The sequence below is a fragment of the Ischnura elegans genome, chromosome 6 (assembly GCF_921293095.1).
Source record: "Ischnura elegans chromosome 6, ioIscEleg1.1, whole genome shotgun sequence".
In the NCBI taxonomy this organism is placed as follows: Eukaryota; Metazoa; Arthropoda; class Insecta; order Odonata; family Coenagrionidae; genus Ischnura; species Ischnura elegans.
This window is the reverse complement of record NC_060251.1, coordinates 95,640,018-95,928,375: the sequence shown is the minus strand read 5'-3', so window position 1 is coordinate 95,928,375 and position 288,358 is coordinate 95,640,018. Positions and strand designations below refer to the sequence as shown.

Genomic DNA, 288,358 nt, shown 5'->3' with positions numbered 1-288,358 from the left:
TATTTCAGTGGTCAATAATTTCTACCGCAAGTGGTAGCCAAAAATGCTACATAGTATTTAGGACTGGAAATCAAAGTGAGTGCACTGCGTTACATTTATTCCCAATATTTGAAATACTATATTTTACTCTGCTAGGAATAGCACTAAAAAATTATGAATTTATAGATCACATCATTGCATTCATTAATTTGGGTAAGAACCCTAACAATAGCTTATTGCTATGTGCAAGGGCATATCTAGGATTTTTTTGGGGGCACACCAGTCTAACAGGCAAACGGTCTTCTCATATTTGACATTAAAAACAGCATACAATAATTACTGAAAGAAAATATTCTCTTTATTTTAACATGACAAATATTAATATGACATTAAATGATTGAGGCTTTGAAATACACAAAACAGAACGAAGGTAACCGTATTGAAAATCTTGTGTGTTATTTAAGCTTCTGGGGGAGGAAAGTGCCCTTGTGCCATCCCCTTATATCGGCCTATGTACCCTTAGATACTAAAGAGACCGTTTTCCACTAATGCACTGTCCTAATAGTTAAACTGCTCCACCCCATGAGAATAGTTAGTCAAAAATGCTAGAATTTAGGACTGGATAACAACCTGGAAATCAAAGGGAGTGCACAGCGTTACATTTATTCCCATTGTTTAGAAAACATAATATTTTAAATAGCAAAAATAGCGCTGAAAAGTAATGAATTTGATGTATCACATTATCACACATATTAATTCGGTTAGCAACCCTAAAAATAGATTATTACTTCGTGTAATAGGGTGGTTTCCTATTATTTTTTATTGCCTACATCAAAAGATTATTTCTCCTGGAGTACGCATTACACGCTTTAAGACTTTTAAATGGCGATATATATTTTTCGCGATTAAATGAAAAGTGAAAATTTTCAAGCGCGCGAAAACGCGACGGCTAAGTATGAATGATGGGAAAAGCCCGTGTGACGTCATTCTTGTTCCCGCTGCCGGCGAGTGAGGTGACCTTGGGGCGAGAATATATGCGCCGCTGAGATGCAGGCTGCTAGTAGGTTGCAGAGTACCCTGCTTGCAGGTAGCGCTTGGATTAAAAAAGGATTATTAATACCCTATCAAACGCAGGAAACTTTCCGACCATAGGCAGTTTTAATTGGTGATTATTAAGAGATGTTTCCCTGAGCTCATGCAGGTATCGGTAATCTCAGACGATGTAAAACTCCTATCTACTCGTATAGAAACTACGTCCCTGTGACGTCACGTGGAGTGGCATCGCATGGGCGCCAATCTGGCCTTTTACAAATGCGGTTAAAATTGACCATTACCATTCGTCTAAACTGGGATTTCTAAAACCAAATAATTTGTATATGTATTATGAATACACTAAAGGTGGGTAACGAATCGCAATCAATGCCTTTCGTTTTCTTTGATGAAGGAAACCATCCTATTCGGATCACTGAGGCTTTCAGCAATAGGAGTTGTGACTTTATGAATCCATTTAAATGCGCGGTGGGTGATGACACATCTGAGGGCCAACTGGAGAATTCTCTGTTGTAATTATCGTGTTCAATTCCAGTCAAAATGTAATTTTGGAGAACCGGGATATCTAGGCGATTTTTAATGGCTGCACAGTGGACTCACTAGGATTCTTTGGTATGGGTTATTTTTTTGGCACAATTGGAAGTGAGTTGGAATGTGATGGAAGCAGATCTCCTGTAAAACCAGTAAATTACAGGCAGGGGGGCAGCTAGGAATTAAGGCTGGGGGGGGGAGGGGGTTACAGTGCAACTAATACCGGGGTGTGTGGGGGTATGGCATACCCACCAAGATAAGAGGTAGGTGCGAGATTTATAATTGCGGAATTTTAAGATAAATGGTTCAAAATGGTGAGTTTTACGGCTTTCTGAGGGATACTTTATTAATCCTTACACTATTCTATGAGTAATATCAATCCAATTAAGTAAAATGGATTAAACTTAACATTTCCCTGAGATTTGGGGGGGTTTATATCCCCCAAAACACCCCCCTCGCTGCGCCACTGATTACAGGGACTATGTAATTGCCGCACTTTGGACACGCTAGAGGACTTCACAGGAATTGCCACGAGAAACAAATTCCCCTGCACCGTGAATCGAGCCGCGGAACTTATGCTTTCCAGGCCACTGCACAGACCACTACGCTATGCAATTTCCAAATTTCTCATGGCAATTTTATCGGCCCTTATGGTCCTAGATGTTAAACCTTTGCGATCCATTCAAGATGCCAGGGGCGGTTTGGCCAGGTCGGCTAGTCGTGGATCGCCGAGGCCCCCGAGCTTAAGGGGCCCTCACAACGCTCACATCTATCATGGAACGTATTTGAAAGGTGAGATAAAAATGACGCAATTACTGGAACCAAATTTTTTTTGCTGTTATAAAATTCTTCCTTTTCATTACTTCCTGTATATTCAGCATTATCAGTGTAAAAATATAATGCATAAAAAATGCAATAAAGGTGTCAGAAGAATAAAGAGAACCTAATGCCATTTTGAAAGGGTTATATAAAAAGGTTATTTTAGAGTCATTTCTTAGATTTCTTTGTAGTTTCAAGGAGCAAATTCTCTAAAAATATACTAGAACCATAATGCATTATTAGGTTTTATAATCTATGTAAGAACTTCTCACCCCTCAAAATATTTTTTCTTACGAAATTAATTAGTAAATTAATATAAGTTAATAAAAAAAGCAAATGCTGTTTTTTTAACTTATACATATGTGGTTTTTTAGAGCCAAAATAGCGTCAAAATACATTTTCGGGCTTCCAATATCCAAAAATTATCCGGGGAAATTGGGTACCCCGGCCCTCTTCACTAGCCAGTAAGGAGGGCCCCGTCTGGATTTGATATATAATAACTGCATCTGCTTAAAGTTCAATTTTTAGAGCCAAAATGATGTAAAATGCATTTTCAGGCATGTTATTTTTCAAAATTTTTCTTGAACTCCCCGTTTTCTGGGGGGGGGGGGAGCCCCCGCTAACCATCCTAATCCCCCCCTCAAAGCTCCCTTATTCCTCCCCCAAAGCTTATTTCAATAGTTACGCCTCTGCAAACGGCTGTCTGAGCTATATTGCATTATGTTAAAAAAAATTCTTGTTTTAAGTTTCTACTTCACACAAGCAAAACTATACACCAGCAACGATACACTTGCGCTATTCTTTAAATTGCTAATTGTAAACTGGCTGGTTGGGGTGATCTAATGTTCACCGGTACAGCGGAATATTCGAGCTTTCGGCGCGGTCATCACGTGAAAAGATCAGCCCTGATGATGGCTCAAGGAAAAATGTTTGCTTTCCAATTGCTTTTTAACTCTTTTGAAAACCAAAAATCTGTAATGGAACTGCTGCGGACTCATTTCCACTCATTTGTACCTAAAATTGGAAATATGAAGAAATTTGTAATTCATTTGCAATCCCCTTTCGAACTCCTTTGTACAGAGTGTGTTCGTGTGGAACTGCTTTCTACACATTTAGAACTCCTTTTGAACGATTCTACCGGGTTTCCAGACGTCATCATTCGTATTGTGACTGCTGTGTACAGAGAAGATTCATGTGTAACTGCTGTGTACTGAGAAGATTCATATGTAACTGCTTTCCATACTTTTACAATTCCTGTTGAACGACTCCATGCGATGTATAGACATCATCATTTGTTTTGGAACTGTCTTCTACGCGCCGGCATACTGGGCATAGCATGGCCAACTTCAGTCGGATACGTTTGCTCGAGGAAACGAAAATTTTTTAATATGTGCATGAGAAATGCATATATGCGGTTTAAGAAATAATCGTAAGTATGTTAATAGAAACTTAACTCCAAAATATTCACTCGAATGGGTTTAAATAATAATTATTCTCTTTTCCTTGTTGCTTATAAATCGTATTTTTGGGTCTTAAGTGTCGTTAATAATGGCGTTTCCAATTAGGATATCATTGTAAAAACATCAATGTCTATGCTTTCAAATATATTTCGCATATAAATATAGACTTTTACGGCATTTTTGCAACAATTTATTTCATTGCTTTCGTTCTTTAATATTTTCGGAAAAATAGTATTTTTCATTGATTAATATATACAGAAAACATACCGGTCGATTTATTGTCTTCCCGATCCCCAGGAAATGGTTTATGTCCATCTTTTGTTCCGTATTTTAAGACTTTTTTTCGCCAAAAATTAATCCCTCCTTCGAAAATATGTTTCAATGTCGCGGTAGACAAGTTCAGTTACCTGGAAAGGCCTTTTTGCGCATTTTCCATCGGATTTTTTTTTATATTTAACATGACGGTTTTCAAGAAAAATTATCCAGAAACGAAGGCATTTAACTCAGAAATGGACCCTGAATGATCCACGTCAACCACGTAAGACGGAGTAAAGCTCTCGATAAGGACTTTCTTGACCGCCAAAGCCACTTACCCCTCACTCCACCTTTCGAAAAAATGTATCGTTTTCCAAGGTTGTCAAGCTTGCAGCATAGATATTTTATACATCCTACTTATATATTATATGAAAGATCTATGACTTGCAGGACCTTCACTGGTGGCGAATGCGTTGGAAAGCAATGGAACTATTGCGACATGATGGCACGGATGGCACTGCCGCACTTCAATTCGCAATATTCGTCTGGCCTAAATTTTCTAAACAGACTACCATAAACCTTGAGAGAACTAAACACGCCATCTTGAACTGTTAAGAAGAAGTTTGCATGGAGTACAAATGAGTTCCAAAACGGGTGACCGACTAGTACACATCAGTTCCAACACGAATGAACGAATGGTACAAATCAATTCCAATGTTAATTCCAAATGAGTTCTTAAGGTTGAAAATTAGTTCCATAGCAGTTTTCAAAGGAAATCCATAGCAGTTCAAAATCTGTTTCTTATGGGTTGGAAAGGTGTACAAATGAGTTGATGACATGGTAGGACGCTATGACGTCATGACCTGTTGTGTACCGTGTTTCAATTCCACAACAGTTCGAAAGCACATACAAATCAGTGGTTACAAAGCAGAGAGAGGACAGTTCCAAATGGCTTACACAGCAGAAATTTTTCCCTGAGGGAGTACAGCTCTCAGCCCGAAACGTCGGCAACTACGGAATAACCATGTGGAGCACCCAAGCAGTCTTCACTACCACTTGAAAAATGTTTCAGTAACAACGAAACGTGTTGTGAGAGAACAAATTCAGAGGAAATATTGCAATTTCGTACTTGACTAATAACTCTACGGGACGGACTGCGGTCTCTACCATGTGGTCCCTTTGAACTATCGGAGAGGGGGAAAAGTGATGGTGCCAACTTTAGAGATATTCAGGGGAAGGAAACCTCTTCTCCCCACCGACACGAACTATAAACCCGCCGAGGTCCATTTGAAAGGCAGTCCACGGCAGCTGACCACGATCCCTGATCACGCGGCCAACCCTCCCAAGTATAGTCCCCCTAAAACACCCCCTCCGCCCCGCAAGCCTCGCTGCCAAAGGTGAGGAGCAAAGCGCAGTGACCACCGACCGGCCAAACAATTCCCCACCATAGGGTCACATTATGTACCCGCCAACGTTGACAGTGCCTCGGAACACGCAAGGGAGATTGAGGAGGGGGATGCCAAAAATTCATTATTGAAGGGCAGTGGATGGGTATTTGATGTTCCGTGGCAGGCACGCGACGCCTAAAGACAACACAAAACCATATCGATGGCTAAGTTCTTACAACACGTAATATCTCAAATTTGGCCGGTTTGAGACAGGTATCTTAAACAAAGTGTAATGACATTTAAAAAATAAAATACAAGCAAAAACAACTCTTGGTTTGCAAATGAATGCTTCTTTTTCAGTTTTATGAACTTTTGGTTTTTAATTTAGGTAGACTAGTAAAAAAAAAATTAATCGTTTTCTTTGCTTTCCTGAAAAGTTGCTATTTTTGAGATACGTGTCGTTAGAACTTGGCCATCGATATGTATGTATCTACCCCTTCAAATTCGCGGCGATTTTCGAGAAGCGTATTATTTCTGGGATGCAGTGGCGTAACTATGGCGGGATGAGGGGATAGATCGCCCTCAAAGCCTTAGAGAAAAAAAATATTTAAAACTATTAACTAGTTTTGACTGCATCTGCTTAAGGTTCAATTTTTAGTGCCAAAATGGTATGAAGTGTATACATAAAATGTATTCTACGACTTGTCATTTTTCAAGAACTATACCAGATTTTGCCTGAGGGGGGGGGGAGGGGTTGCCACCCCAGGCAATCCCATCCTCACCCAAGGCATATTCCTAGTTACGCCACTGCTGGGATAAAACGTCAAAACGCGATGCGTAATATTACACCCCCGCGTGAATGGTGGTGAAATCCATTTTAATTGCCATTAAAAAACATTCCCCTGCAAGGGTAGATCCAAAAAATTTTCTGAGGGTCGAAAGGGTTTGACAGGTCTTTTCATTTTTGAGATTAAAAACAAAATACAACCATTACTGCAAAAAACATTCTCTATATTTTTATATGAAACTTGTTAATATTAAATAAAATGATTGCGGCTCCGTAATGTACAAAAAAAACGAATGTAATGATAACTGTATTAAAAATCTTCTCTATTTTTAAGCACCTGAGGGTGGGCACGTGCCCCCGTACCCCCCCCCCCCACCTAAATCCCCCTATGTTCCCCTGGACCGTGAATAGAACCACGCACCTTTGGCTTCCAGGGCACAGCGCTATACAAGATCCTTATTGCCCATGGCAATTGTACAAGAGTCATTGTACTGGAAAAGCCACAGGTCCGCTGTTCGCTTCCCGGTGAATCTACGCCGTGTATGTCACGCTTTATGCCAAAATACGGAATGTCAAAAAAATATAAACTCTTAAAAATATGCTCAATTTTCCGTAAATAAGAAAAAAATTACTTAGGAACCTTGAGAGCGTAGTGTACGCAGTCTGCGCAGTGGCCCGGAAAGCTAAAAGTCCATGGTTCGATTACCAGTCCAGATGAATTTTTTTCTCTCGGCAATTAACGTGAATATCACCGCCGTTGACGCGGCGGGATTCAAAAATGTATTAGAAATTGCGCGGCTTTAACGCAGATTTAGGGCTCTCAATTGGCTGCGGCATCACGGAAGTCATTTATCCTCCCGTCGGCATCTTGTAGGGGCGGTCTGGAGTGATTAGGGGCCCTCGGCTGAAGTTCATGACGGGGTCCTCCTTGCGGGGGTATTCCATTCCACCGGATAATATTAGGATATTGGTTGCCCAAAAATGGATTTTGACGCTATTCTGGCTCTTATAAACCACATATAATTTAATAAAAACAGCAATTTCGTAAGAAAAAATATTGTGAAGGGTGATAATTTCTTATATAGATTATAAAACTTAATAATTCATTATAGTTCTATTATATTTTTAGAGAATATGTTCCTTGAAACTGAAATGAAATCTTTAAAAAAATGCCTCTAAAATATCTTTTCGTATAGCCCTTTCAAAAAAGATCAGGTTCTCTTTATTCTTCTGACACCTTTATTTCATTTTTTTAAATTATATTTTTACACTGATTATGCTGTAGGATATATACGTGTATATAAAAGAAAATCATGAAAACTTAGAATACTATAACAGCAAAAAAATTGGTTCCAGTCATCTGACTCTATTTATCTCACCTTTCATAAACGTTTCATGATGGATGCGAGCATTGTGGGGCCCCCGTAAGCTCACGGCCTTCGGCGATCCCCGAACAGCCGACCTTGCTAGACCAACGTTAGGGGCAACCTAGCGAGGCGGGACTCGAACCCTACCTACCGTACCTTGGAAGTGTTATGGAAGGATTTAGGATATCAGAAAATAACCAAATAAAAACGTCAATAAGTTGTAGAATGAAATAATGTAAAATGGGTTTGAAGCTTTAATTAATATTTACTGCCACCATGAGAAGAAAAATGTACTTTCTTCATTAGTTAAAAATTACTGAGTTGATAAAATATGCTAAACGCTAGAATAAAAAGTGTCTATTATGAAAGGCACCCTGACTATCACAGTTACAATTAACTTTGCGCAGTGGCGATATCGTAACCAATGAAGTTGAAGTGAGGTGCGATTATTGCTAGTTGAAAACTTATACCAATACCTCGCCGATTCGATGTGAAATAACGTCGAATCCGGCAATTTTTGAGATCTTCTACGGAAGCAAACATACAGGTCATGGTAAAATGTACAATGCAGTAAGGCAATACAAAAGTTGACATTTTTATCCCATTCCACAGGTGTTATGTTCTTCGATTCGTCTCAGTCCCGAGTAACAGAAAAACGTTAAAATATGTCACATAAAGGTGAAAGAGATAAGTTAAAACATATGAAACTAAATAGTTACTCTAGTACGCAAGGCCTCACTTGCAGTATGCTGATAGCGTGAGGGACTCTAATGAAGTCGAGCTGATATCCGAAATCAATAGAGTACGGAGTAAGGCGGCCAGCATCGCGATAAGAAGTGCAGCGTTTCCATTATGTTAAGCGAGTTAGAATGCGAATCTTTTCAGGAGCATAGAGGTGTAGGGTATATTTACTAAGTAAATCTGGAAAATGTTTGGCTGTTAATTCTTCGTGCATCATAGACCGCCTCGGTGGCGGCGGGGTAAAGTCCTCGCCTGTCAAAACACAGGTCACGGTTTCGAGTTCCGCCTGAGTGAGTAATCCTTATTCAGAGCAAGGATGTTTGTGTGCGTTCGATTGTGACATGTTATCAAAAAACCCTATGTAAAGGCCGAATAGTTTTTTTTTCGGTGGTGAGGAAATAAATAAATAAAACTGAAGTTTATACCGAATAATCTCCATTAGGGGTTCTATACCTAAAAATTTACTCGAAAAACGCATTCAATCATTTGTAAGAGCAGTGGATCTTCTTCAGCTAACCAATGTCTCTCAGGACGCAGAGGAGTTGTTAAAATGGTAAGCTCTTGAACTGAGTGTCTGAGATCGTGCTTGAATTCGCCACTTCTTTTCATCACTTTCTCCTTATATTTTTCTTTTACGGAAGCAATCACCTTTTCTTTTTTATGATTTTGTATGAAAATTTTCTTTTCTGCGTCGATTTTTTTTCGATACCTCCTCTGCGAAAACGCTCAGCAATTGCCCACCGAATCAAATCCGCTCATCTAGTAGCCCAGCAATACGAATCCGCTCAGCGGGCAGTGTCCAGAGAATAACCGCTCACCACCAAGCGTGTAGAATAGGAGATCGTTAACTTTATTTATCATCTGTGACTTTATCCTTATGAATTAATCTGCCATTTATAATAAATTCATTCATTCTGTCGAATGAATATTTCCTAAGAGGATGGTGTTAACATGATGAAATATTTCTTAGAGTCAAATTTTAAACTCTAACTACTAACCAAACCGCCAGAAAGATGCAATAAATACTAACCGAAGCACTCCTTATAAACGTGGCTCAGGAGCTATCAACGCTATTGGATCATCCTTCCCTTTCATCGGGCACGATTTCTCACGGGAAACGGTATTTCTTTTCTGACCAGTCATTGAATTAATGAGCGCCATTGACTTAAGCCCCTTCGATATCGCTATTGTTTGCAGGACTTCATTCCAAAGACATAAGGAAGTTAGATATTTTTCAATTATATACTAGGCTTCGCGTTGTTTAAGAATTTGATAAAGGTATGTAATATTATTCAGAATGCTCTAGAAACATTTTTCATTGGGTTTTCCAATATACAGTATCGTCATGTATACTTATTTCCGTCAAAAATTCAATTTAATAGTGTAGACAATTTTGATTAGGGGGATAGAACGCCCCCAGAATCTCAAAAACAAAAATTATGTTACAGAAATCCTACTTGTTTGAAATGTAGTAACTTATTCGAAAAATCCACAGAGAAAACAATCATTCGCCTTGACCGGGATTCGAACCCGGATCCCCCGATTTCCCGTCGAGAGCTTTAGCCAGTTAATCTACCGAAGCATCATTCTCCCGTGTGGAAAACGGGTGACTCTCTAAAGTTATCACCGTGGCTAGTCCCGGTTTACTTAAATTAGTAATTTATTATTTAATTATAAATCTTCACCGATACGAAAAAAGAGCCTAAGGCTCACCTCACAACGGGAGAATCTAACAAACATCAATTTAGCACAAACTAGCACTAGCGGCAACCTACCCGGGCGGCATTCAATCTAATATGAGGAAGTTCTCATTCCGAAGATACCCATGATCCCAATCGATGTTCCCTTTGTGTTTAAACGAATTCAATTTCCAATTCGTGTTGCATTCGTGATGAGGATTAACAAATCACAAGGCCAATCGTTGAATGCTTGTGATCTGAATGTTAAAAAAACCTAAGCTTTTCTGATGGTCAAATATATTTGGGATGTTGAAAATGGTGTTAGAGGGTAGAATGTTAGGGAAACGAGGGAGGGTAAGGAAAATAATAGGATTTTTAGATAGATTGAAAAAGAGTAGGCCTTACAGTGAATTAAAGAAGGTAGTGTTGGAAGGAAAGGGAGGCTTCCAGCTAATTTCTTGAATACTCCATGAAAACCTACCTTAATCGGTAGAATACTAATAATAATAAATATATTTGGCATGATCACGTGTTGGCAAACCATCCGCTTAATTTGTCCTTGCGCCTCATAACAAAGCAACAGCTGTTGTAGGTATATCAGAAGGTTCTTCACTCAAGAGAATAAACCCGAATGCATATATAGATTGAATAATAAAGAAAATGTCCCTCTGACAAGCCATTTTAATACTTATTTATGTAGTTTTATCGAATTTTTGTCCTTATTTCATTGTAATAAGTCAAAAATGATTCAAATCGGTAGAGCCATTCTTGATGTATAAATGGTGTAACTAAACTGCCCATTGATTCTTAGGCGGCACGTAGTTCGCCGGGTCGGCTAGTATAAAATAAATAAGTACGAGCTTATGATCTGCTTACCCTATTCGGAATTCCGGAGCTGCTGATGGTGGGTTTTGACGAAGTGTCCGCTCCATACCATTAGCTTGAGAAGACGGGATAGAGTAGTCCAGCTGAGCGCTCTGAGAAAGAAGGAAGCACATGAGTTAACAGCTTGAACATGTAGTTGGTGATGGTAAACACTTTGCGTTCTATGGGCGTAATATTATGCCACGTGAAATCCTTTGACATTTGCCACGGGTGTAATACTACGCCATCCGTCTTTTGAAAAACTTAGTTTGCCATTTTAAATGGTAAACCTCCACGGCTAACCTCTAAATTAATAAAGTGAAAAATAAAGGCAAAATATTATTATTATTTAGATTAGAAGACATTCTCATTCATTCAGTTAGAAATTTTAAAATGCGTCACATAGGTATTTAAGCCATACATTTCATACTTATACATTAAAACTTCGGGTTCTCCATGCTTTTAGTCTGATCACAGATCCAACGCAGACGAAACCGAAGTCTATTCTGTACGTATTCATAGCTATTTTTCCAGTGGGTGGTAAGAAAACGATACCTCCTCTGCGAAAACGCTGCGAAAAGTTAAATTTCTGTCTTTCACGAAGCCCGAATAAATATTCATGGGCATGCAAGTATTCAGTAACTGTTATTCTTCCGTCAGTGTCTACGCTCTATGCTGGTTTACTTCACAGCTCTAAAGCTAGATCACAAATTCTCACGGCCCCAGTCGCAAAAAAATTATTTGTGTTGTATGTACTTGATCAAGGTAACGTGTGATAGGTCTAGAGCCGTGGTCTAGAGCCACGATCATAAGGAATTACTTCGGTTAATATATATTGTATCTTTCTGGAGGTTAGGTTAGTGATTTTAGTTTCATATTTGAGCATTAGAACGATTTTATCATGTCAAAACAATTCCCTATGTAAAATTTGTATTTTGTGATGCGATTATTTTTTAGGAATCTTGGGGGTGTTCTATACCCCATCGTAATCAGAATACTTGGATTTAAAAATATTTTTAACGGAAAAATTATGCATGAAAATATTGTAGATTGCAAAACTACATGCGAAATTCGAAAACATTTTGGAGCAGTGCAGGTATATTGAAATAAAAGGTTGTTGCACTTTTCTGCAAAACATAAAACGTAACTTTATCTATGTGTTTCATAATGCGAAGCCATATTTTTTTATCGTCTCAAAATAATCCCCAAAAAATTTTGTTTTCGTGGATGCGATTATTTTCTTTTTTTAGTGTTTTTTAGGGGTAAGGGGTTCCCATAGTTACGCCACTGAGGGTCCTCAGCCAACAATGCGGCCCGACAGGAAGCCCTTCTCCATGGACCCTTCTCCTGAGATTGTGTGTGAGGCAACCCGCACGTGCTCCTAATCTCAAGAGGCACTCCAAGTCAATTCCCCATCACTGCACTCCGCGTTTCGCAATTCCACAGCTTCGTATTTTTTTTCAAAATAGGTATCATTGTCTCTTTGTAGCAGGAAGAAAACGACTCAAGAGGAGCCCGACGGAACCAAATCATTGCACCATTCAATAGTAGTTCAAACTGGCACTATTCAACGGGCACCAGTAGTTCAAACTGGGTTCTGAGTTCTAATGGGGCTTGTTTTGTTCATTTCCTAATTATTCTCTTCTAAGCATATTTTTTATGAATCGAGAGTTGTTGAATTTATCTATGTTTTAGGATGAGTATTGCTTAATTTTGTATGAATTGAAGAACGATAAAAATGAATTAACCGTGGCCGATAGAGGCGTATAATTGACGTTTTGTAAACTTCTGAAATGAAAAAAAATTATGCATATCATCTGCGAAGCTCTTTTTTTAAGCGGGCGTATTATTCAATTAGATCTAAATAGCCTCAGTTTACCGTATCTCACCTCCCGACTCGGTATTTGCATCTAGGCGGATCTAGGGGGGGGGGGGCTCAAGGGGACTTGTGGCCCCCCAGACACCGAAAAAATTGACAAGATTTTTAATACGGTTATCATTACGTTCGTTTTATTTTCTTTGTTACGAAGCATCAATCATTTAATTTTAATACTTTCATATCAAAATAAAGAATAGTTTCTACAGTAATGGTTTTATTTTGTTTTTGATCGCAAATATGAAAGGACGAGTCAGACCCTTTTGCCCCCTCCCCCCCAGAAGAGATCCTGGATCCGTCCCTGGGTATTTGGTATTGGGACCGGGAGATAGGTGCGATAGACCAAGTACATGTCATTTCATGTATATTTCAAAATACGCTCCTTTAATTTGTACCCACTCCCTTCCTCATTTTTTAGCTAGCACCTGGACTTCCAGCGTCCTCTTAACGCGAAGTAAAGGGATCACTATATGTACATACTAACATGTACCGTTGCTTCTGTTGGTGCTCAATCGAATGCCCAGCTAAGTGATTATTTATATGCGCATATTATAGATCACCAGATTCAAGCCTAGATTCAGTTTTAGAGTTAGATAGCCAAGACGTTTTACTTCTCAGAAAAATCTCGTTTTACTAAGTTACGAAATAAGACTTTTTACTTCTCAGAAAAATCGTAATAGTGTCATAATTGGCGGCGATTTCAATGTTCCATCGATAGATTGGGAAAAATATTGTTTTAAAAATGGAGGGAAAGACAAGGACCTGTGCGAAACTTTGCTTTACTCATTCTATTCCAATGTCTTGACTCAGCTAGCAGATACACCTACCAGGGGTGACAACATACTAGACCTCTTAGCAACGAATATTCTAGAGTGCGTTATTAGAATTGAGGATGTGGCTGGTATAAGTGATCAAAAGGCAGTGCATGGAAAGTTTCGTATCGTCTCCGATAGAAAACCTGTGTCGAAATGAAGGGTCTATTTATACCATAAGGCGAATTTTGAAGGATTAAAGCAGTACTTGTCGAACTCATTCACTGTTTTCAAAGACGCCACTCTCAACCTTGGGGTAAACGAAGCATGGAAAAAGTTCATCAGTATTATGCAAGATGCCTTGGATAAAACGATACCCAGTAAGTAAAAACGTTTGAATACTGAACCGAGATGGTACAATACTAATGTCGGTAAAGCTCTAAAGCGACAGAGAGCAATTCACGCTAAAATAAAAAAGACACATGCGGGACTTAGCTGTGAGACAAAACAAGAAATGCGTGAAAATTATAAAAAATTGAAAAAAGAGACGAAGAAAACACTTAGGGAGGCGTTGAGTGAATTCAAAACAAAAATATTAGGCGAATATTTAGATGACAACTCTAAGGCTTTCTGGTCATATGTGAGAGAGGTACAGGGAAATAGCGCTACAGTCTCTTCACTCATAAATGAACGTGGCGATAGAGTGACGAACAATCGAGATAAAGCTAATCTCTTAAATGACTTTTTCCATAGTGTCTTCTCTGATTTCACGACCAATATATCAACACCTCTACCTCGACTCTACCAAGAGCAGATGCCGTCTATCTGTATTTCAAGCAGTGGTTTAGAAAAACAACTCAGCTCTATTAATCCAAAGAAATCGACAGGCACTGATCTAATTCCAGCTCGACTGCATAAGGTATCAGAGATAACGCCTTACTTGATGATAGTGTTTGAAAAATCTCTAGCAGAAAACACAGTCCTTAAAGATTGGAAAACAGCGAACGTCACGCCTATATTTAAAGGTGGGGATAGGGAAAAGCCTAGTAGTTACCGTTCGATTTCACTTACTTCCATTTCTTGAAAAATATTGGAACATATTCTTTTCAGTTGGATAATGGGTCATCTTGATAGCCAAAATCTATTAGCAAAAGAACAGCACGGATTTAGAAAAGGGAGGCCTTGTGAAACTCAACTTGCTCTCTTCGTTCACGATATCTTATCCGCGGGTGACAGATATGTTCAAGTCGACGCCATATTTTTAGACTTCAGAAAGGTATTCGATAAGGTTCCGCATTTAAAGCTGATTCAAAAGTTGGAAGCATAAGGTATAGATACACACAGAATTGGTTGGATCAACTATTTCCTAAATGATCGCGAACAGAGAGTTGTTTTGGATGGAGTTAGCTCGGATACAATTCAAGTTACCTCAGGAGTACCCCAAGGAAGTGTTATCGGCCCTCTTTTGTTCCTTCTTTACATGAATGATATTACCACCGTGCCCACGAGCAAAATCCGCCTCCTCGCAGATGATGTAGTTCTTTACAGTGAAGTTTACGACCATGGCAATAGATTAGCATTAGAAAAGGACCTCGTTGCCATAAATGACTGGTGCAGTACTTGGGAGTTAGAATTAAATCTTGAAAAGTGTATGGTGATGAATTTTTGGGACAAGCATATATCTTCAATTAGGAGCTACACGCTAACGAGATTCCATTATCAAATACCGAATTCGTTAAATACTTGGGGGTCACCATTACCCGGGATCTTTCGTGGGGTAAACACATACGTGAAGTATGCGGGAAAGCTAACCGTAAACTGGGATTTGTAAAAAGAATTCTCGGTAAATGCCCAAAAAACGTGAAAGAAATAAGCTACCTGACTCTAGTGAGGCCTGGAATATGCTGCTAGCGTGTGGTACCCTTACGAGGTAGGACTAATAGCTGAAATCAATCGAGTACAGCGCAGGGCGGCCAGATTTGTGATGAGTTGTTACGACAAAAAGTGCAGCGTTTCCAGTATGTTACACGAGTTAGGATGGGAATCTTTACAGGAGCGTAGATCGAAGTATACGCTTAACTTACTTAGGAAATTCGAAGGAGATATTTTCTCAGACGACGTGAATCATATCCTTCGTTTACCATCGCACTAAAGTAGACGTGATCATGAGAATAAAATAAAAGAAATGGACTGCATAACAGAGAGATTTAAAATGTCATTCTTCCCTCGTGCTACTAAGGATAGCAACGTTGCCTCAATTGATAGGATTAATGGAGTCGCTCGCTAGGATCACTCATTGCACGTTTTTTCATAGTTCTAACCTGGCATGCATTTGCTCTAGGAATTACTAACCATTAGCAATTTTATTTATGAATAAGCATTTATATTTTTCTAGTGTGCGTAATATTTCTATGAGCGTGAGGTGTGCATGTGGAGGTCCTCTTCCATGCCTTCTTTTCCAATCCAGCCAAAAGCCTTGAGTGCAGTCCTTCGAGTGAAAAAAGGAAAACAACCCTCGGCGTATCGCCTTTCATTGGGGTGTGATTGACACCGCATTGTTGGCAGAGCCCAGGGCGCCCCTGGAAACGGAAGACTTTCCGAGCACGAGGGGGCGGTGGAAAAAGGGTTCGGAGACGAGTGATCTCTCGTGCTGCACAAATATCGCGCCATCTCGTCTTCTCCTCCACGTTGAAGGGGAAAGCGTTGTTCGATTGTTTGAGAGCCCGGTATCAATGGACGCCCATGGGGTTTGAATGTAATCCGTCAAGCAAACTGGAGAATTGGGATATTGTTTAGGGATATTTGTTTAAGACCAATCCAGGTCGTCGAGACGAAGGATCAAGTTTAATGCCAATTTCTTAATTTTCAGTAATTGGTATGAGGGGCTTAAGTGCTCGCGAATAGGAATATCGTAACCCCATATGAGGGGTGTTATTCTGCATTTCGGATGACGTCACAGATTTAGCCGAATATTGACATTTTTTGAAAGTTCAATAAGTCACCACCTGCGAGTACGAACGTCTAACGACTCATTTAAACGCTTCAATGCCGGGGAACAGTTAATTTCTATAGTGTCGTCTACAGAGTTTATATTATTACAATCATATCCAATATTATTAATACCATTAATTTATTGTTATCATATTGCTGTATAATATTTGTTTTGTTGTTGCCTCGAGTAATGAATGGCTCATTAAAGGATTCCTTTGAAGATCAAACAGCTTCCCGAAAATGTTCATTTTCATTCGGAAATACAGAATAGCCTCCAGAGCATGGAATTTTATCAGAGTATTGCGCGATATTCATATGCTAAGCTAGGTTTAGATTGAACGCGGGTACCCATTTTTGTGACCATTTCCACCTTTTCCCATTATAACATTGGATAAATTCTCCTTTATCTGTACCAAAGACCTATAACACTTCATTACATGGGCGTACTCAGGATCAACACTAGGGGGGTGGGGCAAGCCGTGGTCGTTCAATTGTAACACTTAAGCACAGAAAAGGTTAATGAAAACCAAAATTTTAAGAAAATCATTACAGCGCCTTAATGGTTTATTAAATTATTTTCTCGAAAAAAAAAAAACTATTTTTATTTTAGTTCCATGTCTTATAATACTTAGTAACATTTTTATTCAACTTTCGTTTTGAACTAAATTTATTTTCACTTCTAAAAGGAGGGCAGCTGCTCCCTCTTGCCCTCCGCTGGGTACGCCGATGATTCATTATGAATCCGAACTTAGGTAGGTCTCTTCCTTCCCCTAACACCAGATGGTAGGTTAGGACACCAGACGTTTACTAATGAAAAGGAAATGCTGTAATGAAGTTCCACATAGCATTTATTGAAGTCCTTTATTATTCCTATGCCTATCAGTTCGGCAAAACGTCTCTCTTAGTAGATCGTATCTGTCTGACACTGAATAAAATGGGGTTCTAAGGGCCGTTTTACACGGGACACGGAATTGCGCAGGTTAGAACTGCATTAATTTCTAAATTGGCGTGGAATTGCGCGAATGCATGAACGAAATTAGAACAGGGGCTATTGTTTCCATCTCACATTCACGCATTCTCGCATGTGTTGTAGCAATTCACCGCTTCACACGACGCAATTTTGACTGCGCTTTCGTACACACGTCAGATTGTGCAAGTACGTGTCTCGTGTAAAACGGCCTTAATGCGATGTTCTCCGTGTCGCTCTGAGATATCTATTCTCGATTCAGGGGCGTACCCAGAATCAAAACTAGGAGGAGGGGCAAGCTATGGTCGTTGAAGTTGCAGGGCCGCCCACAGGGGCTGGAGCAGATAGGGTAGACTGCCCCAGGTCACAGAGTTAAGGTAGAGAGTATTAGTTAGAGTTCGAATGATATATTTCTCGTCGGGGAAGGAGGGCCTCACACCCTAAATCTACCTCTAGCGCGTTTCGTCAAAAACCGCTACGGGCGTACAGACAGTGTTACCCAGATGTTAAGCGAATTAGGCTGGGAGCCGTTGGAGACTCGGAGGCTGCGCGCTAGGCTTAGATTGCTTGAACAATTAAGAATGGATATATTTAAGAGCGACACAGAGAACATAATCTTAGAGCCACACTATATTTCCAGGTCCGACAGAAGCGATAAATTAAGAGAGATTTTTAGCCGAACGGATAGATATAAGAATTCGTTTTTCCCCCGAACAATAAAGGACTTTAATAAACGCTTGTCCCAACCTCGTTAGAGCACTTCTTTTTTTTTTTTAAATAGCTGTAAACGGCTGGTGTCCTAACACCCCCTGCCACACGCCTTTTAGGCGGCTTGCGGGGTATTATGTAGATGTAGATGTAGATGTACCCTGGGCCACAAGAGGTCTGTGGGAGGCCCTGTCAAGTTGTAACATTTTAGAACTGAAAAGGTGAATGAAACCAGCATATCAAGAAAATTATTACAGCGCTTTATAGGTTTATGTAATTATTTTCTTGAAAAAAATAGTTTTATTTTGGTTACCTACATCATTTTTCGTGGGTTTAAAGAAAATTTGTTGAAAACTTTCATTTCAATCCAGTCCTGATTTTCCTTAAAGACTTTTGCGATTTTTTCTTCTAAGGGGGAGCAGCTGCCTAAGACTAGTACGCAGTCTCGCAGTTTAAGGAGTACTTATCATGAAGTGACAAAATTACTAATTATTGATAATTACAGATTAATCATCGCTGAGAGGTATTGCATACCATATAGGCGCATGGGCGTATCCAGCCAGGGACAGAGGGGGGCAGCTGCTCCCCCCTCTAGAAGCAAAAATCGCAAAAGTCTTTAAGCAAAATCAGCAGTGAATTGAAACGAAAGTATTCAACAAATTTTCTTTGACACCACGAAAAATTATATGTATCATTATAAGATGTGTAATTAAAATAAAACAAATTTTTCAAGGAAATAATCTCATAAACTAATAAATCGCTGTTATAATTTTCTTGAAATGTTGGTTTAAGTCACCTTTTCCATGCTAAAATCTCACAACTTGGCTTGCCCTCCCCTAGACCATGGCTTGCCCCCCCGCCCCTAGTTACGATCCTGGGTACGCCCTTGCATTATATGCGCCGTGTAGAGAAATTGACTGCAATCTCTCCGGGGTAAAAGGCAACGACCTGTATCCTCCCGTGTAATATTCGTGGCATTGCCTCCTAGTTCAGTGGAACCCTATCATCTCGCACTCCCCTCGCCCTGCTCCCTTACGCGATCGACGGATTACCCCCGATGATAATTTACCGCAGAGGAAGGGGTGTTATAGCGCGTTATCGGGAGCTACCGTCAGATCGCGCCCCCTGGCGGTGTTTTATGACCTCAGCGGAGTCGGCGGCTCAGCGTCGATGATCCCGCGACGTCACTTCCGGGAGACGGCAGCTTGTTTACTACTCGATTGGAGGAGAGGAGGCATTCTGGGGGAGTGGGGAAGAAAGCTTGGAGAGTGAAAAAAAAGGTCATTTGGAATCCGGTCTGGTTGTGTTTGTGAGGGCGTTGGTGTGAGTGAGTGAGTGTGTGTGACTTCCTTCCTCCATACTGCGTATCACTGCGCTTCCCCCAGCCGCGAGAGAATCCCAATAGATCGAACGGATGAGATCTCTCCTGAGTTAGAGGAATAATAAAGGAGAAATATCTGGTGCTTTTCCGGCGAATGGACCGAATAAAGTTTTCTCGGGTTTCCAACGGGGTGAGAGTGTCTATTGCAGTGGCGTAGCCAGGGGGGTCCGGACCCCCCTCTCTCCCCCCGAAACATAAAAATACTATTATTTTTCTCCATAAAAGATAACAAAATATTGAAAAATCATGAATTTACAAAATATTTTTTTAACAAATGAAGTTTTTTCGATTGTGAAAAGCATTAAAATTAGTTTAAAATCCTCTGCTTAGTACCTACCCTGTTTTTAAAAAAAATTTCCCCCTGATTTTAGACCCCTCCCCCCCCCGAACGAAATTCCTGGCTGCGCTACTGGTCTTCTGTCTCAAACGTTTCGAGGTACGGTACGTTCCTCGTCACAAGAGAATTACGTTGGTGCCAGTGGCGTAACTATAATAATAACAATTATAATTTCGTCTTTATTTTTCAATATAATTAAGGACAGCATTGTCCTCTCTTACAATTAACTTGTTTGACAATCACAAACATCTATGCCCTGGATGGTGATCAATCCACCCAGGCGAGATTTGATCCCGCGACCTCAAAGTTAGCAGTCGGGGACTTCACCCCGGCGCCACCGACTATGGGGACGGATGAGGGGATAGATCCCCCCCAAAACCTCAGAGAAATGAAAAAATATTTTAAACTATTGCCTAGTTATGACGTATAATAACTGCATGTACTTAAAGCTGAATTTTTAGTGAAAAATGATGTAAAATGTATTTCTAGGCATGTATTTTTCAAAAAATTTTCCGGACCCCCCGTTGTCTGGGGGAAGGGGTCGCCACCTAAGGCCATCCCATCCCTTCTCTCCCAAAGCATGTTCCTAGTTTCGCCACTGGTTGGTGCCCTGACCATGAACTGTATTTCTACTAAAGATTAAAAAATTCCTGGAGTATAGGTCATATAATGCAAAAAGCTGTTTGCCAACGTTTAGGTTTTTTTTAAACATTAATCAGGGTTTAGTTTTGCACATAGTCGTTTTCTTTATTTCTACTGTATCGCACAACTGCTGGCCTGTATTTATACTTGCGTAGCACTAAAAAGGTGATGAATTCAATTTGCCACATCAACACGAATCTAAATTTGGTTGACAGCCCCAATAACAGCCCATTTCTTCGTAAATATCGGATCACTGAGCCGGTCAGCATTACGAGTTGAATATAAGTATGGTAGGTGACAACACATTTTGGGTCTACCTGGAATAGTGTAAAGATCAATAAAGTGTTCCTCACCTTTTTGAACCATTTATCTTAAAAATTTAAGGGAGAGGGCCCCATTTCTCCCTCTTACCCTGGTGGGTATTCCATACCCCCCTGACACCTCAGTATTAGTTTCGCCTAAACGCCCAGTCTTAATTCCTAGCTGCGCCCCTGCAGTGGACCACTAGTGGTTCTTGAGTAGGGGGTGTTTTGGAGGACTATTGGAAGGAGGGTAATTGGATGCTAATGGAAGCAGAATCTCAGGAAAACCTGTAAATTTCAGGAATTTTTTTTTTAACTTGCTACTCGGTAGATACGCTAGGGGTCTTCACGTAATTTGTCATGAGGAAAATTTCCCTGGACCGGGAATGTAACCACGGCCCTTTTGGCTTTCTGGGAAACTGCGCAGACCACCACGCTATCCTGGTTCCTGAATTCCCATGGAAATTACTCAGTGGTAACAATCATAGGCGGATTTGGGGGAGGGACACGTGCCCCCCCCCCCTGGCGCTCAAAATATAGGCAAGATATTTAGTAAGGTTACCATTACGTTCGTTTTGTGTGTATTACGGAGCCTTAATCATTTGATTTCATATTAATAACTTCCACATTAAAATAAAGACAACATGTCGTACAGTAATTGTTGTATGTTGCTTTGAATCCCAAATATGAGAAGTCCGTTTGCCTGTCAGATCCTTGTGCCACCCCCAGAAATAAATTCTGATTCAGCCCTTGGAAACATCAACTACCATTTACCTGGATAGTATGGATACCGTAGTGGTCTGCGCAGTAGCCCGGAAAGTCAAAGGTTCGTGGTTCGATTCCCAGTCCCGGGGAGTTTTATTCTAATGGCAATTAATGTGAATGTACCACTCGATAATAATACATTTAACATGTTAGATCTAAGGTTTCCGTGGCGTTTCTCCATGTGAGTCTTGGTTTTCGACCGTTCCTCCAGGTTGGCTGTAGAAATTGTCGTCACCTATGGACAACTCAACGCTCAGGTACGCCCGAAAGCCGAGACTCACACATTTAACATTCGTTATTATTGAGTTTGTGACTTGCAATGATTTTAAGAGTTCGAAACTAACCCATCTCTCACAAAATTCTCAGGAGGTGCAGTCTTAACTTTGTATGTCTTGGATTCTGAATGAACCACAGTTTGAATTTCGACTGAAAAATGTTACATTCCTAGACTTAAGGAGTTTTTTCACACTGTACTTGAGATATTTTTCTACAAAATTTCTATCCCCGAATGTTTTACCATCGAAAGAAATTCAGGGAAGTAAAAGAATTGAGACTCTAAATCGGGGAAAAGTTAGGCAATTCGAGAATGAAAAATTAGCGTTAATCCTGCTTTAGTTTCACTGACTGTGAGAGGCAGTAGCGAGCTGGGGATGTCTTGGAGTTCTCTACCCTTTCCTCGGGGAAAATTTCGGGTTTTGTTATCCGTTATACACGGCGTGATCATGATCATTCGGCATGATCATACGCGTGATCATTCACCGTGTATGACGGAAAAATTCGCGAATGAACCTTCATATTTCCATATGTTATTAATTAACGGGCCCAGGCCAAATTACAAACCATAAAATTCTTTATAAAATGCCATAAAATATCATAACAGTGACAATAATATACATATTGTAATAGTTAATTAAGTATTAGGTAACATCTTATCTGGTATTCCTTTCAGGTACCTCATTATAGAAGGTATAAAGAATAAAAAAATAGGTTCACTTTGAGACATAAATTGCCGTCACGCATTATTTGCTGTAATGGGGAAAAGTAAGTGTAGTTGCGTGAGTGATGGCTGTTATCAAAAAGAGTGTCACATCTAGTGGAGTAAGAAGGAACTTTCATGAATATTTCTCTTAGTAGGACAGGGGAATCAACTAGGTTATTTAATAGCTTATGCAGAAAGATAACATTAGAGCACTATCTCCGCTTAAACATGGATGGAAGATTTAACAAAGGGAAGATAGCATGATCATTCAGTGAAAATTAGAAGATGTTCTATTTTGCTCGCGTGATCCTGCGAATGATCACGTGATCATTCAGCATGATCATTCGCATGATCATTCACCGTGTATAGCGGCCTATATAGGAGTCTTCCCAGATGGATCCCCCCAAATACACCCCCCCAGCAAGTGTTCCTCCCCCCAAACGTCGAACAATCCCCCAATTTTCTGGCCATGTTTAATTTAATCGTTATGCAAAATCGGCAGAAGAAATTATTGCTGTCAGATAATTAAATACCTGGATTTTTAAAGAAAGCGTTTCCTTGAGACGGTTACGTATGAAGATACTCATGAAAAATGATTCGAAAGTATTGTATAAATATTTTTACGTAGCATTTTCAATGTGTTATACGTTTATGATTGAAAGAATTATGCACGAAGATAATGCAGATCGGAAAATTCAGTTGTATAGTTCGAAAAATGTTTCTAGAGCATAGCCTAAATGCTATTACGTAGCTTTATCAAATTCTTACACAATGCGATGCCTTGTATGTAATTTAAAAACAGCTTACTTCCTATATATCGATATCCTTGGGGGGATATACTGGAATAAAATACAGTAAACGATAGAGATATCGTAGGGGCTAAGGTCATGGGTCAATGGCGCTCATTAATTTAACGACTGGATTGAAGAAAATATCAATTCGCGTGAGCCATTGTGACTCATGTAAGAGAACCTTGACTCGAAAGCGTGGGTAGTTCCATAGCCATGACCATAAGGAAATATTTATGTTAATATTTATTGTATCTTTCTGGAGGTTTGGTTAGTTATTTGACTGTAATCTTCGAGTACAAGAACCATTTCATTTTGTGAAAACTATCCCCTAATCAAATCTTAATTTCCCGAAATGAATGAATAAATAGCTGCTCGAATAGCAATGGGGAATTTTAAAAGGAAGACGAGTGTTACGGATATGAATAAGTTTTGGGCAAGGAGGGGAGAAGCACGAATTACTAGTTTCTGTAAAGCATGCAATGGCGATCCTGCGTGGAGGGACTGCATTAAACATAGAGGACAAACGAAAGAAAAAAATCAATTATTATTATTATTATTTTTTTAATTGTTACAAGTCGACCATGCGGTCGGCTGTTAAAGTGCAGAATAAAAATGCATGAGGTCCGAAGCACAAAATATAAAATGCTAAATACAAGAAAGGCCCTCACAATTCAAATTTTTTCCACCCAGTCGTAAAAATCCGAGTATTAATTGGGAAGGGGTCCAATATTTCCTCTGATAACCGTTCCAGTTTCTATTCCCCGATGTAGGAAGAAACTTTTAGCGTATTCGAGTGCTGCCTCGGAGGCCCTATCATAATTATGGATGTGGTTGAGAAGAATAATTTTCTGTTATACTTCTGTCAGTGTCTATGCTCTCTGCAAACTAAGATTTGTTTCACGCCTCAAATGCTTGATTAAAACTTTTCGAGGCCTCAATGGAATAAACAATTCTCTGTGCTTTAAATGCTTAATCAAAAGCGCTTGCGCTGGAACCTACGTCGTGAAAAATGTTTTTTTTTTTAATTCCAGAGCACTGTGTATAAAAAGTGACTTCGTAAACAGTCACTCGCAAGGGCGTAAATTTTTACGTTTAGCATACCTGACCTGCGATGGGGGATTTTAAGTGATTTTTTCATGGTAAATCTCATCATTGCTGTATACATTACAGAATACGATAAGTCTAATAATTGTAATTTGGCTCCTTTGTTTCACCTATATACTTGTTCACTTAGGTTGTTTCATTTGCATAAAATTGTGAATACTGTAGGGGAGCTTGGTAGTGTAGCAGGTAGATTGCTTGACTGTTGGACGAGAGGTCCCGGATTCAGATCCTGTGTGAAAATTTCGGACGCCGACATACAATATCTTAAAAGTGCGAAGTGGTCCAGGTAAAGAAGTAAAATAATCTTGAATAAATTTAAAATGTACTTTATTCACATAAAATTTCTTTCTGTACGACCATGGTTTCGACCTGACGGTGAACCCCTTACGTGTATACCATGGCCATCGGATTAAAGTTTATGTGGTAAATAAAAAGGCTAAGGTCATTCAAGATGAACTTAGATATTAGATGGCGATATTGTGTGGAACCGTGTTGCAAATAAAATAATGACGGAAATACCTTTATATAGTCCACAGCTTTTAGTAATTAATCGGCTAAAGTTATGACCACTTACGTATATTTTTCCCCTTTGAAAATGGTATAATTTGCCGAAACATATTTATGTTAATAATAAAATTCTGTGAAACATACAAAATCTTCTGCCGTTATATTACTTATTCATGGTCAGTTATAAATTCCACAAAGTGACGACTGAAATTATCAACTTTTTAAAAACGAAAATACACTAATAGATGAAGTTCGCCATGAAAAAATACACCATAAGCCAGTTACACCACCAAGCCATTTTCTCAGAGCGAACTTCGGGATGGGTTCTACCGAACAAGAGGTGTAACTGGCTAACACACCCGACCGGCAATAGGGAGATCGGAGTTCGAATCCCGGCTAGGTCAAATATTTTTTCATTACAAACTTCATCCGTTTGTGTATTTAACTTTGCACCCGTGCGCGTGACTTTGTACGCAGTCACGCGCACGCATGTATGGCTTGTTCCTGCAGTGCTTTTTTAAAACGAATTCTTCTCGGGTTTCCACCCGGGTCCGGGTCTTCTGCTGCCGACATTTCAATGGCTAACTCGGCCATCGTCCTCAGGGAGCTGGTGATATCTCATTAGCAGGGATGGCAAGGGAAACGAAACGAAAATGTTTCGATTCGACCCTAAGGGAAACAAAAATAAGAGACCCAGGTTTAGTTTCGTTCCCGCACGAAATTAAAATCACAAAGAAATTAAAATCACAAAGAAATTTAGTTTCGACCCGGGACGAAACTTACTCCCAGGAACGAATATAAATTAGTCGAAACTCCGCTGCCCATAGTTAAGTTTCGATCCCAGAAGTTGAGTGGAGGGGGATAAGAGGGAATACTTTCGACCCATTACGTTTAATATGCGTGTAGAGAGATTAAAACATCGAGCTTAAAAATCGAATGGCCAGTTTGTGTTCACCGTTCTCCCGTTAGTGGTAAAATAGGGTGGTTTTCTATTATTTTTTTATTGCCTTAATCGAAAGATTATTACTCCTGGAGTACGTATTTCACGCTTTTAGATTTTTAAATGACAATATCTATTTTTCGCGATTAAATGAAAAGTGAAAATTTTCAAGCGCGTGAAAACGCGACGCTCAAGTATGAATGCCGGGAAATATCTCCGTACGTCGTATTTCTGGTTCCCCCTCCCGCCCGGTGAGGTGACCTTGAGGCGAGGCTTAGCGCTGATACGTCGCAGGCTGCCAGCGGGTAGCTGAGTGCCTTGCTGAATGGTAGCGCTTGGCTTAAAAAAGGTTTATTAATGCCTTATCAAACGAAGAAAACTTTCCGACCTAAGCCAGTTTTAGTAGGTGATTATTAAGACATGTTTCCCTGAGCTCTGTGCCTATTGCATGCATTGGTAACCTCAGACGATGTATAACTCCTATCCTCTCGTGTAGAAACTAGGTCCCTGTGACGTCACGTGGAGTGGAATCGCATGGGCGCCAATCTGGCCTTTTTCAATTGAGGATAAAATTTGACCCTTGCCATTCGTCTAAACCGGTATTTCAAAAACCAAATAATTTGTGTATTATGAATATACTAATGGTGGGTATCGAATCGCAATCAATGCCTTTCGTTTTCTTTGATGAAGGAAACTACCCTATTATGAGTGCCCCATGCATCTAATGGCGGTAGGCCGAACCTCTACTTCATTCAACCATACTTCGTGTTCTGTGTGCGGGTCGAAACTAAACTGTTCGAAAGTGAAGCACGTGGTCCCTCCGCACAGTGGGCTAGAATCGAAAAAAGCTGGCCAAAACCTTAAAATCGATTTTTTTGAGCTAGGAAGTTGAAACTTCGCATTCACATTCTCAAATAAATTGTGCATAACTACCCAGATTATTTTGGTCCTGTGTTTTCACTTTAACAATATATGTGAGGTCAAAGTTGAGCAAATTTAGCGAAAAACGACCACCCTCGATTTTTTCTGAAAATTGCCCACTTTATCCTCGTGCAGTGGTTTTATAAATAGTTTTATCGACAAAACTGTTATACCATCTTAATTGACACTTTTTATTCTTTCATTTGAAAGGTTTTTAAAGATTTTGTTTCATCAATAACCATAGATACATAACAAAATGGCGGAGCCTGTTTTCAACCCAATTTTTTACATAAACGTAGAAAAAAAGTAGACATTGTCACCGGCTTACACTAAGTAACTTATATCATGTCGTTCTTTGAAGCTTCTATATTGTGAATCTAAAGTCAAACCTTGCACCAATTTGCAACCCCGAATTTTAAATCGTTTTTTCGAACGCACGGACGACTCCGGTTCTGGCCGGCGGCGGCGGAGAGTACGGCGACGCGGCAAGCGGGTGGATGCAATATGGTCTCATTCACTTTTATGTGTGGATAACAGATATATTAGTGACAGAAAATAATCACCAGAAAGTAAAATTTATAAATATTGCTACGAATGACTCTCATTATGCAATCGCTGGGCACTGCAAGAGGTGCACTGAAAGGTTTCTTTCTTTGAGTGCATTCCATGGAGAATGGACTTAAATCGCGTTCTTAAAGTGGGGAAACGGACTCTTTTACTAACTAATAAACTTTTTAAAAATAACAGTTAATATATTCCTTAAACGTTATGGAAAATGGCTCAATACAGTACTTGATTTTGCCGAATTTTGCCAAATCAAGTACTGTCTTGCTGCTTGAAGTGTTCATTATTCTTATTTAGTTTATATTCTTGATTTAAAGCAATTAATAACTATTCCTTATGCAGCACAATTTACATGTTGCTCTAGTTTAGCCAGTGCAGATGGACGGCAATTCATGTTTTCAGGGTTGTATCGAAAGAACGAATACGAGGAAAACGAATGCAAAAGGAAGATACAGTGACCATCCTCGGAGGCAAGAAGAACTCTTGCCAAGAGGATAAAATGCAACCCCGAATATTATGTTAAGTCAGATGAAGAGGCCCTCTCAATAAGTAATTGTGTCCATGCAGCTCACCTAATTTCGGTGCAAGAATCTTTGAAAATCTGAAATGCCAGGGATATAATATTAACCCCAGCGATGAGAGAGTGACGCGATCATATGATTTCATTTACCCGAGTGAAATTATTGTAGCAGAGGTTATATAAGAAGTTTCCAAAAATGGTTCTGTTCTCTTACTGCGACTCGAATCTTAACGTGCATTTCCACAGATCCTAGTTTCGCGTCGCATATAAAGTGCACTTTAATTTGCAAACACGGCTATGATAGCAGTGAGGACATGCGAAATATAATTGCACGTGGGAACGAGGGCCTATGTCTCATGAATTATTGCTCGCGAGCACCTTTGTGCCTTCTTGTTTAGGTAAAAAATGCTGTTTGTTAGGCGAAGCATAAAACAGGCACGAGTATTCAAAAGTCATCACAATTATTCTAGATTTCCTATCCAATTAATTTAATTTTCTCTCTCTCTCTCTCACTGACGCTTTAAATACAATTATGGTATGCCACCAACCGTGCATAAGGTCTTCATTCAAGGAGCTGACATTGCAACAGAGTCCATTCTTAATTGCGACAACTGACAGGGAAGCAATATAGGCACGATTAAGGACGTGAGAAAGTCCCGTGAACGGTTGACTAGAAAAATGGCACGAGTGGCCACAAATAGGGATTTATTTCGAAGACAACTCCTAATGTCATAACTGATAATGACAAAAATTATGCCAATTAAACTGGAGGAAACACACAGTTTACCGAACAATGTAATGGATCTGTTTTTGAAAAAGGAAAACAATGCTTTAGCTCACACAGTGAAAGTGATAAAAACTCGTCAGATAGTGAATGAGAAACAGTAACCTTTTATTGCTGACAGTGCTAATTGCAGAATGTTAGTTGGGAAAAGCGTAAATTGTGTTGCTTTTGTTTATGTTATGTTTGTATGGTAAAATATTCCTGAAAAATAACCATTTTGTCAGCAGCGCAGTTCATTAAGAATAATGACGTTGATATATAGGTAAGAGATTTAAATCAATACTTTATATTGAGCATAAGACATAGATTAAAATGAACTGTTATTCTTAGAAAGAATACATTATTCGATGTGAGTAATATGCCTTCCGAAGCTTTTAAAGCTAAAAGGAGTTCAAACCAAAAACAAGTTCGAAGGACTCGGCACTACAACAATACTATAGAACGACCGTTGTCCGAAGGCCTTTAAATATGTACGGCAGGTTAGGAAGTGGAGGCCATGGGTCATCGAGGGCTCTTGCCTAGAAATAGAGCTTGTTAGTTAATAAAAGAGTCCGTTTCCCCACTTTAAGAACGCGATTTAAGTCCATTCTCCATGGAATGCACTCAAAGAAAGAAACCTTTCAGTGCACCTCTTGCAGTGCCCAGCGATTGCATAATGAGAGTCATTCGTAGCAATATTTATAAATTTTACTTTCTGGTGATTATTTTCTGTCACTAATATATCTGTTATCCACACATAAAAGTGAATGAGACCATATTGCATCCACCCGCTTGCCGCGTCGCCGTACTCTCCGCCGCCGCCGGCCAGAACCGGAGTCGTCCGTGCGTTCGAAAAAACGATTTAAAATTCGGGGTTGCAAATTGGTGCAAGGTTTGACTTTAGATTCACAATATAGAAGCTTCAAAGAACGACATGATATAAGTTACTTAGTGTAAGCCGGTGACAATGTCTACTTTTTTTCTACGTTTATGTAAAAAATTGGGTTGAAAACAGGCTCCGCCATTTTGTTATGTATCTATGGTTATTGATGAAACAAAATCTTTAAAAACCTTTCAAATGAAAGAATAAAAAGTGTCAATTAAGATGGTATAACAGTTTTGTCGATAAAACTATTTATAAAACCACTGCACGAGGATAAAGTGGGCAATTTTCAGAAAAAATCGAGGGTGGTCGTTTTTCGCTAAATTTGCTCAACTTTGACCTCACATATATTGTTAAAGTGAAAACACAGGACCAAAATAATCTGGGTAGTTATGCACAATTTATTTGAGAATGTGAATGCGAAGTTTCAACTTCCTAGCTCAAAAAAATCGATTTTAAGGTTTTGGCCAGCTTTTTTCGATTCTAGCCCACTGTGCTCCGGTGCGAAAGATAATCTACGTTTCGTTTCGTCCCGGAGTTTTAGTTTAGTTTCGAACGGAAGTAGTTTTGACTCCGATTTCGTTCCGACCCTAAGTATGAGTTCAGCTCCCCGGGTTTAAATCCATTTCGTTTCGTTTCTACATTTCGCTCCCGGGAACAAAACTATTGAAATTTTACTGGTTTTGACTTTCGTTTAGTGTCTATTGCCATCCCTGCTCATTAGTCTGCCGGGGAAGAGCTAAATTCTACAATAATGTTATCGATAAAAAAACTTTTTGCTGAGATTATTTTATCAGTTACCTATTTCTAATTCAATCCAAAAAACTGAGTGTTGCGAAGGGGCACCCTGAACCCAAAAACTACTATTGCTGCCAAGAACTCGAAACCAGGCCCTCTGGTTGTGCAACCGGAAGTCTTCTCGCCACTGTAACTAACCCTTCTGCGCGTCAGCGTCTATATCGGTAGCGCATGCGAGAGAGAGAGAGGCGCCTATATTACTCCTCTACCTTCCCCCCCCCCTACTCTTCTTCTATCTGCGTTGTTGTATTGGGACGCAGAGGATGCTGGGAGTCGTCCGCATTCCTCCCTCCGCATTCCAATCTTCCCCCTCCCCCGCACCCAGATGGCAGCACTCGAGCGTAAGAGAGGGGGGGGGGGAGAGTGAGGGGGAGAAGGGCAACTTACTCCCCCTTCCACGTAAACTCCATTTCTAGCGAGCACCCGACAAGTTCACACCCTTTTCCGGGACGAGCGAGAAGTAGAACTAACTGGTCGGGGTTGTGCCACTGGAATGAGAGGACTGGGGGGGGGGAGGTACGACCCGTGGGAGGGGAAGGTATTGGATTTAATTTTTCTTCTGCTCCATAAATAAGTATTAGACACAGTATCTTCTGTATTATTTCTACTGTATAGATACCTTTTTCTCAACTTACACGCAACCAAACTCTACAAATGAGGTACCAAAATGCACAGAATTTATCAGAGAACATGTGACGACATATATCTTACTTCCTATATATTGCTATTATTTTCTAAAATTGGTTTTTAAATGATTTTTAAAAAACTGGTTAAATATTCCTGACGTTAACCACGCACAAACTGATACATTTGTTCATTTGCAATATATCTCGCATTCTTTAAATAACTTTTATCAAAATGCGGCTGATTCCACATTCAAGTCTCCTGTTGATTCGTAAGTATGAATCATCATGTGCGTTTAACAGAGGATAGTGTAATTACTTCCAATGCTATGTTTATAGAGGTCCTCTGACCTCAATTTGTACATGAACATTCCAATTAAATTTGTACAAATAAGACCCTGACTTTTTTTTCTACATTTTAAAATTAGAAACGCGCCTATCCCTCTGTGGACCTGCATTGAAAAGAGCGGGGGAAGCCCGCTCGTTAATGTAAATAATGATCGTATTAATCTCAAATTATACACGCCGTTGTTGTCTCTTTGACTGATTCATCTTATCCTGTAACAAATTAACAACTCTTGACCCTTGGCAACCCATTTGCTTATTTATTTTAATTTAAATTAGCAATTGGTTAATTCATTAACTTCGACAGAAGGTTTGGTCTTCTTTTAAGGAGATGGGTTTAAATTTGAGACCTCCCATTTCGTTCATTAATCAAGGAATTGTAAGTGAATTATTAGAAGATTTGTTTAGCGATATCCGCTACGTTCTTGCGAAAGTTAAACTCTTCGTATTTGCGTATTTATTTTCTTTTACGAGAGGAGCATGGCATGAGAATTAAACACAAGAAGACGTAGTTTATGCGGTTTTGTAAAGCATTGCGAGCTAGGAATGTGAGACTCAGGGTAAAAGTAGGTGGGCAAAACAGGTTGAACAATTCAACTATTTAAGCTGCGCATTAGAGGAAAACAGATACAGCAGCAATGATATGAGGGAGAGAATTGCGTTCGCAAAGCTCAGATTTAGGAAGGAGGACTAGAGAAGATCGGAGGCTTTCGAGATGTGGGTATGGAGAGGAATGGAGAAGGTGAAATGGACAGAGAGAAAGTGGAACGACGAAGTGCTGGACGTGATGGGCGAGGAGAGGCCAACTTTTATGTGAGATACGGAGTAGACAGAAAGTTTGGATGGAGCGAGTACTTAGCCGGGAGGGGATGTTGAATACAGTGTTAAAGGGTGGTCCATGATTGGAGGGCAAACGGCGGTGGTGTATCTATCGATATCTTTAGCCTAGAACTTGCCTTAAATGGTAAAAGATATTACATGTTTTAAAACACAAATTCACCTCAACAATAATGAGTATTAAAGAATAAAGTGGCCCTTGTATGTGAGAGCTATTTTACCCAGCTTCCGCCGTAATTACGGAGAAAAAAATAAAAATTCTAATACTTCAAGTGGTTTTTCAATTTAAATTGCACGAAGGATGTGCGCTTTGCGGAAGCTCTTCACGCTAATTAATCGTTCTGAGGAGATAATCCTGTTTCCTTTTGATTACTTGCATCTTTCCAATACCCTTAGAAGAAATGTTCGTTTTAGGATGGCTCCTGAAGCGGTTATCGTATAGAATGGAGAGAGAAGAACACAATTGAGTTTAGAATGCGTTTATTTGAGGTACATTTCTGAAGGGAGTACTCTAAGAACAACGTGTGAGGGCTCAGGGGAGCCCTTCGAGGATACAACGCACCGGGGCCGGGTGGAACCAAGCCAGTGGCTTATACGCCCGATCACCCGGGGAGGAGAGGAAGGGAAAAGGAAAGAGGCGCCGCCGCGATAGGAGCCCGACGACGCCTCTGGGAAAGGAAAGGAGTGGAAGGGACGGGACGGGGAAAAACACTTCAACGGTATAGAAGCGAAGAAGGCCCACTAAATCTAAAGAAGGCCCACTGAACTAAAGAAGGCCAGTACCTACTCTAAGAACAATGGAGCCCTTATCAATAGACATCAGGTGTGGGTCGAGCTTTAGGATCAGACCAGCAGTGTAAAGGATGGCCGCCAAGCGAGGCCTCACAATCAGACTGACTTCTGTTGGCCCACTGTTCACATTATGTAGGAAGACTGGCGGTATCTGTTCCAAAGCCAGCATGGGCGTACCCAGCGAGGGGCAAGTGGGGGCAGCTTCTCCCCCTAGAAGCAAAAATCGCATAAGTCTTTAAGCAAAATCAGTACTGAATTGAAATGAAAGTATTCTACAAGTTTTCTTTATACCCACGAAAAATGATATATAATAGTATAAGATATGTAACTAAAATAAAACTATTTTTCAAGAAAATAATCTCATAAATCCCATGGCTTGCCCCCCCCCCCCCTATACCATGATTTTACCCCCCCTAGACCATGGCTTGCCCTTCCCCCCAGTTATGATCCTGGGTACGCCCTTGACAGCCAGGTTGACTCCGCTGCGCTACTGGTCGTTGCTTTGTCGCCTATCGTTGTGGCGCTATTGACTTATAGTTTTGCACCTGTTGCTGGGTGCTTGAGTTTTTCAAATGAGGACTGAGCACTGCATTCAAAGGAGGACTGAGCAGTGCATTGGGGAGACAGGAAATAGTTGTAGCTTGCCACTGTTTATCTCCCGTTTTGTAGGCAGGCAGTTTTTGGTCTGTTTTTGTACGTTTTTTTTTTTGCCCGCAACTTTACTCAATGTCAAGCTACTGCGCTAGGACTAAGTCTAAAATATGCGTGCAGAGATTCTAGGTCGAACGCACCAAATTATATCCCTGTTGCACTTAGGACGACTGAGATAGACCCTTAAGTGTTAATGTGCAAAATGCAGACGGACTAACACGCTACAAACGCTATATATATAGTTGGATAGATAATTTGATTTTAGGACACAATGGTCTCGGAGTATTGGAATTTTCGAATGAATTTTACCTTTTTTTCGTTTATCTTCTTCGAAACATGATTTGACTTATACAAGAATTGCCATGGGAAAAAATTCCCCTGGGCCGGGAATCGAACCACGGACCTTTGGCTTTCCTGGCGCTTGCGCATACCACTACACTATCCAGGTTCTTTTATTCTCATGGCAATTACACCTAGTATCATGAGCCTCGGTATAATTTTCATGGGAATTAAGTAACCTGGATAGCGTAGTGGTCTGCGCAGTGGCCGGGAAAGCCAAAGGTCCGTGGTTCGAATCCCGCTTCTGGGGATTTTTTCTCATGGCAATTCTTATATAGTTCTCCGCCATTCACGCGGCAGGACTAGAAATATTACACATACCGCTTTGCGCGTCTTTAGCGCAGGTTTGAGGCTCTCAACCGATTGTGGCTTCTTGGAAGTCCTTCTCCCTCGCGTTGACATCCTTGATGGACCGCGAGGGCCTTACACCTAGTATCATGAGCCTCGATATAATTGCCATCGGAATTAAAGAACCTGGATAGCGTTGTGGTCTGCGCAGTGGCCCGGAAGTCAAAGAAAGGTCCGTGGTTCGATTTCCGGTCCAGGGGAATTTTTTCTCATGGCAATTCTTGTATATTTCACCGCCGTTCACAAGGCAGGACTAGAAATATTACACATGATTTGACTTGCTATCATCGACATGAGAACTCGTAGGGAAGGATACTAAAGGAAGGGATTGAGTAAATTCCGGCTCCGGCATTAGCCTGCTATTTACAAAAGTTGCCCAGGGGAACACAGATTAACGTCGCATTCGACGGAAGGAGTGCTGTACTTGAACTGCCCGCATGAACTGACGAGTGCGAAGTTGCACCTCTCTTTCGCGTTTTCATCGAAAACTTCCCAGGACACGCTCAAACAAATCCTTTCTCACTAATATTTCTTGTGTGCCTTCTATACGATAGGTTAATAGTTGTCGTAACTCCCGAGTACTTTACTTCATCCGTCGACTTTATGTTGACACCAATTGCATATTTGGTATCTCTTGACGTTCCTTGATGGAGTTTTCACTGAATTTTTCCCTCCATTTCATTTCTTACGTAATTACGGCGTCTTATGCAATGGCCTATCCCCAAGCAGCCCGTCTTTGACAGTAGTAACTCCCAGATACTTCACTTCTCCTGTCACCTTTATGCTGACATCATCCACAGCATATACATGACGATAATTCACCGACCTATGCAAGAAATATACCCCCGTACATTTGATCAGGTTAAGTTCTAATTCTTAATCTTGGCTCCACAGATGAACGTTGTTTAAATCCGATGATAGAATTTAGAAGACAGAGTGATCACTAATTTCGCGATAGATGAGAGCGTCTTCAGAAAATAAACATATTTAATGCTGATTCGGGACCTGTAGTCATTTATGTATATAATAAACAAAAGGGGGACAAAAGGGGGCAAAAAAGTTTACGCTTCCTTGTGGGACACCTGATGTCATTTTAACTACATCGGAGCTAATTCCGTCAATAACTTCTCTTTGCTCGCGGTCACTCTGAGAGTCGCGTGTCCAGTTTACTAATGTTTCGTTCTACCCTCATGAGTGTTATTTGTACAAAAGTTTTTTAGCGTACCTGACCGGCAATCGGGAGACCTGGTTTCGAATCCTGGTATTTGACTTCATCAATGGCCTCCAGGTTATCATCTTATTTTACTTCCTTTTTATTTATTTCAAGTAATGGGCGTGCTCTCCAATTTTCTTTTACTGTCGATAGCGATTATTAATGTATTCTTCCAGTTAAGACAGGTTTGTGTGGAGCTTTTTTGAATTGCCGTCGTATCATGTCCTATAAAAGTCCTATCATGAAGATAGTTGTATGAACTACATAGGAAATGTTCCGCCGCGGCGCGCCGTGCATTTTCTCAGAATAAGTATTCCCCACCCTTGGTTAAACGCATAAACGTTTTTTATACACCGTTCATTGATTTGGTGATACAGGACAACGTCACCAAAAAATAAACGTATTTGACTCGCTCCTTATCATAAAAATGCGCCAGTACTCAATGAGCGTCGATTCTCTGGAATGTGATCTCGTTAAAAATAATATTCCTATCTTCAATGAGTGAGGAATCTATTTTCGCCCATGGAGAGAAACTTAACGAAGAGCTTGGAGAGGTTTTAAAGGGTTGGAGAGAGATTTTTCCGACGGTCACGGAAGCAGTGAGTCAAGCACCCAAAAGAATGCGATTGGCTCCAAACATAGTCGCAGTCTTCTTCTTAAGGGGGAAGGGGTTACGTCCGTTTGTATGCAAGCGAGCGCAGTCTACTAGACAACACTTCACGGCAGATTTTCCGAATTCCTAGGGTGGGTGAGAGGGGGAAGTTTGTAAGGGAGACACTTTGGAATTCATTGGCTGGAGGGCCGTGAGGGGAGAATCTTATCTTCCAGCGTGTCATGCAGTAAATGTAGCGTTATCGCACGCCTCGATGCAAGGAAGGAATCCTGAAAGAGATTTACATGCGTTCGATTCTATTTCGGTGGAAAATTTATTGGTCTAACGATTAAAGAAGCGATTGCATTTCTACGTTGGGGAAAGAAAGTTTTCGTCTGTTTTAGATGAAATCGTGAAGAATGTAATGAATTGAGAATTTGAAAATAAGTAAATTAAAAGTTACCGGCAGTTTTCCACAAACACTTAAATTTGAATTCACTACCGATTTCAATACATTTTGTGCCAACTTCACCTAAATATGGGAAGTGTGTTATAGTCTAACCTTCACCTGAAGATAATGCAAAATGTATTAAAACCGGTGGGGAAATGAAATAGAAGCATTTTTGGAAAATTGCCAGTTAATTGTTACGCACTAATTATTTTATAATTTCACCAGATTAAGACTGAGAAAAAGAAAATATACAGTTTGTTTCAGGAGGGATCTGCAATACTTCAGTAGGTTGTAGGGGAGACAATAAGCATTTTTTTGTTCATAAACATGGGGTCGTTACTCCTAAGTTACACTGAGCTATGGCAACGCATAAATGTTTTGAATGCACTTAGCAGTTATCGTGAAAACGGTATTTCTTGGATGTTCAGCCTTTTCGATATTTGATTAATGCGCTGGACTTTTAAAGACATTGAATAGTATTGGTTGGCCTAAAATTTGCCATTATAACTGTCCGAAAAAATTAATCAAAAAATGGATGTGATTGCGCAGTCTTATTGTCGATACACACTGAAACCTGTCGTTTGATTAATATCGAAGATCAGTTTGTCTCCCCATCTGCCTCGTGAATTATTTTAGATTCCTCCGGAAAGCAATTTTTATTTTAGCAGTCTTCTTGATGATTCCTCTCCACATTCGTTGAATTTTACGTTCTCGCTTGTCCTGCCATGAGGAAGAGAATTCATTATTGATTATTACATAGGTTGTTCTGCATCATTGGCTAAAAACCTTGTGGGGATATGCACTATCGATTCTTATGTCTTAAAATAATATCTTCTTCAGACCTATAGGTGCGTGTAATAGGGTTTTTCTACAATCCAAATTTTCACAAGATCTCCTCGGCGCGAATTTGTCACTAACGATTAAAAACCTAGTTCAATTAATAACTAAGTGTGATCTAAACATTAAATATTGCGTTCGCATCCTATCGTAAAAATATTTGTGGAGCAATGTGTTCTAGCATATATTTATGCATATTAAAGCTTTAGGTGACCTCAGAGGCTTTTGCCCGTAGGTAGAATCGCCTTCAGAAAAAGAATCGTAACATTCGACAGATTGTTGAACAGCAAAAATTTCATCTAAATGAATTGTTTTTACATAATTAATATCCAGTAAGTATTTAGAAAATAAAAGAAAAGAATAGAATTCAAATTTGAAAAAGAAATTATTTTTCTTTGTGGGCAGTGCCCACGTCTACTAGAGATACACTTATGATAATGTGTTAGCGAAAAAAATCTCAAATTAACTAGAAAGAGTAGGTTTAACTCTCCGTTTAACTCCCTATCTTTGGCCGAACAGGAATGCACACCGTGTATGTATAGTACCTATGTATGTGCGTAAATCTTCTCTTATAAGAAACTGTATGTCATTTGAATAGGGTAGTTTCCTTCATCAAAGAAAACGAAAGGCATTGATTGCGATTCGTTACCCACCATTAGTGTATTCATAATATGCAAATTATTTTGTTTAAGAAATACCGATTTAGACGAATGGCAAGGGTCAATTTTATCCTCATTTGAAAAAGGCCAGATTGGCGCCCATGCGATGCCACTCCACGTGACGTCACAGGGACCGAGTTTCTATACGAGTAGATAGGAGTTTTGCATCGTCTGAGATTACCAATGCATGCATGTGGCACAGAGCTCAGGGAAACATGTCGTAATAATCACCTATTAAAACTGCCTTAGGTCGGAAAGTTTTCTTCGTTTGATAAGGTATTAACAATCCTTATTTAAGCCAAGCGCTACCAGCTAGCATGGTTCTCTGCTACCTGCTAGCATTCTGCGTCGTATCAGCGCTCAAAGCCTCGCCCCAAGGTCACCTCACTTGCGGCAGCGGGAACCAGAACGTCACACGGGAGTTTTCCCGGCATTCATACTTACCCGTCGCGTTTTCGTGCGCTTGAAAATTTTCACTTTTCGTTTAATCGCGAAAAATAGATATCGTCATTTAAAAATCTAAAAGCGTGAAACACGTAGGTACTCTAGGAGTAATAATTTTTCGATTAAGGCAATAAAATTATAATAGGAAACCACCCTATTATTGAGGAATAAAATGTTTCGGCATTTCTTTTGGCTATAATTCCTCCTGTAGCTCAATATGAGGCCAACTTTCCTGTTCACTTCCTAGTTCTCCATTTTGCTGGTATTTCCGGAGTCCTCTTGTTTCACTGGAATCCTTGAGGCGCCTTTCTAGGACCTCTATTAGGCGATGGCTATCTTGTTCATTCTCACCCCTGAGAAAGACTTTGTCATTGAAATCTTCAGGTTAAGGCGTGATTGTATAAAAGTTTAACTTTGTTTGATTTTGACTAAACGATGTCAATATATTTAAGAACTTTGCTTCCTTTATATTTATTCATGTGCTTCTTTACGGAAGTGAGGCATAGGCAATGACAGCCGCGGAGAAATCAAGGATAGAGACCCTCGAAATTGGATGCTATGGAGGAATGATGAGGATCCAATCGTCCGACCGAGTAAGTAATGAAGAAGTCCAATGAATAGTAGGAGAAAAGAGAAGCCTCATGAAAACATGACAAGAAAACGGAACAACCTTAACACGTTCCGGACGGATGACGAAGATTCTCGTCATTTAGGCGCGTCAACCTAAACAATTTTACAGCGTACAATACGTATTCGTTGGTACGTTTTCAGTTGTTGTTCGGTATTCATAACGAATTGATGCATCATAACGTTTGATTGGGTATAGTTATATTCCAAAAATTAGCTTTTTAACCATGTTTAAACCAAAGGCATTACGCCTTAATAGGCTCATATTTAAATACCCCGGTACGCAACGTGTAGTATAGGCCAAAGTTTGAGACGTATGGCCTGATGAAGGCAATCGTCGAGGGACAAGTAGATAGCAAGAACGGAACAGGTAAAGAAGCATGTGAAAGTCAAGAAATACGTCCGTGTGAAAAGATTAAGTGATAGAACAATTGAGTGGATAGCTGCGTCAATCCAATTTTAGGACCGTTGACCAGTGATGATATTTATTTCAAGTGAAGGACTAGCTCAGGGACGGTCTGGCCATGACGGCTGGTCGGCGAACGCCAAAGGCCCCGCACTTAGGGGGTCCCCACAACGCTCGTGTCTATCGTGAGGAGTATATGAAAAGTGTAATTAAAATACCCAAGAGGAGTTAAACCAAAGTTTTTTTGCCGTTATAAAATCCTACGTTTTCATAGGTTATTTTATTTACGACGTACTCTGTGTAAAAAGATTATATAAAAAAGTAAAATAAAGGTGTCAGAAGATAAAAGAACTTTGAGCTTTTTTGAAGGGTTATTCTAAAAGGCTATTTTTGAGGTAAAAGAAAAAATACACTAAATAATTGATAATAGAACCATAAAGCTCTACTAAATTTCATAAGCTGTGAAATTCTCACTTTTCATTGTATTTATTTCTAAAGAAATTGCTATATTTTATTAACTTTTATTTAACTTTGCAGTGCCAGAATAGCATCAAAATCCATTTCTGGCATGCGATTTCGTAAAAATTTTCCGGGGGGTGCCCCGAAACTCCCCTAAGTAAGGGGGGCCGCGTTAAGAGCCGCAGCCGAGGGCCCCCAATCACCACAGACCGCCCCTGGGCTAGATCTCCATTTTTTTACAGTGGACTGCGATTATCAGAGTATTCTGCCGGTTTCCATAGATTTAGTATTTTCGAATTACTCTGGCCATCTCCCCTCCCATAATGGACCTCCCTCTTCAGTACACAATAAGGCCTATCCCCTTTCATTCTGTCGAAAAATCCTTTTCTCTTCCTCTTCCTACTTCCCGTACCAAGCATTCCTCCCTCCAGCACGGTTTTATCTCTTCCGGAAGCTTTTCTTCCCTCGCTCACCATATCTAAAAAAAATAGACTTAACCTATCATATAAATTCAAGAGCCGTGTATTTTCTTACGATGCTGGCCTTATCTTACGAATGCCAACATACTACGGTAGATCAGATCATATAAAAAAAATAAGAGACATAGACTGTAGAACAGACATTCAGAATGTCTTTTTTTCCACCATTAATAGGAGACTATAACGGCAGCGTCAGAATTCACAAATAGATTAGATGCTTTGTATTGTAGCCCACTAACTTATGTATACCTACCTTAATGCATGTCTCTGAATTTTTACATTATTTCTAACCAGTGGCGTTACTATGGGGGGGATGAAGGGATGAAATTCTCCCACCCCCAAAGCCTCTCAGAAACAAAAAAAATATATGAAAATCTTGTCTGGATTTGATATAGGTATAATAACTGCATCTGCTAAAAGTTAAATTTTAAGTACCAAAATGATGTAAAATGCATTTTCAAGCATGTTATTTTTCAAAACTTTTCCTGAAATCCCCGTTTCCTGGGGGGTACCCCCCACTAACTCCCCTCATTCCCCCCCCCCCCCCCCAAAGCAACCACATCCCCCTCCAAAGCTCCCTGATTCCCACCCCAAAGCACATTCCTATTTACGCCACTGTTTCTAACAGCATATTTTGTGTGTTCTAGCTTTATTGGCAGAAAACCTTAAAGCATAGTTAGCAAGTTTTGCCCTCGAATGAATGCGGCAGTGTAATTTGCTAGTATGCGTAACGTTTTTTTTTTGACCGTGTGGTGTGCATGTGGGGATCCAATTGCATGCCTCATGCTGGTGATTGATCACCCCCTGCCAAACACCATAGAGGTGGGTCGCTGGGTATTATGTAAATGTAGATCTAACGCTTCGTTATTCCTCTTCTTCTTAATCTCCTTCACCTTCTCCACCCTCATCCACTCCCACATTTCGAAAATAGTTCTTTCTATAACTCAACATGATGATCAATTGATTGTTTGAGGCGTAACTTGGTGAAAGCGATTCATAATTAAATTAAAAAAGAAGAACTTTGTGCTTTCACATTAATGCTTTTAATTAATTTAATTAACTTTCGCTTTAATGTGAAAGCACAAAGTTCTTCTTTTTTAATTTAATGATGATCAATTATGTCTCCCTAAATATTTTTAACTCTTTAAGATTTATTTCTCCTTTGTATTTTATGTGCAGTTTTATTTATAGTTATGTGCAGTGGCGTAGCTAGGAATATGCTTTGGGGGGGATGAGCTGGCTTGGGGCGGGAAAATTTTTGAAAAATGACATGCCTGAACATACATTTTATATCATTTTGGCACTAAAAATTTAAATTCAAGCAGATGCAGTTATTATATTTCAAAACTAGGCAATATTTTTAAATAACTTTTTTACTTCTCTGATGTTTGGGAGGGGGGGGGGGGAACTATCCCCTCACCCCTCCCCCCCATAGTTACGCCACTGGTTATGTGATTAACATTCATTACCAGACTTAAATAAGCGCCGAACTTCCAAAATACCTTGTTTCTACCTAATCTCTTGCAAAATACTCAAAAACCTCCTTCACGCTTAGAACTCGATCCATTCTAGCACTATAATATCTCCGCTGCATATCATATATATGGCTTCTCTCCTCGTCCACCAAGTCCAGCACTTCATTCCTTCTCTTCTCCGTCCACATAACCGTCTCCATTCTTCTCATCTCCCGCATTTTGAGCGCTTCCAGTATTTCTCGTCGTCCTTCCTAAGTGTCCACCTTTCCGCACGTTAAGGTGCAACGCTCCAGCTCAGATCTAGCCCCTTCTGTAAACTATAAAGGCCGTTTTCCACGGGGCGCGTAATTTCGCAGGTAGAAACTGCATAAATATCTCATTATGGCGCGGATGTATAAACAAAATTAGAACAAAGGCTATTTTGCCATCTCTAGTTTATGCATTCTCGTATGCATTCTAGCAATTCACTGCTTTACGCGACTCAATTTCGACTGTGCCTTCGTACACCCGTCAGATTGTGCAAGTACGTGCCCCTTGTAAAACGGCCTTTACACAACGATTCTCTCATAAGCCCCTTCTTGCCCATGAACACTTCCTTTGCCGACGAAATTATCATCCTTATGTCCTTACTCGTGTATACGTTATCCTATAATCTGGTGCCCAAGTGGTTGAATTGCTCTATCTGCTCAAGTATGTGGCTATCCACCTACTTGTATATCGTGCCTCACATTCCTAGCTCACAATACCTTACAAAACGGCTCAATTTTGTTAATATTTACTTAATGGGACAAGGATAAGACAGTGGCGGATACATATGGCACGGGAAAGGAGCACGCGCGTCCCCTCCCCCTTGCGAGGTTGCCCGCATTGTCTAACATTATTATTATTATAGTATTCGACCGATTAAGGTAGGTTTCCATGGAGTATTAAAGAAGTGATCTGGGAGCCTCCATTTCCTTCCAGCACTGCCTTCTTCAATTCACTGTAAGGCCTACTCCCTTTCAATCTATCTAAAAAAAATCTATTCTTTTCCTTCCCCTCCCTCGTTTGTCGAACATTGCGGAACCACAATTGTAACTTTTTTATATCATAAGATAGATTGTCTTGAATATAATTAGCTTAGATAAAGCTATCTTAAATTTTGCATGTAACTTGATTATTTTTCATTACGATAAAATTATAGGTAGCGCAAAATATCTTTTGCGTTTTTTCTGTATCCGTTATTTGGATATGAAGTCTATTCCTCCAGACTTTTTTCTAAATAAGACGAAGACTTGCAAATGATGGCGCGAGCTAGGGCTCTATCCTTCTTGAATGCTTGCTTTTTCGATATGCGGCGCGCAGAGAGCGGAAGGAGGCGTGGATGTAAGCTTCGTCGATTCTCCACTCCCCTCCAGCCCCTCCGATACTTCTCCCACCACGCGTCACCATTTCCCGCCGGCCAATGGGGAGCCGCGGGGAAGGGGTATGCTAACAGCGACGAAGGGGAGGGCGTAAGATGTGTGGGGGGGAGGGGATTCGCGAATCGCGCTCGCCAATTCGTGTCCCACCTCCCACTCTTTTCAACCCCCCGCCAATCAATTTCACGACCCTGGATGACCATGAAAATGGTGAATTCATTAAAGTAATAGGGTAGTTTCCTTCATCAAAGAAAACGAAAGGCATTGATTGCGATTCGTTACCCACCATTAGTGTATTCATAATACACAAATTATTTGGTTTTTGAAATACCGGTTTAGACGAATGGCATGGGTCAAATTTTATCCTCATTTGAAAAAGGCCAGATTGGCGCCCATGCGATTCCACTCCGCATGACGTCACAGGGACCAAGTTTCTACACGAGAGGATAGGAGTTATACATCGTCTGAGGTTACCAATGCATGCATGAGGCACAGAGCTCAGGGAAACATGTCTTAATAATCACCTATTAAAACTGGCTAAGTTCGGAAAGTTTTATTCGTTTGATAAGGTATTAATAAACCTTTTTTAAGCCAAGCGCTACCAGACAGCAAGGTACTAGGCTAGCCGCTAGCAGCCTGCGTCGTATCAGCGCTAAGCCTCGCCTCAAGGTCACCTCGCAGGGCGGGAGGGGGAACCAGAAATACGTCACGCAGAGAGACTTCCCGACATTCATACTTAAGCGTCGCGTTTTCGCGCGCTTGAAAATTTTCACTTTTCATTTAATCGCGAAAAATAGATGTTGTCATTTAAAAATCTAAAAGCGTGAAATACGTACTCCAGGAGTAATAATATTTCGATTAAAGCAATAAAAAAATAATAGGAAACCACCCTATTAGCGGCGCCGACTCCATGGAACCTGAGGGGGCCCGAGCCCCCTCTAAAATTCGTTATGAGTGTGACGAAAAAATGTGTCAGGCTAGCCAATTTTCCCCGGAGTATCCAAATATCGAGATTCGAGTTATCAGGGTGCTAATGTTGATCATATGACTCTTGTAAAATGCTTAAAAAACTTAGAACTCGCTACTTATAACATTTCCCGGGGCAAGATCCCCGGTTTGGTCTCCCCCAATATTTTTTGTAAGTCGGCATCCCTGAAAGTATTCTACCGATTGAGATAGGTTTTGCATGGAGTATTCAAGAAGTATTCAGGTATTCTCCTCATCTTTCATGGATTCCCCTCTTAAATGGACAAGAAGGTCGGTAACAGTCTAGATTTATCGAATCTCCAACTTTCGTCGAATCTTCACCAAATTAATTAATGTCCTCAATACGTAAACCGTGCCCCAACCCACCCCGGCATAATCCAACCCTCCCGTATAATTTCGCTATTGCCGTCATAAGCCCGTCTTTCGGAGTCACTCTACACATAAATAAGAAATTTCAACATCCCCTCCTCGCTAATTACTCGCTCCATCCCTGCCCTGTGTCCTTCGTATCTCATCTAGAAGTTAGAAATTTTATTGTTATACAGGCCCACTCCCTTTCATTCAATCTAAAAATCCTATTCTATTTCTTCCTCTCCCTCGCTTACCCAACATTTTACCTACTAACACTGTTTTCAGCCTCCTTGAGTTAAGTCTGCTTGAGTTAAGTCCGCCTGTGTAGGAGACTGCATAGATGTGGCACCAGTCAGCCCCGTTGAAGATTGATTTTTGTTGCCACTTTGAGCGCCTTTTAATCAGTTTTATAAAATGCCCATAGCGCGGCGATGGGCAGTCAGCAGTCTACTTATTCTATATATGCTATTATTTCTAAAGTACTATTAAGGTATTTTAGTATGGAGTATTTTCGAAGTAATCTGGTAGTTTCCTCTCCCTTCATAGACTTTCCTGTTCAATTCAAAGTAAGGCCTACTACCCTTCATTCTATCTAAATATCCTATTCTCTTCCTTCCTCTCCCTCGTTTACCCAACACTATACGCTCCAACATTGCTTTCAACATCCCTCCCCGCTCAGTGCTCGTTCCGTCCATAAGTATCTTCTGTCTTATCCATATCTCATCTAGAAGCTCTTTCCTCACCCACCATGTCCAGCACTTCGTCTTTCCTCCCACTCTCCGTCCCCTTCTCATTCTCCATTCTTCTCCACACCCGCATCTACGGTGGAGCTAGAGTCAATGTTTGTTCTTGGGCTCGTGCATGCGCTTTTGACGGCCTCGGTCGCGGTGGGGTAAAGTCCTCGCACGCCAAACCGAAGGCCGTGGGTTCGAATCCCGCCTGTGTAGGTGATCCCTATTGAGGGCATAGATGTTTGTGATGTCCTCTGTTAATCTTACCTTGTAGAGGCCTTTATGAGCTGTTTAAGGGGAAGTTGGAAATAAATTTTTTATTAAAAAAATATTTTTAAAAGGGCTATGTGATGTTATTTAAAAAATGAAGAGACAAAATTATTCCGTAATTAATCTACATCTACATACTGCACACGTCTCAACAGGCGTGTGGCTGGGGTTATTTGGAAAAGAGGAAATGGGAAAAAGGGGAAAAAAGCGAAAAATATGAAAGAAGGAAATGCGGGCGCTTGGTCCCATCTAGCATTTATTAAAACGATTTAGTGTACGGAGTTAAAACGAATTCCTGTACAATGTACCGACATATCTGTTCGACAAGATAACCCTCTTAAGATATCGTTTCCGCCGGACATATAAATTAATTGAGGTTCTAGAATTATGTTCTTCGTGTCACTCTGAAAGATATCATTCGATCCTTGGAAAAATATCGAGTTATTCGAGGGAAAAATTCCTTATCGTTACTAAGCCCATTGCTTAGAACTAATAGCGAAAGATAATATTAAGCAATTAATAAAAATGAGATTTACGGCTATGGGGCATTTGTGAAAAAAATAACGAATAACTAGGTACTGTGCGACATCTATCATTCTTCAGTTGAACTAACCGCAAACTGCCGTACATTGTTTTAAATTGAGCTGTTTCTTAGTTGTTTCGACGTATTTTCCGGAGTTGACATTTTTTCCATATTTCCCGGAGGACTTTACCGCACCGCCACCGAGGCCGGCAAATCAAGAAATCTTTTGCGTATCCGCCACTTTGTGTCATACTTTCACCCATGTTTAAATGCACATTCATGTATAAGCCTTAGAGTTGAGACAACCCAATAAAATGTTATGGAAAATGAAAGTTTCTTTCGCATCATTTTTTAATAGGAATAAAGCTTCAGATCCTTGGTGTGCTTAAAAACTCAATAATGAGCCCCATCTTTTATGATATGTGTCACGATGCAGTGGAAGTTATGAATATTAATAAGTATGATTTGTTTCTATTTTCTTAAAAAAAATGAGTAAAGTTTCGTCGCGCTGATGGCACGACGACGAAATACTTCACATTTTGATCAGTGACAGATACAAATATCAAGTAATAACTATTAGGAATGCAAGCCGTAGGAAAGAAATCGCTGTTAGCGGATTAAAATTTCTTTTGTAAGTCTGTTGCATGACTGGAAATATATTTTACATCATTTTGGCACGTAAAATTGCACTTTAAGCAGATGCTGTTATTATATTTCAAAACTAGACAACAGTTTTTGGTATTTTTTTATTTCTTAGGCTTTGGGGGGGGGGGGGATCTATCCCCTCATCTCCCCATAGTTACGACACTGCACACACTAAAGTAACGTATTTGTTTAATTCTCTCGGTACCACTTGACAATGATACATTGTTTTGAAACTAGTCGGCGATTAAAGGTTAAGTTGTAAAGAGCGAAGCTGGTAATTTTCTTAACGTTAAATGGAAATCTACAAGGATAAGGCTTCAATAATTCAGTGCATCTGAACTGCCGTTATATAGCTCTCGGTAAACATCATATACTTATGTGCCCACTCTAAAAAATAATAGCTGTCAATGAGCGTAAACGCCCAGATGGCGAATAAATAGCGCCTCGCTAACCTCTCAGTCATTGTGATTGGCATTGTGAGGGTCCTCCCCGCTGGTCGCCCTTCCCTACGCGCTCCAGCGACGGCTTACGGGTCGGACTCAAAAGCGTTCATCGCGCACAAGAGGAAAGAAGAAGAAAAAAATGAATGCATTCATGGAGATAAAAAAAACTCGGACACGCACCTTGTTCATCACGCACTCCATCAGCCGTGAAAAAGCTCGGGGCACGCGCCCAATATCTATCCGTCCAATCAGACTCTCGACTTAAAAATTCGGCCGCCCGGTGGTCCATTCTTCGACCCCGTGATTCGCAGATGCTAGGGGCCATTGAAGCGCCCCATCCATGTCCGGCTGTCCACTCTTGAGCTCCGGGATAAAATGCCCGTCGTTAATCCGTAGGCATTGAGCGGTAGGTAAACCGGGCGGGACCCAACACGCTGCCTTGCGGAACTCCGTGAATTTTTTTAAAACGCGATTGTTGATCGTTCCTTAGTCGCGGATTTGGCACTGTTTTTCCTTTCTCTAGGTCTACGGGCTGATTTTTATCCCGTCCATTCTGCTGAAGATTGAAAATGGCCCCAGGATTGAGTGATAGATTTCAGATGAGAGGTTAGAATAGGACATTTTTTTGGTTAATCCTCGGGCGTGTGCTGACCATGGCCCTTGCCGTCCAGCCCCTGGCCATTAAGTATGAGGAGACCTATAGAGAAATGACCGGTGGATGTTCGGGAGCTTTGCGATATTATACATCATATTATTTTGTTAGATGACATTGATGAACGAAACAAGTACCTATTAGATTGAAAAAAACTGAGGACACCAGAGAATAATGAAATAGATTTGTCGCAAAGTGAGGAGAGGAAAGCTAGAGATGCGTGGATGATGAATCTTTGCTGGTATGTGAAAAATAACCTCGTGCAAGGCAAAGTAGAAGCGAACTATAGAATAGTGAGGATCGGAATGCAAGATGTAATCATTTAAAGGACAAAGATGGAAATTTTTTGATTGAAAACGAAGACAAAGTGAAGAGATGCAAATAATGCCTGGAAAAGTTATGCAACATAAGCAAACTCAACGCATAAATTATCGAAGACGAGAGAAAAGTAAAAAGAGGACGACGAGGGAGCCGAAATCTTTAGATCGGAATTTGACGCTGCAATTCGCTAGCTGCATTCGAATTATAGCGCTACCGAAGAATGAGGATGATAAAATGGATTTTCCGAGTAAGTGCTGAGAGGAGTGAGGAAAAAGAAGGAAGTAGGGCAAGGAAGGGCCCGTAATAATTACATAGGACATGTTATGAAGTATGTTAAAGAGAAGAAATACGTCGCTATGAAAAGGAGCTGCGGTGAAGTTCGACGTGTAAACACGTCTTAAGCCAAGTTTTCATTTCTTCACTCTAGTAAACACAATGTTTTAAATGATTTAATAATTCCTTAAATTTAATTAGGATGTAAAGTAAATGCAGTTTGCACTTTTCCACATAAATATTTATTTTAAAATCAGTTAAATATTTATGTGGAAAAGTACAAAGTATATTTACTTTATATCCTACAGTGGACTTTCACGTAAGTATCAGCCTCCACCATTCATTTCAGAAAAGCTACGAGGGTCGTTACATAAGTCTATAGAAAAAGATATAAAAACAGCTTATATTGGGTCAATTTTTATGTTTTTCATTATAGTCTCCTCTCTCCTGGATACTATTGTCCACTAGCTCCTGATATTCTCTCCTCGTTGTCCCCTTAAGCGCTTCTACATTCCATTTCCTCGCCTTCCTGATTTTCATAAGTCTTCTGTATCTTACGTTGCATTTCATGAGCACTAGGTTGTGATCTCAATGCGCATCCGCTGCAGGGAAGTTGCGCGAGTTTTTCACACTATTCCTAAACCATCCCTAAAAATTTCGTAAGCATTTTTCCGAAAAGTGAAAATTTTCAAGCGCGCGAAAACGCGACGGCTAATTTGGAATGATGGGAAAAGTCCGTGTGACGCATTTTTGGTTCCCAATGCCGCCCTGTGAGGTGACCTTGAGGCGAGGCTTCAGCGCTGATACGACGCAGGATGCTAGCAGGTAGCGCTTGGCTTAAATAAGGATTATTAATACCTTATCAAACGAAGGAAACTTTCCGACCTTAGCCAGTTTTAATAGGTGATTATTAAGACATGTTTCCCTGAGCTCTGTGCCTCATGCATGCATTGGTAATCTCAGACGATGTAAAACTCCTATCCTCTCGTGTAGAAACTAGGTCCCTGTGACGTCACGTGGAGTGGAATCGCATGGGCGCCAATCTGGCCTTTTTCAAATGAGGTTAAAATTGACCATTGCCATTCGTCTAAACTAGGATTTGTAAAACCAAATAATTTGTATATTATGAATACACTAATGGTGGGTAACGAATCGCAATCAATGCCTTTCGTTTTCTTTGATGAAGGAAACTACCCTATTAAAACCATATGTTGGATTTTGCCAATCATTTCGGGGAAAGACGCTACCACAGGACGTCCGGTACGATGTTCATTTTTTGGATGTACGGACTGGTTATAAGTCATTAACCCAATGGTGAATAGTTGGAAACACAAAAGCAGATATGGTATGAACTTTATGCAACTCAGCTTTGATTTCTTCCAGCGTTAAGCCTTCCAAAAACAATTATTTATCACGGCACGAAACACCCGTTCATCCATTAAAAAACAAATGAAAGTTGTTCACCGCAATTGGTAACAACAATGAAATCATGGGATGGGAAATCATGCAGTGAAACTCTAAAAAATGACAAGTCACGAGTGCTTTTTCTGGTGAACACTAATTTTTGTTACTAAGATAGCAATTTCTCGGAGATTCTAAGGACTTATTGAACGACCCTCGTATTTGTCTGCGCTAATCAGACGTGGAGGACTTCAGTCACATTATCACCGAAATTGTGAGAGTTATTACATATTATCAAGGCATTTCTGAAAGTGATAAACAGCAAGAAGAATTCCCCCCCATTCCGTCTCAATAAAACGACCTTAATCCACTGACAGGGAGCTCATAGATGGCCATAATGTATAATCGGTACGAGTGGTACCAATTTTTTTTTAACTTTATTAATAGTTCGGTTTGCTAATAATCACCTCAACAGTCACGCCTTCGGTAGCTCAGTTAGTAGAGCAGTGTACTGTAGAAGGACACACAAAAGTTTCATTAAAGTCTGTAGGCCTTCAAAGAATTTCTATTTCCAGCCGTGTTATACTTACCAGTCCTTCCTTCTTACCATCAACACCAGAGCCCGTTGTGTCATCGTAGATTACGGTCGACTCCTACTTGTGGACATCTGCGAAGCAATATGAGGAGAGTAGAGTCGATTGCGAGCGTGATCGTACTTGATTCATTTCGTTTGCAAAGTTGAAGCAGTTCAACTTGAACGTAGTGGAAATCGTTCAAATCGTTCGTAAGCGGCAAAATGTTGATTTAACTACGCGGGAAAAGAATATAATTACAGATAGCTTTTTTTAACACTAAATTATTGACCTATTCATGAGTAACATTCACTCACAGAGCCACGGCTCACCATCCAGGGGCGAATTCAGCATCAAATTTGGGGGGGGGGGTGTCCAGACCTGGGTTCGGGGAGAACGGAATACCCCCCGGGAAATTACAGTAGGGTTTTTACAGTAGGGAGTGCTACGCTCTACGATAAAAACAACTCAAAATTCTCTCGTTTGGGACTTGTAGTCATGCATTTGCAAGTACACTCCCTTCACACCTTTACAAGGATGCAAAAACTATAAAACTGATAAAAATAAAAACTTTTTGCTGACATTTTTGGGGAGTGAGGAGTATAACCTCCGTGACCCTCCCTAAATCCGCTCCTAGAGCTATAATCTGCTGTAAGACGGTCAATTTCGGTCTTGTACCAAATGGCGCCTCTATGAGCCGAAACGCGTCGTTCAATTTAAAATAACTGTGTCGAAGAGTAACTGCATTTTATTTTAATATTAATTTTCTTCACCGATAATTACGTATGAAATTATTGCTTCTTCGCAACAGCCACTTATTTTATTTTTGCCATCACGAAGCCTTTTGGAACTCTTGGGTAGTGCTGGTATGTATTCAAGTAAAAGTAATCGGATTACGTAAGATTTAACACTTTCTCGGTGAACAACATGTAAAAACTCTTCTCGGGATAACGCGCGGGTAAGATTATATGAGAACACCGACGTTTCGGGTACCGACTCGCTAGCCGCTTCTCAGTAGCCGTGAGATTGGATAGCGAGTCGGTACCCGAAACGTCGGCGCTCTCATGTAACCAAATCGTATTACTTTTAACGATTACTATCTAGCGATTTGATCGCTGGATTATTCTTCCTCATAGAAAAATCCTCTAAAATCGCTGGCACAGCAATGGTTTACCTGGTTTCGCTAGTGGTAGCACCCGTCCGCCTTTTTGACGGTGCGGGATTCCTCGTCCCATCCCTTCCAACCCTATCCTATCCCAGGAGGCGTCGTCGGGCTCCTATCGCGGCGGCGCCTCCTTCCTTTCTCCTTCCTGTCCTCCCCCTTCTGCGGTGCAGAGGTGAAAATCTCGCGCTTACAAACCCTGACCCAGGAGCGCATCCTTGCGAGCCCGCCTTGGAGTCTCGTTCCATTTTTTAACGATTACTTTTGTTGTAATTTGTACTTGTAACGGTTACTTGTTGTGAAATGTAGTTTTTATTTTTATAATTTACTCCTTGCGGTGAAAGTGGAATCGTTACTTTCGCTGTAACCGCCACTAGCTCTTAATAGACAATTACTGATTTTACTGATTTAACCGGGCCTACCCATAACTCAAGAGTTCCTGAGTAGCATAACTTGCTTGTTTAGGTTCAGTCACTCTTATGTTGTAGCCTACTTAAGATGGGTATAAAATATCTATATCTACATAATACCCCGCAAGCCGCCTAAACGGCGTGTGGCAGGGGGTATTAGGAAATCAGGATTACCATTCATTAAAGTCCTTTATGGTTCGGGGGAAAAACGAATTCACATGTCTATGCGTTCGGCAAAACATCTCTCTTAGTTTATCGCTTCTGTAGGACCTAGTAATATAGTGGGGCTTTAATATTATGTTCTCCGTGTCGCTCTTAAAGATATCTATTCTCAATTGTTCAAGCAAGGTAAGCCTAGCGCGCAGCTTCTGAGTTTCTAGCGGCTCCTAAAATATGACTAGCCTTGTGTTATTACAAAGTCTTTGTAATATGTAGGTGTACAAATCCTTTACAAATAAGCGGGGTTGGAAAGAAATAGGTCTGAAGCTGGACGCATCCTGCTACATAGGAAGGAAAGATCATAAATTCAAAATTAAGTTAAAAAAACAGAAAACAGACATTTTGAAAAAATCCTTCCTACATAGAGGAATAAAGGAGTGGAATGACCTACCTGAAGTTATTATATTTAAGATCTTCCCTGCATATGCGAAAAATTTTAGGAAGTAGTGTTCATCACTTATTGGTTAATTACATAGTGGTTTAAAGGGAGAGTGCAGTGAAATTGGGTTAATTGGGTCAATGTTCATTTGTTAGCTGTATTATATTAGAATTAATGTATTTAATGGATTGTTTGAAATTGGTTTATTGGGACAATGTTAAATACTTAATAGTATGAGATTATAATTAATGTATTATTTTTTACCATGAGCATCTTTTCTGTTTCTAAACTTTGTATTAGATAGGTACATTTGTTATTCATGTGTATACATCTAATGCACCACCAGGCAATAGTCTACTTGCAGCAATGTGTAATAATAATAAATACAGAAGTTATAATTGTGCCTATTTATCGCAAGCAAAATTGCAACTTTAGCAATTTGTATGACTCAATTATTCCACATTTGTACTGAAATATCCGACATGTGCCAAGTGGTCTCTAGATTGGACAATCTTACAAAAAGTAATTGTTATTGTAACTGTAATTTTACTGATTACTTTTAACATCAGCTATTTCTACTCGTAATTGATTACTGTTTTACGAGGTAACCGTAATTGAGACTAGTTTCTCTTTCTCAGTACTTTTACCAACACTGCACTTGGGACACTAATGCGTTGATAATAGTAGCGACACATAGTTTTGGAGTTTGTGCTATAGCAGACTACTTCGAAACCAGGCTTTTTACTTTCCGTAAGCATTCGACTTATCGATATTTTTCATCACCATCGTCGGAGTCCATCGATTTATTTTAGCTATTGATGGTAAAAGTCGATCCAGCCTGAAATGCATGACCAAGGGACGACAAGCAGATGGTTGTGGAAGACAGGGGACCGGAGGGGTGCCACCTGGACAATAGATGGTGGGGGGGGGGGGGTGGGAGGAGAGAGAGGCAAATCTGACCAGTGACCACTTCGGAGAGTAGAGCACTCCCCCCTTCTCCCCCCCCCCCCCCCCCCCCCCCGTCCACGCCCTCCCCGCTTCGCCTTCGTCCTCTGCACTGCCAGCATTCGGAAAACAGGATTCGGTGGAGGTCCACTCATGTGACCTCCAGTAACTGTGCTTCGAGTCGCAGTTTCCCCGAGACATATATATAAGTATGCTATCACTTTGATACTTCATTTCTTCGAATACAGCAATATTGTTAATATACTGCTATACGCTAAATATTTAATAAGTAATTAAAGATAATTAGAAAAACACTTACACAACCGGAACTTACGGTAACAACATCGAAATGACAAGTAATATGTGCGCAGTAGGGGGAACGCCAGAAAATTTTAATCTAAATTTTTCCTTTCTATCGATTAATATACTTTTCCATTATAAATTCCTAATTATTTCAGTTAGATTGCTATATTGGTAGGTTGTCTACTAGGTAGGTTATCGCAACGTAGCCGTCTATCATCTATCGCAACTACTACTACTATATAGGTTATTGTAACAATTTTTAACAAATCTTGTTGCTCGCATCTGTTTTCTATATCTATTTCCGAAACCGTTCCTTTTTCTTACGAGTCCCATGCACTATTGGCGTACTCCAAATGGTGCCTCACGAGAAAATAATGACATCATCGTTTTACTTTTCCATCGCTTTTTCCAAGAATAGGTTGGTCTCCTATTTTTTTATTGCCTAAATCGAAAGTTTATCACTCCTGGAGTACGTATTTCACGCTTTTAAAATTTTAAATTACGATGCATACTTATCTATTTTTTGCGATTAAATGAAAAGTGAAACTTTTCAAGCGCGCGAAAACACAACGGCTTAGTATGAATGCCAGGAAAAGCCCGTGTGACGTTGGTTGCAGCTGTGTGAAGTGAGGATTCCACCCGGGTGCGAGGCTATGAACGCCGCTACGATGCAGGCTGCTTGCGGCCGAGCATGGCGGTAGCATAGAGTACCCTGCTAGCCGGTAGCGCTTGGCTTAAATAAGGATTATTAATACCCTATCACACGAAGGAAACTTTACGACCTTAGGATATTTTAATAGGTGATTATTAAGAGATGTTTCCATGATCTCAGAGCATCTTGCATGCATTGGTAATCTCAGACGATGTAAAACTATGAAAATAACTATAAAAATCCTGACTACTCGTATAGAATCTAGGTCCCTGTGACGTCACGTGGAGTGGAATCGCATGGCCGCCAATCTGGCCTTTTTCAAATGAGGATAAAATTGCCATTGCCATTCGTCTAAACTGGGATTTTTTAAACCAAATAATTTGTTTATTGTGAATACACTAATGGTGGGTAACGAATCGCAATCAATGCCTTTCGTTTTCTTAGATGAAGGCCCCATTTGGAGTACCCAATAGCGGCGTCCTCCAAATGGGGCCTCATGAGAAAATAATAACATCGTTCTTTTACTTTTCCATCGCTTTTTCCCAGAATTATTTTCATAAATCCTAATTTACGATTTCCTTCCCCGCAAATTTCCTGTGAGTCCTGGGTTAGAGTTAGGTACTCCTGAATACTTAAACGACTATACATTTTTTAAACTTTGCTTAATTGATTGAAATATTCTCGTTGGGGCAAATGAACTTTCTTTTCCCAAAAATTCGTTACTAAGCATTTGTTAAGATTTATCTTTAATTGTTAAGTACCTCACCAATCGTTTATTGCATTGAGATCTCTAATAAGTGTAATTTTGTCGGAGTCGTTGTTTTTTTCCCTGTACAGCACCGCGTCGTTCGCGAATAGCCAATTTTTCCTAGATACAACGGCAGTGATATCATTAATAATCAAAGGAATAATAAGGAACTAATTCTTCCCTGGATCACACCGGATGTGTCCTTTGCCGTATCATAACTTGTGCCATCCAGAACTAGCCTTATTCACGGTTATTGAAGGAAACCTTAATCCAGCATATGATGTCGGAATGTATTCCATAGCTTAGCGAGTAATTTCGTAATGTATTCTAGCTTAACGAATAATTTCGTGTGCGGAACATGGTCGAAAGCTTTTTTGAAACCTTAAAATATCTCGTCCATTTCTTAGTATTTCGTAGTAATTCGAGAGCAATAAAAGGATGACTTTCTTTAAAAATTGAGTGTAACCAACAGCATGTTTATTTTTTACAACATCATGGACACATAAAACATGCATTCACAAAAAAACTTGGATGGCATTGAGAAATCTCGTGACAGTCTTAGTTTAGGTTCAGCTTTTCGACGCGGGAATCATTGGTGCTCAGCCGTCCTCATTCTCGGGCACCGTTACTACGTAAACCGCCCGTAAATACGAGTCGTTCAATAAGTCTTTAGAAAAAGGGAAAATTATACTGGGTCAATTTGTTTATTTTTCAGCATTGTATATTTTCATCTCTGTAAATTTTTACTAGCGTTTTTCTAAGCATTTTAGCCTTCCAAAAAGTAGAATTTCGGGATGTCCTCAAAATAGGCATTTGTTTGGGCAATACCTTCATCCTTTGACGTAAACCTTTGTCCGCTAAGTCATTTCTTCAAGTTGAAATATATGAATAAGTCACTTGGATTCAGCTCTTATGAATACGGTGAATTTTGTAACAATTTGAACTTCAATGCCGTAATGTTGATCATTGTAACTGAACAGGTGTGCAACCATGCAAGGTCGTTTCTAATTATTATTATTAAATTGTTACAATTAGGCCATTGGCCTGGTGGTAACATGTACATATGATGCAAAAACAATAGGAAACATTATCAAAAGCCCTTGGTCCCTACTTCTTCAACCGCTTTTTAAAACTATGTAAATTTTTCGGGAAGGGCTCAAATAGTTTTGCTGGTAGGTCGTTCCAGTCTCTAATGGTCCTATTCAAGAAGGAGAACTGCTTTGCATTTGTCCTTTGTGATCGGCACTTTATCTTGAACCCAAATTCTTTCCATGCTTTTTCCCCACTCATTATTCTAAACATGCCACATAGCCTGCTTCTATTCCTCCTCTTTAATGAAGTTGATGGTTGGTGAATTAACTTTGTGGAAGTTACGTATGATAAAATAAAATCACTTTGTACTTTCCACACAATTTTAATATTTTGTGACCGGTTTCCACGTGTTTTACGCCATTTTCAAGCTAGACTGCCGTGGCATAGCTTGAAAATGACGTAGAACACGTCAAAACGGGTCACAAAATGTTAAAATTGTATGGAAAGTGCGAAGTGATTTTATTTTATTATGCAATTTCGTGTTGAAGGAATAACAATTTATGTTTGAAATGAGGACACTTTTCTTGATTTATAATATCAACGAATCCAATTACGATGACAGAATAGTCTACAATCATCTTTTTCCCATTTCTTAGTGTTCGATGTAGATTATTCCCTATGCTTCCAAATATATCCTTGCCACGACCTTACTGGCCCATTTCAACACCTTCCTTTGCTTTGGAGTACGTTCATCATCAAAATTCCATTGTTTTGACAGTTATTTTTTCTCTGTAGTGTATTGATGAATCCAAATTTCATTATAAGTCACCTGTTGACGCGGAAACTCCTCAGGAATCTCCTCTTGCGACGGAAATGCGTCAAAACAGAATCCGAGTTGCGCCAAAACACTACTGCGTATATTCTCCACTGCGAGCAAACGCGACAACCATCTCGCCGAGATTTTTTTCACACCCAATTTTACATGAAAAATTAAATCTATCGTGCGTTGTAATATGCCTGTGGCATCAACTATATCGCGCACTTTGATTCGTCTATCACTTTATACCATGTCGTGGATTTTGTCAATCATTTTATGTGTAGACGATTCCACAGAACGTCCGGATCTTTGTTACTTATTTTAGTTATATGACCGCCTTTAATTCATTTATCCAATTGTAAATAGTTTCAAACACAGGATCAGATCTTTTATTAGCCCAATTTAATTTAGGGTTGCTTTCTTTTGACGTTAACCCTTTCAAAAACAAGTGTTTCATCACTGCACAAAACTCAATTTTATCCATTTTTAAAAACAAATGAAAGTTGTTCACTACAAACGGCAATAACAATGAAACTATGGAATAACACAATGCTGAGTTTCATATCAATGCGGATGACTCTTGTATATCAATGACAATGACTCTTAGCGGATCTAATGTATGGAGGATAGGAGCTAATGTGTGTTTTCATCAACTGACATGTTCTCGTTTTTTTTTCAAACCCGGCATTTTCCTCTTCAACTTTCGACGGACATTTACACTCGACTTCAGCGATATGTAATAAATCACCACTGTCTCATCCTCCGCGGATGTTATTTATCAATGTCGGACAGTCACCATCTTTTTATTTTATGCCTCCGTCAGTTTGTATTTCGTTAGGAACAGGCTACGAGGCGTTTGTCATAACGGTCATTTGTTTTGCTCACTGGCTTTCACGTTTACCGTCATTCCTGAGAGCTATAAACCATTTGTTGACTCTATTCCTTCCCTATTTGACTTGCTACCTACATGATGACATGCGAGCATGCAAGGGTGTTTGGCAGGGGGTGAGTAGGCACCAACATGCAGCATGTAATACGCTACGTCTTCCTAGTCGTAAAAAAGGCCATAACAAATGCAAATCCCAGCATGCGGCGTGAGCTCTCATCGATCATGCATTGCTCCATGCAAATTGACACCAACGGCAATGGGAGAAATAGCCCTTGGTTAACACTGCAGAAGTGGCCCGTAGAGTATGTAGGTACAAGTGTATGAGTAGGTAAGTGCATAGCCTTCTACATCTACACAATACCCTGCGATGCACCTCTGGGGTGTTTAGCAGGGGGGTGACCAAATCACCAACATGAAAGAGAAAATCCCTCATGTACACCACACGGTCATTAAAATATTACACAAAATAACTATAAAGTACGTCCACATTCACGAAGAGGCCAAACTTGCCAACGGTATGTAACTCATAATAAAAAAATCCATTTAAGGCTAGAATATAGGAAAAACATGCAATTAGCCGTCCTAGGGGATGATGCCATTAATTTTATGAATCGAAACACCGTTGTTATCCCTGATACTACGAGAAATGCATGACATTTTAAATCTGTTCTGCAGTTTCCTTTATTACAATAAAATATATCGGCAGCGAGTAAAATTCCTAAGTAATTACTTCTCCCGACTGTCATTGATCTTCGATCGTCGCAGAGCCGTAAGCTGCGCGCTGACCTATGGTAAGGACGATGCTTTATCGCCGATTTGAAGAGAGTAATCGATACCTTGGACATGTTATGGAGGGCGTTGGGATATCGATTTAATAACCAAATGAAAACGTCAAGGAGAAGTTGAATGAAATAATGAATAATAGGTTTGAAGCTTTTATTAATAATTTGTACCACCATGAGAATAAAAATTTGCTTTCTTCATTAGTTAAAAAGTACTGTGCTGATGAACTTTGCTAATCGCTAGATAACAAAAAAAAGTCTATTTTAGATGCCGCCCTGACTCTCGACACTGATAATAACTTTTCGCAGTGGCGATATCGTAACCAATTAAGTTGCACTGAGGTGCGATTATTGCTAGTTGAAAACTTATACCAATACCCCGCCGATTCGATGCTGAATATCGTCGAATAAGGCAATTTTTGAGCGCTTCTACGGAATCAAATATTCAAGTTGTGGTGATATGTGAACTTGTGAAATGTGGTTGGGCGATACGAAAATTATCGTCCAGTAGAATTTCAATATGTTTCGTGCAATATGTTTCGTGTTCGGATATCGTCCAACTAGGATGGGAATCTCTGTCGGACCGTAGATTGAAATGTAGACTAAACCTTTTAGATAAATTCAAGAGCAGTGTCTTTTCTATCGAAGCTAACCATATCTTACGGACGCCAACATACTACGGAAGATCAGATCATATAAATAAAATAAGAGAGATAGATTGTAGAACAGACAGATTCCGAATGTCATTTTTTCCACGATCAATATGAGATTATAACGGCAGCGATGGAACTCATAGATAGATTGCATGACTTGTAGAGTAGCCAACTAACCTATGTAAAACTTATTGCATGTTTCTTAATTTTATTATTATTTCTAAGAGCATGTAGTAGTATAATTTGTTAGTATACGTGACGTTTTTTGGACGGAGTGGTGTGCATGTGGTAGTCCAATGCATGCTGCATGCTGGTGATTGATCACCCCCTGCCAAACACCCTAGAGGTGGCTCGCAGGGTATTATGTAGATGTAGAATGGTTGAAGTGACGTCGCCTTCGCCGAAGTTCAAGAATGGTATTGACGCGGTGACGCGGACGTTATTATGAGTTATTTTTTTATGACCGAGTGGTGTGCATGTAAGGATTGCATTGCACGTGTCTTGAATTTCTGTGATTGGTCACCGCCGTTCGAACACCCTTGAGGTGACTCGTTTCGTATTAAGTTTATTTAGATGCGAGGCTGAAACAATGAAGCTTAGTTTTGCGCATATTTGTTTATTGAACAAAAAAATATGTGAATCAATAAACAAATATTTGCAAAACTAAGCCCTCATGAAGGTTTCAAAATAAACCGAAACGTTGGCAAACAACTTTTTTGCATTACATATGACCTATGCTTCAAGAATTATTTGATCATTAATTAAATGAGGTCAAGATAAGAAAAAAATAATCTTTACAGGAGTGAAGAGCAAGGAATCGACAAAATTTATTTATCAAAGTCGAAGGAGATCTTTTCTCAGACGACGCGAAACATATCATTCATCTACATCTACATAATGCCTCGGCGAGCAGAGATACCTTAGGGTGTTTGGCAGGGGGTGATCAATCACTTATAGCATGGCAGCATGCAATTGGATTCCCACATGCACACCAAACGGTCCAAAAACGGTTACGCATACTAATAAATTATACTATCACATGCTGTTAGAAATAATATTAAAATTCAGAAACATGCATTAAGGTATACATAAGTTAGCAGGCTACAATACAAGTCATCTAATCTATTTGTGCGTCACGTATACTAGCAAATTATACTACCCTATGCTGTTAGAAATAATGATAAAATTAAGAAACATGCATTAAGTTTTACATAGGGTAGTAGGCTACACTACAAGTCATGCAATCTATTCATGAGTTCTATCGCTGCCGTTACAATCTCGTACTGATCGTGGAAAAAAGACATTCTGAATATGTCTGTTTTACAGTCTATCTCTCTTATTTTATTTATATGATCTGATCTTCCGTAGTATGTTGGCGTTCGAAAGATATGGCTAACTTCGTTAGAAAAGATACTGCCCTTGAATTTATCTAAAAGGTTTAGAAAATCATTCGTTTACCGTCGTACTGCGGTAGACGTGACTACGAGAAGAAAGTAAAGGAAATAGACTGTGAAACAAGGAGATTTAATGTGTCATTCTTTCCTAGTACCTACTAATAAGTATGACAACTGTGCTTCCATCAATATAATTAATAACGTTTTGCGCTAGGACGACTCATCGCATGTTTTCATTTTGCCTTGCATGGATTTGCCATAAGATTTACTTACCGCTGGCAATTGTTGCCTTTTCATGAATGTGCACGTATTTTCTGTTAGTATTTGCAATATTTTATTACCGTGTGGTGTGCATGTGGCATATGTCTAGCATGTGGCTTTTTGCCATTAATCATCCGCTGCCAAACACCCTAAGTACATCTTTATCTACATAATTCGGTGGCGGCGGGGTAAAGCCCTCGCCTGCCAAACCGAAGGTCGAGGGTTCGAGTCCCGCCTGGGTAAGTTACCCTTATCCAGGGCATGGATGTTTGTGATTGTTAAATGTTATCAACCCCGATGTAAAGGCCGAACAGTGCTATTTTCGGTGGTGTGTTAAATAAATAAATAAATAAAATAAAAAATATCCTGCGAGCCACCTCTAGGGTGTTTGGCAGGGGGTGATCAATCACCAGTATGCAGCATGCAATTGGACACCCTAAAGGTGGCTCGCACGGTTTTATGTAGGTGTAGAATTGTGCAATTTCGCTGTAAGTGGCAACCGATGGAATAATTACAATCAGTATCAAACACACCCAGGCTTCATGCAGTCAGAACTTTAATACTGGGGATCTGGAGGGTATGGAATACCCACCGGGGGGAGCAGGAGATGCCGGGCGTCTCCTTCAGAAATTTTTGTGATAAATGGTTCAAAATGGTGAGTTTTACGGCTTTCTGAGGGATATTTTATTAATCTTCTCTCTATTTTTTATTTTTATTTTATTCTCAAACCACCGGATACCGCTCATATTGGCAATTTTACATCGGGGTGTTCAACAAATTTTAACAATAAACGTACACGAGCAACCATACTCTTTTGTTCCTTCTTTACATTAATGATATTACCACCGTGGTCACGAGCAAAATCCGCCTCTTCGCAGATGATGTAGTTGTATACAGAGAAGTTTAAGACCAAAGCAATAGATTATCATTATAGAAAAGGACCTCGTTGCCATAAATGACTGGTGCAGTACTTGGGAGTTAGAATTAAATCTTGAAAAGTGTCTGGTGATGAATTTTTGGGACGAGGATATATCTTCAAGAAGGAGCTACACGCTAACGGGATTCCACTACCAAATGCCGAATTCGTTAAATACTTGGGGATCACCATTACCCGGGATCTTTCGTGAGGTAAACACATACGTGAAGTATGCGGGAAAGCTAACCGTAAACTTGGATTTGTAAAAAGAATTCTCGGTAAATGCCCAAAAAAGGTGAAAGAAACAAGAAATCTGTCTCTAGTGAAGCCTCACTTAGAATATGCTGCTTGCGTATGGGACCCATACAAAGTAGGACTAATAGCTGAAATCAATCGAGTACATCGCAGGGCGGCCAGATTTGTGATGGGTTGTTACGACAAAAAGTGCAGCGTTTCCAGTAAGTTACACGAGTTAGGTTGGTAATCTTTACACACGGAAAAAAAGATTTGATTGAAACTATCAAACTGGTGTGATAGGGAGTATTTTTGTTAAATATACTTAAACTTTGATGTAAATCATTTAGCGCTTGATTTAATATACCAAACTCTCTTGATATATTTCATCAAACGTTTTGATATTGCGTAATTTGGTCATTTGTACGAAAGAGTTTGCTAAAAATAACTGAATTAATTTAATACGATTCTGAGTTTGGTAACTTTCATCGAAGTTATGATTGATTTAACGAAGGTGATGGCTTGTTTGGTAAAAATTATCAAACTCTACATTGCTATGCGAATTTGGTTTGATAGAATTTACTAAGCGTTTCGTAATCGATCGAACGTTATGTCGCTCCTCTTTTGTGTAGGTATACCAATGCACATTTGCAGTTGAAAGATTTTTAAAAAGGCCTTACATAAAAGATAGGTTGGTAGAAATGATTTTGTTTTCATTATTTGTGATGGCGTTAACGTTTTAATTTTGTTCGTTCATTTTTCTGCTTGTTCCTGCTTAAAATTGCAATGTTATCCGTAAGCTGGTGCATCAAAGGCAGTGATTGAATATCGTATTATCATGGATATTAAAGCTGTAAGGAAAGGTTTGTGTATTTCGACACATTAAAACTGTAATTAGAGGTATTCCTGAGGTATAATCATTCGCGATCATGTTTAATAACATGTGAATAAAGTCGAAATACTAGACCCAATCCATGCTAAGGATATCACCCAGAACGTTAAAGTCATGTCTATATCGATGTAAAAAGCCTGCAAATGAAGTTTAATTGCGCATCTGCACTAGATATTCGTATGGAGTAACTACGTAATGCAATTGTGTGCATAAAGTATTCCTCTTAAGCTTATTGAGGGAAGCTGTCGTTACACCTAATTCACATATCAGAAATAAGGTTGATTATTTACAATAATAATATATTAGGGCGTTAGAGTAATCTGTTACTATGGCAACCGATTTAGGCTAGTTTTTAGAGTCCGTTGCTACCACGTGGGGGACCCACGTTCAATGCTTCATGCAGGCGTACTATTTTCCACTTTTTTTATTTCTTTTGCAGAAACTAAAGTTAAACTCCTAATTTTATGATTTTCAATCAGAATAGTATTTTCTGGATAGAAAATCTTTCACATGTGCACGCTACATCGGTTTTATTATCCTTTCGATTTTGATAGTTTTTATCGGACTGCTGTGGTCATTTCGGTAACAATTACCAAATCAGTTTGATAGAATTGATCAAACTGGTTTGGTAATTATTACTGAATTTTTCAATGTGCCATATGAACCCAAAAGTTTGGTAAATTTCATCAGAATTCGATAGTTCTAACTTAACTTTTTTCCGTGCAGGATCGTATATGCTTAACTTACTCAGGAAATTTGAAGAAGATATTTTTTCAGACGATGTGGATCACATCCTTCGTTTACCATCGTACTATAGTAGACGTGATCATGAGAATAGAATGAAAGAAATAGACTGTAAAACAGAGAGATTTAAAATGTCATTCTTCCCTCGTACTATTAAGCATAGCAGCGTTGTCTCAGTTGATAGGATTAATGGCGTCGCTCGCTAGGATCACTCATTGCATTTTTTTCATAGTTCTAACCTTGCATCTATTTGCTCTAGGAATTACTAAGTTTTAACAAGTTAGCAAGTTTTTTTTACGAATAAGAATGTGTAATTTGCTAGTAGGTATGCGTAATATTTCTATGACCGTGCGGTGTGCATGTGGCGGTCCTCTTGCAATGGTGCATGTTGGTGATTGGTCTCCCCCTGCCAAACACCCTAGAGGTGACTCGCAGGGTATTTTGTAGACGTAGATGTAGATGCCCTGGATAGGGGAAACCTACCTAGGCGGGACTCGAACCCGCGACCTCTTGTTTGGCAGGCGAGGACGTTACACCGCCGCAACCGAGGCCGGAATTTAAGTACTATTAATCCAATTAAGTGAAATGGATTAAACTTAAAAATATCTCTGGGCTCTGGGAGGGGGTTTATTCCCCAGAACACCCCATCGCTGCGCCACTGAGCACACCCATAATGTTCTGAGATTTGTGACGTCCTCTCCGTAACTCACCTATCCAAAAACCTAGTTCTCGCGTAAATTCCACAGCGCCATTCCGAAAGGCATGTTATGGCGATTCTAGTTTCTTTCCCGCCATTTCTACTCCTCCCGCCCACTCGCATCCCCTTACCCCACCCCTCCAACACTTCCCCCCTCCTACGCGACCGCCCTCCCCCGCCTCCAATGGAAAGGCCGCACCCACTTTTCGCCTTTTTCTCTTCCCCACACCTTTTATTTTTCCCGTTCGACCGAATAGGTTCCCTCCCGAACAGCCCCCTCCCTCGCACCGAACTTCCCATGCCCTCCCCCGCCAAGGCCCGCACTGTGAGTGTGAGGAAGAGTGGAAAAAGCCCACTCCTTCAACCCAAAAACCACTACCGACCAGGATTTCGGATCCTTTTTTTCCCATCCCCCGACTCGACACCGACTGGTCCGTCCGTCCGGCTCGTTTGGTGGAGCCAGAGATCGCAGCCGTTTCGGGTACTGGGCAGTTCGCTCCTTCAGCATCGTGAAGCTCCCGAGTTCTTTTTCGCCTGTCATAAAGTAGTTGTTACCGAAAAGGAAGGTATCGGACGTTTAGGAGTGTTGTGGATTGCATTAGTTCGTCGAAAGTCGGAAGAACTCGTCCAGATAACCAAGTGAATAGAAGTTAAGAAGAAAATAAGGACGAAAATCAAATTCCTCAACGTGAAATCTAAGGGTGAAGTGAATTTTTTCCTCCTGGAAATCGAATGGAATTTTACTGTGTCAAGGACTTTCGTGTGAGAATTCAAGGACGTGTGAAGGCCACGGCAAGTGTTGTCTTGAGGGCAAGAATACCCTTGACTTGTTAATATTGTCCACAAACCATTCCGTCCGCAAGTGCGTGTTTACTTCGTGAGCAAGCGACCAAACAATTGCGTCTGAAGCGAAGCACGGGTCAGTAGATAAGGGCATATCTCCAATTCGTCGTTGAATCATCGCTGTGCCTCACCGCGAACCCCGCTGTGCTACCTACTACCCATTCGGACCGGAAGTAAACACGTCGTTTTCGAGCAAGAACACGTGCTCGAATCGGTGCCGAGAAATAAGCTATCTCCCCGCTCGTAGATATCCCTCCGTTTCTCTCCCCTCTATCTCGCCAGACCCAACCTTTTCTTCCCTCGGAGATCGAACCGGCCCGGCGCATTCCTACCCACAATCCCTCTCGCGGCGGCGTGGTCCCATCGCATCCGAGGGCAGAGTCCTCTGTCGGTCGGCGGGCGAGGAGAAGCGCGGGCTTTCGGGCGGCAGACAGAAGACGCGCACGCGGCTGCTGTCCGTGAGTTGGTAGTGCTGCGGAAGGGTCGGCGAGGGTCCGGGGCGAGTCCTGCATGTGCGTAGGGGGTCCGGCCGAGGAGGAGGGTGGCGGTGGTAAAGGAGTGGCCAAGACGGTTGCTCAGAACAACACCAACGGCAGCGGGCCGACGACAATGGCGGAAGGTGCAGCGGAGGACGGCGCCGCGCCGCAGGAGACCAACAATGGCACCGGCAACAATGCCATCACCAGCAACAACAATGGCTCTGCCTCCGAGGAACAGCCAGGGGTGACCATGGAGGAAGGCGACAATCAGGAAGGTTCGTTGAATAGGTGCTATTGTTTCACTAACTATAGTATAGATTCTGTTTAGGGATTCGGCAACGTCCAAGCCTGATTAAATTAATCACTAGAGAGGGGTTGAAAATTCGGGGGTGGGGGTTTATTTGGAAGGGGAGAAGGCCGTCCATACTGAAGACCCTACGTCACAGAAGCAGAAATTTCGAAATGTTTGATAACCTACTTGAATCCTCTCCTCCTCACGGCATTGGAATGTGATAGGCAAGGCAGGTTATAGAATTAATTGCTTGGCTATTTATCCAAGGTATCTGGGTTCAAATCCCTCATAAAACTTACAAAATTATTCCTCGAAGTACGGGGTTGCCATGACAGCGCCATCAGCGGTGGATCGGAGGATCACCAGGGGGGAGGTACTTGCCTTCTACCGTTAATAAGTAAAATTTACATGCCTTCATTAGTCCTAGACGCACTCTACCCACGCCTATTAAAACATCATTAGGAGTTGAATCATTGACAGAGTGATTTACGGAATTCGTAAATATTTGCCACAATTTCAGTATCGAAAGTAGCGAAAACGGATAAAAAGATTCTCTCAATGGAAATACCACGTAGGTACTATGGTTCTTTCTCACAATTATATTACGAATCTGACTGCCAAACGCTGTACTCTAATGAATTCAGAGTTGCAAATGCGGTTGTGTTTGATATTATGGAGAGGTTAATGTTTCTATGTACTAAGTATTTGAAACAATACTTATGTCAACAATCTCATAAGCTTAATCGCTTCACATTTGTGATGTTTTGAGAAATCTCTCTATTCCTTTTAACCCCAAGCTTATTCACCGTTTATATTGCATGTGATGCCTTTTGTGAAGATTTTATCGTAACCAGTTGTTGGTTATTCAGATTCAATCTCCTTTTGTTCCGTTGAACGAAGTTCCCTCTTGATGAATGGAATGCCGAAAGTTCCTAGCAGTTTGTATCACGCGACATTCTAGAAAATTAAACGGTGTCGTTTAAAAGATCTGACGTGATCTTTCATGTAGATTACGATTCCCTGAAATCCAAAACTCATTTAAATGTGTATGCTATGCTTAGATGATAGTCTCCTGAAATTTCCTTGAGTTTGTTTACCATACAGATATAGTTTTTATCATATTGAAATATATTTTCATTACTTTTTTCAAGTTTTAGAAACCCTATTTTATTTTTTAAAAATTTATTTGCACTAGGAGGGCGACATTGGTCATTTTGACGTATGTGTCAAGTTCAACATGAAATTTTACTCTCGTTCTTCATCTAATTCCTCGGAAATTTCGTGACTGTATTTAATTACTGATTCTGTTATAACATGTATTAAAAAAATTCGGAATAACTCGCAGAAATTTTCACAGTGGATGTTTTATCTAGGACGGCTATGGGTAATTGTGACCCATAACTGTTCCTTCCCCATCACATCTACATATTATCCCGCAAGCTACCTATTGAGGTGTTTGGCAGGGGATGAATCATCACCAACATGCACCAGGATAATCTCTAATTGAGGCCTGGGTTTCCCTCAGTTTGTTTCTGCACACCCATGATATTTATTTACGGATAAAATAACACTCCAGAATGCATAATGAATATTACATGAATCCTTTTAATTTCATTCTAATATTATGTTCCGATCATATGTAGTATATTCGCTCCGTGGGTTGCCTAAATCACGATAATTCCCATAGACCATGGGTTCAACTAAGATTCTGTGTTTCAGGAATTTTATTGATAGCGAGTTATTAACCCCTCCATCGTGGCCTAACTCATTCTGAATTAAGAAAATATGCCAAAAAATGAACCCGACAATGACAGAAATGAGAATGAAGCTATGAAACTCCAAATAATGGGTCCAAATAATCCCTTCCTTCTAGGCAGTGGCAAACTCCCTGTTTTAACATCGAGACGAAAAAATAAGCATGTCGGTATCTGATTTTCCGCAAGAAAAAGTGTGTTTTGGTACAGTGGTACCCTGTACGTTAGAAAATAAGGGACCATGTGAAAACGCAACCGTCAGTAAAGTGAAGTGATAGGGTGGAATGAGGATGTTTCAATTCACACCTTATAATGTTAAATGACCTTTGATTGGACGACTTAGCACATAGCAGCTTCTATAAATTTCAATGTAGAGGTTTATAATGAAGTACACAAAGGTTTTTTTAAAGAAGTATTACGAAAATTGTTTATTGATCTAATTATTCATTTGGTCCTTTCAAGTGAGAATTCTCCTAGTTCCTCTGCAACATGCCTGCTGGTCGCTTGCCTCTGCCATAGTCTGTTGTAAATAAAAAAAATTGGTGAAATTTACTGCTATGATGGCCTGATAGCCATTCTCAAATTTATAGTGAACTGTTATGTCCACTGTCAAAGGCGCACAGAAATTTTTCGATTTGTTCGTTGAAAACGTTGGTATTGGCGCAGCGCACAAGTTTCTCCAACTTCTCGTTGCGGAGATTAAGTTAAGTCGTAAAAAATAACGATACCCTTGTGAAAATGAAGGCTGGCGGTGAATATATCAGGTCTAGACTTTGATTATAGGCTATTGAGCTGCACAGAGAACATTATCTAACAATCTCATTATGTTTCTAAGTCTGACAGAAGGGAAATAAAAGAGATACCATGACGAATGTCGTTTCGTCCTGAAAAGTAGTGCTTCAAAACAATGTTTTACAACAAGTATTTACTTCAATTGCGCGATTCGTCCAAAACTGCTACATCCGTACCAACGGCATACCCATGATAATAGCTGGAGGGGGGCAAGCCTTGGCCGTTCAAGTTGTAACACAGAAAAGGTTAAGGAAGCCAAAATTTCAACAAAAAATTTAACGGCGCTCTATATAAGTTTTTGACATTATTTGCTCGAAAAAAATTATTTTAATTACATGTTTTATTCTAATATCACTTTTTTGGATTTAAAGAAAATTAGTTCAAAAATTTCCTTTTGAAATAAATTTACCTTTGCTTCTAAGATGGGGGTTAAGGGTGCAGCTGCAAGAGCTGCTAATGTACGCAATTTTCAAATGAAAAAATTTTTCCATTTTTAAGAGATGAGCCAGAAAATCCATGGCGATAGTGTATCTTAAAGAGAAGACTTGTGGCCATCAAAGGAGTCCGTATCCGTACACTAGAGGTTCGATCCCTATACAACTGTATTTTTTTCTGCTGGGGATTTGAACTATATCCTGCAGTCAAAGGTTAACAGAGGTTTCACTGTTTAGGACTGCTTTGCCACTGACATAAAGTCAGAAAATAAAAAAAATGGCCTTGAAATCTGGGAAAACTCCAGGATACCGGCCTCGGTGGCGGTAGGGTAACGTCCTCGCCTGCCAAACAAGAGGTCGCGGGTTCGAGTCCCGCCTCGGTCGGTTTCCCCGGTCCAGGGTATGGTTGTTTGTGTACGTTTAAATGTTACATTTGTTGAATACCCCGGTATAAAATGGCCAATAAAAGCTGTATCCGGTGGTTTGAAAATAAAATAAATAAAAAATAAATAAAATAGATATCGAAATGAAAAGTTGGCATGAACAACGCGCCAACACAAAGATAAAAAAGCCTACCATACGAGGATCCCAAATGTACTGGCAGAGTACTCAGAAATAGCGTCTCCCTAGCGATATGTATCTCGTGTGTACTTGCCTAGGCTATAGTGGGGGAGCGGCTAGAAGATTCGGTTGCGTGATCACGCCCTCTCCCAAACCTTTACTCAATTCCTTACAACCACTTTGCTTTCTCCCTTGTATGCTCACATAATGTTGAGACCCATCCGTGGTAGACATTGGGTATGGGGAGTTTTAGTAGCCCCCCCCCCCCCTCCGCCGTATGTTGGCTTGGTGTTCCGGCACGCGACTAGCGTGTGGGTCACGCTTTTCAACTTTTTTTTTCCATTCGTTCTGTGGGTAGCGTGACTGTCATCCCGGTAACGCATCCCTTAGCCGTCTACATAGTATTTTTTTTCTTAAAAGAGGAAGGTGGGAGGTGATTCCACTCCTCTACCAGGGGCGAAAAATGGTCTTTGTTGTATTCGAAGCCGGTGACTTACTAATTTTCCGTGCGCCTAGGTGGTAAGCAATGCCTAAACTATGAAAGGGCTTGGTAGGGTTATTATTAAAGTTATTCCGCCGATTAAGGTAGTAGACAATGACTAAGAACTAATAAAGAGCATGGAAGGATCTATTGGCGCAACTAGGAATATGCTTTGGGGGGAGAGGGTGGAATGGCCTGGGGGGCTACACCTCCCTTAGGTAACAAGAGGTCCGGGAAAATTTTTGAAAATTACATGCCTGGAAATACATTTTACATCATTTGGCAATAAAATTTTTTAACTTTAAGCAGATTCAGTTATGATATGTCAGAACTAGACAATAGTTTTAAATATTTTTTTTTGAGCTGTTTGCACGAGCCCTTAATAACATAGGTATACATGCTCCTTCTAGGTTAAATTAACTTCATATATTTTATATATTTATGTTATACCTACCAATGAATCACTCATCATAATCCTTGGTCAACAATGGTGAGATTGCTTTGACGCCACTCCCTTATCAGCTAATCTTTGCACTCTTCGACTTCACATCCAGATCGGATGAACGTTTAATGAAATCGAAGCTGTGAAATTAATCTACTGCATTCTTTCTCTAGGACGTTTGTATTAGTGTGTTGCAGTAATTGAGTAAAACTAATTGAGTTACCGGTAAATATTACATTTAATTTACATTTTGCTCCTAATCATTGCTTTCGTAAAGTAATCGTTACATATCGACACCCAGCACTAAGCCTTACCAGAGCACGTAGTTATAAAAGCCCGCGCCGTGTGAACAATTGTATCTCCGCACGCGTAACTTTGCCATATTGCGATAATGAGCGCTCTATTACTTAGCAATCCAAACGGTAGTTAAGTTTTCTTCGGTCTCATACCGGGTAAGGTCCTCCATATATCTTTCCAACTTTTCGATAAGCAGCCTGCCCATCCAATTTGGATTCCTGAATCCCTGAAGACGATAGGCTAGTTGCTTATCGAAACGTCGCACAGTGGGCTAGAATCGAAAAAAGCTGGCCAAAACCTCAAAATCGATTTTTTTGAGCTAGGAGGTTGAAACTTCGCATACACATTCTCAAATAAATTGTGCATAACTACCCAGATTATTTTGGTCCTGTGTTTTCACTTTAACAATATATGTGAGGTCAAAGTTGAGCAAATTTAGCGAAAAACGACCACCCTCGATTTTTTCTGAAAATTGCCGACTTTATCCTCGTGCAGTGGTGTTATAAATAGTTTTATCGACAAAACTGTTATACCATCTTAATTGACACTTCTTATTCTTTCATTTGAAAGGTTTTTAAAGATTTTGTTTCATCAATAACCATAGATACATAACAAAATGGCGGAGCCTGTTTTCAACCCATTTTTTTACATAAACGTAGAAAAAAAGTATACATTGTCACCGGCTTACACTAAGTAACTTATATCATGTCGTTCTTTGAAGCTTCTACATTGTGAATCTAAAGTCAAACCTTGCACCAATTTGCAACCCCGAATTTTAAATCGTTTTTTCGAACGCACGGACGACTCCGGTTCTGGCCGGCGGCGGCGGAGAGTACGGCGACGCGGCAAGCGGGTGGATGCAATATGGTCTCATTCACTTTTATGTGTGGATAACAGATATATTAGAGACAGAAAATAATCACCAGAAAGTAATATTTATAAATATTGCTACGAATGACTCTCATTATGCAATCGCTGGGCACTGCAAGAGGTGCACTGAAAGGTTTCTTTCTTTGAGTGCATTCCATGGAGAATGGACTTAAATCGCGTTCTTAAAGTGGGGAAACGGACTCTTTTATTAACTAACAAGCTCTATTTCTAGGCAAGAGCCCTCGATGATCCATAGCCTCCACTTCCTAACCTGTCATACATATTTAAAGGCCTTCGGACAACGGTCGTTTTATAGTATTGTTGTAGTGCCGAGTCCTTCGAACTTGTTTTTGGTTTGAACTCCTTTTAGCTTTAAAAGCTTCGGAAGGAATATTACTCACATCGAATAATGTATTCTTTCTAAGAAAAACAGTTCATTTTAATCTATGTCTTATGCTCAATATAAAGTATTGATTTAAATCTCTTACCTATATATCAACGTCATTATTCTTAATGAACTGCGCTGCTGACAAAATGGTTATTTTTCAGGAACATTTTACCATACAAACATAACATAAACAAAAGCAACACAATTTACGCTTTTCCCAACTAACATTCTGCAATTAGCACTGTCAGCAATAAAAGGTTACTGTTTTTCATTCACTATCTGACGAGTTTTTATCACTTTCACTGTCTGAGCTAAAGCATTGTTTTCCTTTTTCAAAAACAGATCCATTACATTGTTCGGTTAGCTGTGTGTTTCCTCCAGTTTAATTGGGATAATTTTTGTCATTATCAGTTATGACATTAGGAGTTGTCTTCGAAATAAATCCCTATTTGTGGCCACTCGTGCCATTTTTCTAGTCAACCGTTCACGGAACTTTCTCACGTCCTTATATCGTGCCTATATTGCTTCCCCTGTCAGTTGTCGCAATTAAGAATGGACTCTGTTGCAATGTCAGCTCCTTGAATGAAGACCTTATGCACGGTTGGTGGCATACCATAATTGTATTTAAAGCGTCAGTGAGAGAGAGAGAGAAAATTAAATTATTTGGAGAGGAAATCTAGAATAATTGTGATGACTTTTGAATACTCGTGCCTGTTTCATGCTTCGCCTAACGAACAGCATTTTTTACCTAAACAAGAAGGCAAAAAGGTGCTCACGAGCAATAATTCATGAGACATAGGCCCTCGTTCCCACGTGCAATTATATTTCGCATGTCCTCACTGCTATCAAAGCCGTGTTTGCAAATTAAAGTGCACTTTATATGCGACGCGAAACTAGGATCTGTGGAAATGCACGTTAAGATTCGAGTCGCAGTAAGAGAACAGAACCATTTTTGGAAACTTCTTATATAACCTCTGCTACTATAATTTCACTCGGCTAAATGAAATCATATGCTCGCGTCACTCTCTCATCGCTGGGGTTAATATTATATCCCTGGCATTTCAGATTTTCGAAGATTCTTGCACCGAAATTTGGTGAGCTGCATGGACACAATTACTTATTGAAAGGGCCTCTTAATCTGACATAACATAATATTCGGGGTTGCATTTTATCCACTTGGCAAGAGTTCTTCTTGCCTCCGAGGATGGTCACTGTATCTTCCTTATGCATTCGTTTTCCTCCTATTCGTTCTTTCGATACAACCCTGAAAACATGAATTGACGTCCATCTGCACTGGCTAAACTAGAGCAACATGTGAATTGTGCTGCATAAGGAATGGTTATTAATTGCTTTAAATCAAGAATATAAACTAAATAAGAATAATGAACTCTTCAAGCACCAAGACAGTACTTGATTTGGCAAAATTCGGCAAAATCAAGTACTGTATTGAGCCATTTTCCATCACGTTTAAGGAATATATTAACTGTTATTTTTAAAAAGTTTATTAGTTAGTAAAAGAGTCCGTTTCCCCACTTTAAGAACGCGATTTAAGTCCATTCTCCATGGAATGCACTCAAAGAAAGAAACCTTTCAGTGCACCTCTTGCAGTGCCCAGCGATTGCATAATGAGAGTCATTCGTAGCAATATTTATAAATATTACTTTCTGGTGATTATTTTCTGTCTCTAATATATCTGTTATCCACACATAAAAGTGAATGAGACCATATTGCATCCACCCGCTTGCCGCGTCGCCGTACTCTCCGCCGCCGCCGGCCAGAACCGGAGTCGTCCGTGCGTTCGAAAAAACGATTTAAAATTCGGGGTTGCAAATTGGTGCAAGGTTTGACTTTAGATTCACAATGTAGAAGCTTCAAAGAACGACATGATATAAGTTACTTAGTGTAAGCCGGTGACAATGTATACTTTTTTTCTACGTTTATGTAAAAAAATGGGTTGAAAACAGGCTCCGCCATTTTGTTATGTATCTATGGTTATTGATGAAACAAAATCTTTAAAAACCTTTCAAATGAAAGAATAAGAAGTGTCAATTAAGATGGTATAACAGTTTTGTCGATAAAACTATTTATAACACCACTGCACGAGGATAAAGTCGGCAATTTTCAGAAAAAATCGAGGGTGGTCGTTTTTCGCTAAATTTGCTCAACTTTGACCTCACATATATTGTTAAAGTGAAAACACAGGACCAAAATAATCTGGGTAGTTATGCACAATTTATTTGAGAATGTGTATGCGAAGTTTCAACCTCCTTGCTTAAAAAAATCGATTTTGAGGTTTTGGCCAGCTTTTTTCGATTCTAGCCCACTGTGCGTCGTAAGGAGATATGGAGGACCTTACCCAGTGTGAGACCCAAGAAAACTTCCCTGTCATTGTTCGCCGGGAAGAACTAGACATTAAATCCAAACGGTGAGAATAATAACAATAATTTCTATTTTGCTTACGGGTTCCCCCAATAGGGTGGTTTCCTATTATTTTTTTATTGCCTAAATCGAAAGATTATTACTCCTGGAGTACGTATTTCGCGCTTTTAGATTTTTAAATGACGATATCTATTTTTCGCGATTAAATGAAAAGTGAAAAATTTCAAGCGCGCAAAAACGCGACGCGTAAGTAGGAAAGTCCGTGCGACGCATTTCTGGTTCCCCCTCTCTCCTTGTGAAGTGACCTTGATCGAGGCTCTGAGCGCTGATAGGACGCAGGATGCTAGCGGATAGCTGAGTACTTTGCTGAATGGTAGCGCTTGGCTTTAAAAAGGTTTATTAATACCTTATCAAACGAAGAAAACTTTCCGACCTTAGCCAGTTTTAATAGGTGATTATTAAGACATGTTTCCCTGAGCTCTGTGCCTCATGCATGCATTGGTAACCTCAGACGATGTATAACTCCTATCCTCTCGTGTAGAAACTAGGTCCCTGTGACGTCACGCGGAGTGGAATCGCATGGGCGCCAATCTGGCCTTTTTCAAATGAGGATAAAATTTGACCCTTGCCATTCGTTAAACCGGTATTTCAAAAACCAAATAATTTGTGTATTATGAATACACTAATGGTGGGTAACGAATCGCAATCAATGCCTATCGTTTTCTTTGATGAAGGAAACTACCCTATTACGAGCAATTCAACATTAGACATCTACAGACAAATACACTAAACCCGTTTATAACCACCCGTGCCCTGGATATCAAGGCGGGACTCGAACCCGCGAGCTTTAGTTTTGTGTGGCGAAGAATCATCCCCGCTGCCGCCGAGGCTGGATAAATAAAGGGCGAACCAATCTTCGCAGTTTCCTTTTTAAATGCGTTTAAACCTATCTTTAGGGTTTATTTGCTTTTTACGATTGTGAGACGACATCAGTTGGATAATAAATGCTCCGTAAGATTTCCCCTGATCAATGGAGCGAGCCAATGAATTCCCACGGCCTCGCGGCATTGAGAAATACAAAGAGCGGAGTCCTCACCTCATGGAACGCTGGTTCAACGACCCCCGCCTCTGAATATCGCGGCACTCGACCCCGTGGACCAATCTCGTCAACCCAAAGTGGTCCGCCTTGGTGTCCCCTTCGAATATTATATTTCCCTTTTGTCCCGTTCGAATATTTTTACGCTAGGCTGGAGTTAAAAACAGCCAACGCGCCGCGATATTCTCTTTTGTTTCCTCCAGAAGATAGAACTACGTCGAATCCCCTCATAGGACTCCATTCATTCGTTGCTATGCAACGTTATTGCCTCGGATGAATCCATACTGAATTTTTCTCTGAGGATGTTTTACCCTTTGAGAAACTAGAGAAATGCTCAGGCGTTGGTTATATCCGGTGGCCGCGCGGTGTTATTGGCTACGGGAATAGTGGTTATAGTGATGGAAAAATGTCGGCAAAAATCGATTTTTCGAGAGATCGATTTTTAATCGAAGTGGAAAGGTCGAATTTTCAACAAAAACTGAAAATTTAACTAAAACATGGATTAATAGAAAAAAAATTGACGTTCTTGACGGAAAAAAATACAGTTCGTAAATATTTTATTTATTATTCATTCGAAAAAAATTCGAAAGACACATTTGAGTAGGAGAAAAAACCCATTCAGGATACATAGTTCAAATATGACAAATGCACGTAAATTAAAGATTTGGGATCGCCGCTTGGAAGTATTCGCTCCCACTGAACTTTTTATTTGAGAAAGATCAACTGATTGAGATGATTTATTGATGATCTATGGAATTTTCAATTTTACCTGCCATAGAGAAAAGTCTTTCTGTCGGGACGGATGATGTTATCATAGGCCGATTGCGACGCTGCAGAGATAAAAAGAAATGTTCAAGGTCGAAGTTGAAAAATCGAGTTTTGATCGTAACTCTAATATTATGGCTCGATCTTGGTTACCTCGATCTTTGAATATAAAAACTCAATTTTGGATTTTAATAGAAACCATCCAGCACCAAATTTAATATCTTAAATCCGGCGTAAATTCCCTAAGATAACTGAAATCCTTAGAAGAGTGGGAGAGGAGAGAAGAATTCCGCTTTGTAGCTTACAAAACTCTTTCATCACATCAACATTTTTTCCTAGTTTAATATTTTCTCTGGCCTGCTTACTATTGCTTTACTTATACCTATCTTGTACCTATATTCTCAGCTAAAATCTGGCCATTGTACTTTCCATATTTGTCGAAGTCTTCTGGAAATCTTCCCTGTCTCGGCTACAACTGCTATGTCGTCATCAAATCGCAGCATACTAATTCTTTCCCTAGGATATTGACATCCAAGACCTTGTCTTTGATTTCATTTACGGCTTTCCTGTTGTATTAGTTAAAAATACGCTTATGTTATATTATTAATGCTTACATTCCCAGCTGTAAGTAAATTCTTCTTTTTGTAGAACGTTATTTTCGCCTTACCTATTGTACTGACTATTTCTTCCTTGCTCGAACATTGCTGGTTACTCGGCTTCCTGGGAAGTAAAAATCAATTCTTCAAGTTTTTTTCTAGTTCAATGTTTGTTCTAGTCTCCTCTTTTTTAACTTCAAAATTATTAATTATTAGGAATTACATGTGGATGAAATAAATACATTTTATGCGTGATGACCTGCGTCATAGGTTTTCATATTTTCTCCCATCCTTTACTCTATCGTGTCCCCATCTGGTCTTGGGATAGGTGTCTAGTTTCGCCTACACGTGTATCTAGGACATTCCTCCTAGATGTGATAGATCTCGGGTGGTCTCCGGCCCTTCAACATTTCAAATCCATATTCTTCACTCCTCTTGCGCCCTCCCATTGATGTTCGCCGACGCTTCCTCGACTGGCGCTCCTCTCAGGCGGAGCTTTTCCGAATCAATTTGGGTCGGCGCCTTCAACGAACCAATGACCCGCCCTCCCTCGCTTCCGTAAAAGTCCCCTCCTACCTATTCTCCATTCTATTCGAATTTCGATCGCACAAGAATTTACAGACGAAAATTTATGAAAATTAATATTCATAGAGAGGAAATTCGCTAGTAAGAACTCAGATCTTGATCCGTCGTAATTTCCTACAATCACTGAGTGATTCAACTCGAAGGTTGGTTTGGATAGGTGAGGTTAGATTTTTCTGTCACTTCAAACTTAACTACGAATATATGTACAGTAGATTCCGTTTAATGGGCCCACCGGTTACTTGGGGCAGCTGCTTAATTGGGGCAGATCTTGAAGAACAGAACCCAATAGAGGAATATCCCAGAGTATTCTCCACTTAATTGGGACAGAATGCCGCTTAATTGGGCCATGAGTCGGCGACATAGACTCTATACTCGCGACGAAATTAAATTTTTTTGTTTTCAGAATACTATTTTTTTTATATTTCCCTACTTTGATTTACTCTTATTTTTCACAAATGCTCCTATTCTTGCCATATTTTGAAAGCTATTGTTATACTATCCGCAACAGAATAGGACTTTTCTTTAATAGGACTTTGTAAAAGACACTAATTCAGCGTCGCCCGAGGCTGTGAAAAATATTTTTAACAAAAATGTTATAATTCTTTAAAATGATAATAAATTACCTAAACTCGCTGATTTATTAATCAAATTAATAGTTTAAGAAACTTATGTTGAATTATAAACATTCTTTAGTCTTCTTTCTATCATTTCAACGTTTGTTTATGCCCATATACAAGAGAGTTCGCCTAATTAGGGCAGCCACTTAATTGGGGCAAAGTGCACAAGTCCCGATATGTCCCAATTAAACTGACTCTATTGTATTACATCTGAGGATTCTCAAGTCCACCGCTGTGTCGCTCCGCGCGCATTAAAATCAGATTTCAAAATGGCCACTCGCGTCGCTACCAGTCACCCCTATCCGAGTTTCACGAAGAAATACACGGCAGTAGTATGTAACTGAGCCAAAAAAATCATATAAACCAAACATTTAACGCATGAGAGACGATTTTCAACTAAAAAGACCACTTCGAGAGGGCGAAAGCCACACTGAACGAGATACAGCTGCCTTGCGGCGCCGCCGAATATAATGCGCGCGAAACGGCAACTGATATAACGCCTAACCGCCATTTCCTTTAATGGGGTCCGCTTGAAATAAACCATAGGTGTGTAAACTTCACACATACAGGGAAGGTGGTCCAGTTCTTTTCCCTGGGCTACCGCACATCGTGGATTTTATATATAATATTTTTTTATTAATTCCGAAGGCTTCACCCGGGATTTGAACCTGGGATCCCTCGATTAACTGCAATGCGCTCTATTCAATTGGCTGCTATGCTCCCTTTTTCACAGTATAACCCAATTTTTTTTAGTGTAGTGAGTTGATGTTGAAGTGTTGAAGTTGATTAAAATTATTTGGACTAACGAGTAATTGCAGATGACGATATCTGAATCTTATTCATAGATAAGAAATTATTAGCTTGTAATAGGTGAGATCAATTTCTGTCGTAGTTTTCCACAATATTCCGCCATTTTCTGCATGTAGTGAAGTAGAATCGGTTATGTGGGCTCCAAGATAATGTGGGCTGTCGCATGTTAATGACAACTATCCGTGTTCTAAAAATCCATCACTGTTGAAGGTCGGTAAAATTTCCATATTATTTAGTATCAAGATATCGTAGTGGTCTGCGCAGTGGCCCGGAAAGCCAAAGGTTCGTGGTTCGATTTCCGGTCGTGGGGAATTATTTTTCAGGGCAATTAATATAAATTTCACCGCCGTTCAAATGGCGGGATTGAAATAAAATAGGTACACTCTTTGAAATATGTTTCCTAGTATTTCCGTCTCCATCCTATCCTCTAACGGAACTATTTAATTGGTTTGAATACTATCCTCATTTAGCCTATTTCCAAAGCACTGCGTGAACCAATTATCTTTGTGCTTATCCAGGCGAATGGGTCACAGTACGGCCAAATGCTTAAAAGGTGGCCATAGTAAGCAAATATCATATAATCTGTTTGACATTTGAAACATAACACTTTTCGAGGTAGCTAATTCCGAGTATGGTATTGAAATATCAAGAAAAATAACTCTCGGGTCCAAATTTACACCGAGGATGTAATTCGCCGTGAAAAAAATGGCCTTGGCGGGATTCGAACCTGGATCTCCCGATTGCCGGTCAGGTATGCTACCAGTTGCTAACCGGCGATCCGGAGATTGTTTGCTGATTGTCTGAGATTATTGGTTGTTTTTTCGCACATTATTTTACGACCCATAATATGGAATACATGTGCTTATATGTAAGACTGAGACGGGGATAATTTATTTTGAGTCTTGGTAATGCGCCCATAAAAAGGAGTGAACTTCGAGTGGAATGAATCGGGCATAGCATTTCACGAAAAAAAAGCTGTAGATAAAAGAAGCTGCGAAATCCTTCACGCAAAAATAAATATATTGATAAATTTACCTGTTTCTCACCGCTTTATTTGGTACAACCTGGATCTGCTTCATCACTCTCGTGCCATCATGAAGACTGAGCAGATCAAGGTGAGAAAATGTAAGAACAAGAAAAAAGTTATCAAATATTTTTTACACGCAAGTTCCGCAAAGTTAGCTCGCAATCAATTGGAGGAATACGATTTTTATTTTCTTTCCCACGCTTGGGAAATTAATTTTATTCCGTCGATGAGAACCTTGTCATACAATGGAGCGATCGATTGAAAGGCAAAGAGAATCCTTATCCAAGTCTACGAAGCAGACAAAATGAATTCGCGTTTCGGAAATCAATTTGGGGTTGCAAAATGTGTCCTCCACCCGTCACCATGGGAACCGAATGAGATTTTGTGGTTTGTCGAGGGGGGAAGGGACCTATCCATAGAGGGTGGAATAGACACAATGGAGGAAATGCAGAAAGGGGATTGGAGACAGGGGAGGTAGAGAGGCGTTTGGTATGTGGAGACAATAGAGGGTGTGTGGAGGGGGGTGAGAGTGAAAGGCAAGGGGTGGAGGGAATGCTACACCAGTGGTGTTGTTGTGGCCGAAGGCCTTGGACGATGACAAGCATGAGACGTGTCTCAACCCTGAACAAAATACAGTACTTCTCAACAGAAAGATGATATTCTATAAAATATAAGATAAAAAGCTTTAGGGAGCTTATCCTTTATTGAAATTTAAAAAAAGTGTTAATTAAATTACACTAGTTTTAATGATAAAAATTGTAAGGTTCTCATAAATAATTTATTATTAATGTAATAATAAATAATGTACATAATGTTAATAGAAGGACGTTGACAAAATTGGCATAGCATTTTGCTTATAGGCTCCAGTGAAATCTGGAATTTAAAAAATGGAAAATTATAATGTAGGTAGTGACCTAAGCTCTGAAGCCATTCCAAATGCTATTAAATATTATTTCTTCATTAATATATGCACAAATTGAGTCATTAAATATTTTCTGAGGTATACGCTCAATAAGTGACCTTACAGATTTGGTTAGATTGTAAATGTAACTACTTTTATTACATAAAGATAGTTAGCGTTTCCAGTAAGTAATAAATATTAATAAATTCTTCTCATGTTTGGCACCGGCAAGGTTAAAAAGAAAAATGGCGAAAAATTAAATAAAGCTACTAGCCAGCTTACGCTCCATAAATCGATAGAACAATACATTTATTAATATAAAACACAAACCGGACGCCATCTGTAACTATTTTGACGAACTCCCCGCAAAATATTGCGAACACGCGGTATTGAACTTGAGTAGATTCTTAGGTGTCTCTAATGGACCTAGAAATAGAGGAGTTTCTAAATTATCTCCGTGTCGCTCTGAAAGATATCTTTTAATTCGAAATAAATAATCTCGAGCTATTAGTGGGGAAACTCAAGGGCATTTTACCGCCATTTTATGGGAAAATAGGGATAAAATATATGATGAACCTACTTAAATATTAGCTTAATAGCTCTGTAAAGTTATTAAAAAATCGTGGTTGGGGCGGGATCTATCATTACTCCGTAAAACTAACAGCTAACTTTCACACACGCTGTATTGAAGTTCAGTTTCCCAGATTCCTCGATTTCTTTCCCGGAGTTGACTTTTCCATTCCATATTATACCTATGTAATTTTCACCCCAAAATATCTTCCTCCACTGCTCTTCCTTTGAATTAATAAAACACAGGTTGAGAGCGCATAAAAATCTGAATACTTGTGTGGTAAACGACAGGAGCTTCCCAAAATGCCATGCTAATTTTCTAGTCAATTCAAATTGGACTTACCCTACTCTAGTTCTCTAAGAACGCCGCCACTGAAGTATGGATACCGGAATCGAACCTAAGTCATCCATGCAGTCAATTTATTGTTTTTTTCTATAAATCGGCCTTAAAGTGGTTGACGTTTCACATCCGGGTTGTCACTGACAATGACTATATTTTTATTTTCATCGAAGATGCTGTAGCAGGAATTTATTTCGATATGTTAAGATTTATTTTCGCTAAAATGTATTGATCAGGAATCATTATTTCCTTCCTATTGAAAATATATATTTTAATAAGAATTGGGACTTCGGTAATTAATTATTCTGAGGCTAGGGTTTGGGTTTTCCTTTACCTCCAGCAAACCACGCCCCCGAATCTCTCGCTGTCCTTCGCACCACGAGGGGAATGTTTTGAAGAGATGAAAAAAGAGGGGTGCTATGTGTGGCAGGGGATGGGAATAAGGGCTCTGTAGTGAAAGCCGCTTCCCTCATGATAGAAGAGCCAGGTTCGATCGTAGGTATATTTACAGTGTTAGTTGGTAAGATTTGATCGATAGATTTTTCTTCCCCATAGGAAAATCTACTAAAATTGGTAGCATATTAATTGCGTAAGCTTGGTTTCGTTAGTAGTAGGACCTGCCCGCCTTTGTGACGGTGCAGGATTCCTCGTCCCTTCCTTCCTTCCCCGTCCTTTCCCTGGAGGCGTCGTCGGGCTCTCATCGCGGCGGCGCCTCCTTTCCTTGTTCCTTCCCGTCCTTCCCCTTCTGGTGGCAGAGGAAGAAAGGTGATCGCTTATAGTCCCTGCTCCAGGAGTGTATCCTGCGAACCCGACCCAAGGGTTTCGTTCCTATTGTTAGTTGGTAACATGTCAGTGCCATCCTTCGCCTAACGGAGTCTACAAAACACACAAGGAAGGCGTAAGGTACTGATGATTTATTTTATTTTATCTATATATTCCCATACTATTGAATACTGCACGTATTGACCATTTTAAATCGGTTGTTCAACAAATTTAACAATAACACGTGCACGGTCAACCATGCCCTGAATAGGGGAAACCTACTCTGGCGGGACTCGATCTCGCGACCTCTCGTTTGGCAGGCGAGAACTTCACCCCGCCGCTACCGAGACCATTTACATTTTTTCGTGAATTTTCATGCGCTAAATGCCAAAAAATAGTTTTTCCTAGCCCTCTGGACGTTAATTACTGAATGCTGGTGTCCAGCATTCTTAATGAGTCCCCAAGCAATTTGGATGAAGCGAGTACCTACCTGGGTGTCATCCTGCAGATCCTAATTTAGACTCAAATTCGAATGGCGACACAGATTTAGCCAATAAGATATGTTTTGGTGGTGTATGAGATGGGGTAAGTGTTGAAGAAGACATTCAGAAGTGCATGCATGCTCTCTGTTGCCGCCGCACGTTACCGAGTGTGACAGCTTCAACAGTCTCCCTGGACCAGTGGCGCAGCGAGGGGGAGGGTTTGGGGGATAACCCCTCCCCCCCCAGACCTCACAGAAATTTTTAGGTTAAAACTATTTTACTTAATTGTACTAATATTGAACAATAAAAAGTTATGGTACTTCACACGATTTATTCAATATAAAAGTATTGAATAAATCGTGTGAAAAAGTACCTTAACTTTTTATTGATCAGAATGGATTTTCACAAAGTGAAGCCAGAAACAATCGAGTTTATTGTACTAATATTGTTTATAGAATAGTGTGAGTATTAACAAAATATCCTTCAGAAGGCCGTAAAAATCACCATTTGGAACCATTTATCTTAATTTTTTCCGGCGAAAGGCCTCCGCACCTCCCGCTAACCATGGCGGGTATGCAATACCCCAGACACCCCAGTATTAGTTGCGCCTGAAACCCCCCCCCCCCTAGCCTCAATTCCTAGCCGCGCCCCTGCCCTGGACTGCAGATGCCATCTGGACTAATGAATGGTGGGTATGACAGGGCACACGATGGGACCGAATCAGATTTGCCAGGATGTGTAAAAGGCGATGTGGGGGTGGGTGTGACATTCTGAGTGGGACATGCATGCCCGTGGTGGGCCGCCGGGACACCGGGACGTATCCCGGTGCGCCATCCAGCCTGGAAATCTTTGGCGCCCCCTGGTGGACCCCTCCTGCATAGTGCTGGCGCCCTCTGGCCATGGCCGTCCACCGCCCTAAGAAGGGGTCCAGCACGGGCCTTGGGACAATAACCTTTCTCTGATCTGCTCCACCACAAAATGGAGTATCGCTGCTGATGCTTATGATGGCGATGCTGTGATATTTTACTATATTTTGGGACCCAATGCACGTTTACTATATTTTGTTAAATGTCGAATTTATTTCAGTTTTCATGGTCAATTAACACGTTGCTTACGGATGGCGAGAATTCTCGTCTTTTTTTTCCAAAGCGTTCCGGGTGGATAACGAAGATTCTCGTCATTTAGGTGCTTCAACTTAAACAATTTTGAAACATGCTATAAGTATTTGATATATTATTGTCACCTGTTGTTCGTGATTTATTATGAATGGACTTATCGTAACACTTGTCATATGCACTGACTCCAGGAGCTCGCTACAAGCCATCTCTGGCTTCTCACCCGTGCACCCGATCGTGCAAGAAATACACTCTCTCCTGCTGACCCTTTCGAGAAAGGGTTTGAATATCCATTTTCTGTGGGTACCGGGACATGAGGGGATAGCCGGGAATGAGATAGCAGACGCTATGGCCAAGGAAGCTCTGAATAACGAAGTTCTTGTCTCAACGCTGGTTCCCCACGAGGACTTACGAGCATCTCTAAGAAACGTGGTATTTGGAAAATGGAGGGAGTCATGGAGGATTCTAAATAATAACAAGCTCCGTGGCATCAAGGACATGGTAGCAGCGTGGCCCTCCTCAGCTCGTAGTAATCGGAGAGAGGAAGTAGTACTTACACGATTGAGGATAGGGCACAGCCCCCTGACCCATGCGTATCTCTTTACTGAAGAGAAGGAACCTCCCCAATGTGGGGATTGTAAATGTCCATTAAGTATTAGACACATCATGCTAGATTGTGTTAAGTACCGCGAAGCGCGAAGACGAAATAATCTAGGGGGAGACCTAAAAACCCTTTTAGGAGACCACCCTACCAACTTAATCTGTACATTTCGGTTTCTCAGAGAAATAAACATTTTTAATAAAGTCTAATTATGTACACTTTCAACGAAGACATCAGATGCAGTAGATTACTTTATACATAACTTTTGTAATTAAATAGCACAGTAGTGGTGCAAAATGACCTTGCCGTCGACGCACCCTAAATCCAAATACTACTACTACTTATCGTAACGATTGATTAGGTAATGTTTTATTTTAAATATTTGCTTTTTAACCATGTTTAAACCAAAGACGGTTTGCTAAAATGGACGCATATATTCAATCTCAACACCCCTGCCCAGGCAAGTTGTTCCTTTGCATTTAAATATTCCGGTAGGCAACGTGTTAAGAAATTTGAAAATACAGGATTCGTCATCATAACTTCCTTTTTTCCAAAACTTAAGTAATAAAACCTATTGCAGGAATCAGAATTTTATTTGGTCTTAATAACGTAGGCAAAGTTAAGTATTACAGTTTTTAAGATCAAAACAGTTAGGGGACGCCCCCCATTCTTCATGCATTGAGTAAACCGATTTGTTGCGTTTTTTATGACTCTTAACTGCATAGCAGGGGTTTTGCCGGCATTTTATTCCTGTATGTTGGTCTTTAGAGCTTGTATGGTGCTTGGACGGTTCACATAAATACATGATATAAAATAAACATGGATAAAAATCCAAAGAGGTCAAATCGGAAGAGCCGGCCAGCCACTACGAATCGCCCCTCAAAAATTGCCCACTCGAAAACTTTGTCATAACGGCAAACGCGCATTCCTCTCCAATTCAGCGCATGGTGGAAATTATTTGTATGGGAATAAAACTTCATAATCACCCCTCTCGAACGAGACTACTACTGCTCCACTCTGACTTCAACTGACTGAATGGCGTGAATTAAAAAAAAGAACTTCCTAGGAAATGGAAGTCGCTGCACTCTGTAAATGTTGAACAGGTTCTACTTTGCTTCCTTGAAAATTTAAAGTTGATAGCATAGGTTTTTACGAGTAATCATTATGGTCCTACGCTATTAATAATGACAGTTATAATAATAATCATTCGTCTTTATTGGGACTAGAAAGTCCCATCTTCAGACTAACCCCTCGTCAAACATTAAATTTTTGCAGTTAAATATATTGTCAAGATGCTCATGAAATTACATGCAGAGAAGTTACATAAAGAGACACAGAAGTACGCTTTTTAATCGACAAAGAAAATTATAAGTTAACAAATTTGCCATTTGCGGAGTGTAAAAAGATGTGCACTAACGTGGGAAAAACCTAAGGATTCTTTCTTTCCAAACTTTCTTACAAAACTTTCGTCCTTATTGAAAAAAAACCCACTGCAAGAAAACGCCCACACAAGCAGGGGGCGTGAAAAACCGGTAAGTATTATAGTCCATTCGAGCAGAAGATATGCGTTAGTTCATGTGGGCCAATAGGGTGGTTTCCTATTATTTTTTTATTGCCTAAATCGAAAGATTATTACTCCTGGAGTACGTATTTCACGCTTTTAGATTTTTAAATGACGATATCTATTTTTCGCGATTAAATGAAAAGTGAAAATTTTCAAGCGCGCGAAAACGCGACGGCTAAGTATGAATGCCGGGAAATCTCCGTGTGACGTCGTTCTGGTTCCCGCTGCCGCAAGTGAGGTGACCTTGGGGCGAGGCTTTCAGCGCTGATACGACGCAGGATGCTAGCGGGTAGCTGAGTACCATGCTATCTGGTAGCGCTCGGCTTAAAAAAGGTTTATTAATACCTTATCAAACGAAGAAAACTTTCCGACCTTAGCCAGTTTTAATAGGTTATTATTAAGACATGTTTCCCTGAGCTCTGTGCCTCATGCATGCATTGGTAATATCAGACGATGTATAACTCCTATCCTCTCGTGTAGAAACTAGGTCCCTGTGACGTCACGTGGAGTGGCATCGCATGGGCGCCAATCTGGCCTTTTTCAAATGAGGATAAAATTTGACCCTTGCCATTCGTCTAAACCGGTATTTCTAAAACCAAATAATTTGTGTATTATGAATACACTAATGGTGGGTAACGAATCGCAATCAATGCCTTTCGTTTTCTTGGATGAAGGAAACTACCCTATTGGTTGCGAAAGAGTTTATCCCTACTGATAATGCTTTCGTGCCTTTCTGAAGTCATGAGATATGAAGTGAAATATTTTGCACTTTTCACATAAAATTTATCAAACTACAGTCGACATTTTTAGCTGTACTGCAGCATTATCAAGACATGATTATGAAGACATGTGGTCTTGATAATGCTGCAGTGCAGCGAAACATGTCGACTGTATTTTAATAAATGTTATGTGGAGAGTGCAAACTGTTTCACTTCATATCTCATAATGGATCTCCACAAAGTATCTGCCTCATCCATCCAATTCATTTCTGAAGTCATGTTACAATGATGAATGAAAATGAACTATGTTTACCATATAAATATTTATTTAATCACTACCGCGGTTTCGATGCACTGCGTCATCCTCAGGCCTCCTATCTCTAAAGACCAACATACAGGAATAAATTGCCATTGCCTGAGGATGACGGTCGTGATTAAATAAATATACATGTGGAAAAGCAAAGTTCATTTTCATTCATCATGAGTAAATTCCACAAAGGGACGCCTCAAACCACCAACTTCATGTTACAACATTAATGGCCGCTCTGTTATCGATAATCCCATTGCTTAAGCCTAAATCACGCTATCATCTTTTTCTCATCTATCATTTTTCCGTCCTTGACAGTGATAGCTTCAACGATAGCTTTTCAGGGACCGAAGGAGTGATCGTTCGACCCATCATTTTCTGAATCACACGGTTATTCCCGCCGTCTCTTTATTCATCGCTCCTTACGTAGCATTACGTATGTTACAACCGTTATTCCATCAAAAGTCAATCGTTCTTAATTGGCTGAAAGACAGGTCCAGCAATGGTTCCAGCGACGGAACAATGACGTGCCTAGTGATGGAGAAAGGATTGGATTCTCCAAGGATTGAATTTCCATCCCTGGAGTCATCGCGGAAAACGATAGCGAGAAAAGTATAGTCAATTTTCCGCCATTGCTGGAGGGATGGCTGTGATTTTCGCGTTGAAGATTTAAGAGGACTGCCTCATTAGAGCCCATTTTAATCTGAAAACGTTGAGGTGTGGCGTAATCCTATCTGGCGGGCAAATGGGGGAGAGATCTCTCTCTCTCTTCCTCAGGGGCGTTACTATGGGGGAGGATGAGGGGATGTATTCCTCCAATGCCTCAAAGAAACCAAAAAATTATTTTAAAATCTTGCCTGGATTTGGTGTGTAAAAACTGCATCTGCTTTAAGTTAAATTTTAAGTGCCAAAATGATGTAAAATGCATTTTCAGGTATGTTATTTTTCAAAATTTTTCCTGAAATCTCCGTTTCCTGGGAGGGTTAGCCTCCACTCATCCCCCCTGAACCCCCTCATCCCCCTCCAAAGCCCCCTCATCTCCCCCAAAGCATATTCCTAGTTACGCCACTGCTAATTCATCCTTCACTTTCCCAGAATCTAAAAAAAATTGGAATTGGTAATCATACTTGGTTAAATAGACTAATTACACAGGCCAACAAAAAAATTTTGTTTGAAAACTTTTTTATTTTAATAGCTGATATTTATAGATTTTTATGTGCCGAATCCAAACCTGGCCTTAGTTTTTTGTATCACCCATAGTTTCCAAGCAATGTGTGTTTAATATTTAGTCTAATACCCCTATACGGTATATAGGGAAATCAATGAAACACTGTGTTACATAATTGTTTGTATTTACTGTTCAATACATCATGATAAAATTGTTTGTATTTACTACAGCGTGATAATACAGGGCTCACTTTCAACTGGAATTGGTCTTCATTTTCTTTCCCTTTTTTCCTTGAAGATTCTTGTGTATCTTTTTCTGCGATGAATCGCTTGCTGAACTTCTCGCTGAAGTACCAACAGTAATATTATTATCGTAACCCATTATCTTCGTTCATTAGACCTACTTTTCAATTTTATTACAACTATAAAAAAGCTGTTAAATTCTATAAATATTGCTTGATTTCATAAATCTAACTGTAAAATGTGAATAAAAGGTGGGTGATACAACTTTAAAACCATCATATTTGGATTCAGCAACTTTAAATACATTAGAATAAGGTATTTTCAGTAAAAAAAATTTTTCATTGTTGGCCTATGTTATCTAAATGTTTTAGATTTAATTTAGGCCCCTTTAATTTATTCAAATCAGTAGTTTATCTGAATAGTTTGCTAATTACAGGAGGTTAAGAGACTTTTTGATTTAGACACCCAGGTCTCATTCTGCCCTGTCATTATTACTCCGTGACGTGTGCCTGATCTGATCTCTCTCCCCCCACATCCTAGTCCTAGTTTCGCCATTGGAACGTGCTATAGATAGAACGTGCCATTTCGCTAGTCCACTCGAGTGAGCGCCCTCATTTACGCCTGGTATTGCTCATGCGACCGCGTTTCGCTGGAATAGGAGAAAATAAATTAAAAAAGTGATTCGACGTCGGAGAGGGACCTCTCTCGCTGGGAGGGAAGGGTTTAAATATCCGTCGCGGCATTGGCCAAACTTGTTTTGCGAGGCGGTTGGATGGGGAGGGGCTTTGATGATTCCGCAACCAACCGGATGGCGGGACGCGCAGACTCGGCGCGGAAATAAAATAAAAAAATGTTTTCGCGGTCCGAGAGGGGGAAACAGATGTGTGGGGAAAGGGAAGAAGGGGTGGGGCAACGCTTTCGAAAGAGCGGAGGGGAAGGGGGGAGAAAGGGGGAGGAGTCTTGTATAGTCATCGTGGCGCGGCTGTACGTTGAATCACGGAAATTCGCGGGAGGCGATGAATGCTATTTAACAAAGATAGCATGGCGGTGACGCAGAGGGATGACGTCGGAGGAAGTGAACACGAGATCATGAGTAGCACTCTGGACCACCAAATTTCGTCATCCACTTAGGGCCGTTATACACGGCGAATGATTTCATTCGCATGATCATTCACCGTGTATGACGGAACAAATCGCGAATGAATCTTCATGCGCATGATCATTCAATGCAAATTAGAACATGTTCTATTTTGCTCGCATGATCATTCACATTATCATGCACCGTGTATAGCGGCCTTTGTAGTGGCGGATCAAAGCCCCGTTCCAAACAACTTAACTCAGATGATACGCAAAGATATGGGGGGCACGTACCCCCCCCCCCAACCCCCAGACCCTTAAAAAATATGCAAGATTTTTAATGCGGTCCCATTATCATTAAGTTCGTTTTGTATTACGAGTAATCCTTGTGCCCTCCCCCCCAGAACAAAATCCTGGATACGGCATTGCTTGTGCCCCCCCAGAAAGAAATCCTGGATCCGCCCCTGCACAAAGATATCTTATTGTCCACTTAATTTTAATTTAACCTGCTATACTAGTACGTTTTGATTGACTTTCAATAATTATCAGAGTTTCTGGTGATTAGTAGAGTTCATGGAATTAAACACTAAGTGGACAGCACGATATCTTTGTGTGTCACGTAAAATACTTTGCAAGATATCTCTCCTAGAGAAAGTTGACTTCAACTTTACTTGGCTTTACTATGGTGGTTGGCTCTTAATTTACAGCATCTTAAAGTGGCGTAACTCGTCGAAAATTTTCCTCCACAAATTATGATTTTATTCTCGATTTCTAAAAATATGTTTGCGAATAGAAATTCTCTACTTACAATTAGTACCTTGAATTCATATCTGTGTTCTCATACTTATAATTTTATTATAGGCGAAAAATATATTCCCTAAACGCTATTACTAAAAATAAAAAAATGAAAGTAAAGACCATTTGAATAAATGTAGGTAAGTAAAATAAATGTAATGAAGTAAATGTAAAAGTAAACACTATTTATTGACTCAGAAATATATATATCCACAACCTATGCACAGTCCTCTATTATCAATTTCACGATTGAAACACTGTCTGAGATTTTATTGGAGTAAATTTCACTCTATAATATACTCATTTTGCATTTATTTACATACAGATTTCTAACAATCGTAAAATCAATACAATATGCTATACTTACTTATATTTATGAAAATGAGTCGTATAAAATTTAAAAATTTGGCAAGGTTGGCGAATAATTTTTATGGGTGGCTACATTTTGAAAGTTCGGGAGTTTGCAAGTCCGCAGTAAAGATAGGAAATTCACACGCAAAAATCCAGCATAAATCGAAACAGGAGTAAAGTGGTGCCACGAACTTAGTGTTAAAACTTTTGAATGGGTTTTACATATAGTGGGGAAACCTAAAGACATTTGATTGACTTTGTTTGTCTATATTTGTATTGAATTTGACTTTCAATATAAGTCAATTATATTTCTTTAGTTTTTTCACACTATGAACAGTCCCTTCCTAAAGTTTTAGCACCAAGTTCGTGGCACCACTTCTGCTACTGTTTCGATTTATGTTGGATTTTTGCGTGCGGACTTTCTGGATTTACTGCGTACCGGTACTGGCAAACTAGTCGAAAAATAACCACTTCGGGAAACCCATAATAAATGAGAGAGGAAAAAACCGGTAAAAGCCTACTCGAGCCAGAAAGAGCTGATATGTTTTTGGATGCTCGCGAAAAAACCAAATGAACTCGATACCTATTGTGTAAAACTCCTTTGGCGGGACAGCCTACCTTGATGTTTCCAGCCAACCCCAACGCAGCCTCCATCCTTACACCCCTTTCGCACGTTTTTTTATTAGTTCCTTGATATCCCCGCCCCGCCCTCGTCATCCGCCAATCGCAGCCAAGGGAGGAGTTTCGCCGTTGGAGGGGAAGTAAAGACGCGAGGAGGGGAAGAATCTGGAGGCAGGAGGGTGGGAGAGTTCGGCGAATTGGAAGCGAGATGCCCTTTTTTTTTTTGCATTCCTTGCGAATGAATTTCTTTGAGCGTCACGTCCGCTTTCGAATTCGTAAGAACTGGGAGTACCTGGAATCGGCGAATCATCGCGAGTTTGCTAATTTTCGCAGAATATACTCTTCGACTGCCGCTTGAAAGAGAGATTGTACGTTGTTTGTAGGCTTGCGCAGTCGGCAGGAAACTTCATTTATTCGCGAAGTTGTGCTTAATTGCGGATTGAGATTCAGTGAGCAACGTGATAGGAGTATTACGCAACGCGATAACATATAATTATATTCATACGTAAATATGTTTGTACATAAAAAAAAGGTTTGCTACATGTGTATTGCACCTATTTTTAAATTTGGCTCATTATTTTTTAAGTATATAACCGAGAACTTTAGGCTTCCATGAAGTATTTAAGAAATATTCTGGAATTCTTCCCTCCTTTCACGGCCACTCTTTTCAATTCAAAATATGACCTGTTCCCTTTAATTCCATTTTAAAATCCTATTATCTTCCTTTCCCTCCCTCGTTTAACCAACAATCTACCCTCTATATCATCTAGAAATTTGGCGCTTACGAACTGTAAATTTTTAAGCCAAATAAATTATAGAACTCATGCCCTGATACTCTCATCCAAGTCGAATCCTCTTTCTCGTAATACAACAACAATTTAGTTAACGTGTGAAGGATAATTAATGCCTACCTATTGTATAAGACATTACGAATGGATGGCTCAAATTTGCGATTTCTATGATGTAGAGAACTTTTTTATCGATTCGGGTACTTCTCCTGTCGATTTCAATTGGGTGTGAAAAGTAAATCATGAATGTCTTTGTGATTGTAAAATGTGAAATAGTCCTGTGTTATAGTACCTACCTACTATAATTGTGAATTATAGGTAAAGCGATGTTTTCCCACGTGACAATTTTTAGTCTTTGCCTCAGTCCTGCATGTTAATGTTACAAAACCAGAAGAAAATTCAGAATAGGTCTACTTCCTGTTGGCAACGTGACTACTAAAATTCTTGAAGCTTCGTTTACTCTGTGAAAGATAAATATCGATCTTTTAAGATGAAAGTTTGACCTAGAGGCCCGTATTGAAGGCGAAAGATTTGAGATTTTACCGGAGTATATATGCAGTAAGTTTTCTCAGGTTGTTAAACGGGTGAATGGGATATGAACCTTATTTATATTATGAAATTTTATTTAGCAAAGTGCAAATTTATCATGGGAATATTAGAGAAAATTATAAATGCTCGGATACAAAACTTTCACCCAAGTCTTTGCCTGGATTCTTATTTTAAACACCTCTACCTACTCTTATTGATTTATCATATCCGTGGAGTCTCTTCTGGAAGAGATTACCTCCTAAAAATTCCCGCAATGAACAAGGCAGGTAGTTAAGTTAAACAGATGCTTCTAAGGAAATTTTCCGAAGATACGAAATTCTCCATATCCCATTTAAGTGAACTAGGCTTCACTCCAAGGACATTTAAAAAATATTGTTGGCACAAATTAAAATTTAAAAAAGTAGCATGTGGAAGGTTGTGTCGTAAGTTCGGTGTTTTTTATTTGATATGGTTCTAAAGCTTATTGACTTGGATTTCCTTTTTTCAGCTTTCATTCATTGATCCCATGCTATAATGACGAATCCTTTTTTGTTTTTACAAATTATTTGAATGTCTAATTTGTTAATATCTCCTTAGAATAGTCAATCAAAGTGAAAGTCGATCACGTTAATCTCAGCGGAGAGCACCTTTCAATCGGTTTCTTCACTGAGTACGTTGTTTTTACTAAACTATTCTACCGATTAAGATTCCATGGAGTACTCTAGAAGTATTCTCTCCTAACTACATGGACTTCCTCTTCAGTTATCAATAAGGCCTAGTCCCTTTCATTCTATCTAAAAATCCTTCTCTTTTCCGTCCTCTCCTTCCCTTACCCATTCAGTACACGGCTACCTTTATTTCGTTGATCTTTCCAAGTGCATTGACCGTATGAGGTGTACATTTTTTTTCATCTGTTCGTCCAAGTTTAATGCGATCCGCGGCACGTGAATCTTTTCCTTTGAATCCTGAGGAATGGGATATTCCTTGAATCCGGCGGCGGGCAAGCTGCTTAACGTTGAGTTCCACCCCCTCCTGGCGGTCAAACACCTCCAGCGTTCTTATTGCCCGCTCGTAATGAATCGGCGAGCATAACGCCGCAGGAGGTGGCACGCTGAACTATTCGTCGTGAACTCGAACGCGAAGCTCTCGGCGGTAAACTCGATTCATTACCGTGCTATTTTTAAGCGTGCCGCCTCCGTAATGGATGGCTGAGGGAATACAGATTATTTTTGGTAGATAAAAGGGGTAATTTATTCCTAATTCATTATAATTAGTGACATGTGGAGCTTGTTTCTGTATTGGAGCGAGGCTTGGACGTTGACAGGTGCAGCGGAGTCATGAGTTGAAGCCCTTGAAATGTTTGACTGCCGAAGAATGATGAAGATAAAATGGATTGACCGTGTAAGTAACAAGGAAGTGCTGAGAAGATTGGGAGAAAAGAGAAGTCTTTTAAAAACCCCTGAGAGAAGAAGACGGGACAGCTTAGTTAGGCACTGGGGCGGATCCATGATTTTTATATGGGGATCACCAGGGTCTGGCAGAGAAACCATCTTCTCATACTAGAGATTAAAAACAAGATGAAACAATTACTGTACGTAATATTCTCTTTATTTTGATGTAAAATTTATTAATATGAAATTAAATGATCGAGGCTCCGTACTACACTAAAAAAAAGGAACGTAATGATAACCGTGCAAATAATTTTGTATATTTTTTAAGAGTCTGGGGGGGCGACTTGCCCCGCCCCTAATGGTTGGCCACATTATGAGGCATGATGGCTTGATGAAAATATTCGTGACTGCTCCGAATAATTCATATAAGACAGGTATGAAGGATGCAAAAGAGAAGATAAAGTTCTATGAAAAGGCTAGCGGATAATAGATCGGAACGCAGAGCTGCGTAAAACCAATCATAGAATTCTTGACTCTTGGGGATGTTTCATTTTTTTTCACTGTGAGTGAGTAACTGTGACGGGCTTTACGCGTAAGAAATGTAATCATTATTAAAGCCGAAGGCAATGATTCCTTTATTCAAAACAAAGTTATCTGTGAATGATCCATATGCGTGTATATCCTCATTGGAAACTCATATCGACATTTTAATAGATTCAAATAGATGTAGAAAGCTATTAAAAAAACGCCACAGTGTAGTTAACATTCTTATTGGTCATATTTCGAGGGGAGTTACAGTTTTGCAATGTGTATCCCCGTTTTTTTCGGTACCTGGAGGTTATGCAGCATCTCTTCAAGACATGGGGATACTGGATAATTTCCTTGGAATAATTATATGAATATAAAATATGTATTATGTGCCACTATTTAAAAATTTATTTACTTTGTTTTCTTTGGTAGCCATTTAAAGCTGTTCTTTACCTTTAGAATAACGCTTACATTTCAACAGGGTGGTTCAGTGCACAAATTCAATGAAACGTTGGCGAATTTCTTAAGTGGGGAATTGATATATTTTAACTTGTCCCCAATGTGGAGAGAACATAACTAAAATCATCATCATTAGTCATCAGTCCTACGATTGGTTTGACGCAGCTCTCCATTTCTCTCTCTTATCCGCTAATCTCTTCATAGCTACATATTTATTCTCTTTTACATCCTTTATAACATGTCCTATATAACTCATTCGGGGCCGTCCCTTGCCCTTTTTCCCTTCCACTTGTCCTTCAACGATTGTCTTCATCAGACCATCGTGCCTCAAAATGTGGCCAACTAAGTTGTCCCTTCTTCTGCTTAATGTAATTACAAATATTGATGTTTCTCTCGTAAGCAATTAAATAGTGACAATTAAACTGCGTTATATAACCTTGTGTGAGAATTTACTATTTTCTTGTTTAGTCAATCCTTCTTAATCTATCACTCTCATCTTTCTGTTGTGCAGAAATGTATGCTAATAGGGAGGAAATACTATTCAAAAAGATGGATAGACTCGGAAGAAGACTGGAAAACCAAGTGTGGTCTGTATCCGATCTCCTTTTGCGCGGTTCTTATATATATACTTATCTTACAAAATATATTGTTTTACTTTCGGTCCTAGGTCACCCTATAATTGAGTCTTAAGTTGACTAATTGTGACTAATCCTTTAGGCAATCACAAAGTGATTTATATACATAAAATACCCTGAAGGGTACCCGGGTGCCTAATCTAAAGCCTGAATCACACGATCATTTTCTCGTCCCTCTGAGGGATAGCTCCAGCAACAGCTTTTCAGGGACCAAAGAAGTGATAGCTGGACCCAACATTTCGTGAATTACATGGTCATTACAACGATTCTTTTCATTCCATGAAAAGACAACACGTTTTTGATTGTCTTAAAGACGGCGTCAGCTTGTGTCTTCGATGGTTTCAGCAACCGAAAAAAAGGATCTGCCGAGTGATGGAATAAAGGATGGGATTCCTATCCCTGGAGCCAAATCGGAAATCAATGGCGTGAAACGATCATTGTTCAGCCATCATTTGAGCGATCTCTTCAGGGGGTGGGAAAAAATATCGTGTGGTTCAGGCTTACTCTGGAATGATGAAGGAAAGATGGCTGTTTCACGTAATAGTTTTTCGTGATAGCTCCAGGGATGGATATGCCTTTCATTTTTCTATCGCTCGATAGTTCTCTTTTTCCGTCGCTCACACCATCGTAACGTACCGAATTTCAGCCAATCGTAACGCAAGGCCTCTCACAGCGATTGTAACGCCATCCTTGGCTTTTAATTGAACGACAGTTGAAAATACGAGAGTGACGGAGTAAGCCATGGAAAAAGTGACTTTGGGAATGACGGTGTGATTCGGAAAATGATGGATCGAGGGATCACTCCTTTGGTCCCTGAAAAGCTATCGCTGCATTTATGACTCTGAAGGATGGAAAAATGACCTTGTGATTCAGGCTCTATCTTTCTTTCTCTCTCTTTCCGTACTTACCTCAAATAGAAGCTCATATTGATTCTATGAACAGCATGTTAACTAATAAAATAAAACTGTATTTAATAAATTTCAAAATGCATAGAAAATTCAAACAATTAAAATGAACAAACTTCGTATTTATCCAACAATTTATTTCCGTGGTTCAACTAGCTTCGACGCAGCTGAGGATGACGCCGCTGCGTCGAAAATAGATGTAGCACGGAAATAAATTGGTGGATAAATACAAAGTTCGTTATTTCTAATTGTAGAAATGAACTTCCACAAAACTGAGCCTGAGACAATAGAGATTAATAGGAAAATCAAACTTTTTTTAGAAAACTTTGATGAAACGACAGCTATAACGAAAATTTGACACTAATTTAATAAAATTTTGTTTACAAAACAAATATTTTTAAAATTTTAAATCCATCTTGTCATATCGCATAAGTACACGGAATAATTTCGTATTGGATTCTATGCTTATTAATTTTCATTCAAGGATGGATTTTTTCATAACCAGTATGACGGTTGTTAATGCGGAAAGTGACAAAATAAGCAGTGGAAAAGTGACGATGGGGATGACCGTGAGATTGAGAAAATGATGTGTCGAGCGATCATTCTTTTGGTCCCTGAAAAGTTATCTCTTGAGCTATCACTCTGAGGGACGGAAAAAAAATGAACGTCTGATTCGGGGTTTGGGCAAATAAACATAAGTGGTGGTTCATAGTGCTGAAGTGAGCCTCGGGGGGTCTTAGGAGGTGGAGTGGGCGGGGATGTTTGAATAAATGAGCGCTTTTTCGCCAACTGTGGATTCAGGCGAGGGATGTAGTGTGGTGGCCCTCTTCGATAACGATCGCTTCGGTTGCCGCCCGTGTAGCGCCTTATCGCCCGTGGGATGGCCCGTGCCAGCTGTATGGAGGGGGCGTTTTATTATTCTTTATAATAGGAGGGGGCGCCGGAATAGGGATAGGTTATGAGGGGAGGGGGATTTTGGGTTTCCTCGAACCATGTGCTCCACTTTGGACGGCTTAGTAGAGGTAGTTTTCGAGGTTCGTCGACTACTAACATTATTGTCATTGCATTGGTAGATAGAATCTTAAATGTATACATTTCTTGGATTATTTTAATGCAAAATGAAGGGAACGTAGATAAATGAAATATTAATCAATCCATCGTCATTTTTTTACAACAGGTTTCCCTAAAGGGGAACGTAATTACACTCTCTAAGCTGACGTTAAACTTATATTAATACCATTTGTTTAAAAATGGAATCAATGTTAAGGCCGAAGGTAATTCCCCTTATTCAAAATGAACAAATTAGTCAGTTAATGATCCACATGCATGTATATCCTCATTAAGTGGAAGAAGGGACTTCTTAGTCTCAACCTCGCCCGAATAAAGACATCCTATTATTATTATTAAAACCCAATTCATAATTATTATATCGGATTTATTTAGCTAGATAGAGTCGTGAATAAATTCCGCATTTGTGGCCCAATTCTCGATGGTCGTATTTCTAACGGTGTTAAAGTTGATATCAAGATTTCTCTTAGATATTAGAAAGGCGCATCGCTTTGGTTCAAATAATTTTCTCAGTTAAGAATTGTTGGTCTTAATTTTGTGTTATCATCATGAAGTTGTCATGGTGTACTGATTAATTATGTCCTAATGTTGACAAGGGCTTATTCGACATACTTTGAAAATTTCAATATGAGAGCATACATTTCAAACTATTATTTCACCGCGAAAAAAGACAAAATTCGACCAATGTGATGGGAGTGAGGCGTCGTCTTAAGAGTCGCTCGCGGTTGGCATAGCTCTTCTGATGTTGCTTCTCCGACCACCTAACCACTTTCGTATGTTTTACCTCTAATCTTTCATCACATAATTTACGTCAGTAATTCGAGGCCTCCATTTTGCCACTATTCCGTCCACTTGCCTGTCAGTGGAAATGGAAAGTATCATGGCTTGAGTGGCACATGAGTCTTCGTTTGACTATTATTCCGCTTGAAGTACACGGATTAAGTTGCCACGTCGTTTGTAATGGTTTTTGGAATACTTTTCTTTCATTCTTGATTGGGTTACTTACTCTTACTTGCTTAGTGGATTCGTTTGATCTCCAGCATTTTTCTTTTTTTCATGTAAATGTTGTTTATTCATTGTAATTTGTTGGTGTTTTTTTCTTGTGTGATACGAATACTAATTTTAATTATCATCAATTTCAGTCTTTAGCATTCCTAGGATTTTTTAAGTTGTGGCTCCCACCATAAAATTTTTATCAGTCTTTTTTATATTTTCGTTCTTTTTTTGCTACAAAATGGCTTATAGTTTATTTGATATTAAGTGACTTGGCAGCCTTCCTCACACTATTAAGTATGTTATCTTTTCTGGATATACCAAGAAGACTGGAGTACCAGGTGTATTGCAGGTGTATTTCTGTTCTCTTTTCTCATGGTTGTCAGTTAATATGGTTCCAATATCTTGGAATCCTTCGTAAAAAATAGAAATGAGGTGTTCTATATCTATTGCTAAGTCAAGAGTGCGTTTTTCTGAGTGAGTCTGTCCTCACATCCCCGAGCACAACTTTGGATGACTCACAGTGTGACGGACGCTAGTGAGCAAGTTTTTTTTATTTAAGGCGACTCTGAATAATCCTCCCATCTATGCAATCGAAAATTCGAAGAAACGGTTGTGTCATATGAAAGTCAGAGCGGTGTATTGACCCTACGTATTTGGCAATCCGAGAACTATGTGTTAAAAAAATTTACTTCGTATACTGTGGAACATCTACGTAAATCCTTTCACATCCTCTAAAAAATATTAGCGCTACTACCCGTAAATTTAAAAAATTCAGAGGTTATCAACCCTGTGACAGTTAAATTACAACTTAGCGGGCACTTGTATTTTATCCTATACCAACGAATTGCGAACCTGAATTTGATTTAAGGCCGTTTTACACGGTACACGGAATTGCGCAGTCTGACGTACGGGTGAAGGCGCAATCAAAATTGCGTCGTGTAAAGCGGTGAATTGCTAGAACACATGCGAGAATGCGTGGATGCGAGACGGCAAAATAGCCCCTGTTCTAATTTAGTTCATGCATTCGCGCAATTCCACACCATTTTAGAAATTAATGCAGCTCAAACCTGCGCAATTCCGTGTACCGTGTAAAACGGCCTTTAGGGTGATCCAGAGAATATTTTTTCTAATCGCTTCCCAAAAACCTTAAAAATCGCCTAAAATATCACGGGAAAAAGTTCCCTCTGCGGGGAAGTGATTTTTTTTACTTATGCCCATGTTGAGTACTTGCTGCTCATTTGACAGCCACCTTCCTCTCGCCCTATCCTATCCTTTTTTCCTCGTCAATACAACACCATGCTTTGTCTAACATTGTTTGGATAGAACGTGAAAGGATAATAAGGTAAGAGAACTCTTGGCCATCACGGTCCGAGTTTAAAAGCCAGTTTCAAAATTCATCCGCACCCTCCCGAGCAAAAAAAAACTTGGCGAAATGTTAGATGGTCGCTTTGAGGTCTGAGTGAGGTTTGCTCACATCATTTCGTACCAAATTTAGGGTTGAATCACAGAGTAACGCTACAAAGCAGTTTTTTTTTATAAATCCTTATATAATCTGACCATCTAATAAGATGCCTTTATTTTGGCGAGGCTGAGACTAAAAATTCCCCTCTTCCTCCTAACCCATCGATAGCGTCAATGCAGACATAGTTAAAAACGGTAGATAAACGTTTACAATGCAAAACATATACAATATACACTATTTGTGAAATGTCAAAAAAGATAAACAAGTATACGTGAAAATTTTGTGTGAGAAAAAAGATTTCTGTTTGTGGGAACAACTTGAGGATAAGGGTGTAGTATCCTTCAGCGAAAAAACCCACGGCAGGAAAACGCCCACACAAAAAGGGGGCGTGTAAAACCTGCAAAAACCTACTGAGTGAAAGCTAATGTCATGTACATGCAAAATACAGCATAGTTAATGAGGTTCATAGAATACACAAATATCTATGTCATCAAAGAGAGTCGAAGAAACGGCAATGTCATATAAACGTCCCAACACTTCAGAGATATTATTAACTTGGAGATCGAGAATTGTGCATCAAAACTTTATACCGCGTGCCGGAAAACTTGCGTAAAAATTTTTACGCGCGCTCGTGGAAAATCTTGATGTACCAAAACCTGATTTGGATTTGGTAGAGATCCACATAAGTAAAAGAAAGAACTCCTTTCACAAATTTATCTATAATACTTGAAAATTCCACGGAAAGAAGTTCCCTTTTCGAGTGAAATGATTCTTTTTGATTACAACTGTTACCATCTCAATGCTCCTTTCGCAACCTTCTATCTGCCACCCTATCCAATTTTTTTCGACATCCAACCCACATTGTACTCTACAAACATAGTTGCGATGGGTGAGCGTGAATGGCTATTTGAGAAACATCGCATTTGGCTAGTAGGGTCCCAGTTTCAAAGCCAGGTAAAGCCTGAACCCACCCGAGCAAAAAAAAAACTCGGCGAGAGGTTCTTTGGTTGAGGCCTGTGTAAGGTCTAACCTCACAATTTAGAAGTAAATTTAAGGGTTGAATAGCTAGGAAACGCTACTGATCAGTTTATGAAGAAGAGCATCCCTCTATAAACTGACCATTTATGTCACCAAAGAGTGGAAGAAACAACAACGTCATATATACGTCAGAGTACTTCAGTGGCATTATTTACTTGGAAATCGAGAACTGTCTTTCAAATATTTATACTGCGTGCGTGGATATCTTTTCGCGCGCACGTAGAAAATGTAGTGCAACCAGGAAATTTTAAAATTCAGATCTTTTCAACCACGACGCGTTAAAGCTACGGCTTAGTGGGTAATTTAATTTTATTCAGCGCCAACGACCTGCATCAAACCTTATTTGGATTTAAGGTGATCCAAAGAATAGAAGAAAAAAAACTCCTTCCACAACTCTCGAGAATTTTTGGAAATTCCACGGGAAGAAGTTCCCTTTTCAGACGATGTGATAATTTATTCTTACTACTGTTACCATATCCTTTCTCATTTCACAACCTCCTATCCATTCACCCTATCCATTTTTTAAACATCCAACCAACAGTATACTCTACTAGCATAGTTTTGATAGGTGAGCGTGAATGGTTTATAGGGAAACAGAGCATTTGGCCTGTATAGTCCCAGTTTCAAAGCCGGACAAGGTCCCTGAACCCACCCGAGCAAAAAAAAAAAAACTCGGCGAAATGGTCATCTAGGGTTGAGGCCTGAATTAGGTCTACCATCACAATTAAGAACCAAATTCATGGGTTGAGTCGCTGGGTAACGCCATTGAGGAGTTTTTTTATGAACAGCATCCATCAATAATAATCTATGTCATCAAAGAATTAGAGATATGACAGCATATAGTAGTATATACGTAAACGTCTCAGTATTTTAGTAACACTATGTGCGTACGAGGAAATCGAAAATTTTACATAAAAAATTAATATTCCGTGCGGGAAAACTTCCGTGAAAATCTTTTCGCGCGCACGTGAAAAATCTAGTACAAGCAGTAAATTTAGAAATTCACATCTTTTGAAACCCGATGCACTTAAGCTGCAACTTAGAAAGTAATTTTATTTCATTCAACCCCAACGACCTGTACCAAAACCTGATTTGGATTTGGGGTGATCCACGGAATAGGATGAAAAAAAACTCGTTTTACAGTTTTCTCCAGAATCGTTGAAAATTCTACGGAAAGGAGTTCCCTTTTCGGACGAAATGATTTTTTATGCATACGCTTGTTACTGAGCTCAATGCTCACCTAAAGGTCCTCCACCCTCCAACCACCCCTCCCCATTCTCGGTTCTTTTTCTCCCCATCAACCCTCATCCTTTCCCCCCCCCCTTCCCTTTTACACCCTTTTCACGGGAAGTGTCCCCTTCCCCCCTCCCCACCCTCTCTTCCCCTTACACTTCCTTTCATCCCCTCCCTCTCTTCGGAGGAAAAAAGAAAAAAAAGACGATCTCCCCCCCTCCCTCCCTTATTCTCCTCGACCTCCCCCCCCTCCCGCTCTGCTCAATTCGGTGAGAGGTCCGCCTCTGAGGCTCTCCTCGTCAGTCGAATTCCCTCGGTCGTCGGGGCGGGTAGAAGTAGCGGGAGAAGCTCTCTTTCTCTCTCTCTTCGTGCGCGCGTGTTCTGCGGAGGACGTTTAGCGGCACCGCTGCGGTGGAGGGCATGGAATCGCCGGCGAGGACGCGATGAAGACACTGCAAGAGTGGTGGTAGAAAAGTGTGTGGAACAAAATTGAAAGATTGTGGACGTTTTACACCCGTAGAAGACTGTGTCGATTCTCCGCCAAGTGCGTCCACGTCGTGTTGATTGTTTAAGTTGTAGAACTGTCGAGAAAGTGGGGATTTTTCTCTCGGGAGTTCCCTCCGAAATCTGTGAAGATCAGAGGACATCCACGGACTTAAGCCCACTGAACCAAGAGCGTCCCTCAGGTGAAACATAGCTTGTATTTTTGCTACAAAAACAGTGAAGATAGTTTATCAGCATCCAAAGCCGTCCAATTTAGATGAAGGCTAATTCCATTACGATCAAGGGGTGAAAGTGAAAATCATTGGAAACCCTGAGCTTATTTGGGTTTCTCTCTCTACAAAAGCCTGTATAAATAAACCCATTATACCAGGAATTCTCTCCAAAAGAGCACACGTCCATCTAGATTTGTGGTATTCATCAATGCGGTAAGGTTGAAGAGTACTCCTAATATTTGATTTTGAAGACATAGTTTGAGAAACTATAGTTGAGAATTGAAATCATCCCCAATTTGGTGGTGTTTAGCTCTACTTTCCTACCGTACATTTGAAAAGTTCCTTTAGCTATCCACTTTAAATTCGGTTTTACCCTTCAATATTAAGAATAATTGCCTTTCTCTGTGAGAATCGCTAAATTGTACTGGATATTCCATCTCATATCACCCTCAAAAATCGGGCGAAGCTCTTAATAGTGACTCCATTCCGAGATATTCCCTTCAGTACGGAACTTAAGTACAGGATCATCCGAGAGTGAATTGAGAATCTATCGAAGAATATCAGTGCGTGGATAGTTTTTCCCCAGTCTCCATAGGGATGAGGTGGTGACAATACTGTCCTCGAGACGCTTGTGGTGTCGTCGGTGCTTTTAGGTGGTCGTCCTCTTGGACCAGAGGAGATCTTTGACGTGTGAACTCCCAAACGTGACTGGAAAAGGGGCGGGTGTCTGCACAAGACGCCCTCAGCCCGGAAAGGTTTTTTTCCGGTGAAATCGAAGTGTGAAGAAGAAAAGGAGGAAGCTGGAGGAGGAAGGGGCGGAGGCCGGCGCATGTATGGCGGAAGAAGAGGAGTCGGCTGGCGCGGCCGGAGGTGGGTCCCACAACTCCAAAAGCTCCCAATATATTTATCTACTACTACCATCACAGAGCGCGCGCCCTCCTCTCGCGGTGCATTGCGTTGCATTATGGGATTGGTGGATGGGGTGAGGGTCACCAAGAGCGTCACAGGACCGCTCTCGCGCCATAACTTTTTAAGAGGCGGATGTGGCTGTGCCATACTTGGACGAAAATGCTGCTGCACACTCATGTTATAGTTTTCGTATCCATTGAAAATAACGAGTTTATATCGCCAGTTAAGTTAATTGAAAAATCATTTTTGCGTACATTTCTGGGTTTAATGAAATCATGTTGTTCATAATGGCTCATTCGGGTCTCCTTAGGTGGTTTCCACCGACATTATGCAAATGTTTTTTTTTTAATTCTATCATTACATTCATTCCACTCTCTACAAATTTTGGAGAATTCGTCCACACATGAAGGTGTACTTATGCAACGAATTCTAAAGGCCTGTTTACACGGTACATCGACTCGCACGGGTTAATGTCTTAATGTATGAATGCGAGAATGAACGCCAAAATGCACCGTGTAACCGCCCAACTTGTGCAAATCCATGCACAGAAAATAGAACCTGTTCTAATTTGGTTCATGCATTCGTACATGTTCCGATCCGGTCCACAAAAATCATTCATGCAAACAGACATTAACTCGTACATGTTAATGTATCGTGTAAACAGGCCTAAAGGTAATTAAACCCTCTTAAAATTGACTCGATTTTGTTTAATAAGCTATGAGATAAGGATTTGTACCATCATATGATTCTTTCATTGTGGTCCTGAAGAGAAAAACATTTCATTCTGATACATTGGCAGACAATGATTTTTTTCAATCACCCAAACTGACGACCTTCACTCGACACTATTTATTATATTTTTTATACTCAATGGATTTTTTAAAATCAAAAGGTCATTAAGGAAGACACTGAATTGCTAAAGTTTTTTTTCCTATTTTTTCAATCCATACATATTAACCCTATTTTTGTAGCCCTATTTACTAGTATTGATCAGGAGCATATTTGTCACACAGCAAATTTATTAGAACAATTATTTTATCAATTACTCGAATGATGTCAGACAGGCATGCTGATGAGAAACTATGCTAGGTAAACGTGACGTTGCTTTAGTTTTCTTCTGTGCATTGACTTTCATGTAATTTATTTGCTTGATGACTGAAAAAAAACTAATCTTAAGGCTTGGTTACAGAGTACATTGACCAGTACGAGTTAATGTGTAAATGCATGATCGCGTGAATGGACCAAAAAAATGCACCGTGTAACCACTCAACTTGTGCGGAAGCATGTACATAAAAAGAACATGTTCTAATTTGTTTCATGCATACGTATTTTTCCCATTCAAGTCCACCGAAATTGTTTGTGCATTTAGACTCGTAAAGGATGATGTACCATTTAAGTATGACTGAAAAAATGGCTCCTTATAATTGAAAAATAATTGTTTACATTAGTGAGTGATTTTAGGTCTCATCTACAACCACTCAATAATGGCTTTTTACTCTTCATTGCAATACATTACATACATTTTCAAAATATTCTTTAATATTTTTCGTTATTTTTTCACAATAAACATCACCGTCGCTTCGTCTCTATCTAAGGGGAGAGGGACAAGAAAATGTGAAATATTCCTTAAGTAATTTGAATAAAGACACCAGATGATGTGTCACGTTAAAAAAATATACTCGCAGGCGATACTTATTGGAAGTTGTTGGTCTATATAATAAAACTCTATTGTAATCTCCACACTTATTTTAACGATAACCGACCTGGGGTTCGGCGACCCAGGGTCATTTTCTAGTCGGCATTGGCCTCGAATGTATTGCCCTTGCAAATTTCACTGAGCTGGCGAAATCCTGGTGGGTTAACATTAAAATAGTGTAGATTTATCAATTGCATTTTATTATGCATCTATAAATTTTATTGTATAGTTTTCGTCATCGCTGCTCAACAATCCGAAGATTGGTTTGACGCAGCTCTCCACTCAATTCTCCTATCAGTTAACTTTCCAACCCTTCATATTTCTCCTCTTTCACATCCTTATTTACCTGCTTTTGTTTTTTGTTCAATTTTTGCCTTTTTTTATTCTTACCAACTACTTGTCCCTCAAGAATTGTCTTCACCAGGCCATATACCTCAAGATAGGGTCAATAAGGTTTTTTTGTCTTTTTATCAAGGCTTTCCTGAGGCTTCTCTTCTCTCCTACTCTTCTTAGAACTTCCTTATTACTCACACGGCCGTTCCATTTGATCCTTATCATTCTTCTGTACCAAAACTTTTTGAAATCGCGCTGGATTTCTCCGATGCTATCATTGCCCATGCCTCACTTCCGCGCAAGATGGATCATCCTAATTCAAATCATAATATATGTGCATCGTACGGTATGTTACACGATGTGGTGGAAGTTATTAATATTATTTAAATAACACATGGCAATATTTCAACTGAATTGGTTTTCGCCCGACGCTTTTCGTTGTTGCAACAACATTTGTCGAAATTTTGTCATCACAACGGAATGCGCCGTTGTACCATGAAATCGCCCATGATTGATATTGATTTTGCGCTAAAGCAGTAGATGAACACTAAGAAAAAATCAATTTCAAAGATAATTTGTGGGCTATATAGCAAATAGAAATTAAAATCTACCACAAGTTGACTCGACAAAGGCGCGTGAGCGTCTCCAACAATCTGCACTCCCTGGTCACTGCCAACAATGAACCCAATGAACAAACAAAACAGAAACGAAAAGTTTGCTCCATCCAATGGCAGGCAGATAAGCGCAATGCAAACATCTTGGCGCCAACAGAACATGCGTTGATGGGTGGAAATCGGTTTGGATCAGTTCTATCTCGCCAGCCTCCATGCCGCCCAAGAGCCCTCTTGCAGTAGCAGTACGCAGCATCGGTCCTCTGCCCGAATCCCGCGCTTACGCTCCGCGTCAGTGTCTCAGGTACTCCGGCTGAGGGGTCGTCTGCAAGAGTCGGTAAAGCCTCGCGCATGCATAATGCATCGCGTCCACCGATTTGCATACGTAAGCACATGCGAGAGGCGACACCGGGAGTTTATTCCTGCACCGATTGGTGGGGTGTTCACGGTGTAACCCGATGCATCCGCACCACTGGCTTCGAAGGCGCGCCAAACTTCCAGCGAGCCATAAGCCGCGGGAGCGTGAGAATCGTACGCGAGAGATGGGCGGATAACTTTAAGCCGAGAATAATGCCTGAGTGTTCTCTGTAAGGAGAGGAAAAAGGTTGACAGCGCACGTAGCGAGTTAAGCATTTATGTAAAAAAATCTAGGTGTACGAAGCGACGGCTTAAGATACCTTGTACCTACTCTATGTGAGATGAGTGGAATATCTGGCATGATAATGATGAATCGCATTTCAATGACGGCAATTACCATGGAATCCTTTAATATCCACAACAAACTATGATTCTATTTTAATGCTCAAAATTTTATTTTATGCGATCAACATAATGGCAGAAAAACGAGAGCAAGAATATAAAAAACAATGGTAGAAATTGTGATAACCTGCGAAGCAGAGGTATGTGACATTTAGGAAAAAAAACAGAAGTATGGTACTGAGGACTGAGAAAGATAACATAAGGAGTTGCGGAAAGAGTAGACTTGATAAAAGATAGATGATTTATTTCTGTTTGTTATTACCGAAACAATGAGGATCAACTCTATAGCAAGAGTGCTTGTTACGGCGTAGATATTAGTTTTCTAGAAGTATATGGCATTCATTCTAGATTGTGTTCGTATTTCTTTACTATTTATTTTTAATTATTTATTAATAAACTTGGGTTTCAATGAATGACCGTCATTACCAAATGTCAACCGCTGCCATAGCTTCAATATATTTTGAAACCCAAGATCTTTCAAGAAAATCGTCAGTCCTTTAAATAAAACGAAACCTGAATATTTAGAAAAATCACCTCATTTGAGATTAATGACACAGCTACCGGAAAATATAAGTAATTTTTTGCTATTTTTGCCTAAATTTTTGGAGTATTACGAAATATATTGTGAAAGGAATACCACAAAAGTTAGTTAATCTGAATCAGTGTCACAAAGTTAAAACTGAGTCGATTATTGCTTGAAGAAAAGAAGATAGCTCTTTTTCCATAATATATACTGTGGTACAACGCGTTTCAAACTCTGGGTCATCACCAGGTATATTACTGATGACGACGCAGCGGTTGAAATGCGTAGCACCAAAGTAAAACTTGCGGAAAAAGTGCTATCTCGTTTTCTTCTACCGATATATATTCTTTCCACTACAACTCGCTTGCCTCAGTCAATTTGAGTCGATCATATTGTTTGCTCGCGGTGTAAAGCTATGATCTAGGCATCGCGTCGAGATTGATCGTTGTGTCTGTGATTTCAAATGAGGAAAATACTCCGTTTTGAAGAGATGGACGACTTGGGACCATGTCCCCGACGTGTTTTCGTATAATCGGGCGGGGGCGTTGTGTCGCCCTACCGCTTGCAGCTGCCTCTCCGTAGGAAAACAAAAAAGCACCGCGATAATACGGGACGAGTAACACTCGGAAAGGGTGCAGGAAGGAGGGAAGAGAAAAAAAAACGTATGGGAGGATGCAGTGGAAAACACCCGAGTCATCAATTTTAATGAGCCCCGAAGCAGCAGTCTTCGCATAAAGCAATATCGAGTCCATTTTTCAACGCCCAACGCTGCAGACGCTGATATCCATTTCTGCATCTTAGCTATGCGGGTCGGATAGAAAAAAAATACGGCGTGAATTAGTGTATTAGATTAGATTTAATTGGATTTAGTGCTTCATTAAGTGGTAGATTTTGGTTTACTAATTCTGGGTTTCTTTTTGCTCGAAATACAAGTTGAGATGACTTTGGTATCAAATATGTACTAGGTTTTTTCATAAAAAACGCTGGGTTTTATGAATTATCAGATTTTTCACCCGCTTTTCGTTCTTAATATGATCGTTTTGGTGCATGCTCTGCCGAATATTTTTAAATGCAATGAAATAAAATGGATGATGGGATAAATAAATTGAAATTCATGTGTATTCAAATGTATAGGTTTACGAGAGGAAATTTTAAGAAAAAGAATCTCAGCTGGAAAGCTTCACTACAAACATGAAGTTATGTTTTAATAGAGCACTCTGTGTGCACTGCTTAGGTACTGCACGACAGAAATCAAATGCATTTTCACTCTCGTAGTTTTGAATCAAAGGAAATCGTAAATTACGTGTCTTTTAGATGCTTTCACATAAATTTAACTAGGAACTCAACTAATCGTGGGTCAACTTAACCAAAAATACGAGATAATACAGTTGTTTTATCTCATCTCTGGGCCGCAATAGGGTCATGAAATTGCTTTAATTAGCAAGCATTTTTCTCTCATAATTTCTTCATATTATCATCAAGTTATAATACTTCAAAGGTCGATATTATGTGATTGGTCGTGGAGAGTCTTTGATAAACCAGCAAGCGAAATAATATTATAAAAGTATTAGAGAAATTTAAGTGATATTTACGTTAAACTATTGAAGCCATCGTGCGAACAGTACACAAAAATAAAAAAATACAGTGTCATTGAATATCGTTACAATTTTTGCAATTTAAACAAATTTTCGTCTTCATCAAACTTTTAAGCACTTAGGTAAATAGTTGAGGCAACAGAAGAAGAAAGGAGTCACAAAAGGTGAATTCCTGAGGGACCGCCTCATAAAAATTTTAAACTATGTGAAAAAATTTCACCGTTTACTTAAAAAGATGGGACCTTATTTAGCGGCACATTTTCTTCCAAGCCGACTTAAACATATAAACATATATTTCCGATTAGGAATGCATGAGGTGCTGAACCTCACGTCTAGTCTACGGAATGTTTACCGCTCGTGGTCTGCGTTAAGGGTGATTGGAGACGAGGGAGGTCAGCCCTATCCAGGGTCCCTCATTATACCTTCCCCTTTAACTCCATGTCCATCCATATCAAAGTATTCCCGAATCCCGCAAAGTATTTTAGTCAGCCAAGTGCTGCAGCCTGTGCCCCTTCCGCTGTCGTACTTATGTTCAACGATTGAAAAAGTAACGACTTATATTAATCTCTAAAAATGTGGACTTAACTGTTTAAGAAAATCTTTTCGTTTGTAAGCGTCAGACTCAAATTAAGAACTGACCTACTACCCTGAATTTATGAACTTTGCCGACCGTGGGTGAGTCTGGGGTGAGCTCTACCCTTACCTACCCAAACCAATGCTCTGGTGGAAACACTTGAGTGATTGTGTATTTAGTAATACATCAGTGGAACTTGTAGCACTCAGAAGATACGCAAAATGCTGTACTCAACCAATCATCCTTTTGATAGGGGTCGCGGTAGGCTAGTGGGTAGAGCGCTTGGCTGTTGATCGAAGGTTCCCGGGTTCAAAGTCCGAGAGAAGCCATCGGACACAACTATATGAAGCAATCGAAGCGCGAGGTGACCTAAGGAAATGAACTTAGCCCACCAATGGTAAATCTGTGATATATACACACGCCTGTGAATAAGTCTGTGGTGAGCTCTCCCCTCACCTACACAAACCGACCATCGGGTTTAATCACTGGGAGAGTGATGTGGACTCAGGCAATCAAATTACTTGATTTCGTACGTTGTTTACTGTTTTAAACGGATGGTTTCCTAACTCCCGCTTCGCGACCTTAGAGGCGGCTTTCGTGGTAGTACTAACTATGATGTAAGAGTGTAGATGTGGATGAATTCTGGTTTCTATCGGGCTCCTTACCATAATTTAGCTCCTGAAGAAATTAGGATTCGCAAAGCATATTGTGGGAAAATTTTCGGATGAGAAAGTAAAAGAAAGGTGCTATTTCACACTCATCCGACCGCACCTTGAATATGCAGCGAGCGTATGGGATCCGGTGCAGAAAGACTTAATCCGCGATATGAACAAAATACAAAGGAATGCTGCGCGTTTCGTCAAAAACAGCTTCAGGCGTATAGACAGCGTTACTCAGATGTAAAGCGAATTAGGCTGGGAGCCGCTTGAGACTCGGAGGCTGCGCGCTAGGCTTAGATTGCTTGAACAATTGAGAAGGGATATTTCTAAGAGTTACACGGAGAACATAATATTAGAGCCACACGAAATTTCCAGGTCCGGTAGAAGCGATAAATTAAGAGAGATGTTTTGCCGAATGGATATATGGTTAGATATGGGAATTCGTTTTTCCCCGAACCATTAAGGACTTTAATAAACGCCAGTCCCAACTTCGTTAGAGCACTTCATTTTTTATGTGTATATATCTGGTGTCCTAACACCCCCAACCACACGCCTTTTAGGCGGCTTGCGGGGTATTATGTAGATGTAGATATTTTATAACGCCTCAGTGCCAAGCTTCTTACTTTGAAGAGTAGCTCTCTTGTTTCATCCGAGGGAGTAAATATTTTCGCGCCTTTATTGCGTGAGTTTATATTAAGTCATGAATGAGACTCCATATCGTGCATTAATTTGAAAGAGAGATTCATATTGTGTAGTAGAATTGACTAAACCATCAATATTCAACATCCTAGTTTGAGTTGAGTTGAAAAAATGGCTTATCCAAACCAACCTTCGGCTCATTTCACTCAGTGACGTTAGGTTTTTTTTCGGGTGGGGTTGACCGAGCCAATTTGTTTACCTTTTCGTGACCGTGTGGCATCCAGGTATGTCGTTTGTTTTTCTTCCCAACCTCCCCTGCCCATCTAGTAACTGGAGAGAGGGAGAGAGAAAAGGAGGTCACGGTGCGTAGCGATAATTGTTTTGAGTAGTGAAATGACGGCGCCTCTCACGAGTGAAGGAAGAGCTTTGTTGAGGCCCCCTTAAGCATCGCGTGGACGCCGCGCCGGTGGCCGACCGCTCAATCCAGTTCCCCGGCTCTCCTCCGAATCTCATCCTCGCTCCATCTCTTTGTATTCCACGGCATTTCCCGTTTTAAAAGACTCGTGTCAGCATTTTCCGAATTCTTCCTCCTCCCGACTAAGTGATATCTAAACATGCTCTCGGGACGGTCCTCGCGTCCACCAACAGGCAGTCAGTCAACTGCTCTTTTTAGCGCGGTCCACTGCCGAGGGAGAGGAAGCCTTAAGGTCGAAAGAGACGTGATGTTGTTAGCCGTGACTCCCATTTGCTTTTGGTACTCCATTTAGATTAAGTACAGCTTATTGTTATTATTAAAGTATTCTACCTATTAATAATGGTTTCCATTGAGTATTTAAGAAGTATTCTGGAAGTCTCCCCTCCCTTTATAAACATCTCTCTTCAATTCACTATAAGGCCTACTCACTTTCATATTTAAATAAATAAAAGGTCGTATAACTGTTCCACAAAATTTACAGCAAGAGAGACGCCTACTTCCACTACCTCTACCGACTTCATTCACAATTTCAGCGATTCCACACATCATTCGTTGGTAACATCTCTAAATTTTGTGGAAAAGTGCTACGATCTTTTATTTATTTAAATATGTCTAACTTCCACCGGCTGAATCCTGAATCTGTTGAACCCTTTCATATTGCTCAAAACTCCTATTCTCTTCCTCCCTCTCCCTCGTTCACCTAAAATTCTTCCCCCAACTCGGTTTTCAACATCATCTCCTCGCTCAGTACTTAGCTTCTGTACCATCATACCACTACCATAAGTACCATACCGTCTGTCTCCTGGACGAACTTTCACCGAAATTTTTCATTCCACGTTAAAGTTTGCCATCTTTTCAGTTTTTCCAGAAATTTCGTAGTAGGTGGCCGCCCACTTAATCCGGCACTAAGCTAAACGGCATTGTTAGTTTACACATTGCTTAATGATGGACCAATTCGGTCGTTTGGATAGCCGTTCACTAGAGTGCAGGCCCGTGGTGGGCCGCCGGGACACCGGGACGTATCCCGGTGCGCCCTCAAGCCCGGAAATCTTTGCTGCACCCCTATTCAGAAACTTACTACGTAATATACAGTCGGTATACCGACACTGAGAAATTATGACTTTTTTATGTTATTAACTTGATTTCAATGATGTCTCATTTAACAGAATAATTGACACCGTCATGCGTAAAGAAAATAATAATTAAAATTGATATAATTCAATCTTGTAAGGACAATCGGATATTTTTGAGAACCGATTAAAATGCGACCAAAGGCGCAACGGAAATCCACCTTTAATGGTATACAATAGGGTGGTTGCCTATCATTTTTTATTGCCTGAGTCGAAAGATTATTACTCCTGGAGTACGCATTTCACGCTTTTAGATTTTTAAATGACATCTATTTTTCGCGATTAAATGAGAAATGAAAATTTTCAAGCGCGCGAAAACTTGACGTCATTCTGGTTTCCGCTGTCGCCGTGTGAGATGACCCTGGGGCGAGGAAGCGCCGATAAGATGCAGGCTGCTAGCAGGTAGCAGAGTACCCTGCTAGCAGGTAACGCTTGGCTTAAATAAGGATTATTAATACCTTATCAAACGAAGGAAACTTTCCGACCTTAGGCAATTTTAATAGGTGATTATTAAGAAATGTTTCCCTGAGTTCTGTGCCTCATGCATGCATCGATAATCTCAGATGATGTAAAACTCCTGACTACTTGCATAGAAACTAGTTCCTTGTGACGTCACGTCGAATTGCATCGCATGGGCGCCAATCTGGCCTTTTTCAAATGAGTTTAAAATTGACCAGTAACATTCGTCTACATTGGGATTTCTGAAACAAAATAATTTGTATATTACGAATACACTATTGGTGGGTAACGAATCGCAATCAATGCCTTTCGTTTTCTATGGTGAAGGAAACTACACTATTGGGCCTACTCTATGCAGTCCCCTTCAGGGGCGCAGCTAGGAATTAAGGCTGGGGGGGGGGGGGTTTGGTGCAACTAATATCGAGGTGTATGGGGGTATGGAATACCCACCAGGATAAGCGATTGGTGCGAGATTAATAATAAATTGCGGACTTTTAAGATAATTGGTTCAAAATGGTGAGTTTGATGGCTTTCTGAGGGATATTTTATGAATCCTTACACTATCCTAGTAGTAATATCAATCCAATTTAGTAAAATTGATTAAACTTAAAATTTTCTGAGCTCTGGGGGGGGGGGTTATTCCCCAAAACTCCCCCCCTCGCTGCGCCACTGGTTCCCTTGGTAATCACCTTCAGAGGTGGAGAGACCTTATTCTCCGCTCCGCGTTGTGCGAGTGAGGTGAGCGTGAGTGAGAATCGGTAGGCGTTCTCTCGATGGAGCCTTCCGGGAGGCTTCCTCGAACCTTGGCGCCCTTGGCCCTCATCAACTCCATGAATGGACCACTTGGCCACTTTTATTGCCGCTTCCGATCATCCCCGGCATTCCACAATAGCGGGCCAGCGAAGTGGAAGCTTTAAGGCGACTCGTAACGCCTTCGCTCCATAACCGGCCTTTTTTTGCCGCAGCGCACGGTGGGCTAGAATCGAAAAAAGCTGGCCAAAATCTCAAAAACGATTTGTTTGAGCTAGGAAGTTTAAATTTCGCATACATATGATATCTGGTAATTTTTCCGGGTATTCTTCCGCGTTTATCCATTTTGTTGGACAATATTTCGCCAACGTTCCAGTTGGCTTCCTCAGGTCCACTGAAGTGACCTGTGCTTGACTTCAGTGGACCTGAGGAAGCCAACTGGAACGTTGGCGAAATATTGTCGTAAAAAATGGACAAACGCGGAAGAATACCCGGAAAATCACCAGATATCATCATAATCTCCGCGGAAGCCTACTTGGAAACTTCGCATACATATTCTCAGATAAATTGTGCATAACTTTCTAGATTATTTCTTTCCTGTGTTTTCACGTTAAAAATATATGTGAGGTCAAAGTTGAACAAATTTAGCGAAAAACAACCACCCTCTATTTTTTCTGAAAATTGCCAACTTTATCCTCGTGCAGTGGTTTCATGAATTGTTTTATCGACAAAACTGTTATACCATCTTAATTGACACTTCTTTTCCTTCCATTTGAAGGGTTTTCAAAGATTTTGTTTCTTCAATAACTATAGACACATAACAAAATGGCGGAGCCTTTACGCTGCAGCGGAAATAAAAGTCTGGTCACACGATGCGTTAAACCCGTACAAGTGTTCGAGTGAATGCGTGAGCGATTTCGGTTGTAGGTAAGAAAGTTTTTTTTTGTTATTCAAAAATATACACAGTATTGCGATTGTTTTCTGAAGGTGATCTCATCAACCAGAGGTGCCGTGGTGCCGGAACGCCGTTTCGCCACTGGTTAACGAAAGACATAGTAATAGTCAAATAACACTTTTATCAATTTTGCTACCTCAAAATTTCTTATACATACATTCGTAACCAAAACAAAAATTGTAATAAAATGTAAATGATAACTTGTAATAAAAGAACACACAGAGTAATATTTCACTTCTAAAAATAGTTCAGGGAAGTGCGTTCCGGCACTGCTAATTTTACCATGACGTCACTGCTACCAGCAGCAAAAGTATCTGGGGTTTCCTTAAGCTCCCAAATTGGTTTAAAAATCTAGGATATTTTAGAATGTTTAAATTGTTTAAGGAGTAATAAATATGTATTTATTACACTTGTCCACGGAAAAAAATCTAGTTAGAATGACTAAGATCCTGGTTCTTTATTCGTTACTCGCTATCATTCGTTACTTTAATTGGATGGTTTGGCTATGTCTATTTTAGGCTGTGACTATTAATTGCTGATATTTTTTTATAATCCAGTGTGAATTACTTTTATGTGATTCAGAAAAATTCATTAAAATTTCTTTCTCTTTTTATGTGCGACTGCACGAAAAAAGAATTCTTCTTAGAATTACAAAGTTCCCGGTTAAATTTACCACTAAAGGTATTAAAATATGCATGATATTTGTTAATTGGATTACCCGTAAATCAAGCAACGGGTTTGAGAATTTTTATATTTTCTTTCAATGCTAAGTGGGTTTTTTTAATCAACTGTTGGGAGCTGAGTGTAAATTTCCACCGAATTTGAAAATAGCCTTGCCATCCACAATTTATATTCTTTGGTCGCCCTTCGAAAGTGATATGGGCGCCTTTTTCCTATGACCATCAGCCTTCATGAAACGTGTTCCGTTTTATGATCGTGCGCGTCCGTGGACAATGTATTTGGCAGATGAAAGTAGCCCAGCGGAGGTGAACCAACGTCCAAATTATGCCATTATATCACCTAGCTTCTCAATAAAACTGGTTTGAAGCGCCGTGATCTCTGGTTTATCTTCGGAAGCCATCCTGATAGTCAGTGTGGGCAGACCTTAAGGAGCAATGTGATAATGATAAAATATGACTTTATTTCATTCATTTACCTAATTCATCGCATGAAATTATCGATACGTAAGTATAATGGATTGAACTAAGTCACCGCAGAAGAGCAATCTTTTGGTTGGGTTGCTATTCGATATAGATGGAAGCACAGAAAAACATATCTAAGCATCAATGCACAAATTAGTGTTCATTACAACAATAATATCAAAATCAGTTCGCAATAACGAAATAGCAGTCATTATAACAAACATATTGTGGAAACCTACATTGCTTACCAAATAAATACCTATCATGTGTGTTATAATATTTTTATCGTTACAAATGTTTGAAAACATTCGTAAAAAGATTTTTGCCAAATTCAAGTGTAATTTCGAAGTGGTCGGTGGTTTAAATGAAGGAAATTTATTATCTTTGTTACTTTTGATTCCTCGAACAACGTCCTGGTGTTCCATTTACTCCATTAAAGATATAAATGTATATATTTTTATTAGTGATTTTTTAATGAGAAAGTGAATCCATTTGTTTTTCAACTTTGCATCGTTCTTCTTCGAAGAATCTTAATACTTCTTAAGAGTTTGGAATTAATTGCGCATTGCTCAAGTTCTTCACTTTGAATTCTGGGCCATCCGCCGAGTTTTAAGCATCTTCAAAATCTAGTCATCAGGACTGTGGTGTTGAATATAATGTATAAATGTTCATTATTTATTAAATATTTCTATTATAATAGCAAGCTTCAAATCTTCCTAAATGTTAATGCTGATCAGATTTTATTTTGAACGCGTCAGTAACCACACTTACAACTGTCAGTAGTTACGTAGTCATGCCATTAATTATAGTCTAACTTATGTCAGTTATTATGCGATTGTTGCAAAAAATCAGTCTTTTCAATTTAAACTTCTGTGTATTCTATGTTGTAATATGAGCATTCGTCAACATGCCTCCCATTGTAGAAATAAGATGCTTATTCCTTGCCGAAATGTTTTAACCTGTAGCTGATAAAAATAGGGTGAATTCATTTTACTATTGCGAATGCTGTCATCCAGTAAGTTTTCCCGGAAGCGTAATCCCGTCTCATCTGTTCGCTGTAGTTAATAAATATGCCTGCTAGTGGTCATTTTGTAAGTCCTCATTGATTTCCGCCTCCATCGCTTCTCGGCTAACCCGCCTCCTGATATTCTTTTGTCATCGGCATCGTCGCTTCCGAGGATCCAGGATATTGATTTTTCTGAGCATTAATTCCTTCAAGCGGCCGACTCCTGTGCTAGTAGTTGGGGGTTACATTCAAGGAGCAGAAAACGAAGGGATATAATAGGTTAACATGTTAGCAAAGCGTATCTCTTACCAAGTATAGGTACACAGTTTTTATCTAAACGATTTATATGTGATTTTCACCTCACTTTCAGAACTCTAATCCTTTAGTATGAGTCTTTCTCAGCATGTGTGCAATTTATTATTGCATTTAAGCACACCTATCAACGTCTTCAACTCATCGTAACAATTATCGTTTGCCAATACAAGCCCGTAGTGAAGCGAAAATCTTTTATGGAACAGTTGGCGGTGAGCTTAGGCATCATAATTTTCCATCCCTCATTTGTTTGTGACTACGTTTTAGAGTGAAGTATTCGTCAATTATGGACCATGTGGCTTCTACGGCCAATTTAAGAATACGAATGAGAAGTGTCAGTTCGAAAAACTTAACGGTGTTAATAAAAACGATAAAAATTTTAGGCCAACGCCGAATTTTAATGATGAGTTAATACGTAATAGGAAGGAATTTTTTGGGGAGAATAAAAAAAATGATCTTTTCTTTAGCTGTATTACCTATCATATATACTTCAAATCATGCACCGAAATTGCGTACTTTACAGGACGTATCAGTCTCTCAGAGCCAGGTTGTAATAATCTTGACTTACTGGTTTATTCCAAGAGTCAAACTTACGCTATTACTTAAAAAAATTGATTATATTCAGCGTATCCTTGGCAAGAATCGCTGGCATTTCTAACATCAGCATTTTACCTCTGCACCTCCCAATAAGAAGGTGAACCTACTGATTCCATTCTCTAGCCCATACTGATAAACTGTTTTCAATTAGCACGCATATGAAAAACATAGGTTTCAGTATGTCAGCTATAAATTTCGATTTCATGATTCTCAAAGTTAAATTCATCGTTTGTTATTGGATGATATCAAGAAATTCAAAAGTAGTATTAGAAGTTCGTTTTTCTCCTATCAACTTGTTACTTATTTGAGATTAACTTGTTTTTATATCTGAAAAATATTTCTCGGGTTTGCATTTTAAGAATACTTTAAGAATAAAAAGGTTAAAGCTTTTATGTAAGCCGACGTTTCGGAAGACGACTTGTCTTCCATCCTCAAGGCTGTGTTACTCTATCGAAGTTCAATTTCACACTACGAAATTGAACTGAGTGTGAAATTGAACTTCGATAGAGTAACACAGCCTTGAGGATGGAAGACAAGTCGTCTTCCGAAACGTCGGCTTACATAAAAGCTTTAACCTGGATGCAAACCCGAGAAATATTTGTCAGAAGTATTCACCAGGAAAAACTTAAATTGTTTATTGTTTTTATATGTTTACTAACGGCGGATGACCATACACCCCACGCCTCAGGCGTATTGAGGAGGTTTGCTGGGTAGCATGTGGATGTACATCGAAGAATGAAGTATTAGAGGAGAGATTCCTTTCGTTAGAACATTCCCTTTATATTAGTTAACGGTTCGTGTCCTAACATCCCCCGCCACACGCCTATTGAGGCGGCTTTCGGGTAGAATGTAGACGTAGGTATAAGTCAGACCGAAATTTTTCTAGGCACTCTCGCTCCCTGAGGATTACTACATAGTGAGCTTTGGAAAGGTCAGCATGAATACAAGTCTAACCCGCTTGGAAGCACAGCGGTGTTTTATCCACTTCTCACCAGGAAAAGCTGAAGTCTTTTAAGGAGCAATACAGGTTGAAAATAAGGAAAATGAAAGCAAGTAAGAAAAGTGAAAGAAAGTGAAGGGATTCCTTTTTATTTGTCCTAACACCTCTGCCACACGCCTATTGAGGCGGCTTGAGGGTTAGCGTGTAGCAAGAGCGTACCCAGGATCAAAACTAGGGGGGGGGGGGGGGGGGCAAGACATGTTTGTTCAAGATGTAGGTAAGATTTAAGCATGGAAAAGGTGAATTAAATGAACATTTTATGGAAACTGTAATAGCTCTTTATTTGTTTTTAAAATTATTTGCTTGAAAAAATATTACTTTCCTTAAAGACATTTGCGATTTTTGCTTCTAGGGGGGGGGGGGGCAGCTGCCCCCTCCTGCCCCTCGTTGGGTGCGCGCATGGTGTGTAGTTGTTCAGCTGAAGGGAAAAAATTCGTGGGGGGTAGCTGAAGCCACGGAAGCCTGCGTGCTACGTGCCTGCCAGTAAATTGTCTCGAGAGGAAACTTCAGTATTGGTCACCGTATCATTTAGAGGTTCCGATGGCCTGGCCGCGTATTTATACCCGTTGATCGGTTTCTGACCGTTCTCCAGTGCTTTATTGTGTGTGTAGCCTGACGGAGTCGTTCGTCCTTGGAGTGGGTGAACAACCCCTGGCCCGTGCCGTCCAACCGACCACTCACCACCTCGCCGTGAGATTAATAGGAGTTCCGCCGCCGCGTTTTCCCTGGCCGCTTCCTCGGAGGCTGGCTGCCCGACTCCCTTGGATGCCTACCTACCTACTTGGAATGTGGCGCGCGTCCCTTCGGAAAAGAGCCGGATTCACATGTTAACGATCGCCGCCGGTTTTTGAGAAGCGATCCCGTGGATGAAGAAGTTAACTAAGCTCCTCCGGGAAAAATCTTGTACCGTTTCTTGTGTGAGTCTAGTACCTCTTTTATAATTATATTATGATGGGACAATTTAGTCAGCCACATCATAAGACTGGGTGGTCGAATAAAATTTATCGTTGAAGGACAGATAGAAAGGAAGAATGGCAAGGACATGCCACGGGTGAGATACATAGCAGGTGATGAAAGTTGTGTAACGGAAGAATTATGTAGGTGTAATAAATACTTATTAGCTAATCGGAGAAATCAGCAGAGAACTGTGTCAAACCGATCATAGGATTGTTGACTGTTGATTAAGTTGTAGGAAAATATTAGTGTCAACACTAAAAACCCTGGATATTTCAATGTGTTAGCGCAATTTATTTTTTAATAATTCGTCAAGATATATGGGCGGTCGAGGAATGGTAATGTGTCACCTTAGGATTGAATATTTCAGGGTTATAAATGCTGATCCTTAAAAAAAAATGCTGAATCACCAATTGGTATTTTTCTCAGTACAATATTCGCATGTGAGGTTCAGATATGTATTCATGCGATTCTACTCCGAAAAAAATTGAATGTTTTAAGAGAATAGGGTATGTTTTTAGTAGGAAATGAGTCATTAAAATGAAACACGACAGATCTATTGGAGTTTTTCATTGCCTTGCAGTTAAGTTCCACCGCAATAACATTATCATAATGTCGAGTTTAATCAATATTTACTTCTCTCAAGGCGTGCTTGCACGATCATTCGCCCACTCCGATAAATGCGTCAAAAATTGCACCGTGTAAACATCTAAAATTGCGCAAGGGCACTGTTCCGTCTTCATGCATCTATCAGATATTTGTCCAGCCACATGATTTCGTGTGTAAATGTGTCGTGTAAACGTAATTTCATGAATCTACCGACTGCCACTGAAAAGGATTGAGTTTTCTATGTACATGTTTTGAGATTTGCTTTTGAATATTTGTGATTTTGCAGATGCTTCTTCATTCGCATTGCTTTTGAATGCGAAATAATTTGTTACGCCGTTCACTGCGAGTAATTTTTGAGGAAAGATACCTAACTAAGATACACGTTTACATAGCATCCTGAGGCATCGATTTGCTCTGAAGTTTTTTTTCCAAATGGTAGAGGCGAGATCTGATTTACAACGGATAATTATTCGTCTCTTGGTATTTTAATATTGTTCATGAAATAAGTTTATTAAATCCTAGTTCTCGTGGTATTTTGTGTGGCGGGAGTGGGGACGGTGGGTTTATTATTAAAATTTGTTGGACTTCAAGAACTGCTCCATGTAAAACTACATTCACGACATTTTACCTTTAATGAAGAAAGGATTTTCCTACATAAATTAGTGATTATTACGCAACGTTAAAATTATTTGATAATAATGACAATGACGGCGAATGAAGAAATATTGCATGCAGCTTCAGGTGTAGGGGAAGATCTAATATTAAATTGGATTATTCAACCGGAAAATAGAGCAGTAAGCTGCGTCAAACCAGCCCTTAGGTCGTTGACCTCGGTAAACATGTGACATGGACGTGCATGAGTCACATGCGGAAATGATCAATGCTCATTGAACAAATCGATCCTACTGGCAATACAATGTGGCCTGGCTCGTAATTGTAGCGACCACGTTTTCTCTGTCAGCTATTTAGCTTCCTCAATCGGAGAGAGGATTGAGAGAAGCAGGATATACACCGCTCGCCCCGATCCGTTTCCCGGGCAACCTCTTTCCCGCCATCTCCGACGCCGCTGACGCGCAGGCGTGGAGGGGCGCGTATGAGAAATTTATGGGTCAAGTTGGCAAGTCGGCCGCCGGTGCTATAAAAATTTTCGTCTTCATTTTGTGCTCTCAACGTTATGGAAATATTTTCCTCTTCTTGATGACAGGTTAGAGTTTTTTATCGCTAGATATAATTGTAAGGTATGTATAGAATGATCGAAATATTATCGTGGATGGAAACCGTTTATATGCGGGGCAACGTCCTCGGTATTTGTGGTGTATATTTTCTGGCTCCTCCAGTTGAGATTATTGACAAAGGTTTTTTTCACGGAATATCTAAAGTGATTGAATATAGAGTTATTGTGAGGACGAGGCTTAGTGAGGATTACGGCAAAGGAGAAAAATAGTTCTCTCTTTGCAGTGCTATCGCTGTGTGTCGTATTGAATTTTTGTGGGTGAAATCCTGGCCAACGCTAGGTAATGGACGCTGTCCCCTTTGTCTAAATCCTTCTTGCATGCTCTTGCGATGCGTTAGGGTGTCTTTGACGTTGATTTCCCGCTATCGAGCGCGTTCGTGTGAAATATGTTTATCACCAGGTCACCGCCAGTGTATTGCGTTGTTTTGATTTGGTTATCTGCGCGTGACCTGGGCACCTCCGCGAAGGTTATAGAACTCATCTTTTCGATTTCGCCTTCGTGTGTGTGTACAAAAAAACTAGTAAATCCGGTGTATGTCGTAAGCTTATACGGCGTCATTCAGCATTGCCCGCAGCTTAATACCGGAAACATGTGTTGAGCACGTCGTAAATAATGCGAATGAAAAAAACTAAGTGCTGTATTCATTCAAAATAGGCGGCGGTGGATGGGATTTAAAACGGGTTTTAAAAAATCCTGAGTGGCCCGTTTTAGTTCTTGCGCTCACCAATAAGACCATCTTTTTTTCAAGATGATTCTAGTTCCTTTCTCTATGACCTTATAATATTCTCTATAGTTTTAGCTCCTCGATGGTGTTGCAATGTGTGGTTTAAGGTTTAATTTATGTGGGATTGGATGGTAATGGTGATTTGATCGTTGATTTAGTGTGATTTAATTGAAAATGGTATTACGACTTTCAAATTATATGCATGGATAGTATTGATACGTGCGGGAACACCGTTGCCGTTGTTATTTATAAATTTTTCCTGAGTTACTTTCTTGACCTGTTAGTGCGAAATACATTCATAAATTTTTTTAGAGCTAAAGAGAAATGCTAGCATCTAGTTCTGGTAGTGTCCTGTACATATAGCATATTATTTTGAATGCAATTATTTATTTATTAACATATACTAAAATTTATTACCAAGTAGCGAAATCCGTAAGCTGTCCTTCTTATGCATTTCTTTAGGGTTAAGTTGGAGTCAAATTTTCGTAACTTTTAAGAAACTTGTTCAAAGCGCAAAGTTAGTCAATTTAAATTTAGTTACTCTCGCACGCTACCTATTTTATCTTATCACACTTTTCGTAAGAGTAGAGGGGCGAAAAATACAGTCTCTCTTTACGTGTTAAATTGAGTGCGCTTTGTACAAGCTGACTTCTGTTGGTCGCGGGAGAAAGTTTCTGATTCGCCGAACCTTTCAATCTTTCATCACCTCTCTCCAAAAATTTCCCTCTTCCCTTCCTCATAGTATGTATGGGAAGCCAAACTGTATCACCTGCCTGGAGTTTCCCTCTCTCCCGATATTTCTCATAATTAACTTAATTCCATTAATTTCACTTTCCGTGGGATATCCATTATTGTCTCATTTTAATTACTCGGATTGTTCCTCGTTGCAATTGATACTAGCATGTTATATCTTGTCCCTTTTGTTGATTGACTATTATTTTATTATTTTGGATGCCTTATGCTCAGGGAAAATGTCAATGTTAATTTATATTTTACCTGTCGCAGTTGCCTCTATTTTCAAGTTAGTGAGATGATTTCTAAACGTTGAATAGAATTAATGGTGTAATCTTGCATACTATCTACAGGAAACTCGAACGGTTTTGATGCCTTTCACATCAATTACTAGGCACATTAGAAGGCTAGGTAAATTCAGAAACATCCATTAAAGAATACAGTAGTTAGTAAGCTACAAGTGTACTAAACTATTTCTAAGTCTTACCGCTGCCGTTATAGTCTCTTATGGATCGCCGAAAAATACATTTCTATCTGTTTTAAAGGCTCTTATTTTATTATTATGATCCGATCTGTGGAGTGCTAGTATGGTTTCTAATTTGTACCACTCATTATTCTTACATATAAGCGATGCTTTAATATTCTAAAACGGTCACTTACATATCGATCACTATATTTATCTTTAAAATTTATGCATATCCTTCAGCACAACGCAGCGCTATGCGATTTGTTTTGGTTTATAGAGTTTGGTTTTCGTAGACGGCCGCATCGGCGTACGAGCGCTTCAGTCATACGTGGAGACGTTCCGGTTTGCTAGTACCATAGAGTAAGTATATAAGTAAGAATATACTTACTCTATGCTAGTACTCGCCGAAGATGTACTTGATATATGGTATATAATTTTTTTTCTTAACGCATAATTTGTTTAAAACGTAAGCTATTCTCTTGATATGTTTACAGTTTACAGAATTGGCTGTTGTCATAATTTATCAAATGGAAAAACTTAACCACAATATTTTCTAACGTGCCTAATTTTTATGCTTGATGTAGGTACCGGTAAAGGTCGAAAATGGTCGTCTACTACATCTACATACCACCCTGCGAGCCACCTGTGGGGTGTTTGGCAGGGGGTGATCAATCACCAGCATGCAAGATGCTGGAGGATTCCCACATGCACACTGCAGGAACATAAAAATGCTACGCGTACTAACAAATTATGATTATAAATTCATGCAAAGACAAAACTTGCCAATTACTTATGCAGGCAATCTGCCAATAAACCTAGAACGCACAGAAAAAGCTGTTAGAAATTCTAAGAAAATTCAGAAACATGCATTAAGGCAGTAGGCTAAACTACAAGTCAACTAACCTGTTTGTAAGTTCTAACTCTGCCGTTATAGTCTCTTATTGATCGTGGAAAAAACTACGTTATGAATCTATCTGTTCTAAAGTCTGTCTATCTTATTTTATTTATATGACCTGATTTACCATAGTATGTTGGCGTTCGTAAGATGTGGCTAACATAGTCGGAAAATACACTGCTCTTTCATTTACATAATAGTAACACTACATGTACCCAAAAAATCCAAGATGATAATGGAAGTTTTGATGCTTATCTCACGTTGTCTCCGAGTCTGATCTCATAGAAAAAGAAGTATGCTTGGATTGGACTTCGGTCAGAGAGTGATGCGTACTCTTAAAGTGGCGCTCTCAGATGTTTAGTCGCCTGGAAATGGGAGTTAAGAACGATCACGGGCTGTTATGAGCGTGAGCCATCATCCACGACCGCAGAGACCGCGATGCGGGCATGCTGGCTTCATTTTTTTATTCAATGTTCTTCCCCCTCTCGATCCGTTTCATCCCAGGCCTTTCGGAGTTCGGATTTTTTTTTCAATCTTCAGATCTGGAAGAAATAAAGGAAGAGGAAAAAATAACAGCGTGGCTCCCAGCCAGAACTAATAAATCATCTTGGGGATTTCAGCTATTATGGAAAATTAATCCCTTCATTCATGGGAAAGTGAAGAGGAGGAGCATATATCAGTCTCTATAAGTGGGTTTAAAGGACGAGGAAGGATTGGATGGGGCTGTGTAAGTTTGGGAACTGAAGGAATATGAAGCAAGGGGCCAAATGTTGAATCTGGTGGGAAATGAAGTTTTTTTTCATCACTATCATCGGAAGTCTTCTCCGTATGGTGGTCTACATCATAGTACTACTGCGAGAGCTGCCTCAATAGCCGTGTTGCATGGGGTATTAGTTGACCAGCTGTTAATCTGCACCAGAACACCTTGCTAAAAATTGTGCAAGTGTTGGGAGATTTGTCTTCCTCATTTCGAACTATTCATTGAATTCCTTCGTTGTTATGGGAAAAAACAAATTCCTGTACGTGGCCTTGAACAATGAAATTATAACTATCCACCACAGCGTAAGCTACATGTCCATTGGTGACCATTTCTCCAAATTTATCTCGGAACTGTGCCCATTTGAGGCAATTCTCACAATAGAGTCTTGGAGATAAACTTAACATTGTGTCCACTAAGGTAAAATTACGCCGCTGATAGTATTCTGTGACCTGAGACTAGCCTCAAAAGAGCGAAATTGTTTCGAATTCTCCGAAATTGGGCCATATTCCAGAACGTTACCTACTCAAGTTTTGATCCTGACTCGGTTATCTATTACGAGCCCTCTCCAAAGTCCCGACTCAAATTGAGTCGTCAGGTTCCAAGGTGTCCGCCGCCATCGCCTCAAGTTTTTTTAAAATTAAATGTATCTCGTAAAAATCTTCCACGTGTGACATTATACTACAGCAATGAAAGTTCTTGGTGAGCAGGAGACAATGGGATAAAATAGTTTAGGTAAATGCATTATTTTCGAAATTTTACGACAGTGAATCTAGCTCAAATGAGTTGAGTTTATGTGAATTTCTAAAATGCGACCTCAAACTCAAAATAAACTAGTGCTTGAGATCTGAACCACTGATGTTGAGTGAGGACTCATTACTGAGTCAGGCCTTTTGTCTCTAGAGTTAGGAAGTGTCCACTGTCAACAATTGAAGTTCCTTTTACTGGAGACGCATGTTGTCTCTGATTGTGAGAGTGGTCTCACTCCCATATACACTTGTCTCTCGACACTCGAGACTCAATATAGAAACTTGTAGTTTCTTTCGTTAATTACGTCGAGGAAACATCTGCGAATAATATCTAAGCATTCGTAGAAATTTAAATAATAATACTGCTTTTTATTCATACATGTATAAATAAATTATGTTTTAATCATACGATTAAGGATTAACATTTGTTGCCTTTGTTGCATGTGTCGAAGTTTCCATTCCCTACACTCATGCTTGTGCGGAATACTTTTAATTTAAACGCAGACTCTGGTAGAGTATAGAAAGGATATTGGAGCCAGTAGTTCATTTTAATAGTAGTTAGTGATATCACAAGTGTAGGGAATCGCATTGTAAATCGTAGTGGTGAAATGGGTTGCTGTGTTGTGTTAGAGAAGTTTTATTATTTCAGACCGCGTCTGCTGTGACTTATGTTAGTACATGCATCAGCTCGTCACAATTGTGCAAAATAAATGACACTATTAGTGTGACGAGACAGTCGATAGCAAAAGTAGTCATCTTGGGCGTGTGAAGCAGGCTGTTCGCCGACACCCTGTAGAAGAAGGCTCATCTTCCTCCGACGCACTTCCCTTTACTCCTCTTCGCGCCATTACACTCAGTCCTTTTTTTACTGTTTGTCTTTCATCTATTTTTCACCCCCATTCCCTTTTGACGGAGGATACTCCGGCATCGCATCGGTCCCGCCCCCGACCGACACAGTGCGGCAAATACCCTCGCCTCGTACCGTAAAGTAAGGTGATTTACGGGTCGCTGCTTCACTCCCAAACGGAATGAGAAAGTGTTCACCTTTTCGGCCTTTTGTTTCATTTTCGGTCGCTTTGTGGGCAGACCTGGCGTTCCTTCCTCCAGAAGATATCCGCCGAGGTCTCCCCGCCTCTTCCTTTGGTCGACCGCCGACTTCCAATGATTTCTACGAATCAATCAATTTAACTTCCATTTCGATAGTTAAATTTATTTATTTTTATTCGTGAAATCGTTTATTTTCTCGCATTCAGCCAAGGCTGGGCAGTATTTCAAATACAAATATTTCAAAATCCTTATTTGAAATACATTTGTGATTAGTATTTGGTATTTCAAGTACACGACCTGAATGTATTTTGTATTTCAAATACAATTTGTTGGCCTGGGTGGCGGTGGGGTAAAGTCCTCGCCTGCCAGTCCGTAGGTCGCGGATTCGAATCCCGCCTGGGTAGGTGATCCCTAACCAGGGCGTGGATGTTTGTGTTGTAAGTTGTTGATGCTGAAAAACCCGTTATAAAGGCCGCAAAGTGCTGTTTACGGGGAAATGGGAAATAAAAAACAATTGTTTGTTATTTTCCCATTCGAAAATAAAAAATACTTTTGAAGTAACTCTGATAACACTTCTGTAACATTATGCTTCAGAGATTACATCGTTTTCGTTAGAATCGTTTTCTTCATGTTGGTAACTATCCATTACTTACCAATGTAGGTTATATTTTTTAAAAGATCTATTAGTTTCAATACAAACATATTTTGCATTTCTAATACCTTTGGAGCGTTATTTTTTACACTGAATGGTCCACAAAGGTCAGAATGAACCAAGTCCAGCTATGTAGTGGCCCTTTTACATTCAATTTCAAGCAATGGTTCCCCACTCCGTTTCCATTCAAGACATGCAGTACATACAATTTAATTTTCATCTGGGACGTAGTCAACTCCATCAGCTAATCCATTTCGCTACCTTGGTTTGACAAGGTTCTAACTGACCATCAGCTGGTTTAGAGAAAAACCTTGTCAAAGTTTTAAACTGCTCTATTTCTATTATTAATTGGAATTTATTTTTTATTTTTGGCACATACACTAGTGATCACTAGATACACTAGTAATTATTACTTTAAGAAAATATGTTATTTATTCTATTTTTTACATGTTTATATGAGTAATAAGATAAGTAAAATGCAGTTAGAACCTTGTCACACCAAATATTAGTTTTTTCTCCTTGCAGTTGGAACTTTGTCACTGTTCTAAATCTGTTATTATTTTACATAGAGGAATAAAAACCGGTGCAACACATAGAGAAACATAAACTTAGTCATCTTGAGTGAAAACACCAAATTTTGCAAAAATGTCAGTTAGAACCTTGTCAAACCAAGGTAGCGATTTGTCAGTAAATTCATACCATAGCGGCGTAGATGTCCTTACCTCCAATGCCAACAACACCCCCCGTAATTGGAGATGTGTTACAGATGATTCACAATAAATTGCGTGAGTAATCTTCATATCAACGACACTGAGAAAAATTAACATAGTATGTATTCGGTCAGAAGAACATGCAATTAATTTTCAGATGTTCTTTGGCTGGCGACCAAATATATTTATTTACGTTTACTCTGTGTGCAACAATATTCTTCTCATCTGATGTTTATTAAAATGAAGTGTCTGAATTGAAACCATATTTTTCACTTACGCTCATCAAGTGTCTTCTTTAAGTTCGAGTTAAGAAACTAACAATGGTTGATGAAAGACTCAGATGAGATCAGGAAAGGGTCGACATTAAAAGTTTTTCCTGGATATACACAGTTACTTATACCACTTTTTTATTTATATAAGAGCGCGACCCGGGTTTCAATGAATAATCATCATCATCAGGCGCTAATTGTCGCGCTCTTAATAAATAAAAAAGTGGTATAAGCAATTGTGTATATCCAGGAAAAACTTAATAATAATAATTTTATTTATGTTGGTTACATTATGCAACATAGAAATCGTCAGGTATACATACATACCTACATAAATATATACAAGGCATAAAATAGAGGGTCCCATTTTACAACAATCACAGTCAATATCAAAATATTCTGCTAAGGTGTAGTATGCTTTCTTAATTAGGAGCTCCTTTAGACATTTTTAAAAATTGGATATGGATGTAATGGATTTTATGTTCGGTGGTAAGCTATTGTAGATGACTGAAGCTGAGTGAAGTGGACGGTGCTGAGATGAGGACAGAGAATAATAACTTATAATGGAATACCACAAGGCTAACCAAGAGTAAGTGAATTTTGTTAAGGGTCGACATTATCTGGTAGAGAGTTAGGAAGAGACGCGGTTGTTCAGGGAACGTTTAATAAGAGTAAGTCTGAGGATAGGTTAGCAGAGAAAAGAATGGGAACGAGTAGAACGGCTAGGGACTCGGAAAACTGAAAGCAAAGAGAAGACACAAGAATAGATAACGTGATTATAAAACATGCAGTTACAAGAAATTCTTGATATAATTAGATATGCCTAAGCCAAGCCATTGTCGGCAATCTCGGGATGATATCCGATCGCGGGATGACATATAGACGCGATCGGCTCGCAAATAGATAATCACACGATATTTAGGTGCATAATAAATGGAGTAGCGTTTTACTCAATCGAGACGATTTAACATGTAATCTGTAGAGCTCGGGATGGTGGAATAATGTTATAGTTCACTACTTATTTCCCCCCTTTGATAATTCCAGCAAAGAGTACGTAATAAATGGAGCCTGAGTGAATTTTGGGAGCGACAAATACGTATTCGTAAATAAATTGTGAGAATTCCTGCATTCGTTCGTTAGTGTAACCTTTTTAACCTTTATGATCCCGCAACAGCTGAAAAAAGGAATCGTTAGCGTATTTCATGGCCCTTTTCGTCTCCTAGTGAATGGGATATTAACCGACGAATTCTATGGTTTTTCTTTCCCTAATGTTTCTTTTGATTTCACGTCGTCAAAGTGAAAATTATAGGGAGTCGGTGTAGAATAATGGTTTAGGACCTCGTTGAGGTATTTACGCGGCTACCGCCTCCGTTCTGGCGTGGCCTGTTTGACGGCCGATTGAGCAGTTGTCTAGTGGAAGGGCGCCTAGGAGTTGGGAGTTATGGGAGACGCTGGGGTGGGGAAAAGGTGCGTGCTAGGAAAATTTACATTTTTTTATCTTCCCTATCTGTTTCTAGCAGCTGATAGCGAGCATTCATCAAGTAGATGTCACCTCCAGTCTCCTTAGCCATCTATTTTAAGCTGGTGGTCTCCTGATGCATTCATATGTGTGCATATTAAATGGCACTTTGTCTTTTATTTATTTCCCAAGTTGTTCTATCTTCAGTGGCTTACCTCTATTCAGCTTTTCAGGCTTCATAGTGTAGTCCATGCTTTCAAATACATAGTTGCGTGCAGTCCATATTTGAAAGTTTAGAAAACATTTTTCCTACTCCCTGATAGTTGAATGGCAAATATCGACTGATTAAATTACTATCAAGAAATAATTTATTCAGTGGCTGGGCAAAAGCTTGAGCAGGCAAAGAAATTGAACCGTTTGGACAGCAAATTACAGGAAATCGGATACAGCAGTAAGGACATCAGGTAGAGAATTGCTTTAGCGAAAGAGTCGCTCATGAATAGGAAAGGGCTGGTGAGAGGATCGTTATGTTTAATTTGAAGGAAACGCTGGTGAGGAGTGTAATCTGGAGGAATTCAATATGTGGGTATTGATAAGAAAGGAGGAAGTGGACAGAGAGGAAAGAGGAAGTGATGGACTTGGTGGGTAATGAGGGGCACCTTATAGAGGAGATACGGAGGAGACTTGGGGTTTGAGCAAAACCCTATATTCGACTTTCGCACATATTTGGCTTAGTCTAGGGCGATTTCTACCTTCTCCTAATCAAACCAGCCTTCGGACTGAAGCGTTGAGTTATTTCTATTGATTGGAATAATTAATATTCCCTCCGAGGAATGTGCATGGTATTACGTGGTACTTGGAGTCATACATACAGTTAAATTTCCTTCACGTGTAAGAAAAAAAAATCTATCAAGTGGTGCGTATTACAGGAATAATATCCCTCGTGTAACATCACAGGTTTTAGAAAACAATTTTGCTCAGGCAAAGAATCGGAGAATAATTGACCGTAAATGATAAGTACCCAGAGCTGTTGGATCTTCGAATAAATCGCGCAATGAGTTCTACTTATAGTGCGGTTCCGTTTATCAATTTACCGATACATTTAGAAATATTAGTTCTATAAGCTGCAGTGCAAGGTTTTTAAAAAAATGTATAAAAAGTAATTGGCTAAAATTAATTTCGTCCGGGGTATCGTGGTACCATTTTTGAAAAATAAAGACGGAATGCATCGTTAAAATTTTCGGGGGTACTCGTCATGTTAGTTGAAAAAAACCTTTTGGGCTAACCCGCCGCCTCAATGGTCGGGTGGCACCAATGTTTCCCGGCTGTATCAGGTTAGCCAGCCAAGAAATCTATTAACTAACTTGATAACCTCATGATGGCATAATCAAAATTCGTAATTTCCTCTGGTATTTTATTTGAAATGCGTTTTACGAGTTTCAAATAAAATTTCAGTGGAAATAGCAAAGTTTAATAATTCCATCATGTACAGTTGTGACATTCAGTATGACACCAAGTCCTAGACCATACCATGAGTATTACGAATAAGGGAATTATTTCTTCCAATCTGTACTGCACCTAACCCTGCATCTCTAAACCTTCGTAATTTTTACAACGCGCCAAATTAAAATTCCAAAGTTTTGTAAAATGCATTGCAGTAAAAAAAATATATTTAATGGTATTTTATATATTTTTCCGCACACCTTACTTCAAAATTTTTGTCATAAATCATAGTGAAAAGAATTATTAAAAATATTTTGAATGAAAGGCATGTGGCTTTAACTTTAAAACTTACATTAACAATAGTAAAAATTTAAGTTAATTTATTTAAATCACAAAAATAACCTCATAGGAAGGTAAAAAAAACAGCGTGTTCAAAATGACGAAGGTTTAGTGACCACGTGATTGAGTCAGGTTTTGTAAACTAGGGTAAAATCAACCTTCTACGGGTTGAACTGAGGCTTTCACTACGTGATCCACTCGCGACACGCCTACAAAGCACGAATGTCACAAAAGAGTATCCTCAAGTCGGCCTCATAATGTGTTGTCTACCACCGCGCATTTAAATGGGTTTTCAAAAGTCGCCACTCGCGTCGCCGACGGACAAATGGATCTGAGTTGACGGGGAAATAAGGTTAAAATTTTGGGTGTCAACCGAAATTTAAATTCATGATGACGTTATGTATCAAATTCGTAACCCTTCAATGCTATCCCTCGCAATTACAAACAATATACGGAAAAATTTTGGAAAAAAATTGTGTAGCAAAAGTGGACATTTTCGGAAGCCGATTAAAAAGCGACCTTAGTGGCAACATAGAGCAGCCTCCTCTGGGATGAAATTGGGCCTCCTCTATGCAGTCTCCTGGCTACAAAGCGTGTATGGTGAGCACCCTCACTCAGTAGCTTCGTCAAGAGGGTGGGTGTGTTGCTGGACAGGACGGTGGTGTCAGAGGGATGAGCGTATATGCCCTCCGAAATGAAGGGAGAAAGAGAGAGAGCCGGTGTCCTTTCCAGGAAAGGTACGGGCCGGAGGAGGAGAAGGGGGTGGGAGCAGTTGGAGGTATTTCCGATCGGAATGGAAGGCAAAGGAGAGGCGGAGAGGGCGCTGCTGTGCTGAGGGCATATTCACAACAGCGGGAGGAAGAAGAAGGTCTCGGCAGCCCCCCCCCCCCATTTTCCACTGCTCCTCTTTCGGCCGCTTCTTCTCCTTCCAGGAATCCGGAGGCGAGGGACTTCTGGGAGTATTGTGTTTTTCCGCGCCCTTTCCGATCTCATATAAGCAGCGGCTTCTGTCAAAATATCCAGTCGAGCTTTTTTGAGTTATCAGTTGATGATGACGTCTCGGTAACTCGTTTAGAGTGCAGTGGTACGCAGCGTGACTCACTTGCTGGTGAAATTTTCTCGGGTTTTCCTCCGGGTGAGTTAATTGTAGGCCGACATTTCAATGCCTGCTTTTGCCGTTTTCCTCATGGCCTGAGGAGGTGACAGTCATCGAAACGTTGGGCAAAAAGCAATTCACCCGGAGGAAACCCCGAGAAGATTTTACCAGTGTCATACACCGAGAAAGAACTAAACCATTTATGACACGCTTGCTTTCCTCCCATGGGCTGCGTGGTGACCAGAAGTATTCTGCTTATTCTGTGACATATCGTAGGTCATTGCTCCATTCAGATATATCAGAGGTTATACTCTCCTTGTTGCCGATGAAAAGCCAGTGATAGAAAACCTACACCTACTTATTTCAACTGTTTATATACCTTACCCGATTACTGGTAATATTTACATCCCGTTGGAAAATTAAATATTCATTATAGATATATACAGGGGATTAAGTTCCACGGCCAGTTCAGCATGAAGTAAAAACCCAAATAGCCTCGGCTGTATGAGCTTTCACTTCATATTTTAAATATTCAAAGTTGACTTTGTATATTTATAAATTGATTTCCCGTATTAACGGAAATGACAATGTGTAATGGAATGTGTGTTGATAAGGATTTGATGTTTTCCGCGGTGGACAGATGGGATGGTAATTTTAACTTTATGTTGGAATTAGTTCTTCTTTTGCTCCATAAATAACTATTAGACACAGTATTTATAAAAATAATGATCTTATTAATCTCAAACAATACACGTCGTTATGTCTATGACTGATTCATCTTATCTGGTAACTAATCTACAACTTTTAACCCTTGACGACCCTTTTGCTTTTAATTTAAATTAGCAATTGATTAATTCATTATCTTCAACACTTTATATGCACCTCAGTATATTAAGTACTCGTTTTTATTTATTCTCTGGTAAAAATGCTGTGGGACATTAGGAACAAAACTCGTTCATCCGCAATTAAAAACTCCCTCCAACTCTTCTCAGGTGCTTAAATGATAGCACGCTGTGTCCATCCCCTGGTGAAATTTATTGACTTACGGCTTCCACTCAGTTGTCAGCATTGAAACCTGTTTGTTTTATGAAGCTCAATTTTCCGTCATCAGTTTGGGAATTGTCATTCGGCTGTTCATCTCACAAACGAGACGAGTCCCGGAAGTGTACCATCAGAGACATTTGTGTCGATAACCTAATAAGTACTTAAACGTTTGAAGAGGCGGAAGTGCGTATTTATTCCAAGTTTGGCCAAAACCTTTCCTCAATATACGGCATTTGAGGCGATATAAAATACAATTTTATAGTTCGCTGTATATCTTCCACCTATTTCTTTGTTTTTGGCATTCGTTTGTGATCAGATAAATTCCAAGGAGACGCTCTAAACTGGATTTTCACTTAATTTTTATACAAATATGTTTTTATGTTAAGTAAAATATGCTAATATATATTTAAGGTGATCTGAATGAGCGTTTTGTGCTCGAATTGACTTTCGTCATCTCCCACGATTTCCATCAAGTCGGAGCAGTAATTTGACCCAATTTCGCTACCACCCTCCATCATAAAAAATTTCTATGACAATTTTCTCCTTAATTTATCCGCTAAATAGTGCGTAATTGTTTCATTGAGTTTATTATCTTACGAATAAAAAATTGCCTGTGGCTACTTATAATATTTTTATTTTTATTCTTCTTTTAAAATAGCAACTCTTTCGTTGATGACTGCTGAAGGCCAATAGTCTTTTTTTTTTGTTGTAAGTTGAGAGTTTTACCATTTTAATCCATCGTCTTCCCTCACCTTATGTATGTTTTTAAGTTTGTTCCTTTCCGCATCGTGGAAAATTTGACCTCTTCAATCAGTTATTTACCATTCACCATTGATTTTTTAATGCGTAACATTTTTACCCCTCTCTCAAGAATTCATCATCCAATCCAGTCCCGAAATATTCCCGAATCAACAGAATATTGGATGCTTTCTAATCGTCGCAGTTTAATTGAAACTCTTCATCGTCAATTAAAAACGTTCCATTATATTTTATAATTGCAGTATTTATTTCACAGTTTATTCCATTGATGAGCGATTTTATCTGAGTCTCGTGCCATGATCTGATACTTGTCTAAAACTTCCGATCACGAAATAAAAGAATTTAAAATAGTTTTTTGAGGAGTGTGGTAACCTATTGAGTTGAGCGCTTGGATGCTGATCGCGGTGTACGGGGTTCTAATCCCGGGTGTATCCTTCGGACACCCCAAGTGATAATTCTCGAAGTGCGAGGGGGCCCAGGGAAAGAGAGGACTGCCCCCCCCCCCCGCACCATGAATGTGTGATATTCTCACGCCTGTGGCTTAGTTCGTGGTGAGCTCTATCCTCATCTACCCCAACCAATATTCGAAGTGAATCTCTGAGTGTATAAATTTTTAGCCTGACTTTTTGGTCACGTATTAAATTTTTCAAAATTTTTCCATACACTCGAGAATTGAAGGGTCCAGTAGTGCACAGTACGTAGAGATTAGACAATATTATTCCTGTATCTCACAAATGAAAACGTAACCTCTATTTTTGCGGGTGTAAAATTTGTGTACGTCAGGCAATTATTACTAAAAATTTTAACTATACCAATAATACCTGCAGGAAATTTCGATATGATAGCTTGAGTAATTATCGAGTAATCCTCTGCGGAAAAAAATACAAAATATTACGGGTGGAGCGAGAGTGATACGTCGTCTGGAGCCTGTAGCGTATTTTTGAAGGGAGCTACTCCTTCACCTATCCAAACCAATCCTAATGAGTGAGCGAACTACGAATATTGCAAAAGATGATAATCCAGTCGGCTTCTAAATGTTTTTTCACCCACGGGTTTACAGAAGCCGACACTCGTGTCGCTGACGGAAAACGGATCCGAATTTCACGGAGGAATTAGCTATAATTAGGGCTGTTAACCCTCATTATCCATATTCATAATAATTTGATCCGTTGCATTCGTAGTTTCTAAATGCTATTCCTCGCATTTGTAAGCATTAATTGTAAATATTCATAATAAATAAAGCGGTCTCCACTCATCGCCGAGCTGCGGACATTTTTTACTGTCGAAAAAATACTCCGTAAGTGGCAAAAGGAATCAAGTTTCTGCGAGACTAACTTCCTCTCTTCCGATGTCCCTTCCCTTATCCCGAAAACTGAAGTAGTCCCTTAGTTTGACCGGCCTTTGGTGGCGGCGGGGTTAAGTCCATGCCTGCCAAAACTAAGGTCGGGGGTTCGAGTCCCCTGCGGGTAGGCTACCCCTATCATGGCGTGGATGTTTGTGGTCGACCTATGTCGTTGTTCGATAGATTGTAAAGACCTGTAAAGACCTTAAATGGGCCTCTTTACGGATGGTGAAGATGTATAAAAATGCCAAATACCTACTTAAGAATCCGTTAGTAGTTTCCCTTTCTTTTTCGGTCTTAATAAAGATACATTCCCTAAAGACAATTCGATCTAAAATGATTTGAAAATATAAATGTCAACCCGTTATTAATGCACCACAAAATAATTATTTTCCACTTCCGTTAAACGATTGAATGACAACTAGTTTCGATAAATTGCGCAATTTGAAAGAAAATCGCGTTACATGCTGCGTCAAGAAGTAAAGGCCTTGTATGTGCTGTTTTCGGGGCGGTGACGATCTGTTACCAGGACATAATCTGTTACCAGGAAGGTATATTTATTTTCAGGTAACACTCACTCAGGGATGCAGACTTACAAAAAATATTGGGAGGGGGCCCAAACCGGGGATCTTGCCCCGGGAAATTTTTTTGTAGCAAGTTTTCAGTTTTTTTAAGCATTTTAGAAGAGTTATATGATCAACATTAGAACCCTGATTACTCGAATCTCGATATCTGGACACTCCGGGGAAAATCGACAAGCCTGACATATTTTTTCCTCACACCCATAACGAATTTTTGAGGGGGCTCGGACCCCTCAGGCCCCATGGAGTCGGCGCAATTGCACTCAATGTTGTTACCTAAGAGTCGGCCCCTATGGATGAAAGGCTTCCTATGCCGTTTGTTGGGACTGTAGCCTATTAGAGTGTCACGCGGTTTTTCGTACGTGATGAATAATAGTAGAAATGATTCATTTCCGCGTAGAGAGCCCGGAGGCAGCCGTCGTGCCATTGCGATACACCTTGAGGGATTAGTGAATCATCTTGCACCTTGGCTTCCTCCAGGCGATGCAGACGGAGGGACCGCCCACCGCCGTCTCCATTGTTCCTCATGGGGCGCCTGCATCGAACATCTGGATCAAGGGCTGCGAGGTTTTCCGGTTCCGCGATCCCCAATTGCATAGGCTCTCCCCCACTCCTTAGAAATGATATGCTAACGCGCTCTGACGTCTATCACTCCCGCGAATAAATTTAGAGGCACCCACCCACGCCAAGACATTGTGTAATTCAGTATATACGGAGCGTTACTCCTGCTTTGAAATAAACACTTGCAATTTGCCTCGATTATAAAATTTATTCCGACCCAGGTTTTGATGTTACTAAATCATCGTCAAGGTGAAAAATGCTCTTTTTTATACCTTCTTAACTTTTTTCCTATCATCCCTTTTAGTGCGGTGGGCCGTTACTTATTATATCGGCTTTTGCCACTCGGGCGAAATGTGCGGCGGGACGATATATCGGCTCTTACTTAGCCATTACTAAGTTTGCTATTACTTAATATATTAGATTTATATTTCAGTAAACTAAAAATATTTTGTCAATACTAACCATTTTAACCTCATCAATTAAAAAAAACGCATATGGATAAGTAATAAAATACGAGGGTAGTTCAATAAGTAATTTTTAAGCAATTGATATAAATAGATCAATGTCCTTGTTGGTGCTTCACAATTGATATTTGTTCTCTGCACTGATGAAGTTTGACACCGTTCTAGCTGATAGCAGAACCGTAGTACAGCGTCAAAATGGCGTCTACATACGACTCACGTTAAAAGCAGTGTGCTGTTATTGAATTTTCGTGTACAGAAAAAGGAACCGTGGTGAACATCCATGAACATTTGTGTGCAGTGTATGGCAACGCTGCAGTAGGTACGAGTGAAGTCGGGCGATGGGTAAAGAATGTTACAGCCTCAGGAGATGCAGAAACAGAGCTCCAAGATCAGCCACGATCGGCATGGCAACGCCTACAAGACAAGAGCTTTTACCACCAGGGAATACGTGCTTCCTCAAAATGTTGTCGCTAGGCCTTAGAACGTAATGAGTACTGTGTAGAAAAATAGGACATGGACAAGACATATGGATGCATATTGTCACCAAATTATGACTATTTACAGTATATATGTTCTAAGAAAAAAAATATAAGGGGAATTACTTATTGAACGACCCTCGTAGCTTCGTATTGTTTTTTTTCCTAGTTGCAACATTTACTTGAAATGCCCTCCGCATTTCTTGCCATTACCCCCGGAAGAAGGATAGCACTAAGAGGGTTAATAGTACCGTTGAAGATGATGTAGTTACATCGAAACCTGGGTCGTTATAAATTTTACAATCGTGGAAAATTGCAAGTGGCAAGCAACGTGGAAAAATTCCACTACATCGAACTCGAATCTTCGGATTTATTCATTATTCCAGAATTAAATATAAATGTACATATTACCCTGAAAGCCACTTACAGAGGTGTTTGGCAGGGGTGAACCATCACCAACATGCGCCAGAGAGTTGAAATTTACCTCCACGAGCATGCACTACGCAACATGTTCGCTGCATATGACACATGAGTAATTTGATGAGACACATATTCGTTAAATAAGACATTGTAATATTTCCACTGAATTTTTTCTCGCAGACGCATTTCGTTGATACAGCAACATTTCCAGATGTTTTAACAATGAAACGCACTGTAAGAAAATAATTCATCGGAAATATTGCAATGTCAATTTTAACTAATATTCATAATTTCATGGATATAAGTGGTAAAAAATATACTTCATCCTGTTAATTTTTATGGGAATTAAATGCCGATTTTTGAGATGTAACTTACCATAAAAATCAACGATGAATTCTCTGAGTTTTAAATTTTTGTGCGACATATAATGTCATCGGTTTGAGGCAATGTTAACATCTAGTTTGCCTAGCGTGCAATGTCAAGCGATCGGGGTTTTCGGGTGCTTTCGTTTGAAAATCACAGAAATGATTGTTTTTAATTTCATTAAAGTGAACGAGTTAAAGAACCTATCGACGGCTAAGTTCTAACAACACGTATCTCAAATTCGGCCGCTTTGAGACAGGTATCTTAAACAAGGTTTAATAACATTAAAAAAATAAAATACAAGCAAATAACAACTCTTTGTTTGCAAATGAATGCTTCTTTATCAGTTTTATTAACTTTTGGTTTTTAATTTCAGTGTACAATTAAAAATATTAATCATTTTTTTGCTCTCCTAAAAAGTTGCTATTTTTGAGATACGTGATGTTGGAACTTAGCCATCGACATTTCTTACTTTTCAAGACATTGGTCTCTTCGTGCCGCACCGCGACTACAATTTCTTTGATAGTGTATGTCTTTCGGATGGTGAGGTGGAATATTTCACATCCGCCTCGTCTCGTATTTATTCTCGGCCCCGCGTGATCGATCGGAAGGAGAAATTATGAATTATGGCTGAGCGAAGACGGACCGATGAACCGGGTGATACCGGGTGCTGGAGTTTTGTTGGACACGATAACCATCTGGTGATGACTTTCTTGGAAGTCTTGTTACTGAAAATTTCTGACCCCGGACGTCTGTCTGATGAGTATGAAAGCCAACATAATATCCTGGTCATTTAATGAACCCTATTTTTTTGTGCTGTAGTATATACGGTAGGGGGTAGGTCAGTGGCGTAGCCAGGAATTTCGTTCGGGGAGGGTCCAGGGGGGAAAAGTTTTGAAAAAACAGGGTACTAAGTAATGGGTTTTAAATTAATTTTAACACTTTCCATAATGGAAAAAACTTCACTTGTCAAAGAAGATTTTGTAAATACATGATTTTTGAATATTTTGTTTTCTTTTATGAAGGAAAATAATTGTGTTATTATATTTCGGGGGGGTCGGAACTCCTCGGAATCCCCCTTGGCTACGCCACTGAGATAGGTACTGTGGTTGCCTTAATTATGGGTAGAGCCCTTGTGGTTGCAGGTCGAAGGGTCCTCGCTTCAAATCCCGGTCGAAGCCTTCAAACAATTGCTAACAAAAATCCTCCTAGTGCGAGGTGACCTAGGCAAAAGAACTTGCCCACCTGCCGAGTGGAATTCTAAGACCTAAGGCTGACACTAGGGTGAGCTCTATCCTCACCTTTGCAAGCTAACCTTCGGGTTGAAACTCTGAATGAGCGAATATGTGTGATCTGAAGTGGACAATAAAAATTTGCCTACTATGCTTAACACCGGCAATTTTCGAGTGATTTTTCAGGCTCAAAGGCAAACGTCTAACTTTTCCTATGAGGGAATAGTTTTCCACATAAATTGTTTGATTAGCATTAAAATCTTAAGACATAGATCTAACTTTGTGGAATATTTCCTTGTTTAAATAAGAATACATCTTAGCGCCTTTAATGTAGGACCTGTTGATGGTATAGCAACCGAAACCAGTTGCAGTATAATAAACCAAGTTTATAATAAACCAATGTAAAATGCAAAGTTGTGTTCTTAATTTAATAAATTACTACTTGTTAAAGTAAAATCGTATCATCGTCATGTACCCGTCATATCTTATCCATGTCGTATCTTATCCATGTGATCGTTTTTACCATAATAATTAGGCTCTTTCAATACATCTTGACCATCAGGCACACATTATTCTGCTTTATTCTCCGAAAAAGATTTAATCTAAATTTTTCCCTTCGATCGGGTAGGCATTCCCATTATGAATTCCTAATAAGCCAGTTACTTCACAAGGTTTATCGTAACAATTATTAACAACTCTCGCCTCTGTATTCTCTCTATATCCGAAACTATTCCTTTTTCCACTTCCATTACTTTTTTAACCCCAGCGGAAGCCTGAGAAATATTCAGTAATCAGGGTGATATTTATCCCGAAGCTCGCTCAATTCCTTCGCGCCGAGACACCCTGTGGAAGCACTGCCAGTAAGCACCCTAAGCGTGGAAAAGATCCCTTTAGACTATTTATATAACATGTACGCACCCTTGCCACTCAGTTCCGCTTCCTCTTTTTCTCCCTTCCCTTTGCACAACTCGACGGGGACGGTGTGAACGAGTTTTATTGGAAAAGTGTGGGTTGTGGCGGTGCTTCGTTTCATTAAAAGTGGATAATGGCGTGAGGCGAGGGAGGCAGAAGAAAATGGGAGTTATCGAGGCTCCCATCTCATCCCTCGGACCCAATTGTGGTCGCAGTGGTTTTGTTTTTCCCGGGAAAAATGACTCTTCGTTCGGTCCTTCGAGTGTTAAGCCCATCCAAGCATTAAAAATAAAATCTAATGAAATTGCCACAATGAAAAAATGTAGTCTTAACGTAGTCGTTACATAGTTCATAGTTTCTGTGTCAGTAAGTAGTAATATCTTCTCGAAGTTAGATCACATTATTGAACTGAGTGCGAGCTCATTTGACCAGCTACTCAAAAATTTTAAGCGAATTAGGCTGGGAGCCGTTGGACACTCGGAGGCTGCGCGCTAGGCTTAGATTGCTTGAATAATTGAGAATGGATATCTTTAAGAGCGATCCAGAGAACATAATATTAGAGCCACACTATATTTCCAGGTCCGATAGAAGCGATAAATTAAGAGAGATTTTTGCCGAACGGATAGATATGGGAATTCGTTTTTTCCCCGAACCATATAGGACTTTAATAAGCGCCAGTACCAACCTCGTTAGAACACTTCATTTTCTTTTTTAGTTGTAAACGGCTGGTGTCCTAACACCCCCTGCCACACGGCTTGCGGGGTATTATGTAGATATAGATGAAAGGTAGTTTTCACTCGTAGCATGGTATATGTATACTTCCCCTACACTGGTAACTCAGTGAAGTGAGAAATATTCGTCATCATTCTTCAATAATCTTAAGATTGGTTTGACGCAGCTGTCAACTCTCGACTTTCTCATCTGCTATAATGTTCGTATACTCTTTCATATGTACTTCTTGACCTGTTCCATTTATTTAATCCGAAGTCTTCCTTTGCCGTTCTTGCCATCCATTTGTCCCTCAGCTGTTGCCTAAATCAGGCCATAATTCCTCAAGATACTCATAAAAGAAAAGGAAAACATGAATTTCCATATTCTCTTTGGCTGCCGTGAAGTTAATACTTAACATTTGGTGATTAAAAATACTTATTATGGTGGCAGAGAGGGTTCAAGCAGTTTCAAAGTCGTCAACGGATACTTTTGATAATATTAATGCATATAATTCCATGCATGAACAGCAGCAATAAAAATATAACTTATTTTAACACGTTTAAAGAGTACTGAAGGAAGGATGGTTATGTGATCACATGCATTTATTTTTTTCTTTTCCTGAAAATAATATGCCACAATGTGGATTTTCATTGCTGCCCATCGGAGCAGTGGAGTAACTAGGAATATGCTTAGGGGGGATGAAGAGGCCTAGGAGCTGATCCCCCATCCAAGAAACGGGGGTTCTGGGAAAATTTTTGAAAAATGACATGCCTGGAAATACATTTTATATCATTTTGGCCCTTAAAATTTAACTTTAAGCAGATGAAGTTATTATACGTTAAAACTAGACAATAATTTTAAATAATTTTGTTATTTCTCTGAGGCCTTGGGGTTGGGGGGGGGATCTATCCCCTCATTGCATCCCCCCATCCATAGTTATGCCACTGCATCGGATCATATATTTTTTTTGGTGCAGACTTTCTGAAGATAGCTGGGTTGAAAATCTTTTGAAAGTTAGCGAAAATGGATGACGAAAACATGGTTTGGTGGGTGTCTAGGCCATCTACATCTACATATTAATACCCTGCGAGTCACCTCTAGAGTGTTTGGGAGGGGTGACCAATCACCAACATGCAGCATGCAAGAGGACCGCAACATGCACACCGCACGGTCACAGAAATATTACGCACACTAGAAAAATATACGTGCTTATTCATAAAAAAGTTGCTAATGGTTAGTAATTCGTAGAGCAAATACATGCAAGGTTAGAACTATGAAAAAACATACAACGAGTGATCCTAGCGAGCGACGCCATTAATCCTATCAATTGAGACAACGTTGCTATCCTTAATAGTACGAGGGAAGAATGACATTTTAAATCTCTCAGTTTTGCAGTCTATTTCTTTTATTTTATGCTCATGATCACGTCTACTATAGTACGACGGCCATGGGTTGTTGTTACATGGAATTTGGTTGCTTATGGTTCAGCGCTGCTTCGCCATGGGCCCCACCTTTGCCGCGAATATCCAGCAGTGGTGGATCTTTGAAAGGCGGGAAAATGTCCTCTCGGGGTTGCCGCGAAGGGCCTTTCTCTTGAGGCCCGAAACGGAAGGGATGGGGGTGGCTTCTCAGCCTCCTACCCCTCTTCACACTGCGAGGAATAAGAGGGCAGCGAGGAACCTCAGGGGTAGAAACTGTGAGCTGAAAAAAGGGAGCGGGGAAGGGGTGGATTTTGGGCCGCTTCCTGTGCGTCAGTCAGCTCTGCTCCGGGGGTAGTTAGTGGGGAAAAAATACCTTCACGGGCCGCGCTGCCGTGCCGAGGGGGTTAAAGGTTTTCAAACGGTGGCGTGGGGGATGCGTTTTTTTTTATCTTCACTTCCTCCCCTTACCATGAAGGGTGGCTACACTAGGCCCTATATACCCACATCTCAACCCTCGAACTATCCTTATAGTAGTAGAAAGTACCCTTTCCTTGGTCCGTTAAGGCCTCGATGAGTGCGAAGGTCGTAATCCACGTTATATCTATGGAGTTCTCGGTGAAATATCCCTTAACACACTTTCCTAGTTGCTCCGGAGGAGTTATTTTAGTTATTTTGAGGACTTCAGAGCTCCTAGTTCTCATGTCATAGATTTTTGGGTTAATTCGTATTAAAATGGTAGTTTTTGCATGCGTGTAAAAAAATAGTGCGTCGGATAGTCCAACGACATTTATTCAACGAAAATTCCCCCGAGAGAAAAAGTTTTATTTTAAATTGCACAACGCGTTTCACTACACTGTAGAATATTCATGTCTGAGGCATATTATTGTGCGAATTAAAAATTTATTTTTTGATAATTCCATCATGAATTTTCGGCATTTCCCCGAAACTATTCCTGAAGTTATCGATTTTGTTCTGTCAAATGATTTTTTTCCGCGTGGCCCACTTCACGTACACCATCGGAAGAATCCGCAAAGGTACGCCATTGGATAGTCCTTACTTCCTTGAATTATGCATATCTTCCACACTGAATGTGAATAACTTGTACAAAAATTGATTTGTATTCTATGTTATGCATTTACATTTTATCTTTTTTTTCGAATTAAACCATCAATCTATAATTTCTTAAACCTTGAACATGTTTTTGGGCCTCTTACTTCATTTCTCACATATGATGTGGATAATTTTTCATTCACTATGCTCGTCGTTATCATCAAGACCGCAGGTAGTTAAAAATTTTGGCAACTGGTATTTCGAACCCAGCTCCAGTTATTGATAGCTTTACGTAAATGATAGCAATCTTTTAATCTTTTTCTACCCTCTCCTGATATACACTGAACGTATGAAATTGTTGAAATTTTAGTGGTTACTGCACGAAACTTGTACTGACATCTACATCTTAGTTTTGCTACTGAATTTGTGTAGTTATTTTGAAAATCTACTGGCTTTCTTACGGTACTTACGAATAGACTACGATTGAGAAATTTCCGTCGTTATTTATTTCTCCCTGTAAATTTCAATTTGGATATCATTTCTTTTGAATTGAATTCATTGAATTATTTTACTAAAAATATGAAATTATGAAAATAAATTTAAAAAAGGAATGAATTATTCTAGTTTTTAAATACCTTAAACATGTTTGTTTTTGCGAAAAAACCACAAAAAGAATTTGTTATGGTATTGTTTTATGGTTTTCAATGTCAATATCGTTTCCTAAGTAGTGAGCAGAAGTAGGTATACATACTGATTTCATACATAAAAAAGTTTTCAGGATCACAGAGCGGATTTTTTTAAAGTGGCACTGAACGCGAACCTTTTCCCCATCACTCAGCAGCTGGCTACGTGGAATCAAGCATTTGGATATGAGCGAATCTTGAGCGAAAATTAGGGTTCCCATTTTTCCTAATTCCTACGGGATCGCAGTTATAAATAATCGCCTACTGAATAAATTAGAAAAGTTCCGCTATACTTAAGGTTTTTTTGGGGAAGTAATAGGAATAAAAGTGGCGAAAGTTTCCCGATTTCCCATAGCATTACTGAATTTACTTATTATTGCGTCAAATTCACGCCATCCTTAGCAAATTTCGTACTCAAATTTTCAGTTATCACGTGGTGTATCCGTCTGTTTATAGAAATAATAGCGTAGCCACGCTTTCGGAGTAGGCCTAAGAGCGCGAGGAAAAACTAAGAAGGGCTTTAAATCGCCCTGAGCACCGATTCTTCTTGCAATGTGCCCGTAATAAATGATATACTGGTAATTAGTTAGTTTGCAATATTTGAGCATAAATTAATCTTAGCCTTTTCTACACTTTTGTCCAAAGACAATGCGGAAAATTCTCAGTTTATTTTTCTTCAGTAAGTTATGGACTTTTTCGTGGTAAGTAATTACCTATTGTGGAATTACGTACGTAAACTTATGGCTCCTACGTAAAAATATTATTTTCACTCGTCGTTATCAGTAAAAAATATAGTGGTAGTGATAGGTGGGATTGCAATTGTGGATTAAAAATATATCTTTTCCTCACTTTTTTCCCTGAATAATGTCGAAAATTCGATGTAAGATTTCTATTCTGTAAGCTATGAATTACCCCAAATTTAAGCCGCCGATGATTGAGTGCTATTATGGCATGGTTGGTGGCAGATACGGGTCGTGAAACCGCCCTCTCGTCGGACGGATTGCAGTGGGCTTGCCCACGGCCGTCCCCCTTCCGAGTGCCGCGTAACGGAGGGAGGGAGGAGTTCCCGCCCTTCGTGTGTCTTGTCGCCTCCCGTCGATGGATTGGAGGGGAAGAAGGTGGCCGACCAAAGCACGCGGCGGCGGATGCAAGATGGCCGACAGCCATGTGGAGCCACGCACCACGTGCCATCCCAACAATTAGAAAGCTCTTCGGCGAAATGCCTCCGTTTTAACACGAATCGATTTTATAGGAGAACCGCGTGGAGGAATAACGGTTAAAATGAGTCAAGCAAGGTGTCCCAAACAGCCACGGAAACAAGGTGGGCAAGGAAGGATTTTCCCCTATACTTATCTCATCCATTAAAATGTGTGTTTTGCTGCGAATAATAGTTTGAAACTTTGAATGAAAACTATATTAATGGACGTATTTTCTCTTATGATTAAATATATATTTCGAGTAAATCATTTAGTTGGTATTCATACCTGAAAATCTCGGTCACCGGTCAGGTATGCTATCAGTAAAACCACACCATATTCCTTTAAGGCGAATATCTAATGAGATTTCTTCAATAAGGGTTTTGCGTTTTCTTTTCGTATTTCGGTATTTATGGCGGCGGTTGTGCTAACGAAACCACTGCCAAAGAGAGAAACTCAACTCCGCGGTTACCAGCGACGGACGTCTTCCAAAGTACCCACTGAAACTTGTGACTACGTTGTCACCCGCACTGGGGTTAAGTTAAGCCAAATTCTAATGGAGCCCTCTTTTAGTAAATAAAGAGAGTTTTATGCAAAAAAAAATTGTCATCTGGAGGACCTAAAAATATTAAGTTTTACCAAGTTACGCATCAAATATAGCTAACTCTGCAAGGAGGTGATTTTTGTATTTACCCCTGATCACAAGTGGAAACTATCTATTTTGACTTTACACTTAGTTTTTTTTGGAAGTTATAAGGACCAATAATTTAATGAAACCCTATAATTGATATCACAGCAAACTTCTGATGGAATAAATACTCTTCAAGTTCAAACCTTCGATGAAATACCATACCAGTAAAAAAAGCAGTACCTTTGCAGCGATGCAGCTTCTTCAGATTGCGGTTCATGTATCACTTTTTAACTTGCCCTTGTTACATTCTGTTCTGCACTCATCTTCCCGATCTGCCCTCGATGAAAAAAATAGGTAGCGAGTGTGGCTTTCAAAATGAGGATATGAACTTTGATAAAAAATGTTTCCTTTGCTCCCCTTTTTTAACCAATCATCGGGAAAACCCGATTTGGAGAGCCGCAATTGCCCAATTGCTGTAGTGCTTGAGATTAGTGAAGCTTTTCATCAAAAATTAACCATTCTAAAATTCTTTATCATTACCAATTCTCAAGCGCATTATCACTTCTCTCTCTATACACGCCTATTTCTCGTAACTTAATAACTCACTTACTGTTTAACCTCACATGCTAATTCGGCAAATATATTCCTTTATTCGATTTGATAAGTATTTTCATTTTGAATTTTGAAATCTTTCATGACTCCTCATTGTCCTTCCTGGTTTTTCAAGCTCCTATTAATCCGTTTCATCCCCAGCGATCACTCTCTTATTCATTCAGTCTATCAAATAAAAATGCATCGTTTTGTAAAATGCATGTAAATTTGGTCCATTTAAAATATTAATCTGATATTTTCAAATTTTCACGCCCATTGCCATTTGCACCTCGTCCAAGAGCTTTCATGGCTTTAAATATTTCTTTAATTATGGCCAACCTCTGGATATGGCAAATGAAAAGTATTATTTCAATGCTCATGATACACCGTCATGTTCTGCAGCTGTTCTACCAAATTTCAATAAGCCAGTGGCCTAACTAGGAATATGCCTTGGGGGAGGGGGATGGGATGACCTCGGGTGGTGACCCCTGACCCCCCAGGAAAAATCTGGTAAAAATGACACTCCAGGAAATACATTTTACATAATTTTGGCAATAAAAATTGAACTTTAAGCAGATTCAGTTATTATGCGTCAAAACTAGTCAAAACTTTTAAATATTTTTTATATTTCCCTGTGGCTTCGGGGGGGATCTATCTCCCTTATCCCCCCATAGTTACGCCACTGCAATAGGCTACATACTTTGAACTGTTTCAGATGATACTCTCAACAGGTTCGATGGTGTCAAGATTATATTTTAGTTATTTACTGTTATTCAGGTGTTCGAATGAAAACTTTGATGCGGATTCGAATTCTAATATGGTTACCATTCATCGCCTGCAGAATACTATGGGTACCGTAGATAAAATACTATAAATTCCCCAGCCAGTAAATATTTCATAGCTACGGTATTCGTATCCTTAGGCAACTCCTGCCGTTCGTGTCAAAATGAATGCGTGGAAACTTCCCTCTATTAGAAAATGTTCCCTTGGTGTCGGGAAAATGAAAATCCTGGAAAACGGGAAACTTTCACAGAAGGAGTGAGCCCTCCTCTATTTTCGGGGAGAGTACACACGTTGATTTCATGCCATAGCACTGGCAACGCCGGGCTAGAGGTACCATACTCAAAAAGATTTCGGGTCCCTTCTTTTGAGGCCCTTTTTATGAGAGGGCCCCTGCTCAGAGCCCCTTCCGGTTCGGCTGTTCTTCCTCGGAGGGCCATGCCTTCCCACAATGCACCGCGCAATCTCGCGGTGCATTGTGGGGTCGGCACCGCGCTCTCCAGAGACGGCTGCACTACCTCGGTGCACTCAACAACACCACCGCTTTCCAAGAGCGGAGAAATTCGTTCGCTCCCCTCACTAAAGGCAGTTTTACGCGGGGCTCGGAATTGAGCAGGTTAGAACTGCATTAATTTCTAAAATTTCCGGCCACGGTGGCGGCGGGGTAAAGTCCTCGCCTGCCAATGAGGAGGTCGCGGGTTTGAATCCCGCCTGGGTACGTTTCCCGATCCAGGGCATGGATGTTCGTGTACGTTTACATGTTAAATTTGTTGAATACCTTGGTATAAAATTGCCGATGAGAGCTGTATCCGGTGGTTTGGGAATAAAATAAAATGGCGTTGAATCGCGCGAATGCACGAACGAAATTAGGACGGGGCTATTTTGCCATCTCACTTCCGCGCATTCTCGCATGTGTTCTAGCAATTCACCGCTTTACACGACGCAATTTTTACTGCGCCTTCGTACACACGTCAGATTGTTCAAGTACGTGGTCCGTGTGAAACGGCCTTAAGAGGTACTCTTTTGTAAGATTCGACGGAATCACATCAAACCAGTTGAATGGATTCGATGTTGGAATACCCCTGGTGTGGTTTCAGTACTATATGTAATCGCAGGGGAAGTTCTAGATTTCATCCCATCATGGAATCTATCTTATGCATCGCCAGAAAATTCATGAGGAAAAAACGCTATTTTGGATCTATAGTAGTATAGTGGAGTGATTTAATGAGCGGTGAGTGATAAAGTGGGACGGTTTACTGACTATAACTATCACTGGTCAACAATTTTAAGACTAATTTGATGTAGATCTCCAGTTCATGCCGGCCTCGGTGGCGGCGGGGTAGCGTCCTCGCCTGCCAAACAAGAGGTCGCGGGTCCGAGTCCCGCCTGGGTAGGTTTCTCCGGTCCAGGGCATGGTTGTTCGTGTACGTTTACTCGTTACATTTGTTGAATAACCCGCTATAAAATGGCCAATAAGGGCTGTATCCGGTGGTTTCAGAATAAAATAAAAATGGACCCTAGTCCTCCTCCCCCCTAGAAGCAAAAATCGCAAATGTTTTAAAGGAAAATAATATTTTTTCAAGCAAATAATTCTTAAAACTAATAAATAGCTGTTACAGTTTCCTTAAAATGTTGATTTCATTTCCCTTTTCCATGCTTAAATGTTACCTACAACTTGAACAACCATGGCTTCCCCCCTCCTAGTTTTGATCCTGGGTACGCCAAAGCTCCACTTAATTTTTATATCAGGTGCCTTTAAAAACTCTTTCACCTAAGTTCTTAAGAAAATCTTTCACATAAGTCTTCTGTTTTACAGTATTCATCATTTGCCTTACGTGTCTCATCCATGGCCTCTACAGCTGCTTTGGACTTATTTCTGCTATCAGTTTACATTACTCTAATAGTTCTACAATCGCTTTACATTACCGAAGTACGTCATAGCCGAATTATCGGCTTTGACGTATGTAGTTGTTCAAATTAATAATTATGCAGCAGCCAAACGCTTGAATATACAAAAATCATGATTAATTACATCGTTAATAATCAATATTTTTACGGCAAAATATAAAAAAATCATGCAATAACACCACAGAATTTTTTCTCGTAGGTGAAACATTTTATTTAACTACCTTTAGCATTTATCGCCAGTATCACTCCAAGTCGGGTTAGTGAAAATAAGTTAGATTTTATATTTGGATTTGATGAAAAAAATACATTCAGAAAACGAAGCTCATCACCACCAAGAAGTCCTCCAAATGGAATAGAGACTTCTGCTTCGGACGAGAGTAGCAAAAATATTTGTTGGTTGGTAGCAGTGTGCATGCAATGCCTCCCCATGTCGGCGGAAGAATAGGAAAGAGAGATTTTCGTGTGGGATGTCCCGGTGCACCTTTTTCCTTCCCTGGAGACCTTTGCTTCCTTTCACCCCCTCTGCCCTGTGCACTCCCCGCCTAATCCTTTGACAAGAGAGAGAGGACCTCGATGGATGGCCTGGCACACATTGAAAGCCCTCCCTGATGAGCCCCTACCCACCTTCTAGCGGCTCTGAACCCCCGTGTGAGGATTGCTTTAAAAGGAATGGGGGTAAAAGTTCCTCAGGGGGCGCATTAAACCCTGCCCCAATCACGGAGACCCTGAAACCGCCGCCTTCAGGTAGATAAAGGGTTCTTCTCTCTTCCTCCCCAATAGATAAGGGTAAAGGTTCGCGAAAAAAGAAAGGGACCAGGTTTAAGGTGAAGGGATAGGGTTCGAGGCGAGACAGGCCTTTTCCGCGACGGCTTCTCCTCATAAAATTGTTTGAGGTGCCGAAGATGCACTGGCGGAACCCTAGTCTCAACGCGAGTTGTGTGTGTTGCCGTATTAACAGCTGCAAAATTATTTCACCCGAGTTAGAAGATACCTCATGTATCTAAAAATCTTCTCGTTCAATTTTAAAAACAAAGGGGATCAATTAAGATGGTATCTGGCGTAAATTTGTGGAATTTATTATTCCTGAGGGATGGAGAGGTGTGTTCTTAAAATAACGAGGATTTTAGTTTTTTTTTATTTATTGATTCGTCTACATTAATGTTGTCGCTTTCACAATAATACCCGTTAGATATTCATTAGAATAGATTTTCATAACAATTTATTTCAGTTTTTCCGCGTTTTCATTGGTCGTTGATGTGTTGGGGCGCCCGCGGCCGTTCGTCATCTTTAACGTCTTCACGGCCATCTTGGAAACGTTTATACCACTCGAAAATGGATGTAATGTGCGTCGATTGCGGAAAAAAACTATGCTCTAAATCTGTCCGTCCTACAGTCTATCTCTCTTATTTTATTTTTATGATCTGATCTACCGTGGTATGTTGGCATTTGTGAGACTTTTTACTAACTTACTTCGTCGGAAAATAAAATACTCTGATATTTACTAAATCGGTTTAGTCTAGTTTTGAGTCTACGGTCTGACAGCGATTCCCATCCGAGTTGTTCTAAGCGGTCAGCAACATTAGTAAGACTAGAGTAACGCCTTTTCACGTTCCTAGCTGATCTTCTATGTGCACGTTCTAACTCAATTTTTAAGCTCATTTCATGAAAAGATAATGTACAGGGTGTTTCAAGTGGAATCTGCAATACTTCAGGAGGTGGTAAGGGAGACAATTTAAGCAATTTTTTCCTTAAACATAGGGTTGCAAATCCTTAGTTACTGAGCTTTGGCAACGCAAACATTTTTTGAATGCGCTTTGCAGTTACCATGACAACTGTTTTTCTTCAGTATCCAGTCTTTTCATTATTTTATTCAATAGGTATTCTGGATTTTTAGTGCATTAAATAATTAAAGTTGGCCGAAAATGTGCGATTATAATTGTCAGAAACAATTTATCTTTGAGTTTAATTAAACTTTAGCTTTGAGCGAGTGTCAACAATACGATTGTGCAGTCTCACCCACTTTGAGATTAATTTTTTCTGTCCATTATTATCGCACATTTTCGGCCAACCTATGTCCTTAAAAATTCAGAGTATTAAATCAAATTTCGTTAAGATTCGAAACCCAAGAAAAACCGTTTTCATGGTAACTGCAAAGTGCGTCCAAAAAATGTACGATCTTAGGTTTTCCTGGCGTATCAGGTGCAGAAAAGTTTCTCGGGTTTTCCACCGGTCGATGTTTTCCATGTCTCCCGACGTTTCGAGCAGCAACTTGCTGTTCATCCTCAGGGGATCTTCTGAATGATCAGATGGAATCAGCCGGTGGAAAACCCGAGAAACTTTTCTGCGTCCAAAAAATGTTTGCGTTGCCATGGTAACTAAGGAGTTGCGAACCCATGTTTATAGGACAAAAAATGCTTAAAATTGTCTCCCCTACCTTCCCTTGAAGTATTGCAAATTCCTCCTGAAATACCCCGTATACGTATAGCGTAAGGTTAGATTTAGGTAAAGGTATACGGGATCCCCCATCGGTGGAGGGAAACCTGTGCAGTACTAACCCAGTATGTCCACACTTGCCAGAAAAGCTACGTAAAAATTCATAAATAAAGCGATGTCAAAAGGCTGCTAAACCTAAACAACAAAATGAAGGAATACACATATCACTTTCTCTAATTTAAAGGGAGAGTGTTTTATTTCGAATATCTTGCCTCTCTCCTTTTTTGGACTTCGGAAATCCGCAGGTGCGACCATCAGCTGCACTCTCAAACACCATCGCTGACCTTCCGGGAACATCCGGACGACCGCCTTTGCGTGATGATTGATGGTCCGCGCAGATTGTCGTCGGCAACAGTTGGGCTTCGATCTTTGGCGCACGCCTCTACGCAGAAATCATGCGCTATTCTTATTGCATCAGAAGGCCTTGCTCCCTTCTGCGCCTTCTTTTTCGGCGGTCAGTCCGGAAATGCCTCAGAAATGGATCAAAAGGTGTGCTTCTTTTCCTGGCACCGCCGCTGCTGTAAACAGCGTAAAAACAGCCTGGCGTTCATGACTAAGGGAGGCGAGAAAAACTTAATCAATTGAAGTAAACAAAACTTTTTACTGTACGCTCTTTTTTAATGTCTTGAATTAGTTATGACGAGTTTCAAGACATTGCGCTATCATTAGGCAAAATTGATAGATTATTTATCTAGAGTTTAATATTTACATGATTAATTATTTATTTAGAAAAGTCATCTCCATTATCACCTTAGAGATTGGTTAATAAACAAGAAGATATTCCGGTAACAGTATAGTTTTATCGAATTACCAATTTTTGTCAAATTTTCGCCAAATTGAATATTTTTTCTTAGTTAAAATTCTAAACAATACAAGATATCGACGAAAGCGCTGCGACCACAATTAATTTAACGGTACTTATCTAAAAAACACATTGGTAATGCGTTTACATCGTCTTCCGCTGACGATCGAATCAACCAGCGGCTCAGCGAAGTGAAAGAAATTGAGAGTAAATGTGCTTTTTAGGGTAACGTTAGGGGGAAATAAGTTATCTCGATGTGAGAAATGATTTTTCGAGCATGCACTTATGAACAACGAGGAATTAGTGTCCTTTATACAAACACCATGTCCCGACGCAACCCGAAGCCCAACCCACTCCAGCGTAATCTGAACCGCCCACCTCAAAATTTCGGTATTCATTCCCTTGGATTTTATGTAATTTAGAAGGACAATTTACGGTGTGAAATAATGTTTTATAAATTAGCCGCTTTTCCTGTTGTAATCTGTTATGGACACCGATCTGAACGATATTGTACCATTCCCTCATTCAGAAAAGTACCATATTACATAGAAGTGATATAATTGTTGTGGCAGCGCTTTCGTCCATGTGAGAGTAAGTATGTTTCTTTTGTATTTTAGTGTGTTTTGGTATATTTGAGAATGGGATTTCGTGCTAGTGAAAGAATCAGGTGAAATATAGTTAATTTGGTATAGTATGATTGTTTAGAACAGGGGTCTCCAATTTACTAGGCCACGAGGGCCACATTCCAAGTTCCGAATCGCCCCGCGGGCCGGATACCAAATTTGCCGATGACTGAAGTATTTGATACCAACGTCTACTGAAATATCCGGTGGCGTATTTCTTATTTACGAACAGTTGCAGGTGACTTTGACGTGCAGTACAGCGCTGCAATTCTCCTAGCGGCGTCTCACAGTGTTAAACGAGCAAGAATCGCGCGCTACTTGAAACGATTGCGCGGGCCGGATCCGGCCCGCGGGCCGTATTTTGGAGACCCCTGGTTTAGAATGTTAAAAAAATGAAACATCATGAATTAGGGGAAAATTCCGACAGCAATTCGACGCCTCTACTGCAAAAACTTGGGTTGCTAGATAAGCGGATTTGATTCGGTGGACGATTGAGCGTTTACAGTGGAGGTATCGAAGTAGCCATTCGAATAAATTAGGCTGACCGATATTCCATTGGCGTGCATGCGTTCCTTACTTCCAAAGTTGGGGTTAAAAAATAGAAGCTCTGGGAGGAATGTTGGGAAAATGTTTTGGGAGATGTTAGCGGCCGTGTTTTCATCGCTGCTCCTTTTAGCTCGGCGATGGCTAGATTCGGCGAGAGGACTTGACAGGAGACCACCCGTCTGTCGCTCCCTCCCGCCCCACCCACTGTCGCATCAGTAGGGATCGCTTGGGGTCAAAGGACTCGCCTTCCAGAAGGCCTTGCGTCCCTGCTTGTCCATGACTGCTGGTCGCCAAATCTTTCAGCTCATCTCATTCTCTTTCCAGAGGAAGTTTTTCGAAGGACGGTACTACCTTTGGTCTATTATTCATTAAAGGGAACATTAGTGCGAAACTTTCGAACGACCATTGTCGTATTATTTTTTTATGCCTCATTCAGATTACGATTGTTCGATCGTTGGAACTATCGTGCATTCACACAACGACGGTTAAAATCTGTCCTGACCTCTAGTACTGACATCTAAAGTGAAAGAGAAATTGACGATTAGCACAGCTGTTGAGGTATGCAAAGTCAATATATTACTGTGTTCAACATGTATTTAACGAATAATTTTTCTTCCGCCAATAATCTCTCTTGCTTGGACAAATCAATGAAAAAAATAGAGCGAAGGGAGCTTCACGAACTTTTCGACTTTCTCTTGTCGTTTCCTCTACCGGTCTCCCAGCGCCTAACCATCGTAAAGTGGCAACGTTCGGAACTAAGTGAACTATTGTGAGGACATACATTCACACGGCTAGTTCGGCCAACTATCGTTAGTACGATCGCTCGGACAGTCGTAATGTGAACGAGGCATCAGTGCTCTTTTCATTCGTGTTTTGTTAGCTATAACCGTGGAATTATCTCTGATCGCGGAAGAATGCGATTCGGAATGAAAAATAAGATGGATTTAGTATAGAAGTGAGAAATAAACTCCAGAAAATACATCGATGCGGCATAGAAATAGCTCAATTTCAATACCTTGTTGGCGGAAATTTGCTATTGGTTCTGCAAAAGAGTCGTAGATGGCGTCGAATACGCGTTAAATTCTTCGTGCTGAATTTGAATTGATTACATATTTTTAAAATATAAACTGGGTTAATTCGGGTACCCGCGGGGTTACTCGTTTACCTATCTGTGGAATATAGATTCTCAATTACTTCTCTGAGTACGTCACTATCGTCTGGGTTCTCATTTCGCCGGAATTTGAATGAATCAGTCACAGTGCTAGTGCATTGTGCCTTGCGGAGACTTCAACGCCTGAATCGGCGGGACCAGTAGTAGGGGAACGTCCAATTTGTCTCTACCAGTCGGGTTTGAAGGCCCTAACATTGGCTTAAGGCCCTTGTTCTCATAGTTTTATGATTTATCAATGAATAGTATCAATTTTAGCTATAAAGGTGAATACAGGAAATCGTTTCATGTGATTCGTTGTGGAAGTTGTCAATCTTAATAAGAAAACACCATTTTAGACTTCACGAACGAATATATTTATCTCAACTGATCCTGGTTTCGGCAGCTCAGTACAATTTTTAGTGTGAAATAGCTTGTGGCTGTTGGGTAAAATAATGTAATGTCTGTTTTTTCCGGCGAACAATGGCAGTGAACATTCCTCACGTTTCGCACCGGGTAATGTATTCCATATATAAAATATTTAAAGAAATCCATCCATACATTTTTAATGTTGGTTTAATATTGCGATCAACAATATAAGCTATCAATAAATTGTGGCGTCGGGGTAAAGTCCTCTACTGCTAAACCGAAGTTCGCGGCTTCAAATTCCGCCAGGGTAGGATGCCCTTATGCAGGTCATGGGTGTTTGTAATAGTCCATAGTTGTTAATTGTGAGAATCCCCTGATGTGAAGACCTTAAATGTGCTGTTTTCGGGGAGGTAAAAATAAATCAAAATATAAGCAAAAAATGAAACAACAAATAGGTGAGGAAATGTTTGCTTTTAACGACCGATCAGCAAAGCCGCCGACGACTGACCGAGAAGCAAAGCCGGTGTAGAAGTTCCAGACCAAGGGTGGCAATCGTTTTTGTGAGTGAGTGCCAAAGCTTAATTGCGCTGTTTTGATGCTGTGAAGATAAACCAAAAATGATAACAAATTTGGAAGAATTTGTGGTACATAGGTGGGGTTGGATTGAGTTAAAAATGGATGTGGTTGGTGTTAATAAGATAACTGTGTCTTATTATGTACAAAGGACTTTATAAACCTGGTCTTCGGTACTGTGGTGTAAGTCAGGTCATATCTTTGATTTTTCTTCCATGAATTCTAAATATTTTGTGATACTGGAATAAAAAACTAAAACGGTGGGTACTTATAGTAAAGAATATCTGTGCAGCATAATGCTCAGTGAAACCAGTAGCCAAGGAATGGATAAATTGGGCAGCGTAGGTATTTTTATTCCGCAAAATAGTATCCAAATATTGTTTATCCGGTCATAAATGTGTAAAACATACGTGTACCTTCCCGCCACACTCGTTTGCACCCCATTCTCCACGTGCCAATACGCATGCTATCAGAAATTTAGCGTTCTTTTTTCTACCGTCTTTCCGCCGTAAGAAATTCTCTCCCGACTGAAATTGTTCCCTTTTCTTTATCAATTAAAATTTTTTCTGACTTGGCAACATCTTCTTTTAATGCAAAATTACCTAATAACTTGCTAATACTAAAGATTTGGCCGCCATATAGGTTTGTTGTTTTGTTTATTTACTGTTTGATTTTTAATTTTATTATCTTCTCTGTTTCATTTATATTGTTATGAGTGTGCTTAAAATTGGCATTCTTCTTTATGAGTATACTTTTCTTTACTAAAAAGAAATATAGTAAAATAAAACGTATATAATGCTAACATAATAATGTTAACATTATAAGCACGGTATGGTATTTAGAGGAGGCTCCAAACAGCTGAGGTTATTTGCGCCAAGACGGATAGGATTGTGCTAAGGATAGGTTAGGAAGGGTGGAGAGAAACCCGGCGTCGGCGTTAGCCTACTATTAACGATAGGCCCCTAGGGGATCACGGCTTAACGTTCCATCCGACGGGCGGAGTTCTGCGCTTGAAATGTCCTCCACACAAGCAGGAATCAGGAGCCTCTGAAAATTCTCTGCCACCGCCGGGATTTGAACCCTAGCCCACGGGGTGGAAAGCCAACACTCTAGCCAACACACCTACCCGATCTCTATTACAATATGGCAAACTAACAAATGAAATAGATAAAGCTCGAATAATTTTAGGCGGCAAATCGTTCGGTTGTGATCGATCGAAAAGGTTGAGATTATGGTCCTTGACTGCTAAGAATGCCACCGTTCTCGGAATCGAAGTGGTTTCCTTCTCTCCCCCACCCCACGAGGTTACCCACTCCCCCCCCCAGTCCCTCTTGCCCCTTTATGTGGAGGCGGTCGCATCCATCTTCCAACCCATTCATCCCATTCCACCAAGTTTATTCACCCCACCTCCCAACAGCATTCAGTTAGCCCTCCGCCCCGCAATCTTGAGAAGGTGTGGTCGAGACGGCTTTAGTCACAACAAATACGTGGCCACGAATTTTCGATCATGATGAGCCCTGGTAGTTAGTCGTCGCAATGTATTTGTAAATAAATATGAAGTCTGCTGTGTTTCTTTGACGGCTGAGGAATGGGAAAGAAGAGATGCAAAGATCGAGCCAGTAGGTGTGTTACGGTGAGTGAGACGGTTTTAGCAAAAATGCTAGTTGTACAGTTGAGGGAAGCTAGGTTCGTAGAAGCTACGACGGAATGGATGAAAATAATACTTAATTTTTTGTTCAACATAAATAGTTTTTGTATTAAAACTTCTAAGTTATTAATATCATTTACATCATGAGTTTTGGTTCCATGAAGTCACGCTAGCGGCAATGAATGACTTTTTGCTCACTAATAGGGTAGTTTCCTTCATCAAAGATAACAAAGGCATTGATTGGGATTCGTTACCCACCATTAGTGTATTCATAATATACAAATTATTTGGTTTTAGAAATCCCAGTTTAGACGAATTTTTATGGTCCATTTGAACCTAATCTGAAAAAGGCCAGATTGGCGCCCATGTGATGCCTCTCTACGTGACGTCACAGGGACCTAGTTTCTATACGAGTAGATAGGAGTTTTTCATCGTCTGAGATTACCAATGCATGCATGAGGCACAGAGCTCAGGGAAACATCTCTTAATAATCACCTATTAAAACTGGCTAAGATCGGAAAGTTTTCCTTGTTTGATAAGGTATTAATAATCCTTATTTAAGCCACGCGCTGCCTGCTAGCAGGGTACTCTACGCTACCGCCATGCTCGGCAGCAAGAAGCCTGCATCGTAGCGGCGTTCATAGCCTCGCACCCAGTTGACCTCACACAGCAGCAGGCAGACGTCACACGGGCTTTTCCCAGCATTCATACTTACTTAGCCGTCGCGTTTTCGCGCGCTTGAAATTTTTCACTTTTAATTTAATCGCGAAAAAAAGACGTCGTCATTTAAAAATCTAAAAGCGTGAAATACGTTCTCCAGGAGTAATAATCTTTCAATTTAGGCAATAAAAAATAATAGGAAACCACCCTATTGTCAGTACATGTTGGATGAAAAGAAATTAAGAGAGATTTTGTTGAACGGATAGGGATACGAATTCGTTTTACCCCTGAGCAATGAAGAACTTAATAAATGTTAGGCGAAACTCGGTACCGTGTGTCTCCTTTTCTTCCTTCTCTTTGTTTTGTTAACGGCTCGTGTCTCTCTCCCTGCCACAAGTCTATTGAGGCTGCTTTCGGAGTAGCTTGTATAAGTAAATGAAATACACAGTTGTCATCTTGTCATCCACCAATAAGGACATAAGCCTCACGCCAGCGATATTTTTGTGACAGGGTTACGCCATTTCGAAATAATAATTAATTATTTTATTGCTCTGAAGAATTCATACAGAATGGAGCCTTGATTACATATTTTGGGAAGTAACTATGAGTAGCCACGAAAAATAACCTGTGTGATGACTAGTAATATTTAAAAATAGGCTATGCTCATAAGTGTGAGAAACATTATTTGAAAGTACACTACTTATTGTGGTCAAGCCAATGGGCTTTTTCAAGAAAAAGTATGGAAGACACTCTTCTGCGATTGTAATATTAATTACCACCTTTTGTTATTTGATATTACTATCGCAGAAAAGCGTTCTCCATACTATTTCTTGTTAACAGCCCATTAGCTTTCGGGGTAGAGATATATATGAAAAAGCCGTAAGTAGTCCGTTATGTTATTTGGGGCTAAATTGAATCGTACCTCTTTTGTTTACCATGCTTCCATCGTTTGGGCCGCACCCGAGTTGTCACATTCCCCCCTCCCCCCGATCGCCTGGATTCCAGTCCCCTCCTCCCTCCCCCCACCCCTTTCCCCTACGACCCTCTGGAATGCACTCCCCCACCCCCCTTTCACCCCCCGTCACCACCCCGCATTCTACTTTTCCCTAGGCATGCTGCATTCTCCGCATCACCTAGGCAACCTCGTCACCTATGATTCTTCATCCTCTCCCACGTGGAACGCCGCAGCCAACCCGCAATCCATTGCAATAGATTAGAATTAGTGCTCGCATCCCTCAATTATCGCACTTTAACAATGAGTTTAACTCTGTAAAAATATAGTATGACACCATTTAAAGTCAATAACAAACTTTTATAAGTTGATCTTTCTTCACAATAGAGTAGTTTCCTTCATCAAAGAAAACGATAGGCATTGATTGCGATTCGTTACCCACCATTAGTGTATTCATAATATACATATTATTTGGTTTTAGAAATACCGGGTTAGACGAATGGCAATGGTCCATTTTTATCCTCATTTGAAAAGGGCCAGATTGGCGCCCATGCGATGCCACTCCACGCGACGTCACAGGGACCTAGTTTCTATACGAGAAGATAGGAGTTACACATCGTTTGAGGTTACCAATGCATGCATGAGGCGCAGAGCTCAGGGAAACATGTCTTAACAATCACTTATTAAAACTGGCTAAGGTCGGAAAGTTTTCCTCGTTTGATAAGTTATTAATAATCCTTATTTAAGCCAAGTGCTACCAGCCAGCAGGGTACTAGGCTACCCGCTAGCAGCCTGCGTTGTATCAGCGCTAAGCCTCGCCTCAAGGTCACCTCGCAGGGCGGCAACGGGAACCAGAAATACGTCACGCGGAGAGATTTCCCGGCATTCATACTTACGCGTCGCGTTTTCGCGCTCTTGTAAATTTTCACTTTTCATTTAATCGCGAAAAATAGATATCGCCATTTAAAAATCTAAAAGCGTGAAATACGTACTCCAGGAGTAATAATCTTTCGATTTAGGCAATAAAAAAATAATAGGAAACCACCCTATTGTGGTAATAGCCAAATTGACTCGCAGAAATCAGGTTACGTTTAAATAAAAAATTCTTTAGCAACTCTGAGGCATTAAATTGCTCTTACCAATGAAAAATATTGAGCTTATTAGTACAGAGTATAATAATTATTGAGTTGATAAATTAAAAAAGATAAATAGGTTAACATAGGTACACTTTTTCGGTGAAGTAGATGGCTGTTGCGCAAAAATAGGACACGAAAAATTACTGAAATTAAATATGGTTCTATAGAATGGAGCGGAAGATTGAATATCAAATGAGATTCAGTCCTTAAATTAAATGAATTTCAAATGATATAGCTTGAGAATATTGCAATGTGATCCAGCGAGTCGGTGTTCAATAGTTACCTTTAATGCTTCGGCATATTATAAGCACCTTGATTGATACTGTCATGCAGCTTCCTTCTGATCTAGATTAGCCTAAGGGCTTAGAAACTCATGATTTTCATCGTAGCGAGGTTTTAAAAGGAATTTTTAGCTAGATAAATCATAATTAAAATTATCTTCTTTCGCAAATGCTTAGGTAATGTCTTTTTTGATTTTACCATCGTTCTGTCAGCCATCTTGAAAAATGGCGTCACTGATAGTAACGCCGCCATCGGTAATTGTTGTCTTGATAAGGAAAATTAAGTTCTCATCTCGCTGGATAAGTTACCGTCGGTTGCCCTTGGATACCGTGTGACCGGGAATCGAACAACGGACCTTTTGCTTTCCGGACCACTACGCTATCCATGTTCCTTGATTCCCAGGGCATTTTTATCAAGGTTCACGGTGATGGAAGTTTGGCGATTACGTTACATCAAGTATGGCAACGCAAGAGAATACGGGCTTCCAAGAAGCCACTACGCAAAGGTGAACCGTACCCCAGCGTGAAGATCGCGCTTGGCAGTGAATGCCATACATTTAAAGCCCTCTGCGTAAATGGCGATGAAAGTCGCATAATTGCCAGGGGAAAAAAATTCCCGTGTAGGGAATCGGATCACAGATCTTTGGCTTTCTGCGGTCTTTTTAGTGGCCCGGAATGTCAAAGGTCCGTGGTTCGATTCCAGTTCTTGGGGATTTTTTCCCGTCACAATAAAGTGAATTCCACCCTCCTTGCTTATCAAACATTCTTCCTTCTAACTCGGTTTTATAATTCCCTCTCCACTAAGTAGTCCTAAACTTCCGTCTCCTCTACAAGTTCATTCACTCCTCACCCACCACGTCATGCGCTTCATCTCTCCTTTTCTCATCGTCAGCATTATTTTCTCCATTCTCCACAATACTCTCACAGCACCTATCCCAGAACATGCAATTTGAACGGTATATTTCTCAATGTTCCAGAAATGCCACTTCGTTTCCTCGTGGAAGAATTTCGTTGCTTCTTTGCCCAAAATCTGAACTACTTTGGATTAAGAAAACCCAGAAATAAATGTCTTTTTATGTGCCAATGTATATCGGAACTGGCAAAGAATACGTTTGGTGGACTAACTCATTTCTGCCTTAGGAATGGTTCACTTTATGATCATGTTGCATTTTTATTTCTCTATGGTGTCTATTTGAGTGCTATGTACTCAGAATGTATTAATACGGGTTACTTTTATATTACTCGAGCAAAAAATTGCTTTAGCTGCTCTTTTCAGTTTACATTCAGCTTTAGGAACCTATGCAGTGATCAATTTTAACTTTTTGTCTCCTTTGTAATATTTTCATGCGTCTTTACATAACAAAAACAAGGTACTATGTTGATGTTGATTTGCAATTTGAGATGGTACTCTTAATTCTTAGTTCATGGTAAAGCAGCGAATTTAAAGACTTGGATTCTTGGATATTACAAAAATACTTATACCACTTATTTTTTACAGCGCGCAACCCGGGTTTCGATGAATTATAATCATCTTCAGGCGCAAATTATGATCTGTTTATCTCATTATTATTACCTAGTCACCTGATGAATTTTAAATCGGACGCCAGATTAGGGGAAAAGGATGGGTAAATATATTCATTTATAAGAGTACTGTCCTGACTTTCAATAATTTAAGTAATTGTGTGATGTCCAAGAAAACTTATAATGGAATACCACAAAGTTAATCATCAGTTAGTAAATTTTAAAGACTTTTTGTTATATTTTTTAGGACATAAATGCGGGTAATGTGAATTCTACCCTCCTTGCTTCCTTCTAACTCTGTTTTCCTGCTAGCTATAAATCTTCACGGAGTCGCCCGCTAATGCACTCCGCAAGTGCCGGTATCACACCGAGGGGAAAAATTATTTTCCCTTATCGAAATTCATCTAGAAGAATAGAATACGCTTTTCGGGCTTCGAATCCTAACTAGCTCTTTCCTATTTTACTTAGGCTGCCGATCACTATAAGGGATAATTTCAAGTTTTATCATGTAAAATGTAAGAAATATGTGCATGAAATGTAACAAAGATATTTATCAGTTGCAATAAATATTATCATTCGAGCGTACGAATTGCCCCGTGGGACTTGACCAGTAGATTTAACCCACCCCACAAACTGTTCATTTTTAGGCTATTCGATACCGTTATTTCTGAGTTGTCATTGGTGAAGAGACACTAAGTTTTCCTTTAAATATGTTCGTCGAAGTTTTTAATATTCCCCTACGAAAAATATCCTGGTGTGTTCCAGGTCAAGTTTTATGTGAAATTTTCTCACGATTTATGATGCATTCCTTAAAGACCCGCTTTCAGTGGCAGTCCACTAATTTCTTGACCCGATTATGTAAGCACTAAGAATTCGGTATAGAAAAAAAACTCGATCGTTTAAACATTTATCTTCAGAGCAGCTCAACCATAAAGTTTTCCCCCTTCCAATTGACAGCAATATGATCGTTAACATCCCCCAATTAACATACCGAAGAGACGCCGGCAGAGCAGTCATAAAAAATTACGATAGCAAATTCGTCGGCATCGCGCCACTGGTGGAGGAGTGTATCTTTGCCCAGGCACCGCATATTTTTTGGTTCTTCGTAGTTCTCCCGTCATCCGTTATGTAAAGCTGTTCCTATAGCTTCTTCCACATTGGTTCTGCTCTCTGTGATTTATCGCTGGGTAATTAATGGGCTGAAATGTTAATTATAGTTATTATGATGGGACTAATTATAATTTTTGGAACATTGTGCATGGTATATTTTTTTAACTTTGTATAATGGAACTATTTTGTTGTATTGTCCTGTTGGTTTATCGCTCACAACGAGTAAGAGAGTTGATTTCATGGTTCTATGTTTATATTTACTCTATGATGTTTGTGAAGTAAATTGTTTTTGTTCTAAGTGGACATAAGCCCTAGAACATTAAATATATTACTAAATCCGTGTAAGACCCGCGGAGAGTAATGTATAATTTTAAGTCGTGACTATATATTGAACACCCTTGAGAGGAAGTTGCCGAATGACTCTTTCTTCGGCTTATAGATTAATTTCGACTGTATATTTCCAGCCCTACCAAATGGGAAATTATTGAAAGACTGGTGACGCATCTAACATACAGGACGTGATCCTTCCGGACTTCGTGTTCTTCTTGCTTTACAGTTGAATATTGCCGTTAGTGGTTCATATTAAGTTGTTCGTAATAAATTAATTGTTGGAATTATTTATTAATTTTGGAATAAAAAGTTACTTTTTACAGGCACACTTTAATATTTAACATACGCCATGGTATTTAGAACCCCTGCGTAGTTTTTTTCCGTAGCCCACGTTATTTCCTTTTTGTTTTTGGAATTCTAAGATAGATAGGTATACACTTCATCAGTTTAAGGAATCAATCATGCTTTTTACCGCTGAAAGGAGCCCTGCATAAGCCATTATCTGCTCTCTCGCGTGGTAGTTACCAATCGCTTCATTTGTGGCTAGGAGGAGGTTCATATGTGCGTGGAAGTTTTTCCGTCTTGAAGAAAACTGTTAGATTACGTCAACGTCCTTCGTAAGTGGTCCAGCGCGTGAAGGATTTTTGTGAGCAGCGCTATTTCGCTGTGCGGAAGGGTCGATTCCCCTTCGGAGGACGATCAAGGGCGCCTGGAGGAGAGGATTTATATTGCTGCGCCACCAATCGCCGGCGTTGAACCCACCCACTTCGTGTTCCGCTACTACGCATCGCGAAAATTCGACGAACGCTCCGCTGATCGGAAGGTGCCGTTGTCCGCATCGGACGCGAGGCGTCATCATGTTGATCGTGGACAAATCGTTGACGGGGTCATCAGTTGCTGCAGGATTCATCGACAGGCCTTTCAGGCATGACTTCCATCCGTCGTGTTTCCGATGAACGTCAAATTTATCGAAGGACGAGAACGCGAAGGTAAGGTTTGGGAAGTGTGCAGTGACGTGTTTCATTCATCTAAATCTTCATAATACACCCCAAAAAGGCGAATGGCGGGGGGTGTTAGGACACCATCCGTTTATAAGAAAATGAAGTGCACGTTGGAGTGATTAGGATACTGAGTTCTACTGTCGAGTGATGGAAAGATGGATAGAATTTCCATCCCTGGAGCCACCACGGAAACTGATTAAGTGATATGCAGTAAACCGTTGTTGTTCTGTGAAAAACGAATTCATTTGCCTATTCGTTCGACAAAATATCGCTCTAATCCTATCGTTTCTGTCAGGCCTAGAAATTTAGTGAGGTTCTAGGATAATGTTCTCCATGTCTCTCCGTAAGATATCTGTTCTTGATCGGTCATGTCCAGTTCTGTTGGCAACTATCATTACCAACTCAAAACATTGTGTTGGCTTCAATTGGCTCTTTCACAAAGTTTAATTTATTGTAGATTGTGATAGAATGTGAAAGATAAGATTACCCATATTTTCCCTTTTTTCTATACGTCGCTTAAGGCCGCTATTCACGGTGAATGATCATGCGAATTAAATGATTAAATCATTCAGGAACGTTAAATCATAACGGAAAAATTCGCGAATGAACCGTCATGCGCATTATCATTCAGTGAAAATTAGAACATGTTCTATTTTGCTCGCATGATCCCGTGAATAATGGCATGATCATTCAGCATGATCACTCGCATGATAAGTCACCTTGTGCAGCGGTCTTTACTTTTTGAGCTGTTCGTATCGAAAAATTGATGACCTTAACCCTTTCGTAGGTAATTTAATTATGTTATTAAAGTATTCTACCGAAAAGGGTGGGTGCATGGAGTATTTAAGAAGTACTCTGCCAGTCTCCCTCCCTTCATGGTCTTTCGAGCAAAACTATCTTTTGCGAAAAAAGGAATAATGACGACTACAAATTGAAAAATAATTTAACGCCCCCGATAATTCCATACCTATATAATTTTCTCGATTGCTGTCCTTCACTGGATTTAGGTATGAAAAGTCGACGAAAGCTGTAGCTTACAGTCACCTGTCTAGTTAATAATTTGTTTGTGAATGTTAATTGATGGAGTACCTCCACAAAAAATCGCCTCGCATCAAGCTAGTCCAACATTAAAAAAAAACACCCCCTGCCACGCTCCGATGCCCTGCGGTCGGTATGCAGATGAATGGATAGGTTCTAATGAGCTTAGCCCTTCGCACATTCTTGCGCCACATCTGACGCCAGTGTGCATCTCGTTGATTCCTGTGTGTCGAAAGCAGAGAGAGACCTAGAACCGGTTGCCGGGATGAACTGGACTGATGGAGGATGTTTACGACGCGGTTGCCCTGGTCACCGATGAAGGGAGAGTCGTCGACGGAGCCCATTCATTCCATTCTGGATGCGGAGGCGCATTTCTCGACTGGTTCATTTTTTTTCTCTCCATCTTCTATTTTTCTCTGTGAATTCTATGGCCGTTCCCTTTTCATCTGCGTCTTTGTAGAGGACGGCGCGTGGTCCAGCAGTAGTCGCGTCAGGTGTGGTGCCATACGCGCCATTCACAATCTGCCGAGCATCTCCCCCATTCATCCCTGCACTTGTCTCCTCGTTAGAGATAACCTGTTATTCGTGTCTCGTGCCAAATCGGAATTTTTTAAGCTCTAAAGGGGTGTTTCCCCGCGGGCTATAAAAGGATACGGAGTATAACTAGAGCATAATTTGGTACCAGGCAATGGACACCATGGTTTCCTATTAATCAAAAAGTTAAAGCCGTCTTTCAAAGACATACTTAGGTACCTAAAAACAGAACGCGGTGTAAACCCGGAAAACCATCACCTAAAAACAGAATTAAACAAAGAATTTTACCACGAATTTGTTGCTATTTTGAGTTTTGCCAATGCTAAAAACGTTACTCAGCCCTCATATTTTATTCATTTTTATTTGCATGGTATAAATTAGCTTTTTTGTGAGATGAATTGTTTAGGCACGCACAAATTTATTTTTTATTGCAGATATTTTATATTTACATTTCTGAATAAATTCGGAAAATTAATACCGAGCCAAATTTCTTCGATTATTTTGCGACATCTAGCATACTTCTCGAGTTATCGGCCTTGGTAAATCGAAGTTTTCAACCCTTTCGCGGGAAAAGTTGTTGACGTCAGTATCTCCTCCCTTTATCCTCCTCCTTATCCTCCCTTCAATGGTTGTTACTATTGTGTTGCTACGTGTTCCAATCATTTCCAGTGAGCGAATGTTGTGTACTCAATAAGACCCCTGATAGTGTCTCGAACTTTTTGCGTGATGGCATCCGATACATTGGGCTGATTTGTTGATATATTTGCTTGAATTACAACTTTGATACGTCTTATCCATACTGAAAACTTGTGACTTCCGACTTAACCACCTTTAAGTTAAGACAAGAATCTTTTTACCCTAAAGTTCCCAAATTGAATTTATGTATTCTAGAAATTTCTTCCGTCAGACGACCGATAAATATACTTATTGTTAGATTAGATAAGGTAGGTAATTTAAAGACTTTTCAAATAAATATTTTAAGAAAAGGCTGCAGATAAGCCAGGTAGAGGGCCATGGTTAAGTCACCTGCGATTTCACCCTTGGAGAGAAAATTCTTGATGAGTAATTTAATGTTCCTCTTGGAATTATAGGGGTCGAGTTTCTTCTTCTCCACTTTTCTATCCATTGCCCACCTCCTCCTCCAAGACTTAAGCTGGAAAGAGTATTGGGGTGTGGATCATTTGGAGGGGGAGTAATATTTAGTTGGTTGAAGTGTTATTCAGAAGGTTGGATACCTATGCGACAGTAATTCCAAAAGAATTCCAGGGTGTTTCACCCCTTTCTCCTTCTACCCCCAGCTAAAACCTTTCTATCTAATAAGCATCTGACTGGTCATGACATTCTCCAAAAAAAATTACTATGTTCGAGATAATATTTTGTATCGCTAGCAATGATATAAATAGGATTTTAATTTAGGGGGTGGTGAACCTGTAAGGAGACACTATTGGGGGGGGGGGGGCAGCAAAGCAAGACCTCTTAATGTTTACCTACCTACGTTTTTAATATTATTTTTATGCTCCTTTTGCTAAACTGTACAATATGCGAAAACTGTGGTGTTTTAAAAGTTCATATATAAGCAATAATTTGGAATGATTTTGTCAGCCTGTGGGGGTGAATGGTTCCCCTTCTTATTCATGCAATTGATCATTAATAAGTGCAAATTCAAGTTTCTTCCAAAAATATTTATTTACAGCTTTTTTTAAACTCTATACTACATTTATGAACCTCAATTAGGAGTTCCATCATTTCCATCTGTTGATTGCGTTGTCAGTGGCGTAGCCAGGAATTTTGCTTGGAGGGCCAGGGGGGGAAATCTTTTTGAAACAGGGTACTAAGTTGAGGGTTTTAAAGTAATTTTAACACTTTTCATAATCAAATAAACTTCATTTGTTGGAGAAATATTTTGTAAATCATAATTTTTCAATATTTTGTTTTCTTTCATGATGGAAAATAATTGAGTTTTTTTTTATATTTTAGGGGGGTGTCCGAACCCCCCGGATCCCTCCCCCTGGCTACGCCGCTGTGCTTTGTCATCAAATGAATGTGGTATCTGTAGCAATATTTTTGTCATAAAACTACAATCTTATTCTTTCACTGAATTTCAGGTGTGAGTAGCGGGAGGCGCAGAGGCAAGTGCAAGTGGTTCAACGTTGCCAAAGGGTGGGGATTCATCACCCCGGACGACGGTGGTCAAGACGTTTTTGTGCATCAGGTGAGGAATTGGAAATAAGCCATTGGAATCGAAGCCATGAATTCCGAAACAGCCTCTGACCTTTAAGCAAAAAGGTTTGAGGCAAACCATTCCCTCCGTACATCTCTGAAACTAGCAAAGCCTGGGGTGGTCTGGCTGGTCGGCGATTGCCGATGGTCCCAAGCTTACCGGGCCCTCACAACACTCGCGTTTATCATGCAGGGTATATGATAGGGGTAGTAAAAAAAAAGACTCGGATAACCTGAACCAAAGTTTTTTTGCAATGATAACATTCTCAGTTTTCATAAATTTGCTTTATTTACAATGTAATCATTTTCAGTGTAAGAAGACCACATACAAAAATAAAATAAGATGCCAGAAAAATACATGTAGTGAACCTGATGCTTCTTTGAAAGGGTTATTCGAAAAGATTATTTTAGAGGTATTTTTAGATTTAAATACAGATTAAAGGAACAATTTCAATAAATAGATTATAGAACCATCATACATTATTAAATTTTATAAGCTCCGTAATTGTCACTTTTCACAAAATTTTTTCTTGCAAAATTGCTCTTTTTATTGACTTCTATGTGTTTTTTAAGAGCCAGAATAGCATCAAAATCCATATCCGGGCATTCAGTTTCCTAAAATATTCTGGGGAAGGACCCTCGAATCCCACGGCAAGGAGGCCCCCATCATGATCCACTACCAAAGGTCCCCAGTCACTCCAAACACCTTTTAGGAAAGCCATCAATTTTTCCTACGAATAGTTATGTTACTTTATACCATATATGCAATATTCATCCACAAAAATAAATAAAATCAAATGGTCAGCCAGAGTAGCCCCAAAGATGAACAGGAGCACTAAATATCCTCCAAGTGGATATGTAATCTTTTGGAAATCATGGCTTTGATTTCGGATTGTGACAAAATTCTTTTGGTCCAATGTTGCTGATATGCTAGCTTTACTTTCGCAATACAAACGTCGTCAATGGAAGGGAGGTTTTTGTGCCTCAGAGCATTTTCTGTTTCTGCTCTTCTCATTATTTGTCACAAAAGTAAATGTTTAAGTTTACTGATTGTTATTTTTAAGTTAAATCCATCTAACCCTTTGCCTGCCGTAGGAAAGTGAGGGCTTTCTTTTTCAATCAATTTTATATTTCCCAACTTCAAATTAGTGTGAATAAAAGTTAATAAGTATTAAATCTATACTATTTGCTCATCCAATTGGAATGGAATGACGGTTTGTTTCATCCAAAAGAAGTATGGGCATGAAAATAGAAATGCAAAAGTAAGTTCACACAGTTCAGCAATGTGAAAGGAGAAAGCAAACTTCAATGCAGTAGAGTAATTGTCTTGCCTGAATGACTGCGTACAGGTAATTTATAGTTCTCCATCTTTTGGGTTACTCCACGCCCAGATTTTCTGTCGGATAGTTTCACCCAGGGGCGCAGCTAGGAATCAAGCCTAGGGGGGTTTCAGGCACAACTAAAACTGAGGTCCTTGGCAGTGATGGATCCAGGATAGGGACAAGGGGGGAGCTAAGTAGGGGTTAAAATCCCAGCATAAGTGGGGTCGGAAAAAAATTACCATTCTATCTAGTGTAAAATGGGGGGGACTATAGCCCCCTTAGATCCACCACTGGTCCTGGGGGTATGGAATACCCAAGTGGGAGATGTGCAGGCCCTGCACCAGAAAAAAATTAACATAAGTGGTTCAAAATGGTGAGTTTTACGGCTTTCCTAGGGATATGTCATTAATCCTTACACTATTCTATAAGTAATATTAATCCAATTAAGTAAAATAGATTTAACTAAAAAATTTCTGTGATCTCTGGGGGGGGGGGGGGTTTATCCTTCAAAACCCCCCATCGCTGCACCACTGGTTTCATTAGTGATCCTATGGCTTCTTAAGATCAAAAATGATGCTCTGCATTTTTATCAGTCTTTGTTGCCTGTCCTTACCGTCTTTTTGCCTATTTGTTTGCTGATTTGTTGCCTCTCCGAGTGTTATCTTCCATGATTGGTAGAGAGCATACATCACCTCTCCATACTCCACTTATCATGGAAGAGAGCGCTCAGAGGGGCAATTATTCAGCAAACAAATAGGCAAAAAGGTGGTAAAAACATGCCCCATAAAAATTTAGAAAAATGCAAAGCAGCACCTTTAATCTGGATGCATTGTAACCCAAAAAATAGAGAATCATGTCACTCCGCAGAAACCTGAGAAGCCAGAAATAATGGATCTTTTCCGCTAAGATTTGGGAGTGACTTAGCAAAACCTTTTACTTTAATTATTTTGATCTCATTCCATGTATCAACTAATTATTTTTCTGTTTCATTCCAGAGTGTGATCCAAATGAGTGGCTTTAGGAGTTTAGGTGATGAAGAGGAGGTGGAATTTGCTTGCAAGACTTCCGAGAAGGGACTGGAGGCAACTGTTGTCACCGGTCCTGGAGGAGCGGACTGTCATGGCTCTCACAGGAGGCCGATGACCAAAAAGAGATTCCGGAAAATAAGGTTTGTGTTCCTCTGTAAAATTCGGCATTAGTGGGGCATAGGAAATACAAGTTTATTTACTAAATGCCTTTATTTTGCGAATTTGGAAAGTGTAAATTTTAAGGAAAAATCATTTTGTTTGTCTAAAATGATATAATAAGGAGTGGGTATCTATTAGATAACCGGTAAAAGGAAAATCGCCGTGTTCTCTATCAGCTTCAATAAGAAAATTCTCCATCAATGAAAGACCACAATATTACCACTACACAATACCTATTTTAATTTCAATTTTATATATGTCCTGATTTCCTTGCAGGAGTATTGAAGGGAAAATTATCTCAAATGATCTTTTGCTTCCATTTGCGTGCCAAGTGGAAGAGGGGAAGAGTACTTATCTTTATACATATTTAGACAATTACAGGTGCAAATAGATGAGGCATATTTCACTATAAAAAGCTGCAAGTTGGGCATAAAATAGTGCAAGTCTGTAGTGAATGACTGTTACTGCATGACAGTGGCGTAACTATGAGGGGGGGGGGGGGTGATGGGGATAGATCCTCCCCCCAAAACCTCAGAGAAATAAAAAAAATATTTTAAACTATTGTCTAGTTTTGACATATAATCACTGCATTTACTCAAAGTGAAATTTTATGTGCCAAAATGATGTAAAATGTATTTCCAGGCATGTAATTTTTCAAACATTTTCCCGGACCCCCTGTTGCTCGGAGGGGGGGCTCACTCCTAGACCCCCCATTCCCCCCCCCCCCAAACCATATTCCTAGTTATGCCACTGCTGGATGATATGCTTCACTTCCTGTATTTTCATTATGTACTCCAATCGATTACTTACAATTAGTGGAAGTCCTATGATGAAAAATTTATCCAATATCTAAAAGCATTTCACATTTGCAAAATATAACTTTTGCTAAACTCCATCTCACTATTCCTATTTCATTTTTATTACTTAACAATTGGTACTTTACTTTTCATTTTTATTATTTAATGGTAAGCATAGCCACTTACTTTTTATCTCATTTACAGGTGTTATAACTGTGGTGAATTTGCAAATCATGTTGCTGCCAAGTGTACAATGGGCCCGCAACCGAAAAGGTGCCATCACTGTAAATCTGAGTCGCATCTGATTGCTGAGTGCACCCTAAGGAAGGATAGGGCGAAAGGCGGTGAAGATGAAGATGGTGATGGGGCCCCTATGGAAGGGAACGGTGTCGCCTCTGAGGGCAATGGGGAGGTCGCAGCGGAGAACCATCAAGTGCCAAAGAACTCTGAAGAATCAAAATCAGTCAAAGACTCAGATAGTGAGATGCCCCATTCGACTTCTGAGCCTGTCCTTGACCCCTCCCCCACGAGTGAAAATGTCCCCATTGCCGAAGGAGATTCCTAGGGGGTACACAGTCAGGGAATCCCTTTTTTTATGGAGGGCAAACCTCACTGGACCTTCCTCTGACTGAGTATTAAGAAAGAGTCACTTGTGAGCCATGATTCCCTTTGTAAATTAATGTCTCAGAAATGGATGAATGCCGACTGGATGTATTTTTTTTTCCTTTCTTGTGAGATGGAGGCAGAGAATGCGTTGTAAAAGATGCTGTGTGTATAATTATTTACTTTGTTGTTGGGTGGGTAAAGTGTGGTTGGTAAGTAAGTGCGAGGGATGCTCCATTTAGGAGCCTGTGTGCCATGATGCAGCCAAATTGTATGGGATCAAATTACACTATAATGAGGTAGCATCTCTCGTTTAGCCAGAGACGAAACCTCTAGTCCTAAGCCTTTGCCAAGCTAAGGGAAATGTTGAGTTGGGCAAAGCTCTTTTATGAGCTGGTTAATATGTTTATTTGTTCAATTAAGTCGCTGGTAAAGCCAGCTAGTTCATTCTTCAGGAAAACATCTAGGCGAGAAAAATTCGGTGAAAAGTTTAAATTAATTTATCATATATTTTTGCCAAATTGTTTTAATTTATACTAAAATTATTTTTATTTCATGAATCACAAATAAAGTAAAAGTGAATTTATTACTTTGGAAGTTGAAAACAATAAATGATAAAAAGAAATAATGAGGCAATAAAATTACATCCCTGCCAAGAGTATAGGCAGGTAATTTAAGCAGCAACATATCATTGCTTATGGCAGGCAGGCCAGCATCATTGGCTGTGTATGGTTAGATTTTAAGTATGCGGAAGTTTCTTTACCTCAAATTGAAGCATTAATTTTATCTCAGTTCAGTAAAATCAATAATCTCTAATCAGCCAGGACAGAATAAGTATTTTCAAGTCTCCTGGTGCAAGGAATAGATATTTTTATATATATATTTTTTTTAGATCACGAGATGTGGGTCATCTCGTGATCTAAAAAAAATATATATATATAATAAGGGGTCGTGAAACATAAAGTTTGAATAGATATTTTGTGATTTTGTCACTCCTCATTTGTCCACTTGACTTGTCTGCTACCGTCAATTTTGTGAGGGGAGATTTATTTGGTTTAAATTAATTGCTGTAATCCAATGTGTTACTTACCTTATTTGGTTACCAATGTTTGTATTTTGGGCAGTCAACCCTACTCATCAGTATAACCAACCATACTTGGTCTTTTGTTCGTTTACAATTCTATAGTTTTTTCTTGCTACATCTTTCAACACACATGAGATAGATTTGTCTGATGTGATTTTATAGACCTCTAGAATCAAGAAAGTATCAGGAATTAGACATGATTTCATGCAGCAAATGGTATGCATAGATGCATAGGTACCAAAACAGGGTTAACTGCCAAATTTCTTATTGTTAAGGAGTAGGTTATATAGTATACATATTCATACATCATTTGGGTTGTACCTGAGTTTACAGGAGATGATTTGAGGATTAAGTCATAGTTGTATTGCATTTCATTTTTCTCATTCAATCATAAAATTCATTCATGGATGAAAATGTGATAACAGTATTACATGCTCTACAAGTATTTTCTCAGCGCAAAACTCCAGAGTTTATTTTGATAAGCAGTGTTTTCACTAATAAGATGTCAGTTAGATCTTTGTATCTATTACCATGAGACTGATTACAAGGCATTTTTCATGCAGACATGTATATTTAGTAAAGCTTACTTTAAAATTGAAATGTTGTTTTTATTTTCCCCTTTGACTAAAGGAGTAAATTCTTCATGTATGGTGACATTATTTTAAATGACGATTTCTAGGTGAAGAATTCATTTTGATTTTTTTCTAACAACATTCTTTACAGCTCTTTTTTCAGTGAAATTCGTGCCAATGTGTCTTCTGTAGTGATGGGCCAAGTACAAGTGAGTTGGCACAATCATGTAACTCTGCATCAAGAGCTGAGTGGTACACAGGTCACAGTCAACCCAGTGAGAAATGGGTGGTGGAATCCACGTGGAACCCACGTGGAATCCACGTTGAGTGGTGGATATTTGGTGGTGGTGGATATTGAGTGGTTGGACCCACGTGGCATCCACGTTGATTTCAAGTGGATTTGTGGTGATTATCATAAAATGTTAAACAGAATTTCTAATTTGTGGAACTTAACTCTCTGGTGTGACATTGCCTCATTTATCATCCTGAAACCACGCTAATTATGTGAAAATGTATCGCACATTCTATTTTTATATAATTCGTGGAAAGGCAGCCATGAGAGCACATGAAAAATCGTAGACACATATATAGAAGGTTTAGATATAGAGTGGTTGAGGTTTTATTGGTTTTAGGACAGCACCAACTGCTGTTTTAATTTTTCCACCAAATTTCCACGTGGGTTCCACGTTGATTCCACGACCAAAAACACGTGGTATCCACGTTAATTCTCCACGTGGATTCCACCACCCATTTCTCACTGGGAAGGAGTCAAAACTGGGTGCGATTCCCCCTCTGAGCACGATCTTGTCTTTGTGAAGCATGCCTCTGTGTGCCTTCCCTCCAAGTACCTTACCTCCATGTGCCTGTTCTCTTGTGTGCTGTGTGCCTCTCCTCCACACACCTTTCCTCTATCCACGCCTCCTCCATGCGACTCTTCTCTGTGCCTCTTTCCTCCCTGTGTATGCACCTTTGCTCCGCAGGGGTGCAGCTAGGAATTAAGGCTGGGGGGGGGTTTTGGGTGATAAATAAATTGCGGAATTTTAAGATAAATGGTTCAAAATGGTGAGTTTTAAGGCTTTGTAAGGGATATTTTATTAATCCTTACACTATTCTATAAGTAATATCAATCCAATTAAGTAAAATAGATTTAACTAAAAAATTTCTCTGAGCTCTGGGGGGGTTTTATCCCCCAAAATCCCAAAAGCGCCTCTCCTAGGTGTCCCTCCACTCTATGTGCTGCTTGTCTGTGTGCCTTTCCTCCATTTTCCCCTCCTGTGTTTGCCTCTTCTTCATGCTCCCCTCCTACGAATGTCTGTCTTTTAAGTACCTCTCCTCTGTACGATTCTCCTCTTTACCTATCTTTACTCATGCATACATCTGCCAATAGGGTAGTTTCCTTCATCAAAGAAAACGAAAGGCATTGATTGCGATTCGTTACCCACCATTAGTGTATTCATAATATACAAATTATTTGATTTTATAAATACCGGTTTAGACGAATGGCAATGGTCAATTTTATCCTCATTTGAAAAAGGCCAGATTGGCGCCCATGCGATGCCACTCCACGTGACGTCTCAGGGACGTAGTTTCTATACGAGTAGATAGGAGTTTTACATTGTCTGAGATTATCAATGCATGCATGAGGCACAGAGCTCAGGGAAACATCTCTTAATAATCACCTATTAAAACTGGCTAAGGTCGGAAAGTTTTCTTCGTTTGATAAGGTATTAATACTCCTTATTTAAGCCAAGCGCTACCAGCTAGCAGGGCACTCTGCTACCTGCTAGCATCCTGCGTCGTATCAGCGCTCAGAGCCTCGCCCCAAGGTCACCTCACTTGCGGCGGCGGGAACCAGAACGACGTCACACAGAGTTTACCCGGCATTCATACTTAGCCGTCGCGTTTTCGCGTGCTTGAAATTTTTCACTTTTCATTTAATCGCGAAAAATTGATATCGTCATTTAAAAATCTAAGAGCATGAAATATGTACTCCAGGAGAAATAATCTTTCGATTTAGGCAATAAAAAAATAATAGGAAACCACCCTATTGTCCTGGCCCAAAAATTTATGAAAGTGAAGACTCCAGTACTTAAGCATATAATGTGGCAATTGGAGTCGACGGCTTTCAGGAGCAACTGCACATTGAGCGTAGTCACCCTGTGCAATACGCAGCTACTCCTGAAAGCCATTGACACCAACGAATCTCTCTATGAAAGCCTACATTCCAAGCTATGAAGTGACAAATTAAAAAATTAACAATCCCATTTAATTCCCTTTTTGCCCCCTCCCTCATCTCCTTTCCGCCCCCTCCCTTTTTTTGCCCTCATCCCCGAGACTATAAAAACTTTTCAGAGCCATACATTGCGGGTCACAAGTGAGCATCAAGGCAGCTCTCATTTAATATATTAAAAGCAAACCTCAGCGGTACACCTCACAGTCTCCATAGTAGGTCTCTATAGGGATTTTTTGTTGGCAGACTGTCAGGCACTGACAGTTGTCCATTATTGTTGATACATTCTTGACCCATGAGGGTTTGAATGCTTTCTTGGTGAGTTCTCTGCAGATCAGCTTCTTCATGGGATTCCCACCAGGTGATAGGCTCCATGATCACCTACGTTTTGGAGGGTCACTTGCTCTCTGTCATCAGTCAGGGCTAGTGGTAAGTGCATTTTCCATTGTCACTTAAATACCATCGGTGCAGTACATTGGGATAGGTCAGGTGTCCCATGATTGGTCAGTTTTCGTGCTCTCTCCAGGTTCTTTCATCTTCCTTATGATTAGCTTCCAGGCATTGCTGAGTTGAAGTCCATATTGATGCTCACTGGATGTAGGTGAATAATTTACGAAATATTTCTTTAACAAATGAAGTTTTTTCGATTATGAATAGTGTTAAAATTAGTCAAAAACCCTCTACTTAGTACCCTGTACTTAAAAAATATTCCCCCCCTGGTTTTGGACCACTCCCCCCGAACAAAATTTCCGTGCTATGCCACTGGATAGGATATATTTACTCTGAGGTAGCAACTACCTGAGATATATGAGATATATTTGCTTAGGAGACCACCTATAGGTCTTCAGGGATTAGATGGAAGAAAAAACTTCTCACTATCAATCTCGCTATTATAAAGGATTTACAATGATTATTATTGATCCAGAAGCATCTGATCTCTGGAACTCTATTTTTCAATATTTTTACATTTCTTAATGCCTGCCATTAACTAAAGCAGAATGTATTCACCACTATAAATATAAATATAGTTGCCTTAATGAAATTTATGGTTTTCCATTATGTGTGCATTGACAACAAAACATTGGTCCAGACTAAACAACACTGTCACAGTTTATTTAGACTATGGCATTAGTATAGGCAATCTGCATGCCTCCTAAGTACCCCTCAAAGCAAATTTCTGGCAAAGTCTGAATGAGTGTTAACTTCATCAAAAAAATCTTTTTTCATTTGGGGAGAGCTACTCTCCTCCCCATGTGCCTACCACAGGAGGATCAACCTAGGGTGGTGGGGAAGTGGACAATTGCTTTGCTGGAACAAAGTAATTTACCTTCATTGGGGTGTCCCTTGGCACCCATTTTATAATTAGCTGTTAATCCTCCTCGAATAACACTTTTAATGAAGAAAACGAATTTTACTTCTCTTGGTCCTTACCCCGTCTAAGTCAAATACTACTGCTGAAACATATTTCTACTTTTATTGAGGGTTAACAAAATGAGAATTAAGATAAGTAGGTTATTCTTTCAAAACATTTTAATGGCATTAAACTCTTTAGTATGAACTCTTTAGAATAGAAAGAAAAAAATGCCAAATTTTGTTACTCCAAAATCAACCTCTTAGGCAATATGGTAGATGAGTGAGTTCCTATACCACCTTTTCAACATTTGAGTATGGATCTAACTGCCACAGAAAAAGGTTTGTCACTTTTAGAGTCAGGTCTTTTAGGGTTTAAGTCCTTCCACAGGTTGTAAGGCAATTATCTCTCCATTCTGAATGACTGGATATCTGTACACACAATCAGCCTTACGCCCCTTGCACACACACCAATTTTGGACGACCGGTAAAATATCGGCCGTCCAAAATCGGTGTGTGTGCAAGGGGCCTTAGAAACAAACCAGTTAAAAATTTTCGCTTTCAATAATTTACTGAAATTAAGCTTTTCAACATAGAACTTTTGTTAAGCATTGCTTTGAATCTTGGGTGTTTTATTTTCAACGAAAATTTAACCAGGCATTTTTGATTACTGGGTAGTAATTAAGCACAAAATAATCATGAAGAGACTCAATTTTCTTGAATTAATTCTAACACTAAGCACAGTTAAGAGAAAAATGATTGAGAACTGCTTTGACAAATCAAAATAAGCACTACATTTTGGACTATGTGCCTCCAATAATTGACAACTCTTTTATTTTTCACATAATCATGGCCTCCTTTATCAATGGAGGCCACATGACACGTACACCCACAATACCGCAAAAAAGCCGCATCTCACGCTGTGAGGAAGCAGCAAGCGAGGGACTTATATTAGCGATTTGTAATGCATGGGCGTACCCAGAAAGGAGCTGGAGGGCGTCTGCCCCCCCTAGAAGCAAAATTCGCTAATGTTTTTAAGGAAAAAAATATTTTTTTCAAGCAAATAATTTTAAAAAAATAAAGAGCTGTTACAGTTTCCTTAACATGCTGATTGATTTCATGCACCTTTTCCATGATTAAATCTTATCTACAACTTGAACAACCATGGCTTGCCCCCTCCAAACCCCCCCATCCCCTTTTCATCCTGGGTATGCCCTTGGTGTAATGGACAGCAAAATTTGATGATTTATCTCCATTTTGGGCTACAGAAAAGATGGAGATAAACTTATTCCTCGTTAAGGTTTAGGTAACCAAAAATTGTGCATTACTTTCAAAATATATGGTTTGGCGGTTTGTGGCCTTTAAGTTGGTGATGTGACATACAGCGCCAATACGCATTACTTGGCTACTATCGGACTCGAGCATTTGCCCACTCCATTGCTACCGTACTATCACAGCCTCCACACTCCACAAACTTAAACAAATGCTACATGCTGGCCGCTGACGTCCCGAAAATAACGCGGTCTTCTAATGCATTTCTATCTACTCCATGTGTTTTTAGTTTATTTCTTTCAATCTGGCTGACTTCTGGACAAAAAATAGCCTATAATTCCCATTATTGACGTATTATTTGACCTTTGGATTCGTCTTTGGTAGAATTGTTGGACTACAAGTTGTGGGATGAGATTTGTGACAATCATTTCGTCAAGGAAAGAGTGAACTACGTTTTTGGTTTTTTTAGTGTCATTTTTTCACCGATTAAGGAAAATGTCTGATAATGCGGGGGGAACTAAAGCTAGTCCGAGTCTACTGACCTCGTTGAGACGATTTAGGTTTCAAAAATCTACGGTTGTAGACGGAGAAGTGACAAATACTTCCGAAAAGGAACCTGAAGGTATTGTATTGTAATTGTCATATTTTGGTCCTTGTATGTGGCACTCCTTAACACCGAATTCCACCAACAGGCTCATCATCACCAGCCGAACCAAGTGAGACCGAACCCCCCTTAAAAATTGCTGTTCGTCGAGCGATAGGTAGAATAATTGATTCTGATTCGGACGATGGAGGGGCTGGCAGATTGAAAAATAGTTTATTGAATCCAATTATTCCCGTGGAAAAGGTAAGTGAAAATATATTGTGGTGAAGTTTTGGAATGATACTTGATTGTGGATAATTATGGCTTCTCGAAGTCGTTTGGGTTCTATGGATGATTCTTATTGTGGTGGGCTACTATTTTTCTTTTTCTTATAGAAACCTGATATCACTAGGTTAAAAAATGGGTTGGAAAGGAAATTAGAAAGAAACAATGTCGTCGATTCGGACAGCGAGGATGAACTGACGGCAAAAGAGAGAAGTTTACAGACGCTGGTGAAAATGTATCCTGATGTCGATGAAATGGTACGGCAAGGCTTGAAATTGTTGATGTTTTGAATCTAGCCATTATGCTATATATTTTTCTAGGTATATAATTTCGTTTGGTATGTACTATATGATGAGCATCAATTGTGTACCTAGTGATTAGTGACCAATAGTTATAGTTTTAAATTTATTTTTAAATTGCTTTGAACTACAGCTCTTTAAAATCTGTAGAAGCGCCAACCAAACTTGCCAATTGTCTGGCGAATTAAAAATGTCTGAAGCTGGTACTAATAGTTTGTGTATAAAACAAGAAAATTTGCGATATCAATTTAAATGCGATCGTTGTTTTTGTTCTATATGATGACGATAATCCTGGTGGTGACATAGTCCATTAAAACTAATCACATTTGAGTCCATATTGTTGGAAATTGCAAGTTTTGTTGACCTCTTCAGATATGGATTCATGAAAAGTGAGCAACATGCTGTAGGTAATAATAATAATATTTATTTGCCTGGAGATCTTGGTACATACATGTTCCATGATATATGTTACGTCAATGTGTAGTTACAAAAAAATTAATAAAAAATATCCGTATAGAACATATTTACACAGTCAAATATTCATCAATAGAATAAAATAAATGTACCACAAATAACTCCTTCGCCTTAAATTTAAAACTAGACATTTTTCCACACAAAATGTTTCTAGGAAGCTTGTTATATAGTAGGAGTCCCATGTTATTGGGGGAAAGGCTGCTTTTATTGATTCTGATGAACTTTACATGTAGATTGACGCAGTTCCTGGTATAGTGGTTGTGGATGCTATTGTTGGTAGCATACAAACCAAAGTTGCGTTTAGCACAAATGATTCCACTCAACATGCAAACACACGGAATTGGTAGAATGGAGAGTTCTTGAAAAGTGGGCGACATGGAGCCTTAAGGGGTGCACTACACATCAGTCTCACATCTTTTGTATTTAAAAAACAACATGAGCACAGGGTAAAGGGCCCCAAAAAGAATGCTATAAATGACATGGGAATAGAACTCTCCATTATAGATGGAAATTAGCACTTCATTATTAACCCTTTTAGTGCGGCACGCCGATATATCAGCTTTTACTGCTCGGCTGAAAAGTGCGGCGTGCCGATATATCGGCTTTTACGTTATTGTTTTTAAATTTGGGGACATAGGAATAAAAAAACTTATGTATCAGGAAATGTATAAAAATGTTGTGATTATTGTCCAATTTAATCTCATTAATTTAAAAAAATGCCTAAAGAGATCTAAAAAATTAACTATACAGTGAAACCTCGATATAACGACACCCCACGGTGCACTAATAAACACTCGCTATAGCGAATTGTCGCTTTACCGGAGGTGGAGCAAATAATAGCCAATATACCTGTTGCGAACAGATATACAGGAACAGGAGTGGTGCGGCGACAGATAAACATCTATCCGATAAACGTAAGCATAAATCCAGACGAAAGGCGATGTTTTTTTGCATCACTAAATTTCCTTACTCAAATAACGACTAACTATTCAAACAATTTATAAGCGCCGCACTGAATAAAAATCATGCAAAGCATTGTTTCGTCAATCATTATATTTATCGAACGACAGTTTACCACATAAATTTGAGACTGAGCACTCCATTAACTTCATTTCTAACAGATCGCTAGCAATTACAGAGGTTAAGGAGTCTTCATGAAAGTCTTCCGGCGGTGAAACCCTCGCTATGGCGAGAGCCAACACCGAAAGGGTCTCGTAAAAACGAATTTTTTAACACGCTTATTATAGGGTCAATTGACGGTGCATTGGCTATCTCTCGTAATAGCGGGGGTGTCGCTATAGCCCGTACTCGCTTTAACGAGGTTCCACTGTATAATGTTTATTTTTCCTAGTTGCTACATTTTATTAAAATACCCTCCGCATTCTTCGACTGTACCCCGGGAAGAAGGATAGCACTAAAAGGGTTAATAACTGTTGACCTAAGCGAGCGAAATAGAAAGCACTCTGAACAGAGTTTTTTTTACTTAGACTAGAGGTATAATGATTATAACAATTATTTCTTGGGATGGACTTAATCTTCCTGTCTGGGATGATAATGGGAAGGGTTATTTGTGTTGGAAAGAGAGTTGATGATAGAAGGGAAGCTAAGTAAATAGTATCCATGGTCAGTGTGTCTTTTAAGAGTTGGTGGCATTATTTGCGCTAATTGATATCCATGGTGTGTGCGAGAATTAATGGCTGAGGCTCTTATAAATTAATTGTTTGTAATCACATTTAGGTTGAGTTAGAAAATAGTTTGGAACATTATTATTGATAGGACTAGAAGCTGGGATAGAGATTCAATGGAGATGGAGTTCATTCTTTGTCATGAATGCAGCTCAAGTTGATTCAGGAGTTCCATTCTTTAAACATATATTTTAGATCTCTCCTAAATAGATCTTTGAGGGTTAAATGTGAGAAAACATTGCAGCAAGAAAACTTAGAAGAAAACGATGGCAAAGGCTTTTCCTGGGTTATAATGTTGCCTTACATGCTGGAATATGTGGTACTTATTCAGCAGGAAAATTTATCATGCAACTTCTTTTCAGTAGGGTTTTTCTTTTCTTGGTTATTGATCTAACATCAAAGGAAACAATAGCAAGTAAGATGTGTAGGAAGTGAAATTGAAATTGTTGGAAAAACCACTCAAGTGATAACGTAGTCATTCGTTGTTCTTGTGAATTAAGGGTCCTTGGAATTTGGATATAGTTTGGTACGATTAGTAGTTTTTGTGACATAATTTATCTAGTTTCTAATGAGCTCTTATGCTAAAATCTTACATCAATTATAGTGCTGAGGGAAGTGGAGTTTTTAATGCTCTCAACATTGTGATGCTATTTTATTTCATCCATGACAAAGTTTATTAATCATTCAATAAGATTTCAAGTCAATTTTAGTTAATTACAATATTGTCAGTTGAAACATGATGGAACTCCTTCATGATAGCCAAGATGGGAAAAGCTGTGGAAGGTTCTATAATTATTTATTGATGCAACTGGTTTCGATACAGATTATCACAATCAGGTACTTACATATATCATTTCTGTTTATTGCCATCAGAAGTAGGATCATGTGACCAAGCTCATGAATTTTTGGCCATGAATTGGTGATGCTCATTTTCTGCTTTCAGTTTGTGTTGTAATTATTGATTGCATTATTGTTTGATGTTTTTTTTACCAGGATTTACTTGATGTACTAGCGAGGCATGGAATGGATCTGCAGAGAGCTGTAAATGCCATGGAAGAAGATAAAAAAGTGTTGAATACAAAGATTCCAAAGTCAAAAAAAAAGTCATCAATCCTTAATGATGGCAGTGGAGATCTTAAGGCACAGTTGAATGGATGCATTCGTCAGAAGTGGAACTCCCTTAATGAAGGTTATTTTTTCTTATCCTGAATTTGTTTTTTTTGTCGTTTCATTGTAGCTCACTTTATAGTGCTTTGAACAAGTTTCTACCCTAGTTGCATCGTCATTATTGTCATTACTGTCGAACCTCTTCATTTCATAAACCTCTCAGTAAAGAAGTGATGGCAAAGGCATACACAATGTATCACAATAGGAAAAATCTATGTACTTCTCTTTTATTAGTCATCCTTCAAGTATAGACTTTGTAGCCTTGTAATTTGTAGAGAAATAGTTGAGAGTTATTAATATTGCTCTTATTGTCATTGATATTCTCCCAGTTGCAATAGATTAATTTGGAATACTTTTATCTCACAAGGTGATACCTATTTCTCATCATCACTGGTCAACAATCCTAGGATTGGTTTGACGCAGCTCTCCACTCAGTTCTCCTATCAGCTAATCTTTTCACTCCTACGTATTTCTTCTCTTTCACATCTCTCTTTACTTGTTCCATATATTTTGTTCGAGGCCTTCCTTTTCCATTCTTGCCTTCCACCTGTCCTTCGACGATTGTCTTCATCAGGCCATCATGTCTCAAGATGTGGCCTATAAGGTTGTTCCGTCTTCTTATTAAGGTTTTCATGAGGCTTCTCTTCTCTCCTACCCTTCTTAGGACTTCCTCGTTACTAACTCGGTCGATCCATTTGATTTTCATCATTCTTCTGTAGCACCACATTTCAAAGGCCTCTATCCTTGCTTTCTCCGCTGCGGTCATTGTCCATGCCTCACTTCCGTATAGGAGCATACTCCAGATGTAGGTTCTTGTGAATTGTTTCTTTAATTCCATATTTAAGTTTCCCGCTGTAAGCAGGTCTCTCTTTTGGTGGAATGCTCTCTTCGCCTGGGCTATTCTGCTGATAATTTCTTTCTTGCTTCTCCCGTCACTAGTTATCTTGCTTCCCAAATAACAGAATTCATCCACTTCTCTCAGTTTTTGCCTCCCTATTTTAATGTTGGTCTTGACTTCTTCTCTTCTGCTGCATCTTGGTTTTCTCGTGCTTATTTTCAGTTGATATCTACTCATTACCCTACCCATATTAGCCAAAATATTTTTCAAATCCTTCTCTGTTTCTGCTATAACGGCTATGTCATCGGCAAATCTTAGCATGCTACCTATTTCTACTTCCTTAATTTCATCTTTAGTTTAGCCTGTTATTTTTAATTCTATCCATGAAAACCCGTTCTCTGCTGTACTTTTCCCATCTTACCCAACATCCAGTTAATGATTCAGGTTATTAGTGATCCCATATCCAGAATCCCAAAATCTTTATTAGTGATCTAGATACTGCAGGTATTGCAATTTTGCAATACCTGCAGTATCTAGATCACTAATAAAGATTTTTGAATCGTATTTATCTTTACTACCGGTTTTCATTGAGCATTAATGAAACAGAGTAAAAATGTGAATGGGATTTTCCTGTTTTGACTTGGTATTCTGAAGATACAAGCTTTCAGATCTCTAATGTTTGAATGCATTTTACATTGTCAATATTAGTGTGTCCCATCTCGAAAAAAAGTTAATAAAGTTATTGAGTTATGAATGACACAATTTTGCAGCACCAACTGTCGGTAAAGTTGCTTAATAGTCACTCCATTGGTAGAATATATTTAAAAAAACTGAATTTATATCAGATTTTGCTGCGAAGAACTAAAAAAGTATCTCTTTTCATTAAGGGCTTCATTGCCATGCAAAAAACTGATGATGCCTTTCGAAAATTCACTGTCTTAATCTAGCTACTAATATTAAATCACCTGGATGATAAATGAAATGAATCATTTCAACTTAGTCAGTGTCTCCGTGGGCAATTTAAGTTCTTCATTCGGCTTTGAAAATGAAGTAGATTTCAATATTACTTGGTCTATTTGTTCATTTCACTAATAAGGAACATCAGGGCCAAAAATAGTCAATCAATTCTAGAATTTTATCATGATGAACTCAGCAGCCATTTGAACCGTGGACAATGCACTTGGTTAAAAGGATTAGAAGCTATGCATAAATGAGAATTTGGTCTCTGAGGTAACTCGCATTTGGCCTGAGCATTGAAACCCCATTACCTTTTTTCTAAAACGTTTTATTGTATTATTTTTTTACAAGGATTTTACAAATTCTTCTTCAGGTCTCTTGGCTCGCATAACTGATAAAAAGATGAAGAGGAGGAAACATGTTAGCGATGATGAGGATGATGATGATGATGACGATGGTAACCCATATTCAGAGAATAAGGTGTATGAAAGGTATGTTTCCATGTTTCTGATCCGTCATGCATATATATATAATATTACGCTTTCATTTTGTGGTAAATGATTCGCGTTCAATAATTTTTGGTTGGCGGTGTTCATTTTTTTTTTAGCAAATATTTTATGGAATGTAGTAGTATTCGTGCTGATTTCATTGCAGTAACTTAAGCCTTAATATCTAATTTAATCTTGATTGTTAACTCGCTCATTTGCCTAATTTTTTATCATCATTGATCAAGCACCCATAGGTTTGATTCTTGCAATCATCCACTTCTCTCCCTATCAGCTAACTTTATCATATTCATGCATGCTTTCTTTTTATGTGCAATGTAAATAGTTTATCCTGTGTAACTGATGCAAGGCCTCTTTTGTTCTTGTCCACTTGTCCACCAACAATATGGGCCATGAGACAATTGTACCCCACAATGTGGCAAATTAAGTTGCCTGTCTATTTTTTTTACTATTTTACCCTGGTTATGTTTTTTATATCATTAATGGATTGAAATTGGTGGCATGATTTTTACCACGATTTAATTTTGGTTTGCTCTGATTTAATTTTTTCCTGTGGCAATTAATGTGAGTTACCCTGGTGTTAATAAGGCTGGTTGGGAATATATCACACCTACCATTCGTAGCTTTAGCAAAGACATGGGGTTCACCACTGGTTGTGGCTTCTTTGAAGCCTATACATATTACCTTGCATTGCTATCCTTCATGGATTGCAATGGCCTAATATCAAGCTCATAAACCTTAGTAAATTACCAAGGAAACCACGAGCCTGGATACCATAGTGGTCTGTGGATTGGGCCAGAAAGCCAAAGGTCCACAGGAAGGTTCCCAGTCCTGGGAAATTCATTCCGATGTTAATTAATGCGAATAGATATAATGATGGTAATGCAATTCTTAATTGAATCTCCCTTCTCGAGTAATTTCTTTTGTAGCAGAGAGTTAGAAAAAGAACACATTACATCTTTTTTTTGTGACCAACTTTTATAATAAGATTCAAAAAACATAGTTACACTTGGATACTTAACATAAACAACTAAGTACAATTCAAAGTGTTACCAAAAGGCAGCTGTGCTTTTCAAGCAAAATGTGGTGATTATCGGAATCATCATCACTGGTCAACAATTAGGATTGGTTTGACGCAGCTCTCCATTCAGTTTTCCTATCAGCTAATCTTTTCACACCTACGTATTTCTTCTCTTTCACATCCCTCTTTACTTGTTCCATATATTTTGTTCGAGTTCTTCCTTTTTCCATTCTTGCCTTCCACTTGCCCTTCGACGATTGTCTTCATAAGGCATCATGTCTCAAGATGTGGCCAATAAGGTTGTTCCGTCTTCTTGCTAAGGTTTTCATGAGGCTTCTCTTCTCTCCTACTCTTCATAGGACTTCCTCATTACTAACTCGGTTGATCCATTTGATTTTCAAATACACAACTTAAATGATATCAATATGGATCATATGAATGCAGTGACAGTAAAAATCACACATACCAACAGATTGTGTCGAGTGTACACCCCTGTCTCGTATAGCGCAAGGGATGCGTTCCTTGGGGTCTTTGCGCTATACGAATTTGCGTTATACGAGAGCGTTTTAACATTGGGAAGATAGGGATGCGTTCCTGGTAGCATAGGTCTTGGGTATTGAATTTCCTCTAAAACATATATATTCCCATAAATAGCCTTAGAAAACATTATTTATATAAATGTTTATAGTTTAAAACATCTTTAAAGATAGTATGCACGCATTTGAAGACTTTTATTCACGTTAAAAAAAATTCTTACGTGCTTTTTAAATTCCCTCCTGTCGTGCGGGTGGGCTAACATCTGCTATCTCAGGGGATCGTAATGCGTTGCCGGCAGTTGTCGATTTTTCAAACTTGTCTAAAAACAACTATTATGTCACCCAGGCCCTTTTGTTGCTCATCGAAATGACAGGAAAATGCTACTTTGAATGCCATTTCATAGCTAGCAGAGTTAAAGAATGATAAATCATTTTAATTTGAAGTCCTCCGAGTCATTATAGCAGCTACGTGAAACAGTCTTTAAATGCCTTGAAACCTGACCCAGGTTTTCGTTCCCTGAAAATGAATGAACGAGATTGCATTCTTTTCCAAAACAATATCGTCTCGTCAACACTAAAGACTGGTTGAGGGGGAAAGGAGCCACTTTCAATCACAGCTTGGAGTTCATCAGAATATGTTGCGACGACTGCGCTATCAACACTTGCAGATTCACCTGATATCGCCGCACTGAAAATACCTGCTTGCCATTTAAATTCTGGAACCAACCGGACCTTTCACTAAATGTTTCGGAGCGATTACCACTCTCGTCTTTTTGTACTGATTCACTATGAACTTTCCGTATGTGTAGACCGCTTGGCTGAAGTTGGTGCGGCTGAGGTCACTGATGTTTTAACTTCGTCTTTATTCAGTATAAAGCATCCTGCGTTTAAACTTCCGAGCAATATCGCTTTGACGTTCTCCATTTTCAAAGCAATTGACCTCTTTCAATTCCTCTTCTAGGTTTATAGTTTTTCTTGATAAATTCTTGATTTTCTACACGCATTCCTATTTTTTTGTCATATTCTCTTGGTTTTTACTCTGTATGGCTCTATCTATATCACCTTCCACTGCTGAACTGTATTCCTGAGACGTAGAAGGCATACGACTGCGGGGAGGGAACGAAGCCATTGTGTTTGAGACTCTATAGCGGAACCTTTTATGTGTTGATGCTATTCATGCGCCACTCAGCCACTGCTCCATTTCTCCCCCGTGAATACCGATGACCTTGAAGGCTTTAGCGTAGACTCTCTACCTGGAAGTCAATCGCCCGATTACCTATGACGGCAAAAATACGTCTCAAACCGTATTGCTGAAAAAAACTCATTTCTACTAGCCCCACGCTTAATTAACGATCTAAATTATTCATTATTATTCTGTTAAGGAGACGAGATAAATTACTTCGGTAGGCCGGCTATCTTGACCCAATGACGAGTAATACTTTTGGCCATTGCACAGCAATGGATTTCGAATAATATATAAACAAAAAAGAAGATTTCAGGCAAGCAATAATATGAATATGCGTAAAATGATAGAAATTTCGTGTGTACTTAGCGCAAGTTCACGTTTTATCACGAGAGCGTTTAAGATTTTTGATTAGGCTACACTGCGTTGCAATGTTTCCCCGAGGAACGAATTTGCGCTATATCGAAATTGCGCTAATCGAAATTGCGCTATGCGAGACATGGGTGTATAACATAATGGCTTCAGTCTGACTGTCCCTTCCTAGGTTCAGGCAATGGTGGAACTAACTAGTGGGCCATAGGTATCCTCCATTTTGCACCCATGATTTGGTCACACACAGGCTCAGCTTCTAGCCTCTGTCTAGAGGTGGTGCCACACTTGGGGGTCTTACGCCAATGGGATTAGGTTGCAAGGAAGTGGAGGAACGTGGGGCAGCCACTGTTTGGGCCCACAACAGCTAGGGACTAGGCTATACCATTTTTCCGAACTGATGGCGGCTGGGTGGAAAATAGCAAGTAGCCAATCAGAAGCGCTGCCCCTTCCTCCTCTACGTTCCCCTCCATCCCCTTCCCTTTTCTCCTCCGCTCCCCTCCATCCGTTCGACCAACGTTGCCAGCCTTGGAAATAACAGTACTTTCGGGGGCAGCAGAAGATTCTCGGACGAACGCTGAGCGATTCAATTTGGCAACACTGCTAGCTCGAGAGCGATCTGCACTGCACGGAGTTCGGAGAGAGACTGCGGGCTCCTACACACTTTCTCCCGTCGCTCTTCTGTGATTGGCTAGAAGAGTGGGTGGGTTTCAAGCACGCTCAAGGTCAGCCGCCGTCAGTTCAGAAAAAGGGTATAGAGGCCCTCTATTCTAGGGCTCTCCCAGTACAGTTCCTCATGAATGTGGCACACGCCCATTGCTGGGACTTGGGGCTGCTATTTTCCGAGTCTTATGCAAACTGAGTGTGAGAATGAGGCCAGCATCAGATAGGGACACCTGAAGTCTCCACCCAGGTGGCCCCAGTCCCAATATTTTCAGCTTTAATTGTAGAACTCCATTCTGAAGTGGCATGAGGGAGTGGGGTCATGTAGCACACTGAGTGTATGTATGCGTTTTTCACAAAATTTACAGGATTTCTATGATCATAGGTGGCGGCCCAAGGTCTGAATGATCAGAAGTAAAGTGTGACCCACCAGTCGGTCACTCTAAACTTCAGGTCCCATCACATACGTTTCCATGTATATTATAGACACCAAGTTTTATATCTTCAACTTCTCATTTTGCTATATGGCGACCACTGAAAAATGAAGAAAAACTGTAAATTTACAGCTATGAATGAGAGGAAGTGAGTTGGGTCAGGCTGCAGCAAACATATTAATACAGGTCTCAGTTTTCAGTGATGAACTGTTCTTAGTTGAAATTAGTTGTTGTATCTTGTGAACTTCCTAGTTGCTGGACTCAGTTTTTGGAACTGCTCACTTAATAAAAAGTGGGTGAAAATTTGTATGTGTGATACCATTCAAGATAGCAGTGTGGACCATACTAATGTGCTTTTTAATTAGGCCCATTGGTTCAAGATAAGGACTGGTGCATTGTAAGAACCTAGCAATGGATAAGTCTTCTGCCTAATCGTGGTTGTTCTGCATGATTTTAATTTGAATGCTCGTTATACATTTCTAATATGTTGTGAGAATCTAATACATATTTTGCACCTCATTTTTGTGATATTCTTTCCTCTTGAGTTATACTATGATTTTTTTGTTACCAGTGATGATTCAGAAGAGGAGGTGCGGCAGGATAGGATAACTATGTCATCAGAGAAGCAAGCAGTATTAGATTTCTTCTCAGATGCAACTCTGTTAGAGCTGTCAGGTGTACCAACATGTTCTCGTAAGAAAGCTGAAGTGATAATTGGATTAAGGCCGTTCGAATCTTGGGCTGATCTGGTAAGTGGGCTAAATTGTTGGTTTGATAAAATCATCCAACATTTTGTGAATGGAGGACAAAATTATTTCCATTCCATTGTATTTTACTTTCAAAATATAAATAACTTTTACAAATTGTATTTTCTGTACAAAATGCAATTATAATATCAAATATGTACCTTCCTAAAATACTAAATAATTTTATGCTGACAAATTCAACTTCGTAATAGCTATAAATTAAAATAAATTTGCATTCTTCTTGTGTTAACTGGGAGGCTCAAAAATATTTCTAATCTCAAATCCTACCAGCAGTTGGACTAATGATTAATGGCATAATTGAGGCTCTATAAATGATTAAAAAATAATAGTTTTCAATCAAAACAATGTTATGGAAGTTTGGACCACAACATAAAATTTCTGAATATGCAAACATACAGGAATTTATCATATTTTTACAAAAATTTGCTTCCTCCTTAAAAAGAATTTTACGACAGTGCAAGAATGCAGTAAGAGGATGCGAAAATACATTCAAGCTGTCTTGTGCCCGGGAAACTTAAGGGATGACAACTATGGTGAAGTGGAAACTGGTTGAAATTATGTATGCATTTTTCATCGAGAGTGCATGTATTTGAAATTGCAAACTGCCTCATAAATATACTTTGGTTATAAGATCCGAAATTATGGCTGAAATCCTATTTCAGATACAAAAGTACAAATTAAAAAAAGTATCTGGTACTAAAATTTAGTTAAATTACACACAACTTTCAGAAATAGTATTTGTGTTTTAAATACAAATTGCAAATTACTTCCCTGGATCCGTGATCATGCCCCTGTGCATCACACAACAACTAATGAGTGATTCTGGTAAAAGCAGCGTCATAATGAAACTCCCAAAATTGATGCAGGACTAGAAGGCAAGTGAATATTTGATCGTTTTATTGGACTTTCAATTTCTCAAGCATACATTTTAAATTGTCATTTGCTCATTTTCAATATAGAAACCAATGGAGTGTGCGTGACACTGGACATTGCATAAAGCGTGTGCTGAAACTCTTCACAATACGTGATAAGGCTATCGGACAAGTTTTTTTTCCTGGAAATAACATTTTTAGGTGTTGTAGTTGGTAAAGGCAGTAACTTTGATCTGTGTTACAAAGTGTTCAATGTGGACAAGCACTGTTCCTAAAAATTTTTGAATCTTAATTTACAATTTAATAGGAAGAAAGATTCAAAGTGAATAAATTCTGTTGGATTCATTGAAACTTACAAATTCATGACAAACGTCATGGGACACTTGGCAAAAAATTAAGCTTCAACATATATCTCATTTCACAGTACTAAAATTGCTACTTTTTAGGTACATATCTTGAATTTGTTATTTTATTTAAAAATGTTTCTGGTTGTAATAAATAAAAATAAAACATTTGCAATGCTTGTATGAGGTGTTCATGTAGGTAATGGAATTATCATCATAGGTGATTTATGGTAGACTTTGATGGAAGTAGGATGACAAGGCATGGGTTGATAATGCATGTCTCATGGAGCACATTTTCGAGATGGATTATTTCATGTGTAGATGTTACGTTAATGCGTTGATGTCGTCAAATTCTGGTATCCTGTACTTACGGAATTGGTGTCGTACAAACAGCTATGCTCTGTTTAATTGATGTGGCAGAGGTTTTTTCACCTACATGAACACCAATCGCAATCAATGCCTTTCGTTTTCTTTGATGAAGGAAACTACCCTATTGGAGAGATAGGTTAGGGTATCTTCAAATGTTGAATCAATGTGTTGATTTTATGTTAGTAAACCTTCCATCGAATATCATGCACCTTGAGATGAATACCTAAATATGAAGTGCATAAAACCAGCCCTAGTCTTACCTACACACAATTGTTTTATTCTATTTTAAAATTCATATTTCAATCTTAAGCCCTGTATTTCACTGGCTGTATTAATTTCCTGTTTTTATTCCTGATACATTTCTTCAAATGAGCAGGGGAGTATTCATACAAGTGATGTTCAGTGAACTCCAGATTATTCATTCATTCATCAATTTCTTACCATGTTCATAATTTACGTAAATCAAACTTTATTTTATTACTAAATGCACGTACACCCATGTCTTGTATAGCGCAATTTCGATATACCTAGCGCAAATTCGTTCCTCGGGGAAACATTGCAATGCAGTGTAGCCTAATCAAAAATTTTAAACGCTCTCGTGATAAAACGTGAACTTGCGCTAAGTACTTACGTAATTTCTATCAATTTACGCATATGAATATTATTTCTTGCCTCAAATCTTCTTTTTTGTTTATATATTAATCGAAATTCATTGCTGTGCAATTGCCAAAAGTATTACTCGTCATTGGGTCCAGATAGCCGGCCTACCGAAGATTTATCTCGTCTCCTTAACAGAATGATAAAAAATAATTTAGATCGTTAATTAAGAGTGGGGCTAGTGGAAATGAGTTTTTTTTTTCAGCAATACGGTTTGAGACGTATTTTTGCCGTCGTAGGTTACCGGGCGATTGACTTCCAGGTAGAGGGTCTACGCTAAAGCCTTCAAGGTCATCGGTATTCACAGGGGAGAAATCGAGCGGTGGCCGAGTTGCGCATGAATAGCATCAACTCATAAAAGGGTCCGCTATAGAGTCTCAAACACAATGGCTTCATTCCCTCCCCGCAGTCATAGGCCTTCTGCGTCTCAGGAATACAGTTCAGCAGAAGAAGGTGATTTAGATAGAGCCATACAGAGTAAAAACCAAGAGAATATGGCAAAAAATAGGAATGCGTGTAGAAAAATCAAGAATTTATCAAGAAAAACCATAAACCTATAAGAGGACTTGAGAGAGGTCAATTGCTTTGAAAATGGAGAGCGTCAAAGCGATATTGCGTGGTAGTTTAAACTCACGATGCCTTATTCTGAATAAAGACGAAGCTAAAATATCAGTGACCTCAGCCGCATCAACTTCAACCAAGCGGTCTACACATACGGAAAGTTCATGGTGAATCAGTACAAAAAGACGAGAGTGGTAATCGCTCCGAGACATTTAGTGAAAGCGGTTGGTTCCAGAATTTAAACGGCAAGCAGGTATTTTCAGTGCGGCGATATCAGGTGAATCTGCAAGTGTTGATAGCGCAGCCACCACAACATTTTCTGATGAACTCAAAGCTGTTATTGAAAGTGGCTCCTTTCCCCCTCAACTAGATTTAGTGTTGACGAGACGATATTCTTTTGGAAAAGAATGCATTCTCGTTCATTCATTTTCAGGGAAGGAAAACCTGGGTCAGGTTTCAAGGCATTTAAAGACTGTTTCACGTAGCTGCTAATGACTCGGAGGACTTCAAATTAAAATGATTTATCATTCATAAACTCCGCTAGCTATGAAATGGCATTCGAAGTAGCATTTTCCTGTCATTTTGATGAGCGACAAAAGGGCCTGGGTGACACAACAGTTGTTTTTAGACTAGTTTGAAAAATCGTCAACTGCCGGCAACGCATTACGATCCCCTGAGATAGCAGATGTTAGCCCACCCGCACGACAGGATGGAATTTCGAAAGCACGTAAGAATTTTTTTTAACGTGAATAAAAGTCTTTGAATGCGTGAATACTATCTTTAAAGATGTTTTAAACTATAAATATTTATAGAAATAATGTTTTCTAAGGCTTTTTATGGGAATATAGATGTTTTAGAGGAAATTCAATACCAAAGACCTATGCTACGAGGAACGCATCCCTATCTTCCCTATGTTAAAACGCTCTCGTATAACGCAAATTCGTATAGCGCAAAGACCCCAAGGAACGCATCCCTTGCGCTATACGAGACATGGGTGTAGTCTGTTACTTAAGAGTGCTTCAAGGGCTCATTGAGAGCTTTCTTCACTTTACCGCCATCTTTTTAGTGGTCATAATGTCACTTTACTCATGTCCCCTCTGCTCCGTATGCTCTTGCTAACTGTGCAGGCGAGCGCCTTGCCATGACTCATGTGATCTCCACTTTCACCCCTGCCTTCATTTCTACTACTCCCTTCTTCTCGTGTTTGAGGTTGAGTAGTCTCAGGGTAAACATGCATGAGTGCGACGAAATCTCTGGTTCCCTTTGCTGTTTTCAGCCGCATGCCAGGCCTCGGCAATATTTGCGCATCATCATCATTGGTCAACAATCCTAAGATTGGTTTGACGCAGCTCTCCATTTCTCTCTCCTATCTGCTAATCTCTTCATAGCTACATATTCAGTGGTGCCGACTCCATGGGGCTTGAGGGGGCCCGAGCCCCCCCAATAATTCGTTATGGGTGTGAGGAAAAAAGTGTCAGGCTTGTCGATTTTCCCCGGAGTGTCCAGATATCGAGATTAGAGTTATCAGGGTTCTAAATTTGATCATATGACTCTTATAAAATGCATAAAAGACTTACAATTCACTACTTATAAAATTTTCCGGGAAAAGATCCCCGGTTTGGGCCCCCCCAATATTTTTTGTAAGTCGGCGTGCCTGTACATATTTATTCTCTTTTACATCCTTTATAACCTGTCCTATATAACTCATTCGGGGCCGTCCCTTGCCCTTTTTCCCTTCCACTTGTCCTTCAACGATTGTCTTCATCAGACCATCGTGCCTCAAAATGTGGCCAACTAAGTTGTCCCTTCTTCATTTACTGTATAAAAAATACATTTAAAGATTGTAGACAACAATGTCTTAATTTACAGTTGGTTATCCATTGCAGAAATCTTCTGAAATTGATAGAGAGTTTTTTGCCATCACTCATTGCCGTCTGCAATACTGGAGCAGATATCCAAGTAAAATTGAAACATTCCTTGTCAACAAGTAAAGAAAAAAATTGTGTATGAAAATGGGAATTCTAACAGAAGTAATAAGTCTTGCATATCCTTACATTAAAATGTCTCAATCCAGGCATTGTTGCCTCCAATTTTATTCTTTGTAAAGATTGCAGAAAACATCAGAAGAGGGTGAGATTCAAGCACAGATAATCTGGAGTTTACTGTATTTATTGTATTAGAAGTAAAATAAAGGTCTTTGAAAGTGAGTGTACGTGGTCATTAGGAACGCCATTTGATGGCTTAAATGGATCAAATCCAATTACTTAATTCATTTTCTTATATTTTTTCGTTCTTTTCTTTCTCATGACTTCCTGCCCACCAGGTGAAGAAGCTGGAGAAGAACAAAGTCGTTGGGCCTCAACTTCTGAACCATTCTCATACAGTTCTGCGGCTTCGCTCGGTGATAACCCGTTTAATGCAGCAGTGTAAGAAGCTGTCTGATGGGATGAAAGATATAGTGAGGAGCATCACATCGGGGGAGATGAAGTCCATCGGTATCAAAACTCAGCCAAAGTTGATTACTCCTCAGTAAGTTTGCACATAAATATTTTTCTTACAAAAGTACGAAGGCATTATTGCTATGGACCTGGAAAACCGGGAATAGTTAGAGAATGGTGTCGTTCACTCAGACCCAAAATTGCAATTTAATGAGATACAGTAGAACCTCAGTTATACGACCCTCAGTTATGCGATGACCTCACTTATACACAGATTTTTTTTGGTCCCATGTATAACCCAGTATGAACCCATGCATTTCCAACCTCGGTTATGAAACTTTTCACTTATACGACGACCTCAGTCGCAAAACATATTTTTCCAGTCCAGTGAGATAAAATACCTCACTTATATGACCTGTCAGAGAACTGCTCTATAGGCCTGGTTACACGGTACATGAGAATGTACAAGAAAATGTGAGAATGTCTGAATCTCAGAATGAACGGGAAAATGCACCGTGTAACCACGAAAAATGTAAGAATGTATGAATTTCTGAACGCCTGCTCTAATTTCGTTCAGACAATCATACAATTTGAACTCAGAGTCACCTGGTGGCAGACTACGAAAACGACACATTCATTTCATTTGGCTTGTATAGGCGACTTCTTTGTTTACGTATGGCCCCGATAGTTATTTGGATTTGATATGATCTTGCTTGACTTGGATATCTCACTGATTGGATATGGGTAGCGAAAGAATGGAACACAAGAAAAGGGGATGGGTAAAAGGAAGGATCAGATGGAAAGGCGCTGAATGTATGAACCGCGAGAATTGTCCAAGATTGAGATCCAAATGATCGTTAAAAGGTCATAAAAAGCATGTGATAGGCAAATAAATAAGATTCAAGTACTATGTACGCTGTATTTACTCAAGTTCCTGTTTTTGAATCGAGACCGACTGCAAAGCGAGTCGAAATTTTAGGTGTTGCGTTGACATGCAGCGAACGTTATGGGCATCGCAGTAATAAATATTGAATTTACCTTGCCAAAAGCCTCATATTTCTCGTATATTCCTGCGTGCGCCGATTCACAGGAGAAGGATGGAGAGAAATCACGACACACTCGCTTTCAAATCTAAAATTCAACTGCCTTTATTATGTCCTGTTTATTATATCACAAGACTTAAGGGCACGAGAAATTTTGAAAATGTGCTATTATTATGGAACACTACTATCCAACAAAATTTTAACGATATCGGCGAAAGACACTTTGTGAATACTCCTTGTTAGGGGCTCCTTGTGACGAGAGGCCGGCCGCCCATTACATTCCTTATTTTTCACCGTGGTTTAATCGTAATCAGTATTTATTCTCGTAAACCGCCACTTTCCTTATAATTTGATCCTACAATGGGTAGAATGATAGGTACATTTATAGAGCTGTTTACAAAGTGAAATAAGTAACTTGATAAAATCCTGCGGTAACCCTGATTTAAGAGTGTACTTACGTTGAGGATATCCCGTTGACAATATAGATAATAATGTATTTGACTCCATTCTGTGGATCATCAGCCACTTATTCCTCGTATTTTTGTCCCTTCGAACACAAGCAAAAAACTTCTCCGGCGAGTAAATAGAGGCACTTTATATGGTATTATGGGATACACGATTTATATGGTTTTCACACGTTTTTCTATTGAAGGTCCATGCTGCAATATACTTACTGCATTAAGCAAATTATGTAGGTGTGTAACGTAGATCACAATCTGCAATCAACTCATTTTAATTTAATCTTTCCAAAGCCCCCCAAACAATCGCCTTTATTTATTTCAACAACGCCTTGGCAACCCAATATATCCGAAGTTTGACGTTAAAGCAGCAATTATATTCGCCAAATTTGCGTTTGAGTCCCTACATGGACAGTTTTTCTATCCACTTCCTCAGTCTGTCATCAGTGGATTCCAGGCCGTGATGTAACGCGCGCACGCCCCGTTACGTGTTTTCAAACAGTCGATGAAGATTATTTTTAAAGACTCATATCTCAGCTATAAAACATTATTCATCCGCGAAATTTGCGGAAATTACATTTGAGGTAAGGATCTTATTATTCTAGTACTTTTAAAAAAGTTTGCATGTTCCCCATTGGTTTATATTTGAAGTTGAAATAATTTGTTGCGCATTTAAAAATGTACGAAAAAATGTCCGAAAAAATGTACCGTGTAACCACCCACTCGTGGATCTTGTCCATGAGAATGTACAAGAATCTGTTCAGAAAACCATTCAGAAAAATGTACAGATTCTTGTACATTCTAATGTACCGTGTAACCAGGCCTTAAGAGAAGATAACAGTATATGTGCAAATTTTAGCCACAGGTGCGGGAGTAGTATGCGCTCATTACATGGATATGTAAATAAAGAATAATAAGTTTTAATAATGAGCAATGCTGTTTATTCGATATTAATTTTAACTATAGCAGATGATTGTCAATCTGGAATTATGAACAACGGAATATCTATCTCTAACGGAAGATTTTCTAGAAATTTTCCAAGGTTATTTTTTCCATCGCCACAGCAAAATAATGCCCAAATGAGTTTTTAAATATCCTCGTGTAAAAAAATTTTGGCTTCCAAGGTCATCCAAAAAAAATTATCGTATTTGCAGTATGGACGCAAGTTGATGGTGATTCAACATGATGGCAAAAAACAGCATGCGTGGTATCATTCTGCAGGCTAATCTCACATCTGCTGGACAAATTGCGCTGGGGGAAAGTTGCTTACGTGGCACGCAGATCAAAAGTGACCCAACTTGTAACTCAGTGGGTGTAAATGAAACATAGTTGGACCTTGAATAGCTATTAGCTTAACTCTGCCTGGTGGCAAGTTTTTATTTTTTAACAGAACGAGAGTTGTAGTGCGAGTACCCTTGGAGAATAATTCGCGTCGTCAGTCGTCACGTAATAATTTAAGTCAAATTCAAAATGTGAAAGATGAGGCAGTTTCTTTCAACTCAGGAATGATACCCATTATATTGAAGTACAAAAAGTGTGCAGTGTTGTTATCAGAAATTGGAAAGTAAATAATTTCGTAAAGGCAAATCACGCGGCTTGTGAGTCAAAGTTCCTGGTGCTGAATTCACGGAAGAATGCTAACAGAGAACCTATGCCCAGTAGATTCAATCTGCTAATGCTAAAATTTCATGTGAAAACTCATTTTTAGTGCGTAAATAATATAGAGATAGGAGATTTTTCCGGGCTCTTAATCTATTTTTGTTCATTCGTCGCTGACAGCAGTTGCGAGGTTACTCAAATTGCTCACTTTAAAGAAGTGATCTAATCACCTAAAAAATCTTAGTTACGGAATATCCCAGGTCCTCGGGTGGGGTTTTCGATTTTTTCCCCCAATCATTTTCAGTCCCCCACTTCGAACAATATCTATTCACCACTCTTATCCACAATTTTGATGTACTGTGTCAATTCGCCTACAACGGTGCTGTGTGCACTGAATGGCTGGAGTCCTCTACAAACTCCTGAAGATTTTTTTCCCATATCAAGATTTTGACGTGTCCTAGATGTAAACTTTAGGTTAAATTAAAGATAGCTGGTGCCTAGTTGAATAGGATATGTACATTTCAGTTTAAAATATTTTGTGTCATGATTTTTGAAATTCTTAAAAGAGAGCTAAGACTTCAGTAATTAGTTTCAAAATTAGAGGAATTTTCTCATGGTTTCAGCCATACCTACTTTTTGAAAGAAAGTACGATTATGTTTTACTGCCTTATTTTGAGATTTACTCATCATGCTTGTCTCTTTCCAGTTTAAAACTTGCCAGCTATCAAATGGTTGGACTCAACTGGCTCTTTTTGATGCGGAAGCAAGGTTTGAGTGGCATTTTGGCTGACGAGATGGGTCTTGGAAAGACGATACAGGTTATAGCTTTTCTAGCTCACTTAAAGGAACGAGCCATGAAGAAATCTGATTCGGGTGGAGAGTCTGACGAAGAAGTGGACACCATTCTGAAACAGGACGATTACAACAGTGAAGCAAGGACTCACTTGATTGTTGTACCCTCGTCAACCTTGGGTAAGTTACTTTGGTTAAATCTATCCAACCTTTTTACTTTTCATCCTTGTGCATTTGTTCAAGCCTGTCTATACTCCCATCTTCAATTTTCTCTCTCTAATGCCTATCACTAACTTAACCATTTACAGTCAAATGTTCCCATTTGGGACCTGTTTTTTAAAAATCCATGAAAATCATATTTCGTATCTGTGATTGCTTAAATAGCTTTTGTTACACAAATAAATTATATAAGTATTTTTAAAGTGAATCACATGACTAGTGTATCCATTGGTCGTTTATTATACCTTTTCGAAAGTTGTTATTTTTATAACCTCTATGACGAGCATGCAGTTTATTCAATATTTTTCCTTACGCTCTCTCTCCAGTTACAAATGCTCATTTATTCAAAGATCAACATATGTTACGTTGTTAAACTTATTTTCTTGGTCGAGTGTATAGTTATTTTTCAAACATTAGCAAAATTTTGTGGTGTGTTCCCATTTGGGAACATGCTTGAAAATGCATTTAAAAATTTTTGTTCGGGTTTTCTTTCATATCTCATATTTAGTTGTAAAATAAAAAGGATATGCAAAAAAATGTTAAAAATCAGTTGTTAATTTAATTTAATCTTTATAGCAGGGATGGCAAGTGAAACAAAATGAAAATGTGTACTGTGGAACCTCGTTAAAGCGAGTACGGGCTGTTGCGAGACCCCAGCCATTACGGGAAATAGCCGAGGCACAGTCAGTTGACCCTATAATAAGCATGTAAAAAAAATTCGTTTTTATGAGGCCCTTTTGGTGTTGGCACTCGCAATAGTGAGAGTTTCCATCGCCGGAAAACCTTCACCAAGAGTCCCTAAGCTCTGCAATTTCTCGCGATCTGTTAGAAATGAAGTTAACATGGAGTGTTCAGTCTCAAATTCATGTAGTAAACTGTCGTTCGATAAATAATTACATAGTTCATTTTGGAGAAAATATTGTGGCATTAACATTCGCTAGTACTTGATCTTCTTTTGTTCCTTGGGTGGCAGAAAGCAGTCGTCAGCATACCCACGCATCCGTGAGTTGCGTGATTAGAAAGCATTTGATGGCAGACAACATATCCAAAAAACAACAAACATGTCCAAGCAAGAAAATAATGGAGTAATAAGAGAGTTGCATACTTAATTTATCTTCCTATTTGCTATACGCAATTAAAAAAAAAACAAAAGCACCCAAGGAATGCAGACCATGAAGAGGTAAAAGGAGCTTTGTTCGGTTGGTTTTGCCCACTTCAGTCTGCGGGAACTTCTGAGAAAGGGGCTAGGCTTAAAAGCCTAAAGCGGCGTATTTTAGGGATAGATTGCGAATCAAGAGCTTCAAGAGTTCGGAAGGTTGGTTATACTAATTCAAATCACCAAAGCATTATCTCCCGTCATAATTGCTGGTGATGCCTGCGGTGTAAACCTGATGTCTTGGAAGATAGGACTCCGATCCTAAGTATCTTAAGTAGTATTCCCCACGTGATATAACATTGGCGAAACGGAACTCTTTTACAACCTACTCCCCAACAAAACCTTGTAGTACAAGGTATTTCTTGCAACGATGCTTCTAGAGGTAAGTAGAGCACCTTAGCGATATTGTAGGATGTACGGCACAATGATACTCAGCGTGAATTGTACGGATGAATGTATTTATTCTCTGTTGTGGTTACAGGTAACAGTCACGATCACAATGTACTATTCACAAGGATGAACTACAGGCGGTCCTCGACTTTCGTACACTCGACTTTCGTACAATTCGCACTTTCGTACATTCAAAATTGACACCTTTTACTCGACTTTCGTACGCTAAATTCGGACTTTCGGACGCTGGTCCGTAATTTTTTTTAAATTCCCGCCATGTTTATTGCGCATCCCAACATTCAATTGTTTCAAATTGCAGTATCGGCAGTATATGCGAACAATATGAACGTATATAATGAAGGAAATTGTTGGTAATTGACTCTGATTTAGGTGATTTATTTGGGAGAGAGACTGCCTGCTATAGGCTCCTTTATCAAGAGAAGAGGAAAGCCTTCATTGAAGATATTTTTCAAAAGAAGTTGACTAGACATCATCGAATAGCTTTCAATAAAACTAGTAAGACCTTCTTTTTAATTGTGTTTTTTCGTTTGAGTGCTGTTTAATTCATGTAAACCTTCAGCAACGATATTGCACGAAATATCACCCGAATTCCGTTTGTATTTTGTCTTTTTTGAATAACATGCGGAATATACGCGATCACGAATGTCACCTGCCAAATATCGAATTTTGGTGTAAAAATTAGACGGTATCCAGAGTGCGGGTTCAACGAATACATTTTTTTTATGCTACTTGATATGTCCTTTTATTTATAGTGGATGTAATAAGTGGAATGTCAACTTAAACGCCAAGAGGAAGTTTCACTCGATAGCCAACGGAGTTCTTGTTTTTTAAACTTATATTTGCATTTTCTGCGTATTTTCGAAATAAATTAGATGATTTGAGGAGTTTTATTAATACATTATTTAAATTAAGTCAATTGAAATGAATTCCGTGAAAAAAAAGGTTTTAGTACGTAAATTCCGCTCTTTTGGAACGTAACCCCTAATTAGTATGGAAGTCAATGGTTCGACTTTCGTACAATTCGACTTTCGTACAAGTTTTCGGGAACGCATTGTGTACGAAAGTCGGGGACCGCCTGTATTCGCGTCAGTGGTCGGAGTCGTAATGGCGCTCTCTTCCGTTTCCCGGGCGGCCGGGCATCCCCTGGTGGCCGCTGGAAGAACTCACAGAACAACTGACTCTTGTTTGGCGCCGCCACAGATGCCATACATGAAGAGCTGATGCTGCGCTTTTAGTTCATTCAATTAAAAAAAATCTGCAATCCTTTTTCACATTTTTTAGTCATTATTGAGAATGTTAAATCAATAAATTCATACTCTTTAGTTTTGTTGGCCTTAGGGTCCATCAGATGCGTATGCCTTTCCATTTCTTTGTCGCATATAGTATTACCAATGTGTGTTATTTTCGTCGCAGTTTCTTGCAGCTTGCTTTTGTTATACTTAAGTGACATCAGCATAATATCTGCGCTATATTTTTCGTGAAATAATATCACGTTTATCTCTTTTCTTATGTTACCAATTTTAATTCAATTACAGTGGAACCTCGTTAAAGCGAGTACGGGCTATAGCGACACCCCCGCTATTACGAGAGATAGCCGATGCACCGTCAATTGACCCTATAATAAGCGTGTTGAATAATTCGTTTTTACGAGACCCTTTCGGTGTTGGCTCTCGCCATAGCGAGGGTTTCACCGCCGGAAGACTTTCATGAAGACTCCTTAACCTCTGTAATTGCTAGCGATCTGTTAGAAATGAAGTTAATGGAGTGCTCAGTCTCAAATTTAAGTGGTAAACTGTCGTTCGATAAATGTAATGATTGACGAAACAATGCTTTGCATGATTTTTATTCAGTACGGCGCTTATAAATTGTTTGAATAGTTAGTCGTTATTTGAGTAAGGAAATTTAGTGATGCAAAAAAACATCGCCTTTCGTCTGGATTTATGCTTACGTTTATCGGATAGATGTTTATCTGTCGCCGCACCACTCCTGTTCCTGTAAATCTGTTCGCAACAGGTATATTGGCTATTATTTGCTCCACCTCCGGTAAAGCGACAATTCGCTATAGCGAGTGTTTATTAGTGCTCCGTGGGGTGTCGTTATATCGAGGTTGCACTGTAGTTTTTATTGCAGTGCCGTAGTGCACTCGGTGTATTATTTCAAATACGTCGCAAACGTAATACTCAAAAAGGAAATTTTTTGAAACAACGGCAATTTTAATCTCATCATTTTGCATGCTTAGCAAACTTTTTACCGTAGATAATGAAGACGTTAAATTAGATGATAAGTCTTCCGAGGCAGGAATGTTCTACAACCTTCCATCATTTTCGTCTGCAGAAACAAATGAAATGCGTTATTTCACTTAACTGCCACTTAACATACGGGAACAATAAATATATACCAACAACATTTGAGGCTTTAAATAACTGCGCTACAGTTTTATCAGTTATTGTTTGAATCGAAACTCTACTGCTCATAGTTAAGTTTCGATCCCAAATCGAATGGCCAGTTTGTGCTCACCGTTCTCCTGTTAGTGGTAAAAATGTGAGTGCCCCATACATCTAATTGCGGTAGGCCTAACTTCTACTTCATTCAACCATACTTCGCACTCTGTTTATGGGTCGAAACTAAACCATTCAAAGGTGAAGCTTGTGGTCCCTCCGGTGCGAAACATTATCTACCTTTCGTTTTGTCCCAGAGTTTAAGTTTAGTTTTGAACGGAAGTACTTTTGACTCTGATTTTGTTTCGACCGTGAGTTTAGCTCCCCTGGTTTAAATCCATTTCGTTTTGTTTCTACATTTTGCTGTCGGGAACGAAACTATTGACATTTTACTAGTTTTGACTTTCGTTTCGTTTCACTTGCCATCCCTATTTTAAAGAGTTTATGGAATTATTCAAGTATACCGGGACTAGCCACGGTGATAACTTTTACGAAGTCACCCGCAAAGCACAAATTGTGCGAAAAATCCACAGAGGAAAAATCATTCCCTTGACTTGGATTCGAACCCGAATCCCTCAATTTCCGGCCGAGTGCTTTACCCAGTTAAGCTACCGAGGCATCATTCTCCCCTGTGGAAATTTGTGGACTAAACTGGACTAGGTGGTATGGACTGCTGAGCATTGAACTGCTGAGTTTATGGAATTCACAAAGTTTGTCTTTTTTTATCAAGCATTGCTTTTTTCAACAACTATTAATGTGCTGAAATAGCATGTGTTGTATGTCTGTTTGGTTCACATTGACCATTTGATCATTCATACTGTAACCGGTGCATTCTGCCCGCTTACATAGTGACGCATGAGACGGGAGTGCGAGGTAAAGGAAGGCCGTTTTTTTTTCTTTAGATATGTGTTCGTATGAATGTGTGAGTGAGTGTAAGAGGGTTTTTGAGTGTGTGTTATGAATCATTGAGTCCCCATTTGATGTTTTCCTATTTTCCTCCCCACATTGATGTATAATGCTCTCCCCTCCCCCTCCTAAAGTGTGCAAGTCGAACTATTAAGACGAAGAAGAACGTGGTTTCTTCCCCCCCCCCCCCTGACAGTGCTGACTGACAGGAAAAGATTTTTATGCCTTTTCTAAGGGATTGTCATTCATTTACGCGAAACTATGTGCCATATGCTACAGTGGTTTGACCAAATATTTGGTTAAATTACTGTAACAAGTGGTGCAACAAACACTTGGAGCTTAATCCTAGTCCTGACCGCCAACTTGGCCGCCAAAGTAAAATTTATAAGCAGTTTTAAAAATTAAAAGAAGAGGTAATTGTTGCGATGCTTAAGTCAATTCACTGCAAACATAGTAGAAGCGATGAGGATGATTTTTACACATTTAATCTCGGTAATGATCACAACTCAAGCCCATATACTGACATTCACTTGGAAAAAGCCGGAGTGAAACAACTTCTACTGTAATCCTTGTGTAGGCTTTCGCGGTGTGGTGAGGATTCAGCGTGGAGGTTTTCGGGGTTACTACCGCGTAGATTCTGTAGATTGATTTGCGATCAGATTTGTCTGCAGAGATGAATCTATGTAACCCCGAAAACCTCCACGCTGAACTTCTACTGTTTTGCACAATTTTAACTACTTGGAAAAAAAGGATCATCCTTGTCAGAAACAGCGAAAAATGTTGACTCTGCGATTGCTAGAGATACCGAGGGAAGATTACGACAACTTCAATACACACAATTGATTAGAGAGGCTGATACTTTGTGCAACTCCATTCTTAAGGAGAAAGAATACTTTTTAACTGAAATGAGAATATAAAATCTTAGTCTTATATTTTTCGTGGAATAAGGAAGTATTACTTTTCCTTTTTGGCTGCGAAAGCTAAGAGAATTGCCGTCCAAGGCTAAGCGGGCGAGGCATTGTGAGGGCCAGCGTAGTAAAGTGAACCTTCCGAGGTATTGATACAAATTTTAATCATTGTTTCTATGGAGCAAAATATTTTTATTATTGCTGCTGTTTCTTGTTTTATATATATTTTTATCATTCGGTGGAGGAAGACGTGAAATGGGAGCTGGAAAATTTAAAAAATACGTGAAAATTTGCGAAAAAATGGCAAAATTGATAATTCTTAATTCGTTTTCACCCAATTTACGGAGACTTATTCCCCCCGAATCTACCTCCTTACCATATTTGCACCCCTCAAAACCCTTAGAAAAAATTTAAATGCTAAAGTAATCGTTTTAATTCCTCCAAATGACTGAAAAGTGATAAAAAATGGAGGGGGAGCTCCCCCGAAAATGGTGGGTGATGGGAAAAATTGGAGTTCATATTCGGATTTAGGAGGTCATTTTACAGTAGAAGCAGCAGGAATGGTGTCAGGGCCGATAATCATGCCGTCCAGTGTAATTTTGTTAGTATTGTGATAACGTTGTAAGTAATATATGTTATGCGTTACCAATAGCCAATACTTTCCAAAGCCAATACTTTCAATTCACCGCCTTGCTGGCTAAGGCAACCAACGGAAATTAACAATTCCCTCATTTAAAATACACTCTCCCTGCGTGGCACAGCCGCTATTCTTTGTTGCCCCTAGGTATCTATATATCTCTTCATAACCAAGAAAAATCTTCCTCGACATATTTCAATTGATAAAGCGGGATGCCTCGACGATACTTAATACCACAGAGTTGTGCTCCTACTACGCCTATGCCATAGAGTTTACTATTTATGGCCTATGATATTATCAGAACCCTAACCTCGCTGCGTCGGCCATATTGTCAGCGCCTGCAGCGCCGCCATCGGTGATTTGAGTCTCGAATATAACGTGGTGCACCGGAGGAAAAAGGCTTCTATTTTTTTTGGCGGTTCCAAGTAACAAAAAACGCTCCTAAGAGTAGGCGGAGTGTGGGGAGGCAGAGAAGACAAAGTTGGTGGAGAGATCCCGAGAGAGAGAGAGAGAGGGTGCCCAATGCGAGTAGGAGTTGTAAGGTAGACTCGTGGTGCCGATGAAAGGATCTCCCAACTGTCGCATAGAGGCCATCTCCCACTCGTGAACCTGCCGGAGATGACGCAGAGCAGCCTATGCCGCGGAAGGGAATCGCCACGATCAGCAGATTGAGAGCCCCGAAAATTCAACAAACTGTATGAGAAAAAGCCACGAAATCTCAATCCCCCCCCCCTCAAGGAACAGAAGAAAATTCCCACTTCACCAAGTCAAGAAGAGAATTCATTAAAAACGTTTATAAAGTTCCCCCCGCATAAGTAGAGAAGATGACAGTACTTCCCCCTATTACCGTGTGAATTTCAGTGCAATATCTATTTCTTTGTTTCATATTTCCATTCCCCCCGTTTCTTTTTGTTTTTTTTTTTATTTGTCCCCTTTTCTTGTGGGTTTTGTATGGGTTATGAATGTGAAAACATGTAGCGTGATTTTTTTTTGGGGTTAGGTTAAGGACTGAAATTTTTCTGTTGTGCAGCATAGTGAATTATGCGTTGTATTTCATTGAATTCAAGGAGAAGAAGTTAATTGTTACTTTTGCTATTGATTTGCTTGTATTTTTAAATGATCATATTTAAACTCATTAAATTTATGTTGAGCAAACTATGCAGTCAAACGGCTTTCTTTATCGGAACGCTACTATCTCAGGTCTCATCACCCCTAAACTTTCCTCTCCTACCCTTTCCCAAAATCCCATTCCCTCACCCCAGGTGCACGGAATATCCTCGCTACACCTCTGCCCTCCCCTTTTGCCCTCCAATCTCCCCTTCCCCGAATGTGCCCCGCACAGTGGGGTTACATTACCAAAGTCCTTAAAATTCTTGGTAATCTCTCGTGTCTACCCGATGCGATATTATGATTTCCTCCTTCTTTTTGCAGAAAACTGGATGAATGAATTGGATAAATGGTGTCCTTCACTAACTATTGTTGCATATTATGGTTCTCAAGAAGAGCGGCAGCAAATTCGATATCGCTGGTTACAAGAAGGATTTGATGGTGTCGATGTCATAGTTACCACGTAAGTTTTGGATTCTTATTGCGTTGTTTATTTTTAGTAGTGATCTGGTGGTTGATATATTTTTAATCATCATCAACTAGCCCACTGACAGGTACCAAACACCATACTTGTCTCTACCTCATCCTGTCCAAGGCTTCTTCTATATTTTCCTTATTCCTTCTTTCTAGCCTCACTGCCTCGGTCATCTTCAGCCTTCTTCTTACTCTTATCTTTTCTCCTTCCTCTGGTTCCTTGACAGCATCTCCTCATTCCTAGTTTTATCCACCCACTTCACTCCCTCCAGCCTTATCCAACCACATATCTCAAAAGCATTGATCCTATCCCTATCTCTTTTTCCCAAAGTCCACGTTATATAACACAGCACTCCTCATTTCACCATTCTCTTCCTCAGCTCTAGGTTCATGCAGCTACGTAACACCTTTCTCTTCTTATAAAGTGCTACCTTTCCTATAGCTTTTCTTTTCTTTATCTCTGTCTCAGGCCTCCAGTCTTAAGTCAGCACGCTTCCTAAATAGTATCCATACCTTGTAACTTACTGTCTTTTCTCCATTGATCATAACTCATTCTGCCATCATTTGCTCTCTTAACTTTCGCATTTTTAATAAAAATGGGAATATCCATGACCTCTGGAGCTGCATTTATTCTGACACTTCATAATAACGGGGGTCTACTCTATACCGGGGTTGAGAATTCCATATTAACAATCTTCTACATTGCCTACCTTGCTTGTCTTTAATGATGCAATAGGGTAGTTTCCTTCATCAAATAAAATGAAAGGCATTGATTGCAATTCATTACCCATTATTAGTGTATTCATAATGTATAAATTATTTGGTTTTAGAAATACTGGTTTAGACGAATGGCAATGGTCAATTTTATCCTCATTTGAAAAAGGCCAGATTGGCGCCAATGCGATGCCACTCCACGTGACGTCACAGGGACCTAGTTTCTATATGAGTAGATAGGAGCTTTACATCATCTGAGATTACCAATGCATGAATGAGGCACAGAGCTCAGGGAAACATTCCTTAATAATCACCTATTAAAACTGCCTAAGGTCGGAAAGTTTCCTGCGTTTGGTAGAGTATTAATCTATTAATAATCATTATTTAAGCAAAGTGCTACCTGCTAGCATCCTGCATCGTATCAGCGCTCGAAGCCTTGCCCCAAGGTCACCTCACTTGTGGCAGCGGGAACCAGAACGACGTCACACGGAGTTTTCCCAGCATTCATACTTAGCCATCACGTTTTCGCGCGCTTTAATATTTTCACTTTTCATTTAATCGCAAAAAATAGACATTGTCATTAAAAAATCTAAAAGCGTGAAATACGTACTCCAGGAGTAATAATCTTTTGATTCAGGTAATAAAAAATAATAGGAAACCACCTTATTATGATTTTTTTCTATTCATAGCCACCTACACTTCTTTTTTTTATTGCATAAAGTTGATAAATTGCTTGGAGACAACTGAGAAGTGGGTAAAAATGGAATTATTAATGTTTTCAACCATACAATAAAATTCCAAATGGGGACATTTTTATGCTAATTCACCTTAAAATTCTCATAAAATTTCATGCAAAAATTGCTCATTGCATTTAATTTTAATTCTAATTTTTAGGTGTTTGCTGACTTTACTTGGGAATAGCGTATTAAATTCATGAAATCTTTCTGCATGTCACACCTTACAGTGACCTTAAATTATATTTTTTATTCATAGAAAGCTATAGTCCAATCAAGTCAGATTCCAAAATCTAAAAAAAATAGCAGATCCTCATTTGTTGTATAAAATTTTTTCCTTCAAGAATAACCTGAAATCAGGATTCTGCTTTAATTAGATTTTTAATTTTTTTCCAGCTACCATATGGTGAGTGGCACTGCTGAAGGAAAAATATTTAGGAAACTGCCATTGGATTATGTGATATTTGATGAAGCGCACATGCTTAAAAATATGTCCACCCAGAGATATGGGACTTTGATCAAAGTGAAGGTAAATAGTGGTGAATTTTATGCATGCATTATGTTTTACTTTTAACTTGATGGATTGTACTTAATCTCAAGATCTCAAGTGTTAGTTTGGCTAGTTATAATTACACATATCAATAAATTTTTGTATAATTTAGTAATCTGTTATACTTGGTGTTTTGTAGCAGTATTTATCATATTTAAATGGGCATTTCAACTATAATTTTCTGCAATTTAGAGGAATAAATTGTCTGTTAGAAGTAATTTATTATTGGCTTTGGCTATGTCAGAATTAAGATCATGCCCTCATGTCTGGGCACTAACATAATTACTTGTTGTTGCAGTGTAGGAATGTCAGAGAACTCAGGGTTAAGTCAGAGGATTGTGGAAATTGAGGAAGTCAGGAAATGTGTTTGGGAATTCTGGGAATATTGTTTATGGCATCAGGGAAAATTTTGTCATGACAGGCGAAACTATATAATCAAAGTAACCACCATATTATTGGCAGGCTAAGAGATTGCTTCTTTCTAGTGGCAAGATGCAGTAAATTTGCATTAGGAAATATATTAATTCTGTGTAAAACGTTTTTAATCATACTTATAGGATAATTACTTACTTAATGATACTTAAGGTTCAGATTGCATAGTATATTTTTACACTCCATCCCCAAGTATATATTTTGTTTTCGTACTTGAAAGAAATTCTAGAAGAAAATTCCTCAGCTCAGTTCTCAGCTTACCATGTTTTTCTCAGCACAAATTTGACTGTTATACGAATTACTGTGAATAACCTGTTAGAAATATGTTGTGTATTTCCTGGGAAAATAGGAGTTTCCAGCGGGTCAGTTTTGTAAATGTCAATATCATTAAATGTATTGTTTGAACAAATATCTGTCGAACGTATTGACAATTGACAATATTGATAATGTGACACCCAGTTGACCATTGATACTTTAGATGCCTATGAAATTTACGTAGCTGATCAAAAGGTGAAGTTGTCTGTGATTGACTGAACTGAGGATAAGAGAACTGAAGAGAGTGTGGGAAAAATTCAGGGAAATACGATTTTACCATGGGTTTGATTATGGAAATCTTGTTACAACTGAATCATCATCTTGTCATGTCCTGCAGATTCACTGGGAAACTGATCCCTTACATCCATTAGTTGGGATGGGATGGATATCCTTCGTTGCATGATACATATTGATCATCAGCAGTTATGGCATTATCCTTTAGCAAAAACTCAGGGTAAATAAGTGGTTTTCCATTAAGACCTAAGTATTGTCTGGATCATTCCATCTCAATTTGACAAACAATTGACCCTTAGGATCTAAGATTTTTATTAACATTTCTCTATAGATCTATATTTACCGTAAACTAAAGATGCTGAGACCATTTAGTAAAAAACAATTGTGTGTTATAAGTGCATTTTAATTTTTTCACAATATTTGCCATGAAAACTTCCCTTGAATCATATAATTCCTCACCACAAAATGATTACTTAGTCATGAATATTCCTTATTTTAAAGCTAAGTCTTTGAGTAATGTACTGAATATGTAAAAAAAATCTTTAAATTCCCTTTCCATCTGTTTTATTTCAATGTTAAAACTTGTTAATTAACTCTTCTCAAATGCTCCATATCAGAATTGGCCCAAAATTTTTGTTAAAATCTAGACTCATCTACCATACTGCACTAAAAGTAAAATTTGGTGGCAACTTTAAATGGAATTTTAGAAAATCTTTAAACATTTGTATTTTTCCCTTCCTGCGACATACCAGGTCCTCTATTGAAAATCCATGCCTTAGGCTTATAATACAAGTCTGTGGACGGCTTCATAATCTATTCTTATCGTAATAATATTCGAGACTCAAATTACCGATTGATTGATGGCGCTGATGTAATTTGCTAAAATGGCAGGTGCATTGAGGATTGTGTAGTGATGATAACATTGTAGTAATAGAATGAATCGTAGAGACATTTTGAAAACTAAAGTAGAAAATGCCTAGGAAAATTTTTCTTGGTTTTGAAAAGGTATTTCGATACCTAGTGACAACAAAAAATAGCAATAAAGATTCAGGAAGTAATAAATTATAGCTGAAATATCCGCTGTTAGCTCATGACTATTATTGAAAGGGTTCGTAATGACCATCAATGCGTAAATGCGTGACACCGTTTAAAAAAAAACACTATTTCTAGCATGGTAGAAAATATAAAGTGTAGCTCGTTGGTTACCGTAAATGCTTGAAACCTATGAATCATCATCACGGTAAATGATTATTTGTAGCAAAGAATGGCAAATAAAATGTAGTATACATACATATGAATGCATAAAATATCTTTCTTAAGACGTTTTGTGACAGCTTTATACAAATAAAATAAGAGAAATCAGAAAATACCCATCAATGCCAATGAATTATCAACGTGGTTTTCTAAGGTATGTAATTGATAATATCCTCAGAGCTCTACTTCTGAATCTGGCCGATAGTTGGCATCTCACTTGTCTGCATTCTCAAATCGTAATAACGGCTTTGTATCGTAATAATATGACCTACAGATTCAATTTTAACAATTAATGCCACCTATTTTGGGTTGGGTTGGGTCTTACTATTAATAATAATGTGCATAGGAATGAAACTAGAGGTAACTGCGGCTTCAGAATTGTGGCTCATGATCTTTCTTTGCATGCTTAAAGATCCTCATATGCAAGTTGCAAGTCTTTTAATCATTTGCCTGCTAATATTTGAGGTGCTAAGAGATCCTCAGGTTTAGGTCAAAATTAAAAGTTTTAACTGTTGAATGCGTTTTATTCAATGAATTATTTTTTGCTAGTGTAATGTATGGTGAATTTTGCAAAATGCAAATCTGTATGTGTATTCTGACTTGTCCTGCATGTATAATCTTGTCCGGGGATCAATATAGTATATTTATTTTATTATAAAGTATATTTATTCATGATTTCGTGGTGGAATAGAAGGGATTATGTGATTTAAGGTACCTCTGTTTTGTTGCAAAAAAATTAAAAAAACGCATAAGGAGCACAAAAATATTTTTTTGTGGTACTAAGTGTTGTATATAGACCCCTACAAAAATTTTCAATAAAATCTGAGACCGTGAGGGACAAACATTTGTTGAATTGAGGTGTATTAACCCATACATTAATTCCAAGTTGTCAAGTATGAACAGACATGAGAATTGTACAATTTTTTCAAGGAGAATGAATTTTTTTATATAAGCTGTCAATGTTAGATACATAAGCATAAATGTATTTTTCAAAATCAAAGTTTCAGACTAATATGCTTAAAAGATGCTCCTAATGTAGTTAACGCAAGTCCTAAACAGTGGTTCTTCACTACTTTAAACAGTGTCATGCCTCTTTTACTGCAAGTAGCATAATATATTATACTGATGCATAATATTTTTCTTTTCACAGGGAAATCATCGAATTTTACTCACAGGAACACCTCTGCAGAATAATCTTGTTGAACTCATGTCCTTATTAGTTTTTGTTATGCCTGGGATATTTGCTGGGAAGAAAGACCACTTGAAACAGCTTTTCTCTATGTATCCTGTAAGTTATTGCTTCTACATGCCCAATGCTGTCAGGCTGAGTTTGCTTTATCTTTCTTCATTGGTTGGTGCACATTATTCCTTTCATAGGCATCATTGATGGACTGAATTGGGATGAATAAATATCATCATTCAGGATTTATGTCAATCATTGCTACAGTCAGCATTTTTTGAAGAGGCTCTAAGTATTGAATTCAGTGATGGAGAAAATGTGCTTGAAAACATTTCCTTCCCCAGAAATTGTAAAAATTAATGTCTGGCTTGTATAACATTCATCGACAGTTTGCTTATTACTTGTTTTTGTCCATTTCTCTGGATGGCTAGTGGGATATTGCTGCATAATGTTTTCCACATGTAATAAATAACTCCTGTTAAAATTAATTGAATATCCATTTTAATGCAGTAAAAATAATTAATGATTGGTAGTATCTTAAAGTTACGCATTTTTTACTAATGTACCCTTGCATGCTAGGATTTCATTAGATGCAACTTTATTAAAATGTTTTTTGAGACCAAGCACCTAATTTCACATTTTGGGGGTGTTGTAAAAATTGTTTAAATAGGTTAATTTTATTTTTTTAATAATGTGTTGGTTGCGTCTGTAAACCTATTATGTAAATCCTTCCTCTCAATTTCTCCTCTTAATTTTCAGCGCCAGTCCACGTCTAATAATCCAACTAGTGCTCCCCGGGAAGAATCCAAATTTGAAAGGGAACAAGTGAGGCGTGCCAAGGAGATAATGAGGCCTTTCTTCTTACGTCGTCTGAAGCAGGATGTCCTTCAAGACCTTCCCAAAAAGACTGAGCAAGTTTGCTATGTTCCCCTCGCAGAAAGTCAAAAGCAGCTTTATGACAACCTCATTGGAAAATATTCAAAGGAAGCAGAAGAAATAGTAAGATGAATTTAAACTCTCTTTAATTGTAAGAGCTTTGTATCAGGTATGATTTGAACGAGTGGCGTCAGTGGCGCAGCGAGGGGGGGTTTTTTGGGGGATAAACCCCCCCCCCAGAGCTCAGAGAAATTTTTAAGTTTAATCCATTTTAGTCAGTTTCATTAATATTACTTGTAGAATAGAGTAAGGATTAATAAAATATCCCTCAGAAGGCCGCAAAAATCACCATTTTGAATCATTTATCTTAATTTTTTTTTGGAGTAGGGCCCCTGCACCTCCTGCTTACCGTGGCGGGTATGCAATACCCGCAGGCCCCCCAGAATTACTTGCGCCTGAAACCCCCCCTAGCCTTAATTCCTAGCTGCACCCCTGAGTGGCGTAACTATGGGGGGGGGATGAGGGGATAGATCCCCCCCAAAGCATCAGAGAAATAAAAAAGTTATTTAAAAATATTGCCTACTTTTGAAATATAAGAACTGCATCTGCTTTAATTTAAATTTTAGTGCCAAAATTATGTAAAATGTAAATTCAGGCGTCATTTTTCAAAAATTTTCCCGCCTCAGGCTATCTCATCCCCTCCCAGGCCATCTCATTCACCCTCCAAGGCCAACTCATCCCCCCAAAGCATATTCCTAGTTACGCCACTGATTTGAACTTCTCTGAGGGTTGGTGCAAACATTCCTATTAATCAGGGTGTCCAGCAACTGGGAAAATTGTGAATTGTTCTTGAATTATTAGTCCCTGGAAGTATGCATGAATTATTGATGAACTTTTTCTCCGACCGGGAATTTCAAAATATTTTATTTCACATTCATTTCACTTAAAATTTTGCCAGTGCAACACCCATTTTGTGTGTTTCAACTCGCAAAATGTGTTTGTCGTAATTTCAAGTGCAGTATCTTTGTAGAATTTTTACAGCTGCATCGAAACATGGAATGTCAGACAAGGCAACAGAATCGAAATATCTAACACTTTGTCAAAACTTTCGTGGGTGCTTGTCAGTATGAATAAAAACTTTTGGGCTATGTCGCCACATCAAATCTTGGTTGTCCCCAACGTTTCCCGACCGATGCTGGTCACTTTCTCCAGGGATTCTGAAGAGTTGGGACTTTAAATTCTTATACATAGGTACCTGTGTCAGGAGGTGGGGGGAGGAGAAAGGGAGGTTGGAGGAGTGGGTTGCTGATTGTTTTTTCTCATTACGGGTTGCCAAGTACGGCTAATTTTAATGCCAGTGTCTCTGTTGAAATTGTTCTTTTTCTTCTTTGGATAGCCATTGAAATATCCAAAGAAGAAAAGACAATTTCAACAGGGACATCAGCCGGCATTAAAATTAGCCATACTTGGCAACCCGTAGTGAGAATAAACAATCAGTAATCCACTCCTCCAACCTCCCGCTCCCCTCCCCCACCACCTGACACACACCTATGTATAAAGGCCGTTTTACACGGTACACGGAATTGCGCAATCTGACGTACATGCGAAGGCACACTAAAAATTGCGTCGTGTAAAGCGGTGAATAGCTAGAACACATGCGAGAATGCGTGGACGCGAGACGGCAAAATAGCCCCTGTTCTAATTTCGTTCATGCATTCGTGCAATTCCACGCTATTTTAGAAATTAATGCAGCTCTAACCTGCGCAATTCCGTGTACCGTGTAAAACGGCCTTAAGAATTTAAATTCCCAACTCTTCAGAATCCCTTGAGAAAGCAACCAGCATTGGTCGGGAAACGTTAGGGCCGACCAAGATTTGATGCGGCGACATAGCCCAAAAGATTTTATTCATGATATCTAACACTCTTGACTCAAGTAATATAAAAAAAAAACTGGAAGAATGGAATGTAAGGTGATGTCTGCATTTACAGTACACTCCCGATTATCCTAATGGCTAATGATGGGGAGAGATGGCATGAATAATCGGAAAACATGGATAACCCAAACTTTCACTTAAATGTCTTGCAATTGTCATTATTTACCTAAAAAAAACATTATTTATTAGTATTTATGCAGTCATACTGTTATTTTAGAGTGCTCCCTGGACTCAATGAGAGCTTTCTTTGCCTTTCGCGATCTTTTTAGCGGCGATAACGTGGTTGTACTCTTATTATCAATGCTCCATGTAAGGCCTGGATTCATAAACCACACATCCGTGGCTGTGTGATCACGGATACAGAAAAGTGGTTTGCACGAATGCTTCAAAACCACTGCTCGGCGTTGGAAACTACACTGTCAGGCACCACGCCACGTAGTCGCGTCGCGCACAAGTTGCCCGGGTTGCAACTGCTGCAGGATGTGTATCCGTGATCACGGAGCAGGGTCACGCACTGCAAGGCTTGGAAAACAGGAACACGGTGCTCCCGTGAATGCAGCTTGCGCGCGATTGCTTCTGTTTTACGAAGGGGATACTAACAGAAATAACAAGCCCGATGTATCCAAGCATTAATGCAGTAATTCCGATGATTTTGAGGCTGATTTTATTGTTTTTATAAAGATCGAGGAAAAATTGAGCGCAAGTGAAAATCATGCACGGATAATCCGCAACACAGATAAACCGCAGCCGGATAATCGGGAGTCTCCTGTACTTATGAGGTCTAAGCAGCATCTTGGCTTGCATTGAATAAATTTAAATTTTAAGTAAAATGTGTGCTAACTAATCTGTTCCTTGTTCTTGTACATACAGAAGTATGATATTATTTAAAAGTATTGTAAAGTACACTCTTGTGAGCCATTCCTTTCCTCTATGAAAGTCTTTCACTGACACTGATTTAATGAACCAGAACTCCAACGATGCCGCCAACCCTTGAAAAATGGGCCACAACTTTCATGTTTTTTTATTCTAAACTTATGAGAGAGAATGGCTTTATAGAAAGGTTTTTTTGTCATAGTTCATCTTTCCTTTCCATCTCCCGAATTCCTGTTTTGTTCAGGTATTTCTTGCTTAAGATAAATTTGCTTCACACAGTTTTTTCTATATAACGACTGGGTCTCAATATTGCTCTCTCTTTGTTCAAGCAATCTTCCTGCTTTCCCTCAACTAAGGAACTTGCTAAAATCCTTATGTCACCTTCTTATGAGCATGGGTAAAGCAAAGAACACTATTTACCTTATTAAGTTCATGTAGTGATAAGCTCCACCAAAGATGAAGTGTAATAATATACCAACTGAAATACTCTTCTCACTCAACAAGAAATTCACTTGACACAACTCTTTTTAGGAATGTCTCTATGTATTCAGTTCTGCGGCTTAGAGTTGTCTGATGACTGGCAGAAGGGTCTAGTTAGGGGTAGGGAGCAAGGTTGCCAGGCTATAAAGGTAAAAGTCCATGTCACATGCAAACAAAAGGCTTCCGTGAAGAACGGAGCTGCAAGGGACAATGAGTGTGAAAGACCAACGAAAAATCGTGGTCATCATTGCCTTTTTATGCTTTACTGCTTCTCTGTCTTCACTGAGAAAAATTGTTCAGCATGTTTTGATGATTCAAATGAATGTGACGAAGTGGTATGACTAGGTGAGTGTGTAGGGTGCGTTTGGAGGACAGCAATTGGCTGCAAGCCATGCTGGTGTAGGGTCCTCTGCCCCTCCTTTTGCGCTGTATTCGTACAACTCTCTCCAGCCAGACTGTAGTGTTAAGTGAGGGGTACCTGTATTGTGATTTCGAGTCTGAATAGGGTGGTTTCCTATTATTTTTTATTGCCTAAATCGAAAGATTATTACTCCTGGAGTACGTATTTCACGCTCTTAGATTTTCAAATGACTATATCTATTTTTTGCGATTAAAGGAAAAGTGAAACTAAGTAGCAATGATGGGAAAAGTCCGTGTGACGTCATTCTCGTTCCCGCTGCCGCCCTGTGAGGTGACCTTACGGCGAGGCTTGAGCGCTGATACGACGCAGACTGCTAGCAGGTAGTGCTTGGCTTAAATAGGGATTATTATTACCTTATCAAACAAAGGAAACTTTCCGACCTTAGACAATTTTTATGAGTGATTATTAAGAGATGTTTCCCTGAGCTCTGTGACTCATGCATGCATTGGTAATCTCAGACGAAGTAAAACTCCTATCCTCTCGTGTAGAAACTAGGTCCCTGTGACGTCACGTGGAGTGGAATCGCATGGGCACCAATCTGGCCTTTTTCAAATGAGGTTAAAATTGACCATTGCCATTCGTCTGAACTGGGATTTCTAAAACCAAATAATTTGTATGTTATGAAAACCCTAATGGTGGGTAACGAATAGCAATCAATGCATTTCGTTTTCTTTGATGAAGGAAACTACCCTATCAATGAGGCCATCCAGGCTAGAGTGTTCTATTTCATGCAATGTTATCAATCTCATGCCATCTTTCTAGGTTAGCCATTTAGATGAAGAGCAAGTTATCAATGAAGACCTTGATGATGAGGAGCCAGCACCCAAGAAGCCCAGGAAGTCGAAGACTGAGAAGGAAGCGCCAAAGCCACAAGGAACTGTAACGTCTGGCATGTCCATCATGATGCAGCTCAGGAAATTGGCCAACCATCCTCTCCTGGTTAGAAACATTTATAAAGATGAAATCATAAATGAAATGGCCGTCAAACTTCAAAAGGACCCCTATTATGATGAGACCAACCTTAATTACATCATGGAGGATCTGAGTATATTATGTGACTATGAGCTACATCGGATATGCTTAGATTATAGGGTAAGTTGAATGTATGAATGATTGTAATTTTCCATTGTCATTTATTAAATAATCTAGCATTCATATTATTTCTGTGCATTTTTTCATCTATTTCTACTGCATTTTTACCATCTCCCATGGGGAATTGCAAAAATGAAGTAGAAGTCACAGAAGAGCCTTATTTCAAATGTGTATTTGCTCATGAATGCACTGATCTATGTAAAGAAATTTGGCAGCAGTAGTGTATGCCAGTGTACAATATTAATTCTTCTTGAACACCTTTGAAAGCATTAAAGAAGGTATACCATTTAAGTATTCGTCTCCTCTCAGCCACACATTTCAACAGATATCTCATTTATTTGTCCTGGAAGAGTGCTGGAAGTAAGGCTCTAAGAGTGGTTGGTTTGACTTGTATTTTATGTTAATGGCTTGTTCTGGGCTACACTGAGCAATTCAGATTGTAAAAAAGTAATTTTGGAAATGTTGTCTCTGCTATATGTGTGCTATATTCTATATTTGCTGTAACAATTGTCTTGTTAAGGTTATGTTTCGACATCCCCTTACCCATGTACGTACATATAATTTGAACATCCACTTTGTGAGATGTCTTTCAGATGATGCTCCATAGTGGTTGAAATTAATTTTATACCAAATTGTTAGTTAACTTTTTTTTAAGATTGATAGGGATGTAACTTGAAAATCATGTTTTTCTCAATATTAAAAGTTAATTTTTCATCAAATACTTCATATAAAATGTTGGAAGTAAGTTCTTTTAATTGGGAAGACAAGTTGGTTATTTCTGTGGAAACCTATTGTTATGTTAATCAGAGGGTAATTAATTTTACACCTCAAATTTGAAAAGATACAGATTGAGGATATTGTATTTTATAATTTTATTTGTGTTAAACTAGTGAGGTCTTTCATAGGAAAGGAGTGAGTCGATCAAAAATCAATCAACTAAGCTTAAAGTTGGAGTGACCATTTAATTTGAGAATAATTCAAGTGGATCAATTTCAACAGCTTTGGAAATGTTTTCCGAGAAAAAGCTCTGAAGATGGAAATGCAATTAGAAATTTGACCCTCTCCATTGTATGAGTTGCTCAGGAATGTTGTAAATTAATTTTAAAGGTATCTTTTGGGGAAAATGCCTTGGTAGCTCAATTGGCTGGAGCACCTGGCGCAAATTTAGGAAATTGTGATTAAATTGACCTAAACTCCAAGAAATATTATATCGGAAATTGTGATTAAAATCCAGGTCAAGGCGTACAAGTTTGTTCTCTAAGGAATATTTTCACTTGCTTAGTTTGCCCTTGTGCATGATTTCGTTAAGCTGTAATATTGGATAGCCCATGGTCAATTTCTTAAAAAAATGAGATAATAATTATTTTTTTTCCTTATCTTGACCTCGTTTAATTCATGTTAAAATAGTTCTTGGGGTGTAGGTCAATGTATGTTATGCAAAAAAGTAAAATAAATATGTACAAAGTTAAGCCCTGATGATAGTTTAAAATAAACAGAAATGCTGGCTAAAACTTTTTTGCATAACATACATTGACCTACACTCCAAGAACTATTTTAACATTTAAAAAATTATAATGTGCGAACTTTTGAATGTTAGTTGATCAAGAAAACATCGTTAAATAGCTGCGGCGATATGATTGTAGGTATTCATACTTGTCTTTATGTCATATTATTTTTTTTTCCCTTCAGAGTGTCTCGGAACATAAACTTGGCAAATTATCCATCACGACGTCTGGGAAATTCCAGAAGTTTGATGAAATATTCCCCAAATTGAGAGAAGAAGGTCATAGAGTACTAATATTCAGCCAATTTATCATGATGATGGATTTGATTGGAGAATACTTGACTTACAATGGTTTGAAGTACCTCAGGCTTGATGGGTCTACTCCAGTTGGTGATCGGTAAGTGCTGTTGAGTGAACGGGTGAAGGAATTCAAGAACAGTGTATATGATTGCTCATTTCTCATGGTTCAATTGCAGGCAAACGCTAATTGATACCTACAATAGTGATGAAGATATTTTTGCATTCATTTTGTCAACACGTGCTGGAGGAATGGGAATCAATTTAACGGCTGCTGACACTGTTGTCATTCATGACTTGGACTTCAACCCTTACAATGATAAACAGGCTGAGGATAGATGTCATAGAGTTGGACAAAATAAGTAAGTTTAACTGGGGCTTGTTGTAAAATAAATTCATTGGCTTTGACTTATGCATCTGTAAGAACCATTCACTTTTTCCTATTTTTTGACATAATTGCTGTTGAGGTCAATCCATTTTTGCTTGCCATCTTCTTAGTGCCAGAATATTATAACTAGAGGCAAAGATTATCGGTGAATAAAAACTGTGAATTTCGTCATAAAAATCTGTCAATTTCGGTTTAAAATTTCGTCATAAAATTGCAATTTCGTCATAAAAAAATACAGTTTCGTCATAAAAATTCACTCATCACAAATATTCTTTTTTATCGCAAGAACAATAATTTCACCAATAAAAATGCTCATTAGCATAATAAATATATTTTTAATGGTAAAAATTATGATAAAGAAGGGTCAAAGCAAATGCTAAAGGAATAAGTTAAGCATTTGTTAGATACTCATACCATAAACACTCTTTGCTAGGTATGTATTTCAACCTCATACTGCTAGACAAATGCGAGAATTGTACAGGTGGGGAATATTTTTGATTGGTCTAAATTTCACTGTCTCAATGGCCTGCTTGATGTAAAAAACTTACAGCTTTCACTTAACACATTGATAACAGAAGTCTTTAAAGTCTTACACAAAAAATATAACATCAACACATGCAAGTATGTGTTTATCTATTACCTAAAAATTTTTTTTTGAATATGCCATCTGAAATGATTCACACTCTGGAATTTAAAATTGGCTGAATCCTTCTTTTACTGGAATTGAGACCCATTGGTCAAACTTGACTTTAACTCTAAATTTTTTGGAAGTTTAGTGGTTCTTTTATTTATGTTTCCATGCATGGAAAAACCTCTTTCTGCATCTACATTTGCCACAGGTATCCTCAGGGTTTTCACAAAATTTTCTACAAAATGGGGAAAATCATTTTAAAGGGCAACAATTAGTGGAAGTACTCAATTCTTTTCCTTTTTCCTGAACTGATCTAACAGAATCCTTCAAAGCAGAATAGCCAAAAAGTTCTTGAGTTTCTGTTAATGATTATATGAGGACATTAGCAACAATTGTGCTTAAGTCCTTCACATCAGTTGTCTATATACACCTTGAGTTAAATAATCTTTCCATGGCTGTAATAATGTTCCTCCCTGGGTCACTATACAAGGAATGACAACTTGATATTAGTCTTTATGCCAATTTGCTTTAGGACCCCACACATGGAAAGTTGCACAGATTTTAGAGACTATTAAGCAAAGATTCATTTTCTTTTCCAAACTGTGCATTGCTGACTAGGGTAAAGGAATTCTACAAATTAAGGTTGAGTCGGTTCTTAAATTTGTTCGGTTCTCGGTACCGTTCTGGTTCTCCCCCATCGGTTCTAGATCCTCGGATCCAAGGACGAACTCTAATTATCTGAATTAATGGCAAATTTAAATAAACAACCACAGGAAGTGAATGAAAATAATTTCACGAAAGATGTTAATTAGCAGGAAAGCTTTGTAAAAAAAAAACTTAAGATCGCCTCCATAAGTTTATTTGCCAAGTAAAAAAGTTAAATAACACATTGTTAAGAATGCATGATTGACCAATATGTCTCATTACATCTGGCAGCCACTGGTTCTTTCACCAGGTTTTTTGTTGTAACTTGTAAGTCAGATCAAAATACATTCTGTGATGTGGCTAGCTTAAATTGTTGCTTTAATTGAAACCTTATTTGCATGCTTCACTGTCACAGCTCTTATAACCTCAACAATAAACTGCTCAACATGCCGGTGCAGCGACACTGAATAAACTGAGCGGCCATGAATTAACGCAAAATTGTAATGCGGTGTTGCATTCTGCAGGATAACCACCCTTTTCCACGCCTTGCATTGATTTATCAAATTACGAATAGGCTCTCGAAAAGCATCTTGCTCGTATATCGAAGAATTGCTGTATATATACATGAATCAATCTTAAGACCACTCTCAGACGAAACGATTTTCCACGGGTGCCGTTCACAGCACAGCACACGGTGTTGCAGAAAGTCGTTTCGTCTGAAAGCCGCCCGAATTTCACGTGAACGTGGCCGGTGAAAAGTCGTTTCGTCTGAAAGCGGCCTCAATGTAGCATAGCCTATATTTCACGCCGTAGACGGAGCATCGCCGGGCCGGATTGAAATGGGCGCCGTGCCGTCAACGCAACGATGTGATTCGACTCGTTTGAAGACATCAATAGACCTATAGTAAGTTGAAAGAACGTCACCGTGCCGTGGCCGGCGTCAGGCGAAAAGTCAGCTTGTTTGAAAGCGGCCTACGTGGCAGCGGCTACAGAATGTTACTATGCTGGCGAGAGCGATAAATTGACGACCCTTAAATGCGCGTGCTAGGGAGCAACTCTCAAAAGAGAAAAAACATGGACACCATGCAATGGGAAAGTGATATATGCGTTTTCAAATATTTTTTTTTCACTTTTTGGCCTTGAATACGCTACGAACTATTTCGGCTTTGGGCGCCAAATTCAAATCCTCGCCACAGTTCCGAGCTGGTTCCAAAGCACCGACTTTATGCAATCGGTTCTTGATACCGGTTTTTTAAGAAAACTTAAAGTAACGGGTTATTTTTTTACCGGCAATGGTGGAAAATATCGCGCCAAATTCGCAGAAAAAATGCTTAAACGCGAAATTTTGTGGAACCAAGTGGATTTCGCGCAACCTTAGAAATTTCACGTTATATTTCGCGTTTTGCGGTTCGCGAAAATTTGGTGCCCCTAATTATAACTCTCCTGTCAAGTCAAAAGGGTTACTTAAAACCTCGTCTTTCTGCTGCTCTATGGTACTGAAGTTTATCCCACCCTGGTGTTTCTTCTGTTCAGGAAAGAGATGTTAGTCACTTGGGGCTATGTTTGGGCTGTGGCCTGGGTGTACGGCAGTAACCCATCCATATTTTTTTATGAGATCAGTTGTTACACAATTGATGTGAAGACAAGCACTGTCCTGTGATCTTCTTTTAGATTCTCAGGACTCACCTTGCACAAACCTTGGCTACCCCAGGTATTCCTCGTTCTTTCTGCGTTGTTTCTTCCATTTTCAAAATCATTTCATCCAAAACCAGTGCACTGTCATGGGCATCTGTATGTCTACTGTCTTAGAAGTCTCTGAACTATTTGCACTCATGTTGTATGCATGCAGTTTGGAATTAAGGTCCACTGACACAGTGTTCTTTGCACACAAAAAATGAACAACAGTATGGTTGACAGTTGGCAGTAGGAACAGGTGATATCTCCTCCTCTATTGGATGTCAAGTCAATGCATATTGTTGTCAAGAGCTCACTAGGATGAATACTAGGCGAGGTGGAACCAAGCTACATGCTAGTGTCGCCAGATCCCATGTAACAGTGTTCTTTGCAACTTGAGCACCTTGGGAAACTCATTTTATTGACAACCCTCGTGAAGTAATCTTTTAAAATGGCATGAGCCATTTTAGTTAACCTGAAAAATCAGATGCATTATGTATGCTGAGTTTTGGCCACAGATGCCATGCACGATTGATATATTTCCTACTAAAAAGAGGCATTAACTTCCTCAGGCCTAAGATTTCATCTCAACATTCAAAGTTACCTAATTTTCTTGTATATAATACCTGATTTTTTTGTTGGGTCCATTGATGTAGTCCCTTTTTCAGGTCCATTTCTACTCATATATCTTTTTATGTGACATGAATCGTTTCATATCGTGAATATGTTCTAGACATCTTCTGAGCTTCTGCCTTGCATTATTTCTCCTGAATTATGTCGCATCGCTTGCATGTCGGAAGATTATGTACTCCTACTTAGCACTTAGTGTGATGTTGAAATTACAAAATTAATTAGATAAAAAAAATAATTATTAAATGAAGTGTAGCTTATATGAGTGGTACCATGCTAAGCTAAAGGGGTTCTCAATTGTTGGTGTATTTATATTCTCTCTACCTGGTTTAATTGGGTTGTGCATGTTAAATAAAATATTTTAAAACTTAAAAAAATTCATCATGAGTCAGCAGTCCAAAGATTGGTTGGATGCAACTCTTCACTCCTCTCTCCTATATACTATCCTTTTCATATTCAAGTGTTTCTTTGATTTTACATCCTTGATAAACTGTCCTCTGTAACTCATTCAGGGCCTCCTTTTGCCTCCCCTCCTGTCCACCTGTCCTTCAATGATTGTCATCATCAGGCCATCATGCCTCATGATATGTCTGACTAAATTGTCCACTCTTCTTCTTACAGTTTTTAAAAGACTTCTTTGATCTCCTACTCTTCCTAACACTTCCCCATTACTTCATCAATTCCTTTTATATTCATCAATCTTCATTTGCATCACATTTTGAATGCATCCAATGTTGACTATTATGCAGCTGTCAATGTCTATGCTTCTCTTCCTCAAAGAAACTTGCTCCAAATGTAACATGTGTTGAATGGTTTCCTCACTTCTATATGTACTTGTATTAGATAAGGAGATTCTTCTCCATGCAGAGTGCCATCTTTGCCTGTGTTTTTCTATTAACTCTCTTTCTAGCTTCATCCATTGCTAGTTACTGGGTGACCTTAATAGCAAAACTCTTTCACCTTGTTAAGCTGTTTTCCTGGATTATTGTTTGTCCTGGTCTCCTTTCTTTTACTGCATTATATTATCTAAGGTTTCTTTTTCTATTTTTTCAGCTAATATGTACCTATCCTCTGTCCTTTCCGTGTCTTAATTCTTTTTTTAATTTTTCTCTTTCTTGGCCATGGCTGCAATGACATCAGCAGATCATAACTTACTACTTCTTTCACTGTTGATATTGAAAGTCCTCATAGTCAACAATATCTGTGAATGTCTGTGTTTTTTTCTCTCAAAAATTGTTGAAATGCTTATATGGGTAATATGATCTAACAAAAGTGCTCAATCATGGCAATTTTTCTTGCCTGAAACGTTTCCTAGAGTATTTATTTTATGAGAAATGTCTTCTTGTTTGCCCATTTTGAAATTTTTATTTGCCAAGATATAGGATCTGATGTTTTCTTTGAAAATAAAATTTTTAATTCATTTTGGAATGAAAATGGGTGTAGAATTTCAAAAGCCCAATAAGAAAAAATACTAAGCTCTGCTAAATCCCCAATGTGAGTTTGGTTTGTTGACATTGGTCCCCTCATTCAAAATGAAATTCATTAGAAATGGTTTTAGCTAGGACTCATAACATTAGGTGTCCGGATAGTTGTTATTAACAGTGCAATCATTTTGCAGACATGAAATCAATTTGATTCCTAGTGCATGTGGTGAGTTAGTGAGGTAGCAAAACACTTATATGATGTTTATATTATATGAAGTGTAGAAGATAGTCAGCTTGCAGACAGCTAGAATAGATAGGAAGAAGACAGTACATTATACTTATGTATTCCCAAGTAGGCACCTAATTGGAAATACAGTGGAACCTCAATCTATCGTTTTTCAAGGGGATGGACGAAATGAACGATGAATGCGGGAAAACGATGAATACCGGAAAGTTTGGCGCGGTTGCCTATGCGGCAGGAAACGCAGGATGTTGGCGCGTAATAGTGATATTCTATAAAGGATTCATGCAGGAATATAGCTGTTTTCTATTTGAATATTTTATTTGAATTATATGTAATACTTTTGGGCATATACTTGGTTCTACTAATATATCTTTCAATAATCCTTGGGAATACGACACCTCACAAAAAAATGTTTGCTCGCCGTCTCGGCATTCACACTGCCACGACGGATTCGGCAGTCTTATTACGACCATCTCTCATCACCGAAATTCAACTGCATGCTAAAATACGCATGCTTTGCGTCAAAACTTTTGCACATCAGAAGTGTATTCCGAAATCTGTTGCAGGCCTGTTTTTTTCGTCGGAGTTCCGAAGACGAATTGTGCCTGTGGGGCACCAACACTTTCTAGAGTAGTCTTCCCATCTCCGCGTTCGGAATAAGATTGCTTCAATACCCAAAAGCCATTACGACGGTAAAAAATTTATCCTCTGGCCTAGGCTTGCTAAAATTTAAATTACATTGAATCCGGGCAAAACTGATCTATTTGAGAACGACAAAATACATCGCTTTCTCGGAGCTGCAAACCCTTGCCTCACCGATGGATAATCACAATGATAATCATTACACCACCATACCTCATGGAGAGAGGGTTGCTATTTTTAAATGATGTAAGTCATGTTAAATGTACCTAATAAAAATTCAATCAAACTAAGGCCAATTCCATGGAACCGTACCCATTTCGAGAAGCGTTCGGCATTCCGATTGCCGTCAAAATATGGCATTGACAAAGGCGTATTGAGGTACGATATCTCCCCTCGTCAGTGGTCTTCAAGACCCAACGTCGGTCGTCCACTTGGGATGAGAAGTTCTGGATTCAACCCAAAAATAACGAGCCAACTAACGGAACATTTTATTTATTTTCTAGGAGGGAAATGTTTTCATGCGCTGATATATTAAAATTATGTTTTCTTACCTCAGTGGGTATTTAAATCCCCACACGAACTCCCTTGGTGAAACTGAAGAAAATAGTAACCAATCTGAAAATATTTTAGTCGTAGGTGCGGCACTTCCGTGTTGTTTTAATGCGTCCTTCAGGCTATAGTCAAATATTAATGGGATGTCATAAAATCAGGAAAGCCCTCTTCAAAATTATAAGGCTTAAAAAAATAAATAATTCCTCCCTATTTTATTGTGTTTTTTATTTGATTTCCATGTACTCATTCATTCACTCGAGAATACATGGCTTCTCTTCAAACTGGGCGCCAAAATACCGTAGGTACTACCATAGAGTAAGTACATATTTACTCTATGGTACTACAGGTGCTTACCTCAAGCATATTGGAATTTTAGTGGTTTTTAATAAGTAACAAACACAAATTATGATTGATAAAACCCATTAAATAATAGTACCTATTGAATTACTTTTGGCTAGGATTTACTATTAAAACTGTTCACATTTTAAATACTACGCTTTTGAAAGAAGTCATGCATTGTCTTCTGTTTCTTAGCGGTATTCTGTCGTAGTCGAAAATATGATTTTTCGAGACTTAAAATGTTTTCACGATCCTCGTCGCTTCCACTATGTGCTTAGAAAAACGCTTTCACTTTTTCTAAAGCTTCGTAAGTCTCGACAAAGCTTGGGATCACTTCTACTTCGTTTTCCTCTTCTTCCTCTACAGCCCCAGTAGATGTGTGCACTTCGCACAGTTCTTCAATGGTTTCAGTGCCACTTGTAACCACATGATGATCTACTGCTACGTAGCTCTGAAAATCGTATTTCTGGGCTCTACACATTTCTTCCCAGTCTTGACCAAAATCATCAACATCATCATCTGCAAGTTCATTATTATCAATCGGGTATCTGTGCCCAGCTTTACGGAAGCAATTCTGAATAGTGTTCTGGCTCACTTGTTTCCATGCTGCTATAATATAGTGGAGTGCTTCAAGTACGTTTAGTTTTTTCTTCATTGCCTTTTCTGACTCCATAAGGCAAATGGATTTTTGTACGAAGCGTTGTCAATAGTACGCTTTTAAACTGCGTATAATCCCCAAGTCAAGTGGCTGGAGCGTACTTGTACAGTTTGCTGGGAACCGTACCACTTTAATATTCCTCAAAAAAGACGTGTCTTTGGGGTGTGCCGCACAGTTATCCACAAAGAGGATAATTTTTCTATTTTGCCCCCCCATTTGCGCGTCTTATGCATGGAGGAACTAAATAAAAATTTCTGTTGTCATCCATGATTTACTGTTTGCGTAATATTTTGTCGGCAATTTTCTTACGTTTTTGGAGCACCTCGGTTTTGGCGATTTCCCTATCACAATCGGCACTTGCTTGTCGCTGCCATCACTATTCACGCAAAGCAAAACCGTTAGCCTGTCTTTGGATAATTTACCTCCATGGCAGCATTCTCCTTCATAGGCCAATGTTCTATCAGGAAGCACATTGAAAAACAGACCAGTCTCATCCACATTATACACATCTCCTGGATCGTAGCCCTCCAGAATCGATGGCAGACTTTCCAGCCAGTCATCCGTGCTTTCAGCATTTACTTCTGCACTCTCTCCCGCCAGCTTCTTGAACACAAGACCATGTCGATTTTTGAATCGACTTATCCAGCCATTGGAAGCCTTAAAATTTTCGACGTTCAATTGGGTGGGAACAATCTTCGCTTTTTCCTTGAATATCACTCCATCAACGGGAATATTAGACTCCCGTGCCTGCTGGAACCAATTGAAGAGCACCGTTTCCAATTCGGCAACTGTAGACTCCTTGCCAGTCTTTCTCTTCTTGGATGCGCTTCCACATCTGTCTATTTGCTCTCGAATCTCACTCTTCTTGGCCATTATAGAGTTCAATGTACTTGCTGGCAACCCGAGACGTTTTGCAATGTCAACTCGCTTTTCCCTTGGATTTTTTTCCACTTCTTCAATTATTTTGAAACGATCTTTCAAAGTTCTCTTTTGCTTCATCGGGACGGCCATGGTCAGAAGACGAATAAAAATTGAACTAATAAAAATGACACCAGGCTTCGCAAAGCCTCATAGAAAACACTGGCTTTAATTCAGCGAACACAGGAAAATACGGAACCACTCGTACGAGGTGAAGTTCGGAACTGATGCTGAGCCGATTGTCGAGGGTGAAGCGCGACCAAAGTGTGTAACAAAATATCCTGAGATATCCCTTTGTTTGTGAATCTGACAAGAGAGATTTATAGCAAGTCATAGTTTGTTATCTGATATTGTTTACGGAAAAAAATGTTGGATCAACGGCCGAGAAGCTCAAATGCCAGGGTATCGAGTTTCGTCTGCCTCCTCTTTTACCAGTCATTTGTTACTCACCTTTGGGGCCAATAGGTGACTCAGACAGCAATTGGCTTCCAGAAATGTGAGCTTTGAAGATGAAAAAGGTCAGGGGGAGCGAAAGGAGGAGGGGTGAAATACTTTTCTATCATTCTCGGGTAACTTGATATTTCCTTTCGAAGCTAATGAGTTATGGTCTTCGTAACACGAACCCGTCGCGAAACGTGACGCGGGTCGTTAAATGCCTCTTGGTTGGTTTCAGAGAGGAAGAAAGAGTCAGAGGGGGTGGGGGACAAGGGCTGACGGGAGGGGGGTAGCTGATTGTGAGAACGGTGAGAACTGTGCAACGTAGACAATCCCACGGCCCCGAGCTGCTCCGGAGGGCCCTATGGTGCTTCCATCTCTTGGGGAAGATTAATACTATATGTCGGTCGAATCCGCGAATGCCACATTGTTAATACGTCGTTTCATTTTTGTCAAACGATGAATGCGGGAAAAAAATACACCGGGACCATGATCTTCGAACGACAAATGCAGGAAAACGATACTTCGGGGAACGATAGATGCGGAAAAAAATTACATTGTCTTTATGGGACTTTTTTGGGACCAGGGACGGCGAACGATGAATGCGGGAAAACGATGAATGCGGGAACGATAAATTGGGGTTCCACTGTAAATATAATGTACATAAGATATACAGGAAGTTTTCTTGGGTACACCGCCAGGTGAGTTGGTTGGGCGTAGCTGATGCTTCTATGGTAAAATCTGCCATTACCCCAAGGGCTTTGAGTGCCAGGTCAAGTTGGTAGTTGTTACCAGCAGCTAGGAGCTTATGTGTAAGCTCAGCATGTCCAGTACATGGAGCTGGTACAATGGTCAATAGAGGCTTTACTATTTGTGTCTATCATATGCCAGCTAAATGGATGGAGACACTCATTACACTGATGAATGTTGTTAGGTGGACAACCATGAAATCATCTGTACAGGAACGAAATATGTTGTTTATGAACCTGAGATTCAGTTTAACTTTAGTGACATTTAAGTTCCAATTGGTACACTGTTCTAAAAATGGTTAATTGAGTATCTGCAGCATTCTGTAAAGTTGTTGCTCTTAGAATTGAATACGTAATGCATTCTGTGGAAAATTTAACAATCATACTTTTTGTTTTAGGAGTTAATGTCTCTAACAATGCCTTTCTTCTTCAGGGATGTGACCATTATACGCTTAATTGGAAAAGATACCATTGAGGAAGGAATATACCAAATTGCTCAAGAGAAGCTGAATCTGGAGAGGGAAGTTACTGATGAAGGTAAGCCAATTCTCTAGACTACCAAATAGTCTACTACCAAGTTTTTAAGGTATATTCTACTCAAGTTTCCGTTCAGATGACTTTAGGTAATCGATTATCCATTATGGCTGCGTTAGAACTAAAGTAAGGAGTAGTGATGGGTCGATCATGAACGATTCGATCAAAAAGATTGAATCACTAGGTGAATCAAATGACTCATGATTCATTTCGTTAAACAAGTCGATCATCAATCATCAATCACTCCGACTTCCGGTTTCATATCAATCATCCCGGTTTCCGGTTTATTTCAAAATTTGGAATGATCGATGCTTAATCTGTTTTCGTCAGGGCAGTAATAATGGTGAGAAAATTAAATACTATGTTATAAAGAACTGAATACTTGTGTAATCTTTTTCTTATATGTTTTCCAGCGGTTATCAGTATTAATAACACCAATACATGTAAAAGGAAAATATTAAGATGACTCTTGTAGAAGAACGTTAAGAAGTAGAAGTTGCAGCAGTTAACATTTTATTGTGCCGTTCATAAAATTATCCTGCAGATCGGATTCATGCATTGTGTGTGTTGTATTTTGTGTTATATTTTGAGATATATAGTTAGAAATTATCATATTAGTGTAAAGAAACTGTGGCAGTTTTGCCTTCCCAAATATTTTCATGACACTACTTCCTTCATTTTTGCAATCTAATTTACTCATCTAGGAATTCACAATCAAAATAGTATATGAAATGATAATATGGATAGCAATCAGCATTCCAATATTCAAAGTGATTTATTACATCCATTGATTGAGTCTTTTCGATCTTGATTCCTTTTGAGTCTTTTCGATCATGATTCTATTGAGTCTTTTCAATCATGACTCCTTCGAGTCTTTTCGATCTTGATTCCTTTGAGTCTTTTCGATCTTGATTCCTTTGAGTCTTTTCGATCATAATGATTGAATCAATTGATTGAATCATTTATGTGACTCGAGTCAAAATGATTGAATCACTAAAATGATCGACTTTGCCCATCACTAGTAAGGAGGTACGATGTATAAACCCCCGCCGCAATCATGGTAAATCTAAGCGTCCTGGTAGAGCAACTGGAAGAGCACCTGGCCGGCAACCAGGAGGTTCTGGGTTCAAGTCCCAGTCAGGCCACATTTTTACTTTCTGATTTCTGGCATTTTTTCTATCTACCACAGCACCGTTGTCCTCGTCCTTTTTCCATTATATGTTCCTATACTTTCTTTCCTTACCTGAGCAAATAAAAAAAAGTAGTTTCTGAAAATGCACATTAGGCTTTATGTAAATTTTTAAGCGCAAACGTAGAAATTTTCCAAAAAAAAAGCCATAGCATTCTTCAGCATACCAGTCAAAATATGCTGGCAATAAAAGGGTTAATTTACTGATTTCATTTATTTTTGGCCTTGCCTTTTTTTTGTTATTCATCTTACGAAGTGAGGTTTTCATTCACTTCTACCTCGAACTGGGGTGGCAAACTTGCACCCGATGTGCCACGCAGTGCTCGGAGGATAATGAAAGCAATTGGTTGGGCTGCCAAGTGGGTGGAGCGAGTATACTCTCATTTCATAAACTTTGGTGCTTCATTGCCAAAAATTTTGCCACCCTTGCTTTTGGAGCTGTTATAATTGCATTGCATATATCCTTGTTTGTTTTCATGAAATCACTTTTGGATAAATTGCTACACTATGCTTCTCTCATGTCCTCAATAGGAACAGAAAATGTCTCAGAGGGGAAGAAGGAGGGTATTCTTCGTCTGCTGAAACAAGTTTTGGGCCATGATATCAAGGGAGCTTCTCAAGGGACATAGTTTTGTGTGGTACAAACTCGTATCAGTCATCACTGTTACTGACAAATGGTAAATGTATTTATTTGATCAATGGAATCTGATTGATGGCACTGTCTCCTTGTGAATGAGATGTCATTAATGTTACGGAGTGCAAATGGTAATTTATATTTGAACACCCATTGTTTAGTTTTTTGTGGCTCTCACTACTGTGGATGGTGTATTTTTCCTGGTTCATGGTGTACATATAGCATAAGAATGGTAGTGCAGTTTGGACTTAATTTCAATCAAGGCATCAGAGGGTTTATGCATTGTTTTAATTTTACTTGGATAGCATTTGCAGTTTCATCATCGGTTCGCACCAATAGTTTGATGCTTGATTTCTTTATCATTGTTCCTTCTCAGTGTAATGTCAAAATTTTATAGAGCATTTCGAGAAAAGCTCTCGATGAACCAGAAGTATTTTTTATTTCATTTTAGTGCTTAGAATTTCTTTTATCATTGTTTTTATTTATTGAAGTACGTACATAAACTGCCATTGATAGACTAGGAACATTTCTCCAATGAGCGGAAGTCGCAGTGGCATTGACAGTAATCTGAAATTATATTTTCAATTTTAATCATCCTCTTTGGAAATATTCCAGTTCTTTGTTGTATAGTAGTTATGACAGAATATTATGTTGTGTTGTATTAAGCATATTTTTTAGTGGATAAGAATTGTAGGAACCAATGCCTCGTTGTTTATTTATTGCACAAAGTCCGCTGTTTTCCAGTGTTGTGATATGAAGGGAGCATGCTGAGTGAAGATCAGTTCAGATGTAACATTCCACTCCATTATTGCCCTTAGTTTTTCTATTTATCTCTGTTCTTAATTCTAAAGAAAAATTTGGTGGACTACTATGAAAGTGAATGGTGTGATGATTAGTTCCTGTTTGTGTAATTTTCCTGTGTCACATTAGGAAATCATGATAATGTTTTTATGTTGAACATGTCTTAAAATTTATGAACTTATTGCATTGATGAACATATGAATTGCATTTGAGGAAGATTGTGTTGTGCTGTCTATGTAATCTAGAAATAATTAAAATTTTGGCAATATTATCTGTTCCGAATTTTGTGTGTTATCAATGGTCATGTTTGGCTGAAAGTGGCCGTGCTTATTCTTTAATTCTGTACTTAATGTATTATTTTTTATATACTCCAAAATCAATGGCTTGTAATTTCAGCTCATCCCTCCATTCCACCTGCTTGTTGAAAAGTTATATTTATCTTGAAGATGTGTTTATTTGGAGGGATCGGCTTTGATAGTAATACAATTGGTGTCCATATCAGATTCAAGCGGACATTGCCATCCTTCATGGTGGTGCAATAACTGGTGTCATGTATTTCATGGGGTCACAGTGCAGCTCTGTTTATTCCACTATTGATATAGGCAGGAATTTGTCATTCATGCCATGGTTAATCTTTGATGTCCAATTTTAAGTGATTGAAGGTCTAATAGTTATCCAGTTTCACATTTTATGTCTCTTCCAAATGCTCTCTAAGGACACACGAAGCATGTTTATAAAATGAATGTGGATGTTTGAAAAAAATATTGCCACACAAATATACATTTTGTAAATCTTTCTTATTAAAAAAATAAAAAAAAGTGTGATAGCTTTATTCTTGCGATGCACAATTTTTTGGCAGTGATTTTGATAACTAGGAATTTCCAAGTTCCACCTTCATTTGTAGAGATATGTGTTTCTAACTTTTGTGTTTTATCTGCTTATTTGAGTGTTAATAGATTAATTGAATCAAATATTGTACTAATTTCATTTTTTGCATTTTCTTGCATGCATGATTGAAACACTATTCAAACATGTATAGTGGTTGTAATAAGGAATAATAATTGTATATTTGACACCAAGTTGATGAAAAAATGGTCATCCTTGATGGTAAGTACTTAATATTGTGAATGCTGTATTCTCCTGATATTTTTAATTACCTTTGCTTGTAACATAATTCAATTTTCCAAACTTTGTCAATAAGGTGTATTGTTTTCCTCCTCATTTCATCATTCCTCTCCTTCTGGTACTCTTTTCTGACTTAGCTATGGTTGACAATGTCAAAGTGTAATTGGTATGAAAGTGGATGTCATGTTTCTGTGATCATAATTTTATGTAGTTAAGCACTTTTAGTCAATGTTTGTGAATGCGCTCTGTGTTGCATGGTTGATGGATTGTCTTTTGATTGTGCTCAAAGGAAAATTGAGTGTTTTGTGCATGGATCTCAGAAGCTGTGTCTTATAACATTGCTATCTAAAGTTTTCTGGATAGTTTTTGTGTGAAATCTGATCCAAGTAAAATTTTACACAGCCAGGTGTAAATAATGATTTATTCAATTCTAATTTTTAATTTATTGGCCAAGGTAGCTCTGAATTGAACATGAAACATCTATTAACAAATCACAACTTTTCCCATTCTATCATTAAGTTCTTTACTCATAGAGAATTTTTATTTTGTATTTCCCTCATATGGTGAAGCACTTTGTCCAATCTAACAAAAATCTGTGGAGAACATGAAGTTTTGTCTTACAGTCATGAGTGTCCAAAATTTCTACTTACTAGTAGTCAAGCCCATAGTTAACAATTTTATTTCCTTCTTGGGGTTGGTATTTGGTGTCTTGCAGTTCATCCTGTCCTTGAATGGTGTTCTCTGCCTTCTCCTTATAGACTTTTGCGATATCTTTCCCTCTCTTTCCAGCAATTTCCTCCCATCACCCATCAAGTCTGCAACTTCATTCCTTCTCCGGTCCATCCATTTCATCTTCTATTTATTTGATATCATGAGAGACTCTTAAGGCTCCGATTAAAAGTTTCAGGACATCATTTTTCATTAACTCTGAAACACTCCATGAAACAAGTAACCTTGTATGCAGTCATACACACAGAATGATATACACAAAGAATGGAGTTTGGCCATGAAAAAATCATATGGCTTAGCCAGGATTCAACCTCGAATCTCCCAAAAGCGGTTCAGGTATGCAACAGGTTAAACAACTTAGCTATCTTATTCCAACTCGAATATCAGGCTGGTTTTATTAAGCAAGGTGTTGATGTCTCAAGTTCACTCTGTGTTTGGTAAACCCAGTCCAAGATTCGCCAAGGAAGAAAATGTAACTTAAAGCATACTTGACCGGCAATTTGGAGATCCAGGTTCGAATCCTGGCATAGCCTAACGATTATTTCGTGCCAAATCTCATCCTTGGTTCATATTGCTTTGAAAACTGACTTACTATGGTGTAAGTGCTCATGAGGAAAAGGTAAAGGAAGTATTAGAACAGAGATTTAAGATGCTTTATTCCCTTGTTCTTTCAGGGATAAGGATAGTTTTGCAATTCATGAAATTAAATTGTGGAACTTGCCGGGAGAACTAATTGCATGCTATTCTTTTTCCATTTATACTTTTTCAGTTCTTTTTCGCATATTATCACTATTGATTACTGCATTACCAATATTTTCTTCTGCAAACCCTGTTAGATTCTATCCTTGCTAGGATGGACATATTTTAATTGGTGCTAGATGTTGGTAGAGTGTAGCTTTTTATGTTTGTGCATTTTTTTAAAAGTTGTTTGTTGCATGGAGCGATGCATGCTTGGCTGGAGCTCACATCACCTTCACCAATATGTACATCTTACTTTTATTATCACGTATGCAATGTTAGACAACCATGTGGTGCACATGTGGGGCACCTACTGTATGCTGGTGATTAGTCGGCCCATGCCAGACATCTTAGTGGCCTGCAGGGTATTAAGTAGATATAGGAAATTCAGCTGTCTCAGACTTACCCCTGCAGGAAGGGGGCCAAAGAATACTCCTGCAGTATCCCTGCTTGTCGTAAAAGGCGACTAAAAGGGTGAGCTGGCAAGCTCAAGAAGGAACGTGGGACAGCCCTATTCAACATTCCTCTTGATAACCTGACTGAAACAGGTTAATTAAACCCATAAAGCGGATTTCAACGAGGGTATATTAGCCGGGTAATAACATTGTTGAAAATAACAAGTCTTCTGAACCTTAATTCACCATTCATATATTTTTCTCTTATATTGGTAATTTTTCTATTTACACTCCTTCTTAGTCCGCCATTTAACACTGCCCTGCTGTTTTCCCACCACAAACGAGCACGATTGTCTGCACTTAGATGCTTCTGACCCAAAGGTGTTATGGTACCAACTCCAATTAGAATTTTTGTGGGCCAACGTGCTAAGGGAACGCTAGCATCCACTCCTTGAGCAGCTGCGCTCATGGAAATGTGAGCAGGCGGAAAACATCGCAGCGACTTGGCACGTCAGCTCCTCGATTTACTTCCAGAGCGCATCCATATTGGGGTTTGAAGAACAGCGGCAATATGCAGCCGTGGAGTCACTTGGACTTTGTCAGCAAGTTTTGCCAGGTTGTCCAGTTTGGCACCGTCTTGCACGGCTAGAAAGGGCTGAACGTTCAATGGCAAATGATTCATCTGTAGCGACTGTAGAATGCCATCCGGCATGGAGGATCCCCGGCCAGTGAGCGCATGGAGTGCAGGAGGTGGAAGGGCTTTCGGTCGCCCAACTCTTGTTGCTCGAAGTTGACAGATCCTTTGATCCCGTGACGCTGACAGGCGCTGAATAGCCTCCTCTGTGATCATCTTGACGCATAGAAAAGACCCAAAAACACCCTTAATTTGCACTGCATTTTATAGGTTGCAAATACCATAATTTATTGACTCCTCTTTGATCCTGTATTCTATTGACATTTGTTGAAGAGGTTTGTTTGGACTTACCACTAAAGTCTGCACGTAAAATTTTCGACAATATTGGAACATTTTCTACAGAGGTGAAGCATTCATTCCACTCACTCCTCTCCGGACTGCAAACAGCCATCCGCAGCCTCCCGGTCCGCGCTCTCCCTGCCCCATGGGCCCTTAACCGCGCACGCCCAATCGACTCCCGCCGGCTGTGTGAACACCCGTTCGCGCAGGGCATCGTATAGCGCAGCTTTCAGCATGGGCCGTCTGAGGTCAGTGGCCCCTCCCCCCGACATCTCCGCCGCCAGGCCTGCGAACATGGGTGTGCGGGCCAGGTAACGCCACGTAAGGGTGCCCCTTCCTCGATTCACCAGCCCCGTTCTAGCGTCCGTGTCGACCAGGGCATCGAGGATCTTCTGTGCGGTGTCTGTGAGTGTAAGGCTCTGGCCGCCACCTGGCATGGTACCTACCCCGATCCACAGCTCTTCTCCTGCCGGGGGCCTGAGCCCGCCCCGCCTGTGGACCCATTCCCTCCACTCCTATGGCTCTGCAGCGTTGTGGGGCCCGTGGGCGTCGAGGCCCTCTTCGCCGGGATGCTGCTCTTCTAGCCCCACTACCTCGACCCTACGAGGATGCCTGCCTCCTGCGTCGCCCCCCTCCCCTCCGGGGGGGTCGGGCTGGGGCGCCCGGTCCGCACCCCCTGCCTGCTGATCGGCGCCTGCCTCCGGCCTATCGCCCTCCGTATGCTCTTGGCCCTCCGCCCCTGCTTCGCCGTCCTCCGCATCCTCCGCGTTAGCCTCCTCTCCTGGCTCGTTCGCCCCCGGCCTATTCCGGTCTTGACTCCGGAGCCTCCGTATCCCCTCCGCGTGTTCGCCCCCGGCCCCCGATCACGAATCAATTTCTCACACCGCGGCGGCACTCTCTCTACACGAGTTAACCTAACTTTGACACCGCGCACACACGAAATCTGGGATCTCTCTCTTCTCTCAAACCCCTCTTCCTTGAAAACTCGTCCAGAGGCCAATCTTGCACCCCACGCGTAATGTACGTTGATACACAACTATCACTGCCTTATATTTATCTAAAAAATCTAACACTAGGATACCATCAAAACACCCTAAATTGTCTACTACTTGCATTTCTAATTCATATTTATATTTCTTCGCCCTAAACACAATAGTTTTTCCCCATGGTTCCACTCTCTCCTTCCCGTTATGCCCGTAACCCTTACGGGAGACGGTCGGATGTCGTTCAACCCGCACACACCCCGCACCACCAGGGAAACTTGAGCACCGGTGTCTATAGCTCCTCGGGGAAGACCCAAGAGGACAAAAGGCGAAGGCGACAAAGTGTCGGGGTATGTGCACCCAAACTCTTCAGGGGTGGACCCCGGCACGCGGGAAAGGCAAAGACAAAGGTCGTTGAACGGAATCGTGCCTCTGTGCCGGTCACCAGGAAAGGGTGAAGTGAGGCGGCGAGCGCAGGGGGGAGGAGGGTAGGTGGAGGTTCCCTCCCACATCAGCAAATCCGCCAACAGGGGATTCGACAACATAATTAAGTGTTTAAGGGGTACACATTCAAAGATAAATATTTCAAACAAATGTTGAGCTTGCTATACAATATAAGAGTTAACTAAGTGATATAGCAATATTAGAACAAAGATTAAATTACAATTATTCAGCAGTATCTACAAAACAACAGAAATTAACGCACTTGAGAAACGAAAAAATATAATAAAGTTACTGCATAAACACTTCTTTATTCACTTTTAGTTTTTAGGTTTTTTTTAAATCGGAAAATACCAATAGTTAACTAATCGCAAATAGTTCACTAAGCACAAAAAACACAAATAGTTCACCGTCGAGCGGCAGCCCTCTTCCTCCTGTTGTTGAGTTCCCGCCATGCGCGGGCAACGACCGTTCATATCGGTCAGCCTCCAGCGACAGTAGCGCCGATGGTGTTGCCAACCATGAACTACGCGATGTCAGCGCCCCAATTACGGTACTAAGTCACACCATCGCGCGGCCGATTCAAATGCCTTGCATTGAAAGGAATGGATTTCATCAAATGAAAATCATCAATAACAATAATAGATTTATTTAAACCGCATAAGGAAAATGCACTCAATTCTTGCCCCTACAATGGCACATAATGCAGTCTAATCCGACATCATTGGCAATGATGTCGCTGACCTGTTGCTGGTGTTCAGAGCATTATAGCCACTGGAAACTAACCGATTCCAACACAGCAGCCGATGCAATACGCAATATATTTTCATCGCACTGAACCTGAGGTATCAACTGTCTTAAAACCAGTAACGACTGACTCACAGCATTTTTTATCGCCTTCGAAGGAAAGAACATTTTAGTAACTCGTCACTATTTTCCCTTAAATTCAAAAATACACTACACTGCAGAGGCTTGGGTGAGGTCAAGCACAATTTGCAAGCATCTCAATATAATTTAAGAAAAACATTTCTGCAGATCTTTGCACTGAGATGAGCGGTATACTGGATGCTCACATCATCCCAGTCTTCTTCACCTAGTTGAAAAGCACTTTCCATTCCAACACAACTTTTTTCACAGTCATCATCACCTTTCACCAGCCAGCCAAAATCTCCCAAAAGACTCAGCGTATCAGGCTCACAATTTCTCGCCTTCGCCTTTTGGGACCAACGATTCACGAGCACAGTTTTAAAACGACCAAGAAACTTCCCTAGCGTCGGAAACCTGTTGGACGCACAATTGAAGCGAATTTGCCCAAAATAATTCTCAAGTGGGTCTTGGTTTGAATTCCGGGTTTCCAGGTAGGTGCCAGTGCCGTCGAGCTGTTTCCACAAATTCTGCAGAGCCCCCAAAGTGAAGAGCCAGCCTTTCTTAGATGGTGCATAGACTTTTTTCCCGTCTCCATCCAAAAAAGTCACCTCTTCAATCTTCTTATACGCCTCTTCCCAAAAGGCAACATGCTGGCTGCCATCTTTAACAACTTGCCGAAGAGGCTTGTTGCCCTTTTTTGAATCATCGCAGCTATCGAATAAGTCGTCCATCAGGCCTACGAGGGATGCTGTTTCATTAGCCTCTGCGGGTAATCCACCTGGAAAAGTTAATGCAAAGAAAGAGAAAGTTAAATTTCAATACACGAACACCAAAAATGGTTCATTTAGAAGTTTAACTATTGCTACATTGAATTTAGGAAATAACTCACCAAATGCAACATATGTGCTCATTGCTGAAGCCACTGTATTACTGAATATTTCAGCTACGTATTTGACCTTCATTTTCTCCTTTCCCATTGGGTTGATATGCTTCTCATTCAGACGAAGCAACTTCCTGAGGGGAATGGTCTCATCCAGTTCTTTGAGTTTAAAGATGTGCTCCCATTTTGCCAAAATGGGGGTCACCCCAGGTTCTTCTCCTTTCACCTGGATGTTGTATTTTAGAAATAAATTTCTAAAACACTTAAGCAAATGAGGGGGGTCGAATATGGTATGAATAGTTTTGCCCTAATACACAAAATAGGGCTTACTAAGCGTGGCACCCAGCAGTTTTATGGCCTTGACATTATTGGTCCCCATGTCACACACTGTAGCGGTTATGTTTAAACCCATTTCTGTCAGAGTTCTTAATGCAGCTTGGATCATGGACACCGACTTCTTCGCAGGAATACCTTTAGCACTCACGTAATAGGCAATGGGTTGCTCCCAAGCTTAAAAAAGACCCTGTACTGTAAGCACAAGGACTTGCTTCCCAATCTCAGGAGTTCTGGTGAGTCCATCATCTTCAAAACCTTCAATCCTGTCGTTTCTGTGGTTGTAGGTGAGACTTGGTTTGATGGTCATCTCATCAAAGGTCAATATGCATTGTAAGCCCTTGTCACTCATGTCAGCAACATGTGATGCCAGGCTAGAGATGATAGGGGACTTAAGCCCAGATGGGAAACTGACAGAGTTTAAGAGGTCAGTGAGGGTTCTCTTACATGGAAGAGAACAAAAGGTTCTCAATAAACTGTAGGCCCGTGGGCTCCTCTTAAAGAGAGACAGGGCAAATGTTTTTTTCCTCAAATGACCACCTCCTATTCCTAGGTGAGGTAGAGGAATGTTTTATTTGTGCCATGAAGAAAAGGGATGCCAATGGCGAATATTCGGAGAAAACAAAGTCCATCAAAAGCTTTTTCCTATTTTTTAATAACCCCTCTCATGCTTTTGCAGGAGCTCTGGGAACATTTGAATTTCCTGTGGTAGGATTTTGCTATTTTTACCAGTTTCTTCTTACGAGAGGTCAATCACAAGATTTCATTTTTAAATCGGCAAAAAGTGACCTATTAACAGTTTTTTTTTCAAAATGCAGGTTTGAGTATTATTTTCCGTGGGAGATGTCCTAATTGGTGAGCTAATTAGTTCATTCAATGAAGATTGAAATGAGCTAAGAGATGACAAAGAGGCTGGAGTGGCTGATAGTGAAGAGAAAGAAATACTTTTAGAAAACTGATTTGGGGTTGAGGTACTGGGCATAGCTAGATTGGTCGAAACAGATAGAGGTGTGGACATTAATGATGGACGTGATGGAGTGGATGGTTCAAGGGAATGATCAACTGAAGGATTAGAAAGAAGAACATCTGGAACAGCTTCATTTCGAAGTTTCACGCCTGATGGGCTTAGTTGGCATATACTAAAATCATGAGAGCACATTCTGAAGGCACTTTTACAAAGTTTCTTTGCTGGCACAGTTAATAGCTTTGGGTTATTAGCTGCTTTGATCCAAATTGCGCACCTGATGAAGAAAAGATGAAAGAAATCTTGTTAAATATAATAATAAAAATATAAATTACACTTCCATATTATAAAATACAAGCTATTGAAGTGATTATGCAAAGCAGGTACATGTAGAATTGCACATGATTGGTTTCAAAGTTATGTTTGTGAAAGAGAATTATGTCCAGGTCTAAAGAATTATCATAGTAAAAATATCCAAATAACCTGTGGTGTGACACGGCTCTGTGTAGGGTCCCTTGCTGTTTTTAATTCATGAAAATAATTTGTGTTGGCATATTTAAAGGTCAATTAATGTCATGGTTTAATGGTCACATTAAATATTTCGGCATATACTTCGACAAACATTATCAGTAAAATTGGAGAGTAGTATATCCATTGTCAGAAATTCTATTTCCCCAAATACATATGCCCTGAATCATTGTTGAGAATGGTGTATCATGCTATTGTTAATTCATTGTGGAAAATAGTAAAATGCTATTCATACAAGGTATTTTGTGTGGGTTTAATTGCTGTATGTTTCTGAAAGCAATTAAGCTATCTCGTGAGTTAGTTTTCTATGAATACATAATAACTGGATTCTTAAACTGAATACGAAAACATTAAGAAAAATAATATAGCAATAATCGCTGAATTCAAGTAAAGAGACTTGGTAACATATTAGCACCAGTTCTGCTGGAGCAATATGGATCATTTGGGTTTCCTATATATATTACCAGAGTTTGGAACCTTATTACGAAACACTCATTGCGCGGAAGATCATTAAAGAATATTTTCAGACATTGGAATATAGAAAGTTATCGTCACTTATGTTTTGGCACATCGAGGGAAGTAGTGCATTTTTACATCAGGATCAAGCCTTTTAGTATTCCCACACTGAGAAACGCAGTATTTCCTCATCGTCTTCTCCATCGTGCGCCTGAATAAAATGCGGATATAATGCAGCATTTCTCAAATCTAAAGTATTCATTACTAAATTCCACAATATTCGAGTATTTGCACACAGGTACTACGCCAATTTTTGTAATGCATAAAAACTGCCAAAAATAAACACGCCAAACACTGTGGTAGTAATTTAAAATTGGCATTTTGAACACAAACATCGTCCACTATCATACATTTGAAGGAAATTCTTCACCCGGGCAAATACTCAAGACATAGCTGTTGGAATAAACATATGTCCGAATATTCCAAAATGGCACCTTTTAAAGGTTCAAGAACTTCTTCTGGTACATTTTCGAACTGGAATAGTGATAGTATTGAATCTTGCTTCGTTTCATTTGTCCACAATTCAGAGTCTTCTTGCATATCGGCATTCACGGAGAGAACCAGATATTCGCCGTTTTTCTTCCAATTTCGTCGATTGAAATTTGTGTGCCACATTTCACGATCTGCTCACAGTAGGAAATGGAGTTGACTGATCTCTTTTTACCTTTGCTCGATTCTTCCACTATTTCCACATTTTCTTCCACACTAAAAATTGCGGCATCCCCTGTAAAATCGTCAGCTTCAAAGGTATATCTGACGGGAGTCTTCAACGGTCCTTTTCTCTCAATAGACAATCCTCCGTTTGCAGCAAGATCGTCCTGTACTTGCCTTTCGGCAATAAAGATAGCGGTGGCATGGCACAATATAAACTCTGAATAACCCAATATGGTGGTAAAAATGCATTGGAACATGAACTAATTTCAGAGCAACAGGGCAGCCTTTTTCGTATGTTACGTTAGATAATAATAATAATAATAAATTTATTTCACCATTGGCAAATTATACATCTGCAAGGCTAAAGTCAATATGAGATACCAGCATACATACATGATTGAATATGAGATACCAACATACATACATGATTGAAAAATTTCCAGGTTCTTGGGAATTCTCAAGATAATCATTTCACTATATGTACAAAACATTAGAAACAGAGCTGAGAGGGTTATAAACATACTAACAGAAAGTATGGAAAATTATAGGCATTCAAGTTGCCATCTAGAAAATTTCCTTTATAATGCATCCTCCAGGTATTCATTAATACTGTAATAGCATTTTTCAGCTAGGAGGCTTTTTAGTCTCCTTTTGAATTCGGAAGGTGATTTGCAATTTTTTATTTCATCGGGAACTTTATTGTATAGGATCGAGGCAGAGTGGTAGGGACCTTTTAGGCAGAGAGAGCTGGAATATTGGTTGGAATGGATGTTATTTCTAGAATGGGTGAGGTGATCATGGTAGGTAGAGTTTTGAAGAAAATGGGAAGGGTTAGCTTTGACAAAACAGGCACATGTAAGGATATATAAAGAAGGGAGGGTGAGGATTTTAGATTTAGCAAAGATTTTACCGGGAGTGCAAATAGGGACATGGTACATAGCTTTAATGGCTTGTTTTTGGGCTGAAAAGGCTCTTTTTGCTGCAGGTGAGTTTCCCCAAAACAGAATGCCATAAGAGATATGGGAATGAATTTTCGCGAAGTATACCATTTTTAAAGTATCCATTGATACAATCGGATACAACCTTCTAATCATAAATATACCCACGGAGATTTTTTTGAGTACGACCTGTACGTGAGGTGCCCAATCAAGGTTGGTGGAGATTTAAAGTCCAAGGAACTTTGTGGTGTCAACATCAGAGGATTGTGAGATTTTGTCTATGTGAGGGATAAGATCCTTTTTGAAGGAGTTTTTATGTAGGAATTGGAGGAAGACAGTTTTCTGGTTGTTAACTATCAGTTTGTTCCTTTTACACCATTGATGCATTTCATTGATTGTGAGGTTAGTCCGGTCAACAATATTTTGAGCATTATTTGCAGTAATGATGGTCGAGGTGTCATCCGCGTAGAGAGTGATTTTAGAATGAGACAAATGAGTAGGGAGATCGTTGATGTAGAGCAGGAAAAGTATAGGGCCAAGGAGGGATCCTTGAGGCACTCCCCTTGTGGATTTCATGGGGCTCGATTTGATACTTGAGTTGGTGCTACTGCATTGATAGCATACTGTTTGATGCCTATCTCTTAGGTATGACATGATCCAATCCTGGACTGGACCAGTGATACCAAGAGCATTTACCTTATTTTGCAGAATGTTGTGGTCGATCAAGTCAAAGGCCTTGGTGAGATCAAAGAAGATTCCCACTGTGACTAGTTTATCATTGAGGCCCTGTAGGATATTATTTATCAGCTCAAAAGAGGCCGAGTTAGTAGATTTTCCAGCCCTAAAGCCATGCTGGTTTTCATGAAGTAAGTTACAAGTAGTTAAATAGTTGTGCAATCGCTTGAGGAACACTTTTTCAAACAGCTTTGAGAAAACAGATAAGATTGATATGGGTCTATAGTTATCTGCTTTGCTGTTTGAGCCTTTTTTGTGCACAGGGATTACGCGCGAATGTTTGATGGTAGATGGGAACTGGCCTGAAGAAAAGGAAGAGTTTACTATCTCAGCCAATGGTGTAGCAATGACATTAGATGCCGCTTTTAGTATGGGCATAGGGATATCATCAAGCCCTGCGGAATAAGAGTTATTAAAAGAATTTATAGTCTGTACAATCTCGGAAGGAACAGTTGGAGAGAGGAACATTGTGTGAAGTGAGGGGTGACAATGAAATTCACTGGGAGAGGGGGTATTTGCATCAAGTTGCGAAGCAATGTTGCAGAAATAAGAGTTGAACATGTCTGCAATTTTTTCAGGGTTGGTGAAAGTCTGGCCATTGAAGTTCATGGATGAGGGGTGGGTTTTATGGGAGGAGGCATTCGTTAAGTTACTAATTACTTTCCAAGATGATTTAACTACATTTGAAGAGTTGTTGATGTAATTTTCCACATGCAATCTTCTATGTTGAGAAAGGAGGGTTTTAAACTCTTTTCTGGCCATAAGATACGTTTGGCGTAGATTAGGATTGTTGAATTTGTATTGAGAGTGGAGAGTGCGAACATGCTGTGACATTGCTTTGAGCTCAGGTGAGTAGATTTTCGATTGATAATTTGCTTGCTTTTGCATGATTTTTCGGGGCGGGATTGCAGAGTTAAAATAAGATATAAAAATATTATAGAAGGCATTGAATTTTTCATTACATTCCGAGGCCAGAAACACATCATCCCAGGACTCTTGAGCCAGGGCAGTTACAAATTCCATCATTGAATTTTCAGAGAAGATTCTTTTCATGGAATAGGTTGGGGAAGAATTTTTTATGGGATTATAAAAAACAATGGTCACATTGAGACCGAAGTGGTCAGTTAGGCCAGTGGCATGCGTTTGGCATAGTAGTTTTGATTCAGAAATGTCAGTTATGAAATAGTCGATGAGGGACTGACATTTGAGAGTAGTTCTTGTGGGGTCAGTGTTGATAACCTGTAGTCCAAAAGAAGTGAGCAAGTTTGAGAGAGAGGACTTCATGCAGGAGTCAACAAGAAAATTAATATTAAGATCCCCAAAGATCATAACACCATCTACATTTCTACTAAATACAAACATGAGAATATTGTTCAAAACAGAGAGAAAATCATCAAAATTTCCACTTGGGGCTCTATACATTGATAACACAGCGTAAGTTTGTTGTTTCACTTTCAGTAAACCAGCAGCACATTCACATAATTTGTCAGATGAGAAGTTCACTTTCAGTTCAGTAATATTAACCTCAGATCGGCAATATATTGCCACACCACCACATTTAAATTGATTCCTGCAGTATGAGGACACTAAATTGAAATCTTCTAAAGAGCTGCTTAAGGTTGGATGGCGATATTTGGTGGAACTTGTTCGCAGGAAACATAATGAAATACACTTTTGTATGTTCCACAAGAGTTTTTAATCCCGACCTAGGTTTCGGCAGTACACACTGTCATTATCAAGGCCACTGGTCACATTAACAAGGTCACTGTCATTACCAGGAGACATCAGTATCTAGTTCATTTAATACCACCTCAAGTTCAAGATATTTGTTTCTAAGACCTTGATAATGACAGTGTGTACTGCCGAAACCTAGGTCGGGATTAAAAACTCTTGTGGAACATACAAAAGTGTATTTCATTATGTTTCCTTCTAAAGAGCTAGTGGATATTTCTTCCATAGAGAGCCAGTGTTCTGCCAGAACTAGCACATCAGTATCTAGTTCATTTAATACCACCTCAAGTTCAAGATATTTGTTTCTAAGACATTGAATATTTACAAAAAGGAACTTTGCAGAACAATTTTCTTTTACAAATAATTTGGTGGGGGGCTTCTTGATGTGTTTAGATTGGCTCACTGTGTTTGTGTTGGTCGTAGTAGCATTTTGTCACAAGGGCACAGCGTTTGAGTTTCCAGAGTTTTGAGTTTCCAGTTTATGGTTTAAGTTTCCAGAGTTTGATCTCAAAACCCTCTTATTGCTTGGGGGCTTTGATAGTTTATTTATTGTTTGTTTATCAGATGTACTTGTTAGCCCAACATCGGCGTTGGGTAGATTAGTCAACTCGATCGATGCTTTACGATTGAAATGAAATCTACTAACTTTCGCACCATTCGGCCAAGTAGATTTTTGATACATAACATTAATCAGTGAATAATCAGTTCCAAGGTACAGGTTCCTTGAAGGTACAGCCTATTTCATTCGTGGATATCACATCACAAGAAAATTCATGCTCAGGGAACTTGGATTTTAAGTACTTAACTATCTGTGAACTCGTCGTTCCCACCTTGATTCGGCTTAGATAGAACCACGCTCTTCGCGGCAAACCAAAAGAATTTTCCTTATCCTCAACGTTATTCCCGCACACAAAGAAAGTTTTTTTCTTGGATTTACTACGGCGACGTACACTAATGTAGCCACTAGTATCGTCGTCAGCATGATCAGGTTTCACTTCCACGGCAGCTTTTACCGGAACTCCAGGATCGTGTGACAAAGAGTGGGACACCCCCGAATTTCCAAGTTCAGGATTGAGGATTCTTACATCTTCAAATTTTGTAACTGAAGAGTTTGGGGAAACACCTGTTGTGGTTTTTGGGTAATTTGCACCCTGTTTGGGTGTTGAGCACCGGGCAACAAGACTGCCGACTGATTGCATCGACTTATCAGACAAGGCACAATCACTCGCCACATTTTCTTCGTCAGCCTTCACTATATCAGAAAATTTCACTTTTTTCTTGATTGAGGTTTTATCCTGGGCAATATCGTTTTTGAGAGCTTCAAATTCACATTTAAGTGTTTCAATATCGGCCACCATTTTTTCGATCGGGAACTTCCGTAGGCGACTTAAAAAACACTTCCATTTCATGAAATGGTGATCGTTAAGCACTTTCAGACAAATATCATTAAGGCCGGTGCATTTGTGATGAAATATATTATCACACAAAACGCAGGGAATAATATTTCCCGATAATTCAGCCGGTAATTTGCAAGAACCACGAGTCAACGTACTGTGGCTGTCCGCCATCTTTGATAATGCAAGATTTATAAGATAGTTAAAAGATTTATAAGAATAAGAGGCACGTAATCAAAATCACACAAACACAAAATAACCAATATCACATAAATGAAACTAACGAAACTCACTCAACGATTGTGCACAGCTTCACGAATTCTTGAATTTTGAGATATGCATTGCATTATGATATTGAGATAAGCATTGAGATATGCATTGATACATGAAAAAACAGCAATGTCAATTGCAAAAAATGAAAATCCACTATATACTACACAAAATATTCACTGAGTAACCCAAACTGGAGGGAAAATACATTGGAACATGAACCAATTTCAGAGCAACAGGCAGCCTCATTCGTATGTTACGTTCGATATTTATTTATTTTATTTTATTTATTTATTTATTAAATTATTCAAACAGCCATAATGGCCTTTACATTGAATACAAAACATTAAATCTGCAGCTTTAACAAATATAAACTATAAAAAAACTATAAAAAAAACTATAAAAAGGATATAAAAAAGAAAAAAAAGGGATTCAGTAGATGGCTTTTCGAAGTTGCCTCTTGAATAATCTTATGGGCATTGAAAGATCCAGGGAAGGGTGAGTACTCGAAATGGAATTGAAGGAGGTAGGGAGTCTGTAAAAAAGTGATCTCTGAGAGAGAGAAAGACGGAATTTAGGTTGGTGTAGTCGGTGGTTATTACGGACGGAGCGGGCGGGAATGTGCAGTGAAAAGAAAGGCAGCATATCTGAGGATCGGAATTTGCCATTTAAGGCATTGTAAATGAAGGAAATATCGTGGAAATTCCTTCGGGAGGATAGTGGAACCAATGGCAGACATTACTTCAGAGCGAGAAGAATTACGGAAGTGAGGTACACGGTGTCGGACTATTGGAATAAAGAAATTAACTGGGCGTTCAAGAATTTTAAAGTTGGAGGGGCTGGCAGTGGAGTAAATAACGGAGCAGTACTCGAGGATTGGGAGAACGCAACCGGTGAAAATAGCTCTCATGGCGATTTGATCGGTAACAGAAGTGAGTCGATAAAGAACACCCACGACTGACATGGCCTTGGTTTTCATTTTATTTAGGTGCGGAAGAAAAATTAGTTTGGGGTCGAAAGTAACACCCAGGTCATTGATGGCGGACTCTATCGGAACAATTTCATTAAAAATAGTATATTTATGAGGATTGAGGGTGCGTTTTAAAGAAAAGGGTATGTATTTTGATTTGCTTGTATTAATTTTGAGTTGCCACTGAAGGCACCAGGCCTCGAGGGAATGAAGGGAAGACTTCAAAGACTGAGAGTCAGAAGTATTCTCAACTCTTTTGAATATTTTACAGTCATCTGCAAAGAGGAGAATTCCACATGCGTTAGAAAGTGCACAGCTCGTAATATCGTCAATGAAGAGGGAAAAGAGAAGAGGTCCGAGAACACTGCCTTGAAGGACGCCTGAAAGGATGGGGGTGCTTGGAGAAGACGTCAAGAACAACTCGCTGAGTGCGGTCGGTTAGGAAATTCGATAGTATAGATAGGAAAGAGCCGTGGATATTGTAGCGATAAGACAGTTCGTGGATAAGAAGGGTGTGATTGACGGAGTCGAAGGCTTTAGCAAAGTCAATGTAGCAAACGTCTAGCTGAGAAGAGGCTTCGAAAGCAGCGGTGATATGCTGATGTAGGATAGATAGGTTCGTAACAGTGGAGCTAGCAGGAAGGAAGCCATGCTGCTGGGGTGAGATGTAAGCGATAGTAAATGCTAGAAGTCGGTCATGAATAACACGTTCGAAATTAAATAGAAAGAATAGGGAGGATAGACACTGGACGATAGTTACTTACATCATCTTTTTTGCCGCATTTTAAAATGGGAGTAACAAGTGCTGCTTTCCAAGCTGAAGGAAATGATCCCGCTGAAAAGAATCGGTTGAATAATTTACAGAGGGGGATGTGGAGAGTATCAGCTGTTCGGTGCAGAAAGAGTGATCCGAGGCCGTCGGCTCCAGTGGCTTTGTTGGGAGGCAAAGATTTAAGGAGGCGTAGTCTCCTCAGGCGTAACAGAGACCATAGTAAGTGAGTGAGAGCAAACCGGATAAAGTGTTGGAAGTTCGAATTGCGGAGTGGGAGGGGTGAAGTTTGAGGAAAAGTATTTGTTGAAAGCCGAAGGTCGCTCAACCCCCGAGAAACTCTCTTGGCCTGATTTAACGATGGTTGGTATTCGGGTTGATTTCCGTTTCGAGTTAAATAATGACCAGAATCGTTTAGGATTAAGATGCCATGTCATCTGTAATTGATTTGATGCTATTGCTATAATCGCGGCGTAAGAGATCTACATCTACATAATACCCCGCAAGCCGCCTAAAGGCGTGTGGCAGGGGGTGTTAGGACACCAGCCGTTTACAGCTAAAAAATGTAAGTGCTCAAACGAAGTTGGGACTACCGTTTATTAAAGTCCTTTATGGTTCGAGGGAAAAACGAATTCGCATATCTATCCGTTCGGCAAAACATCTCTCTTAATTTATCACTTCTATCGGACCTGGAAATATAATGTGGCTCAAATATTATGTTCCTCTGTATCGCTCTTAAAGATATTCATTCTCAATTGTTCAAGCAATCTAAGCCTAGCGCGCAGCCTCCGAGTCTCCAACGGCTCCCAGCCTAATTCGCTTAACATCTGGGTAACACTGTCTGTACGCCCGTAGCAGTTTTTGACGAAACGCGCAGCCATTCTTTGAATTTTATTCAGTTCGCGGATTAAGTCTTTCTGCACCGGATCCCATATGCTCGCTGCATATTCAAGGTGCGGTCGGACGAGAGCGAAATAGCACCTTTCTTTTACTTTCTCATCCGAAAATCTTCCCACAATACGCTTGACGAATCCAAATTTCTTCAGGGCTATGCCGCAAATATTCTTTATATGTGTTCCCCGCGTGAGGTTCGAGGTTATCGTAACTCCCAGGTACTTCACTTCGTCTGTTGCCTTTATGTTAATGCCATCCACTGCATAAACATGGTTAGAGTTGGACGAATTCCGCAGGAAATGTAACGCCATGCATTTGCTCAGATTAAGTTCGAGTCCCCACTCTTGGCTCCACAAATGAACGTTGTTTAAGTCAGATGATAGAATTTCATAGTCAGAGTGATCACTATTTTCGCGATAGATGACAGCGTCGTCAGCAAATAAACGTATTTTAGTGCTAATGCGGGAGCAGAGATCATTAATGTATATAATGAACAACAGGGGGCCGATTACGCTTCCTTGTGGAACACCTGATGTAACGTTTACAACATCGGAGCTAATTCCGTCAAGAAAAACTTTTTGTTTACGATCTCTGAGAAAGTCGCGTATCCAGTTTAAAACTGTATCGTTTAATCCGCATGACTGTAATTTGTATGAAAGTTTGTTGTGAGGTACAGTGTCGAAAGCTTTCTTAAAATCTAGAAATAGTGCGTCAACTTGTCTTTTCGATTCACCAGATTTTATAACGTCGTGAAGAAAGAGCGCGAGCTGTGTTTCGCATGATCTACCCTTTCGGAATCCGTGCTGACAGTCATGGAGGAAGTTACGTCTGTCCAAGAAAGTCATGATATTGCTAACGACGATATGCTCAAGTATCTTGCCTATAATCGATGTTAATGAAATCGGACGGTAGTTGCCTGGGTCATGTCTGTTTCCCTTTTTGAATATGGGTGTAACGCTTGCAATTTTCCAGTCTGGCGGTAATTTCCCTTCGGAGAGTGACTTCTTGAAAATGATCTCTAAGTAAGGTGCGATCTGTGGAGCTAACTCTTTGAGAACACGCGCGGGTATTCCCTCCGGACCCGGAGATTTACTATTCTTAATCGATAGCAGTTGTTTAGTTATGCCATCACGTTGTATAGATATCTCTTCCATCGATTCCTTAGTATATGTAATGTCTAAATTGAACTGAGTATCGTCAGTAGTGTATACACTTTCGAAGTGGGAATTTAAAGTGTTAGCTTTGTCAATATTTTCGGTGACAAGTTTACCATCTTTATCAAATAACGAATCTACGGTTGAATGTTTTCCCTGAAGCTCTCTCGCGTACGAGCAAAAGGATTTCGGATTTTCTTCGAGTAATTCTTCGAGTACTTTTTTCTTAAACTTTCGCATTGCAGTTCGCATTGATTTCTTAGTCATTGAGCGTTGTGCAGCGTAACTTTCTTTAGCTTCAAGTTCCTTCGATTTATTACGTGTCGTGATGGATTTTCTGTACAAGTTGTATAGTTTTCTGTTTCCTAAGTTCCCTTCTGACATCGTTATTGTACCAGCGAGGTTCTTTATTATCACATTTCAGTTTTTGCGGAATATGTTCGTTGATGCCTTGGCGCAGAATTTCTAGGAAGTGTTTCCATGTCACATCTGTGCTTCGGTCCTTTGATGTAACTACGAATTTTTTGTAGTAGTCATTAAGCATCTCGCCAAATTTAGTGAAGTTGCATTTATCAAATAAGTAAATTTTGCGTTTTGGTTTTACGGCTGACACTACATCAATTTTTAACGTTGCAAATACAGTGGAACTTGGATAATTCGAATCTCAAGGGACCAGCTAAAAACTTCGAATTATCCAAAAATTCGAATTAAAGAAGTTCTTATAACCGGGGAAGTAAACAATAATAACACGTTTTAAATGAAAACTATTAACTTTATTGATACTATTTGATCATTAATTTATTGAATAATGCCTATTACAGTAATAGTATACAATAAAAATAACTTTCAATCGCTCAAACGGCAACGAAATTAAGTAAAAAATCTTAACTAACCTTAAAATGTCCTCAGCAATAGCTGAACTGCACTGCATGACTGCAGTTTGCAAACTACGCACGATTACCAATAGTCCATAGCGAAATAAAAGCAAAAATCTATACAGAACTGAAATATAAAACATCGATCAAAGAGAACTAAAAGTCTGGACACTATATTAACTGAATAAACAATAAACATAAATTTATAGGCCCTAACCTATTGTTTTACAAAAAAAGAAGAGATTTTGGCCTGTTTCTTTGAATTTAATCTCTCGGCCGTTATAAATGATGCTAAAACATCTAATGATTTAAATTGCACATCACCAACATTATTTCTGCTCTCCACAAATCGCCGAATTTCTCTCAGGTAGTCCATAGCGTCGGCTGCACTCGGTACTGGCGTTTCTTCTTCATCGGCTCGTGACCCCTCTATCTCGTCCCCCGATCCTTCATTATTTTGTGTCTCGGTGTCTAGGACTTCTGCTACGATGTCGGCGTCAGTTAGTTCTCCGCACACAGCGACATTCTCGTCCACATTCAGAAAGTCCTCGTACAAGATGATTGGATTGGGTGCCACATCCTCCCAGCCGTCGATTGGTAGAATTTCATCCAATTCCGTTCTTTCGGCGCTTTCTTCGTCGGTTTTAACAAAACCTGCCTTTTTAAAACAGTTTTTTATTGTTTCCGGTTTCACTTTGTCCCACGCTTGTTTACACATTCGCGATGCTTCTAAAATATCCAGCTTTATTTTGAGAGCGTTTCCTTCCCCGGACAGGATATTCTCGACCAACAAACCCCTGTAAAAGTGTTTTAAATTTTTTATGATCCCTTGATCCATGGGCTGGACAACAGAGGTCATGTTGGCTGCGAAAAAAACCACTTTCACATTTTCCATTACAGGTATGGTGTTGTGTGCCGTGCAATTGTCGATGAAAAGGAGAACCTGTCGATTTTCTTTAACAAACCTTTTGTCCAACTTCATTAGCCACTTCGCAAAAAGGTCACTTGTCATCCAAGCCTTAGAACTGCTGACATATTCTACTGGTTTAGACTTGACATTTTTAAAGCAACGAGGATTGGCCGATTTTCCTATCATTAGCAAAGGCAGCTTTTCCGAACCATCCATATTAGCGCCAACCAATAGCGTGATTCTTTCTTTGCTTAATTTCCCTCCGTGGCACTTTTCGTCTTTAAATGCAAGTGTTTTGTCAGGAGTGCATTTAAAAAAAAGACCGGTTTCGTCAACGTTAAAAATATTTCTCGGGTCTCTGTCCTGGATCATCTCTTCCAGATCTCTCTTCCACTGGTTAGCTTCCTGTAGGTTCACGGCCCCACTTTCACCACAGACTGCCTTAAACAAAATTTTATTGCGCTCTTTAAAACCATCCAGCCACCCAGTGCTAGCTTTAAAATTTTGCTTTCCTAATTCTTTAGCAAACTGCTCAGCCTTGATCCTAATCAGAGGACCACTTACAGGAACTTTCTTGTCTCTTGTCTGCTTGAACCATTTCAGCACACAGTTGTCGACATCTGGATTTCCTGGCTCTCGCGATCGTTTCCTGTCTTTATCAAATTCCTCTGCACTGCTGAGAATTTTATATTTATTTTTTAAGTAAGTCGATAGGGTGTTGGGTGGAATTCCAAAGTCTTTCGCGATTTCAGATTTTTTCTTTACTCCTTTTTCCACTTCTTTAATCACACTGACTTTTTCAGCTAATTTCAAAGTTTTATAAGACCCTGGTTTTTTCGATGACGTTGATGCCATGATCACTACACAGTACACTCACTAAAAGTTAAGATTTGGAGAAACCGACCCTAAGACATCAGCAAACCTACGTTAGGTAACGGCCTTCACACGAAACGATATAAACCACGCACAATGCGACACATGCGACACACAATGTAGGGGGAGTGTCGGGTGTCAGGTACAATGACCTTGGAACGCGCTGCGCCGTCTCAGTTGCAAGCAGGGTTGAGTTATTTTTAGTGTGGCCTTCAACAGGCGGTGGCGGGAGACACCCGCGTTCCAAGGTCATTGTACCTGACACCCGACACTCCCCCTACATTGTGTGTCACATGCGACACACAATGTAGGGGGAGTGTCGGGTGTCAGGTACAATGACCTTGGAACGCGCTGCGCCGTCTCAGTTGCAAGCAGGGTTGAGTTATTTTTAGTGTGGCCTTCAACAGGCGGTGGCGGGAGGGGAGGTATGAGTCATCAGACTAAACGCAGGCGCGCGCGGTCCCGCGTTTGTTCTAACGCAAACATTTCGTCAAATGTGGCTTGGAATATGTTTTTTTACTTTTTTATTTATGGATATTTTGAATCGTAATTTAATGATTTGCTACTTAAAAATTCGAATTATCCAAAATAAACTTCGAATTATCCACGATGTTTTAGCATTGTTTTAATACAAAATGCTAGGGACCACGGGAAAAATTCGAATTAAAGAAGATTTCGAATTAAAGAAGTTCGAATTATCCAGGTTCCACTGTATTACTCTGTGATCGCTTATATATACCGTCAATAATATCGAGTTGTTTTATCAACTTAGGATCGCTCACTGCTAAAAGGTCTAATATCTTATTTCCTCTCGTAGGTTTGTCAACTACTTGGGCTAGAGATTGATTTGCAAGTATGTTGAGTAATACCTCGCTGATTTCTCTATTCCTTGAATTCGTTTTTACGGTGTAAGTATCCCAGTTTATGGATGGAAGATTATAATCACCCCCGATTACTATTACACTATTACTGTCTCTCTGAGTAAATGCAGATATTTGATTTTCTAGAAGGTACAAAATATCGACTTCGGAGTTCGGCGGTCTATAAAAAGAGCAAACATGAATACTCCTTTTGTTTCGTTGTTTAATTGTACACCATACGCTTTCTATTTCGTTGTCAATTATTTCGTGGGCGGCGCTGTGCAAATGTGATTTAACTGCTATAAAAACTCCGCCACCTGTTCTATTGCGTCGATCGTATCTGTAAATTTTATATTCTGGAGGAAAAACTTCGCTGTCGCTTATATCTTCCGTAAGCCAGCTCTCTGTTTCCATGACCACGTCTGGGTCCTGAAAAATATGCTCGATTTCGGCGCGCTTGTTTTTTACGCTACGGCAATTAACTACAACAGTAAAAATAATATTTGACATGTTTTCTTTCTCAGGAGCACTCGTTTTGGGAATAAAGACGCTATTGTCCGGCGTTACCGCTCTTAAGCTTACTTCCTCGTATCTTTCGCATTGCTGATTTCCTCGGAGGCTACGTTTAATTAAATCTTTGATAATCCCGCTAGATGACCTACCCTCTAGTCTAAAAAATACCTACAGTGCTCAAAAATCCTACGAGCCACCCGTTCCGACGCCTCTTTGGAATAATGCACCCCAGACGAGTTGAGGGGAGCCCGGCACGATCTAATCACCGGCCGAAGATCCACGAACTCTGCTCCAATGCTCACACAGAGTTCCCACAGCCTCTTGTTGATCCAGGAAATCCTGTCCCAAACTCGAGGGCCGCAGTCCGTCCGTGGAACAATGCTGCAGATGGACAGTCGCACATCGACACCAGTGCCCCTCCGAACGCGTTCCACTTCCGAGCTTAGATCCCTGAAGGAATCTAAAATCTCATCAGCTCTGCGTTCAGAGGCATCATTAGTGCCAACATGGGCCACCACCCGCAGTCTAGAACAGCCCGTGTCCTTCACCGCTGATTTTACCGCCGCCGTAGTATGAGGTACAAGGCCTCCTGGTATGCACCACGAGGTGACCCGTTTGTCCGCTCCGTCTCTCCTTGCCCTCTTCTCCAATTGGGGGAAAATCCGCCGGACGTTGGAACTCCCTAACAATACGATCCCCGCCCTCCCTCCCCGGCTGCCTCTCGAAGCTGCATCCCTCACGACAGGGGGTTGCTTCACGACCTCGCCAACTAGCTCCCCGGAATTGTCCTCCGACAAGACCGCGAAGCTGTTGTGAACGGGGATGGGGTTAGCCTCCGCTTCCCCCACTCCCCGACTTGGCCGTGCCACCGCCCCCCGCCCTTGGGGTACAACCACCCACTCGGGCCTCAGGTTATGAGTAATCCCCCGACCCGAAGACTGCACCGTCCCCTCCAAGGTTTCCGTGCAGGCTACCGCCCCCGAGTTTGCTCGAGACACCACCTTGGTATTGCACAGAGCCGTAGAGGAAACGCTACGATCCCCGGATCGTGGGATTTCCCCAAAACCCGTTACCCGGGCGCGTATTTCTGCCACCAATTTCTCGAGTTCGGTGACGCGTGCCTCAAGGAGGTCGCTCTTCGCCTTGCGGCAGATGCGTAGCTGCGGCGTCGTTGAGTTTCAGGAGCGGCACACGAGGAGGTAGAGGCAGGCAGGGCGGCTGGCCGTCTTGCAATGAGCTCGTCTGATGCGACGGCAAGGGCGGTGGGGTCAGCATGCGGCAGGGGTGGGGTTGCAATGGTTGGCGAGGCATAGTCAATGCTTCGTGAAGCCGGCTTCAAGGTCACTTGGAGTGACGTACTCCCAGCTGTAGAGGAGAGGTTGGTTCCCCCCACCCCTCCAACACTCGAAATTGGACAGCACATTTTCAATGCTAATAACTTTCGTAATATTTTCACTATTAGTACAGGTAGTTACCGTATTTCAATTTTCGGATGATAGCGGTACAGCCGTTGTAGCCATGAGCGCTCCCGGCGTAGGACGGTGCTTGGCGGTAAAGAGTCGGAAGAATCATCAGGACAATTAAGTTGCGTAGTGTTGCGTATTGGCGAACCTTTCGCTGTCTTAGGTGAATTAGGCGGAGTAGATGGCATGCTGCATCCAGAGATGATTGCAGGAGTAGTAGTAGATGTTGCAATTGAAGTATGATAGATGTGGCTTCATCAGCTGATCGCGATGTTTCGTCCGCCGCATCAATGGGACGCTGCCCGTCTTTCTCAAGTTAGAAGAGGAGGAAAAGTGAGGGTAGAAGGAAGGGTGTTGAAGGAAAATGAGTTGAGGTAGGAGATGAAAGTGATTAGGGATTCCATACCATGTGGCCACAAAAGAAAGATGTCATCTATGTATCGGACCCAAAGGATGGGTGTGAGTGGGTATTGGGACAGAAAAGACTGTTCTAGGCGGCCAAGAAAAAGGTTGGCATTGGACGGACTGAACCGGCTCCCCATAGCACAGCCTCTAGACTGTGTGTAGTGATCGTTATTGAAAGAGAATGAATTGTTTCAAGATTATCTCGGAGAGGTCGACGAGAAACTTTGTGCTCGGAATCTGTGGAGTGAAGCGCTGCTCAAACAAGTGTTAGAGAGCGGAGAGGCCTTCTGTTTGCGGTATGGAGGTGGAGAGAGATGTGACGTCGATTGTCGCCATTATGACGTCTTTGTCTCCTGGAAGGGTGGTCGAGTGAAGGCGTTGGAGGAACTGATATGTGTCTTTAATGTATGGAGGAAGAGAGTGCACTAAGGGTTGGAGGTAATTGTCAACAAAAGCAGAAATTCGTTCTGTGGGAATTTGAATAGAAGAAACTATCGGGTGGCCGGGATTGTTAGCTTTGTGTATTTTCGGTAGTATGTAAAAAAATAAGGGTCACGGGGGTTGGAGGAGATAGTAATGCGATGTCTTGGGCTGTTAATCCTTCCTGTGGCCCGTTTTCCTCGAGGAAAGAAAGAACCTTCTCTCGGTATTGGGGGTTGGGATCAGCAGGAATGGGTCGGTACGCCGAAGCGTCTGACAACTTCCTAAGTTCCTCGTTATTGTAATCAGCCGCATTCACCACTACCACCGTAGACCCTTTGTCTGACGGAGTGATGACGATGTCCGGGTTACGGATGAGGGACCTTAATGCTAACTTTTCTGTTTGCGAAAGGTCCCCAGGTTGTATTGATTTTATGAAAGATCTGTCCGAAAATTTCGAGAGGAGGAGATTACTGAAGATTTCGATAGGATGGTTGGAGGGAAGAGGTTTGGGTTCGTGCAAAGGTAGAGGCTTAAATCTCATCAGTGCACTATGGACGGTAGAAGAATGTTGGGTGGGGTTAGGATGGGTCTCCTAGAAGAATTTCCGCTTAAGTTTACGGCAGAACTGGAGTGTGTCTTTGAGAATGTGAATGGGGTTTACTTTCGGCGTGGGGCAGAAAGAAAGCCCTTTGTGGAGGAGAGAGAGCTGGTCAGGAGATAGGGGGTGGAAGAAAGGTTGACTACACTATCTTCCTGGGGTGCCTCCGTGGTCGCAGAGGCTGGCTCGTCAGTAGGCCCTGGGCACAGAATAGAAACCTAGCGGAATCAGAATGGTCACTCCTGGCGGTCCCTTTGATGTTTCTGTGACCATCAGTCCCTCTAGCGGAAACCTAAAGAAATAACGCCGCCATCTTCCTAGATGGTTCACTCTCAGAGGAAATACCTATGTTGGTCACAGAGGAGGTCACCTATGTTGTTCTCCTTGATGGGTGCCTGATACCCACCAGAAAGCAAGTTCCTACTGTTCAGGATATCAAAGAAGTCATTAAATTTTTCAATAAATTCAATGGTAGCCTCACAGCCATCGAATCGGGGGTGTTTCAGTTCACAGCCGAGGTATTTAATGGCACTAGCAACACTGCGGCTGAGGGTCTGAGCAGCCAACCTCACCTTCATTTTCTCCCGGTACCACTCAATGTGCTGCTTCCTCAACTTCGTGCCAGCATGAAGCCCTTGCTCTCGCTGAAACTTTTCCAGCTCCTCTATAAGCTGCCACTTGACATGCCTCCCTTCACCAACTAGTACCCTTTCTGTGGCAAGGCACCCTAACCAACTTCAGCATGTGGCACGGATCTAGAAGGGTGTACACTTTTTTGCCACCATGCATAAAAAATGGAGCCATGCTTTCTGGACACAGGTTGGCCCCCAATGATGACACCATACCTACGTTGGAACTGAGACCATCAAAAGTGATGCAGCTCACTTCCACTCCAGTCTCCCCAATGAAGTCCAGTGCCTACCGGACTATATTGGCCCTCTCAATTGAATGGAGGCCATTGATGAAAAAGTACCCAATAGGAACTTTCCAACGGCCATTAATGGCAGTCAGCATGAAGGTTAAAGCTTCCTTGGCAACAGGCAGATTGTCATCGTCCAAGCCTGTGCCAAAATCCACATATCCGGCAAACTTAGATCCATCCCACTCGATATGCTGCCTGATGGCCATCTCATCCACTGAGAGAGCACAGTAGATGGGGGTCTGCTGTTCTTTGCCTCTCTCAGCTAATGCCTTCAGGGTAGGCAAAACTTCTTTAGAAAACCCCACAGATGTCTTGAGGGACGAGCACCACTTTCTCAAAGTTGAAGGATGGGGGAGTGCTGAATTGAAGGACTTGCGAACATAATTATATGCTCGGGGGGAGTAAAAATGGAGGGTTAGGGCAAATGCCCTTAAATCAGGAGAGTAGGCTGTCTTCCCTTGCCCATTCTCACTCCTCTTCAGAAGTTCCGCCGCAGGTCCAGGAAGAGACATCTGATGAAATATAAGAGAAGGTGACCATTACCACATCACAAGTACCACTGGCATAAGTAATAATGATACTATCCCCTATGAAAAAATTGTATAAACCTGTTTCAATTTTTTATAGATTCTTATACATTGCCATGGCAATAATAATAATTGCCATGTATAAAAATTTGAAACAGGTTTATAGAATTTTTCATAGGGGATTGGACATGATAATGGCATGCTTATGTTCATATGCACAGATCACAATGGTAAATCAATCTTTGGGTTCATATATCTGTGATCCAACAGAACAACCTAGTAACCACTAAAAGAGTATAATTTGACTCACATTAACGATACTCATTATGCAAAATGAATCAATTACATTGAAACCTGTACTTTCACATGGTTTGCTTAAGTTAGTGATAAACAAGATCTTAGCCTTACCTCCAAAATATCTCCAGCACCATCACTAATTAGTGAGTTCTTCTTTAACTCAGCCAAGACTTCCTTCAATGATGCCACCTGCCTTTTCAACCTACTGGCTTGAAGGTGTAACTGCTTCACCTGCTTCCTATTTCTCTCCGCATTCTGCTGAGCAAGAAGAAGTACTTGCGAACTTTTGTCGGGGAGTTCATATCCTCCTCTGTAAAATCTCCCACATACCTTAGGGAAAAACAGAGAACAAGATCAAGGTAAAGTCAATTTTCTAGGGAAAAGAGTTGAAGTAGTTTGGCGTATCAGTGAGCTACACAAATTATAAACTGTTCATAAAACAAGTACCGGTACTTCTTTGAAGGCTTGAGAGGGGTGGTCAGTTTTGAATCTTCATTTAGGGGGAAGGAAACAACTTCTGAGACCACCGCTGAAGGCACAGGATCACAAGAGTGGGGGACACCTGGAATAATAATCAGTTAAGACAAGTAAAAAAGAAAACCAATTAAAAGTAATCACATCACAATCACTAAAAATTGGGAAGGTCACATGGGAATGAACACAACGATGTGTTCATTCCTATATGACCTCTCCAATATAACACAGCCATGGGAGTATGAGATAATTATTAATGGAGTACAGCAACAGTGGTAATGCTACCTCTTCTCACCTCTTTATTGCAAACCCTTGCCACATTTCCATTAATGCAATACATAGTTTTTGATGGACATAGCAAATCTCAGATCAAATCTTAGAAAAAACAACTCCACATTCATCGTAACCGAAATTTTTTGAGCCCAGAAGCATTTGCCCGTTGGTGGGATCACCTTCAGAAAGTCTTATAACCGGGTCATTGCAGTTCAATTCAACTGAGGTCCTAGGCCCACGATCTCAGATTTAAAGATTTTATTCTTTCCTTCTTGTTAGTTTCAACCTTAGTTAGGAAATATTAAAGACCCAGTACTAGTATTTTCCAAGATCTGACTAAGTATTTGAATACAATGAGGCACATAGAGAAATTCTGCCTAGCAGCTGAATTATTCAAAACTGCCACATTTGTGCCTTGCAAAAACTATGCTATTAATTGAATGAAGTAGGAGTGTAATTGTGGTACATCTCTCCACTTCCACCCACTTCATTGCAAAAGCCTTGTCACATTTCCATTATGCCAATACCAATCCAATCGTCTTAGAAGAAATCACAGAAATATGGCGCCACATTCATCCTTTATTTTGAGCCCAGAGACTTTGCCTCTTCTTGGAATCACATTCATGAACACTCGCATCACTGACTTAATTTGAAAAACAAAGAAATCTTCTAAATAAAATTTTGATAGCTAAACAACATAAAGTAATGATCTGTAAATAACACATATTGATGGTACAGTAAGTGCTTTATGTGAAATACTTATCCCACAATATGTTTTTTTGTAAATAGTCAAAGTTTCACATGCTTTAGGAAGTATATATGATTTTGCTCTCTTTCTTTTTGGCAAATTGTTGTAAATGTTATTTGTACAACTATAAGAGTGAAGTTCCACAAAATGCCTAGAGTTTTGGTATTAAAATAACGCCAACAGATTAGGGTACAATTCTAAAATCATCTGTGCACAAAAGGATACTCCTCTTTATCAAAACCAGTGCTTTCCATTAAGTTCTACCTGGGTGAGTTTCTGGGTTCGAAAATAGCTCTCATTCGTGCAAAAAATAAATACCAAACGATTTAACAACAGATATTAATTCCCTACGGATAAAATAACCCTAAAACAGAAATCTCTATTCTCAAATATACTTTCTTTCAGCACTATACATACTTTTTCAATGATTAATAGTTGCACTACAGAGCATCAACTACTCGGGGGTGGAATAAGACATTCTCAACTTAAGTCACCAAAACAGCAAATTTACCGAGGATCCATAAAAAATACAGCACCATCCTTACATTATTGACAAGTGATAACAATTTGATAATGGCATGATATAGCTAATCACTTTTCCCCAGAAATCGCAACTATAGTTTAATATATTCTACAGATTAAATATACTACAGAAAAAATCAATTTAAATACCACTTACTTGAAAACACTGGCTCAACATTTTCCTCGCTGCATTTCCTTTTCAAGGGGGATTTCCTTTTCTTCTCCTTGCACAATAAATGATGCGGAAAATCGAACAACGTAGGCACAGCAGTGGCCTTAAGCCAGTGCCCTCCGAATTTCTCCCTGTCGAAGGGGTCCTCCGTAAAATGCTTGGAGCATATCTTAGTGTGCTTACTAGGGACGAAGTTCTCTCTCCTCACGTTTCTCACCCATTCCTTCCGTCGCTCCTCATTAGCAGGGAATCTGAAGATAGTGAAAGAGATACACAGCAAATATGTATAGACAAATACGCAAAAAATCACACAATTTGATTTCCCGACAACGTGAAGATTTTCTTAGACAGAAAGAACTTACCGCATTTCATCGTTCAGCGAGTACGCATTTTTAATACGAGCCATTAATTATATTTATGAATTAAAAAGTATGTGATTTTTAATAGTGGTGGAATCGATTTAAAAATCAGCAACCAAGGATATGGACAGAAGCACACATGTACATTGTTAACCACGTGGTCTCATCACCAACGTAGCTAAACACTATACTTTAACATATTTGTAGCAGGGTAGTTCAAGCGGATAGAAATAAAACACATGGTACTCATAAAAAAGAAATACTTACGAGTGGAAAGTAATTTTTCCTCCTTTCACGTACGATTCCGTACAATTCCAAGCGCAGCAATACATGACCATCTTGCCGGTATATTTGAAGCTAATTAATGCACAAAATAGGCGATGTATCGGCCCAAAGATTCTTCCGTGTTAAGAACAATATCTCTTCTTCAACGTGAGGGCACTAGAATCTTCTTCATAAAAATATTTATGCCGAATTTACTGCAAAATAGCATACCTCGCACAGAAATCCCATGCATTTAAATAGGAGATTCCAGCAAAAAGCACCGATGACACGTGACCTACCCCCACCACGGCTCTTTCAATGTTGTCCGCATGCGCAGAAACCAAAAATCTCTCTCCCTATCCTTACTCTGAGGGTTCACTGCAGTGTACTAGTCAAGGATACGGGTTGGAAGGCGCACTTGAAAGCAAAAAAAAAAAAAAAACTATTTTTTCGATCGTTACTGTTCAAATATACTGTTGTTAATACGCGTTAGCACACTGTACCTTTAATATTCTCACAATTTTCTTATGACAATGTATGATTACGTATTGTTCATGGCTGTGATGACAAACCAGGTACCTTGATGAATTAATTATTTTATGACGAAAATTACGGCGAATTATTCTTAAGTCATTTTACTTCATACGTACGTCCGTACCTAATGACGCACTAGAATGCTGCCCTTGTTTTCAGTCGGGTGATTTCTAATTCATCAACATAATGCGACGATATAACCACTTGACACGCGGGGATTATAAGGCAGTGTTTTTCACACATCTGGGATATTAAATAGGTGAAGAATTTTAATGATAAATAAGCCTCCTTCCGGGTTTCTGTCATCGCCGAAACTCATTATATTCTTAGTCAGTGTGTATGGCCTGAATATATATCGGTAAACAGGTATTTTTTCGGAAGGCAATCTAGAAGTCCCCACCAGGTTATTTCAGCGAAGTTGTGTTACACCTCAATACACTATGCTTGCGAAACAAACTGTGCTGTAACGGAAGTACTTGTTGATGAAGATGAAGAATTACATGGGTGAATATTCGATTAATTAGTACGTTCGCGAAGTTGTATTTCCAAATACTACATAGTCGGTAACCAACAGCGTCTAGTGGTACATTCATTTACCTGTACACCATATTCTAGACATTTAATATCAATTAAACTATGAGCAGAAGACAGGCTTTTCGAATATTGTGTCACAGAAATAATCAAAGGTGATGTACACGTCATTGTGTCGGTATATCGGTCACCTCAAACTGATCTCAGGTGTTTTTGGATAAATTCTATTGATTGAATGAAGAGATATTCAATGCTAAGAGGTTTTCTAAAATAATTATTACTGGTGATTTCAATAGCCACCTACTTGAGACTAGTGCAAAAAATTGACTTCCTCAGTACCATCGCAGCTTTTAACATTGATGTAACTAATTTTATGCCAACCTAGCTCATTCCACTCAAACTTTGAAAATACTCTTACTAATATGCACCATAATGATGTTAGCACAAGGGTTCTTGAAGAGGAAATATCAGATCAGTTGCCTATCGTATCAACATTTAAGTTTTTTCTTGTCGCCTAAAATTAAAACATACTCCACTACAAATTTCTCAGGTAAAACACATGTCATACTTCAGGACAGCTCTCATCTCCTAAGACTGGGCAGGCATTTTTAATACTGAATCCTTGGAAGATAGTTTCCAAGGTTTTTATTCATTTTTCCTCCACCATTTTAATGTAGCTTCCCTCTTGAAATTAGAGAAGTTCAAAATGCAAAAAATCCTGGATCACCGAAGAAATTGGTTTAGATTCACCATTCCTCAAAAATGTAGTACATGAAGTGAAACTACTGAAAGTAAAGAGAATTAAAAGGATATAAAAAATCAGTACAGATCACTTCTTAAGAAAGCAAAAAGGACTTCTAATGATGGTACATCTGGAACTATGAATTTCTACTCCAACCTTGCTTAAGTATTCAATGATTCTTTTGGTTTAGTGCCGAACTCCTCAGTTCCTCACTCTACTTACACTGCAATGGCTAATCCAATGCACTTTTTTGTGATGACAGGGAAATAAAGTCAGTCATATCCAAACTCAGCTGAAGCAGTTCAAGTTCAGGTGTAGATGGAATCCCAGCAAAGATAATATAATTATATAATGACAAAAAAGATACACTTGCTTTACTTTTGAATTTTACTTAAGTTTTTGGCCTCGTAAATCACAATCATCTTTTTTAAGCTTGAAAAATTTGGTAACAGAGACATTGCTCTTCAGTGGATGATATCATATCTTAATGACAGAACTCAGGTTGTAACATTAACTGTTGATGGTGTTAGGCATGTAGCTTTACCTCCTTATTCTAATAATATATACATATATTGTAACGGCAGCACCTGATATGTTTCTATTCACCCTTATATTGAGAAGCACTCTTCCTTTTTTCTTCCCTTCCCTTTTGTTTTGTTTTATTTTTTTTTGTTTTGTGAAGGTTTATCTTATTTTATGCTTGTGTGCGCGTGCGTGTGCCATATTTAAATCCCGCGCACAGTGATAAGTGCTCCGCCTTAAGAGAATAAAGCGTACTTCTGGCCACCGCCCTCCCCTCCCTTCCCCTCTTACGAAGTTAACGTGGAAGAAAGTGGGTCAACGAGGAGGTAGAACACGACAGACGCCCGGGGAATGCAGTTCAACTGCTGCTTGCTCAACAGCTGAGCGATTGAGCCACTATTGCGTCAGGAGCTACAGCGCGTGGAAACTTCCTAGCCAACAGCCCGATGTAGACGCATCCCGTGGCCTGCAACCCCATCAGCCTCTGCAAACCACCGTGGGAAATCATCCCGGGGATAGACACGGCTCCACACCCAACGGGAAAACATCGCGAATTGACGAGACGTCGGCCGACATCGTCACTTCTCTCGCACAACGAGTTTCCCAGATTAAGGTGCAGTAAAGCCGTGCCCCCCACCACTTTCCCCGTGTAAAACTGAAACAACCACGTTTTTTACCCCATTCATCCCCTATTTTCCTCCTCAAGATTGCGCTGGAACAGTCAGTGAACCATAAAGTCATATTGTGTCGCAGTGGACTCTTAAACCCTGCAGTTTGTTGAACGCAGTTCAACTCTGATTTATTTTAATTTTTGTCAAGTTGCTTTTTGATTCCTTGTAAGTGCCATTTCCATGTCAATTAGTTTTAAGTCGCCCCATTCCATCCCCACTAACGTCCCTTTTTCCCGAGTGATGTATCTCATATTTTGCAGAAAGGTTTCTCGGGTTTTCCACCGGTTGATGTCGTCCATGTCGTCCATGGATGGAGTGTATATATACTGAAAATTTTTGAAGAACGGCATTCGGAAGATCCCCTGAGGATGATCAGCAAGTCGCAGATCGAAACGTCGGGAGACATGGACGACATCAACCGGTGGAAAACCCGAGAAACCTTTCTGCAACTGATACGCCGGGAAAATCTAAGATCATACATATCTCATATTTTGTGTGCTTCATGTTATTTTCTCATGCTTTTGAGAATAAATGTTTATTTGTTTAACACGTTAAGTGCGGCAGCCGTTTTCAAAATTCGTTCCCGGGGGCGGAAATACTTTTTCTTCGTTTTTGCATTCGTTAGGGTATATGATGCAATGACCACCATCTAAAATATATTTTATTGCTCTTTTTTCTGAATTATGACGAAAAAATTTTATGACGCACCGTGTGCGTCATCCGCCATGGGTAAGGTCAAGGTCGGTAAAAGCCAGGTCGTGACACGCTCCCATCTTGGTTCCCGCCTGTCTGTTGTTTACATGGTGTTAGCATAGGGCATGTGAATTAATTTCAAAAAATTGTGTGTTGCATTGCTCCGCATTGCTCCGATTCCACGAAAAACGGAGTAAGAATATTTCGTTTTCCCTCTGATCCAGGGGCGCCGACTTATAAAAAATATTGGGGGGGCCCATATCGGAAGTCTTGCCCCCGAAGAGGTTAAATTGAAAGTGTGTCGCAGCACCGAAACACTACCATGATTCACAACACTTGATTCAGTTAACCTGCTTAACCTTATAATTATTTTTTTCAACACTCATTGTTTAATTTATTTTAAAAGGTAACTATCGTCAGGGGTGCCGACTTATAAAAAATATTGGGGGGGGGGGGGGGCAATCCGGGGGCCTTTCCCGGGAAAATTTATAAAGAGTGAGTTTTAAAGTTTTTTAAAGCATTTTAGATTCCATCTGATCAACATTAGAAACCTGAAAACTCGATTCTCGATAACTTGACACTCAGAAGATAATCGAAAAGCCATACACATTTTTGCTTCACCCCCATAACGAATTTTTGGGGGGACTCGGGCCCTCTCAAGCCCCATGGAGTCGGCGCCACTGACTATCGTCAAGCATGGGAAATAAAAATCGCCAATATATTTTTGTGATTTCACAAGGCATAATATAACTTAATTATTTTCTTGAATTATTGAGGGGGCTCCGCCCCCCCTAACGAATCTTTGAGGGGGCTCAGGCCCCCTCAGGCCCCATGGAGTCGGCGCCACTGTTCTGATCCTAAAAGAATGGCTCTGTGGTCGATAGATTGCAGAAGAAACAAATGGAAATGTACAATAACATCGCGCTTTTTGCTTCAGTTATTTACATCCATGATTGTCTTGTCATTGTTAATTGTCTGAGTCTAATAGGGTGGTTTCCTATTATTTTTTTATTGCCTTAATCGAAATATTATTACTCCTGGAGTACGAATTTCGCGCTTTTAGATTTTTAAATTACAACATCTATTTTTCGCGATTAAATGAAAAGTGAAAAATTTCAAGCGCGCGAAAACGCGACGCTTAAGTATGAATGTCGGGAAATATCTCCGTACGTCGTATTTCTGGTTCCCCCTCCCGCCCGGTGACGTGACCTTGAGGCGAGGCTTAGCTCTGATACGTCGCAGGATGCTAGCGGATAGCTGAGTACCTTCCTGAACGGTAGCGCTTGGCTTAAAAAAGGTTTATTAATACCTTATCAAACGAAGAAAACTTTCCGACATTAGCCAGTTTTAATAGGTGATTATTAAGACATGTTTCCCTGAGCTCTGTGCCTCATGCATGCATTGCTAACCTCAGACGATGCATAACTCCTATCCTCTCGTGTAGAAACTAGGTCCCTGTGACGTCATGCGGAGTGGAATCGCATGGGCGCCAATCTGGCCTTTTTCAAATGAGGATAAAATTTGACCCTTGCCATTCGTCTAAACCGGTATTTCAAAAACCAAATAATTTGTGTATTTTGAATACACTAATGGTGGGTAACGAATCGCAATCAATGCCTTTCGTTTTCTTTGATGAAGGAAACTACCCTATTGCTCAATTTGGAATGCATTTCCTTCGTGCAGCATTTGCTGCCTCAATATCAGTGATTGAGTTTGGAATCCATCCTATTCTAATTAATGCTCTGATGTGTATTCATTTATTGCAGTTATTTGTAAAATCTTAAATGTACCTAAAGGCTCACCTGAGTGCACACTGACATTACTGTGTCACATTATTTGCCATGATTCTTGGAATATTTGCATGCGGATTATTCTAGTATTACATTTATTATTGGGATTGGCAATATTTACAATTTCTAACTAATCAACATAGGCCTCAACTTAAGACAATTAATAAGCATTCAATGAGAGTACATTATTATCATATGGAGAAATCATATTATTTTGAGTTTAAAAAATGTACAGGGACCTTGTATTACGAACTAAGAAATAATATTACAGTAGAGTTATCAGTCTGGCGAAAAACCTGACCAAAATATCATGGTAAGTAATAAAAACCGATCCCATGCAAATGGCAGTGTTTGCCAATCAGTACCTCGCCAATGTGCCCCTATGCATGCAGAATTCAATAATATGTTGGGACAGCTTTAATACTGACCCCTGTCAACATATAAGGTCCTCAATGGCCCTCTTTCCGGTAACAGAAAATGAGGTATTGAAGCACATACATAGCCTAACGTTGCCTTCTACGTATATATATTCATATACCTACCCAGGTCTGTAATGCCCTGCCTTCATGCTTAAAAAATGCTCCTACGAGGGCAAATTTCAACTACAATCTGAAACTCTTCCTTGTTAACAAAAGCTATTTTAGCACAAATAAGCTTCAAATGTGTATGTATTTTTTGTATTGACTTGTACTATATTTAACAATGTAAAGTCATGGGACCAATAAGAATAATAGGGTGGTTTCCTATTATTTTTTTATTGCCTTAATCGAAAGATTATTACTCCTGGAGTACGTATTTCACGCTTTTAGATTTTTAAATGACAATATCTATTTTTCGCGATTAAATGAAAAGTGAAAATTTTCAAGCGCGCGAAAACGCGACGCTCAAGTATGAATGCCGGGAAGTATCTCCGTACGTCGTATTTCTGGTTCCCCCTCCCGCCCGGTGAGGTGATCTTGAGGCGAGGCTTAGCGCTGATACGTCGCAGGCTGCCAGCGGGTAGCTGAGTGCCTTGCTGAATGGTAGCGCTTGGCTTAAAAAAGGTTTATTAAAACCTTATCAAACGAAGAAAACTTTCCGACCTTAGCCAGTTTTAGTAGGTGATTATTAAGACATGTTTCCCTGAGCTCTGTGCCTCATGCATGCATTGGTAACCTCAGACGATGTATAACTCCTATCTTCTTGTATAGAAACTAGGTCCCTGTGACGTCACGTGGAGTGGCATCGCATGGGCGCCAATCTGGCCTTTTTCAAATGAGGATAAAATTTGACCCTTGCCATTCGTCTAAACCGGTATTTCAAAAACCAAATAATTTGTGTATTATGAATACACTAATGGTGGGTAACGAATCGCAATCAATGCCTTTCGTTTTCTTTGATGAAGGAAACTACCCTATTATTATTATATCTATGCTGAAACCCTAATATATTAGTAATCAATCCGGAAAAAGAAAGTAATTAGTGAATCCTAGAACCTATGCGGTAGAGCAAAGTGTATAATTGCCTATGGCCATGAAAAATTCCATGCACCTTACTTTCAAAATAAAGTAGAAAAATCTAGATACATAAGAAACTATTCACACAGAGCACTATGATGGGAATGTTTTGTCGCGTGAGTTGGACATTTTTTCAGGGTTGAAACAAGGCCCTGAGACTAAACAACCGCCCAGATTAGGAAGTATACTATAATTCCCTATGGCCGTGTAAAATGTCATGAACCTGAGTTCCTAAATATGGAAATGAGACATGGTTCCTTATACCTATGCACCCGGTGCGCTGTAGGGCGAAATTGTTTTTTCGCGTGGGTTGGGGATTTTTTCAGAGTCGAATCGAGATCCTCAGGGTCAAAAACCGCCCGTATTATGAAGTATACTATAATTCTATACGACCATGTAAAAATTTCATGCACCTGAGTTCCTAAATATGGAAATGAGACATGGTTCCTTTTACCTATGCACCCGGTGCGCTGTAGGGCGAAATTATTTTTTCGCGTGGGTTGGGGATTTTTTCAGAGTCGAACCGAGATCCTCAGGGTCAAAAACTGCCCGTATTATGAAGTATACTATAATTCCATACGACCATGTAAAAATTTCATGCACTTGAGTTCCTAAATATGGAAATGAGACATGGTTCCTTATACCTATGCACCCGGTGCGCTGTAGGGCGAAATTTTTTTTTCGCGTGGGTTGGGGATTTTTTCAGAGTCGAACCGAGGTCCTCAGGGTCAAAAACCGCCCGTATTATGAAGTATACTATAATTCCCTACGACCGTGTAAAATGTCATGCACCTGACTTCCTAATTAAGGAAGTTAGACATGGTTCCTTGTACCTATACACACGGAGCGCTGTAGAACGAATTTTTTTTTCGCTTGATTTGGGCATTTTTAAAAAATCAAATCAAGGTTCTCAGACTAAAAATCTGCCCGTATTATCAAGTATACTATAATTTACTATCACTTTGGAATATTCCATGAATCTAACTTCATAAATAAGGGAATAAAACATGGTTCCTTGTACCTATTCACCCGGAGCGCTGAAGTAAGAAAATGTTTGTCGCGTGGGTTGGAAATTTTTTCAGAGTCGAACCGAGGTCTTTAGGGTAAAATGCCGCCCGCATTATCAAGTATACTATAATTCCCTATCTTTTTGGAAGATTTCATGAATTTAACTTGATAAATAAGGGAATAAAACATGGTTCCTTGTACCTATGCACTCGGAACGCTGAAGTAAGAAAAATTTTGTCGCGTGGGTTGGGAATTTTCCAGAGTCGAACCGAGGTCTTCAGGGTCAAAAGCCGCCCCTATTATCAAGTATACTATAATTTCCTATGACCATGGAAAATATCATGCACATGACTTCCTAATTAAGGAAGTGAGACATGGTTCCTTGTACCTATACACACGGAGCGCTGTAGAGCGTATTTTATTTCGCTTGGCTTGTAAATTTTTCCAGAGTCAAATCGAGGTCGTCAGACTAAAACACCGGCCGTATTATTAAGTAAACTATAATTTTCTATAATCTTGGATGATTTCATGAATCTAACTTCATAAATAAAGGAATAAAACATTGTTCCTTGTACCTATGCACCCGGAGCGCTGAAGTAAGACATTTTTGTCGCGTGGGTTGACAATTTTTCCAGAGTCGAACCGAGGTCTTCAGTGTCAAAAACTGCCCGTGTTCGCAAGAATATTATAATTTTCTATAACCATAGAAAATTTCATGTACCAGACTTCCTAAATAAGGAAGTAAGACATGGTGCCTTACAACCCATGCATCCAGAGCGCTGAAGTGCGAAATTTATTTTTCCCGTGAGTTGACAATTTTTCCAGAGTCGAACCGTGGACCATAGACTCAAAATACAGACGTATCATAAATTTTCATTTTATTAACTATCTATAACAAAACTTTCACTTCCCTGCATTGATTACGTTGTGAGAAAATCGTGTTTCCTTTTACCTATGTCTCCCGTTTAAATGCACGTAAAATTTGGATTCCCGCCGCGCTAGAGACTCAAGATGGCGGATTACATTGGTCAAGTGCGTGACACGACCTGGCTTTTACCGACCTTGGGTAAGGTATATGGTGATAGGCAACCCGCATCACATCACCACTCGCGGCCGCCCTCATTTTTTTAGCTAAAATGTACTGCTGTATTCGCTATAGAACTTCATTTTAGATATTTTATTGGTTTATATACTTTTAGTCGTACTTATTTTTACTGTGTACTCAATTTACAGCATACGGAAATTTAAAATTTTGCAACAACTGGTTAACATCTTCCAGGCACTATTTGCGTCGTTACTTTACATCTGATGGTAGTGATGAAACATAGGGTGCAATTTTAGGCCTTAAAATAAAGATTATTAAATAATAAGAATAATGAATTAAAAATATCAAATATTTTATTAGTCTTATATTACAAATATGCATGGTATTCCCTGAAACAAGGTTCAAGACATAACCCTGGTAGCTCTGGGCACTCTGGGCAGAAAGTGCTAACATCCTTTCTCATTCCTTTGCTGTAGCATACCCTGCATCTTTTACGCTGACTTCGTTTTTCAGAACTTTTTGATGGTAAGTGGTTCTTTTTATTTTCCCCTAGAGGCTTTGGTGCATCTCGGATCATTGGTATAGTGTTCTTATATATCAATGAGGCGATAACATTATCACGAAACTCAAGTAGACTACGTGACCTTCCTCCATACTTCTTGAATAAGCAATATGCATTATTCATCACTAGGTTTAGCAAATGCAAACCTAATTTCATGTACCATCTCAACGATTTCCTTTCTAATGGATAATAAGCCAAAAGTTGATCCATCCTATCAATTCCACCCATGAATTGGTTATATTTCACTACCATTTTGGGCCTCCTGGATATAGTGCCAAACTTTGTTTGTACGTCAACAAAGTCTGCATCATGCTCTGATGATATGAGCAAAACCTCTCTCTTGTCTCGCCACTTCATCACACTTATTCCCTCATTAGTGTGTCTGCTGAACGACTCTCCCCTCTTTAATTTCTTATTTACTACATCTAAAGGGTTATTTTTTCGATTCCCCTGAAGTGTCCCAGTAACGTATGTATTGTTTTGCAAAAGATGCAGACACAAATTAACGGAATTATAAAAATTTTCCATATATACTGCATGCCCTGCGTTGAGAAATTTTTGTAATAAATATTTCACTACTTTATCGGTATGTCCACGCCCACCAATGACACAATCTTGAGCTCCTGTGTAGACACAAAAATTCAGCACTAAGCCAGAGGGCTCACTCAGCACATATAATTTTAATCCATATTTATGTCTCTTACTCTTGATATACTGCCTGAAGTATAAGCGTCCTCTCCATAGAACCATAGATTCGTCCAAGCTCAAGTTCTTTTCAGGATAGTAAATCATATTCATATTATTTACAAACGCGTCAAGTACGGGACGAACTTTATAAAGTGGATCTGTTGGTATTGCATCATACTCTTTAGGGTTCCGGCTAAAATGCAATGCCCTCAAAATGAGCATAAAACGGTCCCTTGACATGTTTTGACGGAAAATTGGAAAATCGTATAAGTTTGATCGTTTCCAATAGTAAGGAATACGATTCAGCCGTATATTGCCCATGAGGAAAAGCAGCCCAAAAAAAACCTCTAATTCATCCCTCGTCACGTCTTTCCATTCGGTAATACGCGAACGAGGTAATGGACTTCTTGAAAGTATGTCCACTGCATTGGCATTCGTCTCTCGGATTATGATATTTACAAACTCGTCATTGGCAACTAAAAAGAAAAAATCACTTGGGTCCTGACCTGTAAGTTCCACTTTGAGTCCTGGTCTTCCAGTGAAGGGAATTATTATAGAATTTTCTTTGATTTCACTCCAAATGAAAGAGGAGGGGCTATCAATGCGCCCGGGAGAGGAACTAACTGGGTGAGGAACAATCACTTCACTCCCTGCTTCTCCTGAGCTGTCGTCTGACTCCGTGCTCTCGTCCCCACTGCTGGAGGAAACATTGTATTCTTCATCGGAGTCTAGCACAATTTCGCGGATGACGTCCTCTGATAATTCCCTTGCTTTGCAGCGCTTCTTTGTGCTCCCTTGACTTCCAGCGTGTGATGAGGACGGGAGGAGATTATCTGGTATCTATGCAGAATGGTCAAAAAGAAATACAAATTAGTCTATCAGTAAAAACATGCATAGTCTATCGATCATAATACATATACTTGGTCTCTGGGGACTAAACTTCGTAAACGGTTTTGTACAGTAGGGTAGGAAGAAACATCTGTAAGATTGAAGCCATGGTTTGGCGGATTGAAGGAAAGGCTACGAAAAAAATATCATAAGATCTATATTGTATGTAAATAGAGCTACAGTAGTTATTTCGGTTGTAAAAATTATTAATACTTACAGAAACATCTCTCACTTCGCAATCAGAAGGCGATGTCCTTTTCTTTGACCTCCTACTAGTAGACATTGTCAAAGTAGTATCCTCCGACCCCTATATAACAATGTTAAAATAGATGAATTACTTTTAATATAATAAATACATCAGTAACGTAGTTATTAACATAAAATTATTTATGAAGTGAAAGGTACTTACCGTAATCTGCGTGTTCACCAGAACTGAGGAATTCACCGTCTTCATACAACGGTTTACGCACTAGTAACTGCACAATACTGTAGAAAGTTACACGTAACCACATAAAAACCTGCACGAAGCACACCTCGATCGATCGATCCCCTCAGTTTTGATGGGCTTTTATACCCTATAACCATCCAGCCTCCGGTGAGTATATATACCACCTCTTCGGCGGCGGTGATTTTTTCGCAAGTGCGAAAATCAGGGAAAATTGACGATTTAAGTGTATAGGGACCAGTGTTACCTTTCCAGTGTTAGTGAAGGAGAATTAGAAGACAGGCTTCTAGTGAGCATGTGCAAAAGCACTCTAAAGTTAACAAGACTACATACTAACGGCGACTGAAGCCGTGAAACGGCCATGAGTGGCCCCAAAATGACACTTCAAATATTTTTATGACACTTCTTTTTTGATTTTTACACAATTTTTTCATTTTTTTGATGCATACAATGCATTTTGTTCATTTTATTATTTTTTTTGTACATTTTATCAAGTTTTTATTATTTTTTTTACTTGATTTTGAACAATTTTATATATATTTTTTTTGTTTTAAGTATATTTTCTTATTTTTTCAACAACAATACAACACTAATAATTATTTTGAAAGAAAAGACATAGGAAAGAATTCGGTATTAGCGAAATAATATTTCTTTTGGAAGTCTGTAGCTTTTGAAGCGTTTAAAATGTACTGGGTAATCCCATAGAGTTTTTGTGAGCGGGTTGCGTGAAAGGGAGTTCTGAAGTCGCACAGCTTGTGACTTGATGAACTCGTGTATTTTGGGTACCTTGTGAGCGCGTCTTATTTCGGTAATTGGTATGAGTCTACGTTGGTTTGTGATGTAGCGCAGAGTACGATTTTGGAATGTTTCTAAGCGTTTGATATTCGTAAGGGAAGTGCTGCCGAACACTTCGCACCCGTAAAGCAGCCGAGGTCGAATGTAGGATTTGTACAGCGTCACCTTGTCCTTTCTAGCGATCGCAGATCGCGAATTTAGAAAGCAACTAAGAGCTATCCTAGTTGCTGTTGCTGATTTCAAGGCTTGCTTTACGTGCGCGGACCAGAGTAATTTGGAATCGAAATGTAACCCTAAGAATTTGTGTTTTGAAACCATTGGTACTTTGCAGGAATTAAAGGTAAGGGAATGGGAAATAGGTTTTTTTCGCCGTTGAAAGACGACAAGACTGCTTTTGGCAGCGTTGATTGTCATCTTCGACGAAACAGTCCACTTTTCAAGAAGAGAAAGATGGGTTTGGAGTTTACACAAAGCGTAAGTGCCGCTCCAGGATTGAGCCGCTATTGCGGTATCATCGGCAAACATGAAAGTTTGAGTTTGTGGAGAAGAAGGAAGGTCATTGACATAGAGGTTGAAAATTGTAGGTGACAAAATGGCGCCCTGGGGAACGCCACAGTTTGTTTCTCTCGCTTGCGACTTTTCACCGCTTTCGGTTACCTGGAATTTTCTCGCGTGCAGGAAACTCTGTATGAGTTTCACGAGACCGGGCGGAATGTTTGCCCTGCAAAGCTTAAGAATTAGGCCCTTGTGCCACACTTGATCGAAGGCCTTGGCGACATCTAGGTAAACCACAGCCGTATACATACGGCGTTGATATCCTTGGGCAACAAATTCAGCTAGTCTTAGGACTTGGTGCAAAGTTGAGATTCCTTTACGGAATCCCATTTGCTCCGGGCGGAGAACGTCATTTGTCCGTAAGTAAATGTCGAGACGGGTTTTGATGATTTTTTCGAACATTTTTGAGATGTTCGAAAGTAAGGAGATTGGGCGGCGGTTGAGAGGAATGGAAGGATCTTTTCCGGGTTTAGGAATAAGGGCTAAGCGCGCTGCTTTCCATGCAGATGGAAAATAACTGGCGGCCATGCAGTTATTAAACAGCGCTAAGAGATGGAGAAGGACAGGTCTAGGTGCATTCATCAGCTGTCTGTTCGACACCTCGTCGAGTCCAGACGCTTTCCTTGGATTGAGATACTTGATGAGTAGTCTCAATTCAGTCTCAGTCGTAGGAATGAATGGAGGAGTCGGAGTATTTGCAAGTGCAGAATACTCTATTTCTGCTTCATGGTCGTCGTCAGTCACCGACCAATCAGCTTTAAGCGTCATTGTGGCCTGAAAGCCGTCAGCTAAGATCTCTGCTTTGTCCTTAGCGTCATGGATGAACATGTCGTTTTGTCGTAAAGGAACCTCGAAAGGCCCTTTCTTTGTCAGGGAACGCGATAACTTCCAAATGGAATTATCGTCAACAGAAAGAGAATTAATTTTGTTCATCCATAATTCCCTACGATGTCGTCCAATTTCTTGCTTCACTCGAGCGGCAAGAAAATTGTAAAGTCTTCTGTCAGTAACGTCATGTCTCCGAATCCATCGTCTTCGCATTCGGTTTCGTTCCTTCATGAGTTCAAGGATATGGTCAGGAAGGATATTTGGATCGGCCGGTGGCCGGAAATATGGAAGGGAGGCAAGGGCATGAGCGTCAAGGAGTTTTGATGTTATTAACTCGACATGCGCGTCAATTGCATCAGGAGTGGCTAAGGTTGGGATGGGAATTTGGGAAAAGGAGTCGTTGGTATGATTGACAAAAAATTGCCAATTGGTTTTCACTGAAGGTGACGGAATGAACTCTTCAGGCGAACACCAAACATGCATTTGGATCGGAAAGTGGTCGCTAGAAAGATCGTCAATTACTTTGGGAGTAGAAATTTGGTGAATATTTTTTGTCACGCAGAGATCGAGAATGTCCATGCTACCCAAGGTATCAACATGTGTCGCCGATAGCGGCACTTCGACATTGCACGCGCCATCAGAGACGAAACTGTTAAGAATCGTCCCACGCGCGTTAGTGCGTTGACAGCCCCAATCTACGTGCTTTGCATTCCAGTCACCTGCAGCGATGATTTTTTTGTCGGCGGATAACAAGAAACAAACTTCGTCACGCAGGAGAGGTTTGGCCGCAGGTTGGTATACAGAATACATATGAAAATCGCCCGTTGGAGTAGGAATAGAAATACCAATGGTTTCTAATGTGCTAAAGGCATGCGAAGGCAGTGCTTTATGTTTGATGGTGGATTTTACTGCGATCAACACTCCACCGCTACGGTTGGAGCGATCACGCCGATAGAGTTTGAAATTAGGAATATGGAGGTGCATTGAGGGAATTAGATGCGTCTCTTGAAGAGCGATCACATCAAAAGTGCCAGAGTTAATGAGATTTAAGAATTCCTGTTGGCGGCGTCGGATACCGTTGCAATTCCAACAGAAAAGGTTAATACCGCCGAGTCGATTAATTGTCATTCTCGAGCAGCGCGCACATCTGCCGGAGAAGAAACAATTTCTTCTCATTGGTTGTCTTAAGGAGACTCAATTCAGAACTGATGGTCAAGAAGAAGGTGAAAAGGTTGTCGGAGGAAGTATTTTCGGGTTGCTGGGTCGGGCAAGATTGAGTGCCGGCGGATGTCGGCTGAGGTACAGTGGGAGTAGGTCTTGGGCGAGGCTGGGTTAGAGAAGGAAAGCCACTTTGGTCCGTTGCGGGACCTCGTGACCAAGCATTGAAGGAAGGAGCAGGAGCAGGAGTAAAAGATTTCCCTTGGGCTGATCCTTGGGCTTTATCGCGAGCCAATTTCTGCTGTTGCGCAAACTTAAACGCCTTGCAACCGCGGTAATTGGCAGTATGGTCACCTCCGCAATTAACACACTTCGGTGGTGTGGAGCGGTCAACTCTCAAACATTCGGCTGTTTCATGCGACCCGGCGCACTTAACACAACGTGGCCGAATATTGCAGTAATTTTTAGAATGCCCGAAACCCTGGCACTTGTGGCACTGTAAAATACCTTTAGGCTTTTGATAGTGAGTGACCTTGACGCGCATGCCAAGCAAATAAAAAGGTTGATCTAAATTGATTTTGGTAGATTCTTTAGTAAAGATTACGTGGTACACGGGCGTGAGGCGCTTCGCGACCGAGTTATGTCCTAGTTCTCTGTCTCTCTGAGTGGGCCTTGTGGTTGTCAGTTGGACAACTGACTTCGGGAGAAAGCCTTTTTTCTCCAAGGCCTCCTTCACTGCTTCAGCCGGGGTGTTCCGCTGGATGTCACGGAAACAGTACTCGGTCAGCTTGTCCTCTGCAGCTTGGTAAGAGTGAAATTCCAGCTTCCTTCCCGTCAGCACGTTCCTGGCCTCGTGGTAGTCCCGCGGGGATGACGTAGAGATGACCACCGTGTTAGGGCCCCTCAAAGAGCACCTTGGCGGCACCACCAGTTTTGCCTCCAGTTCAGCATACAACGGGACCCACTCAGAGACTCCGTACACAGTGATGTTAGGCATCTTAGGGGACCTAGTTTGCTCAGTAGTCCCAATTGGGGACTCAACAACATTATTGGAATTTAACACTTCAAATGAATTGGCCGTGGGGACGGGAGCAACCGGATCTACTCGGTTTCGCTTTCTAGCGGCATTTTTCCCTTGGACGACAGTGAAGCCGTCGTCCCCTTGGTCATGCGCGGTTTGCGTAGTGTCATGCGGCATTGATTGTGCAATAGGGGGGGCAGTACTCACCGCCGAAGAGATGGCTTTGGCCCGTCTTGGATCATTGGCTGCCTGCCTGGCGTATTTTGCGGCTGCTGCGGCAGCTGGCGATGGCGGCATCTGGGGAGTGGTGACCGGCGTTGCCGTAGTGGTTGTCCCAGCATCAGGAAGGCCAGGGGATGCATCAGGGGCGGCAGCAGGCGCTGCTTGCTCGTCCGGCAGGACTGGTGAGTTGGCCAGTTGGCATGGAAGAGGACCAATCAGCGTTGTGGTGGAGGCAGCTGCAGATGATGGTGCAGTAATTGCCAGTTGGCACTGTTGTCTCGCCTTGTCCATGATCCACATCACCTCAGGAGTCACCGGTGGCTGGCTAGGCATGATTTCGGCGCCAAAGGCGCATAGTCCGGGAGGTGGACCGCAGTCCGTATATAATAGAATGAATTTCCGTCGGAAATTTTACGTAACGGTCTCCGAAACGGTACGATACCGCAGAGTGCCCTAGAATCGCTATTCGTGAGGTGGTCTCCGAAATGGTACGATACCAAAAATACACTCGGACCGCTCTCCGTAAGCGGTCTCCGAAATGGTCCGATACCCTAGATAGGGTCACGGAAGAAAATTTTCAGCAATTTTAGGCAGGTTTACGGAAACAGAATCGTCAGAATCGTAGAATCGTCAGAATCTGAGATGTGAATCTATCGTCAATCGTGAATCGTAGAATCGTAGAATCCAGAATCGTCAGAATCGTAGAATCGTGAATGAATATCGTTCACGAAGCACACCTAATACTCAATTATAACGTTTATACATTTTAAAAGAAATTTTATATCGGAATATATGATATTTTATTTCACATACATTGAAAAAAGCAGTCACATATGACGTTCAAATTCATTTTATCGCTAAGGATATACTAATTGACAAAATTAGAAACGAAAAAATGTTTGTTATAGTAAAAACTAAGAAGATTACGAATATATAATCAAAAAGAGCATTCCTGTGAGCGCAGAACGCCATCTAATTATTACAGATAGAAGTTACGCTTGACGCATATGGTGCGTCGTCCGCCCCTGACAAGGGTACAATCATGACGCACATGTTGCGTCATCCGCACGCAAAGTGTTGATGCAACCCATATATATAATAAAAAGGAACTTCTTCTTGCCCTAGGGTAGGCACACAAAAAACTTAAAGATTGATAGAAAAAAATAAAATAAAAGTGAGGAACTTACGGGGAAAGGTTGTTTCTACAAATTTTCGATGGGACGCAGCCCATCTTTCTCAAGTGAGAGGAGGAGGGAAAGTGAGGAAAGGGCATAAGGAAGGGTGCAAAGCAGAGGGCAAAGATGGAGGGAGGAAAAACGGTGGACGGGGATTGGTTGTGTTCTTTCTAATGGGCGCGGTTGATTCCTGGACCAGAAAACGCACGGAAAGCCCATATTGTGACGGTCACGCCCGTCACGGTCTTGTTCCGGGGGTTGGGCGGCGGCCGCCATGGACTCGCGTAATCTTCCAAAGCTAGGTCTTTCTCCTTTCTTTTCCCCTTCCCCACCACCCTTAGCGTTCCAGCCCCCAGGCATGCGTGTGTGTGTGTGAATGGGTATTCTGGTGATCTTGGGTCGAATGACCAAGTGGTTATATAATGATGTAACGGCCACTTGACCCGGCCGAGTTGTTTTATATAAGTCCTTTTGTGCAATGTCATGGGACCCTCTCCACCCCGCAAGTGGTGAATATAAGGCGGGTGGAAGGGAGTGATAGGGGGGTTTCTTCCTTCTTGGGAGCCGCGTTAGCTGGTTGTGAGGTACTGCGGAGTCCGGGGATTGAATTGGTGAAAGTTGTCTGATAGTTGTCAGTTACTTTACGAAAAGTGTTCAGCAATTTGTCTTACGAGTGAGACTTGGACAACCATCGCTGAGCATCGCTGGGAAAACTGGGCCAGGCAAAGGGCATATTGAGGTGCAAATTGGAGAACGCCGTGCTAACCGGAGTGCAAGGACTGCCTAGTCGAGGCGGGACTTGCCATCTGTCGAAATTTCGCTCCGCGGGCGTGAATGCCACAGCATCCTTCGCGAGCAGGAGGAACGACGGAGACGGAGGCATCCAGACTGCAGAGGAGGAGCGAGAAGTTACGAGCGACGAGGCAGTGGGTGTGTATCGGCCACACAAACTTGTGTCGCCCTGCCATATAAACCCCCCCCCAGAAAACGCCGTATAATCGCCCTCCAAGTATCCCCAGTGATTACTTCCCACTGTATAACTGGACAATTAGACAACTTCCCTTTCCTCACCACAATCGCTAAGTAATTCAAAGGACTCCATCGCCTTCAGCAATTCATAATCAATTCAGTGCTCTAATGAACTGTATTTGACTCATATCTGCCTAATATTCACTTACGCTGGAAGGGTAATTGATCCACGAGTATTGTAAATTCATTGTTAAATCATTGTGTGTTGCTAAAATTTAATTCATTTATGTTTCACGTACATCATCCGTAATATTGATCACCCATCACATCCCTCACTAGGATTATTTTAGTATTTTTTGTGCCAAGGGTCATTTTTATTGGAATTGTAAATTTAACCAGTGCAATATATATATATATGTGAAATTGAACTAAACTCGAGTACGTGTGGTTATTTGGGGCGTCAGCTGGGGAGCTGGGGCTGCGTTGTTCCTGATTACCTCCCCCTTGATATCGTTCCTAACCCATTTCCCGATCTCAAATCCTTTGATAAATGAGAAAACGACCCACCAAAAAGGAGGAATTCTTCGGGGTTTGTCAATATAGGGGCGGGTTGTAGGTCGCCGTGGGGACGAAACGTCCCACCCTGTTGCCGAGGACCCTCCACAAGTGTTGTCGGTTCCCCCGCCTTCGCCGCGGCCACCACAGATAGCGGCGAGGTGGAATGGACCGTCACAATATGCATGCCTGCTCCAAGTCCTTCAGCTCTAGGGGGGTGGTAGACGGGAGGAGGGAGGCCAATATTCCCACTTTATAGCATTGGTCAAACAGAACTTTGTGGGAGGAAGCATGAACGGCGACTGGAAGGGAAGCAGAAACAGAAGAAACGCTATTGCATGAAGAGCGATGCCCGTTCATTCGGATGCAAAGGGGAGTGGTGGATAAGCCGATATAAAAAGCGGGGCATTTCTGGCACAACAGTATATACACAATGTTTTTTGTTGTGCAGGAAATGTCCGACACTGAGGGGAGAGGGAAGGCAAGGAATTGATCGGGAAGGGGTTCGGTGATGAGGATGTGACAAGTTTTGCATCTTGCACGGTTGCAGGGGGAGGGCTGTGGTTTAATATAGGTACTTTGTTTGGGCAGTGGTTTGGTTGTTTTTAAGATGCTGGCCAGATTTGGTGGTCTTTTAAAAACGAGTGAAGGCCATCGCGGGAAAAATCTGGAAGTGGTCGTGTTGTCTGAGAGGATGGGGAAAAGGTCTTTTAGGGTCCTACGTAGTACGTCCACGCCCGGAAAAAAGGTCGTACAGAGGGAAAGAAACTGCGACGAATTGTCCCCGCCTAGTTTTTTCGGGACATATGATTTTTTTCTGTTCTTATTCCGGAAGAGGGGTTCCGGGTAACCCCTTCTCCTGAGAGCGTGGAGTAAATTTGAAAGAAATCTATTAACGGAGTCTGGGTTATTACATATTCTGTGACCACGGGTGGGAAGAGAAAAAGGGAGGGAGCGTTTCGTATGTGTCGGATGACAGCTATTGTAATGTAGGTATTGCTTTTTGTTAGTGTTTTTTATGTGTACAGAGGTGTGAAATTTATTGGTGGTAAGAGAAATGTCCACATCAAGGAATGTGACACGAGTGGAGGAGGAATAGGATGTAAAATTTACGAATGAAAATGAGTTGAGACAGGAGATGAAAGTGATTAGGGATTCCATGCCATGTGGCCACAGGAGAAAGATGTCATCTATGTATCGGACCCAAAGGGTGGGTGTGAGTGGGTATTGGGACAGAAAAGATTGTTCTAGGCGGCCAAGAAAAAGGTTGGCATTGGACGGACTGACCCGGCTCCCCATAGCACAGCCTCTAGACTGTGTAGTGATCGTTATTGAAAGAGAATGAATTGTTTCAAGATTATCTCGGAGAGATCGACGAGAAACTTTGTGCTCGGAATCTGTGGAGTGGAGCGCTGCTCAAGGAAGTGTTCGAGAGCGGAGAGGCCCTCTGTGTGTGGTATGGAGGTGTAAAGAGATGTGACTTCGATGGTCGCCATTATGACGTCTTTGTCTCCAGGAAGGGTGGTCGAGTGAAGGCGCTGGAGGAAGTGATACGTGTCTTTAATGTATGAGGGAAGAGAGTGCACTATGGGTTGGAGGTAATGGTCAACAAAAGCGGAAATTCGTTCCATCATATGCCCTATGTTCTCGTTAATGCTAGTTGCTCTAATCTTTTTACAAATACCTTCTCCATATTCTCAACGAATTTCACAAATCCATTATCAGGCATAAGGAGTCCACCATAGATGGTTCTCCCGTTGGATTTATTGGCCTTATTTCAGCAAAATATTGATGTCATGTCAACATTTTGCCCATTCCTATTTAAATAACTTCTGCGGTTACTGCAGGAGTGCCTACCTAAGTAGCACTTTGCAAGATAGCCGCTGACATATTTTACTGCATTGGTGAATGGCAGATCCACCTTGTGCATTTCATTTTGAATAAGGAGAGGTTCTGCAACTAGAAAATCCTTTTTATCCTCTGCTACATCGACATGAGTCACTCTTTCATTCAGCAATGTCAAAACTTTTTCCGGAACTACTTCGCAGTTTCCTGTGCCACGACTGTGCAGGTATCGGAGGACAAACAATTTCTTGAATGCTCTTGTGAACTGCACTGGAGTAGGATTAATGGAATTTCCTCCAACTCGCCTCACAGACCCAAAATAATTTTCAAGGCAGTCCTGATTCAGCCTTCTTAACAGGAAGGAGGAACCATATATTTTTAACTATCTCCAGAGATGGAGAAGTGATGAGATGGAGAAGTGATGAAATGGTGATCTGGAAACCTTAAATGAACTTCAATGTTCTAGAAATTTCATGCCCATCAACATTGAAAACTTTCATGTTGTCAAAATTTGTCCTCATGCGCTCTATAAATTGTAACTGGAAAGGAGCTCCCATCCATGCCCTGTTATACATTTTCGCATGTTCTCTCCTATAGGAGTTTAAAATATCAAACATTTTGTCGATGTCTGGCAAAAAGGATGACGTACCACAAGCTGTTTTGGGTAACCTCCCCAGGGCTATGTAGGTATCAATAGCACTAGCTACTGTGAAGCTTAGTACCTTACTAGCAAATTTGACTTTCATTTTCTGAAAGTTATTTTGTTGAATCATTTGAGAATCAGAGATTCTAGGTATCAGCCTTAGATTCACATTCTTGTCTTGGTTGTACAAAGCCCTGATGTCAGACCAAGAAGCTACTTTGTCATAAAAATGGAAATCATACTTGATCAGATTATTTCGCAGTGATTTCAACAGATGGGTAGGGTCAAAAATATACACTATGTCACTTCCATTGAAAGGAAAAAAGGGCTTCTCACGAGTAATTCCTAGAATTTTACTTAGCCCATGGACATAACAAAATTGGAGCCCATGTCTGAGGTGATGCTCACCACATTTAATCCTATGTTAAATAAAGCCTCAATGCACTTCACAAGTATTTCATAAAGGGCTTCGGCTTTGCAAGATGAGACAACAAAAAAATAAGCAATAGGCTGCTTCCAATGACTATAAATCCCTCTTGCCATTACCACTAGAGCATTTTTTTGAGGAGACACTGCTTTGTTCTCTCCGTCATCTTCAAAACCAATAATATCATCATTGTTAATGTCATTGAAGAGGTTACTTTTCAGAGACATCTCATCAATGCTTAGGCCACAAAACTTGGAGAGGTGAGACAAAGTATCAGATTTACACTTCAATGCAGCAAATAAAGAATCATTAAGTCCTGGCCTATAATTAAAACCCTCGGTGTAGCGTCTCAAAGACCTCAATGATGGCAACATAAAGGTCTGTTGCAGAACAGTATATGCTGATGTACTGGAAAAATACACCTGAAGGGCAAGCTGCTTTACAGCATTTGAATACCTGTACCCTTGTTTTTTTCCTCTTATAAAGATCAGCCTGGATTTTAACAAATGAGGCTATTTCAGGAGGCAAAAGTAAATCACACATTAATGGAAATGAGTTAAGATCAACTTTTGTACTCCTCTCCTCTAAGTCCAGTTTCTTCTTCAATCTGGCAGCTG

At 39.8% G+C, this 288,358-nt stretch overlaps 4 protein-coding genes and 2 non-coding genes across 6 annotated transcripts; 4 read left to right on the top strand and 2 right to left on the bottom strand.

Annotated features, from left to right (window-relative positions):
- The first annotated feature begins 8,031 nt into the window (after positions 1–8,031).
- LOC124161616 lies at positions 8,032–8,172 on the top strand. Its single transcript, XR_006865393.1, has one exon. It is a non-coding gene; the product is annotated as a U4 spliceosomal RNA (small nuclear RNA).
- Positions 8,173–59,192: 51,020 nt separating this feature from the next.
- Positions 59,193–59,333, top strand: LOC124161617. Its single transcript, XR_006865394.1, has one exon. It is a non-coding gene; the product is annotated as a U4 spliceosomal RNA (small nuclear RNA).
- A 5,623-nt stretch (positions 59,334–64,956) lies between these two features.
- LOC124161218 (protein lin-28 homolog A) lies at positions 64,957–174,699 on the top strand. The gene is made up of 4 exons (XM_046537481.1): positions 64,957–66,283; positions 169,811–169,917; positions 172,243–172,415; positions 173,436–174,699. The coding sequence occupies exons 1-4, from the start codon at positions 66,040–66,042 to the stop codon at positions 173,794–173,796; spliced, it is 885 nt and encodes a 294-aa protein (XP_046393437.1). The 5' UTR covers positions 64,957–66,039; the 3' UTR covers positions 173,797–174,699.
- Positions 174,700–180,539: 5,840 nt separating this feature from the next.
- LOC124161216 (SWI/SNF-related matrix-associated actin-dependent regulator of chromatin subfamily A containing DEAD/H box 1 homolog) lies at positions 180,540–236,307 on the top strand. The gene is made up of 17 exons (XM_046537480.1): positions 180,540–180,964; positions 181,035–181,189; positions 181,321–181,467; positions 184,662–184,857; positions 187,004–187,121; positions 191,914–192,091; positions 197,236–197,441; positions 201,157–201,422; positions 209,349–209,487; positions 211,343–211,475; positions 214,882–215,019; positions 215,671–215,910; positions 220,258–220,587; positions 222,277–222,488; positions 222,568–222,750; positions 232,751–232,854; positions 234,572–236,307. The coding sequence occupies exons 1-17, from the start codon at positions 180,838–180,840 to the stop codon at positions 234,667–234,669; spliced, it is 2,970 nt and encodes a 989-aa protein (XP_046393436.1). The 5' UTR covers positions 180,540–180,837; the 3' UTR covers positions 234,670–236,307.
- Positions 236,308–262,162: 25,855 nt separating this feature from the next.
- Positions 262,163–266,361, bottom strand: LOC124161215 (THAP domain-containing protein 2-like). Its single transcript, XM_046537479.1, has 5 exons — positions 265,938–266,361; positions 265,297–265,562; positions 263,570–263,684; positions 263,234–263,452; positions 262,163–262,810 (listed from the first exon to the last, which is right to left on the bottom strand). Exons 1-4 carry the CDS (start codon positions 266,006–266,008, stop codon positions 263,350–263,352), a joined length of 555 nt encoding a protein of 184 aa, XP_046393435.1. The 5' UTR covers positions 266,009–266,361; the 3' UTR covers positions 262,163–262,810; positions 263,234–263,349.
- Positions 266,362–276,103: 9,742 nt separating this feature from the next.
- Positions 276,104–277,593, bottom strand: LOC124161424 (piggyBac transposable element-derived protein 4-like). The gene is made up of 4 exons (XM_046537740.1): positions 277,513–277,593; positions 277,321–277,410; positions 276,360–277,055; positions 276,104–276,151 (listed from the first exon to the last, which is right to left on the bottom strand). Exons 1-4 carry the CDS (start codon positions 277,555–277,557, stop codon positions 276,104–276,106), a joined length of 879 nt encoding a protein of 292 aa, XP_046393696.1. The 5' UTR covers positions 277,558–277,593.
- Between the last annotated feature and the right edge of the window lie 10,765 nt (positions 277,594–288,358).

Coding starts and splice junctions, on each gene's coding strand:
- LOC124161218 (XM_046537481.1), top strand. CDS start 66,040: ATGTGCGTAGGGGGTCCGGCCGAGGAGGAGGGTGGCGGTGGTAAAGGA. Junction 66,284..169,810: donor GGAAGGCGACAATCAGGAAG/GTTCGTTGAATA, acceptor ACTGAATTTCAG/GTGTGAGTAGCGGGAGGCGC. Junction 169,918..172,242: donor AAGACGTTTTTGTGCATCAG/GTGAGGAATTGG, acceptor GTTTCATTCCAG/AGTGTGATCCAAATGAGTGG.
- LOC124161216 (XM_046537480.1), top strand. CDS start 180,838: ATGTCTGATAATGCGGGGGGAACTAAAGCTAGTCCGAGTCTACTGACC. Junction 180,965..181,034: donor TTCCGAAAAGGAACCTGAAG/GTATTGTATTGT, acceptor TTCCACCAACAG/GCTCATCATCACCAGCCGAA. Junction 201,423..209,348: donor TGTACCCTCGTCAACCTTGG/GTAAGTTACTTT, acceptor TTCTTTTTGCAG/AAAACTGGATGAATGAATTG.
- LOC124161215 (XM_046537479.1), bottom strand. CDS start 266,008: ATGGTCATGTATTGCTGCGCTTGGAATTGTACGGAATCGTACGTGAAA. Junction 265,563..265,937: donor GGAAAAATTACTTTCCACTC/GTAAGTATTTCT, acceptor CACTATCTTCAG/ATTCCCTGCTAATGAGGAGC. Junction 263,685..265,296: donor TGTTGAGCCAGTGTTTTCAA/GTAAGTGGTATT, acceptor TTATTATTCCAG/GTGTCCCCCACTCTTGTGAT.
- LOC124161424 (XM_046537740.1), bottom strand. CDS start 277,557: ATGAAGACGGTGAATTCCTCAGTTCTGGTGAACACGCAGATTACG. Junction 277,411..277,512: donor TGGTGAACACGCAGATTACG/GTAAGTACCTTT, acceptor ATTGTTATATAG/GGGTCGGAGGATACTACTTT. Junction 277,056..277,320: donor GCGAAGTGAGAGATGTTTCT/GTAAGTATTAAT, acceptor CATTCTGCATAG/ATACCAGATAATCTCCTCCC.